Source organism: Leopardus geoffroyi, chromosome A2, assembly GCF_018350155.1.
Source record: "Leopardus geoffroyi isolate Oge1 chromosome A2, O.geoffroyi_Oge1_pat1.0, whole genome shotgun sequence".
Classification (NCBI taxonomy): Eukaryota; Metazoa; Chordata; class Mammalia; order Carnivora; family Felidae; genus Leopardus; species Leopardus geoffroyi.
The window spans coordinates 62264630-62545625 of NC_059331.1; the positions used below are offsets into that span (position 1 = coordinate 62264630).

The window sequence follows — 280996 nt, forward strand, 5'->3', positions numbered from 1 at the left end:
GGGCTGCGGCGGCCGCGTTCGGGGCAGTGGCAAATGCCATCAATTATGGAACAGGCTCAGGTCGTGGGTGCAACCTGTTCTGACAGAAGCAAGCCGTGCCGCCAAAGGCCAGGCGCTGGAAAGCACAGAGCGGGTCACTTTACTCTCTTGTTAACACCGACACTGTCCTTACAAGCCTGGAGGAAATGGCGTGAAGCTGTCTCAGGACCAACAGCGCCCAGGAAAGAATGACCAGGTCCGTGACTCTGGGGATGCAGCGTATCAAGTTACTTGAGGCAGCCCTAGAAGCGGGTGGCAGAGAGAGAGAGCCGCGGGGGGAAGGGAGGGGACGGTGAAGCGCGAGCCGATGCCCCCACCACGTCTTCCAAGGAACGCCAAAGCACGTAAGTGGAGTGATGGTGTGTTCCAATTTCCCAGCGCTCCTGTTGTCCTGGAGTCCCACATGACTTGTTACTCATACTGGGGGTTCGTTTCTAATTGTTTTATCGTAAGTAAGTGCATTACAACATGCTGGGGTAGCCCACAGGCCCCCGTTGTGGGGTGTGCCGGACACAGGATGAAGTCCACAGACGGGCGTCATGGCCTCGGGTGCGCAGCACAGACTGCCAATCTCCAGGGGCAAAGTCCGCCAAGAAACCATCCACTTGTGCTTCACGAGTCCGTGGTTATGTAAGAACACAAGGAGCAAAGGTGAGGGATTCGGCCGTACAACGTCAGGGGCTGCAGCTGGAAGGCTCTTTGAGAAGTGTGACTCTTCAGATCGAATGGCCATCGTTGCACCTTAACTTTTTCACTTTCATTTCTGGATTTCGTGCATGAACCCAAAGCAAAGCCGTATCTGTGGCTCCGTGGCCTCTGTTTTCAAAAACAGGACCCTAAAACCAGTTGGATAATGCCAGTTTTTGTGGGAGCCATTAGAGCCTTCAAATAGAAGATGAGTTGATAAAAATCGTTTCAGTTTTTTCATCCCATTCACGGGGTCAACAGAAGTTTATGTCATGGAAAATGAAACATCTCGGGGCACCTGGGTGGCTCAGTCGGTTAGGCGTCCGACTTCAGCTCAGGTCATGATCTCACAGTCCGTGAGTTTGAGCCCCGCATCGGGCTCTGTACTCACAGCTCAGAGCCGGGAGCCTGCTTCGGATTCTGTGTCTCCCTCTCTCTCTGCCTCTCCCCTGCTCATACTGTTTCTCTCCCTCTCAGAACTAAATAAACATTAAAAAAAATTACAAAAAGAGTCTGTTTCTTGGGTTGCCTCTCTGTTTCGTTTTTTTCCCTTTGCTTGTTTCTTAAATTCCACGTATGAGTGAAATCATATGGTATTTTTCCTTCTCCGACTTCTCTCACTTAGGATAGTACACTCTAGTTCCATCCGTGTCCTCGCAAACGGCAAGATTTCATTCTTGTTTGTGGTTGAGTAGTATTCCATCGTGTCTGTATATCATACCGCATCTTTATTCCTTCATCTATGGGTGGGCACTTGGGCTGCCTCCGTAGTTTGGCTGCTGTAGATGCTGCTGCTATAAACCTCGGGGTGCACATATCCCTGTGAGCTCGTGTTTTTGCATTTGGGGGTAAATACCCAGTAGTGTGATGACTGGGTTGTAGGGTAGTTCTGTTTTTAGTTTTTGAGGACCCTCCTCCCTGTTGCCCAGAGCAGCTGCCCCAGTCTGTATCCCTACCGGCAGTGCGGGAGGGCCCCCTCTCTCCGCATCCTCGCCGGCACCTGTTGCTTCTTGTGTTGATTTTAGCCGTTCTGGCGGGTGTGAGGTGGTGTCTCATTGTGGTTTTGATTTGCATTCCCTGATGATGAGTGACGTTGAGCATCTTTTCATGTGTCTGTTCACCATCTGGACGTCTTCTCTGGAGAAATGTCTATTCATGTCTTCTGCCCGTGTTTTAACTGGATTATTCATTTTTTGGGTGTTGAGTTTGGTAAGTTCTTTATAGATTTTGGATCCGAACGCTTTATCGGGTGTGTCGTTTTAATCCGTCAGGGACTCTCGTGGCGTTTCCGCCCTCCCTCCTGCGACACCATCCTCAGCACACGAACAAGCCTTATGTTAAATTCTGAGGCACAGCAGTTGTGAGCGGATCTGGGAAGCGGCTCCGGGCGCCAGGAAGAGGCTCTGTGGCGGGTGGGGGTGGCCGTCCTGTTCTCCCTGCTCCCCTAGGTGCCATGCGTGCTTGCTGGGCCCCGGACACAGCCAGGTCAGAGGCCTCTTTCCAGTCTGGGGTCACCGCCTGAGTTTCTCTGTGTGGACCCCGGCTCTTGCACCATTCCCGGGGACCGCCTCTGGGCCAGACCATCTCCCTAGGGACCCTCTGCAGCCCAGGAGGCAAAGAGCCCCACCCTGCACATTCGGGAGCAACACCGCGGTTGGTTGATGGAAGGATTCACTTGATCATTCATTCAGCAGATGTGTCCCCGTCTGGGCATCCCCCTGCGCTGACATTGTGCTGGAGGAGGCAGACGGTGAGCAGTGGGCGAGAATAGAGTTAGATCCCACCTTTTCCTTGGGCTATGGTGATCCCTCTGTGGCCTCACACCCTTTGCACCAACTCCTCCCCCTGACTATTGGAGCAGCGGACAACCCAGGGAGGAACCCAGCAGAGCTCACGCCTGGGCAGGAGCCAGCACCCGCGGGCCTCCCTTGACCAGTGGGGACGGAAGCCCTGGCTCCCGGCTGCCCTGCCGCGGGGGGGTGGCTGTAATGTGGGCGAGGCGTCAGCCTCTGGGTCCGTTTGGAAGGTAGCGGCTTGGCGTGATGAGTTCCCACGGCCATCTTCAGGTTCTTGGAGCTGTGGATGATGGGGGCCCACGTTTTTGCTTTGCACTGGGCCCTGCAAGTTATGTGGCCAGTCCTGTCTCAGGGGTTTGCTGACCGATGAGATGGGGGCACCAGAGGTGGGGGGGGGTCCAGACGGATGCTTAGCTTTTGCCAATAACAAGACAGCAAGCGTTTGAGAGGAGGGTGGGGTTGACGAGGAAGGGACTGGTTTATTGTAACAGCGTGACCCTTCGGTGGCTGACGGAATGCTGTGCCTTATAAAAAACAGGAGAGCTTGCAGGTTTACAAAAATTATTATTATTATTTAAAAAAAATTTTTTTTTTCAACGTTTTTATTTATTTTTGGGACAGAGAGAGACAGAGCATGAACGGGGGAGGGGCAGAAAGAGAAGGAGACACAGAATCGGAAACAGGCTCCAGGCTCTGAGCCATCAGCCCAGAGCCCGACGCGGGGCTCGAACTCACGGACCGCGAGATCGTGACCTGGCTGAAGTCAGACGCTTAACCGACTGCGCCACCCAGGCGCCCCTACAAAAATTATTTTTAATGTTTATTTTTAAGACAGAGACAGAATGCGAGTGGGGAGGGGCAGAGAGAGAGACAGAGACACAGAATCTGAAGCAGCTTCCAGGCTCTGAGCTGTCAGCATAGAGCCTGACGAGGGGCTCGAACCCATGAACCGTGAATCATGACTTGAGCCCAGATCAAGAGTCGGATGCTTAACTGACTGAGCTGCCCAGATGCCCCAAAAGGGAATTATTTTTAATACATTACTGGGGATCAATCTTTGACTCTGGAGGCGTTACCAGAGTGACATTGCACAGCTAGTAGGGGGGGGTTTATCTTGTAGAATAAAGACGGGGGGGAAATGCACCAGGGTTAGCTCTCTCCTCTCTGGCTGGCGGGTTACAAGTAACGAACGCTCCTTTGTCGTTTTCCCGTGCATTTGGAGATTCACCACAAAAGTATCGCCTTTTATTTTAAAAACCTTTACGTGTGCTGCTTTCTGAAAAAGAATGACAGTTTTATCATCTGCGTTTTTCCCTATGATAAAGTTACACGTGTTTTTTCCTCTCAGGCCAATAGCCAATTTTGGTGCCTCTGCAGGGTAGTTGCTGGCATAGACATTACTTCTCAAATCTGAGTTTAAAATGCATTATGAAACATTCTAAATAAATTCTGGAAAGCCAACCTGCATCTCATTCAAATAAACATCCCCATTTCTGTGCTGTCATTCGGAATAATAATAAAAAAAACCCCCTCATCACAGTAATGAGGAGAGAATTGCCTCAGCCAGCCGAAAAAATACGAGTGACCGTCAGCGTCACTTACACAGCGGAATCGGGCCATCGATACTGTGCGCACAGCTGGGGTTTTACTATAATTTAGTGTCGGCGGTAAATATCCTGTCTCGTATCCCTGAAGAAACAGGAAAGAGAGGTAACGACACGAAGACCAGATTCTGACAATTGGAACCAGCTGCTTTTCCTCTCCGTTGCTGTCAGAGCAGCTGAACGGAGAAATTCAATGGCACAAAGATAAAATCTTGGGGCACAAACAGCAGCACCGAGACACCTGACTTTCACGGGCCTCCCGGGCAGGTCACTGACAGACCAGCCATGTGCTGGACACATGGACTTGACCTGAGGCCTCCTGGCTGTCTGGCTGCGGCGCCTGGGAGACCGGACAGGGTTGTGTCCTATTCCCAGGACCCTCCAAGGGCTCCCGGCTGACTCACGGGGGTGGAGGGGAGGCTGCTGAGGGGCCCCCTGTGTCTGCAGGGGAAGCTGAGGCCCCAGGAGCCCAGCGGGTGGGGTTGGGGGCACGGGAGCTCACTCCAGACTCAGGCGCTGCCCGGGGCAGGCGTCTAAACCGAGAAGCCCGGGGGCTGCTGCAAATAGTCGTTCTTCCCACGGCCCCCCCCCCCCCCCCCAATCTCTGCAGGCTGCTTGGGGTCACAGGAGAGGCTGCACCCAGGACCGCTAGCTGCGGAGACCCTGCTGGGGCTGAGCTGGTGCTGAGCTGGGGGCCGCCCGACGCTGCCCGGGCTTGGGATCTGCTTCCTCCCATTTGGAAGATTTTACCCGTTTGGGAGATTTTACCTGTTTGGCCTCAAATCATTCCTGGCCAGTACACGCCAGGGACATGTCCGTCACCCCCACCCCCCCAGCCAGCACAGGCCAGGTGCTGCTAACTCCTTCCCAGTTCAGAGTCCTCCTGCCATACCCTCCCTGCACCTGCCCTGGGCTGCGGACAGCCTCCCCTCCCCTACATTTACCTGCACCCTCGGTTGCCTTGGGAAGCTCCTTCCGGCTTCCATGACTGACCTACTCCTCAACCTGGTCACCCTGGCTTGTCTCCCTCTTGACCTGGCCCCCAAAACCCGGTCTGCATGGATTGTTCATTGGTCCAATGATGTGAGCACTTATTGAACGCCGAATGCACGCTTTCAGGGTGAGCCCCAGAGGGGGCTGAGCGTCATTTCCTGCTTTCCTGTAGTGACAGAGTCCCTCGAGGGGTCCCAGTGGACACGGTTGACCCCCTGGCCGCCCCCACAGCCCGTTCTTAGGACAGAGCTCCTGCAGGAGCGGACAGTGTGCCCCCGCTGCCCCCCATGGGCACGGTCCGCACGCTCCCCCGAAAAGGGTCGAGAGCCTGCATCCCAGGCTCCGGGAGCCACACGGCTTCTGTCACAGCTCACAGCTCTGCTGCGCGGCCGGAAGCCAAGAGGACGCCAAGGCCCCGAGTGAGTCCGTGCCAACGAAACTTGGTTCGTGTTCCCTGAATCTGAATCCCGTGTAACTTTCACGTGCGGTGAAACCGCCTTCTGTCTGGATTCCCTTCAACCTTCTAGAAACATGAAAACACTCTTCATGTACAGGCTGCATGGGACAGGGGGCGCTGGGGCTGGGCCGGGTGTCAGCAGCTGAGCTGTCCACCTGGCGGAAGGTCTGGGAGCCTGCTCAAAGCCCACGGCGGGACTGACTCTGTGTCCCTTACAAAGTAGGGGACTGTGTCTCACCCCCTATGCACTCCCATCCCCCGACCCCTAATCCCAGAGTCCCGTGTGACCTACTCCCGACTCCTCCTTGAAGGCCGGATTGTCCCCCAGACAGCAGACCTTCAATGACATCTAAGGCCAGAGGCCACGACTTTCTCATCAAGCTCTCAGAGAGCCGTGTCGCAGAGAGGAGAGCCATGTTCCCCCACGAGCTGGCCCTGGTCCTGCCGGCAGGTGGTGGCCCTGCTCCCCGCCAGACCCCAAGCTCCAGGCCGGTGGGGCCCCTCCTCCCGCAGCCCATGCCTGGAGCTGCAGCAGCCAGTGGATGGGCCTCGGGGGCCTCAGGGGAAGATGACACTCACTCCGTGTCACCAAAAGGGGTGGCAACTCTTTTGTTCCAATTGTTTGTTTCTTATGCATTCAACAAACCTTTATTGTGTGTCTACTATATCTCATTCTATGGGCATGTGTTGGTGAAACCCACAGGCATCTCTGCCCTCACAGTTTGTGTTCTAGAATCTTCCACACCATAGCAGGAAGGTCTAAGGGGTCCTCATCACATCCCTCGCCACCCACTCAGATGCAGACTGTTCTAGAATCTTCCACGTCACGGCAGGAAGGCCTAGGGGGTTCTCATCACATCCCTCCCTTGCTGCCCACCCGGCTGCGGGATGGATTCCAGCATCACCCCCCTCCCCAGGACACTGGGACGGAGCTTCAGTGAGTCCTTGCAGCGTCCTTGAGCGCTGTGCCCAAGCTCTGTCATGCCTCCAGCCAGCCCCCATCCCTCCCCTGTTCCCCAGGCTGGCCGGTGTCCCTGCTTCCTCCTGCTCCCTTCCACGGGGCATTCCCCCAACACATCCCAGTAAGATTAGATTAACCGGACAGGACAGTTGCCTCTGCTCCCCGCCCTCTCTGCTGGCCATCCAGGGGGACGCCTGGGTGTGTGTGTGTGTGTGTTTGCGTGTGTGTGGTTGAAGCCGGCCGCCCTGCAAGCCGTGATGAGATATTTCCCTCCCACCATCAGACTTGTCACCAGCAGAGATGTCTCAGGAACTCAGTCCTACAGAGCTCAGAGAGCAGCTTTTTCTTGGTTGATGACAAACACTGAACGTATTTAGATCAAATCAAAGTGCGTGAAAGCATATAGAGCTTCATTAGTATCCAGGGGATTTTGCAGGACTGGGCGGGAGCTGCAAAGACGAGTTGGAAGAGATTACTGACCTCAGGAGGGTAAGGGCCACACTACTGGTTTCTTACTTAGTGACTGTTAATGTCAGTCCTAAGCCAAATGCAACAGTGATGGTTCGTGTACAGATTCAGAGCCAGGGTGACAAGGGGCGTGTCCGCACGCAGCAGGACCTGGCAGTGGACGTGGGGAGCCGTCCCGCACCCACGGCCCCAGCGTAGCTCTCGGGGGTAGGTCTGGGTGAGCCACAGGGCAGAATGTACATTTAGAAAAAGGCAATGCACTCATTCTTCTGATTATAGGATTAGAAAATAAAGGGGAAAAAATCTAAGGAATAACATTTAAATTGTTAATAGTACTTCTCCCCAGTGGTAACCATAGTTACCAGTTTTGTGTGTTTCCTGCTTTTTAAAAATGTAATGTAACATGTAGAATTTTCACATATCAAAGCCTGCTCTAAAGCATAACTTTATCAACTGCCCAGTGCATGTAACAGGCCTGCCGCAGTGCCTTTGCACACCCATCTGTTGATGGGCATTTACATTGTTTTGAGTTTTATTCCTACAACTCACACTTGTGAGAACTTCCTCCTACAGAACCATTTTCCCTTGGTTTCACTCTCTCCTTGAATAGATTCCCAGAAGGAGGGTTACCTATCAGAGCTTATAATCATGGCAAAGCCCTTTTCCATAGCACACTTGCTTCCCACCAAGGAAATACCAGGTAACTCCCCCAAACAGGCGTGGAGGGACTCACATTGTAATCATCCATGTTGAAGTCAGCACATGTGCATGCCTGTGTGTGAAAACACATACATGTGAGTGTGAGCTCCTGGGAGTGAGTGTGTGGATGCATGAGCAAGCATGCACACGTGAGTGTGTGAGTGTGCACACATGTATGAGCATGTGCATGTGTGCATGAGTGTGTGCGTGTGAATGTGTGTGCATGTGTGTGCATGTGTGTGAACATGCACATGTGAGTATGCACGCATGTTCAAGTATGTGCTTGTGTGCACAAGTGTGCATATGAATGTGTGCATGTGTGTGACAACATGCTCGAGTGAGTGTGCGCACATGCACGTGTACGTGGGTGTGTGCGAGTGTGTGCACGTGTGTTAGAGCATGTGAGTGTGAGTCCTGAGTGTGAGTGTGTGTGAGCATGTGCACGTGAGTGTGCACCTGTGCTTCACCTAGTGAGGAATGGACATGGCAGGAAAACGAATTGCAGGAAGGTCACCATGAACGTGAGGACCTGGCTCTGTGGAGACCACTGACCGGGTTGTTTTGGTTCTTTTCCCTTCTGTCCACCAGTTCGTCACCGTAGTTGCCATGACACGTGATGCTGACGTAAAGACCGGACCCGGACCTCTCACATCCGCCTCCTCTTCTCCCTGCTTGCTGCTCCCAATGGCTGATAGAATCAGTGCGCTTTATTGATTTATTTGTATTTTATTTTATTACTTAAAATTTTTTTAACTTTTTATTTTTGAGAGAGAGACAGAATATGAGCGGAGAAGGGGCAGAGAGAGAGAGGGAGACACAGAATCCGAAGCAGGCTCCAGGCTCTAAGCCATTAGCACAGAGCCCGACACGGGGCTTGAACCCATGAACCGCGAGATCATGACCTGAGCCGAAGTTGGACGCTCAACCAACCGAGCCCCCCCAGGTGCCCCTGAATCAGTGCAGTTCAGAGTCACATCAGCCATCCAATCTCAGCCGCTCACCTCAGCCGGCGCCTCTGGACTGACCTCAGCTGTGTCGTCATCTTCGTGGGGTCTCGATTGGTAACATCCCAGTCTTTTCTGTATCTGAGTTGAGTGCTCTGTGTCTTATTCCTAATTGATTATGACATTTGAAAACCAGTAAGCAAATGCTTGTAGATCAGCACAGCAAGGCAAATTCGTACTTGAAAGCCCTCTCTGTTCCTGCGACAGAAAAGATACAAAACGGGAGCCGGAGAATAAGAGAAGCCTAAACGCGAGATGCGTGAATCTCTGACAAGAAGAGAACAGGGTGGGATTTCCAGTGGCTGCTGAATCCGTGGGTCGCTGGGCTCCCCTGGGGGGCAGAGCAGAGCTGTCCGGGGTGCGGCCTCCCTCTGACACGCTCTGGGGCCTGTGTGGGGGGCCTGTGTGGGGGGCTTGGCATCCCTGTCCGCGGGGGAGCCACGCTGTTACTAGAAACCGTGGGCCGCGGGGAGCGGGGTGACCAGGGGGCGGTCAGATCTACAAGATCCCTGCACAGGCTGGCGGAGATCACAGGAGAGAGAGCCAAACACCCGCCCTCACCAACTGCGCCTGAAAACCCAAATTCCTCGAGTGTGTTTGGTGGCCAGATGGGCTCTCTTCTCTCACACCCCAGCGGCTGTGCAAAATGAGGCCAGGCTGCGATGGTGTTCTGTGCTGTTCTTTCTAGTGACAGCGTTTCAGTACATGTTAGGGGCTGAACTGTGTCCCTCCAGGCCCCATATGTGGAAGCGCTCGCCCCCAGGACCTCTGGGCGTGACTGTGCTTGGAAACGGGGTCAGGGATTGAGGGAAAACGAGGTCACTAGGGTGGGCCCTGATCCCATAGGACCGGCGTCCTTATAGGAAGAGGAGATCAGGGCACAGACGCGTAGGGAGGGACGACCGCGTGAGGACACAGGAGGGAGCCGGGCCCGGAGAGGCCTCAGGAGGGCATCCCAGCCACGCCTGGATCTTGGGTGTCTGCCTCCAGGACACGCGGGGTAAACGTCTTGGGTCAGGTGTGTTGTTATGGCGCCCCAGCTGACCGCTGTGGTCTGGCCTTCCCCTGGGAGACTTTCCTCGTGTTGGGAGCAGAGTGGTGTGCTTTCTGCGTGTGCCATGCACACGTCCCGGGAGCCTGCCCGCAGCTACACCCCGGGAACCCGTCGGCCCGGCCCCTCCCCACCCGTCTCCAGACCTGGGCACACGGCCAAGGACAGCTGAGAGCCTCGGTTTCTTGCTTTCTCTTTTTTGGCTTTTCTACTAATGTTGCAGCACAGTTTCAAGTGACTTCCAAGAAAGGTGCCAACCCAGATGCTTCCGGAAGCTTCTGTGAGTCTGGAAGTCCTGCGGCAGACCATGAGCGTGGCTCCTGCCTGGGTGCAGAGCTCGGACTGAACCTCCCTGGGGTCTGGAATGTCCAGTGACCATTCGGACGCCTGCTCGGCTCTGGTTCCTTTGCCTTTGATCTGCTTGTTTCCTGAGGAAGCTGCTGGAATGTTGCCTTTCTCCTTGGCGTTCTCCCAGCATAACGAGAGTCTGACTCCAGGGGTCTGTTCCCATTGGTATGGTCACCTCCTGGCGGCCTCCGGGACTGCAGGTTCTTCGTGTTACTTCTGGAGTCCAGCAGGAGTTCCTTTTGGTCCCGCTGAGGCTGTCCTGCTTGGATGTCTCCTCTCGTAATTCCTGTGCTGGCTTGCGCCCCATTTTTAGTAGAACAGTTGGTTTTGTTTCTAAAAGGTTGCTCTCATTCTCCCCTTTATGTGGTGCCTGATTTTTACGTTTGTTCTATCTTCCCGAGTAGCTCTGCAAACACAAACTCTAATCTTTTTTTTTTTTTAATTTACCTTCCTAACCATTTTTTAATGATTTTTTTAAAGTTTATTTATTTTGAGAGAGAGAAACAGCGCTATTGGGGGAGGGACAGAGAGAGAGGAAGACACAGAATCCGAAGCAGACTCTGGGCTCCAAGCTCAAACTCGGGAACTGTGAGATCATGACCTGAGCTGGAGTCGGATGCTTAGCCGACTGAGCCCCCCAGGCACCCCTAAACTCTAATACTTTTGAAAGAGCTCTTCTGTTGAGAATAATCGAGTCTTTCATGGAGGTGAATGTCGGAGGATTTCTCTCTGCTTCTCCCTGTGCTATGGGCTCTCCCCCGGGACCTCTACTTGGCCTTTAGTGTCCTCTTCTGGTGATAGGTCCCCTCTCTGACCACACTGGGGGGTGCAGATCTACTTTCTGGAAGCCCTGGAGCTCCCCACAAGCTCCATTGTTAAAGGGGACCCCCCTGGTTCTGCCTTTTGGCGAGTCACATGTGCAGGCCTTCCCAACAGGGTGGGGAGCCGCTGAGGGGTCTGACTGCACACTGGTATCTCTGCCGCCCCCCCGCCCCAGCCCTCGCCCCCATGCCTGGTCTCACTGTCTCCACTGACCTCGAGCTCAGTGCCCCAGGCTGGACCTCTGGGTGTCCCTGGCTTCCCGCACTCTGTTCCCCCGTCCACACACACCTGTCCACCTGCCTCGGGTCACCCACATGCCTTTCCTTCCTTGGGGTCAGTGGGCTCTCCAGAGAAATCAGAGCAAAGGCAACATCAGCTTTTAAATCACTGGTAAAAATAGGGGTGACAAAAAGGCATGCTTTGTGGCTTTATTTTACTTTCTTGCTTACCTTTCTTCAGATATTTGCTCATCACTTGTATGTCCCTCGGGTTGTGACCCTTCATGTCCTTGACAAGTAATGAGTTCTATCTTCCTATTTTTCTTAACTTGTACGAGCTCTTTACATACACAGAGTTGTTCACCCTATAATACATGCTAACGATGGTAAATCAAGAAGAGTGGCTTCTCTGAAGGAGAGCAGAACCATGGCGAAAACGGTCCTTACCCGTGCCTGTCTTATCTACACCTCAGCGGGGGTCACAAAGCCTCTCACGGATCCCCTTGAATTCAACCCCAGAGTCTTCCCCACCACCGCCTTCTGACTCTGCTGAGTAGGACAGAAGCCAGATCGATCCTGGGGGGCCCAGAGCACCCAGAGAGTCACCTTTTCATATTTGTCAGAATCGGGTGGTGTGGACCTGGTTCATGAGAAAGCCACTTGACGGCACTCTGTGTAATTGCTTTTGGGCCAGTCACATATACCAGCTTTTTGGGTTCCAAATCGAGCTCCGAAAGCTGTTCTAGCTCCTTCAGTTGTTCCCACAAGCAAACAGAATTATGCCCAGAAAGCCTAGAATCCTCAAGAGGTCACCATGTCACGTGGCCTGGCTTTGTGCCCCAAGGTCGACCCTGAGTGTCATTGTCCTGTCTGTCGGGTGGGTTTGCACTACGTCCCTCCCAGAGCCACTGGGTAGATGGAACGGGGAGGCCTCTGCGTCAGCTTGTCAGCCTGTCAGCCTGTCAGCTTTGCGTCCACGACAAAGCACCATGGATGGACGGCTTAGACAGCACACATTTCTCTCTCAGTCCTGGAGGCCGCACGTCCCAGATCCAGGGGCGGCGGGCTGGTTCCTCCTGAGGCCTCTCCTGGGCGTGCAGATGGCCGTGTCCTCCCCATGTCCTCACGTGGTCGTCCCTCCGCACATGTCTGTATCCCAGCTGCCTCTTCCTATAGGGATGCTGGTCACATTGGAGTAGAGCCTGATGTTAGTGACCTCGTCTTACCTCCATCGCCTCCTCAAAGACCTGTCTGCACATACACACTGGTTCTGGCGTGCCGCGTGGGCCCCCGTGTGTGCAGACACTTGGAAAGTGTCCCTCGAAGGACGGATGTGAGCAGCACAGGTTATGCAGGGCCATCTCCTGAGAACTGGTGACCACTTGAGCAAAGGCCCTGTCGGGTCTGCTCACGGCCGAGGAACCACGCCGGCAGCATCTGGGAACGTGGCAACCCTGTACTTGATGGTTAATCATCACGGCGGCTGCCGTGCCTTTGAAGCAGATTTCCCCACTCGCCCCTAGAACAGCAGCAGGCTGGTGACCACAGAGGACAATGTCATTGACTTGTGACGTTTTGTGACCAGAGGGCCTGTAAAATCCTCAGGATGTCAAGCTCTCCAGTGGTGGGGCTGTGATGGACATGGGAGGTGGCTGGAAGTGTCTGTCCACACCCTTGGACGGATTGGGGCCCTCTGCTCACCCCGCTTAGGGCTCTAGCCCCGCAATTTCCTTCTATGCTCTGGATATTTTCCTCTTATTAGATGCACGGATTGCAAATGTTTCCTTCCCTTCCGCTGGCTGCCTTTCCAGTCTCTGTTCCTCGCTGGGCAGAAGCTTTTAAGAAGCTGAGATGTCTTTCTCCTCCTTAGTTTTGCTTTCCGTGTCAGACCCAGGAAATCACTGCCAAGACCATGTTGAGGAGTTTTTCCTGGAGTCTTTGTTCTAGGACTCTTATGGCCTCAGGTTTTGCGTTCAAGTCTTTGAACTGATTGGATTTTGAATTGATTCGGGTATATTGCACTCACCTGATCATTGTGGTGTTGCTCACAGGTGCCAAGATATGGAAGCAGCCTAAGTGTCCATCAGTGGATAGATGACAAGGAAAATGTGATCCACTAAATACGACGGGGCGGCTGGGGGCTCAGTCAGCTGAGCATCCGACTTCAGCTCAGGTCATGATCTCATGGTTCATGGGTTTGAGCCCCGCGTCGGGATCTGTGCTGACAGCTCGGAACCTGGATCCTGCTTCGGATTCTGTGTCTCTCTCTCTCTCTGCCCCTCCCCCACTTGTGCTGTGTCTCCCTCTCTCTCTCAAAAATAAATAAACATTTAAAAATTATATACCAAATATATAAGGTAAAAAGTATAGACATGGTGAATATATTTATCCATAAAAAAGAAGGAAATACTGCCATTTACAACAACATGGATGGACCCTAAGGACAATATCCTAAGTGCGATAAGCCAGACAGAGAAAGGTAAATCCTGTGTGGTATCACTTGTATCTAAATAAATCTAAATAAAACGGTTGAAGTTATAGAAGCAGAGTGGCTGCCTGGGCCAGGGGTGGCGTAAGGGGGGCAATATTGGTCAAAGGGCATCAACTTTGTCACAAGGAGGCCGCAGGGACCTAAGAGGTGGCACAGTGACCCCAGTTGACACCGCGTGGCACGCTGGTGATCGGCAGAGTAGATCTGAGGCATTCAGACCAAAAGAAAAGAAAAAGGGTAACTATGTGAGGTGACGTGTTAACTAACCTGCTTGTTGTCACAACCTGTGTTGTCACAGTGACACATAGATATTCACAGCGTAAATATCTATCGAATCATCACATTGCACACTTTAAATATATTACAGTTTTATCAGTTATGCTCCCATAAAGCTGGAAAAAACAGCAAAGGCAGGAGGCAGTCCACATCATAACTTTCTAATCACTTTTATTACGTTTTACTATTTTCTTGACATTATTTCTGTGCCAATTATATCTGTACGGTGAGAACTCCTCCAGGGTGCACTCCGGTATTTCTTTTACTGCTGTTATTTTCCTGAGAGGTGATGGCTGACCTCATGCTAGCACACCCCTGATACACTCTTAAAAACCCGAGGTCGCTTTTTTGCTTGGAAATTCTCACTGGCCTTTCCCTGCTAAGAAGGGAGAGCTAATTTTCTCAGTAGACCATCCAGGGGTCTGTCCAGATTGGCCCTGACATCTTGCCCTCCGCTACTGTCCCTGAATGTTTCCATCTCTGTATACACGTTCATTCCAGCCCCGTCAAACTCGCCCTGACAATAGCCCTCTCACTCAGGGCTGTTGTCAAAGTGCAGCTGCTACTGTGTTAATTTGGAGATGAAGAAGATGTGAGTGGGTGCCAGCTGATGAGGGTTAATTTTATGTCAGCTTGGCTAGGCTACGATGCCCAGTTTTTTGTCCAACAAATGTTGCTGTGAAGATAGTTGTTAGATGTGGTTAATGTTTACATCATATACTCTGACCGTCCACGATGTGGGTGGGCCTTGTCTAGTCAGGCGAAGGCCCTAGGAGCACAGACTGAGGTTTCCTGCAGAAAGAGAAGCCCTGCCTGAGTTTCCAGCTCACTGACCTTCTCTGCAGACTCGGGTGGCCCCACAATCGCATTAGCCAATTCCTTAAAATCTCTCTCTCTGCCAACATCCCGTTAGTTATGCTTCTCTGGAGACCTTGACGAATACATCAAGGAAAGATCACTGAGCTGGAAGAAGGCCCATAAAAACTTCCCCAGCGGAAACACAAAGAAAAAGATGAAGAAAGGCAGAGGCAGAGCTGCTGGACAGCATCAAACGTGTGATATGTGTGTTCCTGCAATACAAAAACACAGAATTCCACATCTGGAGAAAGAATCCTTTAAAAAGGAAACAGAAGTAAGTAATTTCTAAGACAAAACTGAGGAACTCATTGCTGCCAGACATGACACATGAGAACATCAGAAGGGATTTCCCAGGCAGAAGGGAAGCCCCGTGGATCAGACACTCGCCTCCACTCAGTGATTGGAGGCTGCTGGACAGGGTGTGGCTGAAGGTGACACAATGTTTTACTGGGCTTGCTCGTCATTGTTCTGAAGAGTAATTGTTTTTACGATAGCAACAATGCGTAGGGTCTCTCATTGAGAGGGATAATAACAAGGCAAAGGGACAATTTGGGGGTAGGCAGAGCCTCTGTGCACGTGGACAGTAGGCTATCACTCTGCAGGTGAGCTCAGGTTAGCATAAAGGCAGGCAACAACTAAAATTCTAGTTTCTTAAATTTTTTAAAATGTTTATTTTGAGAGAGAGAGACAGAGAGAGACAGAGCACAAACTTGGGAGGGGCAGTGGGAGGGAGACACGGAATCCAAAGCAGCTCCAGGCTCTGAGCTGTCAGCACAGAGCCTGAAACGGGGCTTGAACTCATGAACAGTGAGATCATGACCTGAGCTAAAATTGGATATTTAACCGACTGAGTCACCCAGACACCCCAACAACTGAAATTCTAAAAAGAAGTATAATGATATGCTAAGAAAACACAAAATCTCATCATATAAAATGGCCAATCAAAACTACGAAACATGGGGCATCTGGGTGGCTCAGTCGGTTGAGCATCCAACTTTGGCTCAGGTCATAATCTCACTGTTTGTGAGTTTGAGCCCCATGTCAGGCTCTGTGCTGACAGCTCAGAGCCTGGAGCTGCTTCAGATTCTGTATCTCCCTCTCTGTCTGCCCCATCCCTGCTCAGGCTCTCTATCTCTCTCTCTCAAAAATAAACATTTAAAAAATTTTAATAAAAAAAGAAAAAAAGAAAAAAGACACAGAGAATGAGCAGCTGTGCTGCTAATCAGAGACTAATTAGAAGAACACGAATCAAAAGAAAGCTGGAGAAACTGGATTAATTTCGGTTTTGACTTCAGTATTGACTTCAGAACAAGAAAGAGGGTCTGGGATGAAGAGCAACATAAGGATAAAGGGGCTGATTCTCCCAGAAGCCACAGCAGCACCAAACACATATGCAACTAACAATCTGTGAGAAGTACATCAAACACATAAGGCAAACAGACCTGTGTGGAGACTCGATGCTCTCTGTCAGTAAGAGATGCACCAGGTAGGCTGAGGCGTGCAGACAGCCTACAGAACACTAGTGGTCACCTGGGTCTGACTGACATCTACACAGTTCACCATCCAACAGCAAACATGTGGAGCATTCACCATGACAGACCTGATTCTGGGCCATGGGTATGGTATGATTCTGGGCCAACATATTAGCAGATATAAAAGAATAGGAATTATACAAAGCATGTACTCAGACAATTAAACAGACAATTAATTTGAGGAATTAAACTCAAAATGAGTAACAGGAAGATGGATGGAAAATCTCCAAATACGTGGAGAGTAAAGAACACACTTCTAAATAATCCATAAATCAAAGAAGACTCCAGGGAAACTGCAGAATATTTTGAACCACATGAAAACAAAAATTATCAAAATCTGATGGAAGCAGTGGGAACAGTGCTTACTGGGAATTTTTTCATACCTGCATCAGAAGAGAAGAAAAGTCTCAAATTAATAATCTGAGCGACAAGAACCAAGCTCAAGAACCTAGAAAAGAAAAGCAAAATAAACAGAGCGGAAGGAAGAAGAAGAAAAGATAAGGGCAGAAATCAGTGCAATTAAAACCACAAAAGCAACAGAGAAGACACCCCCACATACACATATGCACACACACGCATGTGCACACCACAACCACACATACACGTGCACACACCCACAACCACATGCCCACATGCACACACATGCATGCATCCACACCTCCCATATGCACACCGTACTCCCACCCACACCACACCACACACATGCCTGTATACACGTGTGCACACACCACACACACGTGCACACACCCATACCACACTACACCCACATGCATATCCTCACACCCCTCACACAGTGCTCTACACCACGCATGCATACACATCCCACACCACTCCACCCTCCCACCTCCCCACATACACACACATGTGTACACACACATTCACATACCCACACCCATATGTACACACGTGCACGCACACACCTGAACAGCCTGCTTTCCTCCAGCCATCCGAGAGCAGGCTGGGGTTCCTTGCCTTCCTCTGGCAGCTCTCCTTCCCTCCCCGGGGAGGTTCTGCTGGGAAGGACCAGGGTGTCGTCTGTTGTCCGGAATCTGGATGGTTGGGCGGATGGACGGGCCTGGATGTGCAGAAACCTCAGCAACAACCCAGCCTCCTCCTCTGGGCACGTGTCATGAGAGGCATTTTCCACATCGACTCCAAACCTGTCTCCTCTCCTTGCTAAATCTGCTGGGGAGAGACTCGAATCTCACCTCCTAGCCTCTCCCATCCCAGGTGCTGTGGATCCACACTGGCTGGATTTCAGAAACGCGGGAGGGATCCTGGGCCCATCTGAAGACACTCAGAGAGGCTGCCATTTCCATCTGGGCACTGAGTCGGCACCTTCCCGCATCCTTCCAGTCTCAGTGGAGGGACAGGGGTGTGCTGGGGCCACAGTCCTCACTGTTGCACACCTGTCCCCGCCTTGCGGGACACAGAGCCACCATGCCCTCTGTCTGGTGGCCATTGTGAAGCCTCGTGTTTGTTTGCAGTTTTTGTTATGAAATTGTTCAGACGCAGGTCAAGGTCCAGTGAATATCAAATGGCAACTCGTCCATTCGTCACTTAGATTCCTCGTTAGCATGTTCTACCGCTGGAGTGCATCACGCAGGGTGGCGTCTTGAACTCACTGCTTTGGTGTTCTAGCCTAAAAATTAAGGACATTTCCTGTGTAACCCTGATCCCATGTTCACCCCTAAGAAAGGGGTCTCTTATACCCATTTGCAAATCAAATGTCCCCCATTGTCTCCAAGACATACTTAAAATGTGGTTTGTGCAGATCAAGGGCAGAAGTTTTGATTTTATATTTCTTTTTTTTTTTTTTAAGAGAGAGAGAGAGTATGTGAGCAGAAGAGAGGATCAAGGGTAGAGAGAGAGAGAGAGAGAGAGAGAGAGAGAGAGGAGGGAGGAGGGGCAGAGAGAGAGGGAGTGAATCCCAAGCAGGCTCCTTACTATCAGCATACAGCTCGACGTGGGGCTGGGTCTCATAACCTCGGGATCATGACCTGAGCCGAAGGGAGGCCTTGTGGGATGCCCAGTGGCCTGGCCATTGCTGGCGCTGAAGCAGCTCTCGGGTCCCGGCTGGAGACCGTGGGGGCGTGTCTGGAACCTGGGGGCATCCGATGCCCTTCCGCCTTGGCGCCCCTGGATGAACCTTGCCTGGGTCAGGTGCTCATCAGGGAACATGAGGGGAACCCTCTCACCCGCCGCCTCTGGTTATTGGCTGGTCTCCTTCCATAAGGAAGGATTTCTTATCCGCTGCGCAGGTGGGGTGGGTGCTTCATTGTTCCCGCTGAATTGTACGTTTGCAGAGGAAAGACCGGGTGTAACTCTTGTTTCCACTGGAGACAAATTAGGGCAGCTTTTATTCTGTGTCTCTGGGGATTATTATTGTTACAGACGGCATGTGTCTGAGTCAAGTACACTCATTTTTCTCACTGACGCCCGAGTCGCCCCACTTGGGTCAGGGGGAAGCCCGCGTCCTCCTCGTTTGGGATTTTTCACGTTGGGCACTTTTGGGAACAAGCCTCCAAGCTCTCCGTTTCTTCCAATTAGATGTGATCCCTTGTTCAAGGCTGTTCAGGCAGTATTTCAGGCCCAGGGCTGGCGCCACCGCGTCCCGCCCCCCCACGCCATCCCGCCGATAGCGCGTGCACGGTGGACGCACACGGCAGTCCCACGCACACAGAGAACACGTGTCCGCTCACCCGGGCTGGGCGCCTTGGGGTCCACGGCAACATTTGCTCTCAGCCTCAAGAGGAGCATGAGATTTCCCTGTGGCTGAAGGATTTGCCTCCTGGCCAGAGCAAGGAGCTGCGGTGACCTGATGGTGATCAGCCAAGGGAATGACAAGCTTGTGTGTCTCCCGCAAGCAAGGGCTTACGAGTGGGGCCCAGGAGCCCGAGGGACTAGCCTGCAGCCTGGCTGTCTGAGCTGGGCGTCAAAGGCACGGCCTGGAGGGGCCCTCGGGCCTGTGGCTTACCTGTGATGGGCTCCGCGGTGTCGCTGTGACCTTGTGCGACAGGGGGGGGGGGGGGAGGGGAGCAGCAGGAAGATGGTGGGCGTGCTGACGCTGAGCGCCGCGAGGGCTGTGGAGACTGTGACATGGAGGCTGGGCCCCGGGGCCTCTTGGGGATGCTCACAGCATCATCCTCCACCTCCAAGGGAGGACGCTGGGGCTCACGCAGGAGGGACAGACGTGGGGGTCATGCCTGTTACCTGTTCCTATGCCTCTCACCACCCCAGGGTCCGCAGGGAGGTGGGGTGGCCAATGCCCAGGGAGCTCTTTCTGCAGTCATCTCACCCCCACCATCGTGGGAAGGGGGGCTCTGTTTTTGTGAGTCGCACCCAGAAGCACCTGCACAGAAGTTTGCCGGCTCCCGCTGTCACCCGGTGTCATCCCACTCAGCAATCTCACCGGAAAGCCGTGCCTCGGTCAGCCGCCCCTCCGCCCGCAGGGACCCACAAGCCCTTCATTCCAAGGCTCCGTGTTTTCTGCAGCTGCGGAACATTCTGGGTGCTCTTTCCTCTTATTGCAATGGCGCTGTTACCCCCTGTGCTCCCTGTGTGGCAGAAGGTCCCTTGATTCCCGCTGTAAGGCAGCCAGCCTTTCCCCGTGAGCGGTCTGAGCGGCTCTCATGAGGAGAGTCAGGAAACCCTTCGCTTCGCTTCCTGTGTGAGAGCACGCTCGCCTGGGCAGGTGGAGATGGGAGGGCACACTGACCCGGGCGCTGCACTGATAAACACCAGAATATGTGTGTTCTCAAGTGTGGCCTGGAACATATTCTCCACATTTGCTTCTCCAGACAGGCAGGCAGCTTTCATTCAGTTTTTATTTTTTAATGTCAGTATAAGATTTTGAAAGTTGAGCACAACATTTTGTGTTCCAAGCATATTTTAAAACATGGTTGTTTCCTTTTAAGACCGAATATGGGTTTGCTTGTTTTTTTTTTTTTTTTTTTTTTAAATAAAAAGGGTGTAGGTTTTCCAGGAGTCTAGTCCCTGCAGAAGTTAGCCAGAGTTCTTCAGGCTGCTTATTCACGCCCTCTGCCTGCGTCCCCCACACGGGATGTGCCGTTTGCCAGGTACCACGATCGCCTGAACCTGCCACAGCCACACTGCTCTTAGGCTCTGGAATGATTGCAGTTGGAACGAAGAGAACAGCAGCTCTGGTGGCTCAAAGAAATCTAGAAGTCGGAGCTCAGCTCAGCAGCTCAACCACATGGGTGCCGTGGTCTTGGCAAGCACCTGGCCAGCTCCTCATAGACATGGGTGGCCACTCTGGCTCCAGCCATCACATCACCTTCCAGGCAGGAGCACATGGTGGACTCTGCTCACCTCTCGGTGCTCTTTAGGGAAGGCGGGAGAGTTTAGAAAAAGGTGAGCCATTTGACTTTTTAATTGTTTTGAAAAAAAAAAAATATATATATATATAAAATTTTCAAAACCCTTCTGAAATGTTCTAAAGGAAAAAAAATGGAGAAGGGAAAATGCTCTGCACATAAATCTCAAGGAACAGTCCGACTGTCACATGTTTTAAATTTATTTTTCCTATATTGGAGACTTTAAGCATAATTTCTGCTCGCAATTTAAGAAGTTGGTAAAATTCATTAGATTACAAGTCGTGCTTACGAAAGGGCTCAGCTACTGTTTTCCCAGCAGGGCCACCTGCCTCCAGAGCATACAGTGTCAGGGAGAATGAGGCCCGGCAACCTGTACCCCGGGTACAGGGCCCCTAGCATCATCGCCAACCTGGGAGGAAGGCCTGGAAGGTTCTGACGCCGCCTTGCCCACATCCTACAACCTAGAAAATGTGGCCCATCCTCACAACGGAGTCTTATCAGCCTTAAAAAGGCAGGACATTCTGACCCTGTTCCAATGTGGATGGAACTGGAGGACGAGACGCTCGGTGAGATGAGCCAGAGACACGACAGAAACCGCACGGTCCCGCTTCTGCGAGGCCCTCGAGTCAAACTGCTAGACACGGAGAGCAGGTGGAGCAGGACGGGCCCCCAGGAGCCGCTGGACATGCTGTGCCCACAGCGAGCACTGCTGAGCTGCACGCAGAAAGGCCTGGGAAAGGGCAGGCCTCATGTTAGTGCCCTCATCTTGATAAGAGCGAAAATAGAAAAAGAGAGAAAGAAAGAAGAACCTTGGCAGCCTGGTTCTGAGGCCATGGCGCTCGGGTCTGCCCACGGGGTGCCCACGGGTCTACCCACAGGATGCCCACAGGTCTCTTCACGGGTCTGTCCATGGAGTGCCCACGGGGTGCCCATGGGGGCAGTCTCATGAGGCTCTGCTGTCCCTGGGTGTTTAAAGAGGAGACTTTGATCTCACCCACTACCTGCCCTTGTGGCCCGGCCCTGGAGACCCCACCCAGCCCAGTTCTTTCTTAGCGGTGATGCCGAGGTCCTGAGTCCCATCGGGTGGGGCTGCCAGAGTGACGGTAAATGCAAATGCCCACTAAGCACTTTCTCATCACCCAGGCACGTGAGCCCGAGGCCAAAACAATACCACACAGGACACGCCTGGGACTGAAATATTCATTGCTTGTCCGGAGTAAATTCTAAGTGTCTAAGCTTCCTACCTTTTTTTTTTTAATGTTTATTTATTTTTAAGAGAGAGACAGAGAGAGAGATAGAGCACGAGTGGGGGAAGCACAAAGAGAGAGGGAGACACAGAATTTAAAGCAGGCTCCAGGCTCTGAGCTGTCAGCACAGAGCCCAATGCAGGGCTCGAGCTCACAAACTGTGAGATCATGACCTGAGCTGAAGTTGGATGCTCAACTGACTGAGCCCCCTCAGATGCCCCTGAGATAAACTCTCAGTGTCTAAGCTTCCTCCCTTTTTAATTACGTCCCCACGGTGCCTTGGTGCTCTTTGCCCATGCTTCCTGCTTACGGATTCCTCGCGGTGACCCTGTGTTCTCCTTCCCTGGCATTGTGTACCTGCTCAGGGTCACACGCCCCTGTGTGCTTCCTGTGCCACTGACCTCCCCCTGATGAGGAGACACGCTCAGCACCAGCACCGGGAGCTGGTCTCCGGCCACAAGCCACATAACGTGGACAGCTGTGGGGGCTGCCTGCTCGTGGTGGGTTTCTGCAGGCTCTGGCCGCCCCCTCGTTCGGAGCAGCTCCATCTACGGGGTGGCGTTGCCTCCCGTGTCCACCGACACGCACAAGAGAGAGCCTGGCCTCCTTTCTGTCCCTGCCCTTCACACGACAGTGATGCTCCCCTCGTCCACGTGTGGAAGGGAATTTACTGACATCCACGCACAAGGAAGGAGTCCCCGAGGGGGTGACACCCATTTCTAATGTGGTCACGGCAAGTGCTGTAATAATGATCCATTTCCAGTCACAGTTTCCTTTTCTGCTCCTAATTAATGTTGTTTCTTCAAAGAACAGCCTTGACACTTAAAGGAATAAATATTTCTTCCATTATTTCTCTAACGTCTGCAGCAGATTCCTCGGAGCAGCGGAGCATGTCTGTCGATTTGCATAATCCTGTTGCTGAAAGGAAATTGAAAACTGTGAGCTAGAAATAAGTAGGCTTCACTCAGTCAATTATTTATAAAACCAACATGGATTTTGGAGCTTCTCTTCAGAATCGAAGTATGATTTTGGGGCCTCAAATACAGTCAGAATTTTTTCATCTGTGCCCAGAAAACCCACCATTTTTGAACGTGAGCACTGAACCCTCAATGCCAACAAACTCGCCGAAGTCCTATGGTTGCTTGGGCTTGGCTGGAAGGGCACCATTTCGCGACGATGACGTTGACGTCGGTGGAAAGAACCGCGGAGGCCGTCTGAGCGAGGTCACCGGGACTCGGGGAAGGTTGGCCACCACCCCCTCCCCCGACCACCACGCCCTCCTGCCGCTTTGAAGAAACGCTTTGCTTTTGGCAGCTTTATGCAAATACCCGCCGAATTTGTATTTGTATTATCTCCATTAAAAGCAGGACAGCTTTTCCCATGGACTCAATGAGGCAATCTGCAAAAAGTCACTGCTGTTACTTGAGTCACACCTAGAAGAGCTTTTACCACAGCAGCCTTAGAAGCAAGCCTTTTGCAAGAAAAAAAAAAAAAGAAGGGGGTGCCGGGTGGCTCTGTCGGTTAGGTGTCTGACTTCAGCTCAGATCGTGATCTCGCAGTTTGTGGGTTCAAGCCCCGCGTCAGGCTCTGTGCTGACAGCTCGGAGCCTGGAGCCTGCTTCCGATTCTGTGTCTCCTCCTCTCTCTGTCCCCCCCCTGCTCACGCTGTGTCTCTCTCTATCTCTCTCAAGAATAAATAAACATTAAAAAAAAAAGAAGCAAGCCTTTTGCAGAAGAAAAGTACTGGACAAGCGGGAGGGAAATACATTTCGCCATGTTTTTCGTGTCCACGGCTGTGCGGTGATAAAACCTTTGGTGCGGGCTGGGAGTCATACACGTCTGGGCTTAGCTGCTAGCCTCTGGTGGTTTATGTCCGACTCCGCACGTTTTCCATCTTGGATCGGCCACTGATCCTGGACAGAGAGCTGCGAAGAACATTCCTTTCTGCTCAGTAGATGCCCACTGTTCAAAAAGGCTCATCGCATTTGCACTTGGCGTTTTAGTATCTGGGGCTCAAAAGCACGCTGGCCCTGGGACAGGGTGGACCCAGGACAGTGAGACGAGAGCGTCGGGGCTGAGGCTTCCAGAGGCTCCGGCATCACCCCCCACCCCTGCTCTTCTTCAGAAGCCGGGCCGGCGGAAGGTGCCACTGGTGACGCTCTGAGCACGTGGGCTGGTCTGAACGTGGCTGTCATCACAGGTGGGGACGTGTGTGTGGCTCGGGACTTTGGCCACACAGCAGCCGTCCTTTCTGGAATATGAAAAACAAGCGATTTCAATCCGGCCCCCCCCTGCAGCCACCCTCAAGAGAGGCCCGGGCGGTGTCCTCCTGTCACACCCTTGGGAGAGGCTGGGGGGCGGCCAGACTCCCGTCTGCAGAGCTCCTCCTTTCCGTGCATAGCACCACCCGAGTGATTCGGGGCTCAGTCGCTGTGGTGGCAAAGTGGCCCTAAGTGCAGAGTTTTTGTGATTTCCTGAACCAATGGAATATGAGACATTTAGGGTGTCCTGAGAAAGGTAGTACAGGATGTGGGCGCAGCCACGAAATACGGGCTGTATCTCATCCATGGGGGGGCGCCGGCCCCTCCCACCGCCTCCAGTTAGGGTTCTCTGGTGTGACCAGATCAGAGCATTTCCTGCCACTAGTGTAAGACAAACGTGAGGTTTCACAGCGAGCAGGACAGGACGGGATGGCTTGGTGTCACCAACCACAAGGTGGGTCTTCCTGGGCATGCCGGGGGCAGGGTGCTGAGGCTGCAAAGACGTGGGGGCTCCTTTGTCCAACCTCAAAGGAAGTTGGTGTAGCCAAGTTGGTTGGCTAAGAATCCCAGGTGTAGCCCCAGCCAGGGCTCCTCTGGACGATTTGCGCCTGGGGAGCCCCGGTCCTCCGTCCGAGGAGCCTCACGGCAGGTGCGCCCCATCCTCCTGCAGAAACAATCAGACTCTGCAAAGGGCTTCGTGAAGACAACAGCTTCACGGCAAATGTGCCAAAGAGGAAGGACTCACGTCCCCAGGAACGCCTGTCAGAGCATGATGGGAAAAGGCTTTCAGTTGGGACTAGAAACAAAACCCACACAAAGCATGAAATAAGATTAATGAGAGCTGTCCCGGCCACCAGCGCCTCCCGGAACGTGTCAGAGGAGACAGAGCCTGGGGTGGGTTCACCAAGCAGGCAGGGTGTGACAAGACATGATGGCTCGCCCCAAATTAATCTGTGGGTCTTGTGCGAAGCCAATTCTTTCCACATCTTAAAAGGGTTTAGGAATGAATGAAACATTCCAGAAAAAAGCCTAAAGATACAGGGAAAACATACATGCGAGGTTATCAGAGCTTCTGAACCAAAATAGACACAATCAGGGATTCAACGTCTGTAAGACAGCGTCGTGGCCAAGTTAAAACTTACAGAAGAAGGTGCAAACAGAAGAAAGGCTCCCAGATCAAAGGAAACATGTCACATCTGACTTTGGAGATGGAGTTTCTGAGGAAGGACAGACAGATGGACGCGTTGATGAACGTTCTCAGAACCGGTGGGTAGCAGTCTTGAGAGGGAGCATATTGGGTCCGTACCTTCTATTACTAAAATTAAATTCAGCTCGATTTAGAATAAAGAGTTACATGGAAAAAATAAGATCTTAACAACTAGCAGAAAGCATAAAATTACATTATCATAGGAGATGATTTCCTCAGCTCTGAAGTAAGGGGAGAAATCAGAGAAGAAAAATTAGATTTTCAACATAAAAATGTTAAGTTACAGTGTCATTAAAAAAATCTAGGGTGCCTGGGTGGCTCAGTCGGTTCAGCGTCCGACTTTGGCTCAGGTCATGATCTCGCGGTTCGTGGGTTTGAGCTCCACGTCGGGTTCTTTGCTGATGGCTCAGAGCCTGGAGCCTGTTTTGGATTCTGTCTCTCTCTCTCTCTCTCTGCCTCTCCCCCACTTGCACTCTGTGTCTGTCTCTCTTTCCTTCAAAAATAAATAAACATTAAAAAAGTGTAAAAAAAGTAAAATAAATTGTTTTTAGTTTTTTTTATTCATTTTTTTTAAATGTTTATTTTTGAGACAGAGAGAGACAGAGCATGAGCCGAAGTCGGATGCTCAACCGACTGACAGCTTGCCCCAAATTATTTGCGCCCCTAGTTTATTTGTTTTTTGAGAGACAGAGAGAATCCCAAGCAGGCTCTGAGCTGTCAGCACAGAGCCCAATGCGGGGCTAGAACCCACAAACCGTGAGATCATGACCTGAGCTGAACTTGGACACTTACCTGACTGAGGCGCCCCGTCCTCATTAATCTGGAGAACACACGTGGAACGGGGAGGTCTGAGGGCTGTCTCCCAGAAGAGGTTCCTTCCTGTCCCCTCCACCCCAGCCTGGCTCCTGGGATGTGCATCATGTTCTTTTTACTGACTCTTCACAAACGAAACTCTCCTTCCTGCCTCAGGGAGCAGGTTTTCAGGTACGTGTCCCCAGCTGTGAGCAGGCGTGTTGCATGGGCAGCAGGCGCGACGAGTCTTTGCCAGTGACCCAACCCTCCTGAAACGAGGAGCCAGCGACCTCTGTCACGTAAAATCCAGGAGCTCAGACTGCCTGGTGCTCCCGTGTTCGCGTCCCGCTGGCCGGTGTGGACGTGAGGACAACCGGGTGTACGTGGGGCCCCGCCCTGCAGTCACGGGGGGAGAACTTCCCGCCCTCAGCCTGTGAGAGGGGTCGAGAAGGCCAGACCCTGTGTCCCTCACCCGGCCGTCCTCCAGGTTCGCCCGGACCCCCGCCCATCCAGGGTCCGCGAGCCTCTGCGCGCCCAGGTGCGCTGAAACGGGCAAGCACGGCAACTCGAGGGGCAGCGGTGTTCCAAGGGTCTTTTCAGAGAAGCTGTAAGAATTGCTGACCTTGCAGGGAGACTTGTTCTCCGAAGGTGTGAGTGCAGCTTTCCCACATTCAGAAGCCTTAGCCAGCCAGAATTTGAAGTCCCACATTCTGGGGCTCGAGGAGTCACGAACTCCCGGGCTGCCCAGAACATGAGCAGAGCCCGTGGACCAGGTTTCCAGAGCGCCCATGTGTCCTCCTGACTGGCGAGCCTGCCATCCTCGGGGACCGGACGGGGGCAGGGCGGTGTCTGCCAGGCACGTCCAAGACCCACAGGTCTGTGAGCTCACTTGTCTTCCGGCCCCGCAGGGCCGCACCCCGTTTTCCTCGTGTTCAGGGGGCAGCCGAGGGGGGCGGCCCCACGCGCCTGCTGCAGTCGAGGACCACGGGGACCCTTCTTGGGGAAGGCGCTGCTGTCCTCGCCGGCCCTCCCTGGCGGCTGATGCCTCTGGCATGTGGGGATGAGACCGCGGCCACAGGTGGAAGGCGGTCGGCGGTGAGCCTGGGGCCTGGGGGTCGGTCGTGGGGATGCGGCCACAGCCTCTGTTCTGACCGCGGCCAGGGTCCTTCCCGACGTTAGCCTCATCCTTCCCCCGCTGGGCTCCGCGAGCACCAAATACATGTCCTCCGTCTCAGCGAGGTTGTTGTGACAGTAGGGAGGCGCAGGGTCACATGTCACCCCCAGCTTGTACCCACTCCCCCTACCAGGGAACGCGACGTCTCCATGTGCTGTGCCGACGGGAGGGACCCCGGAGACAGAGCCGCCAGGCAGCAGCCACGCCCACAGGGGAGCCCCCAGAACCCGGGTGTCTCATGAGAAGGTGCCGTGCTGTGGGGTTGTATCAGGACAGGCTGAACGTGCTCGCAGAACCCGGCTGGACACGAAGCGCTCTCTGGCCGGTCCGCTGCACAGGGCCCCAGGGTCCTCCGCTCTCCTGGGGCTCCCCCTGCCCAGGGCCGGGACACCTGCAGGAAGCAGGTGGTTCGGGCGGGTCCACGCGGCTGTGGTGCGGGAGGGTGCAGGCCCCCGGGAGGCCTGCTCGGTGCGGTGGGAGCCCACAGTGTTCTGATGCACCTGGATCCATGGGAGCGGTCGGTGCTGGGGCCCGGGAGCCCAGCGCCAGGAGAGAGGACACACCGGGCCGTGCACGGGTCAGGGGAGTGCTGGCTGCTTTTGGTTCCAGACCCGGATGGTTCATCGGAGGGGGATGGGAGACCACCAGGGACTTGTCAGCAGGGAAGAGACTTCATTCTCTTCTGTTTTAAGGAGCACCTGCCAGGTAGGGTGGCTGTGGGGAGCTTGTCTGGGTGCAGGTGTGGTGGGGTCAGGCCGGGGAGCGAACGCAGGGGGACAGGGGTGGGGCTGCCCGGCGAACAGGCTTGAACGTCTCCCTGGGCCTCGCGTGCATGTGAGGCTGGTCCATCCCTGTCTGTCTGTCCAGAAGGGCCTGGAGGATGTGTGCTCTGTTTAAGCGAACTGGAGAATGTCTGTCTGTCTGTCAGGCGTCTACAGGAAGCAAGGTGTTTTACACCTGGGTGGGAGGGGAGGGATCTTCCTGCTGTCTGCGCCTGTCACCTTCTCCAGGGCGATGCACCTGAGCTCTGCCGACCCCTCCTCCAGGAAGCCCACCACTCCAGGAGAGTGGGGCTGAAGCTGTGGTTTGGAGCCTCTGCTCCCCTCCCGGTGTCCTGGGGCCTCCCCAAGGAAGGGCTCCTCGGGGTCAGACCCCTCCCCTTCACAGAGCCCCCTGCTCGCAGGAGGGACACAGCACATTTTCATCAAATTGGGTTGAGCTCAGCAGAGATTTAACCGGATCCCCTGGAACCTTGTCTCAAGAAATTCTGCTGCCTCTTGGGTCCCGTAGGAACCATTTTCAGTGACTATTTTAGTTTCGTTTCCTAAGTGAACGAATGTGGTAAAGGCCAGCTGGGGGTCTGTGACATCATGATGCTCTTGGAGGTGTTCCTTGTAATCCACACAACTGGCCCTCTCTTTGGTGGGGGGTTCCTGGCTCTGCTCAGTCCCCGGTCCCACCCCGTGCCTTCTCTTCCCTTGGATAAACCCTCTCGGAGAGTTGTGGCTGGAGGGGCCCCTGAGATGCTCACTCCCTCCCCCACGGATCTTACACGTTTTCACGAACTGTGGTCCATTGAGTGGCACAGAGAGTACCCGCAGCCACACAGAGAGAGCTGTCTGCATCATTTCACGTCCCTGACCCCGGACGAGGACCCTCTCCCTTCCGTGTCCGCCCGGCCAGAACCAGCGGTAGCGGGAACCCTGCTAATGGATCAGAGGCCTCCTCCCCCGCCCCCAGGGGGTACCTGATGACCCGGCTGACGCTTCTGTTCCAGCCTGACCCGAGCTCCCCAGGTTGGCACAGACCCCACAGCTTAGGGGCAAGGTCCCCCACGAGAGTGTCCCCAGCTCTGACACTGGCTGGCAGCCCCCACTCCTGCTCACCCACCTCCCATGCTGGGGGAGTCCGGAGACCCCCCGTGGCAGGGTTGATGATTTGCCGAAACTCCTGCCGGGTGTCCCGGAAGGGGACACGGAAGATGGCTGTGCTGGGAACACACCTGCAGTGAGACCTGAACGCACAGGTATAGGAAGCGGAGAAATGCACAGGCAGGAGAAAACACAGAAGCTGAACAAAGATGTAAAGACACGAGCAACAGAGGAGAACGTGCTGGAAGCAGCCGTGGAAGACACTGCCACGCCCACAGGCAGCGAGACGGAAATGATCTGAGCCCGGGAGCCAGGGAGAAGCAAGATGAGCAGTCCTCAGGGACAAGAACCGTGGCCCTGTGATTCTGCACGCAGGCAGGGAATGTCCTTCAGGAGTGACAGTGACAGACACCCCCAGTGTTGGGACACCAGACCCGGTGCCGGGTGGCAGCCATTTCCAGAAGGGTCCACAGCATTGGCCAGGAGGCGAGCAGAGACCCCAGCCGTCTGGGCAAATGCGCTGACCGGCCCCTCTCCTCTCGAGCTCCTGAAACGTGTGACAGTTGAGAATGTGCATGACTGCGGCTCGAAGGGGCTGCTGGTGTCCGCGGGAGCACCGTTCAGACAGTGGCCTCAGCTGGAGGGGCTTCGCTGGTGGGAGGAGCTCTGCGTCCACCACAGGTGGTAAAACGTGGATTCCCAGTGGTCCAGGAAAGCTCGGTGGGCTGGGATCCCCGGGGGCACCCAGTGCATAATGGACGGGAACAGATTCATGGGTCAGGAAGACCATTCCAAGAGAGGCCAGGTGGAGGAAGGCGGTGAGACGCAGAGGCAGCAGGCGGAACACAAGTGATAAAAGGGTCCCCCGCGTGTGAGCAGCCTCTGCACGGGAGGGCAGCTCAGCCCGCACCATCTGGAAAAGATGTGCTCAGGGGCCGTGACACAGCTTCGCGTGGAAGGGAATGTGGGCACCGGTCAGGAGGCACCGAGCTGCTGTGTTATTTTCACGGCGTAGACAGAGTCGGCCCCGACGGGGCCTCACGTGACGATGAAGGGTGAAGACACAGCAGCCCAAAATGCACACGCACCCAAACGCGGGGATCACGGGTGTGTGGAATGAAACTCTAGTCTCTCGTTATGGCCAACGGTTCCTCAGGTGAAACCTCCCTGTTCAACACGCAGATACACGTTCAATACATTTAATACGCGGACACACACAGAACAAGAGCAGACAGAGCCTGGCAGAGCGATGGATCCAGAGCTCCCGTCGCTGTGATTTCCGGAGCGGGTGGACAGCGCAGCCCGGCGGTATGTTCCACACACTCGGCGTCATTACCCCGAGGCAGGTGCACGAGCCAATCCCACAGAGAACGTGTTCCGTGTGTAACGGGGTGGGGCCCGAATCAAAGACGAAAAGAAGAAACGCCCGGCAATGAAGCAGTGTTGTGTAAAACCGTCCGTGATCAAAGGGAAATCTTCAAGGGAAATAGGAAAATATTTCGGACTGAAAAAAAATGGAAACCCACAGCATTTGTAGGATGGGGCTTCAGGCACGCCCAGAGGAATCAAAGACCATTCCGTGTTCATTAAAGCAGGAGAGAGGTCTTGAATCAGTAACCCAAAGGTTCACATTAGAAAACCAGAAAAAGGGGCGCCTCGGCGGGGGGCTCAGTCGGTTAAGTGTCCGACTTCGGTTCAGGTCATGATCTCCCGGTTTGTGGTTCGAGCCCCACGTCGGGTTCTGTGCTGACAGCTCAGAGCCTGGCACCTGTTCCGGATTCTGTGTCTCCTTCTCTCTCTGCCCCTCCCCCGCTCACGTTCTGTCTCTGTCTCTCTTTCCTTCAAAAGTAAATACACATTAGAAAAAAAAGAAAACCAGAAAAAGAAGAGCCCAGTCACCCAGGGAAAGCGTGTTCTAAGTCAGGATTTATTTCATCGGCAAAAATGTCGATTTCTCCTTTACCACGTTTGTGCTTTGTAACTAAAACCTCCTTTCAGACTGCGTTCCTTAGACCCTCCAGGAATCATTCTTATCTCATTCCTGATATTGATAAGAGTTGCACCGTCAAGTAAAACGTGAGACGCTCACTTGAAATGGATGATTCTTTATGATGTTAAGGGATGCCTTCTATTACTTGTTCAATAAGACTCCTAAAAGTTAAGAATGGGTATTGAACTTAATTTTATTTGTGTCTTGCTTATTTTGAATGAATGCAGGCAGTGGAAAGGAGGTGTGGATGGGAACAGAGGGGGGTGATTTTTAAGAAAATCATTATGATAAACTTCATCTTTAAACCTGGTAAAGCCCGCTTGTTGCCAAGAAAACGGATGAAAAAACCTACCAGAAATGTTCAATTTCCTTTAGAGGAAATTTGAAACCAAAAGAATAATTTCTATGAAAGTTTCTAGAGAAAGTAACCAAAAATCCACTCACAAAACTATCACAATTGCATAATGTACGTATTATAATCTGCATGTTCTCAGTATTCTCAAAGGGAATAGACAACACCAGCCATTAGATCAGGTTACTTCTGTGTTCACCATTTTTGCAGCGGATACACGTTAGGCACAGGCCAACAACAGTCATGAGAGCAAAGTAATTTAGGAAGTTCGTACGCGGTACAGCTGGTGTGACCTGGGCTCCAGGCCTGGGGGGCCTCATCTGCTGTGCCCACATTCTGGGCTGGAGCGTGAAGGGCTAAGATGACCGTGGCGTGCTCACTGTAGACTGCCAGGCCACGCTGACAACACGTCCCATCGCTCCGCTCCCTGTGAGAGCCTGGCTGATGGTCTTGGCCACGGGGCCTCAGTCTCCACCTGCAGGGGATGTGGGGGACCCTTGTCGGCCCAACGCCACAGACTGGGGTTTCTCACAGCTCTGGAGGCTGGACGTCCCGTCCTTGAGGCCCCGTTCTCAGGACCTCATCTAACCAGACCACTCCCAAAGGCCACACCTCCTAAACCGTCACATGAGCATTAGGGTTTAACGCATGGCTTTGGCCCAGAACTCGGTGCGAGCGGAATCTAGGTGCGTGAGGACGCAGGTGTGCCTGACCTTCAGCCTGCGTGTCCCGTACCTGCTGAGCCCTACTCACTAGAGACGCCGGAGCCTCGCCATGCACCTGCCGCTGGCCTGAGTGTGGCCTCGAATGCCTGCTGGACCTTTGTTCCCCTGTGTCCCTCAGTGCAGGATGGCCTCATCCCGAGATCCTTAACCGATCGCACCTGCTCTGAGTTTCCAGTGGTCGTGAGTTTGGGGGTGACACTGTCCCGCTGGTACACACGCACCTTTGTTCTCGGGCTCCACAGCCCACTTGTCTGCTCGGAGAACGAGGTTCATGCTCCGAGAGCCTCCCTGTCCTCACTCTGCATCGCCTTTCTGCTCCTTTCCTCCTCTGCCTTCCTGTCTCCTGCCCCAGCTCTGCCAGGAGCGCTGCCCCCGCCTCGGGTTGGGCAGTATTCCTGGGAAGGGGTGAGCAGAGGAGGCAGGTACCCGGCGGCAGACAGCGGGGGGGCGGGGGGTCCGCAGGACCAGCCTGGCGTGGTTAAGTCACATCTGGGAAGAGCCCAAGGGGCCGCGGCCGGGGAACAGGAGGCCGGCGGCCTGGAAGCAGATGGCTGGGTTTGGCTCCGCATCTGGGCAGGGAAGGCGCTGAGTTTCCCGGGAAGAGGCCCGGTGCACTGGAGGAGCGGGAGGGTTGCAGTGGGAGGGACGGGGGCTGGGAGCAGGGCCGGAAGCTCGGAGGTGAATTTCTGGGTCTCACAAGAGCTGGTGAGTGTGCAGAGCAAGGCTATGTCAGTAGAGCAAGAAATGAGGGCGACGGACAGCAGGCTCGTGGGACTGGCATGGGGGAAGGGAGCAGGGACACGTCAGAGGCATGGGGGACGTGGTCGGATGGAGCGGGGGCCGCAGCAGGAGAGGGACCCAGGCCAGCAGAGGAACCGCCCCCCCGAGGCAGTGCTGGCAGCCAGCCTGGCTTCCCCGCTCACCAGCCTCAGAGAGGCAACTCATCCCCCGTCTTGTGTGGGTGGCGGTGGAGGCCCCCAGCCGTGTCCCTGCCCAGGGGAGACACCTGCGGGGCCCTGCAGGTCAAAGCTCCTGCCGCCGCTGGTTGATTCTGTGCTCCCCCCGCCCCAACGTGGGTGCTCGTCCCACCCTCACACCCAGCAAACTCCCAGCACAAGATTCCCCCTCGGAAACCCCTCCCGGGCCCCCTAGCCTACTGCAGGGCCTGGTGATAATAATAGCTCCGGGGTGTCGTGAGGACTAAGGGGAGGCGTCGGTGGAACATGAACGGCTCCCTGCGGGTTAACGGGGGGTGGGTTGTCTTCTGGTGCAGCTCCAGGGAGACGGGTGGATATGGGGGGGCAAGGAGTGAGGGCGAGGTGCCCCTCGTCAGCTGGGGGGGGGCCGAGGGCCGCGCTGCACCCCCCAGGGCTGCAAGGGAGACAGCAGCCGGTTTCCTGCGCTCACCGGGGCTCTGGGATCCGCGGCGGGCGAGGCTGGGTGTGCGGTGAGCGGGACGCAGGCCAGAATTAGACCTGGGGCGGGGGGTCCCCGAGCAGGGGACCAGCGGGACGTGAGGGCCGAGGGGCGACGTTAAAAACCACACATTGATTCCAGAAAGCACCGTGAGCGTCAGAACTATATTCGGATTGGAGCGGCCAACGGCTTATTGGCAAAATATTGCAGCAGATGCTGGAGGGAGGCTTAACCGGGGGCGTCTGCCCGCTCAGTTTCCAGAAATTCTGAGTTTGATGTAATTTAATTTTTTTTATGAAACATAACATCTTTTAAAAGGTTGAGAGCTCCAATATACGCCATTTATAGTTGTTAGGAAGGTATTTTTCTTTTCAAAATAATTTAAAGTAATCTGTGATGACGGGACAAGACAGCGCGGCTCCCGGGAGCCTGGGGAGGGCAGACCGGAGCGGGCGTGTCCGTATCACTATTTAATTCGCCCTTCACACTAACCCTCCCGAAATCAAATAACGTTCTTTCTCCTTTCAAAACAAATTAGGCATCACAGGGAGCCAGCGAAGCAAGTTGATTCTATCATTTTTAATGAAGATAAAGCATCGCACTTGAAAGGCACAGGGTTTTCGAGGCACGTCTTCCTGGGATGTGCAGTAAATGTCAGGTGGTCTGTCCGGCCTCCTTCTCTAAGAATTGTCCTGTTCCTCTCAAGGGCCGGCCCCGCTGCCCTTCTTGACCCCAAGTCTGGCTGCTGTTGGACACAGAGGTCACCTGACAGAGTGAAATCCGGTCTTCTCTGCTGGGTGGAGGGACAGCAGGCAAGGAGATTGCTCAGCCCGGCCGTGATCTTGCAGAGGGGAAACGTTTGCTCTGGGCTGCGTGGTCCCCCCCAGCCCTCCATGCAGCCCGAGACAGTCCACATCAGAGGTCCTCAGAAGTCACTTCAGAACCACCCGGACGGCATGTCGCTGGGCCCAGCTCTGCGTTTCTGGTTCAGCAGGTTCCAGGGTGTGGCATTTCCGGTAAGTTCCCTGATGATGCCGATGCTGCTGGCCTGGGAACCACATGTGAGATCCACGGTTCTAGGTAAATATGAAGACGCTTCCCATTCAAATACAGCAATAAGGGTGATCAGCACAGAGATGCAGCCTGGAACCGGGAACATTCCAGGAAGTCACTTCTCTGCCCTGAAGTCAAGAACCTGACACAGAAGGCAAGAAGGCTCCGGTGAGGTGGGGACAACCTGCCTTCAGGTACGGCCTGCTCTGGCCATTCAGAAATTCATAGAACAAGATAAGATGAGGTTTCTCACTTTCAGAAAAATATAAATCCACATGCTTCTCTTAAGTGTACGGCTCACTGAGGTTTTAACCTCTGTGCCCCTGTGATGTCAGCACCCTGTGCATCATTGCCCTCCCCTTCCGGGTCCATCTCTCCCAAACTGAGGCAGCCGCTGTCTGACTTACATCGGCATAGATTAGTGTGATCGTTCTTGAACGTCCCCAGGATGAAAGCATGTGTTGAAGGGACAGAGGTTTGGCCTTTTTTTTTTTTTTAATGTTTATTCATTTTTGAGAGACACAGAGAGACAGAGTGTGAATGGGGGAGGGGCAGAGAGAGGGAGACACAGAATCTGAAGCAGGCTCCAGGCTCCGAGCTGTCAGCACAGAGCCCGACACAGGGCTCGAACCCACGAGCCACGAGATCATGACCTGAGCTGAAGTCGAATGCTTACAGAGGTTTGGCCTTTTTAACTGTGTGCAGCGTTGGCTTTGAAAAAACTTGCCACGTTGAAATAATTGCAGGCTGACAAGAACTTGCAAAAATAGTACGAGAGGTCTGGCGTGCCCGGTAGTGGTTACGGGTCCATCACATGTGTGAGAGCCTGGAAACACCCCTGCAGTACATCTCAGAGCTGCTCCGTCTGGGCACCGCCCTGCCCCCTACCCGTGCAGCTCCTCTGCAGTCACGCCCGCCTTCCTCCCCCCACTACCACCCTGACCTGTGGAAACCGCCAGCCTCTTCCCGCTGCCACGATGAGTTACCGGTGGCTCACTGTGATCATGAATTCTGTAGATGGCATAACGCCGTCTGGGTCGCCTTTGTTCCCTCAGCTCAGTGCCCTTCCCTCTGTCACGTTCTCCTGTGTCAGTGCCTCACCCTTCTCACCACCGGGTGCTGATCCACGGCCGGGAGGGGCCCGGGCTTGCTCACCTGCTGAAGGACATTTCTCCTGTTTCCGTTTCAGGCTCTCCCCAAAGACACTGACTTTATCTGGGGAGCGTCTGTGTGGATTGAAGTTTCCATCTCTCTGGAATACGCCCCCCTCCCCCCCCACCGAAGTGGCTGTGGGGTAGGTCACAGGTGAACGTTCGGTCTTTCGGGAAACTACCAGACTGGTTTCCAGGGTGGCTGCGCCCAGCTGCATCCGGCCAGCACCCGGAGAGACCCAGGTTGTCCGTATCCTCGCCGACACTTGGTGTTACTGCTGCTTTAACATAGCGCCTCTATTAGGTGTGAAGGGATAGCTCGCGGTTTTTATTTCCTCCAAGGGGGAGGGATACTGAGTATCCCACTTGGCCCTCGAACATCCTCACTCACGATCTCATGTGTTTGATTTCTGCTGAGTTTTAAGGGCTCTTTACGTATTCCAGACGTTTTCAGATACATTTTGTTGCAAACATTTCCCCCAGTTTGGCTTTTAGTCCTTTGGATGGCGCTTTTTGTTTTTGTTTTGTTTTGTTTTGTTTTTGCAGAGCTAAGGCTCTGAATTTTGATTAAGTTCAACTGATCAATTTCTTTCTGTCAGGGACTGTGTTTTTGGTGTCATCTCTGACCTCTGTCAGAACCTCTAGATCCTGAAGATTTCCTGCTATGTTTATAGTTTTATAAAAGTTTAAAACAGAAGTTTCTAGTCTTAACATTTTACATTTCAGCCCATGACCTATTTTGAGTGAGACATAAATCAAGGCTCATTTTGGGGCACCTGGGGGGCTCAGTCGGTTAAGCGTCTGACTCTTGATTCCTGCTCAGGTCATGGTCTCCCAGTTGTGGGTTCAAGCCCCGGGTCAGGATCTGTGCTGGGTGAGGAGCCTGTTTGGCTGTTTATTTAAATAAATAAACCTTTTAAAAAAGGCTTATTTTGTTTCTTTGCCTGTGGATGTGTAACCCCTGCCAGGAGCAGAGCCGGGCAGGACGGCCTCTGACCGGTGGGAAGCGGGTCTCTGAGATCCCCCTCTGCCCACGGCCACACGACAGACAGGCTCAGAGTGGAACCCGGGGTGGGGGACTTTGGGGGCTCCCCTGAGAAACCGGACAAAAATAAAAACAGATTTTTGACTTCAGAATAAAGTCTACCTAAACCAGCTGCTGCTTTTAAGGAGAGTAGCGGTGTGAGGGGGCTGGGGAGCTGTAGTGTTTAGCATTGTCCGGCGGTGGCTGCCTGGGTTTACACATAAGTGAAAATTAGTCCGCAGTCTTCCATCTGTACTTTTCACCGTAGTTGAGAAGTTATGGGCTGAATTGTGTCTCCCCCGCCCCCCAACGGAAGTCCAAACACTGAACCTCATAATGTTACCGTGTTTGGAGGTAAGGTCATTGAAGAAGCGATTAGGTGAGATGAGACCATCCTGGGGGAGGGTGGTCTTTCTATTAAGAGGGAAAATTTGGATACAGACACACCCAGGGAGAGAGCCAAGTGAAGACGGCGGGGGGGGATGCTACCACAAGCCAAGGGGGCCCCCAGCCGCTGGAGAGCCTCCCCGCACGGCTTCAGGAGGACCCGGCCCTGTGACACCTGGATGTCGACTTCCAGCCCCCCAGACCCGGGAGAATAGACCAAGCTGCCAGCCTGTGGTGCTTTGTTCTTGCAGCTCTGGCCGCTGAATAAATAATGCCCCACATTAGTGCAAGGAAGGAGAAGAAAACATGGTCACCTCATGGGGAAAGTGTTTGACAAAACCCAACACCCTTTCCCAATGAAAACGCTCAACAAGCTAAGAACACAAGGAACCTTCCTTAATATGATCAAGGGCATCTGTGAAAATCCCACAGCTACCATCACGCTCCCTGGTGAAAGGTTGATGTCTTTGCTCTGAGATCAGGAAGCAGACAACGGGATCAGTTCCCACCACCCCTGTGCAAACCTGTACTGCAGGTTCTAACTAGTGCAATTAAGGAAATGAAATAAAGACCCCTAGATTTCAGAAAAAGAAACAAAACGATCTCTATTTGTAGATGATGGGATCTTGTATATAGGCAATCACAAGGAAGGAATGCATAAAATTAAACCAATAGAGTTAATTACAAGTTGAATGAGTTTGTAGGATTGGTACACACAGATCAGTTTTGATTAATTCATTAGTTAATGAAGTTTATTTTATTTATTTTGAGACAGAGAGACGCAGAGGAAAAGGGAGAGAGAGAATCCCAATGTCTGTCATCACAGATCCTGACTCAGGGCTCGAACCCACGAACCATGAGATCATGACCTGGGCTGAAATCAAGAGTCAGATGCTTGACTGACTGGGCCACCCAGGAGCCCCCTGCAGATCAGTTTAAATAAGCCAGGAGACATCCCATGTTCATGGATTGGAAGTCATGCTCTTAAAATGACAGCATCCCCTAAATTATCTACAGATTTGATGTAATCCCTAGTAAAACTCCAATAGCCTTTTTGCTTTTTGCAGAAATTGACAAATTTATCCGGCATCATATGGAAATGCAAGCACCCCAAATAATTCTGAAAAAGAAGAACAAAGTTAGACGGTTATCTTTTAGTTTCAAAACCTTATTACCAAGCGACATTGTGGCCCAGGCAAGGATGGACACACCAATCACTGGGACCAAATCCAGAGTCCAGAAACAAACTCTCACATACAAGTTCAGTGGATTTCAACAAGGGACTCAAGACCCTTCAGTGCTAAAAGAATAGTCTCTTCCATAAATGGGGCCGGGACAATTGCACGTGCACATGCCAGAGAATGAATTCAGAGCCTTACCTCACACACCATATACTAAAACTGATTTGAAATTGATCAAATACCTAAATGTAGGAGCTAACACTATAATTTTTTTTTAACATTTATTCATTTTTGAGAGAGGGAGAGAGAGAGAACGAGCAGGAGAGGGGCAGAAAGAGAGGGAGACATAGAATCCAAAGCAGGCTCCAGGCTCTGAGCTGTCAGCACACAGCCTGACACGGGGCTCAAACCCACAAACCGTGAGATCATGCACTGAGCCAAAGTCGGATGCTTAACTGACTGGGCCACAAGCACCCCTAAAATTTTTGAATAGAACACAGATGTAAGTCTTTGTGACCTTGAATCAAGGAACAATTTCTTATTTTAGTACCTATAGCACAAGCAACCAAAGGAAAAGGGGGTAATTTGGACTACACCAAAATGAAAACTTCTATGTGTACAAAGACATTAAGAAAGTGACCAGAAAATCCCCAGAATTTTTCCTGTAGAAGAAATTATTTGCAAATTGTACATCTGGTTAAGTGTCTAGTTACAGAATATGTGGAGAAGTCATCTTACAACTGAACAAGAGACCAACCACCCAGCTGAAGAAGATTTGAATAGACATTTCTCCAAAGAATGTGTACAAATGGGCAATAAATACATGAAAAGACGCTCAAGGTTGCTCAAGGTCACCAGGCCTCGGGGAAATGCAAACCTGCCCATGGTGAGATGCTGCTTCACACCCCACTACGATGGCTAGAACAGAAAAAGACAGGTGACAATAGCTGGTGTTGAGGAGGATATGGACAAAATTGAAACCCCCTTCCTTGTCTAGAATGTCAAATGGTGAACCTGATGAAGTTTTGGGATGATGGGCGGGGTCTGGAGCTGATGGCCTGGAAAGAATTCTTGAAGATGTCTTTGGTGCATAAAGGTGATTTATTAAAGCACGGGGACAGGACCCGTGGGCAGCAGGAGCTGCACTGGGGTTGTGACGGGTAACTCATCACATACCCTCAGCTTGGGAGGGGGCGGGGATAGAGTAAGTCTCTTAGGAATTTTGGAAGCAAGGTTTCCAGGACCTTGAGGGGCTCGCTGTGGCCAGGGAAACACCATTTACTACCATTTAGTGAAACCTCAGTCCTGAGACCCCTGGGGTGTATATCGGGGCCCTAAGCCTGGAGCATGATGCCAGCGTGTGTCCTGGGGCAGTTGAGATAAAGGAAGGAGACTTATAGGGTCCTCGAGGTGGGGTGATGTGAAGCTGAGATTCCCTTTTGTCCCCCACAAAGTGTCATCATGGAGGCAGCTGAACCCCTAGAGGGAGGTCACTGCGCCAGTTTCAAGGACTGGTCAGTGAGCCGTAGGCAGTAAGGGGATTTGATGTTTCATTTGCCTCAGTTTCCCACATCACCATGGCAAGCACTTGAAACCCCTCCTGTGTTCTTGGGCAGCCACGAGTGTCTGAGGAACATCACACAGATCCCACCTGGGTGGGGGGTGCTGTCCGCCTGTGCTCTGCCCTCAGCCCACCCCATGCTCCCTCATCAAACCCTCTTTAGAAAACATTTGGTAGTTCCTTGTAAACTCAACCAGATGACTGAATTTCTACTCTCAGGTATATACCCAGGGGAATGGAAAACATAAGTGCACACAGATACCGCACAATGTTGTTGCACCATTATTCGTCATGGCCAACCCAGATGCCCACCAGCTGGAGGATCGATAAGGAAAATGTATTATATGGACGTCAGACTACTATATAGGCATAAAGAGAAATGAGGTACTGATTTGTGCTCCAGTTTGGGTGAACTTTGAAAGCCTTGTGCTAGATGAAAGAAACTAGACGCAAAGGCATATAGATGATTACATTTACATGAATTCTCCAGAAAACGCGGATCCGTGGAGGGCTGCTAGGGGTGAGGGCAGGAAGAATGGGAGGGGTGGCTGAGAAGAGTCGGGTTTCTTTCAGGGCTGCTGAGAATATTACGGAACAGGTAGTGGTTACTGTACAGCTTGCGAATACATTAAAAACCACGGAATTGGACCGTTTACAATGGTGAACTTTGTGGTATGTCAATCATGTCTCAAAAGGTAAACACAAAGTAAAATTAAAAGGTGAATAGGCAACCAGAAAGTATTTGTCACTTTTACAACAAACAAGAAGTACGTATCCGTAAAGAGCTGTTCAAATCTGTGTCAAACACCGCTAGAAACATCAGCAAAGGACGCAGAAAGCCAACAGCCTCACGTGAAATGAGAGCGAAATTTAAAAGGCAGGAAATAGATGAAGAGCTTCTGTTTCGGCAGTAAATTAGTAAATTAAAAGGAGATACCAACCAGTGATTTGTTTTTACAGTTCTCTGTGTTCTTTTGTTTACATTTTCCATAGTGTGTGTTGGTTTTCTATTTTTGAATCAGGAAAATTAACATTTCAGGGTATGTGATGTCATTAACTCAGGCCTTGGGGACGGTTCAGGGAGCTGGAGCTGGGGGCTGGGTTTCCCCTCATCTCTGGACCACACCTGCCTGCAAGGTGCTTTATAGGTCTGGCTCCATGTGACCCTGTGCCTTCATGTGGGGGGGGATGTGCCCCATGTGACCCTGTACTTTCATGCGGGGGGTGGGGTGCGATGTGCCCCATGTGACCCTGTACCTTCATGCACAGTGCATGGGGGGAGATGCGGAGGCTTCAGGCACATGGATGTGACTCATCACAGCCACACAGCCAACAGCCGTGTGGGAAAGCAGATTGTCGGGGGTCCCCATCTCGTGCTCTCTGTCCCCAGACACTCCTCTCTCACAGAGGCACCCAGGATGAGGGGACAGACTGGCGTCCAGGCAGGTGGAGAGAGGGGTGAGGTGTAGGGAACCTAGGCCCCACAGCGGTGAAGATGCGCTCAGCCTCTCACTGAGGCGAAGGCACAATGGGTGGGGGGGGGGGGCCCGGAGAGCCCAGGGGATGAGAGCCCGGCCTCAGAGCCCAGGAGGGCGGGGACACAGACAGGTGAGAGCAGCCAGGCAGGAGCAGCCGAAACAGAGACAGACAGAATGGCAGCAAGGACTTGAGACCTGGTGAAGACTGGATCGTCAGGTCCACGGGACGTCAGGTCCATCGGCCCACGGGACGATGGTGGGCCTCTTGGGAACAGGGGCTCATGGGAGGGGAGGCCCCCCCGGGAGGGGCTGGCTTCTGGAGAGTCCTGTGTGTGAGCATGTGTGCCTGGCGTGCGTGTTGATGTGTGTGCCCGTGCCCGTGCGGGTGTGACACCTGCAACAGCCAGCTGAGCGTGGCGCCACCCGCCCACGGGTCTCTCCCCGCACATGCGCAGTGGGGCCGCACCGAGTCTCTGAGCCTCTGCTTTCCGACCCCAAAGTGGAGCTGACGATCCGGAAGTGACTGAGCCTGCGTCTCTGGCGCGGGAGCCAACCTGCGAGGTGCTGCTCCCGTGTGAAGGACCCCTGTCCAGGCGCAGGGGCTGTGGGCCCTTTCATGGCTCGCAGTGATGTGTCCGTTGAGGGCCCCTTGGTGGTGCCAGGGCACAGACAAAAAAGGAGCCTGGCGAGGGCCTCGCTTTCTGCCCTCCACGCTTACTTCTTCCCGGTTCCCTGAACTGGGGGGTGTGTGGGGGGGGTGCTGGTGTAGGGCGGAGCCACTGTGGGACCGTGGGCAAGCCGCCTGCGCCTCAGTGCCCTCGCCTGTCCTCACTCACCTCACGGGGATCTTGGCGAGGACAGTGAGAGTTGGCCCATGTAGCACGGTCCTGGCAGAGCCACTGGCAGGTGCCACTGTAGAAAGTACCACAATGCCCACAGGCAGCCTCGTCTTCTGCACACGGAGGGTTTAACTTGCTAGGAGTCACGCTGAATGCACAATTTTGACTTTAACCTTTCCCATTCAGCATGAGGTCGCGAGACCCCGTCATGCCATTAAAGCTCTTAAGGCCGTAGATGTGCTGAAAGCTTTCTGTCGCTGTTTGTGCGACGGGGTGACCTACAAAAGGGGACCCCGTGCTGCCCGTCCTGTGTCTCTTCTGGACGACCTTAAGGTGAGGAGGAGCATTTGGGAAACATGGACCTTCTTGCTCTGACTGCAGCCGTGCTGTGCTGGGGGCAGCGGGCCAGTCAGATTCTCTGTGCCCTGGCGGCCTTGCCGTGCCCTGGGTCACTGTGGCGGTAAACACACAGCCACCTTGAACCTCCAGGGGCAAGAGCCACCGCCTGTCTCCTTCTGCAGATAAAAATAGAACAGGTCATGTCTGTGAAGTAAAATGGTTAATGTCTATCTCTGTGCGGTTAACAGGAAATGCGCATTTTAAGGATTAAAAATGCTTTTCCAAGTTTTCAGTCAGAGTTTCACCCTGTTATTTTACGGAGTGAGGAAACAGAGGCACCGGGGCCGAAGGCAGAGAAAGGGGCTTGTAGGGAGTGCGGCAGGGCCCCACCCTTGCAGGAGCCTGGCACCTGGGAAGTGGGTTAAAATGCAGGGTCTCAGGCCCCCACCCAGACCTACTGGACCAGAAACTGGGCTGGGGAAGGGGGGTGCCCCAGGGCGTGGGCTGCAGGTTGGGGCTTCAGAGCCTCCGATTTACAGCCCAGAATTGGGGATGAAACTCATGATTACATAATTCAGCATGATGTGTGTGTGTGTGTGTGTGTGTGTGTGCGCGTGCGCACACACACACACACTCACACACAAGTAGTTCTGGGCTCTCTTTGTGACCTGTTCAGAGAAGAGCAGTGAGCAACTTGTCTCTGAATGACAGACAGCTTGAACTTTCCCCCAGCCTGTCTTTTGCACTCCCCATCTTGTAACATAGTTTTGTTTCTCTTTTCTCAGGTGTGTGCACACTCAACAATATACAGCTGCAATGCGCTTGCTTCCAAGCTTTAAGAAGATGGTGTCTCCTGACCCGCGTGTGCTGCGGCACGAAACTCTGGTGCTTTTCCCGCTGCCGTCACAGCCTTGTTCTGACGCGTCCTCAGCTATCTTTCCCCGGACTGGACATTCGTGTGGTTTCCAGGGTCCTGTTGTCAGCACGCTCTTTGTGCCCGCCTTTTGCACAAGAAGACCCTCCCGGCAGTTGTGGGCCACAGCGAACGTGGTGTTTAAATTTACGAGAGGATGTCAGGTTGTTTCCCAGGAGAGGCTGGGTCCACTTATGGTCCCGCGTGGCTGTCTCTAATCTGAGGCATTTGCCCACCTGGGGAGGCAGACATGGTTTTACCGCGATTTCCATGAGACTTTCCTTGCCACTGAAGACTTGGAGCATCTTTTTCTTTCTGTTTATTTGTAAACTGCACATAAAATATTTGTCCTGTCTGTTCCCCATTTTCAGGGGGGTGGGCTGTTTGTCTTTGCCTTTCCACTTATGAGCGTTCTGTGCAGAAGTTGGCGAGAACCCACTCTGAGCTCTGGAGACGGCTTGTGTCCTTCCCTAGCTCGTGGCCGGGGCTTTTATCTTTTACGGGGCCCTCGATGAGCCGAGACCTTCTACAATGTCATCAGATTCATCCCGCGAGCATCTCGCTTTTGGTCTCTTGTTGAAGCAACACTTCCCTGCCCCAAAAGTCAAATTGCCTCACCGATATATTCTTTCAAAACGGGTTACAGCATTGCCTTTCACATTCATCTTTGTGCCACAAAGACTGAGTTTTGGGGGTGGTGTTGAGTAGGCAGCGGGTTTTTTATTTCCTAGCTATCGGATATCTTAGTTATCAACATGGAATGTGTTAATTATTGAATGCCCATTTCCTGGCCATCAATCATGCTGCCTTTGCCACAAGATGAGCCGCCCTAGGCACGGGGTTCTGTGTCTGGGTCACCCTGTCCCTTCGTGGGGCTTCTTGCTCCTTCTTTGTCCTGGTGTGGGGTTTTCTTACCCATGAACATAGCAGATCTCTTTCCGCTCGTTTGGGTTCTCCTCAGCAATTTCCACAAAGTTTCAGAATTCCTCCTGATGGGAGCTGCACCTGTTTTGTTAGATTTATTCCCTTATAATTTTTGCCGTTATTATAAATGAGGTCATTTGGAAAATTCTGTCTCTCTGTTTCAGACACAGAACGAATATGCTGTTACATTGTTACGTTGATCTTTTTTTTTACGAAACATTAAAAAATTTTTTTAAATTCATTTTTGAGAGAGAGAGTGAGCACGGGAGGGGCAGAGAGATTGACAGAGAGAGAAAATCCCAAGCTGGCTCCTCACTGTCAGCACAGAGCCGGACATGGGGCTCGAACTCATGAACCTGAGCAGAAATCTAGTCTCGGAGGCTTGAGTGACTGAGCCACGGAGGCACCCCTTTTATCCAACCTATTAAGCGGGGTTCTTGGGTTTTTATTTGCAGCCTCTCCTCCTTCTATTTAAGTACTTTGAGGCCATCAATTTCCCATTAAATACTGTGTCTGCTGTATCTCTTAAGTGTTGGCAGGCAGTATTTTTATGATTTATGTATTAGTATTTCAAGTATTTTAACTTTTTCTGGTGTTTCGTTTTGCGTCCTGGGTTACCTAGACTTATGGGAACATCTCAACAACCTTTCTCTACTCACATACACTGTACGAGCCTGAGTCTGAGATGTTTGAAGTCTGTGTCGGCGTTTTGCAAATGTTGCATATGTACCTGGAAGAACATATATGGGCTGAAACGGCTCTGTTAACGGTGTTGTTCAAATCTCATCTGTCTTTGCACATTTTCAGCGTCATCTATTAATAATTGAAAAGCGGTGGATTGACATCAACCACTCCGATGATACGTTTCTTGATTTCTCCTTGTAGTTTTGCCAACTGTTAATTTACGTGTTTGGACCCACTTTTTGTCACAGGGCTGAATGCTCGTGTCCCTGCCCCTCAATTCATGTGTTGGAAGGGACTTGCCCGGGTGCTGGTGTTAGGAGGTGGGGTTGGTGCCCTTGCAGGAGGGCCCAAACCTGTCGGCACCCCGATGGGGGCCTGCAGGGCGAGAGGATCACATCTGTCTTCCTGGTCCGTGTTGGAGTTGAGCCGACCCAGACCGAATCCTCCTGATGAATCAAAGCCGTTGTCACTGTGGGTGACCCCCCTCCAGCCTCAGTGGCACTTGTCATAGTGAAGGTCGTCTTGTCTGGTGCTTGTGTTTCTTTCCCATGTCCTCACCTGCCTGCCCTGTTCGCCATCACTGACCCGCCTGCCCCCGACACGCCTCTGACCCTTTCTCTGGGTTCATGTTCCTCTCCTCCCAGACGTGTCTCTAGGGTTTCATTGCTGTAGGCTAATTGCTGCAATTCTCTTGGTCTTTGATTTTCTGGAAATGTCTGTATTTTATCCTCATCCACAAAAATAACCTGTAAACTGTGCAGTTCCTGGCTGGGAGTGATTTTTTTCTCAGGGCTTCCAAGCCATACGCCCCTTGGTCGGGGTTTCTGGTGGCTGCCCTTTGTAAGGCCTGCTCCTGGTCCCCCGTGGTGGCTTGTCCTTCAGTCTGGCCGCCCTTCAGATGCTGTGTGAACAAGAGCCCTGCTGCTCACGCTTGTCACGACGCCTTAAGAAGCCCGTTCCTCATTGTTTTGTGCTCCATGTGTGATGGTTACAAAGTCTCGAGTCCTTCAGGGTCTCCATGCATGGTCTTCTTTTCCTGCTTGCTTCCTTACATTGCCAGTGTCCCCACCGTCCAGGGGGAACACTTTCAAACATGTAGGACAGGATGGGGGATGGAGGGTCCTCTCTGACAGAAGCATTTTGGTGGAACTCGCAGGCACTGAGTCCCTGAGCACCTGGCCCCCACGGCCGGGGACCAGGACAGGCTGGCCCGATGTCACAGTGTCACCTTCTGTGGGAAGAGCAGGCCAGCAGCCACTTACTAACTGCCAAGTGTCATCTGAGACCAGGCCGTCCCCACGTCCCTCACCGTCCCCCGGGGCTCTGGATTACTGGCAGCTAAGATCCAATCAAGGCTTGTGTGTTGCAATTGGTCCTGGCGCATCTGTTATTCTAGAACAGTCTCCATACCTTTTCATATAAAAGGAAAGCTTTATTTCCTTCACACATGATCTCCCGAAGGGGAGTGGTCAGGGGCTGCTCCCATGCCCACACCGGGCACGTTCCCTCCCAGAGGCCGTGGCTGGGTGGCCGCTTTCTCCTAGTGGGAAGGGCGGAGGCTGGGGGTGCGGAGGACAGCCCGGTCCGCAGGGGGTGGCACTCCGTCTTCACAGCGGGCAGGGGTCAGCAGGGACTCCCTTCTTTTTACAGATGGCAGTGTCGAGGCCAAGCGCGAGGGGGCTGCGGCCTGCACCTGGGCAGGTGGAAGGCTTGCCCTGGAAAGGGGTCCGCGGCCCAAACAACCCTGTGGGGTGTGAGAAGCAAGACCTTGAGCTCCGTGAGTTTTGGCCAAACGAACTGCGCCCCTGCCCTGGAAACCGCTGTGGAAATCAAGGTGTGCCCGGCTGGCTGGCGCACTCACGGTGCAGGTGCACATGCAGGTGTGGGGGGAGGGGCCGGGGTGGGGAGGGGCACCTGGCGCCCCACAGCCGGGTGCAGGAGATGCGCCAGCACCTCCTGTGCCCCACCAGGGACAGAGGTGCCTCCTCGGGGTGTCGATCCCCGTCCATGGGGACCTCCTGGCATCCCAACTGATTCTCCTGGGGGACCCGAATTCGCGTGCGGTACCGACACGGTTACTTGGCTTGGGGAGGACCAGGGAGCGAAGCTGGTAGAAGAGGTCGGACTGTCCGGGGGGGGGGGAGGAGGGAGGCTCCTCCCTCACCCTCAAACAACATGGGAGCAACGCGCATGGACCACACCCCACATTCCCCCCGGGACGCCAGGAGCGGGCCCCGTGAGCCCAACAAACACGATCTCCTTGCTCTGCCCCTCACTTGTCTTGACCTCAAAGGAAATATTGTTACCGCCATGATGTGTATTTTCCTGTGTGTTTCCTGTGTGGCCAAAGTCCGTCTGTACGGTGATCTATTCACGGGTCTTCACAAACCTGCTGTGCACTAGCTCTCATCAAACCTCATCACGTTGATTTACATTATTCTGATTACAAAAATTTGTTGTAAAGCTTTTGTAAACCACGGAAACTTGTACAGGAGGGAAAACGTCCACATCCTCACCCAGAGGGACGTGCATACACCGCTTCAGGCACTGTTGCCATCCGGGGAGCTCAGCCGCACTGTTCCCGAGTCTTTGGCACACGCTGTCAGCGCAGGGCCCCCTCGATGGGCGCACTGGGGGCCACAGCTGATTGAGTAGTTTGCCCTGACTGAGTGGTCCTGGACCCTCGATGCTGTCAGACTTAATGCACCTCAGTCCACCGGTATCCATGGGTCCCTGCCCGGGGCTGAACCCGGGGACGCAGGAGTGGGACGTAACAGTGAATGAGAAGTGACCTTCATGCTCAGGAGTTCACAAGGGAGGGTCACAGATGCCGGAATCCATGAGTTTCCTGGGCTGCTGGGAAAAATAACTGGACCAGGTGGTGGTTCTACAAAAGGAGTTCGGACTCCCACCACCTGACGAATCAGGTGTCGGGGGGCCGCTCTCTCGGAGCCTGTGGGGACCCCTCCCACCCCTGGCGGCCTGGGCTTGCAGGCTTGTGACACTGGCTGCTTGCCTCTGAGTCCTCTCCTCCTCCTGAATTTGGGGCCTGCCTGGAATGCACCTTGGGGGCCTTGCTACTTTTATCTGCAAAGACCTTGTTCCCAGTCAGGTCACATTCTGAGGTTCCAGGTGGGCATGTGTTCCGGGGACCCCGTGCCACCCACCGCAAAGACAGACACGGAGGAGCTGCGGGGTGGAGGGGGTGTGGAGGGGCTCCCTTGACACCCCCTCTCCTCAGGGCAGACACAGGGTCCTGGGCTGGGCCCGCTGGTCAGAGACCTTGGGCTCTGGGCACAGCGACCGGCCCAGGAGCAGGCTTGTGGCCGCGGCGGGGCCAGGAGGGCTCTGGTAAAGGTGCCGAGCACGTGTGCAGAAGGTCACCTTCCCCTCCTGTGGTCAACCCTGGGTAGGAGGCCAGGGCCACGGGGTCCTCTTTGCCCGCACTCGGGCAGAACTGACCTGGGGATGACCCTGGGCTCAGGGGACTTCCATGTGTTGCATCACCCCTGCTGCCACAGGGAACACAACCTGGGCCTCAGGATGTCAAGGACTCAAGGGAACCAGCCCCACTGCCCTAGCTTCTAGCGCTCTGGCCACCGCAACTGGCAGAACTCTGCAGGGTGGGGGAGGTTCGGAGGTTTGGTCCTTGGCCACGCAGGGACGTCCAGGAGCAAAGTATCACCAGGAGGGCTGGGGCACAGGGACAGGGGTGCTGGGCAAGTGTGCAGGGCAGGGATGCAGGGCAGGGATGCTGGGCAGGGGTGCAGGGTAGTGGTGCTGGGCAGGGGCACAGGGCAGGAGTACAGGGCAGGGATGAAAGGCAGGGGTGCATGGCAGGGAAGAAGGGCAGGGGTGCTGGGCAGGGGTGCAGGGTAGAGGTGCTGGGCAGGGGTGCAGGGCAGGGGTTCCTCGAACACAGCAATGATTTTCTTAGGGTTTTTCTCAGGGCGCCTGCGCTGGGAACATGCCTGGGGAGTGCTCCCCGGGGGCAGAAGGAAGCCTCTGATTTTTCAGAGCGAGGAACGGATAAGACCCTCCCTTCCTCTACTTTCAGGGAAAAGGTGCGGGCAGCTGGGAGGGCGCCCCGGGTCCTGGCAGGAGCCCGCAGGCCGGACGGAGGGCTGAGTGGAAGCCCAGGAGGCCCTGTTCCGGTGGGCGGGTCTGGGGCCTTGGAGGCAGACTGCGGAGGGGCAGGGAAGAACCAGCAGGGGGCTGGGCTGGGGTCCCCAGGGTAATGCCAGCCCTCCCCACCCCAACCTGCCGAGAGGAGGCGGGACACCCCGCCTGGCCCCGCCCCCGGCCTGCGCTGCTTCACGTGTCCCCGCTGAGCACCCTCCTGTGCAGGGACAGGGACAGGCGCGCACCGGCAACCCTGCCCGGGTTTTGGTTTTCCTGTGACTCCCAGATGGCCTTCTCAGCCTCTGGCTCCTATATTTAACCTATTTAATGAGATTTCTTTTCCAGTAATTCCTGAAACTGGTAATCTCTAATTGGGTCAAATTCTCTACCCACAAGCCAACGATGCTATTTTTAGCGCAAATCCTCAGGCTGAAGCTTCCCTGCCTCTCGGTGCAGCTGTCAGAGCCGACTTTCCGCATTCGGCTCTCGCGAGCAGGCCTTATTTCACGGGTTCTCCTGGCTCCATGCGGGGTGAGCGCCCCGACCCCCCAGGACGACTGAGCCCAATGCACTGAACGCCGGGCACCCAGTCCGCACACGCCTGTCTACTGGCCTTTTGTCCGCAATGGGGACGGTCCCCAGGAGAGCGCATCCTAGAGCATTGTTTCCTGAGCTACAAGGACCCCAAATGCTCCCAATGAGCAAGCGGACCGCATGAAGTGGGGTTCATGGAGAGTCCCGTCCTGACCTCATTCAGCCGGAGGGGGGGGGAAGCCTGCTGTGTTCGGGGAGGGGGGCACACTGGCACTGCTTGCCACCCATGGCTCCTACTGCCTCCAGCGTGGGGGGGCACCCCTCGTCCCCTCCAGTGGGTCGCTGTGTCCCCCTCTTTCTCTCTGCTGGGCTGTGCACTCCTGGTGTGCAGGCTGGGGACCGGGTCACTGCTGTGTTTTCAGAACCCAGCACCATGGGTCTCTTGAGGATGCCCTCAGTGGCCCTGGCTTCTGGGCGCCTGACCAGAGCCCCTGATGGAAACATATGGGTCTCTGTCATGCAGGGCCAGGGAGTTGCCGGGGTGGACGCGCCTGTCTCTGGGCTCAGCGGGTCCTCACAGGACCCACAGCCAGGAAAGCTGGAGCCCTGTGTCCTTAATGGCAGGGGTGCTGAGGGACCAAAACCCCCAACCTCTCCCCCTCAATGATTCCTGTCAGTGGGGTCTCCTTCTGGGCCTGTTCTGGAAGGTTCTGGCCCCTGCCAGAGCCCTAGAGAGGAGGACAGTCAGCCTACACTCACCTTCCCCACCAGCCTCAAGCCCAGACAGGAGGTCCTTCCTGACCTCAAACAATTTCCAGTTCACAGCCCTTGGCCTGGCTTTGGTCCTGGTGCAGCGCCCCCCACCCCGGCACCTTTCCCCCAGATGCCAGGTGGGACCGTCACACAGTGTCCTTCCTGCGAGAGCAGTGGGGACCTGGCTCTAAATCAACAGGCAGGTGCCAGAGCAGCTTCAGAGTGGCATGTGTGTCCTAACTGCTCTCGCACGATGCTCAGGGCAGGACGGACTCCCCCAACCCCACCTGCACGACCAGGGCCTGGTGGAGAGTCCCCTCCCTCTCGGGAAGAGCCTGCCCGGAATCCAGCCGCTTCTCAATTTAGTACAAAGAAGTCTCAGTTCAGAGGAGCCGGAAGGGGACACACTTGGTTTGGCCTCTGGAGGAAGATGTGGTCAGATTCAGGAAGAAGGCTGTGCCTTGGAGCTCCCGGGTGGGCGCAGGGGGGCTGGAAGGAGGCACCTCTCCATCTGAGACCACCCACCACCACCTCCCTCTGGGGCTCACTAGACCCTCCCGGGTAGCCCGTGGCTGGCGTCTGCCCTGCTGGGGTTATCCAGAACCTCCCATTCTGTCCTTGCTGACCTCCACCTTGCACGCCCTCACGCCTGGGCCCGTTAGACCTTCTGCCTGGTCCACGGCCAGCATCCAGGAGGACACGGACCTCACACCACCCCTGGCTCTGGGGAGAAGAGGTCAGTCCCACCGGCCCCATGTCTGGATTTGTTGTGCGGGGACTGTGGCTCTGGGCCTCCAGAGCTCGGGGTCCCAGTTCTGCCTGCCGTCTCCGGGAGGCCCCCTCCATTCTGGGGATTCAGGTGTGGTCACAGATGGCCCAACCTGACCCCACTCCCCCGACCCCAGAGGGCTGGCCAGAGGACACGCCCTGTGGCTGCTTTCTGTGGGAGCGCTGGCTATGGTTTTGAGCATGTGTTATCTGGGGGACTGCCGGGCTGGCCCAGGCCTCTCCCAGGGGCCTCTCCCAGGGGCCAGGATTAGGCTCGGTGCCGAATCCTAGCGACAAGGTGATTGCCAATGTGCCCATCACACAAACCTCCCCCTGCCAGCCAGGTCTCCCTGTGGACCAGGCATGCCGGCCGCCGTTATCTGGTGCCCATCGCTCTGAGACCCTGGCACAGAGGTGAGGGTGGCAAGTCCCCGGGACCCTCGACACGGCCCCACAGAGGAAAGTGGCGGAGCTGGCTGGGAGGCCGCCCAGTTGGCCTTCCTGGCCGGCTAGGCATGGGGACAGCGACGTGTGAAGCGGCAGGCTAGTGAGTCCCTCCTGCCACTTGTGCTGTGTGGCTCCGTGATCACCCACCTGCCTTTCTAACTGGAGCCCCCACGTTAGCCGGAGGAACCCCTCAACCTCGGTCCCAGCCGCCCGGGGCCACGTTCCCCATTGTAGCCCCGGCCAGGCTACAGAGTTAGGCTGGGGCCTCCGCGGGCCTCTGCGCCCTGGGTCTGAGGCTGCGGCCACTTGCCGCCCAGTGTCAGCCATCCAGCTGTCAGCGAGGGAACTAACTTTCGGGCTGGGGTCCTGTCCGTCCCAAACAGGTCCTCTGACGGTTTCCACTCACCATGCACGGTGCGCTCACGGGCTCCGCATGTTCCCAAACCACCAGCCTGCCAGGGGATGGGGAGGCTGAGCCCCCAGGTCAGGGCTTCTTACAGCGAACAGGGCCTCTTTTGCAGCCCTCGTATCCCCAGTGGATCCGACGGATGCAGCTTTCCTGAGTGTGGTTCCCTGTTGAGTACCAGCCACCTCTTCCCTTCCCTGACTTGCCTGCATTTCCACGAGTGTGTCCCACAGACCCACAGGGGACACTCTGTCCCAAAGTACAGAGTGGGAGCCCAGAAGAGACCTCATCTGGAAACCAGAGCTCCGGCAGAAGTCCCAGGAGCTGGGGGACACTCCCCGACAGAAGCTGGCTTACCTGACATTCGGCTCCAAGATTTAGCGTGACACCTGCCCGTTCCTGCGGGCACAGAACACCGACTTGTTAGGCCCAGCAGCTGTCTCTACTCCGTGCTTACAAGGGACAGCTTCGGGGCTCTCAGCCCACGACCGCCTGTGAGCAAGGCACTCTTACATCCCCGTTGTGTGGAGATGAGGCACAGAGAGGGTCAGTAACCTGCCCAAAGTCACACAGCTGGGCGGCATGGCATAGGTCTGCACCCTTAGCCAGGACACCACACGGCCCCTGGGGAGGCCATGACGCTGGGCCAGGCTCCAGGCTGGGCCCGTGCCACACCATGCCCACCCACGATCCGGGCCAGTTCAGGGGGGTTCCTCTGAAGCACAAGGCTCAGATGCAAAGAGACAGATTTGTAAGCGATGGAAAGTCAGAGGGATGCATGGGAGGCTGGCATCCTGCCTTGAATGATGAGCTGGCCGGGTGGGAGATGGCTGTCGGCCACCTGAGCAGGAGGGCCAGAATTAGTGCACACACATGGGTTACTCTGCTCACCTCCCAAGCGGCCCTGGTGCTTACGGGAGGAGCATAATTTCCCGACTGCATCTGCACGGCCACTTTGCCATGGGTCAATATTTACCCTGCGTAACAGGCAGCATTACCCAGGGTACGGCACGTGCTGGGCGTGCTGCTGGACCAGGGCCGCCTCCGGGCTTGGACACCAGACGTCTATTCTCACGGCTGTGGGGGCTGGGAGGGAGCCTGGGATCACAGTGTCTCAGGACTGAGTTCTCTGGGAAGGCGCTGGTGGCAGGGGCGGGGAGGGGGGGGGAGGCTCCTGCCTTCTGGTGGCTTCTTGGCTTCTGGCGGCGTGATTTGCCTTCAGGCTTTCTCCCTGTGTGTCTGTCTTCAAATGTCCCCTTTGTATACGGACGCCAGTCATACTGGAGGAGGACCTGGTCTACTCCAGTGTGGCCTTGTCTGAAGGACACCTGTAATGACCTTCGCCCCAAAAAAGGTCACATTCTCAGGTACCTCGGGGTTAGGACTTCAGCGCATGATTAAACCGATGACACCCGTGAGGGCACGGGGCGTGGGCACCGCACTGTGTCTCAGACAGCTTGCCCGTCATCCCTGGCTGCAAACTGCCCACTTGAGTCCTTGTCTTTCAACCCAGCAAACGGGACCAGCAGCCCTGCCCCCACCCCAGCCCCCCCCCCCCCGAGTGCAGTAGGAGGCTCCCTGGGGGCCCTGGCACCTCCAGTCTCTGTGACTCTGGCAGCAATGTGCAAGCCTCTCTAGGCCTCTGCTTCTTCAGCGACAAAATGAGGACGCGATTCCTCCTTTCCAGACAGCCACGGAGCAAACTGGATGAGGGACAGGAAAGTGACCGGTGGCCCTGGGTGCTTTAGTAGGACACGTACCTGTGGCAGTGAGCAAAGGGTGCTGTCCCTGTTTGGAACTTCTTTCTGCCGCCCCCAACAGAGAGCGGGCTCTTGGAAAGAGGTGGGTGCCAACGTCATCTTGTGGGTGTGTTGGTGAGGGAGGGGGCTCTGTTGGCTTGTGAACTTGGCCCCAGGACACTTCATGCCTTCATTCTCGGGTGGCTTGCCCAACTTTTGGACATTATTCAGCTTTCCTTTCCTGATCATTAGGACATAAAAACTACACCATACATTTAACAAGAGAGTGTACTCTTGATAGTTGATGCCTGAAAGATCACGCAGACTGTGCTACTGCTGGGGACAGGTGGGGACAAGATGAGGAAGATGGGCACTTTACCAGGCCAGCCAGGAACAGGGGTAGGCAGGTGACTTCCAGACCCCCCTTGCCCCGGGGGCTGCCAGGTCCAAGAGGGGACAAGAACAAGTGACCAGGTGATCAGATAGAGCACAGGGTCCTAGGGGGATTGGGGACCCACACAGGGAAGCAGTACAGGGGTGGGAGAATCAGGAGGGCTTCACAGAGGAGGCGCCCTGCGTGGGGAGGCCTGTCCAGGAGGAGGGGTGGGGTGGCCACCGAGTATGTGACTACCTGCTGATGCCAGCTGTCGAGAATGCAATGGTGTGAGCTCCTGACCGGGCAGACCCTGAGGTGCCATCTCTACAATGATCAGAGCTGATGTGTGACTGCTTTGTGCAATTAACAAAAATGGCAACTTCGTATGGCCCGATGAATGTGGATTCTCCACGTTCTAGATCTTGAGCCCATACAAAAACACACGGCCAGGCCAGTGGCTCTCACCCCAGGACCGACTGAAATCCCTGTAGTGCCTCTAACACAGACCCATGCCTGGGCCACACCAACCGCATCCTGGGGTCTGGAAGTCACCTGGGAAGGACCCCTGCAGAGGGCTAGCCTCCTGGGCTCTGTGATTTCTGGAGCCCCCAGTTCCTGGTCCTCGCATAGGGAGGGGTGGATGAGAAGCAGCAGGGCATAACGCAGGGGTCAGGGGTTTTGCCGAGAGCCTTTACTTCTCCGCAAGCCTCCTGAAGCCAGCTGCTTACCCCATCCTGGGGTGTGAGGGCGGACGGAGGCACCCGCCCTGGGGCGAGTGTGAGCACCAAGCCCCTTCCCTTGGACCGAGTGAACAGAAGCCGTGGCACGGGAGTCGCTGGGTGGGACCCACGGTCTCCTTTCTCCTGCTGGGAGAATGCGTGCCGCCATCACGTCTGTTTGCAGCGTCCCCCCTACGGGGCGCCGTTTCCCACCCCACCCCTGCACCTTCAGCTTCATCGCCTGCCGGGACTCTGGCCTGGCTCGCGGGGCAGCCAGGAGGCCACGGCCGCGGCTACCAGGGCTCGCAGCCCCCGCCCCGGACGGGACGCGCGTCCAGCGCGCCGCGCGAGGGTCCCGCGAGGGGGCGTCGCAGGCCCCGGGGTCCTCGGGGTGCGCCGCCGCGCCGCCGGGCGCGGGGCCCGCCCCCAGGGCGCCTCTAGAGCGGAGGGGCCTGCTTCTCCCGGGACTCACACAGTGGGCGGGGAGACGCCCCCAACCCCGGCTCCCCCCAACTCCCCCCTTCTCCCCCCCACCCCCGGGGCTCAGCGCGCGACGCTAGCATTCTCCACGCCCCAAGACACGGCCCGGCGGGGTAAACTGAGGCTCGGCGCGCGGCGGGGCGCCCCGGTCACGCGGCCCCTCGGCTCGGCGCTCGGCCGGGCTGTCGCAGCGCGGCCGCCGGAGCGCCGCGGCCCGGGGCGGGCGGCGCAGTGCGCAGGCGCGGCGGCGGCCGGGGACGCGCTCGGGGCGCGCGCGCGCGCGGGGCAGCCGGCGCCCCGAGTCGGCCCGCCGCGCCCCGCGCCTCCCGCCCGCGCCCGCCCGCCCCGGCGCCCCGGCCGCCGCCGCATGGCGCTGAGATGGCGGGGGCGCCGCGCGGCCGAGGCGGAGGCGGCGGCGGAGGCGGAGGCGGCGCGGGCGAGCCCGGGGGCGCGGAGCGGGCGGCCCGGCCGGGCGGCCGGCGCGGGCTGCGGGCGTGCGACGAGGAGTTCGCGTGCCCCGAGCTGGAGGCGCTGTTCCGCGGCTACACGCTGCGGCTGGAGCAGGCGGCTACGCTGAAGGCGCTGGCGGTGCTCAGCGGGCTGGCGGGCGCGCTGGCGCTGGCCGAGCTGCTGGGCGCGCCGGGGCCCGCGGCCGGCCTGGCCCGGGGCTCGCACCCCGCGCACTGCGTGCTCTTCCTGGCGCTGCTCGTGGTCACCAACGTGCGCTCGCTGCAGGTGCCCCAGCTGCAGCAGGTCGGCCAGCTGGCGCTGCTCTTCAGCCTCACCTTCGCGCTGCTGTGCTGCCCCTTCGCGCTCGGCCGCCCCGCGGGGACCCTCGCCGGCGCCGCTTCGGGGCCGGCGACCGCCGACCAGGGCGTGTGGCAGCTCCTGCTGGTCACCTTCGTGTCCTATGCCCTGCTGCCCGTGCGCAGCCTGCTGGCCATCGGCTTCGGGCTCGTGGTGGCCGCCTCGCACTTGCTGGTCACGGCCACCTTGGTACCCGCCAAGCGCCCGCGTCTCTGGAGGACGGTAAGTGCCGCCGCGCGCCCTTGGTCCGGTCTGGGGCACACCTGCCCGGGAGGGACTGGGGACACTGGAAGCCCGGTGCGCATCAACTGACTGGGAAGGTGGGGAAACTGACACCCCGAGTGTGTGTGTGTGTGTGGGGGGGGGGCGTTCAAGGTCACTCAGCGAGCTGAGGACGCAGTGGGGGGCTGCGAGGGCCCGCCTCTTTTCCGAGTTACCGTCCACAAAGCGCCCCTGGGTGTGGGGCGTGGAGACGCGAGCGTGGAGAGGGCAAGGATTGGCCCAAGGTCAGGCAGCTGGGGAGCGGCCAAGCAGGGCCAGATCCCGGTTTGCCGCTCTTTGGCGGCACACATCCCGCAGGAGGGACCGAAAGTGGGCGCGCGATCGGCTCCGGGGCGGGTAGGGCTCCTGCTGGCTGTGCGCACAGCTCCGGGCGCCTCTCCAGCGCGCCTGGACCGCGTGCAGAGTCCCCCTCCCGGCCTGCGGCACCCCAGGGACGTGGGGAGGGGACGAGGATTTGGGTCCTCTCCAGTCACTCTGGCACCCATTACGGACCCGTCTCTGGTCTAGAAAGATACCTCTGCCAAGGTCGAATGGGGCTTTGGTCCTTGCCGCCCCCGCGCTGCCTTGGCCTGACCCAGGCTGGCAGCGCCTGAACTTTATTACTGCCTTCCGGGCAGACTGCTGAGACACTAGTGGGAACAAGGAGGCTGCCGCTTCCCCCGGGCTCCCCCCTGGGCCCCAGGACCCTGGAGGCTGGAGGCAGATGTCTTTGCTGTGTGGGGCTTTCAGAGCCTGGCGGGGGTGGGGAGGGGTGGGGGGGGGGGAAGTGCAGCCCAGCCCAGCCCACAGGGGCTTCGAGGGCCCCGAAGGAGGGTTTTGTTTCTGTCTCTGGCGGCGTTTTGGCAGGAGGGTGGGGGAATCCGATGAGGTGGGCGAGCCCATCCAGGGAGAGAATGTGGCAGATGGAGGAGGTGGGGGCGATGGGGTGAGGGGAGCTGGACAGAGCAAGCTTGGGAAGAAGGAGGAGGTGAGGGAATCAGACGGGGGAGTCTGGGGGGGGGGTGCCCAGGACCAGGATCCACCACCCAGGGACCGAGGGATGGGGATGCAGGGACCACCCAGGGACCAAGGGAGGTGTCCCCCCGATGGGGATGCAGGGGCCCACATGGTCAGAGGGGCTGTGAGCGCAATGCTGGACCTGCATTCAGGCCCAGAGAGGCCAGCACGTGGCGGGGGGGTGGTGAGGAGGAGGGAAGGGGGGAAGGGAGCTGGCAGAGAGGCTGCGGTGGGGGGGGGGCCCAGGAAGGGGCTTGTGGAGGTGGGGAGGAGAGAGAGAGAAAGTAGGGGTGAAAGCCAGAGACAGAGGTAAGGCAGAGAAAAGGGAAGAGGGCCAGAGGGCTGCCTGCACGCAGGGAGGGGAGGGGGTTCCTTCCCACAGGGCTCTCCAGCACACCTCCCTCTGGCCTCTCATGGGCAGCATGTGGCCCTTGCTTGACGGCCTGAGGAGGTGCTCCTGAACCCCTCCCCCGCAGCCCTCCCCCCGCCCCTTGGCTGTCTGGCCCCCACAGCCAGGCCCCCCAGCGCGACAGCCTCCCTGCCAGCACAAAAGGGGAGGCCCAGCGGCCAGGTCAGCCCCCGGTGGTGCCAGTCCTGAGCTGACCTGGACAGGTCCAGGGCCAGGGCCACTAGGGTTCTGGGGTACCCGAGGTTCAGTCGATTCAGTGAAAAGCTGTACTATTGTCTTTTTCTGAAACAATTTTTTTTACGTAGCTTCCGCTTGTTCCTTTTAGAGAATTCAGGGAGAGGAAAGAGTCTGCAAAGGTGCCTTGGGCACAGGGAGCTCTGCCCCCAGGATGAGAGGGGCCCCTGCATCTGTGGGGGAGGGGAGCCTATCCAGGGAGCTCGGATCCTCAGGGGTTCCCGCAGCGGGGCAACGCACGCCCCCGTCCCTCCCAGGGCCTCAGTTTCCCCACCTGCTGGGCTGGGGCGCCGTTGGAAATCTGTTGGAACAGCTCATATTCAGAATCTTCTGCTTCCACTGTGTTTGGGCTTCTTCAGAATGTTCCTGTTCAAGTCTACAAACACTAGTGGTGGTGGTGATGTGGACAAACAGATGGGGAGGGTGCAGAGAAGCTTTGGTGAGGGCTTGGGTGTCCCCCAGGTGTGGACCAATCTGTCCTGGGGCAGCTGGGCAGCCTGGCCTGGAGGCGGGGTGGGGAAGGTGGGACCCCATGTGTCAGGCGCGTCCCCTGCTTCTTGCCGATGCTCTCCAGTGTCCCTGCTACCCTGCAGGGTGGTCGCGTGTGGATGGTCCTGTATTCCTCGGGGTCTGGTTCGGGGCAAGCGGAAGCCCTGGGGGCCGGAGGTGGAGGCCCACAGGAGGCTGTGCAGGGGTAGGGTGACTGAGGCAGTCTGTGCCAGGCTGTTGGCTTTACTGCACATGCATGGGGTGTTCTGCGTGCTGGGGAGTGCTGCTCTGGGCACTGAGGGGTTCATGTGGGGGCTCCCAGAGCCTCTGCCCCTCCTCAGGGAGGCTCTGGGGTTTCCTGCAGCAGCCCTGTTCTGCCCTGCTGTGCGGAGCTCTGGGATGTGGCTCATGTGCTGTGGGGACCCTGTGGAACCCGGGCTGGCCCAGGCTGAGAGGCTAAGAGGACCCAGGAGGCCACGACTGCACAGTTGACATTGGGGCTGGTGCTAGGCCGCCTTCCCGGGAGGGGCGCCTGCTGCTGCCCTCAGGGCAGAAAGAGTTTAGGGACACGGTTTTATCCCCACCCAGCCCAGCCCCCAGGAGGAGCCCCTTCCTTCTTTGTGCCCCTGCTCCCTGCCCACTGGTTGCATCTAAACTAAGCAATTTGTTTTTATTTAACTGAGCAATGTGTCAGAATTGAAGGCATTTTGTTCCAGAACACCTGAGGTCTGCCTGGAGACCTGGGGCCCAGGTGGGGGTATGGGGGTGGGGTGGTGAGTGGATCCTGGGGTGCTGGGAGGGGTGAGGAGGAGGGAAGGGGGAGAGGACACATGTGCCCCCTGCTCCTGGTGGTGGCACTCAGGGACTCGAGGACAGAGTGGCTGCTTGGGGACTGTGTGTGCATGCCAAGGTGGAGGCCTTGGGGTGGTGGCGGGGAGAAGGGTGTGCCTGGAGGAGAGCGGCTGGCTCAGGGTGCCCCCACTGGAGGGCTCTGCGCGCCTGCCAGCCCCAGCTTCCTACCCCCCACGGACCCCAAACACCCACTTCTGGGCCAGGGTGGGGTAAGATTGCTGTAGTGGGCCCACACGGGGTCCACTGTGTTGTGCACAATGGTTTTGCTCGGTTGCCTATCCTCGTAAGTGAAATCTATTCAGTGCACCCCTCCCCCTCTTCTGAACCTCTGATAGGACCACAGAAACCACCATCCCCTCGTCCTCGCGAAGTGGGAGTTGGCTGGAATCCCCCTGTGTCCCTCCTCCAACTCCTCTGAGCTCTTGGGGGAACCCTAGTGCTGCTGGCAAGGGGGCGCCCAGGCCACCAGGCTGCTGATGCGCCTCGTGCCCACCACCCACACGCCGGCTCTTCCTCCTGCGGGGGGGGGGGGGGGGGGGGAGTCTGTCCCTTCCTGTGCCCCGCCCCCTTCCGAGCCCCTCCCCTGCCAGCGCTCCCTCCCCCTTCCCCTTGCCCTCATTTCCCTCCCCTGCTGGTCCCTCAGCCGCCTTGGCCCCCCTGCTGCCACACCCCAAGGCCCCTCCCCTTCCCCTCCCTGGCTCCCCCGCCCCCCCCACAGCCCCCTGGTTCGGCCCCAGCACTGGCTCCCCGGCCCCTCCCTCCACAGGCCCCGCCCCTGCCGCCCTTTGGTCACAGCTGGGCCCTTACCAAGTAGGGCCCCTCCTCCAGCTGGGCACTGCCCCTGCTGGACCCCCTTGACCTGGCCTCCAACCCCTGCCCCCCCACCCCAGCCAGGCCCAGCCTGGCCCCTCTCCCCGCTGGTACTTCCCTCCTCCTCCCCCAGCTTGGCTGGGCCCTGTCACTTGTTTGCTCCCCTGCTGGTGCAGCCACCTGTCTTGGCTGACCCCTTGCTGCTGGGTGGGGGCTGCAAGGGGAAGACAGGTGGGTCCTCTTGGCTCAACGCTGCTGTGTGAAGGCGTGGGGGGGGGGTAGTGGGGTTCTCTGCCTTGGTGAGGAGTGTCCCCATGACAGCCTCCTTGTCCTCAGCAGCACCTCTTTTCCATAGGCCTCTGGTGGCTGGGCGGGGCTCAGCTCTTAGCACTTTGGGCTTCCCACTACCTGCAGGCTTACAGCCCTGACCGCTCTGTGAGCCCCCAGTGGCAAGGGGTGTCTCCCCCACGCCTCCAGGTCTGCGTCCTGTGGGCATTCCCCGGGGAACACCTGATTCACAGCCTGCCTGATCCCTGGGTCCCCTCCCCACAACCCGGCGTGTCCCTCGGAGACTCACTTGTGTTGTCCTCCCCGCCCCCGGGCCCTAACCTGAAGAAGCACCTGGGATGGCCCACACTGGGGGCAGCAGAATCGGCTGATCAGAAGCAGGGGTCTGGACGCCTATGGTACCCACCCAGCTTCAGGCCAGGGCTCTGGCCTGCTCCCCTCAGGGTGGTCCCAGATGCTTTTTTTGCTGCCCCAGCATGTGCCAGGACCCCAGGACTGTGCGTGTGCTGGAGTCTGGCCCCACTGGTGGACTGGTGGAGGCGCCGGGGACAGACTGGGCACACTCACCTTCTCTGGATAGCTCTGTGATCCATGCCTGGGTGCCAGCCCCCGGGGAGGGGAAGGGGGAGGGGGAGGGGGCCCATGGGAACAGGTCCTCTCTCCAGGATTTGCAGTCTGCGGGGGACCCCGGTCAGCAACTGGGTCAGTGCTGGGGAGCTTATGTGACCTTCGCAGGCATATGGAGGGGACAGGGTGGAAGGAGGGCTCAGGGCGACTTCCTGAGGCTAGTGCTTCAGCCAAGATCCTGGATGGATGGCACTGCAGCTGCTGGGCTGGGCTCAGCCAGGGAGGTGGGCGCAGAAGGACTCGGGTGGGCGCTGCAGGGCACGCCAGCAGTTCCGGTTTCTTTGGAAAACAGCACCAACGCTCTTCAAGCCTTTTTAGCGGAGGGGTCTGATCAGGTTTCTGTTTGGGGGCCCCTGGGACGCAGTGGGGAGCAGGGGTCACATGAGTGGGCGTGGGGGCTGCTGCCTGGCTCAGACCAGAGTGGGGTCCTGTGGGGAAGTGTCTGCTTGCCACTGTCTCCACCTGCTGTGAATGCTGCCCAGCTGCCCTTTCCAGAACCCGGAGGCTCTCGGTGATACCCTTCTCTTGTCCCCCACCCCCGACGTCTGGAGGGCCAGGGCTCAGCGCCCTGGGGGACAGGTAACTGTGCTGTGTTCCTGCTGACTCAGAGCCCAGAACCATCCTTGTTCCGCTTCCCAACCCAGACGGGGTGGTGGGCTTGTACAAGGGTGGGGTGCAGTTCCCGGCTGTGGGACCTCGGGCAGGGGACTTACCCCCGTGCCTCGGTTTCCTCCGGGTGTCTCCATGGCTCTGTAGGAGCAGATACGTCTTCAGGCACCTTTTGGTCTGCTGGTTGTGGCCCAGTGTTCAGTGGGATGAGAGCCACCTCTGGTCCCCACCAGCTGCTGGTGGCCTGGGACCTGGGCGTTTTCTCCGGCTCTGTGAACCCGCGTCTGGTCTTGGCCGAATGTTGGAAGAGATGCCCCGGATGCTGGCGGCAGGCCATCTGTCCAGACGGAGTGTCCTTGGGCTGTGTCCCACCACTTCCTGTCGGTTGTGGTTGGGGGAGGGGGGCAGCCCTGTGGCCTGGGTGACCACCCCCGCTGCGGGCACCTGGGTTTGCACCGAGGGGCTGAGCGGGCCGGCAGAAGGGACCTTGCACACCTGGCGGTGCTGGTCATGTGCAGCCCCAGGTCTAGCACACGTGCACACACTTGTACATGTGCACACACTCACACATATGCACACGTACACACCCACCCACACGCACCCACTCTCAGTACACACCCACACGTGCACAAACTCACAGTACACACATGCACATATGTGCACACACACACTTATCAAGTGCACATACACTCAGACATGCATGTGCCATGCATGTCCTCACACTTGTCCATGTTCACACACACAAAGACACCCACCTGCACACACATGGGCACACTCTTGGGGGCGCTCGCAGGGCATATTTATGTTAATTAGTAGTACCGAGTTCTGTCCTGAAGGACACGGGGCCCAGGGCCCTCTGGCTCCATGACCTCGGGTGACCTCATGGGGTGACCGCCCATGAAGTGAGCCCACCTGGGCTTTGCTTGGTGGGGGGTCAGGTGAGAGGTTCGAGCGTGGGCACGAGTGACCAGGGGCGGGATGCCTGTGTCCCCTCCCCTCTGTGTGCTCTGTGAGTGCAGTCCAGGCAGGGCCAGGCCATGCTTCCGGGGCTCACGTCCTGTGCTCCCCCATGCGTGGGGCGAGGGGCGGGCCCGTGTCTGCATCCTCCCTGGATCCTTCTCTGTTCCCAGGACCCTGGACCTGATTCTTCTGGATGGGGGGGAGCAGTGACCCCGGGGTATGGGGGGGGCAGTGACCCCAGGTGTGGGGGGCAGTGACCACGAGGTGGGGGGGTAGTGACCACGAGATGAGGGGGCAGTGACCCCAGGGCATGGGGGTACAGTGACTACGAGGTGGGGGTGCAGTGACCCCAGGCTGTGGGGGCAGTGACCCCGGGGTATGGGGTGTGCAGTGACTGGCTACATTTTGAGGTGCTGTCTCAATAGGCACAGACTTATTTTTGGTTATTTTGGTGTGTGTTACATCCCCTTCCAAAGCCCCCACCCCCCCACCCCCACCGAGAATGCGGGCTCTCTGGGATGAGATACATCCAGCAGCTTCTTTCCTGTGTCAACGCCTGCCTCCTAAAGCCCGAGCGCGACCCTGGGCCGGGCACAGCCACGTGCATTCGGACTGCGCCACCTGTCTCGGGAGAAGCCTCCGGCTCACTGGGCCGTCCAGGCGTGGCCCGCCTCACTACAGGCAGTTCTGTCTGGGCTGGATAGTGCTCACCTGTGCAGGTGTTGTCCCAGAGGGCCTGCCGGATGGCTGTGGCTGTCTCTTTCCTGTGGGAGCTGTCTCCGTGGGCCCACTATAAGCGCCCCCGGCCCGGCCCAGGCCTCTTTGGAGGCGACCCCAGGATGGGTGGGGTCTCTGCTCAGCGTGGCCGGTGATGCCTCCTCTCCCCTCCATTCGTGGCCTTCATCCCAGGGGGGCTCACGGTGACCTGAGCCCACCTCCCTCCTCATTTCTGCACAGTAGGTGCTAATCCACGTGGCCACCATTTCTGGTGCACCTGCGGCCACAAGCTCAGATAGTTCCTGGGGAGAGTTAAAAATCCTGAACCCTGGGAAAATCTCCGGACTGGTGGGTTTGCGTCATCAGATGGGCTGGACATGTGAGAAAGCTACTCTGTGGGAAGACGTGGGGACCTCTGGTCCCAGTGGTTGCCGTGGAGGGGGGAGCCCTGGGGCTCCCCAGGCAGGTGCCCCTACCCAGTCTTCCCCAAGTGTGCCTTCTCTCCAAAGATCCTGTTTCCAGAAACCCGTTTGAGGGCTCCCCTGTGCAAAGCGGGGACGGTGGTCTTCTGGCTGGATGAATGGCCTCGCAGGGCGTCTGGACATGCAGTGTGGGCACCAGCTTTGTCGGTGAGGATGCCTCTGAGATACCCTGACTGTGGTTGGTTAGAGCCGTCCTGCTGGGACAGAGCTGCAGTGTAGACATGGGGAAGGGGCTTTCCCGGAGGAAAGGGGAATGGGGGTGGGGGACCGGCTGCCCTCAGCTGCTGGCTGCATGTGGGAGGGGGCCCAGCCCTCCGGGAGATGAGGACAGAGGACTGCTTGGTCACCTTGACAGATGACACCGCAGCGGACTCCTCGTTCACGTTTGGGGTCTCTCCCCGAAGGTGGGAGGAAGGAATCGAAGAGGACGGGAAGATCTCAGAAGGGCGGTCCCTGTTTTCTTGCAGTTTTTATTTTAAGGGCTGGGGTCACCTTGTGCTTCCTCTAGCAGGTGGGTGCTGGCCGCCTGCATGAGCCTCTCCAGAGGCCTCCGGTTGGCTCAAATGGTCCAAGCGCCCCTCAGAGCCCAGTGTTCCTGGCTCCTTCCTGAAGCACTGACTCTTTCCCGACCTTGTGTCCGGCCAGAGGCCAGGGTCTCTGCCGCTGTCTGGATCTCGCATCCAAGTCCGTCTGTCTCAACAGTCTGCTCACACCCCTCTTGCAGCCCTGCATTGTGTGCACTTCCTGACTCCCCAGGACTTGTCACTGGGTCCTTATCCCGAGTCCCCTTGTCCTGAGGCCATCTGCTCTCAACAAGCCCAGCAGCACTGAAGCCACGGGACCCCCAAGGCCCATCCAGCCCCCCCCCCCACCCCGGGATCTGGGGATGGCTCAGTGGGAGCTGGAGTTCATGCCTGTTTGGAACGTGACAGTCACTCCGGGCTGTGTGTCAGCCTCTGTGCACTGTGTCCTTCCTGGTAACTGTGGGCAGTGGCAGGCTTAGCCTCGGGGCTCTGTAAACTCTTGGAGCAGTGCGTGCCTGGCCCTCTGCACTCCGGAGCCACCTTGGGGTCTGCTGTCTCCAGGTGGTCTCCAGATGCTTCCCACCTGCTCAGGGCCCACACAGCTTAGGTCCCTGTTTGGCCTCCACGTTCCTCTTACCTTAGACCTTCAAGGTGTGGCCCACCCTCAGCAGTGGCCTGTGGTTTTTAAAGGGTCTTCTTGGATTAGGTTATTTATCTCGAAATTTTTCAGTGATCATGAAATTCAAGATGATCCTTCGGTCAGCACAGCCCACATCACTCTGGTGCATGCATGCAGCTAACGGTTTATGTAACAAGTACGTGTGCAGACGGGGAGTGTACCCTGGGCAGGGGCAGGGGGCCGTGTCCTATAGGTAACAGGGCTGGCCCGCAGGGGAGGCACCTGTCCCTGAGCTGCGGTGTTAGTGGCACGGAGAGATTTGGGAGCAGGCTGGAGGGGCCCAGGCTGCTGGGTCAAGGCCTGGCTCTGAGATGTGCTCAGAGAGGCCAGAGGCGGTGGCCAGGGAGGCCTAGTGGGGACGCCAGGTGATGAAACGCAGGCCAGTGCACAGAATCCCTCATGTGTGGCAGCTGCTCACTTGACAAGGGCCAGAGAAGGTGGCCCTGCCAAGGGCGTGTGATCCCAGCTCGGGGCTGTGGGGGGGGGGGGCTGTGCTTGGCGAGCCCTTCTGTGTGCTCCCCAGTGACGGTGGATGTTCTGCTTTGCAAGCTGGCTGTGGGGACACGAGGGGTGTGGTCAGCACCTGCACCAAGAGAATGACAGTGAGGCAAATGCTGGGAGAGGTCCCAGTCGTGGGAGACGCTGTCTGTTGTGGTGTCCTGTGTTTTCACTGTGCCCCTGACTGGCAGAGCGGATGCCTGGGGAGCCCCCTCCCGAGCCTCCCGGGGGAGGGGACATAGACACAAGGTGGTCTCATGCTTTTTGATAGCTGCCTTCCCACCTTTGCCCTCCGGGTGGTGGCCCTTAACCTCCTGGCTAGATCTGGGGCTCTGTGGTCACTGCAGGAACCGGTCTCATCTCCATGTGCCAGACCCAGTTCTGTCCATTTTTAATCCACCTCCGGCTCCACTCAGGGCCTGTCTCCTCCAGTTGGTCACTGCCGGGGGGGAGGGGCCTGCCTGCTGTGGTGGACAGCTCCACCCCTCCCTGCAGGCACCCCCTCGAGGGTCCGCAGGTGCCTCTGTGGCGTGGGGGTTCGCTGCTCGCCTGGGGGCCGTGTGCACCTGTCTCCAGGTGATCTGTCCCTTTCCCTGAAGCGCCTGTCTCACTGGCTGTCTGCCGGTATCCATGGGGCGGGTCTGCTTTGACCCACTGCCGCCTCCCCGGGAACACGGGAGGGGCCCTGGGCGGCTTTCCCTGCCGCTCTGGCCACTGGTGCGCTGCAGTCTCCGCCGGCAGCCTTGTGCCCCGCTGATGACCCAAGGCTGTGTCTCTTTGTTAACATCAGCATCCGTGGAGCTGACGGGGCGGGAACAGGACTTCTTGCTGAGGCAGCGAGCCGGGCGGTCCTGTGGTTCCTGTGCTCTGCGGTCAGGTGGGATCAGGACCTGCGATACGTCTGAGATGCTGTGCCCTGCCTTTTCTGCAGCGAGCGTTGCCATGGTGGATGGCTCCGGGAGGTTTGTTTGTTCGTGGTGATGCTGGCTCCCTGACCGGAGACTGCTTCTCCGTGACCCACGTGCATTACCGGCACAGGTGGGACCGAGGGCTCTGCACCACTGTCACTCTGCAGTAATTCCCGTGTCACCTTGGACAGACCATTGGCCTCAGCTCCCGTCTGAGAAAATGTGTGTGACGGGGCTGGTGTGAAGCAGGGTGGGCCACGTGTGCCCCTGAGCTGAGCTCACACACACATTTTCATTTCCCAGAAGTGCTTCGATGTAGGTGTTGTCACCCCTGTTGGCCCATGAGGTCCCCGGGGTTCCTGGAGCCGCTTGGCCTGTGTAAGGCAAGGAGACCCTGCCAGCCCAGCCTGGAGTGGGCACAGGTCCAAAGCCCAGCTCATATTGTGTTTGAGAGGATGGTTGGATGGATGGATGATGGACGGATGGTTGTTTGTATGGTTAGATGGGTGGATGGATGGATGAATGGATGGATGGGTAGATGGATGGGTGCGTGGGGCAGGTGTGCTGAGGCTAGAGGTGCAAGACTGCAGGGAGAGCTCTGCCCTCTCCCACCCGGGGCTGGCACGTGCTCGGTGCCGGCATGTCTGGGGAGCCCATGTCTGGGTGAAGAGGGGTCTCTGGGCCCACGCCCCTGTGGTACCAGGGGCTCCGGAGGTGTGGGCTGGGGGCCTTACTCACTGAGCCCCCTCCCCCAGACCCAGTTGGAGGAGCACTAGAGGAACTGAGGCAGGAGCACCGCACAGGCACGAGGGACAAGGAAGAGCCCAGCGCTCCCATAGGCAGCATCCCAGGGCGTGACCTGGGTCGGGTCGGGGTTAAGGAGCCGTGGGGGCAGCAGCCGTAACGTGCCTGTGGCACCACGAGGCAGGCGCCTGCCTGCCTGGAGGCCCTGAGCCCCTAGGAGTGAGCAGCTGGAACCCGGGGCTTGGGGGCTGGCTTTCCTTAGAGCAGGGAGGAGGCGAGTGGGGACTGAGGGCGCTGACCACTGCAGGCTGGCCCTTCGGGGAGGCCTCAAACCCAGAGAGTGGCCGGAAGGCGTGGCCAAGAGGGGTAGCCGCATTGGAGCCCCCTCACTGGCCAGCCTGCAGCTCTAGGGGTGCTTGGTCTGGACCCCGACACACCCTTCCCCGAGCTTGGGTCCTTCTCAGCCCGTTTGGGCCACACCTGCCAGCAGGTGACCTTGTCACTGATGCTGATTAGGGGGCCAGCGTGGCCTGTTGTGTCACCTGCCACGGGACCCTGATCCCTGGGGGTGGGAGTGAGTGAGGGACGCAGGAGAGGCAGGTGGGCAGGTGTGTGTGTGGGGGGGCATGGAGGCCTCTGGCCATGTGGGTGTGGATTCCCCCTACCCCAAGATCTCTGCCCCCACCTCACCCTGCCTGCCAGACACTGACTCCTTCTCCGTGTGAGGGGTTTCAGCAGTGTGGACAGGGCGGGCAGGTACTCAGTGACCGGCCTGTGGGGCCTCAGTTTCCCTGGGGGGGGGGCTTCCTGACTGGAGGGAAGGTGTGACAAAGGTGTGTGGAGAGGGGTGTCCCTGCATGCCCCCACTCTGCTGCCCACCTCTCCCTTAACCAGACGGTCTGCCCCTCAGCCCGTGTTCCGCCCCTGCCCCAGCCTCACTGGGGGGACAGCACATTTCTGAGTCCTGCTCTGGGTCCAGCTGATGCCTTACTTTCTGGAAAAGCTGTCTGCCACCTGTGAATGTGGCTTGCTTCCTGGCCCTACTGCCGGGCTGTCTGTGGGTGCTGGCCCCTCACGAGGGCCTGGTCCTCCGCCTGTGTGCCTGCTGTGGAGAGCGGTGGCTCGGGGCTCCGGCGTGGATGCCGTGGGCAGCCGGGACGGGAGGGCATCCGGCGTGCCTCCAGGACGTGAAGCCCAGGCCGGGAGGGGCACTAGAAGCCAGACGGACCATGTGTTGCCCAGGAAGAGACGCGTGCTCCGTGCAGTGACGTGTGCTTGTTTGAAGTTTGGAAGGGTGCCCAGGACCTTACTTGTGGGCAACACGCTCAGAACGCGTTTAAATACTGATCCTGCAAAACCGCCCTTGGTGGTTTCATATGTGCCGGGCTTCTGCCGCCTCCAACAAGGGGTTCCACAAACAGATCACAGGAGCTGATCCCAAATAGAGCAGATGGTCTGAGAGCACAGAGGACACTGCCCTGGTCACTGGGACATGGCACAGGCCCCCCAGGAGGGCCACACCAGCCCCCTCCCCCCCGTGCCTGGCGAGAGGCTGGTTCAGCATCACAGAAGCATTTCCTTCCAGCCCTGCACCTGCTTTAGGCAAGGAGTACTCCAGCTACAGAGGGGCAGTGGGTTAGGGGGACAGAGATGACCAGGGTCAAACGAGGATGACCCAGTCACATGGAGAATGGTCAGGTTGCAGGGAGACAGATGACAGGGAGGTGAGCAGGTGTTACAGAGATGAGTGGGTCACATGGAGGTGAACGGGTCATATGGAGGTGGGCAGGTCACCCGGAGGTGGGCAGGTCACATGGAGGTGAATAGGGACACACAGAGGTAACAAGGTCACCGTGGGCACCGTGGTCATAGGACTCAGGCGGCTCCCTGGACCTGAGGGAGGGCGTGGTGTGTGGGAGGTGCTGTCCCCGGGGGTACGTTCCCGAGTGTGTTGAGACATGAGCTCCAGCAGGTGTATGTGAACCTGGGCCGCCAGGTGTGCTGGCGAGCTCACCCTGGTTTCGGGCAAGGATGGTCATGTGACAGGCCCTGGGGATTCATGTTCCCGGCTTTCTCCTGTTCCTGTCACCTCCTCGAACAGCTCTGCTGTCTGTGACCCCGGCCCTGTGTATCCCTCCTGAGGAACATGTCACACTCTCCTGGGCTTGGACATAGGAGGTGCCATGTGCTCTCCGTGGGCCCTAGTCTGTCCCTGCGTGGCCTGTGTGGTCTCTGCTCTGCACCCCAGCCCCCTGCCCCAGCTCCGGCCCCATCCAGTGCTGCGGGCTCTCCATGCACACGGCTCTCAGTCTGCCCTCCCGCTCGTCCCTGGCGGGGCTGTCTGACCAGAGACTGCTGCTAGCCTGCCTCTGTGTTTCTTTCGTCCCGTACAGTTGTGTGCGGGTCACAGTGCTGGGTGGGGGGCATTTCTGGTTGGTGCAGGAGTAGCAGTGACCCTCAGAACCTGAGGGAAATGCCCACGTCGAATCAGACTCAGAAACCCAACCTCTCTGCAGAGACTGAGGACAGCGGCTTTGTGTGATGCTCAGACACACCGCAGCCCCTGGGGAGGTGGGTGGGTGTCCTCTCTGTCTCTGTGAACGGCCTGGGGGCCCCGTGCCCTGTGCCTAAGAGAGGTGGGACAGACCAGCAGAGGAGGCTGAGTGGGGAAGTGTGGCCCGGTCCTCCCTGGGTCTGCCACGACCTGTGGTGTGGCCATCGTGGGCTCCCTGGTGGTCTGTACTGGCCTTGAATTAAGGCTGCTGAAAGCAGGACGTCCCTCAGGGCCTCCTTCCTGGTCCAGCAGGTGCGAGCCTCCGAGTGTGGTTCTTGGCCGGCACCCCAGACGGGTCCTTCTCGCCAGCCCCTTCCTTATTCCCGTCCCCGGAAGGCAGCGAGAGCCGATCACAGGACTCTGGATGCTCAGTCACCTCGGGTGACGCTTTGTGCTTATGGTGCTGTGGTCCTTTCTTCCTAGTGTTTTTGGTCTGCTCTCCTCCGCTGTTTGGTCACGGAGTGGCTGCTCTCTCCTCGCGCTCATATTTCCTCGGATGGTGACCTGGGGTGACTGTCACGCCCAGCACAGCTCCGCCCAGTGGCTTGGACGCTGTCTCCTCCCCGGAACTCACGGGGTCATCCCTCCCTGTGTGTCCGTGTCCTGGTCTCCTCCTCTTATGAGGACACCAGTCACACGGGCTTCTGGCCCTCCTTGGTGACCTCGTTTTCACGTAATTACCTCCTGGAACATCTCATGTCCAAATGCAGTCCCGCTCTGAGGTCCTGGGGGGCAGAGCTTCCACGTGAATTTGGGGGACGCGCCTGGCATACCGTTCTGCCCCATGACGAGCCCAGGAGGAGGGATGTGCCCGCCTTGACGGCTTGTAGTCATGTGACGCCCACTTCGCGCCGTGGGTCAGGCCGGCCCCGCGGCACCCTAGAGGGTGAGGTCGTCTTGCGGGCCGCTGTCGAGGGCGTTGATCCTCCGTCGAGCTAGCGCCCCACGCGCCTGGTGCTCTGTACTGTTCTCTCCTCCAGCTTGGTGCCAACGCCCTGCTCTTCCTCAGCGTGAACATGTATGGGGTGTTTGTGCGCATCCTGGCCGAGCGCTCCCAGCGGAAAGCCTTCCTGCAAGCCCGGAACTGCATCGAAGATCGGCTGAGGCTGGAGGATGAGAACGAGAAGCAGGTCAGTGTGGTGGGGCTTTTGTTTGCAGGGATACAGCAGGCAGGGGGCGGGGGACATGGAGAGGGGACCTGGAGCGGGACATGGGGCGGGGGACATGGGCGGGGAACCCGGAGTGGGAGCACGGGGTGGGGGGTTTAGGGTGTAGAGAATGGAGCATGGGGTGAGAGACCTGGGGCAGGGAGCCAGGGCGGGGAGGAGGCATGGAGATGGGAGCACGGGGCCAGGAGTGGGGCATGGAGTGGGGATCGTAGGGCAGGGTGAGGGAGCACAGAGTGGAGAGCATGGGGTGTGGGGAGGAGGCACAGAGTGGGGAGATTGGGGTGAGAGGCCTGGGCAGGGGGGACAGAGCTGGGCACATGAATGGGACAGGGTGAGGGGGCACAGAGTGGGGAGTGCGGGCCTGGGGTGTGGAGCAGGGAGCACGGGACCGTAGGGTGGAAGTGGTTAGGGACTTCAGGCCCAGGTGGCCCTCGGCGAGTCAGAGGAGACAGGGCAGCTGCAGTGGGGGCTCCTAGACGTGGAGGTGCAGGTCTGCCACCCTGTGTGGTCCCCAACCTCGGTTTCCATCAGCGAGACAAGGTGTGCCCAGGTGACGCCACAGGGCTGGGGAGTCAGGGAGGGCTGTGGAGCCGAGTGTGGGTGTGTCGCCCTGGAGGGGGCTGAGATGCTAAAAGTGCAGATGGGGGTGTTGTGTTTGCTGGGGGCGGGTGTTGGGGTGGCATTCAGCTGTAGTCAGCTTCCCGGAGCAGGGTGGAGGGAGACGAGGCAGGGCCTGGCCGGTGGGTACAGGGATGGTGGGCCCTGACCTGCCGGCCAGCGTGACCCACGGAGAGGCAGAGCCTCCAGGGCCCTGAGAGTGCCGTGCCCGTGGCCCCGCGCTAGCGGTTCGGCCGTGAGCCTGGGGGGCACTCTGTCTGGCTCCTGCCACAGCCTGGGGGGCAGTGAGGCCACCCACCCCAGTCTAAGGGGTGAGCTGGACTGGTCCCCACCACCTGGAGCCACTGTCAGCCACGTGTCTTCGGGCTGGTCCCTCTCGGCGGTGTCTCCTGGTCTGCTGCTGTCCTGGGGCCCACGGGGTGGTCTGGGAGCCTCAGGCGAGGCCCTCACCAGGGAGAGCCCGGACCGTCTTGCCAGAGTGTCGGGGGCTCAGCCTCATTGTCATGGGCGTGGCTGGTGACTTGCCTGGTACACGAGAGCCCACTGTCTTGCAGATGGAAGGCGTGGAGTCCTGGCTGCGCATTTAAAACCTGCACACGTGTGTTTACTTATAGATACGTAACGCTACCTAGTGTTTACAGTGAAGGTAGGGTGTGGTTTAGAAGTAGACGATGTACGTATGTCTAGACGTGTGTGTGCGTCTGTGGATGGACTTGTCTGTTAGAGATAAGTAGCTGTGCGTATGTGCACATGTGTGTGTGTCACCTGCGTGGACACATATGCATTTGTCCGTGTGCACGTGGATGTGGATGTGTGGAGCATGGGGCAAGCATATGTGTGTATATGTGTCTGTGTGTGTACACACGTGTGTGGGTTTGTATTCATGTGGACTGTGTGTGCACGCCTAGGTTTCTGTACATGCATGTGCATGTGTGTATATGGGGACATGTGTACATGTGCATGCATCCGTGTGGGTGTGTGCATGTGTGTATATGTGTGCATATAAATGTGCACACACGTGTTTTTGTGTATAAGTGTGTACGTGTGCAAACACGTGGATGTGTATGAGTGTGTGCACACACGTGTATATTTGTGTCTGCACGTGTGCGTACATGTGTATATGTGGATGTGAGTATAATTGTGTATGTTTGTGTATAACTGTACACGCGTGTATGCGTGTACACATGCAGATGTGAGTATAAGTGTGCATGTGTGTGCACATGCATGTGTGTGTGCGTGTGTTTGTGTATGCACATGGGTGTGTGCATATGTGTGTGTGGAAGTGTGCATGCGCGTGCAGGGCTGTGAGTGTCTAAGTGTGTGTGTACACATGCACGCACGCACGCATACATGTGTGTATGATTGTGTGTCCTCGGGGGCTGTGCCCTGAGCATTTCTCCAGGCGGGCGTTGCCCCCACCCGCAGACGGTCTCTTGACCACTTCCAAGACGCTTGAGCACAGTGTTGTCGCCCCCACGGGGTCCCGGAGTGGCCCCTTCCAGGCCCCGATGTCCTGGAAAAAGTGGCGTTTCGGGTCGTTCTGTGTGTTTCTAACCTTTGCTTTTCCTCCTGTTTTCTCTCTGTTCTCTGATATCTCTCTCTGCTTGCTCTGTGTTTGTCTATTTTCATTTCTTCCCGTCCATTTGCTGCCTTTCCCGGAGACCACCTGAGGGTCTCCTAATGCCGGTGCACCCCCGGAGGTCAGGGGGGCCTTGTGTGTTGTGGTAGCGGTGGCCTCGGTGTGGGCTGCGTGTGCAGAGACTCCCAGGCGCATGCTCCCCTGACGCCCGCGGCCCCAGCCCCGGGAGTCAGCGGTCACACGCACTCCTGATGCCACGCGGCGGCTGTGCGGGCGCTCAGGCGGGTCCGAAGTGGCCGTGCCAGCAAGGGCGCGTGTTCTCATCCGATGGAGGAGGGAGCCCAATGGAGGCTCAGGGCTGACGTTCATTCGGCAGGGAATCTGCAGAATGGTGAATGTCACCCAGTCCCGCCAACCCAGCGAGTGCTCTGTACTCTCCGGGTCTGGTCTTTGTGTGTGTTCTTTCCCCACGTCGTTATCGTTCTGGTGTCTGTACGATTTTATTTTCTGCATCTTCCCGTGGAGGGTTCTGCCACTGCCTTCAGGCAGCCGCCGCTTCTGCCCTACGTGTGCATGTGCACGTGTGTGACTGTTCCCAGCACAGTGAGACACTGTTTGTTGCTGTTGTTGTTTTAAAATTCTTAATGTTTATTTATTTTTGAGAGAGAGACAGAGAGACAGACAGACAGAGATAGAGTGTGAGCAGGGGAGGGGCAGAGAGAGAGGGAGACCCAGCATCCGAAGCAGGCTCCAGGCTCTGAGCTATCAGCGCAGAGCCCGACACGGGGCTTGAACTCACGGATCGCGAGATCATGACCTGAGCCGAAGTTGGATGCTCAACGGACTGAGCCCCCAGGCGCCCCTAATACTGTTTTAAAAATGTCATTCCCCATGAGCGTCTTTGTTCACAGAGACTTGGTTCCTTCAGTTACATTGTTGGGAGGGCAGATATGACCACGTTTTTCTCCCTGGGTCTGGAGCTGTTGTGCAAATACTGTTGTGCTCTATTTTATCTTTGTAAGTTACACCCAACGGCACTTAGCTCTGGGATGCAGTGGCTCTCTGAGCAGGCCCTGGCGACCCGCCAGAAATGCAGATTCCCAGGCCGGAGGTCCCTGGGTGGGAGGCCTTGGCCCCGGATTCTGGTGCGCCCCGATGATGAGTCTGGTCCTTCACACCCCACTGCCTGTCAGGACGTGGCGCCTCCTGGCCGCTCACTGATGTGGATGCCACTTTCCCGCATGTGCCGTTTGGATTTCTCTGTGGTGTGTGTCCCTGTGTGTGTGGACCAGCCGCTCACTGTGGAGAGGCTGACGTTCCTTTGGGAGGGGCCCCGTGTCCCCAGGCATGTTCCCCTTGCCTCACACTTCTTTGTGTAAAAATTCAGTCGTTCCTATTTTCAGACGCATCGGTCATTTCCTTTGGTGGTTTCATCTGGTGCTTTTGGAACAGGAGGGTGAGAGAGGATGGGTTGTTTCCATGCATCCCTGGCCGTCCCAAGAGTGGGCGAGCTGGACTGTGACTGGCCATGCCTTTCCTGATGGAGCCCGTGGATCGGGTCTGTCACCTGGCAGCGGCTCCCTAGGTGGCCTTGTGACCTGTACTGAGGGTCATGGCCTTCCTCTGGCTGGCCCTGCTGGTTTTAGCTCACGAAGTCCTGTCTGTGGGACAGCAGAGGGGGAGTGCCTCTCAGCGGCTCTCACATATCTACAGGCACTTGGGGCATCACCACTGCCAGGGATCCCCACCTGGCAGGCCCAGGACAGCCAAGAGGTGGCCTGAAGTCCCACGGTTACAGGTGAGGGATGCCCCGACCATGTGGCCTGGGCGTGGTTTGTCTGTGTTTTCATGTTGCAACTTAATTAGTCCAACTTAATAGCAGCTTCTAGGGTGTTCTCCAGACCCTGAGCCAGTAAGACGGTGCCCTGGGTGATGTGGGAGGACGGGATATTGGCAGATGCATCCTGGTTGTGGGAGGGGGTGCCGGGGACACACCCTGATTCTGGAAAGGGGGTCCCAGAGTTCTGGGCGGGGCCGCCGGGGCGTCTGGCTCTGGAACAGTCACTGGTGCAGCCTGCCTGCTGGCTTCTGCGGGAGGCAAGGTTGCTGGCAGGGGGCAGGAATGGGGTCCTGGGTGGGGCGAATGGGGGCGAGCAGAGACAGAGAAACCCAGTGCGCTTGGTGGTCGAGGGGACTCGCTTATTTGTTGTGGCCTCAGCTGGGAGGCCACGGGAGAAGAGGGAGGGAGCCGTGGAAGGTGTGTGACCGAGTGCGGGACTCTGACAGTGCCTGCAGGCAGGAGGCGTGGTTAGACGCACGTTTGGGGTGAAGGCAGAGGGGAGAACTGGGGGTGGGGGCGGGGCACGAGTGTGTACCCAGGAGTCCCCGGGGCTGGAGTCTTCTTGACAGGAGAGGGCAGGGCCCAGAGCAGGCCTTTCACCTCCTGGGGCTGTGCCTGCAGGATGGGCCTGGCTTGTGTGACCACCTGGCCTGCGGGCTTGCAGGAGGGGAAGGGAGGGGAGGGGAGGGGAGAGTGAGGGCCCTGCTCTGAAATGCAAACACCCTGCCTTAGAACCCGTGTCTGTCCAGCAGCCGGGCTGTGTTGCTCTGGGCAGGACCTGTTGGCTGCACTGCTTTGCTCTGGAGTCAGGGGCTGGCGGGCCCTGTCTGCTGTTTGCAGATCCGACACCATGTAGATCAGTTCCTCTTCGGTGCAGGTGGCGGGGTGTCCGGTGCCTGGAACCACTCCCCCGGGAAGGGGGTGCTCATCCCTCCCCTCCCCTTGTGGCTTAGAACTGACAGCTTTCATGTGTGGAGGTAAATGTAGAGGAAAGTACAACCACTGTGGCTGCAAACCCTGAGTTGTTAACCTGGTATTCTGCTCCTGCCCCAGCGTCTCGAAGCTGGGACTGTTGGAACAGCTCTGTAGCCCTTCCCGGGGCAGCCCCTGGACACACAGGGTGTGGGAGAGGGTGGGCGGCAGCCGTCTGCTGCATGGACGCTTGCTTGACTTCTAGAAGGCTCTCTGCCGTACTTGGAAACAGCTACGTGTGTTGTCCGTGTCTCCGAGGAGGACTGCTTTGGGAAGGACTTGGGGGTGCGGAGACCTCCCCCCCTTCCCACCAGATCAGCTCCTGCGCAGGGTCGTGGCCAAGTCCCAGGAGGCGGTGATCCACTGAACTCACTGAGGGCAGTGGAGGCCGACATCCAGGACCCAGGACCTCCCCCCCCCCCCCCCCCCCCCCCCACCGAAACCAGCCACGTTCCCCGTTTCCAGCCCCACGTGTCCCGAGCCACGGCTCAGCAGAAGGTTTGGGTGCACAGATCCCCAAGTTCAAAGACTGAAAGGATGCATTGGGTCTTTTAACAAGGGTCTTCTGCCTTCAGAAAAAAATGTCCAAAGTTGGGTCTTTGAACTAGGAAAGCCGAGGAACACGAAGAAGGGCCTCGGGGACAGTTAAGCGGCTGCAGATGAAGCCGGGTTAAAAATAGATGCGAGGGACATACTCAGGGTGAGTAGACGCCAGGATATCTGAAAACCTGGATGAAACGCACAAGTTCCCAGAAGGGCCTCTGCTATGGAAACTGATTCGAGAAGAAAAACAAGGATTTGGGAAGCCCGTGGCCACTAAAATGTGTTGATGTGGCATCAGAAGTAAGACGTCAGGCTGCCAGCCCCATGTGAGAGCCGAACGGGCGTGCGGAGGTGCGGAGAAGGCACCATTCCAGCCCCGATTGTCCCGGGTCAGCACGGGACAGTCCTCCTGAGTCTCAACACACAGGGCACACGCACATGCGGGGGCGGCCCCGGTTCCCAGCACTGTGTTCACGGGTGTGGCTGCCTGGATGCCTTTTGTCTCCTGGAGCCCAGTGGGGAGTGGGTTTCGTCTGGACCCCTCGGCACGTCAGTGTGCAGTGCGTGGGGTCGAGGCTGGCCAGGGGCCAACACTGCCCTGTGTGTTGTCCCCATGACTGCCCGGACACCGGGGAAGCAGAGCCTGGGCCACAGCGCTCCTCCCTGACTCCACACAGCGCTCCTCCCTGGACCCCCCATAGCAGAGCCCAGGCCGTGGTGCTCCTCCCTGACCGCACCCCCACCCCAGCCACCCCGCAGCAGAGCCCAGGCCACGGTGCTCCTCCCTGGGCCCCCCAGCAGAATCCAGTCGGGCCCCCCAGCAGAGCCCGGGCCACGGCGCTCCTCCCTTGGACCCCCTAGCAGAGCTCGGGCCATGGCACTCCACCCCAGGTCCTCCAACACCCTTGGCTCAGGCCGGCGGCACCAGACCTTCTGACTTGGGCAATGCTGCAGGGGCAGCAAAGGACACCCCCATTCCCCCTGCCGGCAGCCAGCTCTGGAAAGCAGACCTGCTCAGCATTCCTTCCTGCCTTGTGTGTGGGTACCTCGTGGTGGGTGGTCCCACGGGAACAGGGGGCCTCCCTCCTTTTGACTGGATGCCTCGTTCCACCTGCAGTGAGGCAGGCGCATCCCGCTGAGTTCTCAAAGCCCCTCATGTGGCCTTTCCTCGGTGCACGTGCACAGAGAGCAATGCGGCTGTCTCTTCTTTTTTTTTTTTTTTTCTAATACCAAGCAGCCTTGGTCTTTTTTTTTTTTTTTCAACGTTTATTCATTTTGGGGACAGAGAGAGACAGAGCATGAACGGGGGAGGGGCAGAGAGAGAGGGAGACACAGAATCTCGGAAACAGGCTCCCGGCTCTGAGCCAGCAGTCCAGAGCCCGATGCGGGGCTCGAACTCACGGACCGCGAGATCGTGACCTGGCTGAAGTTGGACGCTTAACCGACTGCGCCACCCAGGCGCCCCTGCGGCTGTCTCTTCTTATCGGGACAGTTGTCCTGTGAGATTAGGACCCCACCCTCAGACCTCATTAAGCCTCCTCAAAGCCCCTTCCCCAAATACAGTCACGTGGGGGCTAGGACTTTGACACGCAGGTGTTGAGGGGACACCCTTCAGACCATGGCATCTGCTGCGTCCGTGTGGAAGTCAGGTGTGTGATTTGACAGTGGGGAGAAGCAGGCTGGGCAGCCCCCCCTGGGCTCCTCCCCTTTCTGCTCTGTGTCCTGTGAGGCAGAAGGCCCCGTGGGCACCAGGACCAGGTTCTGGGCCTCGTGAGCGGGTCGCTGACTGTCCCTGGGCTGCTCATCTGCCAGCTCAGATGGCCCTGGTTACTGGCCTGATTAGGATACATTTATGGTAAAAGCGGGTTCTCCGGGTGGGTCTAACTTCCTCACCCAAGTCCTTTGGAAGATGGGTGTTTCCTCTGGCTGGGGCGAGGGGACCTCCGAGGGGCTCTGGGCAGGGGGAGCCCTGGGGGGCCTCGAGATGGAGGGGCCGCATCCAGGAACTGGCGGCCGCGGTGCCGAGAGCAGACCCGGCCCACAGCCAGTGGGGAAACACTCTCCTCTGACCAGCAGGCCAACCTGGTGGATTCGGGTACAGCCTGAGTGAGCTTGGGGGGCTCTGCCTCCGAACCCCGGATGGTGCCGTCTGCAGCTGCCTGCCCTGGGCATGGGGGACCACGCAGAGCGGGCCACTCCATGCTGACCATGGTCCCAAGGGAGAAGATGCCTGGGTTTTAGTTGCTGCGTCTGTGGGAATCACTGGGGAGGGGCCGAGCTTCCTGCCCCATAGAAGTGTCCCCTCCCCCAGTGTCCTCTGAGGCCACTCGGGGGTCTGTGGGGGTCAGCATGGGCCTGGCCCCCCTCCCTCTGCAGCACACGCTTGATTTCTGCTGGTGCAGCCTCAGAGAGAGGCCCAGCCGGAGGCCCCAGTGCTCAGCCGCGTCCAGCCAGGCCCTGCACATGTGTGGACAGGCCCTGGGCTGCTGAGCAGCGGAGGTGGGAGGTTCCTCTCCTCTGTGTGTCCTGGGCCTGACGAGGGACGTCGGTCAGTCTCTGGCTGCCTGTCATGCACGACCCCTTCACTCCCCACGCAGCCCCTCGCGTATCGGCTTGGCCGGAAGCACACGCTGGACGCATCTGTCTGTGATCTCTTCCCTGTCACGGGGACACGGGGTTGCTACAACGCAGCTGGCATGCGAGCATTTCCCACCAACAGGTCAGCTGACCTAGGGCATCCCATGTTGTGAATTGAACTTATGGGTTCATGAGTAAGTTCTAGAGCTGAGGCAGTTATGGATTTCCTGTGTGGGATGGTCATCCATGGCCCCGCACATCTGAATGTCTGGCCCACACCAGGCTCTGGAGACACCGGGACAGCGGGAGCCTGGTGCACTGTGCATGGGACACAGCTCCAGCCAGTCCTGTGGGGTGGGCCGTGTGGAGGAGTGGGAGGTCCATGGGGCGGGCAGCATGGAGAAGGGGCAACGCATCATGAAGTATTTGTCTGGGGCTTTGAAGGATGTGTAGGAGTTTTCCGGTAGAGTTGGAGAAGCGGGAGCAGTAGATGGGCATTTGGGCAGCAGAGAGAGGGGTCACAGGTGTTTACGAGGTAGGGCAGGCAGGACGTGAGCTGCAGCTCTGTGTCCGTTGGCTTGGGGGTGGGGGTCGGGGTGGGGTGGGAGGGCTGCCTGAATGGGTGGTGAAGCTCTGAGGTCTGAGGCTGTCACAGCTGGAGAGTGTGGGGACGGGGTGACAGGCCTCTGAAGGTCACCCTGTAGCTCCCAGGTGGCCTCCCCCCTGCCACCCCCCACAGCCCAGCCGGGAAGCCTGTCTCTTGAGACCCTGCCCCGAGATCAGCCTCCTGGCCCTGGGCCCTGAGCACAGAGGCCTCTGCTCCAAGGGCCCTGCTGTTCCCCAAATTGTGTTAAGTCGTGATCCCAAAGTAACGTATGGCTGTTTATAGAGCGCGTATTTGGTTTGTCATCATACCAAGGAAAATGGGCGTTTTTGATTTCCCACCGCGTGAGGAAATGTGTCAACAGGAAACAGCCCCATTTAAGTGATCTGGGATGACCTCTTAAAGACGTCCGGCCAGTTCCCTGCGCCCTTCAGAAGAACTATAGTCATTAATTCACTTTTAATTAAAAAAAAAAAAAAAAAGCCCTACTGATCTATAGCCTACGTACCATCAATTCAGTTTCCAGTTCGAAACAACAAAACGGCTTTCCCGTAGAGTAACCATTGCGACCATCTAATTTTAGAATATTTTCATCACCCGGAAAGAAACTCGTGCCCCTTGGCCGTGAGTCCCCGCCCCCCTCCCAGACCTAGACACCCCCTGGTCTGTGTCCCGTCTCCGTGGTCTGCCTGTTCCGGATGCTTCTGGCAGATGGGGTTGTACGGTGTGTGGCCTGTGGCACCTGGCTGCCCTCCCCGAGTGTCGGGTTGTCGAGGTGCATCCGCATTGCAGCGTGTGTCGGAGCCGCTCGGTTCCTCGTGGCTGAGTGGGCACCTGCCATGGGGAGGGTCTGCGTCCTGCGGTCTGTCTGTCGGTTGGTGGGCGTCCTGGTTGTCCCCGTTATAGACCACGCTGCTGAGAATGCTCCCGCGGGAGTGTCGGGAGGTGGAAGTCATTTCTCTGGGCTGGATGGCTGGGGTGCAATCGTGGGCTCACGAGCTGAGTGTTGAGCTTGGAGGACCGGCCAGGCTTCCCGGCGGGGCGTTGCCATCTTCCGTTCCCACCGGCCACGCACCAGTGTTCTCTCCATGCTCGGCTTCTGTGTTTTCTCTTGACTGAGCTTTTTAGTTTGAGCTGATTATAGATTCACATGTAGTTGTGAGAAACCACGTGGGCATCCTGGGTAGTCACCATGTTTCCCCATGGCAGGAGGCCGAGCCGGAGCAGCCCAGACACAGAACGTTCCGGCGCCATGTGGACCCCCACCTCTCCTCCCCACATCCAGTCTCATGCTGGCAAACACCAATCTGTTGTCTGTTTCTGTAAATGTGTCATCGCAGGAGTGACTGTATGTGGAATCATACACGTGTAGACTTTCGGGACTGGAGGTTGTTGCTGTATCAGCAGCTCACCCCCTGTATTGCCAGTGGTGTTCCATGGTGTGGATGGACCTCTCAGCTGCTGGAGGACAAATTGATGGTTTCCAGTTTGGGGCTGTCATGGGAAGAGTTGTTGGAATTCCTACAGTTCCTTGTGTGAACGTAAGTCTTTGTTGCTGTGGCGTGAACGTCCAGGAGTACCGTTGCTGGGCCGTGTGGCATGTTCACTGAGAAATCGTGAAGCCGCTTTCCAGAGCGCTCGGATCGCTTTTTACTCCAAGCAAAGCATGAGGGATCCCGTTTCTCTGCGCTCTCGCCGGCAGGTGCTGGTGTCACTGTTTTCTGTTGTAACACTTCTGATAGGTGTGTACTGATGTATCATGGTGACTGTAATTTGCATTTCCCTCGTGGCTGTGATGTTGAACATCTCTTCAGGTGGTTATTTGCCACCTCCGTGTCCTCTTTGGAGAAATTTCTGTTGTCTCTGCCCATTTTCTTATTGGATCTATTGATCTATCAATCTATCTATCTATCGTCTATGTATTACTATCTAACTGGAGCTATCATCTATCTATGTAATCTATCTATCTGTCATCTATCTGTCTAAGGGAATCAGTCTATTAATCTATCTATCTATGTATCTATCTTTCTATCATCTATCATATCAAGCTATCTATCTATCTCATCTATCATCTGTCATATCAATTTATCATATTTATCTTTCATCTATTATTTATCATATCAGTCTGTCATATTTACCTATCACATCTGTCATCCATCTGTCATCTATCTATCATCATAATCATCATTATCATCCAACTTTTATTCTTAAGCCTTGAGAGTTCTTTATATATTATAGAATATATAATATTCTTTGGCAGGTATGTGGTTTGCAAACATTTCCTCCCAGTGTTAGCTTGTCTTTTAGTCCCTCTTAACAAATCTTTTGCAGAGCAAATGCTTCTGATTCTGATGAAGTTGGGTTTGTGAACTGACTCTTTTATGCATTGTGCTTTTGGTGTCCAGTCCTAGAACTCTTTGTCTGGCCCTAGATCCCAAGGATTTCTCTTAAGTTTTTTCCTAAAAGTTTGAAAGTTTATATATGTTTTTACATAGAACTGTGTGATCTATTTTGAGTTAATATTTGTATAATGTGTGAGTTTTAGATCAAGGTTCATTTTTTTTTTTTTTTTTTTGCCTGTGGGTGTCTATTGTCCATCAGTTGAAAATGCTATATGTCTTCCATTGCCATTTTCCCCAGTTTTATTGAGATACAATCAACATAATGTCGTATAAGTTTAAAGCATACAACATACATGATATACGTATAGGTTGTGAGATGATGACCACAGTAAGTTTAGTTAACATCCTTCACCTACCATAGTTACAGGTTTCTTTTTTCTTGTGATGGGAATTTAAGACCTACTCTCATCAGCTTCCAAGTGTACAATATGGTTAACTACAGTCATCGTTCTGTGTATCACATCCCCAGAACTTACTTATTTTATAACTGGAAGCTTGTACTTTTTGACCACCCTGCTCCCTGTGCCCATTTTGCCTGCCCCCCCCCCCAACTCTGGCAACCACCCAGTCTGTTCTTTGCATCTCTGAGCTCAGTTTTTAAAGATTCCACATGTAAGTGAGGCTCTACAGTGTTTCTGTTTCTCTGATTTACTTCACTTAGCATAATACCCCTTAGGTCCATCCATGTTGTCACAAATGGCAGGATTTCCTTCTTCTTATGGTGGGAAAATGTTCCATCATATACGGGTACCATATTTTCTTTACGCATTCATCCATCGATGGACATTGAGGTTGTTTCCACGTCTTGGCTGTTGTAAATAATGCTGGATGTATGGTAGTTCTGTAGACCTCCTCCACTGAACTGCTTTTCTGTGGTTGTCAAAAATCAGTTGTGTGTATTTGTGGGAGTCTATTTCTTGGGTCTGTGTTGTGTCCCGTTGCTCTATGTGTTTATCCTTCCACACGGTCTTGGTTAATGTGGCTGTATAATAAATCTCGAAATCAAGTAGAGTGATTCCTCCCACTTTGCTGTTCTTTTTCGGAAGGATTTTAGTTGTTATTGTTTCTTAGCTTTTCTATATAAGTTTTAGAATAATCTGCCCTATAGCTACTAAAATCTTTACAGGGATTTTGATAGGATCCGTGTTAAGTGGAGAATTGACATCTTTACTGTATTGAGTCTCCCCGTCCATGAACATGGTGTGTCTCCCCATTTATTTGGATCTTCTTTAAGTTCTTTAACCAGTGTTTTGTGGTTCTCAGCATGCAAGTCCTGTACATGTTTTGATATGTTTACCCCTATCAATTCCATTTTTTGAGTGATTGCAAGTAAGATTGTAATTCTTTTTAAAGTTTATTTATTTTGAGAGAGAGCATGTGCATACAAGCAGGGGAGGGGGAGAGAGAGAGGAAGAGAGAGAAGCCCAAGCAGGCTCTGTGCTGTCAGCATGGAGCCTGATGTGGGGCTGGATCCTATGAACTGTGAGATCCTGACCTGAGCTGAAATCGCGAGTCTAATGCTTAACTGACTGAGCCACCTAGGCTCCCTGAGATTGTATTTTTTATATCAATGTCCACGTGGTCATTCTTAGTATGTAGAAATACAACTGCTTTTTGTACATTGATATTGTATCCTGCAACTATCTACTTTGCTTGTTCATCATTCTTTGCTTGTTCTACCAAGTTTTTCTGGGGAGAGGGTATTGTTTTGTTTGTTATTATTTTTGTTCTTTTGATGTTTTACTTTGGTATGGTTTTGCAGAGTCCTTCATATTTCTTATATGGACCATCAGGTTATCTGCAAATATTTGTAGTATTATTTCTTCTTTCCAATATGTATGCCTTTTATTTCCTTTTTGCCTTGTTTCATGCACTGTACTTTCTAGTGCTATGTGTTGAATAAAAGTGGGAAAAGCAGACATCCTTGGCTTGCTCCTGGTAAAAGCGTTTAGGGTTTCACCATTAAGTGTGATACTTGCTGTAGGCTTTTTCTGGTGGTTCTTTATCAAGAAGGGGAAGTTACCCTCTCTTCCTATTTTTCTGAGTGTTTGTTTCATCAGGAATTGATGTTGAATTTCGTCAAATTCTTTTTCTGAATAAATTGCGATGCGATTAAAACGTTTTTTAAATTTGAGTATAGATTATAATTGCAGTGTAACTACAGTGTGCAACAGCATATGTACAATGTTACGTTAATTTCTGGTATAGAACATAGTGATCTGACAGGTGTATGGTTATGCTATGCTCGCCACAAGTGTAGATATGTGACTTTTATTCTATGTATGTTGATATGGTGTATAACATTGATTGATATTTCAATATTGGACTGGTTATGGTGTGTCTCCTGATGAAATTTGGGTCAGTTGTTGGTGTGTATTGCTGACACGCTAATATTGTGTTAAGGGTTTTTACTTCCATGTTCTGTAGGGACATTAGTCTGTAGTTTTCTTTTAGTCTTGGTCCGGTTTTGGTGTCAGATAATATTAACTTTCTATAATGAATTGGGATGTGTTTCCTCAGTATAAGGTGATATCTCACTATGGTTTTAATTTGTATTTCCCTGATGATTAATGATGGGCATCTTTTTATTTATTTATTTATTTATTTATTTTTCAACGTTTATTTATTTTTGGGACAGAGAGAGACAGAGCATGAATGGGGGAGGGGCAGAGAGAGAGGGAGACACAGAATCGGAAACAGGCTCCAGGCTCTGAGCCATCAGCCCAGAGCCCGACGCGGGGCTCGAACTCACGGACCGCGAGATCGTGACCTGGCTGAAGTCGGACGCTTAACCGACTGCGCCACCCAGGCGCCCCTATGGTGGGCATCTTTTTATGCACCTGTTGGCCATCTATGTGTCTTTTTGGAGAAATGTATAATCAGATTCTCTGCTCATTAAAAAAAAAATTTTTTTTAACATTTATTTATTTTTGAGACAGAGACAGACAGAGCGTGAGCATGGGAGGGGCAGAGGGAGAGAGGGAGACACAGAATCCGAAGCTGGCTCCAGGCTCCGAGCTGTCAGCACAGAGTCCGATGCGGGGCTTGAACCCACAAACTGTGAGATCATGACCTGAGCCGAGGTCAGATGCTTAACCGGCTGAGCCACCCAGATGCCCCTAAAATTTCCATTTGATTTTCTTCTGCATCTTCTATTTCTTTGCTGGAGGTTTTTTGTTTTTGTTTTTGTTTTTTCATTTTTTCAAGTGTATTTGTGGTTATTTGTTAAATTATTCTTACAATAGCTGTTTTCAAATGTTGTTAGTTATTCTAACTATTCTGTTAATCTTGGTGCTGTTGTCTGTGGGTTGTTTTCATTCATTTGTTGAGAATGTTCTGGTTCTTGATCAGAACCTGGATTCCAGGGTATTATGTGTGAGAGTCTGGGTCTTTGTTTGGCCCTTGTGTTTTGGCTGGGTTTCCGTGATGTGGCTTGCCAGGGAGGGGCTGCCACCTTGATACTTCAGGAGGGGCTGCACGACGGGCCTCTGTTGGGACTCGTGAGCTCTCGGTCTCCCCTGACTCCAAGCAGCGGGGTGTGCGTGCTCCCAGCCAGAAGGGCCAGGTTCCTGGTACCCTTGTGTGGTTGGTGCCCCCCTCACAGCCGGCGGAGAGTGGAGGTGTGTGCAAGTTTCGGCGGTCTGCCTGGAGTAGGGTGATTGCTGTCTATGGTTTTCTTCTCGTGTAGCTGCCCCCATCCTGGTCCTTTGGCCGGAGAGAGCTGGGTTTTGGGGAGCATGCTGTGATGCCTGCTGGGGGCATTTCTGGGCCACCCCGGCTCCAGTGCTCAGTCTGGGGTACGCGGCAAATGGAGAGACCGAGGCCTTACCCCTGAGCTGCTGCTTGGTCCCCACGTCTGTGCCTCCTTCCCTATGCCTTTCAGAGTCTTCTGATGCCTTTCACGTGTGGTGCCCGGGACTTCAGTGCACGTAGCGGGGGTGGGAGTGGGGAGTCTGGAAAATACTTGTGTGTCTCCTAGAAGCAGGGTCCTCACAACTGTTACGTACATATCGAATGTTTTTAAAGAAGCATATGCGTATTTTAAGTCACATTTTGATAGCCGAGATAAGTGTAACCAAAGTTTGTAGGAGGCTGGGATACTTTGTATGATCCGTATTCATAAATTTGTCCCTTTGATTTCTGGCCTCGTATTTTATTTTGCTGCTTAGAACGTATCAGTGTTGTCTGCTTCTGAAGCCGTGTTGTTGCTGCTTGGGGCTTTAGGGCTTGATTTGAGACTGGATGTGGATTTCAGGGAGTATCCGTATGATGTCAGGCAGCGACTTTGTCCCAGGTTTTGCTGTTTTTAACTGGGGATGGGTGCTTGAACTTGCCAGATGGCGTTCTGCTCCCTGTGGGAAAGGTTGTGCGCTCTCGCTCTTGGTTATGTGTGTCGGCTCATTAATCTCGTGGGGGAGCTGGGCTGATGCCTAGTCTTTGGTGGGAAATGCATTTCCTGTGACAATGGCTTATGCAAGCGAGAGCATTCCTGTCCCCTCATATGTGAATTGCAGGGAGGCCCCTTATGGCTAATGTGGCAGAGCTGACCCATGCAGCCCTTACCACCCAGTCTCCTCTGGTAACTGGTCTGCCATTGTTAATGCGGGGACCTCATCCTCATTAATCAAGATGGCAGGTAGAGATCCAGCCATCATGCCTATATTCCCAGCAACAGACAGGCTGTCTATAAGGAACATTCCAGAAGCTCTCATGTGGCCATTTGGACCCTATCTCACTGGCCACATCTGGCCACAGTGGGAGGCTGGATGATGTAATGTGTATTTCAGGTTGTCAGGCCTAGGTATCAGTAAGCGGCTAGACAGTTGTGCTAGGGGTGGAGAAGGGCTCTGGGGACAGTGGCCGGCTCTACCCTGGCATCTCTCCCAACACCCAGCACCTGGCACCACGTCTTTCCTGTCTCTGCCTTTCCGGGTCCTCCTTCCATCCCGTTGTAGGTGCAGGTGAGGGACCTGAGCACACCCGGAGGTGTGGCAAGTGTGGTGGGGAGTGGGGCACCGTGGCGCTGCAGCCCTTCTCAGAGCACCTGCCGCCCAGTCCCTGTGACGGGATGGGGTTCGGCTAGGGCCGAACCGACCATCCGAGGGGCAGAGCAGGGATGCTGGGCCATACTGCCGTCCTTTCCAGGGACCCTCGTGCAGGGCACTTGGCGGTAGTGCCCACTGAGTCCCTGGATGTGGCTTGGCCACCCAGGGGGCCCAGGGGTGTGGGGCCCTGTGACGCCAGGCCTTCCCCGGAGAGAATGCGAGCTGCCCTGTGTTCTTGGTGCCTTCCGTGGGTGGCCTTCCGTGGTGTCTGGCTCCTTGTGTTTCCCCGCCTTGTGCCTCGGGGCATCTCCAGAAGCTTCCGGGTGTGCTCATGTTGCTGCTGCTGCTGCCCTGTGGTGGCCCAAGTGAGCCCCTGCCCGAGCTCCCCCACCTCCCACATGGCCTCACCCCAGCGGCCCCTCAGCTAAGGAAGGGGTTGGCATCCACCCGGCCAGGCCTCGGGCACATACCTGCTCCCACAGCCCGGGCGGCGGCCTTTTTGTCCCTGGGGCTGTGCTCGCAGGCTCAGCCTGGACATTTCTGTGTCCCCTCCGAGGCCCGTCTCCCCAGGTGACCGAATGTCGAGAGTGGCCACGGGCCGTGGCACTGTTGCGATGTCCCTCATCTGCATCGGAGTCTGTCCAGTCAGTAGCTGTGTGGGTTGGCCTCGGGGTGGCGCCGGGCCTCGCTCAGGACACAGGGCTCGGGCACAGGCTCCAGGGCCAGGACCGTGACAGGCCTCGTTGACACAGGCTTAGCTCTACGCGGGACCTCCCGGCGCCGGGTCTGGCCTTCCCCCTGGAAGTCTACATGGAGACACATTACCTGGGGGGACTTTGCAAGGGCCTGTAGTACTTTTTCCTGGACATGTGCCCTGCTCTGTGGAGTCTGGAGCGAGAGGGGTGAAGCCCTCCCAGCCCCAGAGGTCTGCTGGGCTCTGTGACTGCTGTCACTGCTGCTTCAATGGTCCTCCTGAGGTGGTCACACGGGACTGTGGCTGCTGCAGTCAGGGATGTGGCCTCACACACTGCAGAGTGGAGTGGATCCAGGGCCCGGTTGGTAGGGGGACCCGGCTGCCTGCTCTGGGCTGGGGGTGGTGCAGGTGTCCGAGGGCTTTGCCAGAGTTCCTGTTGATGGGACAGGCCACGGCCGAGGGGCTGGGGGCCTAGGGGGAGCCGGGCCGCAGGGATGGAATGGGAGGCAGGCTTCTCCCGCCCCCTCTCAGGCCGCGTTTGCTCTCGGAAGCAGGCTGTGCCACCTAACTCTGTGCGGGATTTAAACTCTGACCTGTCTGCTTTCCGAAGCAGGGTGGGAAGGGGGGTGAGGAGAACAGGGATGGGCCTCGGGTGTGGCGGCTGGTCGGGGGCCAGTGGGGTGAGGTCAGGCAGGGCGGGGAAGACAGGCAGTCTGGATGAGGAAACTGAGGCCCTGGAGTAGCGGGCTCCTCTGGAAAAGCCTAGACGTTTGTTCCATTCTCTGTGGGGAAAGAAACATCTGAGCCCCGCAGGGAAGGGAGAAACCAGGAGGCAAGGCCAGGGCAATGGGCCACGCTGCTTATCTCTGAGAGGTGAGGGGACCATTTTGTCCTGGGAGACGGGCCCTTGCAGCCCGTCTCGAGGTCCCTCTCAGGGCCGTGTCGGGCGGTGGGGTGGGGAGTGAGGCCGGGCTGTCCCACTTGGAGGCAGTGGTGTCCCCCGCCCCCTTGACCCCTGCTCAGTGAAGCCAGGGCACATGGGCGTGTGGGCACGAAGAACGGGTGGGGGGCCCGGAGGGGCCTGTGTTTTCTGGGGGCGATATTGGCGCTTTTCCAGCCCTCTGGGAGCAGTTACTTGTGCGATGACCGTCCAGGCCTGGGCATGACCCTCTGGGACTCAGGGGCCAGGCACAGTCTGCAGCCCCCGTGCAGGGCTCAGCAGAGACCTTGGTGGGGTGACGGGTCTCGCAGGAGGCCCCTGCTGTATCATGCGGGCCCGTCTCCCCTGTCCAGGAGCGGCTGCTCATGAGCCTTCTGCCCCGGAATGTTGCCATGGAGATGAAGGAGGACTTCCTGAAGCCCCCCGAGAGGATTTTCCACAAGATTTACATCCAGCGGCATGACAACGTGAGGTAGGGCTGGCTCTGTCCTGGCAATGGTGGGCTTTGGGGCACTGAGTGAAAGTGGAGGAGGGGAAGGGGGGAGGAGGAGGGGGGAGGAGGAGGGGGAGGGGGTAAGATGGAGGAGGGGGGAAGACGGAGGAGAGGGGAGGAGAAGGAGGAGGGGGGAGGAGAGGGGAGGGGGAAGAGGGAGGAGGGGGAGGGGAGGTGTAGGAGGAGGGGGAGGAGGGGGGAGAAGGGAGGGAGAGGAAGGAGGAGGGGGAAAGAGGGAGGAGGGGGAGGGGGGAAGAGGGAGGTGGGGAGGGGGAGGAGGAGGGGAAGGGAGGGGGAAGAGGGAAGAGGAGGAGGAGGAGGAGAGGGGAGGGGGAAGAGGGGGAGGGGGAGGAAGGGAGGGAGCAGGAGGGGGGAGGGGGAGGTATAGAAGAAAGGGGAGGGGAGGGAGGGGGGAGAAGGGAGGGGGAGGTGTAGGAGGAGGGGGAAGGGGGAGGAGGGAGAGAGGAAGGATGAAGTGGAGGGGGAGGTGTAGGGGGAGGAGTGGGAGGTGTAGGGGGAGGAGGGGGAGGGGAAGGATGAGGTGTAGGGGGAGGAGGGGGAGGGGAAGGATGAGGTGTAGGGGGAGGAGGGGGAGGGGAAGGATGAGGTGTAGGGGGATGGGGAGGAGGGGGAGGATGAGAGGGATGGGAAGGATGAGGTGGAGGGGGAGGGGAAAGATGAGGGGGAGGGGGAGGGGGTAGGAGGGAAGGAGGTGTAGGAGGAGGGGGAGAGGAAGGAGGAGGAGGGGGAGAGGGGAGAAGGGAGGGGGAGGTGTAGAAGAAAGGGGAAGGGGGAGGAGGGAGAGGGGAAGGATGAAGTGTGGGGGAGGGGGAGGAAGGGAGTGAGCAGGAGGGGGGAGGGGGAGGTATAGAAGAAAGGGGAGGGGAAGGAGGAGAAGGGGGAGGGGGAGAAGGGAGGGGGAGGTGTAGGAGGAGGGGGAAGGGGGAGGAGGGAGAGGGGAAGGATGAAGTGGAGGGGGAGGTGTAGCGGGAGGAGGGGGAGGGGAAGGATGAGATGTAAGGGGAGGAGGGGGAGGGGAAGGATGAGATGTAGGGGGAGGAGGGGGAGAGGAAGGATGAGGTGGAGGGGGAGGGGAAGGAAGGGGAGGGGAAGGATGAGGGAAGAAGGGGAGGGGGAGGAGGGAGGGAGGGGGAGGAGGGAGGGAGGTGTAGGGGGAGGGGAAAGAGGAGGAGAGGGGGAGAAGGGAGGGGGAGGTGTAGGAGGAGGGGGAAGGGGGAGGAGAGAGAGGGGAAGGATGAAGTATAGGGGGAGGGGGAGGAGGGGGAGGGGAAAGATGAGGTGGAGGGGGAGGGGGGAGGGGGAGGGAGAGGAGGGGGAGGGGAAGGATGAGGTACAGGGGGAGGGGGAGCGAGGGGGAGGATGAGGTGTAGGAAGAGGGGGAGGAGGAGAAGGTGGAGGAGGGGAGGGAATGGAGGGGAGGCCCCTGTTTGAGGGGAGGCCCAGGTGAGCAGACCTGCCGGGTGTGGTGACTCCTTGGGTGACCGGTGTCACAGCTGCTCTGGCCCTCTTGGCACACCCTCCACGTCCTGCGTGGCTGGAGATGGTCGGCACTCTGTCTTGAGCCCCCTTTGGGCAGTGGCGTTGGGGTGGGAGTTGGCCCACGTCAGGCTAAAGCTGAGCGTCATTCTCCTTGGTGCCAGGGTCTGGGGTGGCCTAGACCTCTGCTTCTCTTGTGGCAGCCCCAGGAGGTAGAGAGTGTTCCCATTTTACAGGTGAGGACACTGAGCCCTCAGGCGAACCAGCTTGCCCCCCGTGGTTTGCTTCCTTGTTTTAAAAGACACGATTAAAAACAATTTTATCCTGTTAAATCGCGTGATCCCTTTTAGGTACTTGGACTGGCTGAGCGTTGCGCTTCACCTAAGCGCCACTCAGGCAGGCGGTGGTGGTTGCAACACCGACGTTCTCTCCCTTCTCAGTGTTCTTCTGGGTCTTCTGGGTGTTGGTGTCAGGCCTCCCTGCCCCTGGGCCCCTGCAGACACAGAAGGATAAAGCCCCTTGTGTTTGTTTTGAGTGCTGTGGACTGGGACCCCTCAGGCAGGTGCTAGCCCACCTGGAATGAGCCAAGGCCTGCGGCTGCCCTCCCGTCCCCACCAGGCCCCTGAGCCATCCCTGTGTGCCAGCCAGCCTGCCAGCGCCACACACTGACTCCTACTGCGGGGTCTCTCGGGAGGGACCAGTGGTGTTCTCTGCGGAGAACGCAGCGCCCGGTGTGTGGGGCCAGCATTCCGGCCCAGGCAGCCAGGACACGGTCACCCCCACTTGTAGGGGAAGAAATTTGAGGTTCAGCAAAGTGAAGCTAGTGAGTGGTGGGGCCAGGACGGGGCCTGGGTTGGCTGCTGCGGACGTTCCCGTTCGCCCACTGCCTCTCCTTGGTGGGAAACGACGGGGGGCACGTGGCCCCAGCCTTCTGCTGGCACCAGGCCACCAGAGCAGTCCCGGGGTGGGGCGGGGGGTGCCCGGGGGAGGGGTGTGGAGCAGGTGCACACAGCAGGAAGGCGGCAGGTGTCAGGGACGCCCTGGGGCAGCAGGTGGGGGCCATCAGGGAGCAGGGAGCCCACATACCTTCCCCTCCTTCTTTTCTGACCTGGGAGAGCAAAGCCAGATGTGGAAGATCACCATTTCCCTTTGAGGCTGAAAAATCTCTACCCTGGTGGGTGCCTCATTCCCGACGGCTGCAGGTGTGACAGTCCTGAGACAGGAGAGGAAGCTGAGGGCCCGGCCCCGGCTCCACCCCAGCGCCCCTAGCCACTCTCCGGCAGCATCAGAGTCCACAGCCTGGATGTGAACCTGGCTGTGTCCTCTTCGCCACCCTTGTGATAGTCCCTCACTGATTCCCCGTCACTCCGGGATTAAGGTCCCCAGTCAGCACACGACTCACAACTAATCGACTGATGCCATCAGTGATGGGGGGAAGGACATCTGAATGTCCTCTCCTCCGTAGAAGCGATGACAGTGCTGACAGAAACTGTCAGAGCCCACGTTGTCAGCACACTGGAAATCAAGCAAACTCTTGCAAGAGTCCAGGAATGTTTATTGAAAAAAAACAGCTCAGTCTGGGTAAGAAGAGTAAAGCTATGCGGAATCTAACGTGTCTGTTCTGCTGTCTTCAGCACTGTGATGGCTTTGAGAGGCAGCACCTGCAGCCACATCCTGACACCTGACTGCTGACAGCCACCAGAGGGGACAGAATGGGGTTGGGGCCTCGAAAACCCTCAGAGGGCTGTCATTATGTGACCGTTTGGGAATTCCCTGCAAAACCTTTTTCACAGGCTTATCTCTATGTGACCTAACTCAGCGCTCAGTGTGAGCAGCTTTTGCCCTGAGACATTTGTTAACCACAATCAGTGGCAACTGTTCAACCTCACAGCCGCCCGAGGCAGTGAGAATGGCAGAGGCAGGAGCAGGGCGCTAAAAAACTGGGGAAGGAGAGGTCTGCTGGGTGCTTTGAAAGGCTGTGGGAATGCTTCTGGGAGCCAGAGGACCACACACGAGGGTAGTAGGGCCGTGTGCGCACTCAGCAAAGACCGTGAGGTGTCCGGTCTGTCATCGCTGGCTGACCTTGAGGCCGGGTGCGAGCAGGAAGAGCAGAACAAGACAGAGTTGGCCGAGTGCCCACCCTCCCACACCAAGAGACTCACTGTTTCCGGGCACGTGAGGAAACCCGTCCAGTTGCTGGCCGACTGCCACGCTAACCACGCAGACTTTAATGGCCCCACACGAGAAAGAAAACAGACTTTACAGAATTTGTTCAGAAAAGTCATCAAACAACGACATAAACGGCAACAGTAACAACCCCAGTCCTGAGGTGGGAAGGGGTTCTGATTTTCGGAGTGGTCACACCGTATTATCCACTTTTCGATAAAAATACATGTGACGTGCAAGAAAGCACGAAGCCGTGTCTCTCATGGGAATGCAAAAAGCTGTCCAGAGAAGCCGTCCTGAGGGAGCCCAGACGAAACTTTAACCACCTATCTTAAATATGTACAAAGAACAAACTGTGTCTGAATAAGAGTGAGCATGAGAATAACTTCTTATCAAGTGGAGAATACCAATACAAAGGTAGATATTATGGAAAAAACATCAGAAATTCCACATTTGAAAAATAAAACACGAAGTTCACTAGGGAGGCTCAATGTTGAGCAGATTTGAGCAGGCTGAAGAAAGAATTGGTGAATTTGACGAAAGACAATTGAAAATATCTTGCCCGATGAACGGAATGACAAAAGGGTGAAGGGGAAGGAACAGAGGCTCAGAGACCCGAGGTACTCTGGACAGCACAGCAACACACATGCAATGAGTCCCAGAGGAGAGGAAAGAGAGAAAGAAGCAGAAAGAATATTTGAAAAACATATGGCTCACAATGTCTCGAAGCTCAGGTAGGACACACGCAGAGAGAGCCGTCCCTGGACACGTCGTAGGCAAATCGTAAGAGCCAGAGAAGAGGGGCAAAGCGGGGCGGGGGGGGGGGAAGATTGACCAGTGATTTCTCACCAGGATCGTTGGAGGCGGGGAGGCCAGGGTGGCACGTTCAAGGGCCAAACGAATGGACGAGAACTGTGTCCAGCAAAACTCACAGCGACGGCCCATCTGTGCTGCCGGTCACTTCATGATGGTCAAATGTCCAGGAAGGAGGCTGTGCGGGCGGGTGGGCACGGACTGGACCCAGTTCTGCAGTAAACGGACGCCCACACGCTGAGGCTCCGACCTGGCAAGATGAGTCCTCGCCCTGATGCAGACCCAGGGGGCCCCTCCGTGAGGCGCAGGGATCCAGGTGGTCCAACAACGCCGATGTCCTGTCGCCATGTCAGCCGCAGGAGGGCCACACTTCTTACCAGCATGTTCCTCTGCTCACCAGCTGCTGGCCACGGTCCGTCACGGGCCACCCTGGGCTGGCGCAGGCATGGTGGCCATGGAACTGGGCCCCCTGTGTCCCTGGGGGGTGAGCAGGAGCTGGTGGCCTGGCGTTCAGGCCCCGTATGGCTGTGAGGGGGTCCCCCGCCCTCCCCAGCCCCCGTGCTGCCCCCCATCAAGCGGGAACGTGGGACCCTCTCCTCCAGCCCGCCCTGAGGCTAAGCAGGGAGGTAGGTTCTGGGGTGCGTGGAGGGGTCGCCGTCTGCTGGGAGGCTGAGCCCCGCATGGCCACGGAGGAGGCAGCCTGGGCCTTCTCCTTGCAGCATCCTCTTTGCGGACATTGTGGGCTTCACGGGCCTGGCATCGCAGTGCACGGCACAGGAGCTGGTTAAGCTCCTCAACGAGCTGTTCGGCAAGTTTGATGAACTGGCCACGGTAAGCGCACTCCCCACCCCCCACCATTTGACGAACTGGCTGCGGTAAGTGTCACCCTGGCCCAGGCAGGGCCTATGCCCCAGCTGTGACATCACTGTCCCTTTGCATGGGCACCCCAACCTAGGGCGCACCTGGCGGGGGGGGGGCCCGGGCCTGTTCTGGGGGTGTCACACATTCCAAACGTCTCCTCGGATCATAAGACTTGCTTTCTTATTTTTGTTCATTAAATTTACTCCTCAGCATTTTATTGTTTTTGATGCAGTTGTATGTGCAATTGTTTTCTCAATGTCTCCAGGAGTTCGTTGTTAGTGCAACAGCAGGTTTGTGTGTTAAATTTGCCTCTGGAAACTCTACTGTAGTCATCTGTTGGCCCTGGCAGGTTCCTGGTGGCGTCTTTAGGGTAGATACTAAATCATTTGCAGAGAGAGAGAGTTTTACTTCTTTTCCGAGTTGGACGCCTTGGGTTCCCTTTTTGTGCCCGACTGTCCCGTCTGGGACTTCACAGCCTGTTGCGGGGACACGGCAGGACTGGGTCTCCTTGTCTGGTTCCTGATCCTGGAGGGAAAACTCTCCTGGCTTCCCCGCGGGGATGAGGTGTGCTGTAGGCGGGTCCCATGTGGCTTTCCCTCTGTACCCCCTGTGCTGAGAGAGTTTATCCTGAAAGGGACAGTGAATTTTGTCGGATGCTTTTTCTGCTGAGATGATCCTGTGGCTTTTGTCTTTTTTCTTGCTCATGTGATGTGTCACGCTGATTGATCTGCGAATATCAATCCGCCTGCCTTGCCTCCCTGGGAATAAATCCCACTTGGTCGTACTCTCTCTTAACATACTGTGGGAAGAGGTTTGCTATACTTTTTGGGGACTTTTGTGTTCCGTTCACCGGGGATACTGGCCAGCGTTGTCTTTTCTTGTTTCGAAAACTCTGTTTTCGGTTTTAGGGTAATGCTGGTTCTGTAGAGTGAATTTGGAAGCTTTCTTTTCTCTTCTGTTTTGGGGAAGAATTTGGGAAGGATTGGTGTTCTGTAACGTTTGGTAGAGTTCACCAGTGACGCCATCGGTCCTGGGCTTTTGTGTGTTGCGGGGTTCTTGGTCACAGGTTCAGCCTCCTTCCTGGAAAGAAGTCTGTTCAGATTTTCTGTTTCTTCGTGATTCAGGCTTGATAGGTTGTGTGTTTCCAGGGGTTTATCCATTTCTTCTAGGTTGTCCGTCTTGCTGGTGTGTGAGAGACGGGCCTCTTTATTCGCTACGTGGTTCTTTCACCGGGACACGCACCTGTGTTTGGGACGCTGGCTAAATACTTCTTTCACGGGAAGGGTACACCCTGTAGACAGCGTGTACTGTACACGTCAGAGCTGCGTGGCTGGTGGGCTGTGCGACACGTTGTGGGGTGTGTATGCGCATGTGAGTGTGTACATATACGTGAGTGCATTGCGTACAGGCCTGTGTGCATGCACGTGTATGTAGCTCACACGTACATGTGCGCACAGACGCGTTAACGTGTGTGTGAAGGTGTGCGTGTGTGAGTGTGCACACGTGTGCTAAAATCTTGTTTAGATGTCTTCCCATTAGGTTTCTGAAGGACACTGTTTGGTGGCTTTCTTGTCTTCCGTTGTCTTCACGTGGGATCTCATCTCGCTGGTGTCCTGGGGGCGTTTGGTCATGTCCCCTCCTGTTCGACTTTTTGGAAGAGCTTCTGTAGAATTGCTATTGTTATTTTTTCTCAAGTGTGTGACAGAATTTGCTAGTGAACCCATTTGGGCGTGGAGTTGTCCTTGGGCAAGTTTTCATTTAAAAATGTGATTTTTACAAAGTAAGGCTGGTCAGGTTGCTTTCTGTGTCTTAGTCTTTTAAGGAATGTGTCCACTCGAGCTCAGTTATTTAGATGAGTGGAATAAAGGTGCTCACAGAACTTCCTTGTCCTTTTGATGTTTGTAGAATCGGTAATGACACATCTCTTCCTTTTCTCACTGTCGTGATTGGTGTCTTCCCTTTTCCCCTCATCATTCTGGCTGTGGGTTTATCAGTGGTAGTGGTTTTCTTGGCGAACTGGCTTTTGGTTTCAATGATCTCTCTGTTTTTCTGTTACGGGTTTCCTCTCTGATGTTTCTTATTGTGTTTCTTCTGCTTCCCTTGGTTCTCTTCTGCTCTTGTTTTTGTAGCCTCGTGGGGTGGAAGCTGAGACCACCGATCGGGATCTTTCTCCCCTTCCAGCATGAACATTTGGTGCCGCGAACTGCCCGGGTGTGCTGCCGAGGCGGCTTCCCCGAGTTACTGAAACGTCGTGTTCTTGTTTTCACTCAGCTCAAAATACTTTTCTGGTTTTCCTTTTAATCTTCGTTAGACACGTGGCTTACTTAGAGGTATGTTTTTTTGCGGGATTTTCCAAAGGCCTTTCTATTCTTGACTTCCAAATTAATTCTCCAGTGGTCAGAGAACAGTACTTTTCAGGGAATTGGAGTCGTCTTACACGTGTGGTTCAGGACGTGGTCTCCTCCCGTGACTGAGCAGCGAGGTGCACCTGCTCCTGCACGATCTTGTGTTCTGGAGAGTTGTGTGCGCGTGGCTGGGGCTGGCAGGTGGTCACCTCACCGCCTTACTCTGCGTCTCTGCTCACGTCCTGGCTGCTTATTTCCTCCATCACCGAGCGGGGGCATCGGGCTCCCTGACGTAGTTATGGATTCGTCTGCTTCCCTTCAGTCCTGCCCATTCTGCATCCTATGCTCTCGAGCTCTGCTATTCGATTTGTAAACATTTAGGGATCTTGGGTCCTCTTGAGGAATTAACTCGTTTTTCGTTAAGAAATGACCTCTTTAGGGGCACCTGAGTGGCTCAGTTGGTTAAGCAACTTCTGCTCAGGTCATGATCTCGATCGAGTTCGTGATTTTGAGCCCCACATCGGGTTCTGTGCTGACAGCTTGGAGCCTGGAGCCTGCTTCGGACTCTGTGTCTCCCTCTGTCTCTGCCCCTTCTCTGCTCATGCTGTTTTTTTCTCAGAAATACACAAACGTTAAAAAAAATAAAGACATGACCTGTTTACCTGGAAATCTGAGCTTGTCCTATGTTAATGTAACTGTTCCAGCTTTCCTTCGATTATCATCAGGAGGCATAGCTTTTTCCCTCCCTTTTTTTTTCCAGCCCGTTTGCACCTTAAGTTACATCGAATCTGATGGTTGGCGGTCGCTGACTGTGCTGTCGGTGTGGCAGGTTGAGTCTGTCCCAGTTTTGGTTCATTCCATCTGTTTTTTGTTGGTTTCCCTTTTCTGCCCTTTTGTGGATTTGCTGAGTGTCTTGTGTGACCCTGCCTGAGTGTCTTTGTGGGCTCTTGGATCATAACGGTTCACCATGTCGCTGGGCCTGCGTTGGGGTCTGTGGCTGATTCCTGTAGCTCAGCCCTGCATTGTTACCCTGTTTGTTCCCACAGACTGTTCTCTTTTGCAGAAATGGGTCACAAGCAGGGGTGTGTATCTCTTTACGTGGTTCTGTTTCTGTGGCTCTGGGCCATGTGGGTATGCCCACGTGGCCATGCTTTCCTCCTACCACAGGACTTCCTCCCGTGCTTCCCGCATGGTGGGCCAGCAACCCGTCCTCTCTGTCTCTTCTTTCTGAGATAAGTCTTCATCTGGCCTTGACTTTTTAGAATTTCTTTTCACCGTCTGCAGAACGGTGGGCCAGCAGGTGCTTGCTCGGTTGTGTGTTTTCAGCGGGAACCTGCCCACTGCACCCGGCTCCTCTGTCCGAACACGTGAAAGACGTCTTTTTTCTCTGCTTGTAAGACATTCTCTTGGCCGCTGGTTGGAAGCAGTTCGATCTTGACGTGACTCCGTGTGGTTTTCTTCATGGCTGTTGGGCTTGTGGTTTATCGAGCCTCCTGCATCGGTAGGTTTACAGTTTTGTTGTTTCGGGGAGAAAGCCATCAGACACTCTTTATGCTTCTCCCCCTTCCTTCGGGGACCCCGGTTTGCCCGCATCTGGATCTTGACATCCCACAGCCCACTGATGATCCTTTTTAATTTGGGGCTCTTTTTCCTTTTCCGTCATTCTGGATGGTTTCTGATGCTGAACTTGTACGGTCACCGGCCTTGTCTCCTGTGAGGTGGGACTACCCATCTGTCCGTCCGGCACGGCGTGGGTCTCAGGGGTTATGTTTCCCTCTCTGGAAGTTCAGTGTGGACCCTCTGCCCCATCAAAGTCATGCCTGGCAGCTGAGAATTGTCAGTCTGTTGTTTTGGGTGTCGATGGTGCCAAGTATTTGTTTAATGTATTTTCACACCAATGTGTGTGAGCCCCTCTTGAGATCACGTGGCATGTGTGTCAGAGCCTGGTGTGCAGGAGGCAGTGACCCCTGCCGGTGTGCTGGGAAACTCACACGCTGCCACCCAGCACATCTGTCCTCACGAAGGTCCCTGCTGGGCAGTTAGACTCACAGTGAGCACATATTTGCCTTGGTCTCCGTAGTGGCTGGCCTTTACCCCTCGTCCACGGCTGACAGCCACAGAAAGCGAACGGCCAGCCGAAGCCGATGTCCCTCCTTCCTGAGCTCCAGGGTGGCCTGGGGTCTCGCTGTGCCCTCTGTGGAGGCCCGAGTCCCAGTCTGCTCCCTGCACAGGCAAGGACAACGGTCCTAAGTCTGGGTCATGGCCCTGAGGCCCTGTCTGGGGACTGTTTCCAGCCAGACCTTGTTATACTGTGGTAAGTTCTCAGCCCCGAGGTGCCTGTGCCTGGCCCGTGACAGGGGACACGCTGGGATTTAGGACAATGTAGGTGGTACACCGGGGCAAGGCGGCTGATTTGCACACGAGCCAGCGGATGGTTAGCGAGGTTGGATGGCCTGAGAGGCCTTTCCTTTCTGGACTTGGGCCTTCCTGCAGGTGTGCTGTGTCTGCAGGTGGGCCCTCACCGGGGACCCCGGCCTGGGCTGGGCCAGTCTGCATCGTCCCCGATGTGCATGCTGTGGGAGCGACCCACAGGACTGGACACCTGGGAGCGGGATGGAGGTGCCCGAGGCCGGGGCGGGGGTCTGTGGGGCTGGGATGGGGGTGCGTGGAGCAGACAGGGGTGTTCAGAGCCGGGGCGGGGGTACATGGGGCCAGGATGGGGTGTTTGGAGTGGGCAGGGCGTGCAGAGTGGACAGAGATGTGCGGGGCTAGGGTGGGGATGCTCGGGGCCGGGGCAGGTGTGCACGGGGCCTCGTGCTGGGGATTGTGAGGGAAGACAGGACGGCGCCGAGGGTGCGACCCCGGCCATAGGCAGCAGCACACCAGAAAGGCTCTCAGCACCGTCTGTCTGTCTGGCTCCACCCGCACTTGCTCAGAGACTGTCATGCGCATGTTGGCGCATTACCGTTCTGCCCTCTATGTCACTCTGCGGGTTCTGGACGAAGCCGTCAAGAGCCAGAGCTCGCTGGCGTGTGTGCTCAGGTCCATCCTTCCTGCCCCCGTCCGTCCTCCTCCTCAGGCTTCCCTTGGGCTCCATCCAGGGGCCAGAGCCTGGGTTTTGTGGCCTGTGAAACATGAGGAGACCGACGGCCCACGATTCCCTGCTGCTCGGACTCCCTCGTCCCGGGCGCCGCTCCGAGCTGCCCGCCGTGGGACTGGAGCGTGTTCGTCTGCTCGCTGTGCTGTCAGCAGCCGGGCTTGCACGTGGGCGGGGGTGGTGTCGAGGGGTCCGTCTGGACCCTCCAGCCCAGGAGGGAGGCGGGAGCCTAGCACGTGTGGCCAGGACTCGGAGCCGCCATCTTGAGGAAGGAGGCAGCACGTGTATCGTCCGTGCTCCACTCGAGAGACCGACCCGAGGGCGAGGCTCTGCGTTTGGACGAGCGTGGAGCAGAACCCCCCTTCCAGAACGTGTGTGCACATGCAGGTACATGCCGTGGGGGAGCACTGGGGGAGGGGGGGGGACACGCTGTAGGGAGCCCTGGGTGGAGGGGAGGTCCAGAATGACTGCGGTTTTTGCGGAGTCACACGTTTTACTTTTTTTGAGCTTCCTGCATTGTTAATAACGAGCCTGGGTTTCTTTAATTATTCCTTAATTAGCAGGAAATATTGCTTTCTGGAAAACCAGTAGGTGTTTGGAATTTTGAAGAGACTGTTGTTTCTGGCCGTCTGTAGAAACCCGCTCCCACGCGCCTGCATGTGTCCTTTTTGGGAGAAGGTTCCAGGCTCTCCCTGGGCTGTGACCATCACCGCCTGGCTGGCGGGTGTCAGCAGGGGCCTTGGGGTCCTTCTCCCCAGAATCACTCGACCGGTGGTTTCCGTTGCGTTTGCTTCTGTGTACAGAGATGTGGCCCACGGCTGCGGCTTCACGCTGGTTCCTTCTGGGAGGGGACGTCCACTCAGCACCTGTGGTGGCTCCTCCTGGGAAGGTGTGCAGAGCCCGGCAACCTGCGGCTGAGCGCGTAGCTCCTGGGCATGCGGGGGGAGGTGCAGGGGGAGGCAGGGTGGCCTGGACGGCAGCCCCGCCTGTGGTGTGAAGGAACATTCCCCCAGTGGCACCGAGGAGATAGTGCTCACTGTGGAGTGCCTACTGTGTGCGGAGCCGGCCTACTGTGTGCAGAGCCGACCTACCGTGTGTGCTGCTGGCCTGCTGTGTACTGAACCCCTCTAGGTGGTGGGGTGCAGCCTGTACAAGTCAGACCCAGCCCTGCCCTCAAGGGCCTGTAGAACTTGTTTTACGGGAATTTCACATGTGCACAAAGGCAGAGACGATACAGCAGGCCCCACTCTGGCAACCCCCTCTGGACGGCAGCTGACGTCTGTACCCTCTGTCTGGTCCTGGACGTCCCTCACCTCGTGCTCACAGCCTTGGCTGGCAGTCCTTCCCGTGAGCCCGACTTGGCCACCAGGACACCTTGGTCACCAGCCCAGGAGACTGCAGGTGCAGTGGCTCTGACTCCTGCTGGGCCGTGTCACCTACTTGTCGACTCGTGCGTATTGCCCTTGGAGGGCCAGGCAGGATATGGGTGAGGGGGACATGTGTCTGGGCTAACCCATGGCACAGGGCCTGATGCCGTTTGTTACAGCAGCCCCACAGTCCCTGAGAGGAGGGGCACGGCAGGGCCAGACAGTCTGGGAGATGTGGACCCTGGGCTCTGGGATGTCCCCCGCTGTGTGGTGCCTGGCCTGGGTGACACGGTGGGGTCATGGCCAGAGTGTGAGCGCATGTGGTGGACGTGGGGGTGTGGGCTCCTGACCCTTGGGGTTGGCAGAGTAGAACAAGCGGGAGTTCCTCAGCAACGCCTCTACACGTCCATCGCAGGACACAGGAACTAGAAAACGGGGAACGTGCCTGTGGCCCTCAGATGTCAGCGCTAACAAACTGTTCGGGGTGGCTCCCGCAGGACATGGATGCCAGGTGCTCCCCCCCATCTGTCACCTCCCCGGAGCCTGTGGGCCTCCCGGGCCGGGGTCGGGTAGTTCCTGCCCCAGGTGTTCCCGTGGTGCCCGTGCGACCCACCTGCCACTTGCTCCCCGTGACGTCACACCAGGGGTGCCATGACAGCTGTCCTGGCTGGCAATTCAGTGGGATTTGGGCCGCATGGTTTTTTAATTCTGTCCTTTTTCCTGCGCCGATTCACTCATGATTCTTTAAAAAACAAGAACATTCACACGTCAGCTAATTGGTTATCCTCAAAAACAGTAAACGGTTGAGTCTCGGCACCGATCAATTTTCGAGGAATCAGTGCCCTAGAGCCTGCCAAGGTCGGGCGGGGGGTTCTTCTCTCCTGCTTTTCCATTCTGTTACTGGGAAGCCACAGTCGTGTAGAAACTGGGTGTTCCTGACCCAGTCTGTGTGTTCTTACTTCTGATGCACGTATCCCGTCAGCGGGCACTGCCCTGCCATTGTCCCTCTGGACAGGATCCGCCCCCCAGCCCAGCCTGAGGCACAGCGAGCCGTCTGTGGTTCTGGGAGCCCTGGTTCCTTCCGGCAGGAAGTGGTTTTCCAGGTCCTACTCTGGGATCTCACAGGAGATCGTTAGCTTCTCACTTTCCAGAAGAGTAAGAACAAATTCTGAGTTCGTACTGATGTTTCCAACTCACTCGCTGGATGACTTTGCTCCTTTCATTTTGACCTGTGTCTGTTTCCCCAAAGCTGGAAATCCCACGTACCGTCAACTCTGTTCGCTCTCCCGTGCATTTGTGTAGTCGGTTCAGAGCATCATTGCCCTGGGGAGCATCCACAGGACCGCTGCACGCGGTCTAAGATGTCTCCGTTTGTTTTGTTTTTGAATGACGTCCCATTAGACACAGCCTCCCGCCTCTCGGAACAGCCGTGTGTGTGGTCACGCTCCCGACGTGCTCACACTGAGCTTTATTTCATTCTGGTTTTGGTTTTCAGGCATTGCTGTTTTCAGGTTTCTTTCTTTACGTATGTACAGCATTTGTGTGGCTTGGTCTCTCAGTGCAGACCCCAGGACGAGATGTGCAGGGAGGGCCACCCACCTGCGAGGTCAGGTGTCCCGCTGCGTGCCCTCGGACACTCCTCTTGGCACCGGCTCCTGGGAGCGAGTGCGCACCAGTGACCGTCTGCTGCTGGCCGCTGCCCTCAGTGGGCACGGTACCTCCTCGGGCCCATCTGGGCTGCAGAGGAGGGCGCTGGGCTGGCGCAGCCACCCCGCTGCAGGACATGTGTCTGTGCATTGATGGCCTCAACACTACCACTCCCGTGTGGTCCCTCCCGGCGGGCGCAGGCTCTGGGAGAGCAGGACCCTCCTCTGACCCAGCGGCTGGCACAGAAGGGCCAAAGGGAACCGTAGGGATGGTTTAGGGTGCATGGAGGTTGAAGCAAGTGGTTATTTCTGCTGCTTCTCAGCAACAGTCACCCCTTAGCTTTTGGGTCCCTGCCCCCCGAGGCCCCCACAGCTGCCTGCTAGGCAGGGCTGGCGGGTCAGAGACTGTCCTCAACCTTGCAGACCACCCCTGGCAAGCTAAGCATGAGACCTTCCTACCTGGATCCCCCCCGCAACCCCTCTGGTGTCACCGGCCATTCCCGTCCCTCCTTGGCGTGGAAGCTGTGGGTTGAGGGTCTCGGGGCCCTCCAGCTTCCCCCCTCCATTTCTCCTGGTGTTCTGCCTCCTTCTTTAGGGCTTGGGCTCTGGCTCCAGGTGCCAGCTTCCAATAACCACCAGGAAGATTTTAAATCAAAAGCACACCAAAGTCAGCAAAAGATACCTTTCTGTCTCTCAAGCTGGCTGACAAAAGCCAGGACGTTTGAGATTGGAATAACAAGACCAAGTGTCAGTTTCTCACTCCCCCAGTCTGTTCCCGGCTGTGTCCCTGCCCTGGCCCTGTGGTGGGCCGGCGGGCGGGCACCGAGGCTTCGAGTTGGAGGACAGTCTCCAAGGAAGGACACATCTGCTGCTGACAGGCTGTAATTACAAGGCTGCAGCCCCTGGACGCCACCTGCTCAGTGGCTTTGCTGCAGGCCCCCACTTGGAGACCAGCCATGTGGGGCCGTAATGGTCACACTCGAGGTTCCCTGTGGGCACCTGTCCCCCTGCACTTGGCTCACACACCTGCTCATCCAGAGACGGGCCTGTCGGGACACTCGGAGAAGGGCAGGAGGTGGCTGGGAGCACCTTGCAGCTGAGCCAAGGGCACAGGGACACCCCATGGAGGTGCTGATGGGCACACGTCATCCTTGAGGTGCCCAGAACCGGGGATTGGTGACTCTCCCGACATCGTCTGCAAGAATAGTGCCATGTGCGGTAGGGCCATGCCCTCTGTGGGCATCTTGGAGCTGAGAGGACGTCCTGACGGTGGGAGACTTCCATAGGAGGAGGGGGCAAGGCCTGGCAGGTGCCCCTGGTGTCATCCCTGGGCCTGAGGACAGCAGCCTGGATGTGGGGACAGGGGAGGTTGGGAGAAGGACTCCCTCTCCCTGGCCTGCATGGAGTGTCCTGGCCGGGTCTGACTGTTGGGCACAGTGGGTGCCCTCCCACAGGACAGTGACGATGGGGACAGTGGGGTGGACACTCTGGAAGTGCCAGGAGAGAGCCCAGTGCTGCCTGCTGGCCTGGAGGCTTGCATGAGCATGGTGGGCTGACTCCCGGGGCCCGGCCCTTGGCTCTGCAGGGTGGACATCGGCACCCGGCTGTCCGGCTTTAGGCTCCCAGACACCATCCTGGGATAGGTCACCCCCAGCGTGGCCATCCCCTGGGACACAGGGAGAACCCCCTTCCGCAGACGGGGAGGCCTGTGTCCTAACGTTAAGCGGCTGCCCGTGGTCCCTCGGGGGCTGACCTCCCAGCAGCCAGCTCGTGGCCCATGGCTGGAGTCCGGAGCATCTGCGTGCCGAGGGAGGCCCAGGGCTGGGTGGGCGCCCGTCCTCTGATGTGGGGCGGTGGCTGGGCCGCCTCTCAGGAGAGAGTGTCGTGCACGAGTGTGCGTCTGTGCGGGCGTGTGGGCAGCGGGAGCCGGGGATTGTCACGTTAATGTGGAGGTTGGGGGGGTGGTCCCGCGGGAGTGAGCACTTCGGGGAGACGTCCCAGAGCAGGATGAAATAGAAGCCGTAGGATGGTTCTCAGGGTGGGGGCGGAGCTCTAGGCTGTCACAGGACGTGGGGGGTCTGTGAGGTGCTCCCCCCAGGCCGCGCTGGCGAGGTGGGGCCCTCAGACGCCCACAGGTCCGGGCGCACGTGACAGACGCAAAGCAAAAACAACACTATACTTCTCACTGCTCGTTTTTGTTCCGGAAAATGTTGTAAACTTTCATAACGTTTGCTACTTACGTTAACACAAGGCGGATTTGTGGGGCGCCTGGGTGGCTCAGTCCGTTAAGTGTGCGACTCTTCATTTCGGCTCAGGGCATGATTTCTTGGTTCGTGAGTGTGAGTCCCGTGGACAGTGCAGAGCCTGTTTTGGATTCTCTCTCTCCCCCTCTCTCTCTGCCCCCCCCCCCCCACACTCATGCTCTGTCTCTCTCTCAAAATAAGTAAATAAACATTAAAAAAAAACTAAAAAAACCCCCACGCACTGGATTTGCTATTACGTTCGGAAACATTAATGCAGTTTGAAGAATTTCTCAGTTGCGTCATGTGGTGAATGTCTGTGGACGTGACCCACTTGCGGGAAAGTGTTTTGTGCAGCCCTCTGCTACATAAGGGTGTCCAGGAGGGCTTTCCCGAAGTGTTTGATAGTAAAACTACCTTCTCAGCCATAGTCACAGCTGAGATGACTGGTGCTAGTGAGTCCCCGGGCAGCGTGCGGGCGAGGCGGGGGCTGGCACTCTTCCCATTGCATAAGTGTGAGCGTGGACGTTCCGTGGTGTTGGCTGCCTTCTGGGTGTCCCTGTGGGCAGCGAGGTCAGGTGCAGACCCTGGTGGTTTGCTTGGGGCTCTGGCCCTGGAAGATGATTCTTTGGTGATAGCCGATCCCACGGCCAGTGGACCCCAAACACAGGGACCCTGAGGTGGTGCACCTGCCCTTCCCGGGGCTGGTGTGTGTGTGTGTGTGTGGTGGGGTCATGGCCACAGACGGTGTGGATGTGTGGTTGTCCGAGGTGGCGGTCAGAAGGGGCGTCGTGCTGGCCCACCTGGGAGACACCCCCTGCCCCCCGGGAAAAAGCTGGCTCCGGGCTTGGGGCTTCCCCACCTTGAATTGTCTGCGGGGTTTTCCAGGTGAGCTGAGGGACAGACAGGGGGATGCCTGCAGGGGAATAGGCCTGGGGGGAGCGTGGGTGCCCCAGGGTGACCCCGGTCACAGCCGTGGGGGCTGCCCACCCTCCTGAGGCTGCCCTGGCTTGGAGGGGGTCCTCTGGGTTGGGGGTGTGGGGTCTTGGGGCGCACTCTGTGGTCACCGGCACCCGTGCTGGCAAAGGTGTGGGTCCCTAGCCCCGGATGCGTCACTAACGTGCGGTTTGCCCTCTTGCCCCCAAGGAGAATCACTGTCGCCGCATCAAGATCCTAGGGGACTGTTACTACTGTGTGTCCGGCCTCACCCAGCCCAAGACCGACCACGCCCACTGCTGCGTGGAGATGGGCCTGGACATGATCGACACCATCACGTGAGTGCCCGCGCCCTGTGCCGACCTGGCCAGTGGGTCCCGGGGGCCAGGTCCCAGGGCTGTGGAGAGCCACGCTGCACGGGGAGGCGTGGCGGGAGGGCTCCCTCCCGAGCTGTGCCTCCGTGGCCCCCTCCTCTGCAATTTGCCGGGACAGCGTTTCTTTGTCCGTGACCACCCTGGGTATCGTCAGGTGTGCAGTAATTGTGCGCGAAGAGGTCACTCATTGTTCAGCCAGACCACACACCCCGGTGGGGGACCGTGCTGGGGAGCCGTGGCTCACATCCAGCCGAGTTCCACTCGAAGGAACTGCGTCTTCTTGCCTTCCCGGGCATGGCTATCCACGTGCTCTCTGCGGGGGGAGGCCTGGCTGGAGCAGGTGCGCATCCCAGGAGCACTGTGCCCTGCTGTGCCCCCTTCTTGTCCAGCCTCATCTCATTCTGAGTGGATGCAGAGTGCGTGTGGGTCAGGGGGGTGTGGGGTTGGAAGGTGGAGGGCCCGCCTTCCGGCATCTCGGCAGTGTGAGACATGAGCACGGCCCAGCGACTGGTGTGTGCGTCACAGTCGGAGCCCGGAAGTGGCAGCTGAGTTGTCGTCTGCGGGACACAAATGACTGAGGGACAGAGAAATGCAAGCAAGGGGGCCCTGGAGGGGGGCGGACCTCGCAGACCCGGCACCTGCAGACCGGCCCTCGCCAGCACCCAGCCTGGCGCCCGCTTCTTGTCGAGAGTGAGCGAGGGGGCCCTGGAGGGGGCAGGGCGGTGTGGTCCCGGTGCCTTGGTGGCCACGGTGGGCCCAGTGCTAGGGTAGGGGTGGCTGGGGCCCCGGTGAGTCCGCGTGCATCCAAACACAAGAGCACATGCTCTCGAGGAGGCCGAGGGCAGGGCAGGCGGGTCGGGGAGGAAGCAGAGATTCACTGTGCACGGGACTCGGAGGCTCGATGACGTCTGTTCTCCGAGAGGGCGTCATGTTGGGTCACCTGTCCCGTCACAGAACAGAGCGCGCTCCATCACGGGTACCCCGTGTTGTTCACACCGTATGTCCTCTGTCACACCACACGCCACACGTCCTGTCACATGTCAGCGCATCACGCATGAGTGACACCGATCACCTGTCACATCACATCGCATTGTGTGCTGCGTCACAGAGTACGGAATGTGCCCTGTAGCGCCTCCATCTCCTGTGTGATCCCCTGGGGTAAAGTGGGGCTGCATTAGGGTCGCAGGCACAAATGCAGGTGGGGGTTGCGTGGTGCACGTAGGAGCCTGTGAGCCAGACGGGCCTGACTGGGGGATCAGATGGCTCTCGGAGTTGGGCCAGGCAGATGGTGCCCTGAATCAGGCAGATGATGCTGGTACCCACCCTCCCCCCTCCAGGTCCTCGTGGCAGCCTGGTGCCCTTCAGACCCTGAGCCTCCTTACCAGGTGGGGCCTCCAAGCACGGCCACCCAGGCCCCTGCATTTAAGACACGGGCTGTGCTCTCATGGGCTCTGTGCCTCACCTGGAGTGGTGCCCGCACTCAGAAGTCCTGTGGGTGTGTCATCTGCCCTTGGCTTTGGCCTCGCGCTGTGTCGTGTGGAGACGTGGACCTGTCCCTGGTCTGTTTGCTCCGGGAAATAGGGTCCCCGTGGCTGTGCCTCCTGCCTTCTCTCATGGACTCCCGGTCCCTGGGGTCCTGCCAGGCCCTGACACCTTGACTCCAGGTCTTGCCCTCTGACGTGGTCCCCCACAGGGCTGGGGGCATCTTGCTTGGCTTTTGAAGGCTGCCCTCTGCCCCCTGCCCCAGCTCCTTATGCCCAGAGCATTCCATGTCTCTGTCTTGACAAACTGGGAGTCCCTGCTGGGCCCAGGCCCTGGCTCTGCACAGAGATGAAGGCCACCAGGGTCACAGCTTAGAGGTGGTCTCCTGCACAGATGAGCCCTCCTGGGTACCACAGAGCAGGCCAGTGTGTGTCTGCTGCATGGCTGTGCTTCAGGCTGGGACTGCTTCCCGAGGATGCCACTCCTGGTCCTCTGGCGGCCTTCCTCGCCGGCCACACTGTCCCCGGGTGACACACAGAACACATGCAGGACAGAATTTGTTTACCCGAAGGTGGGTCTGCCCAGACACGCTGATCGCAGAGCGAAATTTTTGACTGGAGCTTTGGAAACACAAGAATTCTTGGAGGAGAAACGAGGACCAGGGTGGTGGCCAGAGTGGGCTTCTGGGCCTCTGGCCAGGCCTCTGCCGCCCATGGAGCCCGGGGAGCGAGGTCTGTGTTCTTAGCCACATCTTCTGTCCTGAGGCCACTGTCTTCCACCTGCGCTCTCCAGAGGAGCGCCATCCCTGCGAGGTCCCTGGTGGCCCTGGGCGGCTGCACCGGGCTGTGGGTGACCAGCAGGAAAATGGTGCCTGCAGATGTACCTGGTCAGGCCACAGACAGGTCTGCTCCAGGCCGGGGGGGCCTCTCAGTGGACGGGGGAGACCCAGAGGCCAAAGGATGGTTTGGGCCAGTTATGAGATTGATGAAGCGTCTCATGGGGACCCCGTGTGTGGTTCTGGGTGCTCAGGATCGTGGGGGAGATGCTGCTAGTTCCGCCCCGGGGTGTAGACCCACTGTCATCCGGCAGCACATTTGCTAGGGTCACGCACTGTGCAAACACGAAAGTCCCCTGACATGAGCTCAGGATGGGCTTGTGAGGGGCCGGGCGTTTGCTGCCGCTGGACGGAGCAGAGCCGAATGAGTTAACGGTGACAGAAGAGATCTCCTTAAGAGCAGACGCGTGCAGCCTGTGCCCGGCTGGGTGCTGACCCCCCTGAGCCTGGAGGGGCCGAGGATCCTGTCCAGCAGGTGGGAAGGATCATGTGTTGCACTTGGTGGGAAGTTTGCTCCTGTGGGAATAACGGATGGGAATATTTACCCGCTGTGTGTTAAGGCCACATCACGAGTCCCGATGTGGAGGTGGGGGCCCGGGCCCTCCCCCTGGGTGGTGGGCACAGCTCCCGGGGCCAGGGGCTCTCCCCGCAGGCCGGCCCTTGCACTCTGCTGGCTCCCCAGCCGCTGGGACATTGACTCACCCCCCGCCCAGAAAAGGGGGCCGGCTCAGTGAGTGGGGTGCGGAGACTCCTCTGCAAGGTCCCCTCCGGCTCCAGAGCGTCTGGATTCTGTGCGCCTCCAGCAGCGGGCGATTGTGCACTCATGCGGGGTAGCCCCATCTGTCACAGGCCTCAGCACATCGTGCGCCAGACCAGAAGCAGGCCAGGGGCCGTGTTGCTATTAGACGTAACGCAGACGTGGCTTTGCGGAAGGCTGCGTGTTTGGTTTGCGGTATTGGGTCAGGGGAAGCGAGCGGCCTGTGCTCTGCCTTCTGGGACCCATGCTGGAGCTGGCGGGGCTGCCTGGTCCTCGGGGCGCCGACGCCCATGTAACCAGGTCGGAGCTGGGCTGGCCCCGGAGGGAAGGTGCCTCCGATGGTCGTGGAGGCCCCTGGCTGTCTCTGTTCCTGGCCAGCGTGTCTCAGGGAGACAGTTCCTGATGCACGATCTGTTGAGAAGCGCCTGCCCAGGTGCCTGAACGTTTGCTGACACAGAACTCAGGTGTTTGAGGCAGAACCTTCTGGAAGAGGGGAGAGACAGAGCCCACCAGTGGGGTGTCTGGGCTGCAGACTTTGGTTGGAGGCTGGCGGTATGCTGCACGCTACATGTGGCTGCCAGCCAGGGTCCCCATGCCCTTTGTCCCTTCCCGGTTGCAGAGGGTGCAAATGCTGAAAACGCACAGAAACACCATTTGCAAATTTTCTTACTCATCTGTTCCTACGTTCTTTTCTTTTTGCAAATTTCAAAAAAAAAAAAAACTACCCCAAATTTTAATCTTATCTTTTTTTTTTTTTTGTCTCAGCGCCTCTAGGTAGAGGTTGGCAAATGACTGAAAAAAGTTATAATTAAGAGAAAAATACGTTTCATGTGTGTAAAACTAAATAGGTGTTGAAGACACATCCACAGTCAGACTTCTAAGTAACCCTTTGAACAGTCTGTGGCACACGGACTTCTGAATGCGCCCGTGAACACCTCTGGTTCTGGGGGATGAACCCTCGGTGGACGCAGTGGGCGGCGGTGGGCCCCCAACGGGAGGTGGGTCCAGGATTGCGTGAGGCCCCTTGGGGGCAGGGTGGCCCAGCTGGCGGGAACCTGGTGGGAGCGGCGGGCAGTCTGCACGTGGAAGTCGGGGCCACGGCAAGCTGGGCCCAGGGGGCACCGTCCTCAGGCGGGGTGGTTTCGGCAAGAGGAATGGGCATCTGAAGGCCCCACGTTGGGACCCCCAGCAGTGGCGTGGAGCATCCTGAGTCCTCGTGGACCCTCTCCTGTGTCTCCACCCACACTTGCACCTGCCAGAGTAGGAGTTAGCAGGCCGTGGCCGTGGCCTTGAGCCTGGAGGCACCAGGGTAGCTCGGCTGCTGTCAGAGCCTGTTGGCACTTGTTCAGCCCCTCCCTGGATTGCACACAGGGAAACTGAGGCTCAGAGAGGGCAGTGGTTGGTGTGGTCATAGTTGCTGGGCCGGTGGGATTTCCCTAGAAATCCTGGTGTCTCCCAGTGTGGGCTCTGCTCCCATCCCCTCCCCATGAGGAGTGGCCGCCTTGCCTGTGTGAGGTTCTGAGAGCCAAAGCCTCCGGACCTTGTCCTCCCCAGGACGCAGTCAGTGTCCTGTCCGTATGTTCTGGACAGAACACCTTTGTTTCATTGTTGAAGCCCCTTGTCTTCCTTTAGGGTTTTTATTTCAGATGTTTTAAGAGCCCAGGCACCCCCTTGTCTCTGGTGATTTGGGTCAGCCTGCCGGGAGGTCAGGGTGTGGCCGGGAACAGTCTCTGATGGACCCTGTTGTACTGGCGCCAGTGATGAGCCCTCAGGGACTGGGGGTGCAGATCTGGGAGGGCTTCCTGGAGGCTGCATCTCGGCTGGGCCAGCTCGTGTTCGGGACAAGGCGGTGCACATGAATTGGCTCCAGTGTCAAAGCAGGAAGCAGAGTTTTCGTTGAGCTCATGGGGGTCTGCACGTGGCTGGGCCGTAGGGTACCTTCCGCTGGGAGGGGGCAGAGGGCGGGTTGTCTGGTGGAGCCGGCCTTAGGGTGGCGGCTGGTCTCCCTTCCCCCTCGTGATAGGCATCGTAGCCATGGGACCCTCGTGTCCTGCACCTCGGCTTGGCCTCCTGGCCCTTCTTGATTGGGCTTGGCCGCTGACCCGGGAGGCCTGTCGGGCACACCTGCCTGGGGGTCACTGTGGACACTGCCCTGTCTCTCCTGTGCAGCCCACTTTTATCCCTGGGAGCCCACCAGACAGCCTGCTCTTGCCTCCTCAGCGGCGTGGTTTAGAGTTTTCCTTAATAACACAACTTCTGCCCGTTGGGGAAGTCAGAACGAGGAAAACAGCACCGGAGGGCGTCAGCACAGCCACACGTCCCCTTTGCCTGGACAAAGTGTGTCATGTGCCTCCTGTGTCCGACTGTGGCAGCACGTCCAGGGGCTGGGAAATGGGGTGGGACACCCCCCTGGGTCCCCCCATGGCTGCAGGGAACCCCTTCTCCCACAGAGCGTCCTGCAGGGTCGCCCCGCTGTGGCTGCCGACCATAGGCCATCTCCCCTGGGCACCGTGGGGATGCACGCCGTCCCATGTTCTTCAGCCAGGGGTGACCTGCACCCCGGGACCTGACGAATGATTCCACGTCCACATGTGTGTTGAGCCCACTTTCCATCCCGTATAGTTTGCTTGGGGGTCGGGCCACGACTTTGGAGCGACAGCCTCCCCACAGGCCAGGTCTGGAGCTTGGGGTCAAACCCCAGCTGTCCCCCAGGGCGCTTGGGCCACGGAGACTGTCAGATGCTCCTGGCTGGTCGTCACCCTGGCCTCTGGGTCAGCGGGTCACAGAGCGGATCGGGGGCTCTGATCTGAGGTCCCAGGCTTGCTTGCCTTCAGGGGCTGCCCTGGGTGGGAAGGGGGCAGGGGGTGACGTGGACACAGTGTGGGGTGCCCGGTGGCTGGGGGGCTGAGGAGCCCTGGCCACCTGGGGCCCTGCCGGGGGGTCAGGCTAAGGTCAGGAGACCCTGTGCTCTCACCTGGCCGGGCTCCCCTGTGCGTGTGTGGACAAGGGCCCAGCCCCACGCCCGTGACTCGTCTGTTGCAGGTCTGTGGCCGAGGCCACCGAGGTGGACCTGAACATGCGTGTGGGGCTGCACACAGGCAGGGTCCTCTGCGGGGTCCTGGGCCTGCGCAAGTGGCAGTACGACGTGTGGTCCAACGACGTGACCCTGGCCAACGTCATGGAGGCGGCCGGCCTACCTGGGTGAGTCGGGACGAGGCGGTGTGCTGTGGGGGGGTGGCGAGGGCAGGGGCGCGGGTGCTGGTCTGTGCTGGGCCTCCGGGACCCCCCGGCCTCCACGGGAAGTCGGTCCTGGCCGGAGAGCAGGCCTGATGCCTGGCCACCTGCTGGCGGTTCCGTTCCCTGCGCTCACTGAGGAAGGGAGGTGCCGTGGCCTCAGAGCCCTTCCGCGCTCACACGGACTTCCTCCTGGCACCACGGTGTGCTTCGCGTGGTCCCTGCCCTGTGGCTGCTCCGCTACGGTGGCCTCCCCTGCCCAATGAGGCCCACGGCCAAGGCAAGAATGGGGTTCTCCCTCCCCCCGCTCAGCGGCGGCCACGGGAGAAGGGCCACCAGGCACAGCTATGTGCCGCCAGGGCTCACGTGGCCCCCACGCTGGAGTGAGCGTTAGCCACCCTCGCACCCGTGCTGGCCGTGCAGTGTCTGTTCCCGAGCTCCTGGCCGTGTGTGCCTCCAGGGCTCTGCCCCTCCCCTGTCCCTCACTGCCTGCCCTCTGCCTGCCCCAGAGACCTGGTTCCTGGGGACACATCTTTCTCCTTCCCTCCTGGACAGACTGTGGGGGACACACAGCACCCGCCTGACGCTGAGGCCTTTCCAAGGGTGCTCAGAGATGATTGTCGTCTGTGAGCCTGGCCGTCCCTGAGCACCTCTCCCGTGGACCATCACAGCCCCCAATTGACCTATCCCTCCCCGCCCCCCCATCTACCCATTCAGCAAACACCCTGTCCACCACGGGGTGTTCAGAGAGCGTGACTAGACTCGGATGGGTGGGTGGATGGACGGGTGGGTGGACGGACAGGTAGGTGGATCTTGTCACTGCGTGGCTTTCATTTCACGCTGAGACCCCTGAGGCTGGGTTCCTGGGCCCCTTCCCAAACTGGACGCCCTGAGCAGTCGCCCTGAAGGGGCCAGGGCCAGGCAGGGGTGGAACCGGAGGAGGCCAAACACACCCACTCTTCACGTGCATCTCCTGGTCTAAAACCGACCCTTTATACCTGCTGCCTGGTACTGCGGCCAATTCCCCGAGTTGATGCGCAAGGTGCTCGCTCCAGGCTGCCCTGGAGCAGACAGCGCTGGGTCCTAAGTAAACTCCCCGAGCCCTGTGGGCCCTAGGGGAAGCACAGTCACCCAGTCACCTGTGTCTTCCCTGGCTCCAGGATCAGGGGGGCCTCCAGGCCCGGACCCTATGTCCCCTTGCCCCTGCTGTCTGGGACAGTCACACGCATAGCTGGGCCTCCGATCCCGCAGGACTGAGACAGTGGGCGCTGGCATCCCAGCCCTGCTCGCATCCTGGGAGGGAGCTTCTGGGGCTGACGCTCTCTCACCACAGACATGGGGCGAGTGAGCGCCCGGGGCCAGTGGCAGGCAGTGCTCGCTGGTGAAGGTGGGGCCTTGTCTCACTGGCCTTGCGGCCCCGGGCTGGCCAGGCCTCCCGTTTGTCCCCAGGCCACATCCCAGCTGGGGCCCGCGGGGGCCTCCACTCCCACCACGTGCTTGCACCCGAGACCCCCTCTTTCCAGAGCCTGGAGCGCTCTGCACTGAGAGCAGTTGCTGAGATTTCTGTGACCCGGGGGACCCTCAGCTCAGTGACTGTGTGCAGCTCCCGTCTCTGCTATGGATGGAGGACCCTGAATGTAGGACGCTCCCCTGCCTCTCCAGAGACCCTTGCTGCTTGGCTGTCCCTGTGCAGTTCTGGGCCAGGCTGGCGGGTGACAGAGTCCCTCCCAGCGGTGAGGACTCTCATCCTGCTTGAACGCCCTGGTCCCTGCAGGAAATCAAGGAGACATGGTGGTTTGAGGACCACTTTGCACACTGGGGAATTTGCTTTTCTCCACAGACCCCAGCGCTCAGGTCTCTGGGAGGCACTGGGGCTGAGGGGTTCTGGGGCTGCTATGGGTTTTCAGGCTCACGGTTCTGCTCCAGGGCGGGTATGGGGAGGCATCGACTACGGATTCTCCTTCTTGCCACAAAATGTGCCGGGATGAGTGTGAACGCTCCATCTGGTGTGGGGACAGTGAGACCGGGCAGGGCCTGAGGTCTCAGGGACACTCTGCTTCTCCCCTCACCCCGCTGCTGTCTTCCGTCCTGCTGAAGGTTCTTGTCCTCCCTGTGGCTAGGCTCCCGCCCCCTCCCTTCCCCGGTGACCTGCGTGTGACATGTGTGACTCGGCGAGGCTGACCGCTTCTCCTGCACGTGCCTGTGCTCAGGGACGCCTCTGCTGTGTTTTGCAGGAAGGTCCACATCACGAAGACGACCCTAGCGTGCCTGAACGGGGACTACGAGGTGGAGCCGGGTCATGGACACGAGAGGAACAGTTTTCTGAAAGCTCACAACATCGAGACCTTCTTCATCGTGCCGTCACATCGGCGGAAGGTGGGCGCCAGGACCCTCCTGCGTGGACACAGACGGGATGGCGTGCCCACCCCCTGGGCCAGGCCTTCGGGGTGGGAGGAGGGGTGTGAGGGGAGGGGTGCGTGGGGGGGCATGGGGTGTGTGTGGGGCAGGGGCTGTGAGCTCCTAGACCCTCCGTCAGAGTGCAGGGTCCTCTCGGGGGCTGGGCCTCCTGCAGCCTCCCTCCTCACCTCCCTGGTCCTTTACCACCTCTCCTGGAAAACAGGTGAGGGGTGGGGGGTACGCTGAGGGGTGCTGTGCCCACAGGAAGATCTTGTGGGGCACTTGAGGTCACTGTGTCCAAGGAAGCTGATCTGGATATGATTAGAGGTGACCTGTTCCTTTTAGGGCTCAAGTGAGAGGTTCAGGGCACAAGTGGGGGGCTCAGGACACAGGTGAGGGTGCAGGGCACAGGTGGCCCCAGCTCTCCTTCGGGACATAAGCGTGTCATATGTGGGGGACAGCTTCAAGCTTCGCTGTCGTGGTACGCCCACAGATCAGGGCTCTGCAGTCCCTGAGATGCAGCAGTCCCTGTAGCCTGGGGACCATGGGTGAGGGTGACCCTGGGCCAGGACAGGCTGGGCTTGCGAAGAAGGGGAGAGAGTGGCAGCTGCCAGCAGGGCCTGGAGGAGGGCCTGGTGAGGGGTTAGCACTGGGCCCCAGGGGGATGGGAGTGGAGGATGGTCTCTGAGGGGCAGGGACCATGGGGGTCGGCATGTGTGGTCCTTAACCAGGCTTCTGGGGTCTCCCCCTGGCCCGGCCCCACAGCTGTCCGCTGTTCTGCCCCCGGATGCCAGCTTCACTCTGGTTTTCTGAGGCCGTGGGTGTGGCTCTGTGCTGTGGGACCTGGTGCCGGTTCTGTTCACTTGTTTGGTCCCCATGACCTCCTTGAGTGTTCCCGTCTCGTTCATGCTCCAGGCTGGAAGGGCAGCACGGGTGTCCTCACTGGGTTTCTTTGTGCCACGTGTTGGCACAGATATTTCCAGGGCTGATCCTCTCTGACATAAAACCAGCCAAGAGGATGAAGTTCAAGACCGTGTGCTACCTGCTTGTGCAGCTGATGCACTGTCGGAAGATGTTCAAGGCAGAGATCCCGTTCTCTAACGTCCTGACGTGTGAGGACGACGACAAGGTAGGGGCCGCCATGACATGTGAGGACGATGACAGGGCAGGGGCACCATGACGTGTGAGGACGATGAGGTAGGGGGTGCCATGACACGGGAGGACGGCGACAAGGCAGGGGGCGCCCAGACGTGGGAGGATGATGACAAGGCAGGGGACGCCATGACATGTGAGGATGACGATAAGGCGGGGGCGCCATGACATGTGAGGGTGACGATAAGGCAGGGGGGCTGTCATGACGTGTGAGGACAACAAGGCAGGGGCCGCCAGCGCTGGTCCCTGAGCAGATGCACTTCGGCCGGGTCAGCCCTGGCCTTTTCCACTTCACAACCTTGTAAATGCCATTCAGGGCTGGGCTGCTTTTGCTTTCCTGCAAAAATCTTTCTGGTATCTTGTATTTTTATTTACTTATTTACTCTTGCAGTTTGGTTTTCCATGTGTGTATCGGGAAATTCGTGCTCAGACCCCCAGCCTCTGGCTGAACCCGTCCTCCAGATACTCGTGCATGTCAGATGTTCTGTTGGGAGGTCTGGCCGTGGCCTGCGAGCCGGGGGACCGTCAGACAGGCCAACCCTCCACGGGGAGCGCCTCTGGCTGCCCCTCCTGTCCCAGGCCTCCCCCTTTGCCTGCACGCTTCTCAGTGGTGGAGTCCTCTAGTGGATGGAAGGTGGCCTCCCCTTGGGTGTCCCTGCTGTGCGGCCTGGCTGCCAGGATTTTCCACCTTTCTTCTCAGCTCGGTCAGAGCCATCTTTGGGTTTTCTGCTCTCCTGCTGGGTTGTGGGGTGCTGCTCTGCGGGCGTCCCCACATCCACTCAGCCACACGGGCCTTGTGTTTCAGGGGGCGGGGGCCAGGGGCCGTGTCCCCGGAGCCCCGGAGGAGCCTGGTCTGCCACCCCTTCCCAAGCGGCTCTGAGCCTCGCCCTCCTGTGTCCTCGTGTCCTGGCGCCCAGCCACCATTGCTCCGTCGGTGACCGATTTCCATCTCCTGAGAGCGCACTGCGCCCCTCGCTCCCGGTTTCCCTGCCGTGTGGGTTTTGTGCGTTAGAAGGGATTCCATCCCTGCTTTTGGGGGAGAAGCTGCTGGCTGGGACTCCTGGGGGTTTGTTGCCTCCAAGGATTTTTTGTGGTTTTGCTGGTGAGCTCGTATTTGTGAGAATGTTGCCGGAAACCCCTGGACAGCTTTGCTGGTGGTGAATTCCATCAAGAGCGGCCTTCCCTCTGCTAGGTACCCGGATGGGCTTCACGTGCCTGGCAGGTGTGTGCACGTGTTCCTGGGGGGACCCCTCTGTGCAGAGCCGGGTCGAAGGTCACGTTCCTCACCGTCCCCTGTGCGAGGTCTCTCCACGTCAGTGTTTGCCATGGGGCCTGTGGAGGCACAGGCTTCCGTTAGAACTGTGACCTCACGGCCCACCCCGCTCAGGCCCCTCTTTGCTACGATTGCCCTGTGAAGATGATGGGCTCTAGAAACTCCGAGTCTCCGGCAGCAGAGGTGTGTCAGGTACCTGCCTGGCCTGGGCTTCTGAGTCCTGACGTCCTCCCGCGATTTCCTTTTCTCACAGCTTCCTGTGCATTTGGAAGTGCGTGCGTGAGCGTGCATATATGTATGCACGTGCGTGAGTTTCTGTGCACGCATAGGTGTGTCTGTGTGTATGCACATGTGTGTGTTTTCATACATGTGTTTACCTGCATGCACATGTATACGAGTGACTGTGCGTGCACGTGTGTGTTTGCATGTGTGTACCTAGGTGTGTGCATGTGTGTGTGCACATGCATGCATAGTGTGAGTTTGTGTGTGTGCATGTATAGGTGTGTGCATGTGTGTGCACATGTGTGTGCATTTCCATATGTGTGTGTGTGTGAGTTGGCCTGTGTGCACATGCATACGAGTGAGTTTATGTGCATGTGCACGTGTGTTTGCGTGTGTGCATAGGTGTGTACATGTCTGTGATTTTGTGCATGTGTATGTGTGTGTGTTTCTGTGTGTGCATGTGCGTGAGTGTGCATGTGTACATGTGAGTTTGTGTGCAGTGTAGTTTGCATATGTGCATATGTGTGCATGTGTGCACACATGTGAGCACATGTGTGCATACAAGCGCACATATGTGCGTGCATATGTGTGCATGCGTGAGTGTGAATATGCATGTGCATATATGTGTGCACATGTATGAGTTTGTGTGTGTGTGTGTGTGTGTGTGTGTGTGTGTTCATGGCCCCTTCCCTCACTGTCACTTGGAGTTGCCGCTGGATTGCTCACCCTGCGTCCTCTCCTCCCTCTGGGAACAGCAAGCCAGGCCTGGTTTCCGCCTGTCCCCAGTCCCCCGAATCCTGGCCCAGCCCCCGACACCCGGAATCTCCAGAGTGCAGGACGCCTCACGGGTGCTGCCTTCAGACTCTGGTCCTTCATTTGTGTTTGCCGGGGACAGAAGGTCCTGGCCCTCTAGCCTCCCACCTTGGGGGACACCTGCTGCCTCACTCTGTGCAGGCATGTGCTCCGGCCGCTGTCCCTGTCACCTCACCCTTCACCCCAGGGACCGAGGCCGAGTTCCGCAACCACTGTGCAGTTTCCAGGCTCCCCGTCTGCACACAGCTCCCCAGCCCGAGAGGGTCTCCCTGTGCCCCCGGTGAGCTGCCGGCCGGTGCATCAGATTTGACCACCTGTGTGTCCTGGACCCCGAGCTTCGGCCGCACATCTGGCCCCTCCCTCCAGCCAGTGCTTCCGGCCTCTGGCCCAGGTGGCTCCCCTGGTGGGGGCATGGAGGGACAGGCAGGTAGCCGGCTGGGGCCCGCGGCTCCCCTTCGTCCCCCTGCCTCATGGTTAGTGACAGCAGGCCCCACGGGAGGCCCTCGGGGGGTTGATGCGGGGCCGTGACAAGTCACGTGGTTCCTAAGGACGGGGTGGAGAGGTGCAGAGGCAGGGCTGGCCCGCCAGCAGGGGCCCCTAGTGAGGACTGCGAGCGACCACCGAGTGACCTGCAGGGCCGGCCCTTCCGCTGGCGGCTGCTGTCTCCACCGGCCCCCCTGGCCCCACTGGCCCCACTGGCCCCAGAGCCTGCCTCCCCGTTGGGATGAAGTCCCTCACCGGCCCCGTCTTCTGCTCATCCGTGTCCAGGCCTGACTCCTGTGCCGGTGCCACGATGCAGATGACAGATGTTGAATTTCAGCATCTCCCGAAGTGACCCGTCTGTGGTTTTGTCCCCGACTCACATGGTGAGAGGTTGCACGGGACCCTCCCATGTCTCCAGGATGCCGAGAAGCTGCCCCTCACTGTCTGTGCCACGCGGTCTGGGTGCCCGAGCTGTGCACTCGGCCCGTGCCTGCCCTCTGCTCTCTGCCTGGGACAGCGATGGCCCCCATCTCTGCCACCACAGCCACGCATGCGCCTCTTTTGTGGCTTTCAGTGGTTGTAGGCGGGGTTGCCCGTCAGCCCTGGACGGGTCAGACCAGGGCACCATCGCCATGAGCCGCTCACCCCTGAGCACCCCGGCTCAGGCAGGTGCCCATGGACCATGGTCAGGTCTCAGGCTGGGCCTGCCATCGGGGGTCAGCCGCAGGGCATCAGGAAAGCCGGTTGAGCATGGCCTTCATTTCTCAAGCCTCGGCAAGGACAGTTTGGAGAGCGGGCATGGGGTTTGTCACCCGGGACTCTCATCGGACCGAGCACCCCTGACTTCCCGGCCCCAGAGTTCTGTGGCCTCAGCGCCCCCGTCCCTGGCGTGTCCGGCTGGACCCACAGGCATCAGCGTGGCAATCAGCAAACATATTCCCTGGGGTCCCGGGCAAGCAAGGCGCGTTGCGTGGACCCTACGATGTCCCTAGTGAGAGAGGAGGCAGCAGCTTTATAGCAACACGCTTCACAGTTATAAAGAAAAGGGTAAATTCCTGGTAAGCACGAAGAGAGGAAAAGGATGGACGGAGAAGTGCGAGTCTGACCACTTCTGCGGGACGTCCCTTAGTCAGGACCCCAAGTCCATGGTGGGGCCTCTTCCCAGCCAGGGTCACTGGCCTGCAGGGCTCTGACATGGCTCCCGGCCTGTGTAGCTCTGACGTGGCCCCTGGCCCACGTGGCTCTGACGTGGCTTCTGGCCTGTGTGGCTCTCATGTGGCCCCCCGGCCTGCATGGCTCTGATGGTGGCCTCTGGTGTCCAGGCAGCTCAGCCGCTGCTTTGTGGAGGCCATGGGCACCCAGGCCCCAGAGGGAGAATCCCTCCAGTTCCCAAGATGACTGGTCACTTCTAGAAGGTTGTCTCTGAAGTGGTGTTTTAAGTTCGGGGCCCGTGGGGAGAGCATGCGGGGAGGGAGAGTGGGGTATGGGCTGGGAGGGGCTGACGCTGGGCAGGGCCAGTTCTCAGCCCACAATGTCCGGGGTGTCAGCCTGAGAGGAAACCGAGACCCAGCTTGTGCTTCGCGGGTGGGAGATGTTTCCGTCGTCTGCGCTGCTCACCTGAGGGGAGCTGGGCGTCCACGCTGGGTGTCCATGCGGGGCGTCCATGCGGGGCATCCGCGCTGGGTGTCCATGCTGGGCCCCAGGGGTGCACTCCTACCTGGCCCCGGCCAGGCGACCGTCCTTCCCACCCCGCCTCACCACCCACGCCCCCAGCAGCCGCATCCCAGAGGAGCGGGGGTCCAGCAGGAACGGAGGGGCAGAGGGACCCCAGCCCCCGGGAATGCTACCTCACACATGTGGGCTTCCACGTGGACTGGGGCTCCTGACCCGCCCGCTGGTGGCAGTGGGGACCTGCTGAGGACGGTGAGAGCCAGCTTGAGTACTCCATCGGGGGGGACATGCTTCCAGCTCTTCACGGGCGTGAACATTCCAGATCCTCACGACCATCTGCTGTCATCATTTCACAGACCGGGAAGCTGGAGCACAGAGAGGTTAAGCGGCCCACCTGGGGATGCACGGCCCTTGGTTTTCAGGTCTCTGCACTCGAGCCACTGTCCTTCCCTTTGGCGGGTTAAGGGAGAGGCTCAGACAGCCAAACTCCACGTTGAAACAAGAAACAAGTTTTGTCTTAGCCTTGATGTTGATCTGTTTTCCAAGGAAATACGTGCATGTTGTGGGTAGCAGAGAAAAGCATGCAAAGAGGGGAGTGGCACTGGCTCAGGCCCTGCCCCATTCAAGGAGCTGTGGGTCAGGGCCTGGGGGTCAGGGCGCAGTGGGCGCTCTGCACGCAGGTGTCCTGCATGACCTCACGAGCCCGCCCAGGGTCCCGAGTGAGGACGACCTTGGCCCCCAGAACTCAGTCCTGCCCCCTTTGCCTCTGCAGACGTGGGCAGGTGGGCTCAGCTAATCCTCCCGAAACAGCCGAGGTCGGGGGGCCGTGCTCTGCCTGCCATTCCCTGCGCGCTGGACCCTCATAGGAGCTGAGGGCTCTCAGGTGGTGGGGGTGGTGGGTGCACAGATGCGTCAGGTCCGGAAGACAGCGCGTTCACGGAGGCCAGTTCAGGATCACGGGCCCTCTGGCCCTGCTCGCCGGTGGGTTTTCCTGGGCTTGTTCCCGGGCCCAGGGAGGCAGGGGCCATGGAACTGGAAAGAACACACTCGCAGCCTGGCATTGGTGCAAACATCAGCGGCTTGCGGGCGACAGGTTTCTGTCCTTACTTAGTTTACGTTTCCACAGCTGTCCGGAAGTCAAGGTGATGCACTGCACGGACCCCCCACGTGTCAGCTGTGGCATCAAGCCGCCCGTGCACACACACAGGCTCTGGGGCCCTCAGCGGCCTCCCTCGCGGTTGTGCCTCACCCAGCTCCCGCGTGGGGAATGGACTTGGGTGGGTGGTGTGTGTGGCTCTGCCCCGTCCCGTCCTGGTGGCCGCGCTCAGGATACGGAACGTTTCCATCACCGCCATGGTCCCCCTTCTACTGCGGTCACGCCGCCACCCCCAGCCCTGGCTCCGCTGAGTCCTCTCCATCCCAGTGACCGTCACTTGGGAACGTCGTACACGTGGAATCCCTTGGTCTGCGCCCTGTGAACTTGGCTGTTTCTTCACTCAGCACAAAGCCCTGGGGTGTCTCCAGGCTGACCCTGTGTCAGCAGCTCCCCCCTTTCTGTGGCCGGCTGGCATTCCACGGTGTGGATGGACCGCCGTTGGCTTGACCACTCTTGTTGAAGGACATTCTGGTTGTTTCCAGCTTTGGCCACGACAAATAAAACTGTAGTGAGCTCTCACGTCGAGAGTCCTGTGTGGACGTGAATGCTCCTTTTCTGGGAGGGATGCCCAGCCGTGCATCAGGGTACACAGGATGGGTCTTGTTTTGTTTTCTTTTTTTGAGAAACTGCCCACCCATTTTCCGGATTGACTGCCCCACCTCACATTCCCACCAGCCTCGTACGGGATCCTGCTTCTCTGTGTCGTCGCCTGCACTCGATACTGCCGCTATTGTTTTTTAATTTTGGCTGACCTAGTAAGTGTGTAGTGACATGTCACGATTTTATTTTGCATTTCCCTGGTGGCTAATGATGCCGACCATCTTTCTAGGGGCTTATTTTCTTTAAAAAAAATTTTTTTAGATGTTTTATTTATTTGAGAGAGAGAGGGAGAGAGAAAGCACGGGAGGGACAGAGAGAGAGAGGGAGACACAGAATCCAAAGCAGGCTCCAGGCTCCGAGCTGTCAGCACAAAGCCTGATGCGGGGCTCGAACCCACAAACCAGGAGATCACGCCCTGATCTCCTGGATCTCTGGATGCTTAACTGACTGAGCCACCCAGGTGCTCTTCCAGGGGCTTATTTTTTATCCGTGTTTTCTCTTCTGTTTTGGTGAAATGTCTGCTTTCTGATTGGATTGATGTTTTGGTGCTGTTGTCTTGTTTTTCCACCTGTGTACAGCATCTTTCACAGGACAGACATTGTAAACTTTGAAGATGTCCAGGTTACCGATATTTTTTCTTTTATGAGCTGTGTTTTTGGTGTCCTAAGAACCATCTATGTAGCCCAAACCCCGAAGATTTTAACGTTTCTTTTAAGAGTTTATACTTACCAGTAAAACCTTGGTTTGTGAGCATAATTCTTTCCAGAAACATGCTTGTAATCCAAAGCACTTGTACATCAAAGTAAATTTCCCTGGAAGAAATAACGGAAACTCAGATGATTCATTCCACAACCCAAAAATATTCATACAAAAATGATTACAGTACTGTAACATGATACAAAATAATAAAGAAAATATAGAATATAAAGAAAAATAAGTTAATCTGCACTTACTTCTGAAAACCTGGTGGCTGGTTGAGGGAGACGAGAGAGGAGGGTTACTGTGTAGGACGACTTTCACGATCACTAATGGAATCACTGCTGTCTGTTGGTCCCATGGGATCTTCTTCTGCATAGGGGCCCTTGTATACGCTCACATGGATGTTGACTACAGTGCAGTATTAATAAACTCTCGTCGTAGACTGTATTTACTGTAACTGGTAATAAGGCAGTGGAGGAAAGGGTCTCTGTCCGCAGGCAGCCTGAGCTAGAATGAAGCAAAGCGTTCCTAAGCTCACTCTTGTACAGAAAAGCAAAGGACTGTCCACAGGTGCTTTGAAGTGACAGAAAAGACACCAGTGCCAGTTGTGGGCACCTTCCAACGTGCTGAAAAATCACTGATTTCTGCCAAACACCACAGCCTGAGACCGAGCATCCGAGCCTGGGAGATGATCGCCCACAATCCCGCAGAGAGAGAGAGAGAAGGACCATTGGCTCAGTTGTGATCACATGTCATTCAGTGTCATGTTCGACTCATGTTGCAAGACATCACTTGCTTATCAAGTTAAAATTCTTAGAAATGTTTGCTCGTCTTACAGAACCCTCGCAGAACAAGTTACAATCCAAGGTTTTACTGTGTATGTTTTATAGTTAATCCTGTGATCCATTTTGAGTTAGTTTTTATTTTTTTTTATAAGGTATGAGGTTTAGGTCAAGATTTGCTTTTTTGCTTATGGACGTCCATTTGGTCCAGCACCATTTGTTGAAAAGACAGTTTTTCTTCCGTTGAATTGCTTTTGGATTTTAGTCAAAAACCTTGACCATACTTATAGGAAGCTGCTTCTGGGCTGTCTGGTCTGTTCCACAGACCTTTGTGTCTGGCCCTCCACCAACACCATACCATCCCAAGTAATGTAGTTACACAATCAGTCTTAATGTTGGGCCGAGTGGTGTCTTTCACTATATTATTTTTAAGACAAATGAGCTATTCTAGTCTCTTTGCTTTCCGTTTAATATTTAGAAAAAGCTTGTCTATCCATAAAAAAGTTCCTGTTAGGATTTTGATAAAATTATGTTAAGCCTGTGTACATCAATCTGAGGAGAATTGATATCTTCACTGTGTTGTGTCTTCTAATCCCCAAGCACGTGTTTCTCCATTTATTGAGATCTTTAATCTCCTTCATCATCAGCATTATATAGTTTTCAGCATACATGTTGTGTTCGTGTTTTGTTAGATTTGTACCTACTTCATTTTTCTCTGTGATTATGAATGGTCCTGAATTTTAATTTCATCTTCACGTGCTGATTACTGGTATTAAAGAAATACTTTCTTTATGTTCATCTTGTATCTAGTGATCTTGTGGAATTCATTTGTTTTCCTCCCCTTGGAACTTTCTATGTAGACCATCATGTCACTTATCATAAGGATAGTTTTGTTTCTCTCTTTCTAATAAGTTTGTCTTTATTTTCTTTTCTTGCCCTATTGCAGTGGATGGGGTTTCTAGTACTGTGGTGAAACTCCGTCTTTCACCAGCGAGTATGACGCTGGCTGTCAGTATTCTGTAGATCTTCCTCATCAGGTTGGGGAAGTTCCCCTCCCTCCCTAGTGTTCTGATGATGTTTATCAAGAATGGGTATCGAACTTTGTCAAAATGCCTTTTGTGCATCAATTCATACAACCATGGGGTTTTTTTATATGGTGGTTAATCGGGTGTTAGTGTGATATGTTGCATTCGTGTACAAATATGTAAACAGCCTTGTGTCTCTAGATGTGGTCATGGTGTGTACTTCTATTCATATTGTGCTGAATTCTATTAGCTACTATTTTGTTAAGAATTTTTACATCAGTATTGAGAGAGATGGCCTGTGGTGTTCCTTTTTTGTACTGTCTTGGTCTGGTTGTGTTATCAGGACAATACTGACCTTGTGAAGTGAGTTGGAAGGTGTTGCCTCTTCTGTTTTCTGGAAGAGATTGTATAGAGTTAGTGTTAGTTCTCATTTAAATAGGAGAATTCTCCAGTGAAACCATCTGGGCCTGGAGATTAATTTTTCAGGAAATTTGAATCTATGAATTGAATTTCTTTAGTAATTACAGGGCCAGTCTAACAGTGTTTCATGTCTGGTGAGTTGTGGTAGTATATGTGTGCTTGGAGTAGTTCACTGATCTAAGTTGTCAACTTAATTGTGTACCACTGTTCAAAGTATTTCCTTCTTGCCCTTTTGGCGTCTTCAAGGCCTGTAGTTGAATCGCATTTTTTTTCCTGAATCTGTTAGTGTCTTTCCCTCTTTTCCTTTGTCATGCCTGCTACAGACTTTTCAGTTTTACTGATATTTTTAAAGAACCAATTTCTGTTCTATTACCCTGTGCTGGGCACTGCCTCTCATCCCCCCCTCCCCCCATCCACACGGCTGCCACACACGCATCGTGTGACCCCATTTGCGGACACGGAGCCCCAGCGCCGACGCTGAGCTAAGTCCCCTGGCATCTCGGGCGCCAGCCGGCAGTGGAACTGTGACCGCATCTCAGGCCCCCAGCCCCGGGCCCCCAGACTCTGCAGCGGGCGAGCACATGGGCCCGAGGGGGCGAGAGAGCTTTCTCTTCAACACGAGGAGGATTTGTTGACGTTTCTTTCTCTCCCCGACGGCCGCAGCGGAGGGCGCTGAGAACCGCGTCAGAGAAACTGCGAAACCGCTCGTCGTTCTCCGCAAACGCCGTCTACACCACCCCGGGCACGCGCGTCAACAGGTACATCGGCCGCCTCCTGGAAGCGCGCCAGATGGAGCTGGAGATGGCGGACCTGGACTTCTTCACCCTCAAGTACAAGCAGGCTGAGCGGGAGCGCAAGGTAGGTGACCGGGACCTCAGGAGCGCGGGGGATCCCAGAGGCCCCTCGGCCGTGGCCGCCCGCATTCGCTCTTCCGGACGCGGCCGCGGTTCCCAGGGGGGCACCCTCGGGAGGACCCCGCGTGTCTCCTGGAAGCCGCAGCCACCAATGGCGGGTCTCTGTGTCTCCTAGTACCACCAGCTTCAGGACGAGTATTTTACCAGCGCTGTCGTTCTGGCCCTCGTCCTGGCCGCCTTGTTTGGCCTCGTCTACCTGCTCATCATCCCACAGTGAGTGTCGGGGGCCCGGCGGCCGGAGGACAGGGGCACGGGGGCTCCCTCCTTGTCCGCTGGTTACTCCCCCGCGGTCCTGGTCACAGCTAGCTATCCATTTGCCCAGTGGCCGGCTGTGCGAGGCCCCGACGCACATGTGCGGGACGCTCGCTCTGTTTCTAACGTTTAACTGAGCCAGTCCTGGGACGCCGTGTATTTTCAGCATCTCCATGCACACACGTGCACCCTCAACTTCAGGACAGGTTTTGAGGGAGGAAATGCAGCTGGGTTTCCAGGCGTGGGTCATTCCAGACATGTTAGAATGAGATAGCAGGCTCTAGGGAGGAAGAAAGAGGTAGCAGCAGAGCGGCATCCGGGCTGCTGAGTCACAGTGAGTCTGGTAGGGCTGTTTCTTGGTGGGGACGATACACCTGTCTCCCAGACGGAGCACTTTCTTTTTTTTCTTCTGTTTAAAAAAATTGTTTTTATACATTTATTTATTTTTGATAGAAAGAGACAGAGCACAAGTGGGAGAGGGGCAAGACACAGAATCTGAAGCAGGCTCCATGCTCTGAGCTGTCAGCACAGAGCCCGACACGGGGCTTGAACCCACAAACCGCGAGATCATGACCTAAGCTGAAGTCGGACACTTAACCGACTGAGCCACCCAGGCGCCCCTCAGACGGAGCACTTTCTTAATGAGCCCTCCCAAGGGCAGTAGTCCCCTTAGAGCCGCCCCATCTCCAGACACCATGAGCGAGGTGACCTCCCAATGGCCCTGCCTGGGGATCAAGCCTTTTCTAGAAGAGCCGCTCCCAGATGAACTCCAGTCAGAGGGCAGTGCCCGGTGGCCAGCCCTTCGTGAGAGAGGACCTCTCGGCCTCTCTCCGTCCAGGCCCGACGGAAGCTGGGGTGGAGGCGGGAAGGGAGCTGGCGGGGTGGGGGCTAGGGGAGACTCCCAGGCAGCCAGTGGGCACACGGCACCTGCTCCAGCCACGGTGACCCTGCATCCTCTGCCCTAGGAACCTGGTCCTCCTGCTGCTGCTGGCCTTCTGTATCTGCTTCCTGGTGGCCTGCGTCCTGTACCTGCACGTCACCCGGGTCCAGGTGTGTGTGTGTGTGTCGTGTCCTGTGTGTGGCCTCCGCCTGCCCTCTCAGGAGCGCAGGTAGGGCGGTGGAGACCCTGACCCCCTCTGGAGTAGCGGGAGCTCACGAAGCCCCGTCGTGGGCTGGGCGCTGCTGGGAGTTCTGGGAGCACCTTGGGGACACGGGGCAGGCGGTCTGTAGTGATGGAGTGAGGGACACCCGTGAGCACCTTCTCCTGAGTGGAGAGTCCGGAGCAGGAGGCTGGCGGTCTGTTGTGCACTCATGTGGTAGTTGGGGTTCTCTGTTGGCTTTGCTGTTGTGACTTTTGGGGCAGGGCTGGGTTGGCGCCCCGAGCGGCCATGCTCCCAGGGGGGCGCTGGGTCCCAGCCCCACGGTGGCCTCCAGGCCTCATCTCCACGCCCCCCATTTCCCTGTCACCCTGCAGCTACGGTGGCAGACCCAGTGTTAGCTTTGCATGATTGTGGGAAACAGCAACTTTGTGAAAAACTAAATTCGGTTTTATTCACTTAGCTGCGTTGCTATGCATAGGTAACTTCCTTGTTTTTAACTGGGAAAATTATACTTACCTAAACCATGTTTCTGACTTTTTCATCTTCATAGAGGGAGTGACACTTGCACTCCAAGGAAGACAGCTTAGTCATGTGATTGGCTTCTATGGCCTGCTGTGCCCTCCGGGGAGCTGGGAGCCGGTGCGGGTGGACACTTGCTCCTGGCAGAGGCGGCCTCAGGTCTCCAGCCGGACGCGTGTAGATTCAGAGTCTGCCAGGCTGTGGGCGGCCCTGTGCTAGTTCTGAGCATTCCCGCCGGGGCATGGCCCAGAGATGGGTAGGGGGGGCATAGAGACAGGATCAGAAGGCCAGTTTTCAGAAGAGCAATTTAGCCCTTTGCGTTTGAGCAAACGTCTCTGGGATCAGGTGTTCGTGTGGAGTGCAGGCCTTTGTGCGGGGGCCGTAAGGGATGATACTTTACAAGAGACAAAATCGCCAGCTACGTACAGGTCTCAGGTGACAAAGGGAATTTGCTGCCTCACATACTCAAACGCCCGAGAGAGGAGGGAGGGCCCAAGCTGGTTTTCTCCGGGGACTCCGTTCTGCCACCAAGACCCAGGCTCTGGGCCCTCCTGCCTGTGGGGCCGGCCTTCCTCGGGGCGTGTCGTGGACAGCCGGCTCTGTGCTCACCCAGCAGCACAGGGTTGGGAGGAGGCCTGGCGTCCCCTCAAAACCCGGCAGCCTCCCTCCCAGCTCCCTGGCCTCTGGCAGGCGGAGCCCCTGGGAAGCGGCATGTGCACACGGGGGCGTCCGGGTGCCCCTGCCGGGCGGAAGGGATTCAGCCTTCTCCCTGGCTGGGTCTCTGCCCCTGGTGGAGCCCGGCACCTGCAGCCAGAGAGCAGAGAAGATGGAAGTAAAGCGGCTGGCGGGCAGGCACACCTTCCCTATCTCGCTGCTTGGGGGACCCCTGCCCCACCCGGTACCCGCCCCCACTGCCCGGTCCCCGCTGCTCCCTGCTTCCAGGCTCTCATGTCTGTCCTCTCAGCCCATTGACAGGTGACCACAGCCTCCAAGGGGCGGGGGCGGGGGCGGCCAGCTGGCTCTGCACTCCAGGCACCATGAGGCCAAGAAAGGGAAGGTGCCCGTGGGCTTTGTCGGGGGTTCCTTCAGTCCGACTGTCAGCAGGTCCAGTTTGGACGGTTGTGGGACTGTCACCACCGTTCCCAGTAGCCCGTCCCCAGTCTTGCCTGTGGCCGTCCCCGTCCCCACACCAGCCCAGGCATGTGGCGTCCTCCCAGCCCTCCTGCTTCCCTTCTGCCACCTGCTGGCCATACAGACCTGGTGTGGGTGACCCGGGCCCCAGTAGTCTTTGCTGAGTAATGGGTCCGCCCCTGGTAAAGCCAGTCACAGCTGCCACCCGCCACCACAGGATGCCATGTGGTCGAGGGACGCTGCCTCCTCACTGGCCTGGGGCTCGAGGGAGAAAGCGTGGGGACCACTGGTGCCCGTCACAAACGTACCAGATACGTATTAGTCTGAACGTCTTTTCTCTCTTTATGTAACCAACGGTAAGAGAACTTTGCTATTTTGACAAATGTTTTTCAGGGTCTTGGGACAATCAACAGGATTGTTCCCTGCGTGGTTTCGCACGGTGCTGTCCACAGCCCCGTGGCACACGGCTCTGAGAGAGCTACCACACCGTCGGCACCACAGCCGACGCTTTTCACTGTCTGTGAAGCCTCTGCTTTGGGATCGCAGGGTCACGGTCAGGCCGGCGGGATATCCCAGCACGTAGCCATTGCCATGCTCGTTTCTGGGGAGAGATGGGAGGGTGAGACATCGTGCACGTCTGTGGGTGGAGTTTCCATGGAAGCATGTGGGCGGGGAAGGCAAATCCACATGCAGAGCAACTCCCCTGGGACAATGGAGGGAGGACAGCGAATCCTGCTGCCGCGGGCGGGGCCCCAGGTGAGGTCGGCAGTGTCACTTGGTCAGTGAGGGGGCTGCCAGCCTCGACACTCATCCCCAGAACCCTCCCCCGTGTCTCCCGTCAGAAGGGCACCGTGCGGGGGCTCCCCGTTGATCTCTGCGGTGGCCGTAGTCAGGTTGGCCCTCGTGAGCGGAAGTCCATGTTCCTGGGCGTCACCTCCATCCCTGCCACGGTGGCCACTGTGTCTGCGAGCCCATAGGGCGATAGCTGGGGTGACTGGGGAGGGAGGCCGACCGGTGTCCACAGAATGGGTGGTCTCACCTGCTTGGTTAGCACACTCCTTGTCTGCCACGTCCTGCGCCGACTGGTGTTCACATGGGACACCGGTGTTGCCCGCCCAACGATACGGGTCTTCCCGCATGTGTCTGCCCCACCGGTGACTTCCTGTCACAGTGTTCCAGCCATGCCTCTTCCCGGACCATCCAGCCAGACCGGCCGGGGCCCACAAATCGGCGAATGATCGCACACGTGGCCATCACTCCCTCCAAGCCAGGTGCCCAGCCGGGCGCCGCCTGACGTCCGCGAGCAGCGGTGTCTGCTGTTCCTCTGTCGGCCAACGTACACTATCCGTGAGGCCAAGGGGTAGCTGGAGCGTGGACTGCGGCCTCTGGGCCGCTTCTCTGTGTGATTTACGTGCATCCCATGGCCTGCTGGGCCCCGTCGTGGCCGTGCCTCTCCCATGGATGACGGAGCGTTGCTGTGCACGCCCGGCTTCAGGGCCTGGAGGGTCAGCCAGCACCCGGCTCAGGTCCCGCGGCCCCTTGCTGGCCCGTGGCCAAGTGGCGAGTCCCTGCAAGGCCCGGGAGCAGGACGCGGGTGTCTCCAGAGAACGGCTGGACTTTGCTGCGAACCCCGTGCAGAACCCGAGCTGCGGTTCACAGGTCCGGGCGGCCAGCAGCGCCAGGGGTCCGACCCACAGTGAGCTCGCGAGCAGAGGGGGCCCGTGAGTCAGCGTTAGCCGTGTTCTTGCCTCTGGTGGGTCTCGAAGTCCCCAGGGTGAGCAGTGGGGGGGGGGGGGGGAGAGGTGCCTGTCAGGTGGGGCGAGGAGGACGCAGCGGGGTCCTGTGAGTGTGAGCTGGTGGGGACCTGCGTCCCCATTCTCAGGCAGCTGGGGTCAGCGACCCTGAAGCAGGGCCCAGGAGAAAGGTGACAAAGAGTGACTAGGTCACACAAAGCCGCAGTGTCAGCCCACATCATGGCCCCGGTGTGGTTTCCTGGCTCGGCAAGGCAGCGTGCCAAGTCCTGTGGCCCCTTGGCGTGGGTTTTGTGGAAAGATGCGATCTCTGCAGTGGCAACGTTGGGGCGGGGTCAGTGCTTGGAGCGGCTGAGCGCCCACTCTGCTGGGGAAGTGTACCGTGGCCGCCCACAGTGTGGACTGTGTCACGGGAGGTCATGTGGTGCCCAGGAGGGCAGGTGACTGAGACCCAGCTGTGGTGGCTTGCTGGCGCTCTCATTTCCACGGAATGGCATGTGGCATGGCGCATAGCTGGTGGGAAACAAAGCTAGAAGTGCCGAACGAGTGGATCCGTGACTCTGTGAATTCCATCCATAAATAAACCACTGCGTGAGTGGTCACAGCTCGCTGAGCATGGTATCGGGTCAATAGGGCTCAAAGGCAGGGACCGGACCCAGAGCGTCCACGTGGGTGGCTTGTGTGTCCTAGATAGGAAATGGCCGTGGGAGCCCGCCCCTGTTTGGCCATTTGCCACACAAGTGGGTGTGGCGTGCTCAACTGGGTAGCTGCATGTGACTCTGTGTCCCTGAGCCCTGCACAGCTGCCCTTGCTGTGCACTGCACAACCGGGATGCGGCCTCCGTGCACCCCGGACAGGGCTTGCTCAGCCTCAGCCAGCGGCTCTCCCCTCACCGCCTCCCCGAGGGACTTCTGTGCCATTTCTGCCTCTCCCGGGGCTCCAGGGGCCAGGCCTCACTCACCGCTGTGCCCCCAGGGGCTCCTGACATCCACCGCTGGGAGGAGCCCTCCCGTGCTTGCTGGGTGAATGTGCGAGCTGCGGGTGCCTTGTCTGGGTGGGGGCGACAATCCCGTGGCCGCGTCCTCAGTCTTGTGGGGTGACGGGATCACACCAGGAGGGGGGTCGTGGGCTCCAGGGCTGTACCTTTGCTCTCTGAGGTTGGGGGCCCAGCATGTCTGCACGATGCAGCTGGGGCTCAGGGATCCTGACCGGGACCCAGATCTGTAGCTGCCACGGCACAAGCCCCACAGCCATCCGGTGCCCTGGCCCACAAAACAGGCAAAGCGGCGCTGTCAGCCTGCCCCCAGACCGAGACAACCAGGGTCCTGACCTCCCCGGGAGGACCAGGCACCCCAGCTGCTTGGGGGTCTCGTCAGCAGCTTGTGCAGGGTCCCTGCAGGCTTGATTTTAGTTTTTGTTTCGAATTTCGTGAGCCTGAGTATAAAAAGAGGTTCATACTTTTACCCCCGAGGTCATCTGTTGGATATTGCAAAACGTATTAAAATAGACGTAAAATTAACTTCCTAATAACTTAACAAAACTGACATGAAGCCGGTGTGAAGGAAATGATAAAACTTACATGAAGCAGAGAAAAGACGACGCGAGTGCGTGTGAATTCTTGCTATTTCTGAGATGGAGTTAAACGTAATAAAAGCGTGACTAACGGATTCAGTTCATTTCGGTGCCCGAGTCACAGCGTGGGATAAGGCTGGCAGGGGTGCTCTTAAAAAAATTGTTTCTAATATTTATTTTTGAGATGGAGAGAGAGTGCGATCGGGGGAGGGGCAGAGATCGAGGGAGACACCGAATCTGAAACAGACTCCAGGCTCTGAGCTGTAGGCACAGAACCCAATGAGGGACTTGAACCCACAAACTGTGAGATCATGACCTGAGCCCAAGTGGGAAGCTTAACCTGCCAGCTCCCCAGGCCCCCCAGGGGGTGCTCTTTTTAATGCAAAGATACTGGGTTTGTTTCTTTTAGTTGGGGCAGCTTTTCACCTGGGAGGTGAAGCCTGGAGCACAGCCTAGGAATCTGCGTGGCGGGTGAAGTCCGGCAGCCCCCGGGGCCCTGCGCTCTGCACTGAGACTGTTTCTGTGTTTCGGCTTTTTCACAGTAACCTGTGTTACTGTCCAGTGTTTTCCAGGGTGCCTGACGATTCAGATCCGCACCGTCTTGTGTATCTTCGTCGTGGTCTTAATCTACTCCGTGGCCCAAGGATGTGTGGTGAGCATCTCAACAGGCAGCAGGGCCCGCTGGTCTCCTGGAGGCGTGAGGTGTGGACGGGGGCCGAGGGGGCTGCTGTCCTCTTCACGGTGTGCAGGGGATGGAGGGGCGGGGCAGGAGTAACGGGGGAGGGGGAGGCAGGGACAGGAGCACCGCGATGGGGCTGGCCGCCTGGGGAGGAGGAGGGCGGGGGTCTCCTGCCCCCTGGCCCTGTGCACCTTGCACTGAGGAGCCTTGAAGGCCGAGCAGGAGGGGGTGCTGCAGAGCCTGCTGGGTGGCTCCTGGGGTTGTGGGTCGGAGTATCAGGGTGGGGGGAGCCTGGGCAGGAGCGCCTCGATGGGGCTGGCAGGCGGGGGAGGAGGGAGGGCTGGTCCGGAGCAAGTGCCTCCCGCCATCCTTGTCCCTCCGTCCCCTCCAGGTGGGCTGCCTGCCCTGGTCCTGGAGCTCCACCCCCAACGGGTCCCTGGTGGTCCTGACGCCCAGCGGCCGCAACGCTGTGCTGCCTGCCGCGCCCTGTGAGTCGGCGCCCCACGCCCTGCTCTGCGGCCTTGTGGGTACCCTCCCGCTGGCTGTCTTCCTGCGGGTGTCCTCCCTGCCCAAAATGATCCTGCTCTTTGTGCTCACGACGTCCTACATCCTGGTCCTGGAGCTCAGCGGCTACACCAGGGCCCCCGGGTAGGTGCGCGGCTCCCTCCGGAGCACAGCCGGACGGGCATTGCCCGTTCTGGTTTGCGGACCAGGAAGCAGATCGCCTTGGTGGCTTCTCCGCGTGTCCGTCTGGGCCCCAATTCCAGCAAGGCCTTGGCTTTCCCGGAGGGAGCGGCTCTAGCCAGGGCCAGTGCTCTGCACGGCTGAGAGTCGTGTCCGGGGACACGTGCGGACAGCTCTCAGATTCCGCGCACCGATGGAGTTTCCTTCCTGGTCTTCCACAGGGGCGGCGTGGCGTCGGGGCGCAGTTTCGAGCCGATCATGGCCATCCTGCTGTTTTCCTGCACCCTGGCCCTGCACGCCCGTCAGGTGGACGTCAAGCTGCGGCTGGACTACCTCTGGGCGGCACAGGCAGGCCGAGCTCTCTCTGCTTCCGGGAGGGTGGGGTGTGGCACAGGGAACCCTGGGAGGGCACTCAGGGGCTCCTGCCGGGCGCCAGCTCAGTGTGCGGGTGGGGGAGGCAGCGCTGGCAAGCTGGGCACAGTCTGATGAGCCCTGTCTAATGACCGAGAGTTCGGCGGTGTTTCGGGCAGTGAGTTCCCCATCCCCAAAGGCATTCCACCGAGTGGGGCTGTGGTGCAGAGTGGCTCAGCCTTCGCTGCACTGCATGTGACAACAAGTCTCTTCAGGTCATGGGAGACTCCAGAAAACGCTGACTCTTGCACGGTCCCCCCACGATTTAGTGGGTCTACAGGAGGGGGGCAGGAGTCTACACTGTTAACACGTCTCCTGGGAAAGAGGCTTGAAGGGGGCAGAGGAGAGTGGTCCATGGGCCCTGAGTCCCAGGCAGGTGGTATGCCCCGTGCATCTGCCGTGTGACCCACTCACAGGTGCACTTTTGGGTCCAGCCCAGGATGTATGGCTGGTGTGCCCTGACCCCCTTGTCACCTGCTGTGTCCCCAGCCTTTGGAAGGGGAGGCCATCTGGCTTTCTGGGCCAGCCCGTCCAGGTTCACACTCCGTCTGTGCAGCCTGCAAACTTCTGGGCCCTGGGCCAGTTGCTTCCCCATCGACGGATGGGCAGGGGGTGTGCACGGAACGGAGACCACCGCATGTTAGCTGCCACGTGTCATCTCACTCGATGTTTGGGGAAGCAGCTCTTTATTGGCCGGGGCCCTGGCTTGCATTTGGTCTTTGCGGCAGCCCTGCCCAGGAGGTGGGACGGGCACGGCTGTGAGGGCCACCTGTGTGCAGGCCCAGGCTGGTCGTGGCTGAGCTGGGATGGCCAGGGCTCTGCGGTGTCCAAGGTGGTGGGAGCTTCCTTGTACCAGGAGCCCAGCCCGGGGCCAGGGCACAGGGATGGCCGGTGTCCGACCCTAGAGAGGTGACACCCAGGGGATTGGGGTGACGAAGGCTGTCTGGGTCCCTCAGGCCAATGGTTCAAACGTGAGTCTCTCTGGAGACCAGTGCAGACACACCTGGAAGTGATGTTTGCTGGCTGTCAGGGTACTCTGGGGCCCCATCCAGGTGACACCTAGAATTTTCCCTGCCAGTGCGGAATACAGCAATTGTAGCTTCCTACCCGCTCGAGCTTGGCGGCCAGCCTGGTGCACAGTAGGTGCTCGGTGCGGCCGAGTGCCCTTCAGACACCGCGTTGTGATCTGTTGGGACACTCCACCTGCAGGCAAAGGACAGAGGCAAGGGGTCGGCCTGCTGGCTTTTCTCTGGTTTAATTCACCTGGGAAGACGGATTCCGGCCGCGCAGATTCCCGCCAGGACATCCGGGCTGGTTGTCTGTTCAAGTTCAGGGAGGACGATTCTGTGGCTTTGGGTAAACAGAAGAGGAAAGACGCGTGTGTGTGCACATATCCGTGTGTTCTGTGCACATATCCGCGTGTGTGTATATATGTACGTGCATAGGTGTGCCGGGCAGAGAACGTGGCTTATTTATTCTTTTTTTACGTGACGACCTTCCTGAGACAGAATCCACACTCAACAGTTTGTGTAAAGCACGCAGCTCGGTGGCCTTCAGTGTATTCAGAGCTGTGTAGCCATCACCTCAACGTTAGAACATTTCATGTCCTCCAAAAGAACCCCGTGCCCATCAGTGGTCACCACCCCCAACCCTGAGTGGCCACTACTCTCCTTCCTGTCCCCATGGATTTGCCCATCTGGGTCATTCTCCATCCGGTGTGCCGGGTTTGCTCCTGCTCCGGGGATGCCCCCGATTCTGAGGGTCCCGCCGCCCAGCACTGCCCTCTCTCCACACCTGGACTCTGGGCAGGTGGAGGCCACGGAGATCCTGAGCCCCTCGTTTCCGTCCCCATGGGGATGGGACGCCAGGGTTGGGCTGCGTGGACAGGGTAGGACCCGAGTCCTGCTGCAGATAGGGGAACACACCCAATGCTGGTTCTGCCCCTTGAGGGACTTGGGCTGTGCCACCGCCGTCCTGCACGAGGGCCCGACCACGGCCCCACTCGTGTGAAGTCAGGGGGGTTGCAGACCTTGGATCGTCTGACAGATGGGTGGGTTTGGGGCAGCCCCAGCATGGCCCAGTTCCTGGGACACCACCCTGGAGGGCATCCACCCCAGGGAAGGCCACCAGACAAGACTCACGGCCTTTGGCCAAGGGACACAGCCAGCCCTCAGTGAACATGCCGGGAGGGACCCAGGCCTCCCCACTCCTGCTGGCGCTCCACACGGGCCAATTCCGCTGGAGCAGGTGGCTCGGGGGCCTGTTGACAGTGTCCTGTGGGAGGTCCTGAGTCAGAGCAGATGCCGAGAGGACACCTGTGTACAGGGCTCCCAGAAGGAGATCTGACTGCTGCTATTTGCCAAAGCCTCGCCAGCTAGCAGAGAACAGCGTCTTCAGTGGGCTGTGCCGAGGGCCACCGAGCTGGCTGTCCAGGGCGAACAGGCCGGCCGGTCCCTAGATGTGTCCTCCCCGCCATCAGCTGGCCCCCGTGATCTCAGATCTTTTAGTTGTGAATAGCTGCTCAGAGTGTGAGAAAGACAGACTCCTGTGGAGCCGGAGAGCCGGCCTGGCCTGGAGGCGCACAGACCTGGGCTCCCAGCCCGTGCACTTGCTGGGCGCCTGCTCTGTGGCCAGGCGCTCACAGAGCAAGGCTGAGGTCGCATTTTCTCCCCTCTGGCTTCCCACGTGCTTTCCTTGGCTGTAGTGTCCCTTTAAGTGTCGGTCAGCCTCATGGTTGACCCTGCCCTGGGGTTCCCCACCGACAGTACCCCTGTGCCACAGCTGGCCCCCGCTTCTGAGTGAGCCTTCCATTGAGTTCAGTGAAAGAGAGACCCTCCCTGTGTTATGAGGAAGGGTTGCCTTCAGGGAACACACTGACACATTTTTGCAAAGATGTGTGACAAGAAATGTCACCTAAGTTTCCCGTAAAGCCAGCAAAACAAGGAAGTTTCCAGACTTTGCCCGATTACCCCCTGGGTAGGTACGTCTGTCATGTACACATCACAGTCACATCACAAACTATTGTGAAACGGCCGGTCCGGAGCCTGGGGGTTAATTATCTACTGACACCAGGCTGGTCACATAAACCCACCTAACCTGGGGCTGTCACGATGCTTTGTTTCCAGTGTGGTTCCTTCCTTTGCGCTCAGTAAATAATCATGATGCCGATGGTAGAGCAACATTCTCTGCCAGTGAATGCTTAATCCTGGAGCGGGATTCCCACCGGTACTGGCGCCATTTTGTCCACTCTCAGACGGAAGGTGGCCCAGGCATGGGCTTGGGTGTGACGTAATTATGGTTACATGTATTATTGGGATTCACTTTGCTAAAATTTGGTAAGAGTATCAGTGTTCATGAGTGACATTGTTCTGTAGTTCTCTAGGCCAAGAGGGCTTTGATGTCAGAGTAAAGCAGTCCTCACAAGGCGGGGGTGGGGGGGGGTTCCTTCCTTTTCAGGTTTCTGGAAGAGTTTGTAGAATTGGTGTTGTTTCTTCCTCCAATGTTTAAGGAAGTGAAGCCCTCTGGGTGTGGGTGGGTGAGTGTGTGTGTGTGTGTGTGTGTGTGTGTGTATTTAGAGTGGGAACATATTAACTCAACTCAATTTCCCAAAAGATGGAGGGCCATCAGGCTTTCCATTTCTTTCTGAGGTAGCTTCGGACACATATGTCGTTCCCTGAACACTGTCCAGTCTGCTGACACAAACTTGTTCATACTCTTCCCTTCTTGCTCCTTTAATGTTTTATTTTATTTTAGTTTTTGGGGCACAGAGAGAGACAGAGCATGAGCAGGGGAGGGACAGAGAAATGGGAGACACAGAATCCCAAGCAGGTTCCACACTTAGCACAGAGCCCGATGCGGGGTTCGAACCCACAAACCATGAGATCATGACTTGAGCTGAAGTCGGGCGCTCAACCGACTGAGCCACCCAGGCACCCCTCCCTTATTTCCCTTTAATATTTGTAGGCTTTGTAGTGACGTCCCATTTCTCCTCCTGATGTACGATTGTGTAGACACTTTTTTTGATCAGTGTGACTAGAAGTTTATACATTTTATTGATCTCAGGAAATAGCTTCTGGTTTTATTGATTTTTCTCTGTTTCCTATTTCACTTAAATTCCACTCTGATCTTTATTTTTTTCTGATGACTTTGGGTTTAGATTACTTGTATTTGCTAGTTTCTCAAGATGATTTGTATCTTCTCTGATTCAGGGATTTTGTTCTAAAATTTCCTCCAAGTGCTGCTTTAGTTCCGTAAATATTGATATTATATGTGGCTTCATTTTCATTTGGTTCAAAGAACTTTTTTCTTTTCTCTTTTCTTTTCTTTTCTTTCTTTGTTTTGTTGGGTTCTTCTTTGGACCAAACGTTATGAAGATTATATTTTTGTTGAATAATCTCAAAGACCTTTCTGTTATGGACTTCTGCTTAGTTATGCCATAGTCAGAGAGTATGGCTCAAATGCCTTGAATCCTTTTAAATTTCTTGAGAATTGCTGTATCGTTCCTGCTGCATCCTGTCTCTGTTGGATGGTGTATTTTATAAATGTCAGCGAGGTCAAGTTGGCCAGGAGTGTTCTTAGGTCTCCTGTGCCCTTATGGACTTTCTTCCCATTCTACCAAGTTTTGAGAGAATGATATTGAAGTCTCCAACTATACCCGTGGACAGAATTTTGTGCAGTTCTATCAATTTTTGCTTCGTGTATTTTGGCGATCTCTTACTAGGTGCATCAGTGTTTAGGATTATGTTCTCTTGGTAAGCTGAAACCCTTGTACCCCTTATCACTATGGAAACAACCTCTTTCCCCAGGTAATGTACTTGGCTCTGAAGTCTACTTTATGCAATATTATATAGGTAATCCAGCTCCCGTTATGTATTTTTTTCTATCATCTTACTTTTAATCTATTTGTTTTTTACTTAAAGTGGATTTCTTACAAGCAACATACAGTTGGACCTTGTCGACTTATCCAATTTATAAATCTCTGCCATTTTAATTGAGCTGTTCAGACCATTTACAATTATGTGATTACTGATGCAGTTAGATTTTAATCTTTTGCTGTCTCCTATTTGTCTGATCTGGTCATCTGTTCTTTGTTTTCTTTTTCCTCTTTTTCTGCCTATTTTAAGTTAGTTAAATATTTTTATTATTCTACTAAAATATAAAATAATCTTTATTATTCCATTAATACTTATTGATTCTCTTATTCATGATAGTAATTATTATAATTTATTTCTCTTTCTTCCTCCCTTCCTCTATTTTTTTAGCTGTAATTCTTTGTTGTATTATTTATTTTTGTTTTTATTAAAAAATTTTTTTAATGTTTATTTTTGAGAGAGAGAGAGAGAGGCAGAATGTGTCGGGGGGAGGGGCAGAGAGAGAGGGAGACACAGAATCTGAAGCAGGCTCCAGGCTCTGAGCTGTCAACACAGAGCCTGACATGGGGCTTGAACCCACAAACTACAAGATCATGACATGAGCCAAAGTTGGACGCTTAACCAACAGCCACCCAGGCACTCCTTATTTATTTTTGTTTTTAAGTTTTTACTTAAATTCCAATTAACATACAGTGTAATATTAGTTTTAGGAGTAGAGTTAGTGTTTCATCACTTACATATAGCACTCAGTGCTCATCATAATAAGTGCCCTCCTTAATGCCCATCATCCATTTAACCCATCCCCCACCCACCTGCCCTTCAGCAACTCTCAGTGTGTTCTCTATTGTTAAGAGTCTGGTTTTTGGCTTGCCTGTCTCTCTTTTTTACCCCCTATGTTCATCTGTTTTGTTTCTTAAATTCCACATGAGTGAAATCATATGGTATTTGTCTTTCTCTGACTGACTTGTTTCTCTTAGCAAAACACACTCTCGCTCCATCCACGTCATTGCAAATGGCATAAGTTCATTCTTTAAAAAAAAATTTTTTTTAATGTTTGCTTATTTTTGAGAGGGAGAGAACATGAGAGGGGGAGAAAGGGGCAGAGAGAAAGGGAGACACAGAATCCTAAGCAGGCTCTAGGCTCTGAGCTGTCAGCACAGAGTCCGATGCAGGGCTTGAACTCACATGACCTGAGGCGAAGGCAGACACTTAATAGACTGAGCCACTAAGGCACCCCAAAACTTCATTCTTTTTGATGGCTGAGTAATATTCCATTCCATATATATACCACATCTTCTTTATCAGTCAGTGGACATTTGCGCTCCTTCCATAATCTGGCTATTGTTGATAATGCTGCTGTAAACATTGTGATGCATGTATCCCTTCAAATCTGTATTTTTTTAATGTTTCCTTATTTATTTTTGAGAAAGAGAAGTAGAGACCAATCAGGGGAGGAGCAGAGAGAGAGAGAGAGAGAGACAGAATTCTGAGCAGTCTTCGCACTGTTGGCACAGAGCCCAATGTGGGGCTCAGTTCCACAAACGATGAGATCATGACTTGAGCTGAAACCAAGAGTTGGACACTTAACCAACTGAGCCACTCTGGTGCCCCGTTCACATCTTTATTTTTGTGTCCTTTGGGTGAATATCTAGTAGTACAGTTGCTGGATTGTATGGTAGTAGTTCTATTTTTAAACTTTTGAGGAACTTCCATACTGTTGTCTAAAGTGGGGGCACCAGTCAGCATTCGCACCAGCAGTGCAAGAGGGTTCCCCTTTCTCTGCATCCTCACCAATATCTGTTGTTTCCTGTGTTATTAATTGGAGCTATTATGACAGGTGAGAGGTGGTATTGCACCATGGTTTTGATTTGTATTTCCCTGGTGATGAATGATTTTGAACATCTTCTCATGTGTCTGTTGGCCATCTGGATGTCTTCTCTGGAGAAATGTCTATTCACGTCTTCTGCCCATTTCTTAACTGGATCATTTGGTTTTGGAGTTGGATTAGTTCTTCATAGATTTTGGATACTAACACTTTATCGGATATGTCATTTGCAAATATCTTCTTCCATTAAGTAGGTTGCTTTTAGTTTTGTTGGTTGTTTCCTTCATTGTGAGACTCTTGATGAAGTCCCAATAGTTCATTTTTGGTTTTGATGTCCTTGCCTCCAGAGCTGTGTTCTAGTAAGTTGTTCCAGCTAGTGTCAAAGAGGTTACTGCCTTTGTTCCCCTCCAGGATTTTGATGGTTTCCTATCTCACATTTAAGTCTTGAATCCATTTTGAATTTCTTTTTGCGTATGGTATAACAGAGTCGTCCAGTTTCATTCTTTTGCATGATGCTCTCCAGTGTTCCCAACATCATTTGTCTTTTTTCCATTGGATATTCTTTCTTGCTTTGTTGAAGATTAGTTGACCACATAGTTGCAGGTCCATTTCTGGGTTTTCTGTTCTGTTCCGTTGATCCATGTGTCTGTCTCTTTTTGTGCCAGGACCATACTGTTCTGATCACTACAGGCTTTGTAATGTAACCTAAGTCTGCAATTGTGATGCCTTCAGCTTTGCTTTTCTTTTTCAGCATTTCTTTGGCTATCAGGGACCTTTCTGGTCCCATATAAATTTTAGAATTATTTTAGCTCTGCAAAAAATGCTGGTGGTATTTCAATAGGGATTGCAGGCAATATGTGGATTGCTTTGGGTAGTGTCGACATTGTAACAATATTTGGTCTTCCAATCTGTGAGCGCAGAATGTCTTTCAATTTCTTTGCATTATTTTCAATTTCTTTCATAAGTGTTCTATAGTTTTCAGAATACAGATCTTTTACCTCTTTGGTTAGGTTTATTCCTAGGTATATTATGGTTTTTGGTGCAGTTGTAAATGGGATTGATTCCTTGATATCTCCTGCTGCTTCATTATTGGTATATAGAATTGTAACGTATATGCACATTGATTTTATATCCCGTGACTTTAACGAATTTATGTATTAGTTCTAGCAATTTTTTGGTGCGGTCTTTAGGGTTTTCTCCATAGCACATCGTATCATCTGCTTATAGTGAAAGTTTGACTTCTTTTTTGCTGATTTGGATGCCTTTTGTTTCTTTTTTGTTGTCTGATTGCCGAGGCTAGGACTTCCAGCACTATGTTAAATAACAATGGTCAGAATGGACATCCCTGTCTTTGTTCCTGACCATAGAGGAAAAGCTCTGTTTTTCCCCATTGAGGATGATATTTAGCTATGAGTTTTTTTGTAAATTGTCTTCATGGTGTTTGAAGTATGCTCCCTCTATCCCTACTTTTGTTGAGTTTTTTTTCCCTCCAGTTTATTTATTTACTTTGAGAGGGTGGGGTGGGGAGAAAGTGAGCAGAGGAGGGGCAGGGAGAAAGGGGGGGAGAGACTCCCAAGCAGACTCCTCACTGAGTTTGACGTGGGGCTTGAACTCATGGATCGTGGGATCGTGACCTGAGGCAAAACCAAGAGTTGGACACTTAACCTGACTGAGCCACCCAGGTGCACCACTGTTGATGTTTTTTTTTTTTTTTTTATCAAGAATGGATGCTATATTCTGTGAAATACTTTTGCTGCATCTATTGAGAGATCATAGGTTCTTATCCTTTTATTTTATTAATGTGGCATATCATGCTGATTGGTTTGCAAATACTGAACCACACTTATAACCCAGGAATAAATCCACTTGATTGTGGTGAATGATTCTTTTCATGTATTTTTGGGTTCAGTTGGCTAGTATCTTGTTGAGAATTTTTGCATCCACATTCATCAGGGATATTGGCCTGTAATTCTCCTTTTTAGTCCAATCTTTGTCTGGTTTTAGAGTCAAGTTAACACTGGCTTCGTAGAATGAGTTTGGAAGTTTTCCTTCCATTTCTATTTTTTTGGAACAGTTTGAGAATAGGTATTAACTCTATAATGTCTGGTAGAATTCCCCTGGGAAGCCGTCTGGCCCTGGACTTGTGTTTGTTGGGAGAATTTTGACTAATGACTCAACTTCTTTGTAGGTTATCAATCTTTTCAGATTTTCTGTTTCTTCCTGTTTCAGTTTTGGTAGTTTATATGTTTCTAGGAATGCCTTTATTTCTTCCAGATTGCCCAAATTGTTGGCATATAATTGCTCATAATATTCTTTTATAATTGTTTGTATTTCTGTGGTGTTGGTTGTGACCTCTTATCTCTCTTTTGTGATATTATTTATTTGGTCCTCTCTCTTTCTCTCTTTTCTTTTTGAGAAGTCTGGCTTGGAGTTTATGCATTTTATTAATTCTTTCAAAGAACCAGCTCCTGGTTTCATTGATCTATTCTACTGGTTTTGGTTTGTTTGTTTCCATATCATTTATTTCTGCTCTAATATGTATTATTTCCCTTCTTCTGCTGGCTTTAGGCTTTATTCGCTGCTCCTTTTCTAGCTCCTTTAGGTGTAAGGTTAGGTTGTATACTTGAAACTTCTCTTGCTTCTTGAGTTTAGAGCTGTATTGGCAATATACTTCCCTCTTAGGACAGCCTTTGCTACGTCCCAAAGGCTCTGGACCATAGTGTCTTCATTTTCACTTGTTTCCATATATTTGTTTTATTTCTTATTTAATTTCCTGGTTTAGCCATGCTTCCTTTAGTTAGCATGTTCTTTAACCTCTATGTATTTGTGGTCTTTCCAATTTTTTTCTTGTGGTTGACTTCAAGTTTCGTGGTGTGGTCAGAAAATATGCATAGAATGATCTCAGTCTTCTTGTACTTGTTGAGGCCTGATCTGTGACCTAGAATGTGATCTATTCTGAGAATGTGCGTGTGCACTTGAGAAGAACGGTATTCTGCTGCTTTAGGATGGCATGTTGAATATATCTGTTAAGTCCATCTGGTCCAGTGTGTCATTCAAAGCCATTGTTTCTTTGTGGATTTTCTGCTTAGATGATCTGTCCGTTGTTGTAAGCAGGGTGTTAAAGTCTCCCAGTATTATTGTATTATTATCAGTTAGTTCTTTTGTGTTTGTTATTAGTTGATTTACACATCTGTTTTCCGCCAAGTTGGGGGCATAAATATTTACAATCATTAGATCTTCTTGGATAGACCCCATTATTATGAAATAGTGCCCTTTTTCATCGTTGTTACAGTCTTTGGTTTAAAATCTAGTTTGCCTGATATAAATATACTGCTTGGCTTTCTTTGACTTCATGATAGATGGTTCTCCATGCTCTCACGTTCAATCTGGAGGTGTCTTTGTGTCTAAAATGAGTCTCTTGTAAGCAGCATACGGATGGGTCTTGTTTTTTGGGGTTTTTTTTTTATCCATTCTGATACCCTGTGTCTTTTGATTGGAGCATTTAGTCCATTTACATTCAGAGTAATTATTGACAGATATGACTTTAGTGCCATTTTATTACTTGTTTTGTCGTCATTTCTGGAGATTTTTCTGGTTCCTTTCTAGTCTTTGTTGATTTTGGTCTCTCCCACTCAAAGGGCCCTCTTTAATATTTCTTGCAGGGCTGATTTAGTGGTCACGAACTCCTTTAGTTTTTGTTTATCTGGGAAACTCTTGATTTCTCCTTCTATTCTGAATGACAGACTTGCTGGTTAGAGTATTCTTGGCTGCATAGTTTTGCCATTCAGCACACTGAATATATTGTGACACTCCCTTCTGGCCTCACAAGTTTCTGTGGAGAGATTTGCAGCTGGCCTTATGGGTCTTCCCTTGTAAGTTAGGGATTTGTTTTGTCTCGCTGCTCTTAGGATTTTTTCTTTATCACTATACTTTGCAAATGTACCTACGATATGTCTTGGTGTTGGCCTGCTTTTATTGATTTTGATGGGAAGTCTCTGTGCCTCCTGGATTTGGATGTCTGTTTCCTTACCCAGATTGGGGAAGTTTTCAGCTATAATTTGCTCAAATAAACCTTCTGCCCCCGTTTCCCCCCTCGCTTCTTCTGGAACTCCTATCTTATGAATGTTATTAAGCTTTAAGGAGTTGCTGAGCTCCTCAAGTCTGCATTCATGATCTAATATTTTTCTTTCCCTCTTCTTCTCAGCTTTATTATTTCCCATAATTTTGTCTCCTGTATCACTTATTTGTGTCTCTGCTTCTTCTGCCTTCGTTGTCGTTACAGCCAGTCAGTTTTGCTGATTGCGTTTTTCATTTTGGCCTGATTGGTTTTGAACTTTTATCTCTGCAGTAGGGATGTCCCTGGTGTCTTCTATCGTCCTCTCAAGCCCAGCTAGGATTCTCATGATTATTAATTTAAATTCTGGCTCAGGCATATGACTTACATCTGTGCCTAGACCCCTGGCCGTGACTTTTCCTTGTTCTTTAGGATGAATTCCTCCATCTTGGCAGCTCATCTAGGTCTGTGCCTTCTTCTGTGGCTGCGGAAATCCTGTCATATTTCCTGCTCCCGAGAGTGGTGGCTTTATTAAGAAGGGGTTACATACTGTCCAGAGCCTGGTGCGTGGGAAAGTGTCTGTGGTCTGGGCTGTGTGCTCTCTGTTGCTGTGTTTTGGCCGCTGTCTCCCTGGGCTCAGCCCTCTGCAGAGTTAGTCCTTGCCTGCTGTGGACCTTGGACCTTGACCACAGTGTGATGAGTTTGAACTAGGTGTGTTCTGATCTGCTTGTTAAAAGAGGCTAGGTCCTATGTCTATTAGAGCTGAAGCTTTGCAGCCCTCTGTGGTCAGTAAACTTGGTGCATGTGGGGGTTTGTGCTGGTCTTTGGGGGGAGGGGCCCGCTGCTCCGGTTCTCGGCACACTTGCCCTAGAAAAAAGCAGCACCTGCGGGGTGCAGGGGGGCAGGACTTGGCGTAAGCAATTTAGGCTGCCGCTGTTGGCTCTGTGCCGTTTCCTGAAGTTGGTTTATGCTGAGGGGTGGGGGAGAGAAACGGTGCCAGCCCTCTCGCTCGTCCTTGAAGAGGGGAGTTTGCACCTGCTGCTGTCCAGGAAGCCCTCCCAGAAGAGTGGACAATCTCCTATCACGTGTCTGTGTCTGGGCCATTTGTCCACCCGACAGCGCAGTGCATCTTGGGCTCTATCCCTGGAAGGCCAGCTGAATTTTAAAACTCCAAACCTCGTGTGGTGCAGACCTGCTCCAGTCCTCTGGGGTAGGGTCTTACCGCACTGGGACTGATGCGTGTTTGTCCCAGGAGGGCCATCGCAGCAAGGCGCAAGAGCTTGGAGTTTGGAGTAAAGCACAACAGAAAGCCGATGTCCAGGGGAGCTGCCCTCAGCAGGTGTCTCTGCCCCTGTGCTGATGAACAGGGCAGCTCAGTGGTGCCCGTTGGCTCTTTTGTCCCCAGAGAGGCAATGCCACCTCTCCCAGGTGTGCCCTAAGAAGGGGGAACCATCTGTCCCAGCGTGTCCCAGGGCATCCTCAGGTCACACTGTCTGCTGCCGGGCTTCTGCCCTGCTTCTCCACGAGCACACTCAGGGCTCCACACCCGCCACGCCGTGGACCCCTAAAACCCCAGTCTTTGAGCCCCGCTGGTTGTACAAACCCACGATAGATAGTCAGCCCGTCTTGTTTTCCCCATCCATGGCTTTGGGGAAGTATTTTCCTTGTGTGATCCCCTGTGGCTTTCTCTCTCTTTCGCCTGTCTCCGTGACCTCTTTCTCCCTCTCCTCTGCAACACCCATGATCCTTTTCTGCCCTAACCACGTCTCTGCACCTCCTACCTTCCACAATGTGGCCTCTCCTCGCCCTCCAGTTGTGCCGTTTGTTCTGACCATCCTCAGAGCGATTTATTGGGTATTCAGAGTGATTTGAGATCTATCTGGCTGTGTTTGAGGGATGAGGTGAGCCCAGCGTCCTCTCCCTGCTCTGCCGTCTTAGCTCCTCCCCTGTTGTATTGTTTCAGTGGGTACTGACCATCGTCTGTCTTCAGCTGAGGATATTCCACCTTTCAAAAGCATATGTTTCTTCCTCCCATGCTAGGTTTATTGCTGTTGACATCATAGATTTTATGTGTACATGTATTATGAACTCCAACGTATATTTTTCCATAATAAACGTTTCATTATATTTAAAGCCGTCTTATGAGAAGAAATAGTATTTTTTTATTTTTTACTTAAATGTTTATTTTTGAGAGAGAGAGACAGAGCATGAGCAGGGGAGGGGCAGAGAGAGAGGGAGACAGAATCCAAAGCAGCCTCCAGGCTTCGAGCTGTCAGCACAGAGCCTGATGCGGGGCTCGAACTCGTGAACTGTGAGATCTTGACCCGAGCCAAAGTTGGATGCTCAACCGACTGAGCCATCCAGGCGCCCCTAGAAGTGATAGTATTTTTAGTACCCACATAGCTTTGATTTCTGGTGCTTTTCATTCTTCTGTGAAGGTCCAAGTTTCTATCTGGTATCTGCCTAGTTTCCTGAGGGACCACTTTTAACATTTCTTGCAGGTCTGATGACAATTCATTCTTTCAAATCTTGTGTGTCTGACAAGGTCTTTCTTTTGCCTTCGTGATTGAACGATACGTGTGCCAGGGATAGGACTGTAGGTTGATGATGCTTTTTCCCTTTCACACTTTAAAGGCATTCTCGGGGCGCCTGGGTGGCGCAGTCGGTTAAGCGTCCGACTTCAGCCAGGTCACGATCTCGCGGTCCACGAGTTCGAGCCCCGCGTCAGGCTCTGGGCTGATGGCTCAGAGCCTGGAGCCTGTTTCCGATTCTGTGTCTCCCTCTCTCTCTGCCCCTCCCCCATTCATGCTCTGTCTCTCTCTGTCCCAAAAATAAATAAACGTTGGAAAAAAAAAAAATTTAAAGGCATTCTCTACTCAGTCGGTTAAGTGTCCAACTTCGGCTCAGGTCATGATCTTGTGGTTCATGAGTCCGAGCCCCGCGTTGGGCTGTGTGCTGACAGCTCAGAGCCCGAACCCAGCTTTGGATTCCATGTGTGTGTGTCTCTCTCTCTATGCCCCTCCCTGGCTTGTGCGCTCGCTTGCTCTCTCTCTCTCTCTCTCTCTCACAAAAATAAACATTAAAAAAAGTTTTTAAAGGTGTTCTCTGGCTCTTGTCTGGGGTCGTTTCCGGCAATTTGCTGCCATCTTTATGTGTGTAACATGTCTTTATATCTGGTGGCTTTTAAGATCTGCCCTTTATCCCTGGTTTTAAGTGGCTTGACTATGATGCACACTGATACTGTTTTTCATGCTTTTTGGCTTGAGGTTTGTGGAGTATCTTGGATCTGTGGGTTTATAAGTTTCCATTAAATTTTGGAAAATTTCATCCATTATTTTTCTAATGTTTTTCTGTCACTCTCTCTCTGTCAGGGGCCCTGACTCCGCATGCATCAGGCCTCCGGAAGTTGTCCCACACCTCACTCACGCTCTGTGCGTGCTCTGTTTGAGCCCCGCGTCAGGCTCTGTGCTGACAGCTCTGAGCCTGGAGCTGCTTCGGAGTCTGTGTCTCCCTCTTTGCCCCTCCTCTGCTCACGCTCTGTCTCTCTCAAAAATAAATAAACATTAAAAAAAATTAAGAAAGAAAAGAACAAAAAGAGGAAGATTCCAGCCTCTTTTACCAGACTGTTGTGCTGGGGCATTAGCCTTCTGCCCTTGGTTCCCCTGGTTGTTGGCACTTGGGGCTTGGATGGAACCCCCACCGCCAGCTCTCCCAGGCACCCAGCTGGTGGAGAACAGAAGTGGGACCTGCTCAGCCTCCATGATCCCGTGAGTCACATCCTGGTCACAAATCTCTTTTGACATCTGCACGTGCCCTGTTGGTTCTTGTCTCCTGAGGACCCTTGTGCAGCATCAGCAGCTCTGTTCACAGGGTTCTGGGAATGAAAACAAGCACTTTCCCACTGTTTGAAGAATGAGCTGGCCATGAGCACCTGCCTCCAGACAGATATCACCTCCAGGAGGAGGCAGGGACATCACTTCCCAGGAAGAGTGTGACTGGCTGTTCATTTTGAGCGAGCACAGCCTTGATTGCAGGTGCTGGGAGGGTCTACGGGGCTGTTTGGTTGGACAAAAAGTCTTTGCAGCACTTTGTGGGGGTCACGGTAACCGTCACGGCACACACAGCCCCACCGGTCACCAGCGTCAGCCGATCTGGGACTTGCCAGGTTATGTTGTTCTGGTTTGTTCTGTTTATGGAGAGACGGTGCTCCCAGCCTGTCGGCCCTTCTCGGTGCCACATGCCTGTTGGTAGGTGCACCCTGGGGAGTAATTTCCGAGATGCCAGCTCCTGCGTTCTGTCCCTTAGGGTCCAAGGTCAGATTTTGACGTGTGAGAAGGGAAATGCCTTTGGAAACAAGTGCTCGCGCGGAGGGAACAGCTTGACGGTGGGTGTGGATGTGTCTCCCGTGTGTTGACAGGAATGGCATGTGTCACCCACACCCGCTCCTTCCTACCAATACTTACAGTTTCCTGGCCGGAAGAGGATTTCAGTGGGTTTTCATCTAATTTGTTGTAAACATAACAACACAACTTCCTCCGCTTAGTTTGTAAGAAGATGGAAATTTCCCCATCGCATTTAATGTAAACCTTCGCACCTGGGGATGGATTGAAAAACAGACAATGATTTAGTTTTTATTAAAAAATTTTTTTAATGTTTATTTTTTGTAAGAGAGACAGAGCACGAGTGGGGCAGGGGCAGAGAGAGAGGGAGACACAGAATTCGAAGCAGGCTCCAGGCTCTGAGCTGTCAGCACACAGCCCGACACGGGGCTTGATCCCACGAACCGTGAGATCATGACCTGAGCTAAAGTTGGATGCTTAACCGACTGAGCCACCCAGGCGCCCCTCAGACAATGATTTTTTTTTAAAGAGAGCTACTCTGATGGGCTGTAAATCTCCATGAATTGTTAAGTCCGTTGAAATAAACTGAACGTAAGTCCAAAGCTTTTGCTCACAAGGTGATAAGCCAAGATTCTTTATTTTACAAAGTTAAAGTGTATTTAGTTACATTGCTTTTCTAAAGGTATCATTAACACAAACAGTGTTTCAGGGACAGCAAAATTTTTAGGGCCAGAGTAAAACTGCTATCATAAAACTACTATTTACTTCCTTTTTGTCTCCTCCTGCAAAAAGCTTTCTTTTGTGGCTGTCAGTGCACACGTGTCACGGGTAATGAGTTGCGTGTGTCCTAGCAGACGTTCCTGGCTTGCTTCTGACGCTCCCCTCGCTCTGATGGCCGTGGCCTCCCCCCTGTAGAGGCTGGCTCGTCTCCTAGCTTGCTTCTGGGCTCCCTCTGCTGTGCCCCCTGCTGCCTGACTGCCCGCTGTGAGGGGGAAGTGGAACCTGTCCCGTCTCCAGGCTCCTGGATAACAGACGGCCCTGGGTTGTTTCCCCAGCGCACCTCCCAGAGGAGGCCCGGGGCCCTCGGCCCGCCGTGCCGTCCCCTGCGCTCCAGGTGTCCCCCGCGCTCCGGGCGTCCCCCTGTCCCGCTGCCGCAGCTCTGCCTCTGGGAGCCCCCACTTCTCACTTTAATTGGTAAACGTTTTACTGAGTTTCCTGGGACGGACAGTCCAGGTTGAGTAGATAGCACACATTCCCCTAACCGTCGACGAGGAGCGCGGCCCCTAAAATTGAGTATTTTACATCCATTTTACGATGAGGAAGCTGGAGCGTGTCACCTGATCATGCAGTGGGGACTGGGGAGTGGTGCCCAGGACCCCCAGCTTTGAAGGCCAGGCCGCAGGCTGCCAGCGGGGCCTCACTGTGCCACTGTCACTGTCCCCAGAGTCCGGTGTCCACGGGGCTGACTCACCCTAGAAATGTTCCCCGAGCCACTCCTCTCCCAGGTCAGGCTGGATCCAGGATGAGTGGCCAGCGGCCACCTGGTGGCTCCGGTCCCTGAAGGCCGGTGTGGCTGCCACAGGCTGCTGGGCGGGGTCGCTGCCACGGGCTTCATTAGTCTGTGCGTGGCCCTGGCGCTAAGAGATCCCCCCGCCCCCTGCCCAGCAGCAGACCCCGGTGGGGCCCCGCTGGGCTTCACCCCTGCTCCAGGGAGTCTGCACGTGCTGGATCTGTCCCCCGCCCCAGGTCCCCCGCCCAGGTGCCGCACCCCAGGTCCCCCACATGTCTCATGGTCTGGACCCCAGAAGGTGGCTGGGCGTGTACTCTGGAAATGGGGTGAAGGCCCCACTGAAAGTTTGAATCTCCCCATTTCCCCTTTGAAAGTTCCAGCTGATCAGCACTGGGGACTTAACCCAGAAATTCGTGGTTCCTCTGGGCCCCAGTGACATTGATGTAACCGCTCTGCCCAGTGGGGGTGGAGAGGAGCCTGTGTAGACCATCGATCGGTGCCCTTGGAGTTTACTTTGGGTGGTTAGAGAGACCCAGGCATTGTAGGAAAGGGATCCATGGCATTTGTGCACAGTGGCAAGACAGGTATCATTCAGGGCCATCGGGACAGGGACAGAACAGACAGGCGGGGGCTTATCACCAAGGAAGAGGCAGGGGGTCATCGGACAGAAAATCCCAAAGGGGAAATGTTGGGGCTGAGGGGTCTGGTTGAACTGACCTGGCAGGGTTCTGGCAGAAGGTAGGACAGGACATCAGACATCACGCAGGGTTGAGGGGCTGAGGGTCCCCCTCCTAGGTCAAGGGCGGGGGTGTGGCTGGACTGATGGTCCTGAGGAGAGTAGCTGCGCCCGGCTGGAAGGGGTCTGGGGGAGCCTATGCGGGGTGTGGGGGAAGGAAGTGCTCAGTGGGTGACGCAGGGTCTGTCCCCAGGCAGAGGAGGAGAGAGACGACATGGAGAGGGTGAAGTTGGACAACAAGAGGATTCTCTTCAACCTCCTGCCGGCCCACGTGGCTCAGCACTTCCTCATGTCCAACCCCCGCAACATGGTGAGCCTGCTTCCTGCCCCCCCACCCCGCCTGCTCCGGCCGGGGTCCCACCCAGAGTGACCCTCCCATCACGTCTCTGCTTAAAATCGCAAAGCACTGAGGCTGATTGGGTCCCCTCTACCCATGCCCGGGCCACAGGTGGGGCTGGGCCCTGGGAAGCCCCTGGGATTGGTCCTGGGAGGGAGCATAGCAGCCTCCACCCTGCGTGGAGGGAGGGTGGGCTTCAGGAACCCACCACCCGGCAGAGCAGGGCTCACAACTGTCAACTCAACAATAGGCTTGGCCAGCGCCTTAGACCCTGAAGGCTGAAGGCGAGGCCAGCTTGACCGGCTTTGGCTAGAGAGCATCCAGGGTTCCAGGGCTGTTTTCCTGTCCCCCACCACCCACCCCCCTGGCCCCGCGTGCTACCCCTGGCACCATGGCTGGGCGCCATGGCTGATCTGAACTTTGCCCCCAGGACCTGTACTACCAGTCCTACTCACAGGTGGGCGTCATGTTTGCTTCCATCCCCAACTTCGACGACTTCTACATCGAGCTGGACGGCAACAACATGGGGGTGGAGTGTCTGCGTCTCCTGAACGAGATCATCGCAGACTTCGACGAGGTGAGGGCCGCCGGCCGCTGTGGGGCCGCGTCTGCACTGTGCCCGCCACGTGGCGCGCTCCCTGCACACGGAACCGGGAGGAGGTTCATACGTTCTGTCCCCCCAGGGGGGTCCAGGCAGATCCTGACCCTGGAGGAGGGCCCTTCGCCACCTGTGGGCACTGAGCTCCCGTGGCAGGTGCTGACGCCTGTCCCCTACCTAGTAAATGGGGTGTTCGGGCTGACGACCCTGGGGTCTGCACCTGCCCCGCTCCCTGCCCTGGGGCGTCTCCTCCAGGTGACCTTGAGGTCACCGCTGCAGGACACCTGCGCTCTGTGCGGTCCCTCCTGGGCTCCTCTTTCCCATGCCCTTGCCAGAGCCCCTCAGATCTCTCCAGACCTTGTCTGGTGCCTGCGACAGACAAGACACACTGCTTCTCAGCACTCGCTCCCCCTGCCCTGGGCTTGCTCTCAAAGTGGCTTCTCTAAGATGTTATGTAACGTTGAACAGTTTTGCGTTTTAAACAAAGCTCATGGACAAAGACTTTTACAAGGACTTGGAGAAGATCAAGACCATCGGGAGCACCTACATGGCCGCTGTGGGGCTGGCGCCCACCACTGGGACCAAGGTGAGTGCCGCTTGGGGACTGGGTCCCAGTTCTGCCCCAGACTGCTCCGGAACTCTGGGAAGGCTCTGCACTGAGCCCCAGTCTGCCTGATAAGTGGGTCAGAGCAGCGGCCCGTGGGCTGTCCATCCAGTGGCCAGCTGTCTCCAGACACACTCCCCCATAGAACATCGGCACCAAGGCCAGTCACAGGGGTTCCTCCAGCCCTGCTCCGCCCCATTGGCCCCCTCCCCACCAGCCCTGCTCCCTCCCCACCAGCTGCACCCCAGTCCTGCCAGCCGGGCACTGTGGAGTGTTCCCCTTTCCCAGTGCAGAACTGTGAATAATGTCTTCAGGTTGCCTCTAAAAAAATAGGCAGGAAAAGAGAGGAAGTTGTCAAAAAAAATGCAATGAATGCAAAACAGTTATAAATATGGGAAATACTAATTCATAATAATCCATTGATTATTATGTCAGTAATCACTTTAAATGTGAGTGGAAATATGCCAGTTAAAGGAGACTGACAGAGTGGCCAAGAGCATAAGACCCAGCTATATGCTTTATTTATTTGTTTTTAAGTATTTATTTATTTTAGAGAGCACGAGTGGGGGAGGGACAGAGAGAGAAGGGGACAGAGGATCCGAAGTGGCCGCACTGACAGCAGAGAGCCCCGTGCAGGTCTTGAACTCACAAACCTTGAGATCATGACCTGATCCAAAGTCGGACGCTCAACCATCTGAGCCACTCAGGTGCCCCAAGAAACACACTTTAAAGACACAGATACCTTAAAAATAAAGGATGTAGAAAGAGATACCCTTTTAGCACTAATAAGACAAAATTCAAGTAGTGATCTAATTTCAGACAAAGCAAACTTCAGATCAAGGAAAATTATGAGACAGAAATAAGGAGGGAGACTGCAAAATGATAAAGGAGTCAATTCTCTAGGAAACCATAACAATCTTTAACATGTATACTTCTAACAACAGTGTGTCAAAATATGTAAGGCAAAAACAGATAGAATCACGGGGAAGAATCGATGAACCCACTGTTACAGTTGGAGACTGCAGCACCCTTCTTGGTCACTGGCAGGTCCAAGGGGGCATCTGCAAAGATGGTCGAACTGAACAGCATCATCAAGCACCTGGATGTAATTGGCACCCACAGACAACTCCATCCAACAACAGCAGAATACACATTCTTCCCATGCTCAAGCGGAACACTGACCAAGATAGAGCACATAAAACACACCTTCATGAGTCTAAAACAATTGAAATCATGTAAAGTGTGTTCTCACACCCAAATGGAATTAAACTAGAAATCTGTTGATAGGGACATAGTTGGAAAATTCCAAACTATTTGCCTATTAAGCAACACTTGTCGAAATGACATGAGTCAAAGAAGAACTCTCAAGAGAAGTCTTAAAAACGTGTTGAACTAACTAAAAATGGAAATGCAATTGAACAAAACCTGTGAGATGCAGCAGGCCCTCCGAAGGAAACTTACGTCCCTGAAGTCATATATTAGAAAAGAAGAATGATCCTGAATCAACCGTGTAAGCTTCCACCTTGGCAAACTACAGAAAGGAGAACAGTATAAATCTGTGGTGAGCATCGGGGGAAACATCAGAGCACAATCAATGAACTTGAAAACAGGGAAGCACCAAAGAAAATCAGTGGAACTAAAAGCTGGCTGTTTGAAAAATCAAAAAAGTTTATAACCTCTAGCCATGCTAACTGAGAAAAAAAGAAAACACAAGTTACTAATATTAGAAATATTCACTTGTACTGAATCAATGGAAAGTAAAAGGATGAAAAGGTATGTTATGAACAACTCTGTGCCCACAAATGTGATAATCTGGACCAAGTGGACCAATTCTCTGAAAGGCACAATCTACCAAAACTTGAACAAGGGGAAATAAAAAATATTAGCAGACCATATCTATTAAAACAATTGAACCAATAATTGGTAACCTTCCAAAACAGCACTGGGCCCAGATGGGTTCATTGAACATTTAAGGAAGAGATTACACAAATTCTATAAACTCTCTTCCAGAAAATAGAAGTTTCTAATTCATTTCTTTCTAACTCATTCTATGGATCCAGTATTATAATAATGCGAAAACCAGATTGATTACAAGGAAGGAAAATCACAGGCCAGTATTTCTCGCAAGTATGGATGTGGAAGTCTTCGACAAATGTTCGTTGACTCCAACATTGTATGAAGAGAATAATACGCCACAAACAAGTTGGATTTATTCAGAATACCAAGGCTGGTTCAACATTTCAAAATGAGTTAATGAAATTTACTGTATCCACAGGATAAAGAAGAGAGATCACATGATCACATCAATTAATTGAGGCAGAACAGCCATTTTGACAACATCCAAACTCATTCCTGATTTAAAAAACAACAAATGTAAGGAAACTCTACAAATAGAAACGTCGTGAACTGGGTAGAGAACATCTACAAAAAGGTGTATTTTAGTATCATACTTAATGATGACAAACAAAGCCTCGTGCTCACATCAGGAGCGTGGCGAGAATGCTCTGTCACCTCTCCTAGTCAACGTTCATACTGGAAGACTTAGCTAGCGCAATAAGACAAGAAAAGGAAGTAAAAGTATACAGACTGGGGAGGAGAAACTGTCTCTTCACAGATGACATGATTATGTGGAACATTAAAAAAGAATCCCCCAAATGTCTATAATAAGCAACCACAAGAAACAAGATTAATAAAGTCACTTCCCTACATACCAGCAATGCCCAAGTGGAATTTGAAATTAAAGAGTGCCACTTATATTTGCATACCCCCCAAGTTAAATACTAGGTACACATTTTAAAAATAATTATAACAAGATCTCTATGAGGGCAAGTGTATAAATTTGATGCAAGAAATCGAGATCAAACAGGTGTAGAAGGAATGTTCCTGCATAGGAAGACTCAAGGTCAAGAGGCTGGTTATTGCTGACCTTATAGATTTCCTGCAATCCCGCTCAAAAGTCCAGCATGTCACTGTGTGATATTGACCAGTTGGCCCTAAGTTTACATGAGGCAAAACACGCAGAGCCGTTAACACAGGACAGCAGAGGTGGAACAGAGTTGGAGAACTGAACTACGGACTTTAGGGTTGCTAGAAAGAAAGCTGCCATGAGCAAGACCGTGTGGTGTTGGGGAGAACGGACAACTAGATCAACGAAATGGAATAGAGAGCCCAGACACAGACCCCCATTGACAGAGTCAACAGTTCTTTGACAGAAGAGTGAATGGAGCAAAGGTAATCTTCAGCAAACAGTGCCAGAACAAGTACACACCTGTATTTAGAGAGATGTTAACACAAAATGGGTTAAATTACGTCAGAATGATTCATAGACCTCAATGTGAAGGGCAGAAGTGTTAAATATCTAGAAATCACATGAGAAAATCAAGGTGACCTTGGGTTGGTGTTGTGTTTATTTATTTTATTTTTTAAAGCTATTTTTTTTACATTTGTTTATTTCTGAGAGACAGAGAGAGACAGAACACAAGTAGGGGAGGAGCAGAGAGAAAAGGAGACAGAGAATCCAGAGCAGGTTCCAGGCTCCTAGCTGTCAGCACAGACCCGATGTGGGATTTGAACTCACAAACTGTGAGATCATGACCTGAGCTGAAGTTGGACCCTTAACTGACTGAGCTACCCAGGTGCCCCCAAGCTATTTTTTAATGTTTATTTATTTTGAGAGAGAGTGAGCATGAGCAGAGGAGGGGCAGAGAGAGAGGGAGAAAGAAATCCCAAGCAGGCGCCACACTGTCAGCACAGAGCCTGATGTGGGGGCTCGATCCCATGAACCGTGAGATCGTGACCTGAGCTGAAATCAAGAGTCAGGTGCTTCACCAACTGAGCCGCCCAGGCACCTCTGTGATCAGTGTTTAGATGACCCATGGAAAAATCATCATTACGTTGGACCTAACTGTAATTTTTAAATATGTGCAGGAAATACTATCATGAAATGCCAATCTACAGACTGAAGGAAAATCTTTGCAAACCACCTCTCTGATAAAGGGCTTGCATCAAACCCTAACTCAACAATAAGAAAACAACCCAGTTAAAAAGTGGGCACAAAATCCAGACATGTCACTTGCATATGATGAGTAGGCATTGGAAGAGATATTCTGTATCAGGCGTCTGCAAGGAAATGCAAATTAAGACAATGGGACACCACCGCACACTGATTAGAGGGGCCAGAACCCTGACGACGCCCAGCGCTGGCGAGGACGCCAAGTGGCAGGGACGCTCACCGCTGATGGGAGCGCAGAGTGGGGTGGCCGCTGTGGGGGACAGAGAGTCTGGCGGTTTCTTACAGAACTAAATACACTCTTACTGTACGTTCCAGCAATACTGCTTGGCATTTACCCAAAGGGACAGATGACTTAGGGCCACGAAACATCTGACACGGATGTTTACAGCAGCTCTGCTCATAATTGCCAAAACCAGGGAGCAACCAGGATGCCCTTCGGTAGGTGAATGGGTAACAGACTACGGTCTGTCAGCTCTAGAAAGAAATGAGCTCTCACGCCACAGGACATGAAGGAGCCTTGAATGCATCTTACTAGGGCAAGAAGCAGATCTGGAAAGGCTACGTACTGTGTGATTCCACTTACGGGAGATTCTGGAAGAGGCACAACCATGGGGACCTGGAAGGATTAGGGGTTGCCAGCGGGGTTGGGGGAGAGGGATGAACAGGCAGGCATGGGAGCTGGCGGGACAGTAAAACTACTCTTGTGGGTGCATGAAACTCTGCATTTGGGAAAATGCATTGAACGTACACAAATAATATAAACTGTGGACTTTAGTTGACGATAGTGAATCACCGTGGGCGCATCAGTGGCGACAAAGGTCCTGACACAGGATGTGAACAGTAGGCAAACTGTGGGGTGGGGGCAGGGGCACAGCCTACGGGACTCTCTAGGCCATCTGCTCTATTTACCGATAGACCTTAACCTGTTCGGACAAGAGTTAAGTCAGTTAAGTTTTTTAAAGTGTCTGTTCCCTTTATTCGAGGACTAGTGAAATACCCGTAAACAGAGAAAAATGAGAAACCTTGAACTGTCACAAGAAGAGAAAAACCTGACGGTTGTCTTTGTTTTACACAAGAGGGGCTGTCTCAAATGAATATTTTTTTGTTTATTTTGAGAGAGAGAGAGAGCACGCGCTTGAGTTGGGGAGGGGTCCAGAGAGGAGGAGAGAAAGAATCCTAAGCAGGCTCTGTGCCGGCAGTGCACCCACGACCCCGTGGGGCTGACACCAGGCCACCACCCAGCCTGCAGTGGGCGGGGCGCTGCTGTGCCCGTGGGGTCAGGTTCTGCCCCTGGCGGGGTGCCCGCGGAGCGTCCCAGCCCCCACATGTGGTCTCACCCCCCAAGCGTGGTAACCGCCCCCCGTCTGCTCCGTGCAGGCCAAGAAGGGCATCTCCTCCCACCTGAGCACACTGGCCGACTTCGCCATCGAGATGTTCGACGTCCTGGATGAAATCAACTACCAGTCTTACAACGACTTTGTGCTCCGTGTGGGTATGTGGCCTCGGACGCCAGCATGCTGCTCCTGCCCCACCCAGGGCTGGTGGCCTGGCCCCTCCTGTCCAGGAGGGAGGGCAGACCTCCCAGGGGCGGCCTGGGGGCACAGGGACAGCTGCCTCTGAAAGGGTCCTGGGAACCGGACCTGAGACCCAAAGGGTTGCTGTTGAGCTCACGAAATGTCTAAGTCCACTTGTGGTGGGCTGGGGGCGGCAGGGGGTGGGGGTGGGGGAATGCTCCAAAAATGGTTGCTTGTGGTGGTTCTAGAATTCAGACGTCCAGTGTCCAGTAAAAATCCTAAGAGCCAGGCTGAGTGTGAGGGTGACGGCAGGGGTCTGCGGAACCTGGCACCCGCCCGGCCCGAGTCCCTGCGTCCTGCTCTCTCCTCTGGCCGGGACTCCACCGTGTGTAGTGACGTGGCAGGAAACAGAAATTCTGTTCCTGCTCCCCCATGGGGACCTAGCAGGGAGCCTGGCCCACCAGCTGTGGGGGAAGTGGCCCTCGGGCCCCTGTCTGGGCCCCGCGTCCTGCATACCACATCAGCACCCCGCTGCTGGGCTGGGACGTAGTGCCTGTGGCTGACACAGGAAAGTCTGCAGGATGCGATGTGGGGCGACGTGACGTGGCCTCTGCAGGGCCAGGAGGCCCCAGTTCTGGGATGGCTGCAGGGGTGATGGGCACTCAGACTCTGAGCCACGTGAAGAGAAGGGGGCCTCCGTTCCCCACTTCAGAGCACCCCGAAATAGCGTGAACGGTTCCGGGCCCCATACCCTACAAGACCTGTGGGGTCGCAGCCAGGGAAACGGAAGGGGGCGGCAGTGTGGGGGGGTGCACTGCCGTCCCGAAAGGCCAGGCGTCTGAGCAGTGCGGGGTCTCCGTTCCAGGGAACGGGATTCAGGATGAGGACGGGGACGTACGCCCAGGCTTCCAAACGGCCCCTTCGGACCGGACACTGTACCAGGATCCCCGGGACCCCAAGACCCCAAGAGGGGCAAGCTCCTGCCCTCGGAAGCCTTCCCGGCACTGACAGTGCTGACGCTGTTTTCCAGGCATCAACGTGGGCCCTGTGGTGGCCGGGGTGATTGGGGCTCGGAGGCCGCAGTACGACATCTGGGGGAACACGGTCAACGTGGCCAGTCGGATGGACAGCACCGGTGTCCAGGGCAGAATCCAGGTCAGTTCACCACGAGTGCCGAGGCTGGGAGATGAGGCGCAAGAGGCAGGGGCTGGCCTGGCGGGAGTGGGTGGCCCTGAGCCCCAGGGCCTGGCAGGGATGGGACCCCGCCTAGCACGGTGTGTCCACGGCTTGTGGGGCACGTGGTCGTTGCTGTCTGGTTTGCTCTGTGGCCGCGGGGGTTGGCTCCCGCATGGCTGTGTGCAGAGTTGGGGGCGTGGTGAGGGCTGGGGTCCCAGTCAAGGACAGCGAGCCCCTCCGGCATCCAGGACCCTGCCCATGTGCCCGGCTGCCTTAGAGGGAAGGGCTTCCTGGGGTTTTGAAGGGCGGGTGCCGTGGGATGCCTGGCCCTGACCCCCCGGACTGGCCACCCCAAGGCTTGGGGGCAGTGACCGCTCTTCCCAGGTGTGCAGGGCTGTGGGTGGCTCTCAGGACCTCAGTCAGGTTTGCAGGGGCTCACACCACAGGCCCTGAGGCCTTGGGGGGAGGAGGCCTGTCCCTCTGTGTGGCTGCTGCTGGCCTCTGGGGGCCCATGGGACCGGGACAGTGAATGCAGGGCGCTCTGTCAGCGGCCCCAGGTCCAGCACTGGCCTCCCCCTCTGCCCTGATGCCCGGCAAGGTCCTCGAGAGCTGTGTAGAGGCTGCCAGCTCCCCGGCATCTGCGTGTTCAGTCGTTCCTCCCCCCCCCCCCCCCGCCAGCATCCAGCAGGCGCTACGTCCCTCTCAGGTGCCTGGCAGGCTCTTGGGTTCCTGGGTTTAAACTGTCAGGAGAGCTGTGCCCAGCACAGGGCAGGATCCCCTGAGGTGTGTCTGCACGTCTGCAGTCCTTCCTTCGAATTTCTTTTATTGTTGTGAAGTTCGCACACTTTCCCGCATCACCGTGTGTGGTTCGTGAACAGCTCGAAGGCACTGAGTGACCCCACCTGCCACCCAGGACCCTGCGGCCTCCCCAGGACAGGTCACACGTGTGGGGGGACCTTGGTGAAGCCAGGCCACTGTCCCAGGTCCACTAAGTTCCCAAAATCAGATTCCAGCAAGCCCCCGCCATCGACTGTGGCCGTTCTCCACGAAGTGCCTGCCTCCCCCGCCCCACTGTCATACCGCAGGAACCGCCCTTCTGTGGCCCCCGCCCCCATGCTGCATGTGGGTCTCTGCAAGTGCTGCGTGGCCACATTCTGACCCAGGTGCCCGCCTCTCAGGGTCCCAGGGCTCCGACATGCCCTGACCACCTCTGTTCCTGGAGACACTTCTCTCGCCAGTGGCCCCTCACCCGGGCCCCGTCCCGTGTTGAGCACGCCCGCCAGTAAATGCTTCTTATGGGATCCTTCCTCTGCTGGGTCCCAATTGGACATTTGGTTCTTTCCTCAAAGAACCGAGCGAAGGCCCCAGATGTTAGCGATGCAGGTTTGTGTGTCCCGCCCCTCACTGACAGCCACTGGAGCTGGTCCCGCCCAGGCATCCGGCTGGTGCCCCGGCCTCCCCCTGGAGAGCACTGCTTTCTCCTGCGTGCCTGTGGCTGGCTGGTGTGCAGGCAGCTGAGACCCCGGGCTGTCCCTTTGGGGATCCCCAGGGCCCCTCGGGTCCCCGGCTCTCTATGATGCTGGAGACAGGCTGTGGCGGGTGGAGGAGGGAGCCTCCGGGCGGCTCTGTCCCCAGGATCCTCGCCCGCCGACCCAGAGGGGTGCCCGCTTGCTTTCCTCCGCTGCAGGTGACCGAGGAGGTTCACCGGCTGCTGCGCCGGGGGACCTACCGCTTCGTGTGCCGCGGGAAGGTCAGCGTCAAGGGCAAGGGTGAGATGCTGACGTACTTCCTGGAAGGCAGGACGGACGGAAACGGCTCCCAAGCCAGGGAGCGGAAAGTGTGTGGCTACGGGCGAGCCGGCCTCCAGGGCAGACTGGGCACGGGCCCGCCCCCGGTGTCCTCCATGGCTGGCCTCCCTGTCAGAGCCGGGATGGGGGCTCTGCAGGGCTCAGGGCTCCCCCCCTGCCCCCACAGCCAGCACCTGCCTCCCGGAGCAGCTGGGAAGGAGGCTTAGCGGAGCCCACGCTGGCTGCCGGGGGCTCAGGGCACAAATGTGCGGGGCGTCTGGGCCTTGGGGGCTCCAGCAGGGACCAGCCCAGCCGACAGCAGGGCCGGGCGCCAGCGGCTGGGCTGCGGAAGGGGAGCTGTCTAGGCATGACCCGAAGCAGCCGGGCAGTGACGGGCCAGGGGCAGCCCTGCCCGCGTGGACTTGAGGCTTTCATGGGACTGTGCTCGCGCGGTCCTCTCCTCGGTGGCAGAGAAGGAGCAGCTGCCTGGGAGCGGCCGGGTCAGCGTCAGGCTCTGGGCCCTTCAGGACATCCTGCGGGGCTGTGGGCTTCCATTCAGCCAGAGCCGCGGAGCTGTGGCCGGCGGGTGTGAGCGCGAGTGTGCCCCTAGGCAGATGCACCATGAACCCTGTGTGGTGGGGCCTGCGTGGACGGAAGCCAGGCCTCACTTGGCAGGGCCGTGAGGGCAAGAACGTGGCCCAGATGGCTGGGCCCTTGATGGGCGGTTTTGGGGAGCACAGACAAGCCCCCTGTCTGGCTGCGCAGGTGGTGGGGACACCTCCTTCCAGAACGGTCTTTGCCGAGAGCCAGAGGCGGGTCTTCTGGAACTCACGGGCCCTCGAGCCACGTCTCCGCATCAAGACCAGCATCCTCCCTGTTCTGCGCTGTGCTGTCCCTTGACCCCTGATGGCACCAGTTCCTACAGACCCCGGCTGTTCTGGTCACCGTGCTGGTCATCTTGGTCTCCAGTACTTACAACATGAGCCTGCATGGATTTTGAAACAAGTGAACCTCACGACCCAGAGAGAGCTTCTTGGGCGGAAGAACCAGCGGCTGGATGGGGAGTCTCGGAGTGAGTTTCGGGCTGCACGTGTGGGTGTCCGGCCCCCTGCAGGGAACTGTGCAGAGGTCTGGGAGTCACCTATGTGCGCAGGGGCAGACCGAGGACGCCGGGATGTGCTGCTGGGGACACAGGGCAGCAGCCTGGGGAAAGGACAGACCAGAAATACCCGGACGAGACATTCGGGGGCCTCAGCTCCGACCGCAGGAGGAAGGCTGTTTTGGCACCGGAGGGGGGTCTGGGCAGACAAGTCCATCTGGGGACCAGTCCTGACCTGCAGCTCCAGCATGCAGTGCGGCGGGCTCTGGGGGACTGAAGCCAGTGAAGGGGCCTGGGGTTCCTGCTCCCGGGGATGTCCCCAGGCTGCTCCCACTGGAGGCCTGCGAGGCGTGGCATGCTCCGTGGGGGGAGACCCTGCCCAGCTGTGTTGCCAGGGGGGGGCTCTGCGGGGCAGTTCGAGCAGGTTCAGGACAGAAGTGGGTGGGTGGACAGCCTCCCTCCTGAGAACAAGCTGTTTGCTGGCCAGCAACAGCCATCGCTACATTGACAAGGTCTCAGTGGCCCGGCCTGCGCACTGCCCCCCACCCCCGCCGCCCACATTTAGAGACATGGCATGATTCCTTCAGGGGAACCTGAGTCACCTCAAGAGTCCTGTGAGCATGTGGCCCGTGTGCCTGTCTGCACCCAGCTGCAGGGCTGGGGACCTGGCCCGTCTTCCACCCAGGGCAGGTTGGGGGCCGGGGAGCAGTGGACGGCACTGTGGCCTGACCTCGTGAACGTGCTCTGTCACAAGACAGAGGGGACTTTACAGGAATTGAGGGTACGGGCCTTCAGCTGAGGCAGGGTCCTGAGTTCCCCGGGTGGCCCCGGTGGGACCGCGTGTCTCCTCGAAGTGGACGTGGAGGCCGGGCGGTCAGGACGGCCCAAGTATGAAGTTGTTAAAGATTCGGGGCCCCGGCCCTCAGCTGGCGGAGATGGGTTGGTGGCTCCCCAGACACGCACGGCAGATTCCAGAGGTGGGTGGACGCCCATGGGACTCTCAGTGGCCCTCTGGCCTCGCTGGGCCCAACCCGGGGTCCACGGAACCAGGAGCAGCCGACCTCTGTGACCAACTCCGGCAGCGAGGCTCCCGCCTCCATGAGCGAGGGACCGTCGGTCACCAGCGGCTCAGCCCCGCGGCTCCCTGGGGTGCAGGATCTGTGTGCCGCCTCAGCGGTCGCTGCGTGCCATCTTCCTCCGTACTTGGGATGGGACTGTAGGATATTGCCTTACTTGTTTTTACTCTTGTACAGCGTTCACGGACAAACGTTAGCCTTTCGCGTGGGGTCCTCTCTGAATTATTTGAGATGCTCTGTAAACAGCACAGTGTTTCACACGACACCCCTTCGCTCCCACCAAAAATGAGAACAGCCCGTCACCGTGCGAATGACACCCTTTACCCAGACGTGCGATGTCCCCAAGGCCCCGCGTCTCTGCTTGGGGAAGCCACGCCCTGCCTGGGGGGCACTTTGGGGTGTCCCTTGGTGCCCCCTCTGTGTGCTGCTTACGCCCAACCTCAGTAGACTAGAGAGCAACCCCAAACTTCCAGATGCTTCCACGGACCATGGGGCTGGGTGGTCCACTCCACAGGGGCTGTGTCCTGCAGGGCGGCACCCCCCACAGACCAGGTCCCCCGAGCCTGCACTTTTATCAGACTCCAAAGCCACCAGAGCTTCCAGACACCTTCTGTCACTAGAAGCAATAACAACTTTAACATGTGGAACCAAGCCCGGTGCAGGGCAGACCGGTAACTCAGACACAAGCCATGTGCACATGTGTGCCCAAGTCGAGCCATGCTATGGGGGGCCGACACCTCCAGGGCCCCCCCAGCCCCTTCTCCAGACCCAGCTCGGGCTCCTCCATGGGCTTTGCTGTCGGTGCCCCGGGCACAGGGAGCAGAGGGACACAGGGAGGGCAGGCTGGGGTCTGTGCACATCTGTGACTCCCCTTACGCTGTCTCCGTGTGTTTCAGAGCCGGGACGCCCATCCTCCCCACTCAGCCTGGTCGACACTCAGGCTTCGCGCTCAGACAGGACCCGGCCAGCCTTCAGAGGCACACACCCCAGGTCCCCCGTAGCTCCATGCTGGGCCCCCTCAGCAGCCTAGACGTACTGAACCCCTGCTTTGTCCCACTCAAGAAGGAAGGGTTCGGTTGGCCTTGCCCTTCTCTGTCTCGGTCTGGTGGACCCGTCTCTGTCCTGGCATGTGTGTGCACGTGCCCTTGTGCGCTGTGTACCTGTGACTCCCTGAGTCCTTTTGGTCCTTTTGGTCCCTCCCTGGGAGGCAGGCCCCGCCCACTGCACCCATGCACGGCTTACCCGGCAGGTGCTCCCCCCCTGCCGGGCACTGAGCGGCCCCCTGACCAGCTGGGTCACAGCTGACACATGGAATTCTGAAGTGTGCAGGCCTGTCGGCTATATGGAAAGTCACCCCCGGAAACTGACTTGACCCCGATTTTGTAGTGGCTTCGATTAAAAAAACGTAACAAAACAAAACAAAAACAAAAAGTCCACCTTCTTAGAAGCTATTGATTTTAAAATGTTTGGTTTGGTGAAATTAAGGGGCAGCTGTGGCTGGCTGGAAGCAGAGGGCATGGCCGCGTCCTGGCGCCTGGACCTCCTGTCTGCCTGGCTGCGTTTGCTTTGAAAGTTCACACGGGACGATTGAGCCCCAACACCCTCTGACGGGACGTGGGAAATGTGGGGTGTGGCCTGTCTTCTTGTGGCATCTGGCGGTAGTGTTTGTCTTCACAAGTCATAGGCTGGAGTGGGTTGAAATCAGGTCCCAGGTCAGCTAGGGGTGGCCTGAAGACCCCCGTCCTGGAGGGCGGGGTGGGGATGGGGTCAAGGGGCAGACGTTCAGGAAGGCTCCGTTTGGCTCAGCCTAAGGAATATACTCCCACCTGTGCGTTTGGCCAGGCTGGACTCCGGAGGTATGGGGTCGGCACTGGCAGCTGGTCCCGGAAGTGCGGGCCCCTGGGGAGTGGGGCCAGGTCCCTGATACTGTGGCAGGTGGCAAGCAGCCAGAGGCAGGCCCTGTGCCCAGAGACCATGGGGGCCCCACAGCAGCAGATGTAGCAATGCAGAGTGCCCGTGGTGGGAGGGACAGCCTGGTGTGGCCAGCAGCACGAGGCAGGGTGCCAGCCCCAGACCCCGTGCCCTCGGGGCGCTCCCAGGGACGCCCAACTCCAGAAGCCGGCTACTGTCTGTGCGCACCTGCAGGCCGGTCCTGTAGTGCCGGGGACACATGTCACCTGCTTGTCCCCCTCGTGGGAGTAAACGTGATTGCAGGGGCCACGTCTGGGGACCACAGCTCCCTAAAGGGCTTTGTGGTAATGACTCCTACATTCGAATTTCTTAATTTCCCTGCAGATGTAATCCGTCTGTTTCCTGTCAGATCTGTTCACACAGATAAACCGTAGCTGCTGTGCTGGAGCCATGATTTGCTCACATCAGTGCGTATGTGCGTGTGTGTGCGTGCGCATGTGTGCATGTATATGGGTGAGTGTGTGTGTGTGCACACACGCCCGTGCACGGGTGTGAAATGTGTGTACGTGTGTGTTCTTGCATGGGTGTGAAATGTGCATGTGTGTGCAAGTGCGTGTGTGCATTGTGTGTGTGTGTGTGTGTGTGTGTGTGTGTGTGTGTGTGTGTGTATGTGCATACGCGGTCTGGCATGAGCAAAATACAAACCGATGGTGTGTTCCTGAGGCTAAGATGGGGTCACAGAGAACAGACTGAGCTGGGGGGCAGCCAGCCTGCCCCCAGGCGTTTGGTGGGACTGTCCCTGCGTGCCCTGCCTTGATTTCCCTTAGAAATCCCAGCCCTGGGAGGTGAGGAGGGGCAGGGGCAGAGCGGCCGTGGCCCCCACACGGCGCCTCTGTGTCCGGCCGTAGACAGGAGCAGAGTCTCTTCCTGATGTTCTTAGAACCTTCCGTCTGCCGTGTCGGTGAGGAAGCCCAGGGCCATCGAGGCAGCAAACTGCCCGTGTTCTGTTGTTGGGTGTGGTGGTTTCTGTCTTCAGCCCGTCTGGGCTCCCTGTGCACAGAGGCTGCAGAGGGGCCCGTAGGTGGAGGGCAGGAACCCTGGACGAGGAGCTGGCGGGGAGCAGGGCACCTGCCTCTTGGCTTCACGGCTGGAGGCCAGGTCGTCGGCTGCCCGCGGCTGTGCAGACAGATGTCCACGCACAGGGCCCTCTTGGGTGACTTTGTCAGCGGTCAGCGCGCCGACCACAGGGGCGGCCACGCCCTGTGGGTGAGGTTGCTCCGGACACAACCTCGATTCCTTTGTGCAATCTGTGCATTCCTCCCCACGCATCACTGGATTCTGTAGGTTCCGCTCGGATAACCGCGGGAAGGGCCGGGGTGAAAACAAGTCTGGACGTCTCCACGTGGCCATAGACGAAGGAAACAGCGCCTCTTTGGTGGCCCTCAGGGCCCCTTCCTTGAGCTGCGCGCCCCGCGGTGTTGTGAGGCACCCCGGGGCTCGGAGAGGTTATTGACTTGAGCGGCATCACACAGCGCAGAATGGCAGGGCCTGTCTGTCCCGAGCCCTTGGTTTTTGTCACCCTCCCCCCGCCCTCGGCTGACGCTGCTGGTTTGGATGGAGCTCCCGGCTGGTCCGCACCCGGGCCGGCTCTGAGTGGTGTGTGGCCAGCCATCCGCGGCTGTGCCCTGGGCCCGTGTCGGCCTCACCTGGCACCCTGCTCTCCCCGGCACAGCATCTTGTGCTTTCGACCGCCACCCCCACCAGGTTGCTCCAAGCCTGAAGAACCCTGTCTCCATCCCTTTCTGTCCTAAATCTGTGTGCTGCCCACCTGTCCTAGCCTGAGCAAACCGCGGAGCGGCGGGGGGACAGCTGCCCAAGGCTTCCTGCGAGGCCTCTCTGGTGTCAGACAGGCAGACAGGGGCCCCCAGAAACCCCCAGACCACACACACGCCTCCCCACGTACACGCATCCAAGTGGCCCCCAAGTCCTGGTCAGAAGGCACGTGAGCCCTGGAAGGCGGTGTCTGCCATGTCCCTCCTGATGGCACAGCCACCCAGTGCCTCACGCTCCTGGCCCGCTGTGGGTGGGCGGGGTCCCTCCTGTAGGTCGGAGGATGGCCAAGGGCAGGCTTCCCCGGGTGGGCGTGGAAGGCGAGACAGGGGTCGCGGAGGTGCCGGGTCCCCAGCCTCCCCGGCCCCGACCCCTTCCGCCCTAGGCAGCTCGGAGGCAAACAGTGTGCATCACCTGCTGGGGACTGATGTGTAAACAGAGAAGCTGTCCTAGGCCAGCCCCCCCAGACCTGGCCGACCGCTTGGGCTCACTAGTCGTGTGCGACGTGCGGGACGGTCTGTGGGAATGGCCCCTCTGAGTGCCCTGTCTGTGCGCTCTCGCCCCCCACGGCGTGGACCATGGGCCCACCAGCAGCCAGAACTCGATTCTCACCTCCCACCAGCGGCCCCACCCGACCCCGGGCCCTGGACAGAAGCACACGTCCCAGGGGACCGCTGCACCCCCGCCGTGGGGAGCCCGAGGAAGCTCACAGCGTCCCTCGCACACCCTGGGGCTCCACCCCCTAGGAACATCCGTCCTGCGGGGCCGTGCGGTCTTGCCTTCACCCTGTACAAATTATGGGCTCGCAAGCCACGTGCACTCAGAATTGCATGCCGTGAAACCCCCACGTGTGTGAACCCACTTTGAACTTGAAAACACGCATCACGCGCAGAGGGACGGGCCCGTCTCGGGCCATCTGCCGGCTGGCCGCAGAGCGTCCCCGCGACACAGCGCACCCTGGGGCCCAAGTCCGGGCAGCAGCGCCTGCACCAATGATGCAGCGTGTCCCAGCCCGGACGCCCCTCCTCCCTGACCCGCCCCAGCCGCACGATTGCACACCCCCTTGCACAAGGAAGGTAACACGTGACCGCCACCACCTTAGAGTAGCTTCCGTTCTCGCCAATGGTCAACCCAAAGCCCACCCTGGGGGGTTTCCTCACTTGCCAAGAAAGGTGGTGTGAGCCCCGCACCCTCCGCGTCCCGCCGGCTGTGGCCGTGTCCCAATGCGGAAGGCAGAGTGGATGGGCACGGGGACGGGCTCTCCGCCCACGAGCTCACTCGAGAACAGTTCTTCAGACACAAAACCAGGTGATGGGGTCGGAGTGACGCCGGCTCACGGTCACCGGATAGCTTCTCTCAATAGATTTGTATAATCAATACGGGTCTATTTTTACGTCAGCCCCTCACTGTACCTTCCGGTCTTTTCCAAGATGGTTCAACCGAGACAGAGAACTGAGTGATGGGTCCTATTTTTATTAACAAAGAGGTGAACAGACTGAAAAGTTAACGTGAATGTACATTTCTTAATTGCGACTTTTCTACTGAGTGTTTGCACTATACTTTCTGGAATCTTATTTAACAAAAATAAAGGAAAAAATTGCTTGACTAAACTTTGTGGTGGTTTTCATTGAAAGCCACATGGTTGTGGGCGGGATCTGGAGTGGCTCCTGCCTCACTGCCCATTGAGGGGGACGGTGGTCTCCTATAAAGTGCGGGGGGCCCCCGCCTGGGCCTCAGTTACCCCTCCACTGACCGTGGAGTTTCTGCTCCCAGCAAGAGTCTCCGGGGAGATGACTCACTACCTGGGGTTGGTTCCTCAGACTGGTGAGTGTCCCCTGGTTGGGGATTCCCGTGGAAGCAGACCAAGAGGGGACAGCAGGGAGTGGGGGGGCCACATCAACAGGCTGAGCCATGCCGCTCACTAAAAGTGGGCTGTGCCGGCCGAGTTGGGCCAAGGTCGGGGCATAGCGGAGAAAAGGCCCTAAGGCAGCAGACCAGAGTGTCAGGGAGGGTTTGCCAGCAGTGACACCAGCCACCCTCTGCCAGGACACAGCTAATGCCACCGTTCGGGGAAGCCCCCTCCTACCCCTAGGTTAGGGGGCGAGAGAGGCCAGTGGTGCAGGGACCACACATATCTGGTGGGGAGGCAAGGGACAGGCCGGACCCTGGAGAGGAGACTGTGGCCCAGGCTCATCCCATGGAGCCTGAGACCCGCCCCCCGAGGGCAGGGGTGGGGCGGGGCGGTTGCTGGCTCAGCCTCCTCCCTGCCCTGAGCCCCAGGCTGTTTCCAGCACCTACTGACCCCCTCCCCCGCCCACCCCCCCACCCCCCCACCTCAGCAGCTTGGCAGAAGTCACAGGGAGCACACCCCTGATGGCCCCAAACCTGCCCCGCCCGCTGCTCCCCTGCCTGTGTGACCCCCATTTCCAATGCTAGGGACGCACAGTGGAGGCCCCCAGGCTTTGTCTCGGAGCCCCGGCTATCGGGGGCCCTGCTGGCCCCGTCTCCTCGTCCCACATCCACCACCTTCTCTGGCTCTGCCTGGCCTGTGTGCCTGTCTGCTGCCCCTGCCCCGTCCTGCGGGGGCCCCTAGGCACTCCGGCCACTGCATCCCCCCCAGCTACTCTCACAGGGCTTCGGATGCCAACTGGTCACGTCCTAGCTGTGCCGGAACCCTGCGGGGGCCCCCAGCTCACGCAGGTGAACGGGGCCCTCCAGGCGCTCTGAGGGCCGCCCCCGCCCACTCCATGCTGTCCCAGCCCCTGCCTCCACACGGGCTCCCCGCCATCCCCGGCACCCCAGACGCTCAGCCAGGGCCAGGGGTCCCTCTGCGGCACATGCCTCCACGTCTTGGTTCGCGGTCAGCCTCCCCAGGGGCCTCGTCTCTGTGTTTAGAACCTGCCCTCCCCCTGTTCTGCCGTCCCTGCCATGAAATGAATGAATGAGTGCACAGGGCGACCGCGTAGACGGCTGTATGCATCTCCAGGGGCTCCTACGACCCAGGAGCCCAAGCTGGGGGCTTCAACAACAGAGATGTACCCTCCCGCCTCTGGAGGCCGCGTTCCTTCTGCGTGTGGGGGGCAGTCCGGCCTGCGCCTCTTCCAGCTTTGGGGGGCCTCCAGCGTCCTGGGCTCGCGGTGGCCCAACGTGCCTGCCGCTGGCTTCTCCCTACGCGTCTGCATTGGGTGCAGGGCGTGACCTTAATGCAGAATGACGTCTTCTCTGCACCCTCACGGTAATCACAACTGCGAGGACCTGTGTTCCAAGGGAGGTCTGGTAGGGATGGAATTGTCCCCCTCCCCAAATTCCAGGCTGGGCCTGCAGGGAGGCAGTCGAGGCTCAAGGAGGCCGAGGGTTGGTCCCCGTGATGGGACGGGTGCCCGTGCAGAACGAGACCCCCCAGAACCGGCCGCACTGATGCCCGGATCTCCAGTGCCCGGCCTGCAGGACAGCAAGGAGTAAGCACTGTGGGAACTGGCAGATTCGGACAAGGCCGCCTTCTCAGGCTGTGGGGGGGGCTCCCCGCCTGTGAACCCAGCGGCAGCCGGTGGGCATGGGGATGTCAACAAACCACAGCGTTGGCCCCACAGCAGCCACAGGGTGGGGCCCTGACACCAGCACAGAAGGAAGCGGATCCAGAGTTCCTGAAACCAGAACCGCAAGTTGGACTTTTCATGCACCTGCCGCGTCGGGATCAGGTGTGGCGGGGGGGGGGGGGGGCACGCTTGGGGTGTTTGTAGGGGGAACTGGGATTCTAGGCTGGCAGTCGGTTCCCTGAGTACTGAGAACACGGTGGGTCCCCAGGCAGCAGGACCCGGCAGGCTTCCTGATCATCCTCGGAACTTGGTGGGAGGTGTTTGTGGCTGGGAACTGTCCTGGATGAATAGCCTGATGTGCAGGGCCTGTCCGTTTCTCTGTCCTCATGTCTGACCTCCTAGGATTTGGACACTAGATGCCGGTTCAGCCATTGTTTTCTCCAAGTTTACTCTCTTTGTGGGAGATGCCCTCGATTTTATCTTCCAGGGCTCCTGTGGGATTGCTCACTTCTGTTATCCTATTCTTTATTTTTTGAGAGCAGGGGAGGGGCAGAGAGAGAGGAAGAGAGAGAGAGAGGGAGGGAGGGAGGGAGGGAGGATCCCAAGCAGACTCCTTGCTGTCAGCACAGAGCCCAACTAGGGGCTCGATCTCACAAACCAAGAGAAAATGACCTGAGCTGAAATCAAGTCATATGCTTAGCTGACTGAGCCCTCCCGGGCACCCCCACTCTCACCCTGTTCTTAATTCCTACACGTCATCTGCTGGGTATTTCTCTGTGGGGCATCCTCTTATGTCACTGCTGTCCCCCGACGCTGCTCCCATGTCTGGTGTGTCCCTGCCTTCACACCTGCTTCCCGCACAGTGTGCGTTCCCATCCATGAAAGTTCCGCATGTGGCTGGGACAGGGGCACCTCCATGTCTGCGCCCAGGTGTTTCCTCTCAGGCCATGTCCCCTGTCCTCCTGGGGCCCCGGGCCTGGTGTGGCCTCCAGGACCTACAGGGAGACACCTGCCCTCTGTATCCACGATGCGAAGCACCCCATGGCCACTGCGCACGCCGGCAGTGGTTCTTCCGGCCCCAGAGCCCCTCACGCGCCCCCACGAGTGGGCCCCCTTCTCCCTCGGGGTAACCACGCTCTACAGTGTCACGTGCCGGGGTTAAAAAGATCACAAGGTCAGAACCTCTTTGTTAACCGGGAAATTTAAGCTCCCTTTAGAAAATAGGATTATTGCTATATTTGAACTTGTTTCTCCCATCATGCTTTTAAATATTTTTTGTATGCTTTTTCCTTTTGTTGATTTAAAACACCGTATTCCACATCTCTACACATTTGTGGCTGGCACAGAAAGCCCCCGAATACTGTGCATGTTTAGAAGGTATCCACATTTCAAAGCATCATGTTAAATGCCGGATTGTTCCCGACTCAGAATAAACGCCAGAGCCGCCATCCTCGTCCAGCGTAGCTACACGCTGTTCTTATCCACTATTTCAAATCCCTGCTTTTTTAAAACCCCACAAATGAGATACCCCTACTGTATTCAGATGATTTAAAGAATTTAGGGGTGCGGGGGGGGGCTCAGTCGGTTAAGTGTCTGACTTCCACTCAGGTCATGATCTCACGGATCGTGGGTTCGAGCCCTGCTTCGGGCTCTGGGCTGACAGCTGGGAGCCTGGAGCTGCTTCAGATTCTGTGTCTCCCTCTCCCTCTCAAAAATAAATATTAAAAAATAAAACAGAGTGGGGATGAACACATTTATAAGAATAAAATCGAGCTCTGTTTTTATAACCATGAAGCATCCTGCAAAGCTGTGCCCGAGATGGTCTGGACTGGGAGGTCCATGTGGTTTTGTGTGTTAGCTGAAGGGCCCCAAGCGCCCCGCTCCCTCCTCTCGACAGAGGGCCTGCACCCCCCCATCTGTTTGGTGGGACCCCAGCCCCAGGAACGCACTACCACAGGGGGTTAAATTCTCACCACCCCCACAAAACCAGTGCCTGAACTGCCAGAACCACCTCCCGGTGAGTCGCGATGTCTGACTTCCCCGGAATGCACCCTGAGCCTGCTGGGAGTGTGGCCCCAGCTCTGTGTTGGGGGGGGGGGGCAGCTCACCACGCTCCCTGGTCCCTGGGTGGCCCTGGGGAACCCCCGGGGGCGGGGGCACCTGCTCCCTCCATCCCCTGCTCTCCGTTGGTGCTTCTGAGGGCCTCGCATGGGATCAGAGTTACGGGAGCCTTAACTTGCCCCCCACCCAACCCAAGCATCACAGTGGAGAGCGAAGTGGTCAAGGTGAGGCCCGGGGGAGCCCCAAGGATCAGGGTTTTCAGCCAGTGGATGGAGGGCTGGCCGCGGGAGCCCCAGAACACAGTGCTTCCTGGCCCGGCCCCAAAATGCAGTCGTCCTCGATGGTGAGCTCGTGATGAGTGGCCTCCTCGATGTCCCGAAGCAGCCTGACTTCCCACTGCCTCACGCGCTCTGTCTGTGGGGGCAGAGGTGTCCCTGAGAAGGCCTACGTTGCAGGAGCCCTGGCTGTTGCTTGAGACGAGCCTCGTATGGCCAGCAGGTGCCCCGTGCAGGCTGCAGACCCCTGCCCCCCTGGGCTCCCTGGTCACCCGGTCCGTCTGCTCCCACGTGCCCCAACCGCCCAGAGGGCCGCATCCTGGTGTGGGGACAGGAGGGGTGGGTAAGGACCAGGGAGCCAGGTCTGACAAGGGTGCAGAGGGGCAGCTGGGGGGCCGGCTGGGCTTCTGTGGGACCATCGGCCTGGGGCAGACAGGTGACTGTCCAGGCTTGTGGCAGGGAGGCCCCCTGACCTGGGGGTCGGGGAGTGGGGAGGTGGGACAGGATGAGCCCTGCTTCTAAACAAGGGGGGCTCAGGTTGTTAGAAAGCAGAGCCGGGGCGGGGGAGCTGAGCCAGACCACATGGGGGGCGTGCTGGGGCTGGGCCACAGAGGACAAGTCTGGAAGTTCTCAGCCCCCATGGCAGGCCCTCCCAATTGCTTCAAAATGTAAAAAATAGTGACAACCCTCTGGGGGTAAATAAGGAACAGGAGAGGCTGGTGCCCTGGCGTGCTGGGGGAGGGGGGCAGATGGTGGAACCGTAGGACGGGGCGGGGCCACCAGCCAGAGCAGTCAGTGCAGCTGGGAGCTCTGTGTCTGCACTGAGAGGGCTGCCCCATCTCTGGGGGCAGGTGGGGACCTGTGACCATCGCGATATCTGCCCCGCAGGGAGACCCTCAGGCCCCTTCCCTTTGTCAGCTCCAGAATATTCCGGCCAGGCTCACGCCCCTCCTGGCAGCAGGCAGGACCACTGGCCCGCGGGGACACGCGCGTAGAGCTCCGCACGGCCCTGCGAGGCCGGGCTCCCAACTGCAACCAGGCGGCCACAGAAGGCGGGCGGGGGCAGCAGGGAAGCTCCCCCTCCCCTAGTAACACCCCAGAGACGTGAGCAGAGCCAAGCACAGGGGTTTGAAAGGCCAAAGAGAGGAGCCAGCAGAAGAGGCCAGGCATCCCGCAGTGACCTCAGAAGGTGGACCCCAAGCACCCCTCTCGAGGGCAGATGAGGGGTAAGAGGAGAAAGCCACCACCCAGGCCACCCCACACCTGACTTCCCCTGAGTTCCAGCAGATGTGGGGGGGACAAGGGCCTTGAGGGCGGCAGAGTGGGGATTTCCCCCAGGGAACCAACAGGCCCACTGTCCACCAGACACATCCCACCTCTGGTCAGCAGGACAGGCCAGCTGGAGCCAGCCGAAGCCCCACAGTGCCCTTCTCAGAACCTTCTAGAACACAAGGGCGTCAGAGGAGAGGGTGACGCTGCTGTGGGCCAGGGAGCAGAGCTCACAGCAGGAAAGGGGCCCCGGGGGCCAGGGGAACGTGGGGGGAGGCCCCGGGTCTGCACTGAGCCACGAGGAAAGAGCCCACAGCTTCCTGGGCTCACCCACTCCACCTTAAGAAGGCCAGCAGGATTTATGGCAGTGTGTTCAAGAGTTTGGGGAGCAGATGGGAACTGGGGGGCACAGATGCTCCCCACGGGGTCACATGACCCCTCAGAGCAGGTGGGGCAGGCCCAGGACATCAGAAAGGTCTAGCAGTGAGGGAAGGGTAGCTGCCCTCTCTCAGGTCACAGCCACCTCCATGGGCCCTGAGCCCCCAGGTGGGGATGGGGTGGGGCTAAGCCGGGACAGGGCCAGTGTCCAGCTAAGGGCACAGTCAGGGACAGGGGTTGGGGACACAGGGATGTCAGGGACACAGGGACAGGGTTGGGGTCAGGTCAGGGACATGGTCAGGTCAGGGACACAGGGACAGGGTTGGGGTCAGGTTGGGGACATAGTAAGTGACAAAGTGCACAGAGACAGGGTCAGGGACACAGGGACAGGGTTGGGGTCAGGTCAGGGACACAGGGGCATGGTTGGGGTCAGGTCGGGGACACAGTCAGGGACAGGGTTGGGGTCAGGGTGGGGACACAGTCGGGGACAGGGTCAGGTCGGGGACACAGGTACAGGGTTGGGGTCAGGGCGGGGACACGGTAAGGGACAAAGTCAGGGGCACAGAGACAGCGTCAGGGACACAGGGACAGGGTTGGGGTCAGGTCGGGGACACGGGCATGGTTGGGGTCAGGTCGGGGACACACTCACGGACACAGTCAGGTCGGGGACACAGTTGGGGACAGGGTTGGGGTCAGGGTGGGGACACAGGGACATGGTCAGGTCAGGGACACAGTCAGGGACAGGGTTGGGGTCAGGGTGGGGACACAGTAAGGGACAAAGGGGCACAGAGACAGGGTCAGGGGCACAGGGACAGGGTTGGGGTCAGGACAATCCTACCACAGCCGCCAGCTCCTTTGGGTCCCTCCTTCTCTTCCCCGAGGTGTTGGGGACCCCGGGCAACCTCAAGTGTGGAGACCGGCTCCGTGCTCCCCCGGACTCTGCCTGCCGCTGCCTCCGAGTGACCGAGGCGGGTGTAGGAGGATCTTCCTCGGGATCCCAGGGGTCGGAGGCGGGTGCCGGCCAGACGGTAGAAAGCTGCAAGTTCCGGAGGGTGGCCATGGTGCTCCAGGAAAGGCTTTCGGGCAGCGGGGACTCAGCCACGGGGCTCCCTTCCGGGCGGTAGGGGACGCGGCCCTGTGGCCTCCTGTGCAGGCTGGGCGTGGCATCCCGGGGGGTGCTATGCTTTGGGACGTTTCTCGGGGATAGCTGACTCGTCACTGAAGAAGGACCCTCATCTTCTGCGGTGGACTTCAGCCCAGACACCTGTGGAAACGGAGCACGGAGGTCGTTTCTCTACAAGGTCACGGCAGCGGGCCTCCGAGGGCACACCCTCCTCCTGGGCCTGTGCCCTTGGGTGGGGAGTGTGCCGCCCAGAGACAGACCCCAGCGCAGGGCGGGCCGCACTCCTCCGGCTTCACCTGGTCTGCTGTTTGGTCAAAACCAAGCCCCAGTCAGAATGGTTTTAATGATAGAACCGAAAAACAGACGGTTTTCACGTAAAGACACTTGTTTTCAGGAGAAAACTGCAAAAACGTCATCAGTGAATTCATCTTAACATTTACACTCAACATAAAGGAGCAGGAGTCTGGGCGGAGGTGCATGCATCAGGCAGGTGTGCAGGGTGGGGGGACACAGAGCGTCCCCATCCTGGGTCCTGAGCCCCCGGCCTGCAGCAGTGGCTTTGTCAGGGCTGGTTCTTCTTCCAGAACAAAGCCTTGGTGGAACCCCTCACACTCCTGTGCTCACGGCTTTTTCTAGATGCTAACACACTGTACTCGGCAAATAGTTTTATCATCATTATAAAGCCATGGTCTGCACAGTGCTCCTTGAAAAGCTGTCACGTCGGGCACCTGTGGGGCTCAGTTGGTTGAGCATCTGACTTCAGCTCAGGTCATGATCTCACGATTCAGGAGTTCAGGCCCCACACTGGGCTCTCTGCTGTCAGCACAGAGCCCACTTTGGATCCTCTGTCTCCCTCTCTCTGTCCCTCCCCCACTCTGTCTCTTTCTCAAAATGAATAAACATAAAAAAAAAAGCAAAGCTGTCACATCAAAACTATGTGACAGATTGAGCAGTTTGTTTTTTGTAAGCAGTTCTCGTGTGTCTTTTCAATACATATCAATTTGTGCTGTTAATTAGCACCACACTGCATCTAGCCAATCTACTACCATGCTAGGTCATGTTCAAAGTGAAGTCCAATCCCACATATGGAGTGGGGAAGAGTATCAGTGGACTACAAATCCAATAAAGGAAATAATCTCCAAAGTATGTGAGGCATTCCTACAACTTGAGAGAAAAAAAAAAAAACAAAAAAAACCCCCAAATCATCCAATTAAAAATGGGCAAGAGACACGAACAGACACTTCTCCAAAGAAGACATCCAGATGGCCAACAGACGCATGAAAAGATGCTCAGTGTCACTCATCATCAGGGAGACTCAAGTCAAAGCCATGATGAGACATCACCTCACACCTGTCAACGAAGCTAAAATTAACAACATGAACAACAGGTGTTGGCGAGGATGCAGAGAAAGGGGAGCCCTCGTGCACTGCTGGTGGGAATGCAAACTCGTGCAGCCACTATAGAAAGCAGTGTGGAGTTTCCTCAGAAGGTTACCAGAACTACCAACGACCCAGCAATTGCACCCCCAGGCACGTAGCCAAAGGGAAGGAATGCATCACCCTGAAGAAGTGACAGCACTGTCTTGTTCGCTGCAGCATCAGTCACTATTCATCTCCAAGGTGGATCCCCCTTGGCAGGACGTCCCATGTGTGTTTTCGGTGGTGGGAAGAGCAGTTTCCAGTGATAGAGTCCATTGCTGACAGTGCTGCCCCAAACCATTAAGAAAGTGGTTGTCGCACAGGGTGCAGGAGGAAGCAGAACTCTTTCAAAAGACCAAGTGTATAAAATCTCCAAGACGAAATGACGCCGACATTCTGGGAAGCCTGCTGGCACCATAGGCGTGACAGCGGCATGTCCACCGGCTTCCACACAGGGCGCGAACAGCGCCAGCGGCTGGTGCACCACACTGCCACTTTGTGGTCCTTGAATTCCCGCTGTGATGCGTGCATGAAGGGGCATGATTGGGTAGGGACTGGGGGGAGGCAGAGCTGAAAAGTGTTTTAACGATGTGGAACTGGTCAAGGGCTAAACTTGTCCTGGAAGAAAGCACAGATGCTCCCGCTGTCTCGTTCGGGATGCTGCGGGAGAGGGAGACCGCACAGCAGCCTTCGGTTTGCCGTCTAACAAATCACACTGGCACTGAGCGGCTCAAGGCAGACGTTGGTAGTCTGTTTCTGTGGGCCAGGGCCCTGGGGTCTCCCGTGGGGTTGCAGTCTGGCCGTCCTGGTTGAAGTCAAACAGAGAAACAAGGAAAACTAGAAAGTCCAATTTCAACCTCTCTCTGGTCCTGCCCCATTAGCGATTTGTAACAAAGAACAAAACCACGGAATACGTGTCCCGAATGCAAAGAAGTTCTTGTGTCATAAATGGAATCCTGATACACACGGGTGTGTGAAATCACCGATGATATTCCACGTCCCCGACTCTCTGAATGAGACACACGGCATAGATGCTGTGAGAACAGAGTTAGGTGTCTGAATTTCCCACAGGGGCTGAGAGCCAGGCCAGGGCAGGAGACGGTCTGCAAGCAGTGTGGGGGGAGGGGTTGAGTCTTGCAGAAACGTGCTCAGTGGAGGGTGCCGGGCATTCAAAATCTGACCTCAGGGAGCAATCAGAGCATTCCTAGGAGGTGAGTGCATCATCACTGGGTGGCTCGGGGAGGCACAAGCCGAGCTGGAAACAGAAAACAGGTCTGGCTCCACGTATGCCTGCAGGAGACACCCCCCAACCCCCACCAGCCCCTGAGTCAGAAAGCCAGGCTGGAGTGCCCTCCTGGGAGGGGGCCGGTTGCAGAGCTTCAACTTTGTAGCTCCTGGGCTGCTCCTGGCACCTCGTTTCCTTTAGCAAAAGCTTTAGAAATTGATTAACGTGAACTCAAACAGCCCGAACTGGATTTGCTCCAGAGAATGAGTCAGCGGTCTCTCGACGCAACTGCCCCATCGTCGGGTGGCATGGGTGCATGGGAGAATTCTAGGGGCTCCGCACCCTCCCAGGACCTGGGGCTGTCCACTCCTGACATCTTCTGCGGCTTTCTAGTAGGTGAACGGCACTGTCTCCCAGCGGCGGCACGGGCTTTAACGACCAGCGGGGGCAAACGCCTTTTCATTTCCTCGCCACCTACATCCCACGTGCACATCTTCTTTGGTAGTCGAAGTCCAGGCACCCTTGCCCTGGCAGCAAATGCAAACAGAATACGCTCGCCTGCCAGCAGGCTGGCGTTGGGTTCGAAAACACGTCCAGCTGCGGACCATATGTGAAGCTGTGTGGGAGACAGAAGGCTTCTGAAAGAACCAAAGCAGGATGACAAGAAAGGCCAGGCAGGGAGGGACCAAGTAAACACAGGCAGTGCCTCTGATGTCATCGCTGGAAAAGGCTGAATGCGTGGAAAAAGACCCAAGACAGCCCCACGGTGTGATAGGAAACAAAAGCCAAAATGTTTTCCTTCTGGAATTACCTTTGCAACACATACCGTAGCATCAACACAGAGCAAAATCCACAGAGACGTATGGAGAAACGGAAATAAACAAGTCACTGAGGCAAGCCCACATTTTATTTATGTATTTTTGTAGCCCCTGGTAGATCAAAGAGAAAGAAACGATCCAAGTCCCATGAACGCAATTGGCGCTTGTAAAGGGAAACGCTAGGCCATGCTACTTTATACAGGGACCAGGCTCAGGGCAAACGTGGGGTGTGAGCACAGACTGGGGCTTCCACTAAAAAGACACTACAGGGGAATGGGGACACATTTTCTCGTTAGCAGAAGTTACTTCGAACTAACCTGTTCAGGAAAGCAAACTGAGCCAATAAACGACCAAATGTCGATACGCTTCTCCATAATAAGAATTTGATACATTTTTGGTTAGACAATGCTGTCACATGACAGCTTACAGAAAGAAGTGTGTGTCTGTAGCAATACATGGGCAATGCAAATGATCTAGACACACATGTGGGAATACTGCCTGGGGATCTGGGCTTCAAATGAGCAGGGAAGGGAGTTTTTTCCACTGCATGTCGTTGTTCTGCCGGGTTGGTCACTTAGGAAAACAAAAAAATAGCAAAGCCACGCCTCTACCTTGTACCCCACATGAAAATAAATGACAAGGGACTGAGTATTACATTCTTTAAAAATTCACAGGTTACTAGAAATAAAAACAGGATAATTTTGAAAAATCTGAAACAAATTGGATTGTTAGATCCTCCACCAGGATAAATTCCAAATGGATAGCAAGGGGTAAATTTTGTGAGAGGGGCAATGAAATGGGGTCGCTTATGTCAAGGGTGTTTAGAGGGAGCCAGGAGGCCATGGGGGGAGGGGCGGCTCACACTCAATTCTCATGGTGCAACCATGAACTTTGAACTGTGCCAACCTCCATAAACTCCAAGGACTCACCCCAAGACCCTGCAACTTACTACCATAATGGACTTTGCTCGGTGAGAGACTTAGAAACAACTCTGTTCAGCCAATCTGAGTTTTCTGCGGCCAACACCAATCAAAACTGACATAGACCAACATTCCCCATTGTCTTAAAAAAAACGCTGAGTTCTGTCCCCAGGGGGACATGATTTGGGCTGTTCCCGAACTACAATTCTGAGACCCCCACATGAACACTTTTGTTTTATTTCGGTCCTGCCTCTTTTCTCCGTGGTCAATGTTAACAAACAAACAAACAGAACTATAAAAGCACTGGAAAGAAATATGGGTGATTTCTCTGTAAATCTTGTCAGAAGTAAGGCTTTCAAATGATAGCTCACAACACAGAAGCCATAAAGGAAAATAAGTTAAAATAAATACATTTGAAACTTCTGCAAAGACAAACCGGCAATGTACTCAGTGAAAACACACAGCCCATACCTCCCATGAAAGGTAAATGAGAAGTTAATGCTCCTCAGACTCAGGAAAAAACCAAAACCTAACAAACATGCAAAGACCCTGAGCAGGTGGATGGATGGATGGATGGATGGACGGACGGACAGACGGACACACACACACACACACACGTTTTTCTCATACACTGATAAGAAAAGGTCCCTATGCTTTGGGTACAGGCTCCTCCCCACACCCCCCCCCCCCCCAAACTGAGGAAAACTACAAATGTAACATTCTAGTAGAACATAAAAACATCCTTAGCCTGTGGTGGGGGCTGGGGAAGGCTGCAGGGACACCCACATCTGTTTAGCCCCTTACCCCCACACCATGGGAAGACATTACCTAGCTGCAAATGAAGATGGGCAAGGACAGGAGAAAGGTCCCCGCTTGTCTGGAGAGGGAACCAGGCGAGCAGAGACTTGGGGAGACTCGGGGCAGCCGCCCAGACCGGCCTGGGGAGTGTCCGAGGGGTCCCCTCCCAGCCACAGCTCAGGGCTCTGGAGGGCAGGCTCTAACTCCCCCCGGGGACCCCTCCCAGCCCGGCACCCCGCTTTTCCGTGCGCACGCGGAGCGGGTGTCGCACGGGCTCCCCGCGGGGCGGACACCGACCGACCCGGCCTCCCTGACGGGCTGGGGGAGGGGCGGGGGTGCAGGACCCGGCACCTGTCTGATGTGTCAGGTGAAGGCGCCTCGGGTCTGAGCGCAGGGCGCCCCACATCAGGGGACGCGCGGTGACTCGGACCCGCCCGCCGCCAGCGCCCCCCATAACGGCCTACCTGCGCCCCGGACTCCATCCCGCCTCGGCGAGGACACAGCCGCCGCAGCCGCGGGCCCACGAGCCCGGTCCCAGAAGTACCCGCGGGCGGGACCCCACCTGCCCGCCGCCTCCACCTGGGCCCGTGGCGGCGCAGGCGCAGGGAGGAGCGTGGGCGGGCCGAGCCCCGAGGGTGTCCACCTGGTCTGTTCCACGCACCTGTGTGCGCTTCTGGCCCGAAGAGGTCAGGGCCGCGGGCCGTGGATGCCGGAACCTGAGTCCCGCGAGCGCGCCTGGCGCTGGGTGGTCTACCTGCCTGTCACAGTGAGCTAGAGAGGGTACACCGTCACCCCGCCCTGGCACCCACGGCAAGGTCCGTGTCCCTGCGTCCTGAGCTAGGGAGCGGAGAGCTGGGTGGTTGTCAGAACCCTGCGGGACAAAGGGGCACCGGCTGTCAGATGGGCCCTGGCGCCTCCGGGACTGGCATCAGGGCGGCTCCTGGGGCCTGTGATAGCCCCCTGCGGGGAGTGCCCCTCAGGACCCCCACCCCATCCCCCCTGCCGGGAGCGCCCCAGCCCCCTAACCCTTCCACCCCATCCCACCCCACCCCATTCCCCCTGCTGAGAGCTCCCTCCTGCCCCTCCACCACCTCCACCACCCCCACCCCATCTGGTACCCCCTGCTGGGAACTCCCCCCACCCCACCCCATCCCCCCTACCTCCTCCACCCACCCCACCCCCAACCCCTCCCCCTACTCCTTCCATCCCACTCCCCTACTCCACCCCCACCCCCTTCCATCTTCGTTCCACCCCCTCCACCCCAGCCCACCTCACCTCTTACCCCCCCTATGGTCTTCCACCCCACTCCCTCCTGCCTTTGCCCCTTCCCCCCACCCCAGCCCACCCCACCCTACCTCCACTCCACCTCCTACCTCCTCTACCCTACCCCAGCCCATCCCACCCCCCCTACCCCCTCCACCCCCCCCAAGCATTTCTGGGAGTGGGACTGAGGGGAGGGGTGCAGACAAGAGGCTAGGGGCCCACCTGAACAGCCTCTGCCATAGTTCATCTACACACCAGGTCAGCCTTGCAGAAACTGAGAAAGATTCACGGTCTTGTGGATTCATGGAAATGGATGATGGGTGAATTTTAACATCATTGAAATCCATTTCATTTTTATGTAACCATGACATATAATTAGTAATAATTTTTAACCCCCCCCTCCCCCCCCGTACAGTCCATCCTTTTCCCGATGGGGAAAGTGAGGGCCACCAAGGGGAAGAGTTTGTTCAAAGTCCTGGAGTGAACTAGGTGGGGCTGCCTTGACATCCCAGTGTCCTGATGTCTCCTCACCGTGTCAGGCCAAGTGGCCCCTGTCCTCCTGGCTCCCAAGGGTGCCTTGACCTCCAACCTCAGGGTGCCCTGACCCCCTGGCACATGGGCAGTGCTCTGAGTGCAGCGTAAGGCTCTTCTGTTTGTGTTTGTGACCAAAAACAATTTTGAAATCCGCAGAGTATGTCTAGGGTCATGTTAGTCTGGCACACGGGCGTCACCTGTCACCAGTGCCCTTTGTTGCCGCACCGGGCAGCCCTCTGAGGAGAAGCATGGGGGTCCGGGCCAGTCTGTGGAGGTCCCTGCCAAGGGCCCAGCACATTCCTTGTGTGGTGCCCGGAATTGGACACCTCTCGCTGTGCTGAGGCTGAATTCAGGCGTGACTCAAATCCAAGCTGTAGACGCACACGTGCCCACTGGCCCGCCACACCGAGACCTTCGTCACAGGTGCAAATAATCCTCTTGGTGTCGGACAGTCCGCCTCAGAGCCTGGCTCTTATCACTTTGAAGCTGTGGGCTTTGGACAAGACATGCAGACAGCCTGGGTCAGTGAGCACGGCGCGCTGAGCTTGCTGACCGTGTGCAGGGAACCCCCCGCCCCCCAGCAGCGCCCGGCAGGCGGTAAACTTGGCAACGACAACTGCTGCGTCCATGGTACCGCCGGCCTTTCCTTTCCACCTGGCTTGGGGCTTTCAGAACTCCAGCACCCTGAGTGACTGTGGCTTCTGCGCTGGATATATATTTGTATTTTCTGTATGTTATGATGTTCTGGCGTCTTTCTGGCTGGGGAGAGCCTCCCCGCCTGCCTGGGGCTAGCCAATCCTTGGAGATGGAAAAGGATCCAGCTGGGAGCTTGCCTTCCATACGGGAACTAGGCGTCCCAGAGCCACACCTCCTCCTCCATCTGGACGCGCGGCCCAGGGGACGATTCTCTCTGGCTTCGTCACTCCAGGGCCAGGTGCCAGGTAACTGGGGACACCCTACAGCCCTCTGGAATTATTCAAGGTAGCCACGCCTAAGCCACTCTTCCTCTTCTGCCCTGCCTTTCCTGTGGAAACCCCGATAAGGACCGTGGGCTTGGCTCTCCCCTCCTCCTGATCATGCTGGTGCCTCCCGGTGGCCCTGAGTGGCATGCCGTGTCTCCTGTCTCTAGGACCCAGAGTACAATGAACTTTCTTCCTAAGCCCCATTCCTATCTAGTCCTGTGTCCCATGGACTTTACTATCCCATATCCAACACATATATTCCTTGGACAGGTTCTATGCAACCACTATGCTTATAGTTGCATTTGACCCCAGAGTATAAATTAGAGGCTAATGACTGATACTTTTTGTAAAACAACACAGAAAAGAAAAAAAAAAAAACCCTGTAAACTTCATTAGTAATCAAGTAAGTGCAAAATATCATATCCCAAACACTGTTTTGAAATTATTCAAATGTGTAAAAAAAAAAAAACTGTCAGAATGCCTTCTAAAATGGAAAGTACCAGGTTCACTGGTGAATCCCACTGAACATTTAAAAAAGAAATTATACCAATTCTTCACCATCTCTACCAGAAAATATAAGCAGAGAAAATAATTCTTGACCCATTCTTTGAGGCCAGCATTACCATAATACCAAAGACAGATGAAGACATTACAAGATCTTTCTTGAACATAGATGAAAAATTCCTTTAAAAATACTAGCAAATACAACAATGTATAAAAAGAATTATATGTCATGACTAAGTGGGATTTATTCCAGGTGTGCAGGCTGGCTCAAGATTTGAAAATCATCTGGGGCACTTGGGTGGCTCAGTCGGTTAAGTGTCTGACTCTTAATTTTGGCCCAGGTCATGATCTCACGGGTTTGTGAGTTTGAGCTCCATGTCGGGCTTTGTGCTGACAGCATGGAGCCTGCTTGTGATTCTCTGTCTCTGTCTCCATCTCTCTCTCTGTCCCTCCCCTTCTTGCGTGCATGCCCTCTCTCTAAATAAAATAAAATAAAATAAAATAAAATAAAATAAAATAAAAAGGTTTGAAAATCATCTAAGGTAACCCACTGCATCAGGCTAAAAAAATATCATTGTATCAATAGAGGCAGAAAAAGAATTTGACAAAATCCAATACCCATTTATGATACAAACTCAGTAAAATACAAAAAAAGGAGAAATTCCTCAACTTGATAAAGAATACCTATAAAAACCTAAACTAAGGGGCACCTGGGTGGTTCTGTTGGTTGAGTGTCTGACTCTTGGTTTTGGATCAGGTCATGATTCCAGGGTTGTTGGATTAAGCCCTACATTGTGCTCTGAGCTGAGCATGGAGCCTGCTTAAGATTCTCCCTCTCTCTCCCTCTCTCTCCCTCTCTCCCTCCCCCCCATCCGTCTTCCCCACTTGCTCTCTCTCAAATTAAAAAAAAAAAAACCACCTAAGTTAGAACACAGTCAATGGTGAGAATCTCAAAGCTTTCCCACTGAGATCAAAACAAGGCAAGGATGTCCCCTCTCATCAATACTTTTTAACATCACACTGGGACTACTAGCTGAAGCAATAAGGCAAGGCAAGGAAATAAAATGTATACTAATTGGGAAGGAATAAATAAAATCTTCTTTGCAGATGACAAAAAGGTTCAATGAAAAAACTCCTGGAACTAATAAGTGATCAAAGCAAGGTTGCAAGATACAAGGATACAGTCAATCCTTTTTGAATAGACCAGCAATGATTAAGTGGAATGTGAAATTAAAAAGCCACCATTTACATTAGCACCCCCAAAATGAAATACCTGTGTATAAATATTACAAAACATGTACAAGATCTGTATGAAAAAACTACAAAACTCTGATGGATGGTATCAAATGACTAAATGGAGAATAGGCATCCCATGTTCATGGATAGAAACACTCAATATTTTCAAGATGTCAGTTCCTCCCAACTCAATCTACAGATTTGATGCAATCCCAATCAAAGTTGTTGTAAGTTATGTTGTAGATACTGATAAACTGATTTTAAAGTTTAAAAAAAGAGGCAAAAGACCCAGAATAGCCGACACAATATTGAAGAACAGAGAGAGGACTGGCACTGCCTAACTTCAAGACTCTATGGCATTGCTACAGTAATTGTAACATATGCATCTAGAGCATAGAGAGGGGTGCCGCTGAATTAATTGACAAACAGAACAATGGAACAGTTTAGAGAGCCCAGAAATAGAACCACAGTAAACACAGTCCATTGGTCTTGGATGAAGGAGCAAAGATAATAAAACACAGAGACAGATTTTTTAATAAATGGCACTGGAAAAACTGGATGTCCACATGCAAAAATATGAACCTAGACACAGACCTTACACCTTTCTCAAAAATTAAGTCAAATGGATCTTAGATTTAAGTTTAAAATGAAAAGCTATCAACCCTTAGAAGATGACAGGGGGAACACCCAGATCACCTTGGGTATGGTGACAAGCTTTTCACTACCAAATGCGTGATCCCTGAAAGAAAAAATGTAGAAGCTGGACTTCAATAAAATTAAAAACTTCTGACCTATGAAAGAAAATGCAAAGAGAATGAGAAGAAAAGCCAAAGACCAGGAGAAAATATTTACAAAAGATGAATCTGATAAAGGACTGTTACCTAAAATGTTACAAGAACTCTTAAAACTCAAAAACAAGAAAACAAACAACCTGATTAATAAATGGCCAAAGGCCGTGGTCACATCCCCAAAGAAGACAAACAGATAGCAACCAAGCCCATGAAAATTGCTCCACATCGCACGTCATCTGGGGACGCAAGTTAGCACAAGGAGGTAGAAGTGAGCACCTGTTAGAATTGCCCAGAGACGCCATCAACACTAAGTGGGGACGAGCACGGGATGCCACTCGTGGCGTGCACAGCGTGACCAGGGTGACAGTACCCCCATGCGAGAGAACACCACGTCCGCGCTGTGACGCAGGGAAGACACTTCTCTGACGTCCGCGCTGTGACGTGGGGTAGACGCCCCATGGGGTCCGCCCTGTGACGTAGGGGAGACGCCCCCGTGACGTCCGCGCTGTGGTGTGGCGGAGACGCCCTGACATCCGCTGCGTGATGGGGGGACACCCCCACGTGATGCACTAGACTGTAACACAGCAGCGGCTTCACGTCCTGCTGGTGATCCTCCCCTCTGCCCGCGATCCTCCCTTCTGCACGCGGCCCTCATCCTGTGAGCAGGTCGCCCTGCTGGCGGAGCCGTGTCCCCCCAGGCCTGGCCGCACCGGTGCCCACGTTGGTGCCGCCCCGCGGGTGGGAGAGGCCCCCCGCCCGTGGACGGGTCCTCCAGGTTGGGGAGGGTCCGACATGGCTGTGGACCCGTTAGGTGACTGGGTGCAGAGCGCAGCCCCGGGCCAGGGCTCAGAGCGGGGACCCTGCCCCGCCCCCCCCCCCCCCCCCCCCCCGGAGGCCCCAGGCCGGTCTCGTGCAGAGTTCTCTCCTCGCAGAGTCGCGGACACTTCTGACCCAGAGATGCAGGACATCACCGCCAGTGCTCCCTGAACACTCCCTGCGGACGGCCTCTCAGGGCCCCGGTTCACGCGGGGCAGTGAAGGGCACTAGTGCCCCCTGGGAGTCCGCCTGTGGGGGGGGAGGGGGCGGGCGGCCCCGGGAAGAGCTGGGGGTCTGTCGGCTCCTGCGCCGTGCTGCGCAGCCCACCCACACGCCTGCTGCACCCCTGTTCGTCGCCCCCTCCCCAGCGGCGCCCTCGGGTTCTCGCAGGCCGCTTGCAGCGAGAGCGGAGGGGGTTCCTAAGCCCGAGGCTCAAGCTGGAGCTCGGGGTCCCTCAAGTCAATGTCCCAGGGGCTGGGAATGTGTGTCTCCACCCAGGCCTGGGTGCTGTGAGGCTGCTCCAGGCCCTGACACTTGGGTCGCACGTTCTGGAGCAGGTCATGGGAAGGAATGTTTGGGCACCGTGCACGTACCTGCACTTGGTACCCCGATGGCCCACGGGTTGTGCACGCGGGTTGGGTGCCCTCCATCGCCCAGGAAAGCCCTGTCCTTTCCCGGGGCCCCTGGGGCACTGGCCTCGGGTGTGCCAGTGGGAGCCTGTGTCCAGGATCTGGGCTATGTGGATGTGACAGGAGCAAGGCTACATCCCCACCTTGATTAGCGGGGAGTGGGTGTGCCTCCGTGTCAGGACGGTGCCTTCACACTCGGGGGACCGGGCATCGCCGGGGGGCTTGCACGGATTTACATCATCCCCGGTGTTGGTCGGGAACATCTTTTTGTTTTTTTCCCCCGCAGGTTAAAAACAACTTCCCTGCTAGGGGCCTCTGGATGACGCGGTCCCGCCCGTTGGGAGTTTCACTGCGCCCTTGACCCTGCATTGTTTTTGTGAGCGCGGATTGCCCAATTTTCCGGCTGCTGGTGGGTAAATGGCATGCGGTGTGGAGGCCGACCTGGGTGACGGAAGAGTCCGTGTGGTTTCATCATCTGGCGATGCCCCCGCCCCTGTGGGGTCCCACGCTATAGCTCAGGGTGGGGGCCCCGCCCCTTTGTTCAGGGCTCACAGTGCCCCCTCACAGGTGGGGAGACCGAGGCCCGGATGTGGAAATCCCAGGTGCCAGCGCAGACAGTCCTGCTGGGAGGCCCGGAGCTTCCCCGATCTGCCCATAGGCTGTGCCCCGAGTCCTGGACGCAGCAGCTGACACCTGTTCCCGCAGCTCCCGCGGCCAGAGGCCGATAGGCAGGCAGCGCCCAGAAGGGACTGGTGAAGACAATGCCTGCGGCCCAGGCCCTTCACGTCCCATCTGCCTGGGGGCGCTGGCCACCCACTCTGCTTTTCTCAACCTGGAGCAGCGGTTTCCTGCCCTGTGCAGGTGAAGACTGTCTCCCGGGAGGTGCCATGGCATCCCCCTGTGGCTGGGACTCCACGAGGCTGAAGTTCTTTCTTGCCTGGTGGATGTAACGTGTTCGGCACAGAATGCTTCCCGTGTGTACCCCCAGGCTGCCTTTCCACTCTGCCCCCGCAGATACACCCTGATTACCGCTGAATGTGGTGTTTGTGACCCTCCCTGACGTTGGATGCACACAGGCTGTGATGGGGCCAAAGTGGGCTTCACCCCAGATGGTGAGATCCCAGGGAGGGTCCTCTGGCAATGCTGGTGAGCATGGCTTGGCACCAGCTGCATACAGTGGGTCTATAGGAAACCTTGATCCCCACTCCCCCTGCCCCTGCTCTCCCGGCTCCGTGGCTCCTGGGTCCAGTAGTCACTGGTCAGAGGGGCAGGGCGCCCAGCCTAAAGGGACATCAGAAGGAGGGTCTCAGTGCTGGTCTCTGGTCTCCGGGCCTCCCACCCTGGATCTTTCTGGAGCTCTCTTCTGACCAGCACCCCTGGCCCTGCCTAGACCCTCCCCTGGTGGCTCTGGGCCTTAACAACAGGACCTGAGCCTGTCGCACAATATTTAGGGCCTTTGTCTCCTGTTCCATCTGCTGTCTTTCTAGCTTCTGGGCAGGAGACCCCTGGGTCCTTTCCTGAGCACACGGCCCTCTTCCTGGTCCCTGCTTCACCTACTCTACTGTTGGGGAGGCCCTGCTTCTCCTCTGAGACCTGCCTGGGCTGGCACCTTCTGTGGGAAGTGCCCATGCATGGCTCGGTGCCCTCTCTCCTGCTCTTGGCCGCCCCGCTCTGGACTCTCCAGGAAAGCAGTCATGTCAAGGACCAGCCTGTCATCAGCCCTCACGGGGCATCCCTCCTGCCAGGCTGCGTGTGGTGATCGGCTAGCCCGTCCTCTGCGCCTGGCCCCGTGCCTGCGCGCACTGCGAGGACGGCCCCCCCTCTTCGTGTTCTCTGCTGGGGGAAGAACAGGTTGCTAGATGGACACTCAAGACAGGTGCTGGGAGGCACTGGGAGAGGTGGCTGCTGGAGGGATTAGGGATTAGGGGAGGCAGATAAGGCCTCGAGGGCGTAAGACGTGCATAACACGATAGGGGCTCTCTATTGGCTCACCCTGCACTCCCTCTCTCCAGTAGGGGTGACTGGGCAGAGTGGCCTCTGACTGGAAGTCACAGAAGTCACGGTGGCATGGACTTGAGGGCGTGGAAGGCCGGGCAGAGCCGTGATGCCCATGGGGGGCAGGAGGACCTGAGATTCACAGACAGGCTCCGACCCCTAGCAAGAGCAGCCACCCACAGGACAGACAGACAGGTGGCCCCTGAGGCCTCCAGGAGGACCCGCTCCACTTGTGTTGTTGTGGCCAGAGAAGAGGAGAGATTCTCTCTGGGTTTGGTGGCCGTTTGGTTTCTTACTACTCTTCTGAGACAAGGAGTGGCAATTGACATTTGGGAAATCAACCTACACAGAGAGGAACTTCCACTACGTGTTGGACGAGCGAGACCAGGGGTGGGGGTGGGGGCCTCACCGGGCAAGTGCACAACAGGGTGCACTGTCCAGGGCTGGCACTGGCCCACACACAGTAGGCGGGCCCTGAATGTGTATCAGACCGCCCTCTCTTTCACATACGTCTTTAAGGGACCATCTCAGGTGGACCCCACAGATTCTGAGTGGGGCAAGTCAGAGAAAATTCAGAGCACAAGTTCTTCTTGAGGGAATGGAATCATTGAGGAAACCACATGAAAACTAGCATTCAGGTAGTCGAAAGCATTGGTCGGCTCCTCACCCAGACGCTGAACTTTGCTCTGTAAAAATAATGACAAACACGACCTTGAACTTGTAACTGTGGCGATTTCCGCTGACCTTGTTTTGATTGTAGCTGGAGCCGTGGCCAGGGATACAGCAGAGCAAAGACGAGGGTGCTTACGCCAGGCCCCAGGCCCGGCCCAGTAGCTGCAGGGGGAGCCGGTAGGTTAACTGTGATTTGGTTACTCTTGAGGTTGATGATGCGAAGGATATGCAAGTGTCTGACTGTGTGAAATGGTGTCGTCTTCACTAGTCACGTAAATCCAGAAGGGTAAGAGTGTGCACAGGGGAGACCAGTCCCTCAGGGACCTGATCTCTCACCCATCCCCACCAAGGCAGGCACTGATCCCGGTGTCTTATCTGTTCTTCCCCCCTTTCCATGAATTTAGAGTCACAGAGACATGTCTCTATTCATATTACCTTTTTTATACAGACATTGCATATTCTGTACTGTCCCGGGGAAATTATTCTTAACTTATAAAACTTCACTGGTCTTGGGAATTTCTCTATGTGTGAATGTCGAGCCGCCCCCTTGTTGTTAACAGCCGCCTAGTTTCCGGGGACCTGGCGTCCACCTGCTGGTCCTGGGGACGGGCGGGCCCACTTCTCACTGCCTTTAAAGGTACAATGACTTTTTTCCTTGCAACCTCAGAGGATAGCCAAGAAATGGCAGTTTTCACTAAAGAAAAAGACTCGTTAATCAAGGCTGGATAAAAATTTGGTCTGCGTGGGAAAGTCAGGAAGCCCGGGGTCTGGGCTCCTTTCTGCAGCCCTGGCGCTGTCTCTTTGCGGGCTCTGAGTCCTGGTCCCTTCTGGAAACCAGTGAGCGGTCTCTGGGGGCTGAGGTGACCCTGGGGAAGAGGGTGGCACCAGCCCTCGGGGAATGTCCCTTCCCTCCCAGCCTCCCTCAGGGGAAAGGCTATGATGAGTGCAGGCCGTGGGACTGGAGGCCTTCCTGTAGACGGAGAAGTAGTTATGGGCTTCGTCCTAAAAACTGCCCAGGGCTCCTCCCTCCCTCTCCCTGGGCCTTGGTTTCCCCATTTGAAAACTGGCAGATGGGCTGGCCTTGTGCAGCTCCTGACTTCTGCTCCCCTCGGGTCTGCGGACGACCATGGTGCTGGGCGGGCAGGGGGATGCCCTTGAACAAAGCAAGCACTGGCCGTGGGCCCCTGGTTACAATTGCACTTTTCTCCAGGTCAGAACAGTAACAACAGGACAAACACGGCTGGAAACCTGGACCGGTAACCCTCCCTCCACCCACGGTTTGCGCAGGGCCTTGGGCGCACGAGCAAAACAAACTTTTTTTTCCAAACTTATTTTGAACGCCAGCCCTAAGCACGCAGCGCTGGCAATCATTAACCACCGGCTGAGGTGGGGCCGTCCCGCACCCTTCATAAGGTGCACGCGGCTCCCAGGGAGCACCGAGCACGAGCACCGGCCACCGCGCCCTCACCGCCCACAGCCAGTGCCAGCGTCTGTCTGTCCACCACAGCTGCCCGACGATGCCCGGGGCCCCCGCTGCCTGCGCCTGGCTGCTTCTGCTCCTGCTGGCCACCCGGCTCAGCGCGACCGCCGGGGCCCCCCAGCCTTGGCAGTGCGCGCCCTGCTCGCCTGAGAAGCTGGCGCTCTGCCCGCCTGTACCTGACTCCTGCACCGAGAGCGCCCGGCCCGCCAACTGCGGCTGCTGCTCCTTGTGCACGCTGCCCGAGGGCACTGCCTGTGGCGTGGCCAGTGCGCGCTGTGCCAGTGGGCTCAGCTGCCGGGCGCTGCCAGGGGAGCAGCGGCCCCTACAAGCCCTCATCCGCGGCCAGGGCACCTGCGTGCCCACTGGTGGTGACACAGGTACGACAGACGCCCCCGCGGGGTCCCCCCCCCGGCCTGTCCTCCCACAAGACAGATTAGGGAGGGTGGACAGGGGCAGGGGCTCCACCGAAGGAGTGGCCGGTCGGGAGCAAAGCGGCCCGAGGCCAGAGCTCGAAGGGGAGAGGATCTTCTGTCACCCAGACGAGCCCCACCACCGCGGTCCTGCGGGAGGTGCCCAGGAAAGGGGAGGAGAGGCGGAGGGCCCCCACAGCCCTGTGGGAGAGCTGGGAGGAGGGTGGCCGGCCCTCCTTTCCAGGGCCTGGAGCCTCCGGGGAGGCCTGGCGCCTCCGGGGAGGCCTGGCGTGGGGATCCCTCCTGCCGGACCCCTGGGGAGGGTTCGGAATGTCCTTTGTAAGGGACTCCTGTGCAGACTGTGCTTTCCCAGTGTTTACAGAACATAATGTGAACGCAGGCTGTAAACCTCGCTACGTTCACCACCATAGAAAAACAGTGTTTGATGTGTATGTCGCCTGCAAGGACAATCAGACCTTTCCTGAATTTAGCAGTGATTTATTTGTAGTGGGAAGCAGAGGAAACACCCCTTCCTCTACCCCCTGTCCCCACCTCCCCATCGGCAGGCAGGCGGACGCACGTCCTCTGTGACTCTCCGAGGACTCCCGCAGTCCCGTACTCTGGTAGGAATTCATTAGGGTGCGTGACCCTTCCAAGGAGGGACCCCGTTTTTCTGCTGGTTCTCCAACTTCAGAATCAGTAAAATGGAGTCACCTCAATGGTCCTCAAAGGAGTTGGGTCCCCAGGGGCCCTGCAGGAAAGCCAGTGGCTTCCCCCACCTGCTGCTTTAGGAGCAAAAACCCAGGAGGCCCTTGCCAGACCCCCAAAGCACAGAATTGCTGTTGGGTCGTCACATTTCCTGGAAACTGTCTGATGCATCTTTAAAGAGGAAGTGAGCAAGGGGCACCTGGGGGGCTCGGTCTGTTAAGCGTCCGACTTCGGCTCAGGTCATGATCTCCTGGTCTGTGGGTTTGAGCCCCGTGTTGGGCTCTGTGCTGATGGCTGGGAGCCTGGAGCCTGCTTTGGCTTCTGTCTCCCTCTCTCTCTCTCTGCCCCTCCCCTGGTTGTGCTCTGTCTCTCTGTCTCTCAAAAATGAATAAATGTAAAAAAAAAAAAAAAAAGTTTGACCACCCTTGGGGTCCCCACCTGGATACACTCGAGGGAGAGGCAAGGTGCTCGGGGAGTGCTCACGGGTCTGGGTGCTGAATCTTTCAGATGCGATGTCGTCCTCCGAGAGTGCAGACATGACCCAGGAGGAGCTCCTGGAGAATTTCCACCTGATGGCCCCTTCTGACGACGACACGCACATTCTCTGGAACGCCATCAGTAATTACATGAACAGCGGGACTCAGGTCGACACGTGGAAGGTGAGGCCCGGGCGGGTGTCCAGTAGGGCAGGCAGGCTCCGTGGGGCCCCAGGAATCAATGCTTTCCTTCCCAAGGCGGGTAGACGCTGCCCACAGTAGCTTTGTCTGGCTTTTCCCGCAAAGACTTTGAGCGGAGAAGCCTGCCAGGTGGCTTTGGCTGCGGCGTCTGGCCCCGGGACCTGGAGCTCAGCACAGGACTTTATGCCCCGTCCACGTTTAAAAATGGTGGTCAGATGCGCATAACATAAAATTTATGACTCTGGCCACATTAAAGTGTGGTTCTGCCGCCGTCCCCCTCAAGAACGTGTATCTTCCCATGCGGAAACTCTGTCCCCGCTAAACTCAAACTGCCCGGTCCCATCCGATTTGACGGCCGTTTCCAATTCTGCCACGGGAGGGCGACCAAGAACCAGAGTTGGCGCGAAGAGCTGGTTTGTGGAAGAGAGCGAGAACATTGCTCTGGCCACCGGGCACACCCAAAAAAGCGGAGGTTCTGACCCATTTCCCCGACGCTTCAGCGTCTCGTCTGGAAGTGATGGAGTGTGAAGAAAAGTGCCGTCTTATCTCCAAGTGCCAGGCGGACGGCTTAATCCTCGCTTGATCTGGCTTCTGTGAAATAATGAAATAGAGCAAAGGTGTTCATAATCCAGAACTCTGTGCTGTGGGAAGAGCTGTGGAGCCCCCACAGGGCAGAGGGGTAGGGGAGAGGCCGCGAGGGTGGGGGAGCTTCTGTCTCCCTGCAGCTGTGTGGCCTGCGTTCAGGGAGGGCACACCATCCTTCATCTTGACAGCTCAGAGAGCCGCCAGCCCCCTCCTCCGACGGGTTGGGGGGCAGCTCTGGCCCGCCCCCAGAGCCTCCCAGACCCCTCCCGTCAGTCCACTTTCCTGATCTTCCAGGGGCCCTGCCATCGGGATCTCCACGAGGTGCTGGGCCGTCTGAGCGAGGAACAGCAGTCGTCAGGACAGCTTTACAGATTCTATCTGCCCAACTGCAGCAAGAACGGATTCTATCACAGCAGACAGGTGCGTGCCTTGCCAAGGGCTATCCTCGTGGGGACCGTCCTGTCCAGGGCATCCCTGCAAAACCCCGCTTTCCTCGCCGGGGAGGGGGCCAGTCCCAAATACGCACCGTAAAGCCCCATAACCGACCACATTAAGTAAAGAGCCACCCCTCAGGACTAGGGGCGGCCAGATCCCGGGAGCCTGAAGACCAGCTCCGTGGTCATGGCCAGCGGGGGACCCTGCGCTCAGCCAGGGGCTCTGGGTCAAGCCTGAGCAGGTGGGGGACGGGCCCCTCAGGCTCCAGGTCTGTCTCATCTATAACACAGGAGGAAGCTGGACTTAGGAGAGCGGGTGTCCCCTTGGACATGGCTTCCTGCCTTTGTCCGCACAACGGGAAACCGCGAACTTCGTTAAATACAGTAGCATCCTCCAGCTTGCCACATAATCCATGAGATCAAAACCAAGCCTACACTTCATTTTCAGGGGCTCTTTAGGACTCAGTGAAACACAGGCTCTGGGGGTGTAGCCAGGGGAAACTGACGACGAGGCAGAGCTTTCCTGATGAGGAATTTGCCCGGGAGTCCGAGGGGATGGCAGCCACCCACGGGATGTACTCCTGGGCTCAGCAACCCCGCTGTCGGGGCCACAGAGCAGACAGCCATGCACACACCGTACCCTTTCGCACACGCATGACGTCCTCGTCAACTGCACACTCGGCCTCGGTCTCCATTTTACAGGGAGAGCTGGGCAGGAGGGTGTTGGGTGAGCCCTCGGTCACGGTTGTGGCCACAGCGAGCTGGCGTGCCCGTGGCCAGGCGCTCAGCCATGGTGCTGGTGAAGCCCCTCCCCCTCCCCAGCTTCGCGGGGCCACCCCTGACCGTGCACCTCGTGTGTCCTGCCTCTGCAGTGCGAGACGTCGCTGGATGATGAGCCGGGGCTCTGCTGGTGTGTCTACCCATGGAGCAGGGAGAAGATCCCGGGGTCCGTGGAGGTCAGAGGCGACCCCAACTGCAGTCAGTATTTTAGCAGATAGAGCTGCCAGCAGCTGTGCTGTCGTCCGTCACCCGCCCCCCCCCCGAAATATTTAAGTACGTAGCATATTTATACTCTAGAAACAACACACTTCTCTCTCCGTGTGTGTATGTGTATATGAGCACACGTGTTGCTGACACTTAAAGCTGTGTATTTATTCCATGTACATGTATCCTTCTACACGGTCACTCCGCCCTGTGGGTTTGTATATCACGAGACACGTTCATGTTGCTGGGTGTAAATACTTGTAACTCCTCCGAGTGCCCTGCTCCTGCCTCTACGGAGCAGGGGAAATACAGCCTGGAAAGTGCAGAGCTGAAACGTGTGGCAGTGATTGTTTTCAGGTGACCTAACGGGGGTGGTTGAGCCGTACCGAGAAAGGACTCGCTCTGTACCCACAGATCCGAGCGAGCGTCAGTTCGCAGGGAGAGTTCGGTGCTGATCGTGTGACCAGAGCTGCGCATGGTGGTGTTACTCAGAGTTAAGATTGTCTGCACAGTCAGACACGCTTGCATGGGCCGACCTGGTCGGGACAAATACTGCACCCGGGGACACTGCGACTGCCGTAGACACTGGTTGAATGTACCTCCTTTGTTTCTGAAGTCCCTGTCACTCACCCCTCCTCACACAGCTTTGGTGGTTCAGGATCCCTGTCTGCTGCTGGCAGGTCTGCCCTTCCCCCAGTCACCTCCTGGGGCCTGACCTCTGATGATCTGCCCCTTCCCTGCCTCCATGAGCAGGCCAGGGCTCCCCCATCTTACATGCAGGACACCAATACTTCCTTCATTTCCCCTCCTCCCCTGCTGCCTCTGTCTTGTGCTGTCCCCGTCATCTGCAGGGTCTTCGGGACTTCACTGTCTCAGGTGGGCACCCTGTTGGCCCCTTCGGTGTGGATGGCTGGGTCCTGAGCATGTGGGGCTTTTCTGCTCCTTGGATCCCTCGTTCCATCAACTATTCCTCACTTTTCCTGATTCTGCCCTGCACACTCTTCCTTCCATATCTCACCCACCCCCGTGGGTCCCACCTGGCCTCTTGGCTGCCTCCACCCCGTCTCCTGGGAGGCCCCCTCCCTGGGCTGTGGGAAAAGGCAGAGTCTCCCTATCTCAACCCCCACCCTCTGCAGTCTGGCCTGCCCCCAGAGCCTCCCAGACCCCTCCTGTCAGTCCCCTTTCCTGCTCTTCCATTTGGGTCTCTCCCTCCACCCTGTGCCCCGTGGGTGCCATCCTCTCTCTGCCAAGCCCCCAGGAGTGACCTGTGAACTCAGCATCCAATTTCATATTATCTTAAAAGACAATGGACACAAAATCCGCAACCAAACACTAGTAAGCTAAACCTGGCAACATATGAAAATATTAACAATTGAAATCATCCTGCACTATGACTAAGTGGGATTTATCTCAGGAATGCAAGGTCATTCCAACACCCTAACACCAATTAATGTAATAAATCATATCAATAGAATAAAAAACCAAGATCACATGGTCATCTCAACGGACTCAGGAAAAGTATTTGATAATACCCAATACCCTCTCACGGTAAAACAAAACTAAAGCAAACAAAATAAATCTCAACAGACAAAGCACAGAAAAAACTTCCTCAAGCTGACAAAAGGGAGCTAGGAAAATCCTGCAGCTGACAGTGTAGTTAATGGGGAAAAGCCTGTGTGCCTTCCCCCACAGACAGGAAACAAGGTAAGGATGTGTGCTTCCACCACCTCAATTCAACATTCTACTAGAGGTTTTATCAGTTGGCAAGAACGATAAATAAAAGGTATTCAGATAAAGGCAAAATAGGACTACCTCTATCGAAGATGATATGATCTTACATATAGAAAATTCTAGATAATCCACTAAAAGACTATTCAGTGAGTTTAGCAAGGTTGCAGGATGCAAGATCAATATACAAAAATCAATTGTATTTCTGTATGCTTGCAACAAACAACCCCAAAATAAAATTTAAAAAACAGTCTCACTCATTTTTTAGCGTTAAAAAAATAAAATACTTAGTGGTGCATTTAACAAAAGAAGCACAAAATAAAAACTACAAAATACTGTTGAAAGAAATTAAAGATCTAAATAAATGGAAAACATACCATATTCATGGAATAGAAGGCTTGACATTGTCAGCATTAAACACCCTCAACTAACCTACAGCTTAAACACAATCCCTTCTGGAATCTTAGCTGACTTCTCTGTAGAAACTGACAAGCTGATTTTAAAGTTTACATGGAATCACAAAGGGCCAAGAAAAGCCCAAATGATCCTGACAAAGAACAAAGCTGTAGGATTCTACCTCTTAATTGCAAAACTTACTACAAAGCTATGGTAATCAGTGTTACTGGAGTAAGGACAGGCATATAGATCAATGCTATAGAAATGAGAGGCCATTAACAAACCCAAACACTGATGATTTTCAATGAGGGTTGGAAGACCATTTAATGAGGATCAAATAGGTTTTTTCAATAAATGTGGTTGGGAAAACTGGATAGTCACATGTAAAAGAATGACATTGGACCCCTACCTCACACTATATGGAAGATTAATTCAAAGTCAATAAAGACCTAAACATAAGAGCTAAAAATATAAAATTCTTAGAAGAAAACATAGCAGTAAATCTTCATAACTTTGGACTTAACACAAGACTCTTAGATACAACACCAAAAACACAAGTGACAAAACTAAAAAGATAAATCAAATTTTATCAAAATTTAAAATTCCTGTGCTTCAAAGGCCACCATCGAGAAAATAAAAGAAGAACCCACAGGACGGGGGGAAATATTTGCAAATTACAAATCTGATAACACTGGTATCTAGAATATATAAGGAACTCTGACAACTCAGTGGTAGATTTTTTTTAAATGTTTATTTTTGAGAGAGATCAGGTGGTGGAGGGGCAAAGAGAGAGGGAGAGAGAGAATCCCAAGCAGGCACCGTGCTGTCTGCGCAGAGACCAACATGGAGCTTAAACCCATGAACCGTGAGATCATGACCTGAGCCAAAATCAAGAGTCAGATACTTAACTGACTGAACTCCCCAGGTGCCCCCTCAACTCCGTAGTGTGAAGACAACCCAATTCAAAAATGAGCGAAATATGTCAATAGACTTTTCTCCAAAGGAGACACACAACCAGCCAATTAGCCCATGAAAAGATGTTCAACATCATTAGTCATCAGGGAAACGCAAATCGAAACCCCAGTGAGATGCCACTTTGCACCCGTTAGGCTGGCTGTGGTCAAAACACCAGGCTGGTGGGGATGTGCAGAAGTCGTGCACCTCGAGGGTAGTCATGTAAAATGGTGCAACCACTTTGGAAACCAGTCTGGCAGGTCTGCCAATGATCAAACATAGAATTCCCATAGGACCCTGCAGTTCCCTTCCAGGTAGATAGATACATGAGAGAAGTGAAACGCGTGTCGGCCCAACACTTGTGCCCGGGTGTTCTCAGATGCGTTATGTCTAATGTCCCAAAGGTGGAACTACCCAAGTTCATCGGTAGCCGAATGTGCAAACCCAACATGATGCGTCCGTTGGCTGCAGAAAGGAATGAAGTATCGAAACACGCCACAACACGGAGTCACCTGGAAACGGTATGCTCAAAGAGACCCGTCATAAACCATCTCACGTTACGTGATCCCGTTCACGTGAAAGTCCACGACGGGGAAAGCGGCTGAGACCGCAAGTAGCTTGTGGTCTCGTAGGGCTGGGAAGAGGGGGCTGGCGGATAACAGCTAGAGGGCACAGGGGTTCTTATCAAGTGACGACTGTGTTCTAGAATGAGTGGGGACGACTCCACGTGTTGCTGCCGATACCGAATGGTGCACTTTAAATGGGCAAATTGTGTGCTATGGGCTGTCTGTCTCCACAGAGCTGTTGAAAAAAGACTTTGTTGGGGGCCCGGGTGGCTCAGTCGGTTAAGCGTCTGACTCTTGATCTCGGCTCAGGTCATGATCTCACGGTTCGTGAGTTAGAGCCCCGAGTCGGGCTCTGTGCTGACTGCACAGAGCCTGTTTGGGATCTTCTCTCTCCCTCTCTCTCTGGCCCTCCCCCACTCGAGGTGTCTCTCTATCTCAAAAATAAATAAATAAACTTAAAAAAAAAAGCTGACAGAGATGGGCTGTAGGAAGAAGACTCGGGGGGCAGAGGCTGGATTCCAGGGGAGGCACAGGAGCCAGGAAGCCAGGTGGGAATGGCTGGGCACACGGTGGCTGCAGACATGTGGGGCCAGCATCTGGAGTCACCTGTGCTCACGGCCCCAGCTTCTCTCCCTGCTGTCTTTGAACCTGTGTTCATCAGCTTCAAGGCTCATCATAATCCCCGGGTGATAGCACACCCCCCTTGCGGGTCTGCGTTTGGATGTCAGAAGGGGTCCGTGGTCTCACCCCGCAACTTGAAAACCACCATTCGGGCAATAATTTATAGGGAACACGTTGCTCATGGCTTCACTGTGGATATAGTTGTACCTCATCTGTACTTATTTATTCAAGTATGTTTTCATTTTAGATGATTCTGGTTATTTTTTTTTTAAGGTTTACTTATTTCTGAGAGTGTGCAAGTGGGGCAGGGGCAGAGAGAGGGGGACAGAGGATCTGAAGCGGGCTCTCTGCTGACAGCAGTGAGCCCGACACGGGGCTCAAACTCACGAACTGCATGATCATGACCTGAGCCGAAGTTGGACGCTCAACCGACTGAGCCACCCAGGCCTCCCCCATTTTTTTTTTTTTTTTACCATCCTAAAAATGTTCCTATGCAGCATGTGATATTCAGAGACTTGGTTTCTGAACCTCACACGACAGAGTGATGCATCGTGCATGTGGCTGCAAGAGGGGGACCCTGCAAATACACCCAGTTTATTCTTCCAAGCTCCTCTCGAGGGGAATTAGGTCATTTCCAGGTTTTCAAAAGTTGTTAAAAATTGATAATCCTCTGTGACTATTCACTGTTGTGTAGACTTACATCCAGCTGCGTTGGTAAATACCTTCCTTAAAGTAACTTACTTGCCTGCAGACTCTGTTATGGTTTCCATGTAAAGGATCAGAACATCTGCAAATCCCATGTCTTCCGATTGTTATGTCTCGACGTTTTTGTCTGTGCGAGCCACCCTCTCTCAGGCTGGTGAAGGAAGGGTAAACTACTCCTAACATCTCCCCACCTCCGACGGTGCTTGGCGGGTTTGGTGTTTCCATGGTCACACATTATTGGGTAATGGAAGTCCTCTTATACTCTTAACTTATTCGCAGTTTTTATTGTGTTGAGTTCTGTAAACTGCTCTTACAGTGTCTGTGTTAAAGTATTTCTCTTTTGGCTTTAACATACTCATGTGATTAGTTATATTTGCTCTATTTGTGGATTTTGTTTTCAAAAAAGTTTTTCTTTTTATGTTCATTTATTTTTGAGAGACAGAGAAACAAAGCGAGAGCAGGGGAGGGGCAGAGAGAGAGGGGAGACACAGAATCCGAAGCAGGCTCCAGGCTCTGAGCTATCAGCACAGAACCCATCATGGGGCTCGAACCCACAGACTGTGAGATCATGACCTGAGCTGAAATCAGATGCTCAACTGACTGAGCCACCCAGATGCCCCAAGATTTTAAAAAAGTAATCTCTGTACCCAATGTGGAACTTGAACTCACAACCCTGAAATCAAGAGTTATATATTCCACTGACTGAGCCACCCAGGAACCCCCTGAGGCTTTCTTACCACCTGATACACGATTGACTTTTAACTGTTCTGTAGGTTCCTTGAGAAGGATGTGCCGTGTGTAATTTCCCCATGTGAATTGGATGGGTAAGCTGATTAGTTTTGAGCTTCAAGATTTCCTAAATCCCTGCTGGTTTTTCTCTGGTTAGCTATCAATGAAAAGAGGGTAAACATTCGTGTGATCATATTAATTTTCAAATAAAACAGTTGAAAGCCATCTCCTTAGGTGCCTGTGTGTTTAGAACGGAGTAAGGACTCCTGGCTAATTTATCTGTGTCATCCTGTGGCGACTTCCCTGCCTACAACACAACTTTCTTTGGTTTAACATCTATTTGTTCTGATGGGACAGCTGCTCTACTTTGTTTGAACAGCTTTTTCTGAACTCACTTTCTACCCGTTAGCTCTAGCCTTGTCTGTCGTAGTAAAACCTACCTTGACTTTTAGCTGGCGAATCCGCCTCTCTGTTTAACTGGCAAACGTTAACATCTATTTATTTATTTTTTATTTTATTATTTTATTTTTTTAAATGTTTTTATTTATTTTTGAAGGAGAGAGAGACAGAGAATGAGCCAGGGAGGAGCAGAGAGAGAGGGAGACATAGAATTTGAAGCAGGCTCCAGGCTCTGAGCTGCCAGCACAGAGCCCGACGCGGGGCTTGAACTCACGAACCGTGAGATCATGACCTGAGCCGAAGTCAGCCGCTCAACCGACTGAGCCACCCAGGCCCCCCGTTAACATCTGTTTAAACTGGAGTCCCTCAACCTTGGCATTAGCGACATTTTTCTGGGATAATTACCGGGGGCAGGGCTGTCCTGTTGTGGGAGTGGAGGCACATCCCAGGGTCCCCCTGTGAGACACCAGTACGCCCTCCGGTCATGACCCCCGGGGATGGGGCAGCGCCACCCTTGCTTGAGAATCACTGACTCACAGTTGAATCCTTTCCTGGCTTCTTGGTTTATTTCCACCCCTCCCCCTTCTTCTGTGTTTATGGCTCAGTTTTGTTGCTGGATCTAAGGCCTGGGGTGCCCACCGAGAAGGTAAGGAACGACGGTATTTGCTCCCCATCACTTGGTGGGTGTCTCCAACGCCGGGATTCCTTCTTTCCCCCACGAGGTCTTCCTCCAAAATGTTCTCGAAGTGCTTTCCTTTGGAGGTGTGCCTTCCGGAGCCTCAGTGCCTGGGAGTATTTCTCCTGTCCTCACACTTAATGGCGGTGTGTCAGATATAAAACGCGATTTGCTGTCGCTTCTGCGTCCAGAGTCGTGATGACAGACTGTAGAGTCTGCCCGACACTTGTTTCTGTGTCTGTGATCTGCCCCCCGCCCCTCTCTCAGAGCTTTGATATCTTAAGGATTCACCTTGATTTCTCCGTCTGTGTTTTTAAGCTCTATGCCCCTATGCGTTCCGTGGAGCCTGTCAACCTCAAGTCTTTCAGTTTTTTTCTTACACTGAGAAACGTGGGACGTCTGTGGTCTGGACGCGACATCCCTGCTTCCAGCCTCCACTGGTGTCCACTGTTCCTTTTATGTCCCGGTTTCTTCTTCCATGTAAGACGGGTCCTCAACTGTATCCTCAAGGACATCTTCACTAGATAGCCATTCTGTTCTGTGTTCTGTGTATTTGTTCTTTGTTTCAACTATTAGACGGCGCCTGCCCCTCAAGCCTCGTCTTTCCTCCTCCGTCTCACGTTGTAAGTTAATACCTCCCTGGCTCTTCAAACCTGTGCTCCCACTGACAGTTGCAATTTTGTTTCCAATGGAGACCATCTGCTTTTTTGTTACCTGTTGATATAATGGTGCTGCTCAAAGGTCTTGCAGCTGTGAACTCCCGCTGCCCAGGGCACCGCACCCCTGCCGCGTGGGTCTGTGTCCCCGCCTGAAGCCCTGGTGGACCGAGACTCTGGGATCGTCATTCTGGGAGTCAGCACTCGTACTGCCTGGCTGGGGGAGGAGGCTGGGGAGCAAACACTCCGGATGTCACCTCCCCGATGGCACCTGCCCGAGTGGAAGGGACACCCTGAGCTTGTAACCCTTCACTGCTCTGCCAGGTGTCCCTGCACCTGTGGGGCAGGGCTGAGGGTTCCCAAGCAGTGGGGGCAGTGGTGGGGGCAGAGGGACAGCGACCCCTCTCCTGTGGCTGCTTCCTGCTTCACAAGGTGTCTCTGGGCACCCCCCGCCCCCCCCCCCCCCCCCATTTAAAACAGCCTCAGGCTGCCGGCTCCAACTCCTCAAGTGTCCAGTGACCTTGACATTCTCCTAGGACCCCTCCATGGCTGCCCAGAGGGACCTGCCTGCTGGTGGCCCCCACCTTAACTGTATGGAGATCCTGGTGTCCCTCCAAAACTGCCTCCTCCCGTTTGCTTCTTCAGTTGGGGCGCTGTCTTGGGTAACTCAGTCTGTGTCCTTCTCAGTCCCCACATCCAGTCTGCAAGTAGGGGGCCCTGTGTTCAAAATATGCCCCGACTGCACCTCATGGGCCCCCGGGGGCAGCAGGGGTCTGGACGGCAGTGCTGGGCTGAGGCCTCCCTGTGCACAGCGGCCCAGCACTTCCCTCTGCGGCCACCCACCTACCTCCGACTTGGGCCATGCGCACCCCCTCCCCCCCCCCCCCACCTTCCACCCTCCTGTTCAGCTGGCTTGGTGGCCCCAGCACCAGGTGACTGCCCCCTGGCCTCCTTCCTTCGGTCCCATGATTCTTCCATGTAAAACACAGAAAAGGAAAGGACGGGCCAATGAGGCCATGGGGCTCCCACACCCCTCACTGCGTCTCTGCAGAGCTGGGTCCCCACCAGTGGCACATCCCATGCATCAGTCTTGCCGGGTGTCTTTCTCGACAGGACCAGTGGTTTTGCACATGTTGTTCACCACCCGCGGGCCCTGTCCCAGAACACACAGTGTAGACAAACAGTCCTGGTTGAATTGAGGGCCAGGAGAGGCGACTGCCAGGGTTGGGAGAGTGCCACTCTGTGTGTGTGTGTGTGTGGGGGGGGGGAAGGGGGAGCTGTGGGAGCTGGGGCTGAGGGCTGGGGGAGTCGGACTGTCACCTGAGCTACAGCAGCCCCGACTCCCAGGAGAGGCAGGCTTTTCCACATGGACAGGAATTCATTTGTGTCTCTCGGAAATTGTTGAAATTGCATGAAGTACAAGTAAAACAAAGCCACTACCTACATTTGTGCAACCAGGGCTGACATTGTGCTTTATTTCCCTCTAGCTGTGCACGTGTGTGTGCGTGCCTGTGTGTGCTCTGTGGGCACGTGTGTACGTGTGTGTGCTCTGTGCGCTCACCTGTGGGCACGCGTCTGGAAGGAATGCTGGGCTCCAGGCGTCCGGCCGCGGGAGCAGGACAGGAGCAGGACAGGGGCGTCTCTGGCCGAGTTGCCGCAGCACAGAAGCCCCCTTCCCATGCCCTCCTCATTCGTGACTCATTCTTCCATGTGTGGGTGTGCTGCTCCGACCCCGGAGGGTGCTGGGGCGGCTGTGTCCCCAGGCCCGGTGTGGCACACGGCCAGGCACGCTCATTTCTATGAGTGTTTGGGGGACAGTGGCTGGGGTGTGGGGGGGGGGCTGAGGGCGGGGGCAGGGAGTGGACACAGGATGGAGGTTGAGGGGGACACACGATGCCGTGCTCCCCACAAGGAACCCCGGGGCCCAGCGGGAGCGTCACACGCAGCCCACAGTGCCTCAGGGGCCTGCTGAGCTCCTGTCCCCGATTCCTACACCTGCCAGACTGGTGCACCCTGTGGCCCCCTTGCACCTGCTGTCCCCACGGGCTTGCTGTGCTCACCAGCTCCTTCTCCTCGGGGTCAGCACTGTGCAGGCACAGCCCCCACCCACCCGTGGCCTGTCCCCCTACCCCACAGGCCACCCCTGAGCTCCTTTGCGCTGTGACAGCTCCAGAGCTCCAGGCCAGCCCGTGCAGCAAGGCCCTATTCTAGATGCTTCTTTAGTGGGTTAGTAATGGCTCTAAACAGCCAGTTCTGTGACATGTGGTTCATCCTTCCACGCCCGGGGGCCCCTGCTCAGAACTGGGACCGGCCGGCCCCTGCCAGGGCTGCTGAGGGGGGCGCCCGCCCAGCATCTCGGGGTCTCGTCTCCTCCTGCCTGGTCCACTGCCCTCTACGCAGGGGCTCAAAGGGCCATGGGAGAGGTGGTCCAGGGTGGGTTCCCCCACCCAGCGGTGAACACTACCCAACGGGGACAGGTCAGCAGGGAACACCACCTAAATGCAGTGAGGAGCATCGGCCATCTGCTGGGCACACCCTCGGCAGAAACAGGGCCACAATCCGCCTCCTAGACTGCAGGTTCCCAGCAGGTGTGGTCTGATGCCACTGTGGGGCCAGCAGAGGCCTGGGGAGGGGGCTCACTGGGGTTTCCCCTGCCCCCGGTATCCCCCCCCCCCCCCCCCCCGCCCCGGGGCGGACTGGCAAAGGCATTTGTTAACAGACACTTGCTCTATGCTCAGGACATCTTCCCCACTCTGCATTATCTCACTAGCAACACAAAGCCCAGGGTCAGTCACTAACACGGGAAAGGGGGGGTTCTTTATGGTAAAAACTTTATTTACTATTTATAAATACAATGCAAGACAAACTTTTCAAAAATACCTTTTTTTTTTTTCCAAAAACTTAATTAAAAAAATAAAGGAAAGCTAATAGGTAGGCAGAAGGTCTTGAGACCCCATTGTGTTCTCAAGGAGGCCGTGAGCCACCCGTGCGACCACCCGGGGCATCCCCCCCCCACCCCCGCTCGCCTGCCGGAGCTCCGCTTCCCGGTGGAGGCTGTGTTTCCCACTCTTCTCTAGTGTCTCGTCTATGATGACCTCGCATGGGTTCTAGCGTATCTGGGGAACAGCTCGTGGAGAACATATTTCCTCTGCACCCATGTATGACTTAGGGGGGGACGAGGCCAAGTGTGGGAGGCGTGCCCCCAGCGTCCCCGACAAGCCATCTGTGTTTGTAGGTAATAAAACCGTTTTTACTCTTTTTACATTGTGCCAAGGAGGACAAAGGCGAGAGAATAAAATAAACATCCTTTGCCTTTACAGAGCTTGTCAAAAAAACAAAAAACCCTCTTTCTGGAATTGCTGAACAGGAAAACGCTATTTTCTGCGGTCATCAAAGAACCTTGCTCTCATTCCAGGGGAGTCCTGCTGCCCCGGTCCCCCACCCCTGCAGCCGGCAGCAAAGGCCAATCACCCCCCTACCCCCGCGTGTCTCTGGAGTTGTTCCCTAGAACATTCTGGATCTTTTTCCTCTTTTTTTTTTTTTTTTTTTTACACGTGAGACTCCACCTGCACTCTCTGCCGGTTCCCCAGGACAGGCTACTTGCAGGTTTGCAATATCTCTGTCGCCGGAGCCGGGACGTCCAGACAGCAGGGTGTGGGGTCCCCATTCTTGCAGAACAGAGGCCGAGTGGGGACGGATCGTGCACTCTACAGAGGTAACAACTGCTCGGTCTTGAAGCGGAGGGCCAGCTGTGCCGGCGGACAGGTGGGGACAGCCCCCGGGGACAGGCGGGGTCCGGCCGCGCTGTGCTTGACTTACACGAATTTTTAAAGGAAGCAAGAGGAAAGGCCAAACTGTGTCTCACAGACTCCCGGGGAGCGCAAGGGGCTCCAGTCCACCATCCAGAAGAACCCTAGCGCTGCAAACATCTCTTTCTAAACTTTGGTTATAAGAAAAATCAATTCACCACAAAAAGAAATATAAATTGGGGCTGTAGCCAGCTGATCATGTCCTTGGCGGTCTCTTGTGCAAAATAAGGCGTTTCTGAGCTCCACATGAACTAAAACAGACAGAGAAACAGGTTGAAATAACTCCCCCACGTCAAAAGGCTCAATTCCTGCCCTGAGATAACGGGGTTCGAGACCCAGGCAGCCGGCATGTCGGGGGGGGGGTGGTGGCTTGTCCCACACACCCAGCAAAGCAAAGAGCACCTGCCAGTGGGGACATGCTGGTGGAGTCCCCCGTCACCCAGAATCGTGACTTCTTTCTTTCCCGCTGGAAGGGAAACAAACGTAACTCGACAGGGAAATTTCCTCTACTTACTTCAATTTCTCTTGAGGAGACCAAACACTCTGTTTTCCCCAACGGCCCTCTCGTTTATTAAGTAAGAGAGAAAATAGTATCGAACAGGATGGCATTCTTCAAAGGCAGGGTTTAAAAATCTCATTTTTGTGTTAGGCGCAAAACACACTTTGCTACCATCCTACCAATCACAGACTGTCGGAATATCCCTGACGTGTTTTGCAGAAAAGAACAGCCACGCCACTGAGTCGGAAGCATGTTCCTAGAGCAAGTCCCTGTGGATCAGACAGCCGCCAGGAAGGTAAACCACCCATAGCCGGCGGGAAAAGCTCACTTTTGGAATTCCCTGCATGTGTGTGAACGTAACACGTCCAAGATCCTTCAAGCGATGGAAGGGGCCTCGGAGACACCCTGACCTCAGACCCCGGTTCCCTGGGCTGCGCCCTGCGGAAGGGTCTGTCCCCCGCTCCCGAGACGCTGGGGACCCCGAGCCCAGGCCCCCAGGCTTACGTGGTGAGCAGTGTCTACTTGCTGTCCATGCTGTAGCAGTGAACGTCACCCTTCCCCCTGGCGTCGAAGCCCGGCAGCGGCTGCCCGTACTTGTCCACGCACCAGCAGAAGCCTCGCTTCCTGCCCTTGGACGGGCGGCACTGTGGGAGGGCGCAGGAGACACAGTGAGCCCGGAGGCGCCACCACGGGGTCCCGACCCATGGAGGCTCTCTCAGGGCCCTCTGTGCTTGCGTGTAGGAGTGAGTCCTCCAGAGAGGCAGGGCCAGGGCAGTTCTGTGTCCCTCTGGCCTCGGGTACACCTGCAGGCACACCTGGGGACTGGGGCACACATCCCCCAGTGCACCTGTGTCCCAGGGCGCACGGCAGCTCGGAGTGCGCGTCCCAGACCGCCCGCCAAGAGGCCCACCCGGGTTCTCGGTGTGGGTCTGCTGAGCGAGTGACCAATGGGGACGAACGGGGAGCAGAAGTGCTGCTGGTGAGCGGGAACAAGCGTGAAGGTGAGATGGTGGCCAGGGCAGACGGGCCGTGGGACCAAAGCCAGGGCCACAAGCACTTTGGCGGCAGCCTCGCGAATCCTGCAGATCCGGTGGGGCCGTAATGCAGTACCAGACCCACAGAGACGCACTTATCGTGGCTTCAAGTAACAATGCCGCCCACGTGTCAGGACCACTGGGCAGGATGGGCCGGGGGGGTGTCTCAGGGACACTGTTTGGCCCGCGACCTCACGTCCCTATGATGGTTATTCACAATGTCACCCCTGACACAGTGCAGCTGTGTCCCTATGCTGTCACACTTAACCAAGGGCCCCGGGGGGGGGGGGCGGGGGGAGGGGACGTCGGCCTCCCGTGGGCATCAGGCATGGGATGCTCGTGAGGATGCCACTCACCTGCTTTTTCTTATAGAAGCCCTTCCTGTCGCAGTTGGGGATGTGGATGCCCCTGGGGCTGAGCGTGTCCAAGAACTTGAGGCGGTTCAGGGTGTCCTCCACCTCCCGGCGGCAGGGCCCCTGGGTGGGGGGAGAGCCACGGGTCACTCGGGAGTGCTGGCAGCCTCATGCAGCTCCGCACACCCTCCGAGGGACCTGCCGTGCCATTCTCACGAGGACCCCGACTGTGGCTCCCTGTCGTGAGGTCCCCTGAGCAAGGCCTGGGGATGGAGTCACCGCAGGTCAGAGACCAGGCGCACAAAATATCGCCAGCCTCACGGACCACCTCTGTGCGGGGCACTGGGGTGCTCCTGCTCATGTCATCCACCTAGACCCCCAGAAGTTCCCCACGGTGGGAAGAGTCACCCAGTGCCTGGGGCTGGCATCCACTGCCCCCTAGGAGGGGGGAGGAGGAGAGGGAGGAGGGGGGAGGAGGAGGGGGGAAGAGGAGGGAGGGAAAAGGAGGGGGAGGACACAGGAGGAGGGAGGAGAGGGAAGAGGGAGGAGGAGGGAGGAAGGGAAAGCAGGGGAGGAGGGGGAGGAGGGGGAGGGGGGAGGAGAGGAGGGGGAGGAGGGAGGAAGGGAAAACAGCGGGGGAGGAGGGGGAAGAGGAGTAGGAGGGGAGGAAGGGGGAGGGGGAGGAGGGGGAAGAGGGAGGAGGGGGAGGAAGGGAAAGCAGTGGGGGAGGAGGGGGAGGAGGAGTAGGAGGGGGAGGAGGGAGGAGGGGGAGGAGAAAGGAGGAAGGAGAAGCAGGAGGGGAAGGAAGAAGGAGGGGGGAGGAGGGGAAGGAGGTAGGAGGGGGGAGGAGGGACGAGGCGGAGGAGACAGAGGAGGGCCCTCACATATTCCGTCTCCCGCTTGGACTCGGAGGAGAAGTTCTGGGTGTCGGTGCTCTGGGACTCGTAGTCCAGCTTGTAGCGCTGGCTGTCCTTGGCGTGGCCCTTCTTGATGACATCCATCTTGGTGTGCAGGGGCTGGAGCTTGGTGTCAGGCAGCCGGTGTGTGCTGGGGAAGGGCTGGCCCTGCATGCTCCCCGCACTGTGCTCCTCCTCCGACTCGCTGCTGTTTCCTTGAAAAGTGCAAGGGACACGCAGATGTGATGGCCACCCACAGTCAGCGGTCTTTTCAAAACCTGACCTGGGCCACCGAGCCAAGGCTAAGTGGAGATGTCATTCAGCGATTTCAAAGAACCTTGAAATCCCAGGAACTGGCAGCAGAGGGCAGTCACTGCGGCCCAGGAAGCCCGCTTTCTAAAATGGAATCTGGGGGTGCCAGGGTGGCTCAGGTTACGGTCTCATGGCTGGAGCTTCAAGTCCCACGTCGGGCTTTATGCTGACAGCCTGGAGCCTGCATGGCATCCTCTTTCCCTCTCTCTCTCTCTCTCAAGTTAAGTGAACTTACAAAAATACAAATAAAGACACTGGAATGTGCCGACTGCACAAGGCGGGGCAGCGCAGGCCTCTCCCAGCCCAGCCGGCAGGGCTTGATACTGTCCACCAGCAGGAGGCGCACCTCCGACACCACAGGCTACCCCAGGGCAGCCTCCCGGGCCTGGGGACCCCCGCTTCTGTCCCCACCCAACGCCCCGCTGAGTCCCAGGCGCCAGGTGGGGGCAGCAATCTGCAGGTGACAAGCCCCAGGGCCTCTGATCCCAGCGCTGCCTGGTGCCACCAGGCAAAACCAGCTCCCCTCAGAGGCCGGCTAGGTCCCCTGGCTCTGGGCGTGTTTGGTGGTGTGCCACCGGTGCCCTGGTCCCATCTGTCACTGTCCACGCAGGGGCTGGGGCGCCCAGAGGAGCTGCACAGACCCCACATGGGCCGGAGCCCTCCATCCTTGAGAAGGACCCCCTCCCTAGCCGCCTCTGCGACCGGCGCCCTGACGCCCGTGCTGGACCATCCGCTGTGTCACTGGGATTTGGATGCGGAGCCAGACGCTGTCTGGGGTCCTTTTCCAGGATGGTGGGGACGGGGTGGCTACGGGGGAGCCCTTGGTAGGTCATCAGCAAGCAGTGCTAGGGTTTCCCTCCCGGGAGGGGGTGCTTGGGCCGCTGTCTGGTCCAGAATCTACCACCCCTGGGGTCCCCAGCGCCCTGCCACCCAGGGGCCAGCCCCACGTGGTGACGGCCTGCGGCTCTAGGTGACAGGAACACAGGCCTCCCTGAGGCTGGCTGGAGGACCCAGCGTCCAGCTAGATTCCGTGCTCTCCGTGGGACGCGCCCAGGGCAGGTGCACTCCCCTGGGGCTCGGGGAACACTCTCTCCTCCCAGGCTCCACTTCCTCACCCGGGAAGAGCGAGCCCCAGTGGGTGGGGGGAGGAGCTGCCGGGCAGCGGAGCCCGACAGACTCCTCAACAGGTAGAATTTGGTTTCAATTTCCTTGAACCTTAGGGCTTTTTTCCCCTTCTTTTCCAGGGAATGACCGGAGACAAAGGAGATGCTAAGAGTGTGTAAATAAACATATCTGCATTTCTTTTCCAAGAACCGAGTAGTTTCTGAAACCTCCCAGGTTTTCTTTCTCATGCCTGCTGACGTCGGCAAGAACAGAAAACCTCGGCATTTAAGCAACAGACGGTCTTAACTTCTGACTGCCACTTAAACTCCCCTCCCCCCACGGGTCTCCTCAAATCATAGATCTTTTTGTCGCTTTACAGTGAAGCGTGCCAACCAATACTGTGGTGCTCCTACGTAGTAATCCCAACGCCCACCGCAGCCTAACCAAGCACAGCCGTGTCCAGAGGAACGTGAAGTCACCATCTGCCCAGAAAGCACATTAGGAAAATAAAGTGCACACAGCAAATGACCTCATTGCCCTGAGAGACAGACCCATCCAGCGATTTTAGGTCCGCTGAATAAAACGGTGCACGTTTTAGGCAACTGGACTTTTGGGTTTCCACCAATCCTGGAATGGTGTCCGTGTCTCCAGGATCAACGGAGCCAGTCCTGCCTCCAGAGACAGAGCCTCACCCCTGCGTGCAAGTGTGCAGAACTGAAATCATAAAGGGTCTTCCCTCCTGCAGGGTCAGTGCCGGGGCTGCCCACTAGCTCGGGCCAGCTTGGTGCCTGGAGGGCAGGGCAGAACTCTGCCCGCCTCCAGCTCAGCAGAAACTTCGCTCACAGAACCAGGAGGCTGGCCGACCCTGCTGAGATTTGGAGGAAGAGCCGCGGACTCCGCTTACACTTCTTCTCCAAGGGAACAACTCATGTCCCTCACAGAGCCCCGCGCCTGACCGCGGCCGAGCCCGTGGAGTCACTCTGCCAAACGTTAGGTTTTGTTCTCTTGGGCCCCCCCACTAGCGGGACCCCATCCCTTCCACTTCGGAGTAAGTGCAAACAGTCCTGAGGCTGACTCCACCCCCCTCACCATCACTGAAATTCTCCGAGTCCACATCCCCGCAGTCCCCGCACCTGGCCTCGGTCTGGGGCCACCCACGCACGGGGGGCCGAGGCGGCGCCCAAGGGGGACGATGCGGGGCGTGGCAACCGGGTTCAGCACTCACTTTCCTCCCTGCCTCGGGACCCTGGAGAGTCACCTCTTTCTGAACGTCAGGTTCCCAAACGCGAAAGATACAAGTACCGGATTCCCACCTTACGGTCTCCCGCACACCGCGAGACGCGTCGTTGCTTCGCAAGCCGTAGGTCTGTGCCAATGTTGCCATCTTAGAGACGGACATCATTTCCCACAACGTGCCCGCCCACCCATCCCCAGTCCAAACCAGCCCCGACCACCTCCCTGCTCCCCCGGCCCCCGCCGCATCCTTGGCACAAGCACGCTGGCTCCCGGTTTGGGGGACGCGGAAGCCGCGTTCCGGAGGTGGGCCGCACCGTCCCAGCCCACGTCCCGCGCTGCGCCCGCACCAAGGGCGGGAACATGCTCCCGGGCACGGGGTCGGTCCGTGACCGCCCCCTCGGCTCCGCTCCCTCGCAGCCACAGAACCTTTGACCCAGTTTTGCCGAAAGCGCTCGGCAATTTGCAGGCGCTCTGCCCTCCGAGAACGTGGCGCGCGGAGGGCCGGCTGCGGGGCGGGCCTCGGGCGAGCGTCCTGCCTCGCGGGGCCGGGGGTCTCCGCGCACACACAGCACCCGGGGCGGGGAGAGCAGGGGGTCCCCCGCGGCCGCGCACCCGGCGCGGGCGGCTCACCTGGCGCGGGCGGCGCGGGCAGCAGGTAGGCGCGCAGGCGGCCGGCGGCGCTGGCGTTGGTGCAGAGCCCGCGGCCGTCCAGCAGCGCCTGCAGCGGGCGCGGGTCGCCGGGCGGCGGCTGGCAGCGGAGGCCAGCACCGCAGCGCTCGGTGTAGACGCCGCACGGCTGGCCCTCGCGCAGGGCGCACGTCAGGCAGCAGCCGCAGCCGGGCTCCCGCACCAGCTCGGAGCACGCGGACGCGGCGGGCGGCGGCGCGCACTGGGCCAGAGCGCGCGCGTCGCACGGCTCGCAGCGCACCACGGGGCCCGCGCCCGCCGCGCCCGCGCCGGCCCGAGCCGCCGGCGGCCCGCGGAGTAGCGCCAGCGCGGTCAGCGCCGCGGCCCAGAGCGCAGGGCGCGCCCGCTGCATGGCGCCCACGGCGAGGGCGCGCTGCTCGGCCAGCCGGGGCGCGCGGGGACCGGGCGAAAGCGCGCGGCTCGAGGCTGCGGGAGCAGGGTAGGCGGTGGCCGGTGCTCCGCGCTGCGCCGTCCTTTTCGCGTCTGGGAGGCTCGGGCGCGCCGGCCGCTATATAGAAGCCGGTGGCCGAGGACACGCCCCGGAACGGCGCGCGGGTGGGGGGAGAGGGGGCGGGCCGGCGCGCACTAGGCTCCGGGGCCCGCGCGGCGCCCCGGGCGGCCGGGCTGCCGGGCGGCCGGGCAGGGGCGGGGGCGCGCAACGCGCGGCCGCCCAGGCACCTGCTTCACGCGCGCACTCCGGCCCCAACGCCACCCCGCCGGCCGCGGGCACTGGGCAGCCCGGCCACCCCGCTGTTCGCGGCGCCTCCGGCCACCCCGACGCCGCCGCCCGTCTGCCTGCGGGTCTGGGTGAGGCCGCCCCGCCGAGAGCTGGTGTCGGGGACACTGGCGTGCTCGCTCCGCCCCGGGTGTACTTCGCAAAGCTTTGCAAAATTTAAGTCCTCGGGTCGGGACAGTCGTGGGACGTGTCTGAGTTAGGATACTCGATTTGCTTCGAGGTCTCTGGTTCTGTCTGCACGCGTGGGGCCGTTTGCACTAGCCCCCCCACGCCCACCCCCACCCCCCCGGGACGTACAGGTGCGCACGTGGTCCCCACCCGGTTCAGGCCCGCTCCTCAAAGCGGTGCAGCCTCACTGGGTGCTTCCTGCCAAGTCCCCAGCTGGCAAAGGGGGCTGGCAGCGAGTGGGTCCTTAGGAGACTTGCCAGAGATTGACGTCACCACTGTTCCTGTCGGAGGGACGCTCCCTGATTATGTTTTCACATGGAGTTTATTTACATCCACCACAAGAAAATAATTAAAAGAATAAGGCGGGCACCGCCGAGGTGTATTTAATAACCGAATAGGCCTCACAGTTGGTTACTTTTACTACCGTTTTCCGGGCCGCTTTGTACTGGGTTGCCTCCGGTCCGCTGGAGTGGAGAGTGTCTGGGATTCTCGCTTCCCTGTGCAATCTAAACCCTGTGCACCAGCGTGGAAGTCCCAGGGCGCAATTGCGCCCCCGAGGTCGCGCTCCGGCCCGGTGGTTTCAAGTGTCTGCGCGCCCCTTCCCTGGGTGACCAACAGAGGGCGCCAGTGGTCCAGGCTTGAATCGACAACGACCAGGTCCAAGGCTCTTCTGCCAAGAGCAAGTGGGTCAGCAATGCAAACCGAAGAGACCCCCGCGGGAAGGGGCTTTCCTGGACTCTCTCGGAAATGGATACTTGCCCTAGGAGGTGGGTAGGTATCTTGGAGGAGCGTTTTGCAGTTTGCAGTAGAAACTGCCCCTGGGGACCCCCGTGCGTTCCCCCCTCCAGCCCGGCCCGCCCCCTGCAGGGCTGTGGGCGAAGCCAGCGCGCACCCACCGTCTCTCTGCCCTGACGTGTGTAGGTGCGCACATGGGTAGGTGTGTGCGGGCTCCCTTTAGAATTGGGGACCGATGTACTCTTGGCATATAGACATAAAGCAGGAGTAATACTTGCTCCACAGGAAGAGAGAGCTGGAATGCGCAGAGGGGCCTGCGTCCCCAGCCCCGCTGAGGCACAGCCACCCCCCACCCACGCCAGCGCGCAGGCTGTGCAGACTCGTCCAGGTTACCGCACACCGCACACCGTGCGTCACCTCCTGGCTGCCCCCCCGCCCCTATCCCTCCTTGTAGCTGCGTGTTATCTGCCTCAGCCTCCCAGAACAGGGTCTCGAATTGCATTGGAAAATTAGAGGAAGCAAAAAACAAACAAACAAACAAAAATCCCTCCGGGTTGGTTGCACGACTCCTTTCCTATCCACGGAGACCTGGATTCTGAAACAGCCGGCTGCGCAGCCAGATTCCTGAGCCTCTGTGTTTAGGCCAGTGTCACCAGGCAGTGTGGCCCTTTTGCAGCGCTGCCATCCGAGTGTGGTCGGAAAGCGCAGGGAGGACACCCGGGTCCTCCCCTGGTCCTGGGCTTCCCAGCACCCTCCCCTCACCGCCTGGGCCGCGGCCGCACAGCAGGAGCCAGTTCCGCGCGGAGACCCTAGGGGGCGTCGAAGAGCCGGGCGCCGCGCCCGCGGGAACCCAAGGCTGCACTCCGGCGAATGTTCCATGACCACGTGCGGCAGGGCTGTCGTCCCCCGCTCCGTGAGGTCTCGCGACAACGAGGTGAGTCTGTGGCAGGGGGCAGCGACGTGGGGAGAATCATGTTTCAGTCTTGAGTCACATTTTATTTGACAAAACTGCAAGGAATCTCCCCTCCCCCCCCCCCAAGATCGTAAATGTCGTGGGGTGGACTTGGAGGGGCTGAAACTGAGCTAGGTGTCATGCTGGTTAATTTTGTCAGACTTTGAGTCATCTTGTGGTGGTGGTTAATGAACACACCGGGGGGGGGGGCGATGTTCAGTGGAAAGATGCCCCCCCTCCCCCCACCAAGGTACCTGAATGCTTGTACAGTTAAGTGCAGCCAGGGGAACCAGAGAGACTCAGAACACATCCCTTTTCGCTAACACAATTCAGTTGGCCTGATTATGGGTGGTGATGGCTGGGGTCAGCCTGTCATCTTAACCAGGTGACATGAGCTTGTCATTTCTTTGGGCTCCCTGCTGTAGCTCACAGGCACCGCCTGCACGTGGCCTCCCTCTGCCCAGGCCCTGGCTGACCCGTCACCGAGGGTCCCTCTCCACATGCACATGGATGTCGGGAGCGCCGAGCCCTCTTCTGTGTCCCCAGAGGTGTGGCTGTCAGGCTCTCCCGCCACAGGAAGGTCCTAACTCCCAGAGGCAAGTAACGTGGGGGCGATCTCATTTTAGGACTCGGTGGCGAGCTGTTTGAAGCTTCCAGCCAGGGGAGACGGGCGGGGACAGGGAACCTAACTGTCCCTCTGTCAGATGTCCTACTGGGTAAACCTCCTGGCTCTGTGCTCTGGCTGGGAGGATGCGTTAGTACCGTACTGCTGATCAGGTGGCTAGAAATGGCCATGACCTGCAGGTGACACCCGCTACGGTCCAGCGGTCCATTCAGGCCACATTACCGAGCACCTTCCTGTGCTGGCTGTGTGGTCTCCCGGGCTGGCCGGACCAGACAGCGGTGAGCAGTGGGCGTCTGTGTCCCGGGAGGGGGTGCCTGTGTGGTCACGGAGAACGGTGGCTTTCCCGTGGAGTCTTACCAGCTGTGGACGAGCCCAGCTGAAGGGAAAAGACGGGAGGAAGGGTGTGTGCACCCAGGGGCCGGCGCTCTGGGTGCCTGGAGGGGTCGAGGGGCTCGGAGGGAGTGGTGTCTCCTGGCGGAGGTGGAATTCTCAGGTTCGGAAGGGACGGCAGAAGTCGACTAGCAGGGTGGTGCTGGTGCCATTGGAGACCCGTAGTCTGGAGCCGGGGACGCCAGAGTCCGTGTGTCCTGTTTGGCCCGACAATTTGGAGGTGGCTCAAGCTTCCTGAGAAAGCCAGAGGACAGGTCTTCCTGGGGCCCCACCTGCTGGGTGTTGGACTTTCTTGGGACCCATCGCCCTTTTATTCCCTCCAGTTTTCCCCCTTTGGGATGGCCCATGCCGTCCCACCGTGTTTTCTGGAAGCAGCTGGCATGTTTTCTAGGTTAAAGGATCCACAGGGAGAGGAATTTTGCCCAGGATGGATCACCCATCCAGGCCATTTGGGCGGTTAGGTAATGAGGCTTGGAACTTCTTTACAGTTTGTTTGTTTGTTTATTTATTTATTTATTTATTTATTTATTTATTTAGAGCGAGAGGGAGGGGCACAGAGAGAGGGAGAGAGAGAATCCCAAGCAGGTTCCGAGCTGCCGGCACAGAGCCCCACGTGGGGCTCGAACTCACAAACTGAGTCAAAACCAAGAATTAGCTGATTAACCGACTGAGCCACCCAGATTCCCCCCCCCCCCCCCCATGCCTGGAACTTTTTGAGTGGATGGTACTTAGACTTTGGATTTAGAGTTCACTCTGGAGTGGAGGGTACTGAGATGAGCCTAATGTGCTTTGTGTGTGGGCCGCATGGTTTTGCAGGCAGAGGGTGGCCGTCCTGGGTTGGACAGTGTCAGCCAAACTTCCTGTCCACGGGAAACCTCAGAATGTGACCGTAGTTTTAAGTAGGTCCTTGAGGAGGTAATCGTTCGAGTTAAGAGGAGGTCATGAAGGATTAGAGTGGGTCCTGAGTCCACTGACCAGTGGCCACGCAAGCAGAGAGACACCAACATGCGAAGGGAGGGGGGCAGAGATGGGAGGAGAGTGCCTCAGATGCCCCGGATGCCCCAGGGCGCTGTCCCCACCTGAGCTGGGGGTGGGGTTGGAGGACCCTGTGCAGAGTCTCAGAGGGAGTGGCCATGCCCACACCCTCCTTTCACACTCCTGGCCTCCAGAACCCGGAGGTAATAAGTCCCCCGGTATGCGGTGATTGATTAAGGCAGCCTTAAGATACAAATACATTTTGAATTTGAAGCAATGAGATTTGATGCGATTTCCAAAGCAGTGAGCGAGGCCGTGGTGGACAGAGGGCCAGTGATGAGCCTGAGGGTTGAGAGGTCAGAAGAAAGAAGCCTGGGCCAGCAGTGAGGAAGGAGAAAAGCCAAAGTGGGCTTGAGGTGGGGGGAGAGGAGGGTGTGGAGGTGCGACTGGGGAGGGGGCCGCCCTGGAAAGAGGCACAGGGTCCTGGCAGCATGAAGGACCCACTGGGGTGTCGGGGATTTAAAGTGAGACTGGTCAGCATGACTCTCCCGGTCCCTGGACTCAGCAGCAGGTGCTGGCCCAGGAGGTGGCTCGGCCGGGCGTGGTTTCCCCCAGAGAGGAGGCTGGATGGTGATGGGGGCCAGGGACAAGGACAAGCCAGCCGAGGGGCCACAGCACTTAACTCCAAAATCAATTCTTCTTCCAGTTTGATAGCCTTTGCTGCGTGTATTTTAAGGCTCTGAGTTAGGAAGACGCTTGGAGAATTTCTCCGTGTTCTTGGTGAAGCCACACTCTCACCCTGTCATCGTTAATATTCTTCCTTGTCCTGTTGATTCCTTGCTGTGTAACCCACTCATTTGATAGTAGTTTAGGTACATCTGTTTCTTTCTTTCTTTTTTTTTTTTTTAAGCGTTTATTTTTGAAGGAGAGAGAGCGTGAGCGGGGGAGGAGCAGAGAGAGAGGGAGACACAGAATCCGAAGCAGGCTGTAGGCTCTGAGCCATTAGCACAGAGCCCAATGCGGGGCTCGAACCCACAAACTGTGAGATCATTACCTGGGTCAAAGTCGGACGCTTAACTGACTGAGCCACCCAGGGACCCTTAGATATGTCCGTTCCTTTTGACGGCTGTTTGCATGCTCCCTTTCTGTCCCTTTATTGTTTTTAATTTGCCCACTTAAGAATTAATTATTCTTTTACAAGTATTTGAAATTAGTCAGTAAAGTGATTTACTTTAATCACTTAATTTACCCAAGCTTAATTTACCCAAGCTATTTTCTCCCATCAATAATCAAGCTTTCAAAATCATCACTACATGTTCCCTGAAACATTATCGATGCGTATAAAGAGTAAGCTGTCATGGGTAGTCGTGTCTACTTTATAGTGAGACGCTGAAGGGCTTTTATAAAAGGTAGAACCAAAGGGCGCCTGGGGGGCCCAGTCGGTTGAGCGTCCGGCTTCAGCTCAGGTCATGATCTCACGGTTTGTGGGTTTGAGCCCTGCATCGGGCTCTGTGCTGATGGCTCAGAGCCTGGAGCCTGCTTCGGATTCTGTGTCTCCCTCTCTCTCTCCCCCTGCCCTGCTTGCACCCTGTCTGTCTGTCTGTCTCTCTCTCAAGGATAAACAAGACATTTAAAAAATTAAAAAAAAAATAAAACTGACTTATGCATAGATAATTTGCCTCAAAGAACTTCTGAGAAGCGCTGTATAAGCATTTACATTGTAGACGGAGCCCACGGTCTCCCCTGGGACCACCCACAGAGTCTACACTTCTGCTTGAAAGCCTGGACAGGGACACATCAGCAGGGGATTTGACTGCAGGACTTTGCCTTGGGTCCCGAGAGAGAGTGCCCAGTTTCATGTGGCTTTCAATCTTGAGCTACAGTTAGGCTGTAGATCCACACTCAACCCAGAGTCAGCCGTGTGGGCGTTTTGTGCACACTCTCCAAACCCTCTCCCTGCTCCAGGTGTCCCGACTCTGATGCGGACTTCAGAGGCGCCCAGGAATGCACGCACTCACGTTCAGGGCAGGAGGAACCTTAAGGTCCAGCTTCCCCCGGAGGTCCCAGAGAACACATGCCCACATCTGGGTCGGCATCCCGCCACTCAGCAAAGCCTCCTTCCCTTTGATCTGTGTCCTCAGTCACATGCATCCCTGTTCCCTGTCATGAGATGTGTCACATCCTCCAGCTCCTTCTTCTCTTATCTTTTGTTTTCTGCAGTTGGGTCATGAAATATTGGGTATGGTTTCATTTGAGGTTCTCCTTAATATCCTTGGTATTTCTTACTTCCTGAATCTCTAAGTTTGTGTTATTCACCACCTTGGGGAAGTCTTCAGCTAAGTTTTTTTCAAATTCTTTCTTCTATGCCAGTCTTTTCCTCTTTCTCTCGCATTATTTTGATTATCATTGTCACTGTTTTTGGTTTTCTTTTTCTCTGCATTCTTCACACTGGGCAATTTCTACCTACCCTGTTTTCAGATTCACAAAGCCCTTTCCCCTACAACGTCCATTTTGTTATTGAGCTGATCAGGTGAGTTTTTAGTTCATTTAACACATTTCTCTCCTCTCCGATCTCCATGGGGTTATTATTTTAAAAAAAATTTTAAATGTTTTATTTATTTTTAAGACAGAGAGAGCATGAGCAGGGGAGGGGCAGGGAGAGGGGGAGACACAGAATCCAAAGCAGGCTCCAGGCTCCGAGCTGTCAGCACAGAGCCTGATGCGGGGCTCAAACTCAGGAACTGTGAGATCATGACCTCAGCCGAAAGTTGGACGCTTAACCGATTGAGCCAGCCAGGCGCCCCTCCGTGGGGTTATTTTTTTTAACACTTCCTATCTCTGTTGGGAACCCCAATCTTGTCTTTCACTTGGAGTTTTTCCTTTGGCCTCACAGCGTGGTGATAGAAGCTGCTGGAAGTCTGATCATTTCTGTGTTTGGGCTGTCTAGAGGCTGGCCTTTGTCCACTGTCTTTCTTCTAGAGATTTGTTCACTTCCCTTGGTGTTTCTGGCTGTGTCCTCCATGGGGAGTGTCACGTTCCTCAGACTCTCTGTGCAGGGTCCCATTATCATCTCCTGGAGAACGCCGATGCTTTTGTTTGCTTTCTTCCCTGAGCGGGATTTCGGCTTGGTTATCAGTCACAAGTTCTGTTTCACCATCTGTGGCCCGTGGTTCTAATCTCGGCTCTGCGTTCAAAGCTTTGCTGTGCTGCCTTGGGTCTGTCCTACTCTGTGCCCCTCAGCTGAGCCCGGGACTTATGAAGCTTCGTGCTCAGAAGCAGGCAGCCTTTCTCTGGAGTCTCCCACCGGCTGTGGCCCGCAGACGTCCCTTCCCTGGTGGCTTCTTGTACAGCCGTAGCTGTAGCTCCCGGCCGGGGCCACGCCTCTGGGCAAAGCTCAGAGCAAAGAGAATGAAAGAAAACAGGCATTTACCACTGACGCTCTTAGCTTGAGGGGCAAATTCTCTCCGTTCCTCTGGCCGGAAAGCCAGTTTTGCCTCTTCTGTGCTTGGGGCAACACTGAGAGAGGCCAGAGGAATCATTGCACCAGGAAACACTCCATCATGGGCAACTTTTCCATGCGGTGGCTCCCCTCTACCTGACCCAGTTGTAGTTACTACACCTGTTAGTTGCGGTCAACGTGGCTGGTAGAGGAGCTCGGGAAATCTCCCTCTGTCGAAGTCAGAAGTGGCGTCCCACTTGTTAATTTCCACGACTGTACTGTTACTTCCTCCTACTGGTTTCAAAGTTATTCGTTAGTCATTTTGCAATGCTCCCTAGAAACTACAAAGGTCTTCTTAATCAATAGACTTCTAATATTGGTTGATACTTTTATCCTACTTCTGTGCAATGAAAGCACATTCAGAAAGTTTACTTATATTTGTGCCCCCCCCCTCCGATTTCTGGGCTGTTGTTGTTATTATGTCTTAATTCTGTCTGTAGATTCCGAGTTCCAGAACATGTTAGTGTTCTTGTTTTAATATAGTTAGTATTCCTTTGGATATAGTCTCACAATTCTTCTGATTTCTTCCATCCTTCAATTTTCCATCTGCAGCCTTCTCATACCAGTGTCTACCAGGTATGTATAGTCCATCCCTTAATCTAAACCTAATGGTGCATTTGTATTTAAAGTTCATTGTTTATATAGCAGGTAGTTGGGTCTTGATTTTTATTTTTGAACCTAGTCCTCTAATCTCTGTCTTTTAATTGAACTTTTTTGTTAATTAACATTTAATACAATCATCCAGGTGACTGGGCTCAGTCTACCATTTTCTGTTTACTTTCTCTTTGTTCCATTGAATCTTTGTCCTGTTTCTCTTTCTTTACATCCTTTCGGATTCTTTAAATACCTTTTGGTATTCTACTTCATGTCCTCTATTGGCTTTTTTGTATTTTTTTGATTGTTGACTTTAGACATTATAAACCATTCTCAAGGTACTGCGGGTTAATACTGGACCACTTCTCCATGTAAAAGCTTTAGAACAGTGTAATTCTATTACCAGGGCCTCCATCCACTCTTGTACTATTGAGATAATATATTTTGCTTACACACGTGTTACAAAACACACAGAACAATGTTATTATTTTTGCTTTAAAAAATTAATAGTCTGGGGGTGCCTGGGTGGCTCAGTCGGTTAAGTGTCCAACTTTGGCTTAGGTCATGATCTCACCGTTCCCGAGTTCAAGCCCTGCTTCAGGCTCTGTGCTGACAGCTCGGAGCCTGGAGCCTGCTTTGGATTTTGTGTGTCCCTCTCTCTGTGCCCCTCCCCGGCTCTCTCTCTCTCTCTCTCTCTCTCTCTCTCTCAGAAATAAATAAACATTAAAAAAGGTTTTTAAAGAATTAATAGTGTGACATACATCTTTCTATGTTTTATCTTGGCCACATGTTGACTCCCTCGGTGCACAGTATTCCTCCCAGGAGACCTGTGCTTTCATCTTGGATGATCCTGACGGCCCAAAGGTCTCCCTGTGGTGTTTCTTTCAGTGTAGGATCTGCTGCTGCAGATTCTCTCAGCTTCCTTTATTTTCTGGAAATGATTTATTTCAGCTTCATTTCTAAAGGATATGTTTGCCAATTATAGAATTTAGGGTTGGAAATACTGTCCTTCAACATTTGAAAAAAAATATTTCATGTTCCTCACTCTGGTTTCCTTTGTTTTTAGGAAAAGCCACTAACCTCTCTTTTTGGTGTTATCCAGAATATGATTATTTTCCCTCTGGGTGTTTTTACCCAGTTTCTCTTTGGTTTTCAGAAGTTTGACTAGGACGTGGCTTGGTGTAGATTTTTTTGTGTTTACCCATCATGGGATTTGTTGAGCTTTTCAACTGTCAGCCTGATGACTGGCAATGTTGGCAAGTCCTTGCTTGTTATCTGTTCAGATTCTTCTGCTCTGTTAACCTCCTTCCTTCTGTGAACACGATCACGTTTGATACTGTCTACATCGGGGACGTGCCACAATACCTGTTTTCTGTTCTCTCTGTGCTTCAGTGTGAATCCTTCCTGTGAATTTATTTTTGAGTTCACTGGTTGTTTTGTTTTGTTCAGCCTCCATTTTCCCAACTCAATGTGTTTTTAATTTTGATGGTTCTATTTTTTCATTCTAGAATTTCCATTTGGATCTTTTCTGTAGTTTTCATTTCCTTGCTGAAATTATCCATCTTTTAATTCATCCTTATGCTCTTCTTTAGTTACTTTAGTATATTTGTAACAGCTATTTTAAAATCCTTGTCTGCGAATCCCCAAATCTGTGTCATTTCTCAGCGTATCTCTATAACCTGGTTTGTCTCTTTATTATGGACCTTATTTTCTTGTTTCTCTGAATGTCTGATAATTTTTTATTATATGTTTGACTTTGAATACAAAGGACAGTGGTGAGGGCAGGCGCTGCGCTTTGTCAGGTGGCCGGAGTGAGCAGCCCGTGACCGTGGCCTATCCAGAGTTAAGGGGGTGCCATGGCTCATCTCCATGTTACATACCTGCAGTTCATTTCTGGTCTCAAACACCTTGCAGGTGACACCAGAGTCCTCTCTGTAATAAAACCTTTGGATCTAAATACTTCAGAACTATGGAGACTTCTCTCTTTCTTTCCAGATTCTCCAGTAGGAGAATTGTCAGGACGTATGAGCTAACCCTTCAGGGTCCTCCAGATTCCAGCCCCTCGCATGCCAACCCAGAAAATCTCCTCCTGGCAGTCTTGCTCGTTTTCTGCTCTGTCTTACCTTGTTATAAGCGGTCAGTCTTTTGGATTTTTGCCAGTCTGATGGGCGAGAACTTGTACCTCAGTGTGCACTTGGCCCTTGAACAGCATAGCGGTTCAGGGTGTTGACTTTCCATGTATCACTTTTGTCTCCCCCCAGAACTTAACTATAATGGCCTACTGTTGACTGGATGCCTTATTGATAATGTAAACAGTTGAGTAACACGTGTTTGTGTATGTTATGCTACTATATACAGTCTCCTTACAATAAGTAAGCTGGAGAAAAGAAAATGTTGTCAAGAAAATTATAAGGAAGGGTCGCCTGGGTGGCTCAGTCGGTGGAGCGTCTGACTTCACCTCAGGTCACGATCTCACGGTTCGTGGGTTCCAGTCCTGCACCGGGCTCTGTGCTGACAGCTCGGAGCCTGGAACCTGCTTCCGGTTCTGTGTCTCCCTCTCTCTCTGCCTCTCCCCCGCTCATGCTCTGTCTCTCTTTCTTATTATTTGGAAATGCAATTTTACAGAAAGAAACACTGGATTGATAGCAGCTACTTTTTGGGTGGGAGAAAAAGAAAGGTTGGGAAGGCTGGGGGGTCAGTCGGTTAAGCATTCAACTTCAGCTCAAGTCACGATCTCACAGTTCGTGAGTTCAAGCTCCGCGTCAGGCTCGGTGCTGACAGCTCAGAGCATGGAGCCTGCTTCGGATTCTGTGTCTCCCTCTCTCTCTGCCCCTCCCCTTGTGCTCTATCTCCCTCTGTCTCTCAAAAATAAATAAACGTAAAAAAAATTTTTTTTAAAAATCATAACGAAGAGAACATACGTTTGCAGTGACGTATGGTATTTATCGAAAAAAAAAAAAAAAAAACCTGTGTGTAAGTGGACACATTCAGCTCAAACCCAGCTGTTCAAGCGTCTGCGGAACTTGGGATTTGCTTTCCTCCTTTTATGAGTGAGGTGAACGTCTTTTCCTGAACTTGAAGGTCACTTCCAACTCGCGTTTGTCAGCTCTTCATGTCTTAGCCCGCTTTCCTGTGGGTTTCTTGTCCATTTTCCTCTCTCTTCTCTGTAGAAGAAGATCCATGTTTTAAGGCTATTAATCATTTGTGATACAGGTTGCAAATATTTTTTCTCTTTTAATTTTTTCTCTGTCCTTCTAATGTTTTGCGTAGGTTTTCAAAAACCCACCTGGAGGTGTAGCTGCTGGAGACACCTGTAGTTATTTCTGATGCAGTCTATTCGTTCAAACTTGTTACTTCTCAGATAAATTCCAGGCTTGGTGCAGCAGCCCTGCTGACCTCTGACCTGACTTGTCTCTGTGCAACAATCCTGTGTAGCTGTTGGCCGCCGTGAGTTATATCCTCACATCACCTCACTTGTGTAGAGGCCCTTGGGGCCGTTCCCTGCCTCTGACAGCTTTGGTGAGAAGTCACATCCTCCGCTGAGCCTTGCCCACACCGCCAGACTTTTCATTACTGCCTGTTTCCTTGTGCTCCTATCGTAGAGTTTATTTGGCTTTTAAGAACCTTGATTTCCTGTTTCTCCTCCGCAGGGCAGGGACCAGATCTCGCTCATGCCTCTGATACCTGTTCCTGAACCCAGGTGCGGAATGATGCTTAAAAGGTGGGGAAAGCCTGGTGTATTGGCCGTGCCTCCTGGAAAACTGGGATGTTGAGGGTGTTGACCCATGATAGTGGGGTTGCGTGTCCTAGCCACCCGAAGACACAGGGATCTAAAACTCAGGGGTAGCAGGGGGAAGGCTGAGCCTTGATTTGGGGCCAGGGTCAGGATGAGCTGCTGCTGGTCCTCTGGCAGCTGAATCGCGGGGGGCAGATATGCGGAACTAGAAGCAAGATCAGCCACTCATCGGACACTTACGCAGTGCCCGTCGCTGTGCTGGGCGCCTCAGCTGGCTTGTAGTGTTTCATCCCTGCAGCAGCTGTTGTGTGAGTTCTGCAGATGATGATCCGACCCGGGGGCCCCTCGGAAAAGGCCATTACAATGGGTGTTTGCAACAGTAGGGACGCATTCTGCGGTTTCCTGGCCCGGAGTGGTCGTGGGTCTCCGGTGACCTGGCCTTCGCTACGCTGTTTCCCAGAGCGATTTCAAATAGCCCTTCTCTGCACAGAGGCCACTGTTCACTACATTGAGGAGGTTGCAGTTACTTTCTGAATTTGAGGATGTAGGAGAAAAAAGGAAGCCAGATATTTACAGGGTGAAGCCTGGCGAGGTGTCGGGTGTGGGTGGAATGCCCCCCTATCCCGTCTGCCTCTGACCAGAGCACATGGGTGGGGTTTACCCTGGGGGTCACCCACAAAGGCTCACAGACTGCTCTTTGAGGCTGCCCTCTTTTCTTTTCCAAGCAGATGTTTCCTAAAGGCATGGACCCCCTGCCCCTGACCGGGGTGGGGGGCAGGCAGAGTGGCCCTGACTTGGGCAGCAGTGACCTGAGTGGGAGAACAGGTTCTCTGCGGAGCGCGTGCACAGCACAGGGCACCCCTCGCCTGCCTGCAGCCTGACTCCATGGGTCCCTGGGGCTCGCCCGCCGGCCTACAACGAGGGCAGAATCACAAGGGCCCAACTCCTGTGGCAGGCCACCCATTTGTTTCCCCTTGATTGTTATTTCGATAATTTGTGTTGATCTGGAGGGCCATTTCTTTTAGCCACACGTCCATGCAGGATGTCGGGGGACCCTCCCCGAGTCATGTGCCCCACGCAAATGCACCTGTGTGCTGTTAGGAGGGTCTGGCTTCCCGGACCCCGTGGAGAGCGTCTGCTGAGTGGGGGTCTGGGCTGAACCGGGAACTGGTGGTGTAGGCTAATGGAAGGGTGTCTGGGCAAGTGTCCCTCTGTGTGGGCACATCAGCTGCTTTTAAAGAGCAGACGGAAGGTTTCTCGGGAGGCAGTGGAAATGCTCTCGCCATTGAGCTGAAAACACACTTCCTGAAGACCGTGCACGTGGGTGTGAGCGTGTGCACACGCGTGTGTGCGGGTGCACATATATGCACAAGCCTGTGAGCGTGTACGACTGGGAGACTGTGTGTGTGAGTCTGTGAGTGTGTGCGCGTGCATGTACGATGAAGATACAAATCCGCATTTTCTGATTTTATCGCTTGTTTTCACTTTAACAAAGTACGTATTAGCTGGAGCCATGACGGAGCAGCAATTATCAAGATTGGCAAGGGCGCAAGCATCAGTTCAAGTCGAAAACAATTTTAGGGGCCAAAAATAGGTCGTGTTTTGTTGAGATGCAGGAAATAATTTTCATTAATTTTAGTTTGAGGGCTTAAAAAAAATAAAGCCTGTGTAAACACTTCTGATTATGGCTCCCCCCACCCCTGCTTGTTGCTAAAGTCACAGGATAATATGAGATTTATTTAAAGTGGGGGCCTGTTGGCCTCACAAATCCAGCAGCTCTGAGCGTGCGAAGAGACCCCGAAATGTATAAGATAAACTAAGAGCGAGAGTAGGTGCCTTCTCTAACAACCTCGAGAGATGTGAGCGGATCCCCGGCCTGGCAGAGGCAGGTGAAGGGGACCTAGCGGGGCAGGGATCTCTCTTTGGGGACTATATAGTGACGCTGGACCAGGGTAAGGTGACACATCTTTGAAGGAACCACAAGCCTTGCCTAAATTCCAGCTTTGTCAGCATTGGGATTCCGGTCAGCTTGATGAAGGAAAGGTAATCGGCATGTGCACATCCCACTGCTTCGAAGGCCACTGTTGGGCTATGGAACTGACGACCCCAACCCCCACAGCCTCTGCCTGGGCAGGGGCGGGGGGTGCGAGGGCTCCAGACTGGGGGTCCCCGCATGGAACTTCCTCTGGGGTCCAGGGCTCCAGCCGGTGTGTCCGGACATATTAGCAGTTTGGGGGCCCTGACCACAACACCCCACCTTGCCACGGGGGATTTGAAATAAAAACACACCTGAGACACGTGTGGTGAAGTGTGGAGATGGGTTTGATGAGGGAGCGTGGGGTGGGCTGAGGGCAGAGCCCAGGCGGACAGCACCCCTCCCCCAGGTGGATCTGTGTGATGTTCCTCGGACACTCCTGGCCGCCCAAGAACAGGAGGGGGGTTCAAGTGCTTGCCGTGGTGACGTGGGAAACTGAGGCAAATGAAACATCAAATCCCCTTACTGCCTACGGCTCACTGACCAGTCCTTGAAACCGGCGCAGTGACCTCCTTCGAGGGGCTCAGCTGCCTCCATGATGACACTTTGCGGGGGCAGAAGGGAATCTCAGCTTCACATCACCCCACGTCGAGGGCCCTGTAAGTCTCCTTCCTTTATCTCAACTGCCCCAGGACACACGCTGGCATCATGCTCCAGGCTTAGGGCCCCCGATATACACCTGAGGGGTCTCAGGACTGAGGTTTTACTAAACGGTAATAAATGGCGTTTCCCTGGCCACAGCGACCCCCTCAAGGTCCTGGAAACCTTGCTTCCAAAATTCCTAAGAGACTTACTCTATCCCCGCGCCCTCCCAAGCTGAGGGTATGTGACAAGTTACCCATCATGACCCCAGTGCAGCTCCTCCTGCCCATGGGTCCTGTCCCCGTGCTTTAATAAACCACCTTTATGCACCAAAGACGTCTTCAAGAATTCTTTCCGGGCCGTCAGCTCTGGACCCCCCCCCGTCACCCCAAAACTTCATCAGTGTGACGCTTCATGTGCAGGCTCCCTTTGCCAGGAGAGCTTGGCAGGAATATTTGTGGGCCCTTCGGGAGGAACAGATGGCATTGGTCACCCCGAGTGAGGCCGGTAGATCCAGGCCACAGGTCGGGCCAGCCCAGGGAGGGAGGTGAAGGCAGGGTCTCAGGGCAGGGCCTCATGCGGGGCTGGGGAGGAGCTGGCATCTGGCTGGTCCCCTCCCCTGGGCCTGCCCCGCACAGCTGGCCTGGGAGTGTCCCCACCCGTCCTCGCTCAGTCCTGGTGGCTCTGGACGTGTGTGTCATTGAACTGTGCTCCCGGCTCCCCTTGTGCCGGCCCCCAAGTGGGCAGTGGGACCCCGTCTTTGGGGTGGCCGAGCTCACACAGCCTCATATGGGCCTTGGGGTGGCGCCCTTATCCATTTGGCCAGTTGGTGGACACACGGCTTCCCTAAACTGGGGTCACCCATCACACGTTGGCTTTCACACCAAGAGTCCTGGCGTCCCTCCCTCCTGGAGAGAGGGCCTACTCCGCGGCATTTCCAACCTGCACCAGCCTTTACGACGCAGTCATGCAGTGTGTGCCTGTGCGCTGCAGGCACAGTGTCGGGGCCCGCGGGGTCTGTAGGGGACGCTCAGTTACTGCGTCTCCCGGTCTGCCAACTGCTGAAGGCCACCTTGTGAGCCATGGTGCGCACCCTTGTATACTTAGGTCATCAGGTCACAAAAGGTGTTATGGTGACCCGATAATACCCACCCAATTAGGCATTTTGAAAAAAGAAATACTTGAGAGAAAAGTTTTTCTTTAGTTAGCAACTTGTTGAAATTTGTCCAAGTCATCAATTGTTAATTAATACGTTCATGCTGATCGACACCATCTACCCGGAGAGACAGCGTCAGACCCCCCAGGCTGAGGGCTCCATCCCCCAGCACGGCCCCTCCCCACTCCAGACACCAGTCCAGGTGTCACCTGGGTTCTGACCCAGCAGCTACAGACCAGCCCCCACCCCACCCCGTTAGCACAAGAGACACCTCCCTGCTCTTGCACTTAGGAGATCCCAAGGATTTTAGCGGCTCTGTGTTGGAAACTGGGACAAAGACCTAATCTCTCTTCCTTATAGTTCACGGTCTCACAACATGTTAACATATTAAGTTCACCAGAAAGCTGGTTCTAAAAGCCCCTTTTTTCCGATGGAAGGGAGCCTTCTCTGAACCCCTTGCCATCAGGACCCTGTGTGTTCCCTCTGCCCACGGGGAATGGCTTGGGAGGGCGTCTGGAACCCTGCTCTTGGAAAGCTGGTGTTTCTGTTCACAAACCAAACACCTGCGAAATTCCCAGCAGATACTCATAACTTTGTTTTCTGCAGCAACCATCCCCAGGAAGTGCTCTCAGTCGTGGGTGGAACCCACCAGCACACCCACGGTGGGGAGAACTTTCAGCCTCACGGGACGAGGAAGCCAGAGGAATCTCCCCAGTGGGGCCGCCTGGCCAGCCAAGCAGGTTGACTGCGTGGCCGTGGTTTGCAGGTCTTACAGCTGGCTGCAAGAGGGGCGTTTTGTCCGTCTTTGTCGCTGGGGGCTGGGTAGAAGTGAAGGAGGGCTGTGCAGATGCGGTCTGTTTCGGAAGGACCGCTGTCTCCCCTTTTTGAAAACGGGCACCTCTCTGCGGTCCCGCAGCAAGCATGGAAACTCGGGGTACTTGGAAATGTCAACTCCTATGGAGTCCCGCAAGTTCAACTCAAAAAAAACTTAAAATACCGACCCTTCAAAAAATCTAAGAGTAATGAGTAGAAACGTATCCACAAGTTCTGTTATTTCAGCGTAGGTGTTTGCGGAGGGTAGTTGGCTCCTGTGACCCCACGTTTCCCAAGGTTACACTGGGTGCACTCGCTGGAGCATTGGCTGTGTGTCTTGCTGGAGGGGTGACCTGTGGTCCCCTCACAGATCAGTCAGGTCAACTTTATCTTCTGAGTCCTGACGGGCAGGCATTGTTGCCCTTGTAGCCGCTTTCCTCACCCCAGAAGCTTTGAGGATAAATAGGGTTTCGTTAGATTGAAGTCTAAGGAGGAGAGTCACGCGGGCGGCCAAGTCGGTGGGCGGTTTGGCGGGTGGGGGCCCCGGCGTCAGGCAGACAGGGTCTCGGGGCTCCAAGTGCAGGGTCCTGAGGGCTCCCAGGCCCGGGGGGCCTCTCCTGTCTGCGTCTTCTGGGCGCGCTCACTGGGGGGAGCAGAAGCGCGGCCTCACCGAACGGCCGGTGGTGGGGGGCGGGGGTGGCTCCGGCTGGGCTGTCTGTCCAGTCTGTAGACCTGCTGAGGTCCCGGGCCCTATGACCAAACAGAGGCTGAGTGGTGCAGGTTTCCACACCAAGTGGACACATGTTGGCTTTTGGCCTCTGCCTGCCTCTTTAGGATCGAAGAATCCACCCCGTTCATGTAGAGAGGAGGGGTTTTCGAGTTAACTGGTGTCTTCTGTGATGTGTGTGTCCACTGCTCCCCGCCCGACCTCTGGGGCTGTGCCCAGGTGGCTGGTCCTTTCCTCCTGGGCTGCGATGGGGGCGGTGCTGGGCCAGGGCAGGGGCAGAATCCACGGAGAGGATGTCCTGTCGCCCGAGGGGCGGGATCTCTGGCTGGTCCCACGGCCCCTGGTGGGAGGGTGCAAACCGCCCGCCTGCAGGCGGGGCCGGGACTCAACATCACACGCTTGCCGTCACACCTGGCTGTGCACCTGCTCCAACTCCCAAATCCCCAGACACACAGGGACAGAAGCACCTTGAGGAACAGCAGGATTGGGCCCCCGAGAGATCCAGGAAATGGGGTCTGAATGTTCGGTAGCAGAAGAGTTTTCCATTCGGAGTATGCTTGTCTCCTCACCCACCCCCTCCCGCGTGGTTCTGAGACAAGGAGGCTCCGCTCTTGGCCGCCACGGTGACCTCCAGCAAGCAGGAATCTGGAGAAGTTTCTGGTCAGGGCAGAGGTCGGGGAAACGGGCTTTCCTGTCACATTCCAGAGGGGCCTGACGTTCTCTGTAGGGTCACAACAGACACTGAGCCATGACACAGAAATCCTCCAGGATTGGACCTGTAATTCTTTGCGTTGGGTCTACTCACGTCCTCATCGACGTCACTTGCCAGACCACAACTTTTGGGCTGTGACTGATCCGGGACCGCAGTGCTGGTGAGCAGGGGCGGGGACCCGTGACCCGGGAGAGTGCGGACAGCAGGCCGTGGAGGTCGGCGGGTCACCTGTGCTGGCCGAGGGGCTCTCATGGGCGTAGGGGGTCCCGAGAATAGTCCATGTTCCATCAGGAGCCTAGACCTGCAGGACTGCGTGCTGGCCCAGGAGACGGACAAAGGCTCGGGAAGGGGCCGCGGGGAGTCGGTGGCAGGCTGTCAGCCCTCCTGGTGTGGACCCTCCTGGTCACAGCGCGGCTGTTAGATGGTCTCGCCTCCCTCCCCCCACCCCCCCCCCCGACTTGAAGATAGAGGATCTTCATAAAAACACGGGGTCAGATTCAATCCTACTCACTTTGAGGCATCTCCCCGCCCACAGCCATGGCCAAGGGCCCCGGGGGACCGGCCTGGCGCTTCCCCAGGAATCTCGTCTGCCTTCGTCCAGGAGACCGGAAGCTCACCTCTAATGGGGCACCGGCAGCTCATAGTCCCAGGGGAGATGAGTGCTAGCAAGGATGCCCCCCTCGCCATCCCCAGGAAGGCCCAAGGGGCTCTCCACTCAGTGGCCGAATGCACTGTGGCCCTTGCCTTCAGGACGAGCGAAGGTTTGCTCCGGGAAAACCCAGCCATCCTGTCCCCACATAGCTCCACCTGCCCCCACCTGCCCTCACCTGTCTCCACCTGCTCTTAGGTGGTTTCCCTGCCCTCACCTCTTCCCACCTGCTCTCACCTGCTCCCCCTCTCCTCCCAGAGGTAGATGTAGCCATTGGTCAGTGAGTGTCCCCAAGGCCCTCGTGTACGCTTGTGTGCCGTGTAGAATTTGAACAGGGTTAGGGTACATGAGGATGGTGTGCGGCAGCTTTTTTCTTGCAAAGCGTGTCGCCGGCTCCTTCTACGAGCTCACACATACCTACATCATCCTTTCAATGGCTGTGAGGAATTTCCTATGGTGAAAGAGCCCTGAACTGTTAAACTTCCCCCTTTTATCCCAGTAGGGTAAGTGTTCAGTGACTATAAACACCATGCCATGGGTTGAGACTGTTAAGCTTAAAAAATGTATATATTTTTTAACATTTATTCATTTTTGAGAGACAGAGACGGAGTATGAGCAGGGGAGGGGCAGAGAGAGGGGGAGACACAGAATCCGAAGCAGGCTCCAGGCTCCCAGCTGTCGGCACGGAGCCCGACATGGGGCTCGAACCCAGGAACCGTGAGATCATGACCTGAGCCAAAGTCGGCCGCTCAACCGACCAAGCCCCCCGGGGGCCCCGAGGCTGTTAAACTTTTAATTAGCTAAAAATTTATGTGGCTGATGTTGGAAATGAATAAAAGTGTCTGTAATGTGTTGAACTTTCCAAGTGAAGTTTTTGATTCACTCGTCCGCCCCACAAGGAGGGAGTGCTGTATGGACCCATCTGTAGGGGACCCGCTGGCCTCCAGTCCCCCAGGTGGACCCAGGTGCTGGCAGAGTGAGGGAATGAACACGAGGAAAGGTGGGTGTGCCCCTGGATCATGCTGCCCTTGAAGCCAGCCTGCTCTGACTGTTCCGGCACCTTCTTGTGCACACACAGGGTCCCAGGTGCCGTTTTCCCTCCAGATACTCAAATTTCATGGGGTCCAGAAGTGGGTGAAATGCGGTGAAATTGGAGGCATCATCTCTGGGCTGGCGTCACGCAGGGCCATGGGATTGGTCCCAGGGGGTGGCCAGAGCAGGGTAGCTGGGAGGCCTGGGAGCCGAGTCCAGTGTGGTGGGTGTCAGAGCACTTGTACGGGGGCACAAGTGCACGCTGGGTGGGCCTTCGGCTGCCCAGCAGGGGCTGTGGTCACTGGACTGCGGGCCTGAGGAGCTGGGGCGAGGTGAGGCCTTGGACGTGTGCATCTGGGGGGGCCCTGGATGAGGGGGGACACGTGTGCCGTCAGCGGTCAGCATCCATGTGGCAACCGAGGGACACCCCCAGGCCAAGGCTGTTTCCTGGGGAGGGGACCCTGAGCCACTTCAGAGGAAGGAACTCACCACTTTTTGAAAAGGCTGCTGGAGGCCCTTCCCCTGTGGGTGCCCCTGCGCCCCCGGGGCAAGTGCATCGCTCCAGTGGGCACATCCGAAAGCAGGGCCTCAGGCTGAAGCCCCAGGGCCTTTGAGACACAGGCTGCAGCCTCCGAGGTCCTAGGCTCCCTGACCCTCCTGGAAGCTGGTGCTGTGTGGAAAGTTCCGGAAGGGCCGCTCAGCTGCACCCCTGGTGAGGGGACACAGAGCCAGAACGTTCACCATCCATCTTAAAAGTAGATGCAGACTTCGTGCTCTGCCCACAGTATCTCCTCACCCTTGGGCTTGGCTTCGAGGGCAGAAGGTCCCACTCTGACCTGACCCTGACCTGCCTGTGCGGTACTAAGTAAACTCTGAGCAAAGCTGAACCTCTCTCTCCTGTCCAAACCCCAGCTTCCTCTGGAATCTACATCGGGAGCTTCCCACTCTCATCCCCGCAAAAAGCCCCTCTTTCTCAGAATGCCTGCTGAAAAGCTGGCCTCTCATAACATAAAAATACACCCACCTCCAGGGAACGGAGGGAGCGCGGGGCAGCCCGAGAAAAATCACGAAAAACATGTTTTCTTAGCTTCTCGATTATTAACGGAGTTTAGTCGGGATATTAAGCAGAGCCAAGTTGAAAATCTGTTGTTATTTAATATTATTTAATAAAAAAACTGCCCTCCCCATTGAGTGATGATTTGAATATTCGCTCTCTTCTGCTTTCGGGAAAACTAACAGCCAAACCTGGCGCCAACTTGATTAGGTGGTTATTTTGCTTCGAATTCCTGGAGGGCTCCTGGTGCCGTTTGGGGGAAACCCCAAGCTCAGAGCAAGGCTCTCACCGTTGTTGAGTCCTGCTGTTTGCCACTCTGTCTGTGCCCTGTCCCCGTGGAAGGGGGCTGGCTCCTCCCTGGGGCCCTGGTGACCACGTGGGCCACACGCAAGGCTGGAGCTGTGGCTGAGTGCAGGTCTTTGCAGAATGCCTTGTGGTCCTCCCAGACCCTGGGATCGATCTCGGGGGCCTGTGGGGAACTGCCCTAAGTCGCTTCCTGGGTGGAAGGGGCTGTCACGAGTTTCTCACGGCCTCCCCAGGTTTCAAGAGGGCCGAGACCTTCCACCTGCCCCCCTCGGGCACAGCTGCAAGGAGCAGAGCTGCCTGGTGTCCCCTCACTGCGGTGGCTGTCCTGTGGCCCCCACGGCCCATGCCAGGACCTTTGGCTGCTCTTTCTCCCACCATGTTTGCGAGTAGCAAACCAGCTGCGCCTGAGGGGACCTCCCTGTTTCTTCACCTGCTGAAGGAGCCAAGTCAGGCCCCGCAAGTGCTCGAGACCCTTCACGTCCCGCCGTCCAGTGCCCTGACACTCGCTTCCCCATCCTGCTTTCCTAGCAGGAAGGTTGCTTCTAGAGCCTGTTAGAAGGGGCATATGCTGGGTGCTGGCGCGTGCCGGGCGTGATGTGTCGCTTCCGTGATCCTTCCTACGTCGAGAAAGGGACATTGCCCCATGTGAAGAAGGAGAAATGAAAGTCCAGAGTGTAAGTCCCGCGTCCTGGGGACGGCAGGTTCGCGACACTGACCACGGTCCCCAGAGCTCCTTTGTGGTGCTGAGAGCTCAGTAGGGTGGTCCAGCTGTTGGCATCTTTCTAGCCCTAGAGCTTTCCGGTTTCCCCCACCTGCCTTGCCGGGCGGTGTGTGCACCTGCGCCTGCCGGCAGACGGGACGCCGTGCCATCTGGAAGACGAGGAGAAGCCCATGCCAAGGCGCCCGTCCAGTCCCGCCTGTGGGCCAGGCAGCTTTCTGGACTAGAGAGAAGCTCGAGCCGCCCACAGCAGCCCAGGATGGGGCCTGGCGGGCTGACGGAGGGCCCGGTGTTCAAGGGGACGAGAAAAATGGCTGAGGACGGGCCAGAGGGCACATGGTGGCCGGAGGGGGGGCCCAGAGCACAGAAGAGCAGTGTGGAGCCGCCGTCCAGCTGAAAGGCTCCTGAGAAGGTCCCTGAGGCCAGCGCAGGGCGGCGAGTCTGGGCAGTGGTGAGTGTGGCAGGGCCGTGGCACGGCTGGTGGGGGAGCCTGCACGCACCTGGTGAGCCATCCACGTTCTGCCCAAGCTGACCCACCAGACAACAGCCTTGGACTTCCATGCTCTGGGAGACATCGGGGCGACTGCAGGGAGGAGCAAGGAGAGGTGCAGGGTGTGGGTGAGACCGAGGTGTATGACTCTCCCCTTGGACCTGGGGGTGTGGGCTGGTGAACCCACGGACATGGCAGGGGCCCTGGCCCACTCTGTGGTGACCTCCTCACAGCCATACGGACTCGGGTCCTCCTGTCCCCTATGGGGCTGGACGGGGACAGTGTGGGGCTGCACGGGGACAGTGTGGGGGCTGGACGGGGACAGTCTGGGGGCTGGACGGGGACAGTGTGGGGCTGGACGGAGACTGTGTGGGGGCTGGGCGGGGACAGTGTGGGGGCTGGACGGGGACAGTGTGGGGTTGCACGGGGACAGTGTGGGGCTGCACGGGGACAGTGTGGGGGCTGCACGGGGGCAGTGTAGGGCTGCAGAGCTGGGTGGGTGGTGGGTTTCAGGGTGCTCCACTTTAGCCCCACCCCCGTCCCTACGTGCTTAAACCACAGACCCTTCCCAATGACCCCCAGACTCAAAGGATCCAAGTGTAAAGAGGCAGAAGTGGGCTCCTGAGTGGGGAGAATCTTCCTTTCCTGCTCTTGGCCCCACGGCCCACCTGAACCTGGGGTGGCATCCCCACAGGCCTTCTCCCCAAGTGCCCTGTCCAAATCGGATCCAGCCTGGCTGGCAAGAGACACAGGCTCAAAAGAGTTTAACAACATCAAGACAAGAAGGTCTTAGCAGGGATCTGAGGCAGACAGGTGTCTCCTGAGGTGAGAGCAGGTGAGGCGACTCTGGATGTGGGGGACACATAGGTAGCAGTGTCTTTTCATCCAGAAGATGCGCTCACACCCTCAGGGAAGGTGGGTCTCGGGTCCTTCCCGGTTTAGAAGCAGCGAGCGTCCTGGGGAAGGCATGCATTCCCTGCAGTGTCCTTGACCACCAAGCGGAGAGTTCTAGCACTTACCGAGGGTTTGTGTCAGGGCTAAAGCCGCTGTTGGGTCATTGCTACAAGGAGAGTGTCCGGGAGACCTGAGCTCAGGCCACAAAGCGTCGGCACCTGTCGGCCCCCAGGGCACCCCACGAGAGGACATTAGTGCATCCCAGATCAACGTGGAAAACCTTCGAGAATATGCATACAGTGAGTCCCGAGTGCGGTGGAGGAGGAGGATGGAGACATCACTGTGACCAGGAGCCTTTAACCTCGAAACTGGACGGATCCGGGCTTACTCAGCACATTCTCCTGGGGGTCGCCATCCACGCCGCCGGGGCCGCCGTCTGCAGACATGGGGTCTGTCGGTTCTGGGGCAGAGGCTGGTGTGGCCCACCGGGGTCATCCCCCTGGGCAGCCCGAGGACCCAGCCACGAAGCCTCCGGGCTGATGGGCGTGCTCCCTGAGTGATGGTCCAATTAGCCAATGAGACTTGACAGGAGCCCCGTGAGGACCTGCCTCCGAGGTCTGATTTCAAATCCAGTAGAAACTTCATAAAATAGTTCGACTCCTGAACAGAAGGAGGGTTGAACAGGCCAGTGGTGCCGTGCATGGTGATGGGGTTGGGGTGAGGGCTGGTGGGAGAGGGGAGGGGAGGGGAGGACAGACTCTCCAGGGGACCTTGACCAGAGGGGAAGGGGTCACAGGGGGCCCGGGATGCTGTAAGGAGTGCAGCCCCCCCGCAGCCCCCCCACCCAGCCTTCAAGAGGTGGACAGGGCGGGCACACCCCCAGGGCCCCCTTCGTCCCTCGGATCCGCCCTCCCCTGTGCAGGGTCACCTATGGAGCGGGGCGCCCGGGCCCCCTCGAACTCGTTCCCAGCTGCACTGAGCGGGAGGGCAGGGCAGCTCTCGACACATTTCTCTGGTTTGCAGAGTCACCAGGTTACTGAGGCCAGGTCGGCCCCACAATCGCTGAGCGCGTGGGAACAAATGGGCCCAGGAACCACAGAAGTGCACAGTGGACGCCCAGGGCAGGTGCTGCGAGGCTGCCCAGGTGTGTGCGTCAGGTGCACAGGGCTTGGATTTGTAGTCTGGGGCGGGGGGGGGGGGTGGGCTTCAGCGTCTGGAACCGCATGGCCAGCCCGTGCACCTGAGCGTGTCCCTTGGGGGCTGTGTGACAGTCGACTTTGGGGGGCAGACCAAAGAGGAGGCAGCCATGGTCAGGACAGCGCCTGTGGCTGAGCTTGGGGGGGCGGGTTACAGGGAGCCCCTCGGGGACGCATGGCAGGTGGCAGGACGGGGACCCCAGTTGGAGTGGTCTGGAGTAGAGGCTGGTGTGGGGCTTGGACACAGCCAGCCACACACAGGGAGAGGGGCCAGTGAATGTAGGGGGCTGTGTGGGGCTTTGTGGGTCGGGGGAGAGCTGTGATAGCCTCGCTGACCCATAGACCCTTCCTGATCCTCCTGCTCAGGCACATTGGTGCAGTTCACCCCTTTAAATGGCACAGTTCCATGGCTTTTAATGTCCTTGTGCAATCATCCCATAATCTGATTCTGGAACATTTTCGTTACCCCACGGAGAGCCCCTCATCCGCCAGCACACGCTCCCCATTCCCTAGTGGGGTGCTTTTAGATATTGATTGTTCCTATTTTTCAAAGACTGTAAGTCCCGTTGTGATAAAGAACCCCATGGGATTTGGTTTTGCATTACTGGCCGTAACAGTTAATCAGAAACGGCTTTCGCAGGAGGCAACCTTTCTTTTAAATGTCAAGGGTTTTAAAAAATGTGACGTGAGGATTGTGTGTCTTTAAGAGGAGAGGCCTCAGTGTGTTTCTGTGGGGTCTGTGCACCACCCCCCCACCTGCTTTGGGGTTTTTTTTTTGCATCTACTGGGGAAGCGGATGAAAGTTTATGAGGAAAGGTGATGGTGCTTCTCCCTTCTTGGCTGCAGTTCCCTAGCGTCTGTTGTAAACAAAGCTGAGAAGGGAGTCTTCCTAAACCTGGTGCAAATCTCTCAAATGCAAGGAAGCGAATGAAAAATGTAATATCAAAGTTCAACTCAATGCAACTGCACGGCCTGAATCACAGCTGCTCATTAAACCTCATTCCAAGGACCGATGGTCAAAGCCAAGCGATGGCAGAGAGTCCCCCGGGGGAAAAGTAAACGGTTGGTGAATCCTTGGTTTCAACCGTTTTATTCATGAGGGTGCTCTGCTCTGTTTGGCCAAATGTTTACGGACTCGGATCCACACTGTTGGAGCTGGAGGGCACCGCACGGAAGCCCCTTCGTGTCGGATTTTAGGACCAGGGAGCAGAGCCCTGACCCTGCAGTGGTCAGTGGCAGGGCTCCCCCAGGCAGGGGCCAGAGCGTAGGAATTGGGTACCGACTCTGCCTGTGGCGTAGACCAGCTGTTTTCTTTCTTTTCCTCTTTTATTAGTCAACTTGCTTAAACCAAAACATGGAACAACAGTTCACTCACTCCCCCACCCCCGGACTGTGGGAACCACCAACCTGTTCTCTGCATCTATGGGCTCGGTTTCGTTCTGTTTCGTTTTTGGATTCTGTGTATAAGAGACATCATATGGTACTTGTCTTTTTTATGGCTGAATAATATTCCAGTGTGTGTGTGTGTGTGTGTGTGTGTGTGAGAGAGAGAGAGAGAGAGAACCACATCTTCCTCAGCATCCGCTCCTCTGCCAGTGGCCACGTAGGTTTCCACGTGTTGGCGGCTGTGAACAGGGCTGCAGTCGGCATGGGTGGAGGTACCTTCAAGTTGACAATTTCGTTTCCTTTGGGCGAATACCGGGTAGTGAGATGGCTGGGCCGCAGGCAGAGAGGCTGCACCAGTCTGCGTTCCCACCAACCGTGCACGAGGCCTCCCCTTCCTCGGCCTCCTGGCCGGCACCTGTCGTCTCCTGTTAATGTCAGCCACTCTGACAGGTGTGGGGTGGTGTCTCATCATGGCTTGGACTTGCATTTCCCCGACGATGACTGATGCGGAGCACATTTTCGTGTGTCTGTTGACATCTGGATGAATTCTTCAGAGAAATGTCTGCTCAGTTCCTTGGCCAATGTTTAAATTTGATTGTTTTTGTTTTTGTTTTTTTTTTTTTGGGCTACTGAGTTGTATGAATTTACTATATAGTTTAGACATTAACTCCTTTTCGGATGTATGACTCGCAAACATGATCCTCCATTCGGTAGAAAAATGTCATTGTGTTGACGGCTTCCGTTTTTGCGCAGAAGCTCTTATAGTTTGATGTCTCCCCACTTGTTTGTTTTTGCTTTTGTTGCTTTTGCTTTTGGTTCACATTAAAAAAAATCCTCGCCCAGACCCATGTGCCGGAGGTACTACCCGTGTGTCCTTCTAGGGGCTTTATGGTTTCAGGTCTTATGTTCAAGTCTTTAATCCATTTGGAGTTAATTTTTGTGGGCTAGTTATTTTTCAACATTATTTTAAGGTTCAGGAATATTTTGCTTTTTTTCTCTTCAAATGAAGCCTTAGGTGGACCAAAAAAGGACGAGGCAGGATCGTCCCAATGGGGCTGCAGGCTGCCTGGTCCTCTCGTGCCATCGTGTCCACAGGGCTCAGCGAATCCCAGGAACACTGTTGACCCTCCTCCCTGTGCCTGTTGGCAGCATGGGGCCCATCCTTTTTGTAAACCATCGCTGGTGTGCGGTTTCTCTTCCCTTCTCATCCGTGGAGTCTCCGAGCAGAATGACCGTGTCTCTCGTGAGACTGTATAATTTGTGACCTCAGGAAAGATGCACTTCACTGTCCTGCCTGCAGGTGTTGTTCAAGGTGCTGGGGACACAGACACGAGGAAAACCACGGTCTCATGCTCACAGCTAACATCCTGTGGGGCAAAGGGGATGTGGAGGGAGAATGATCAGGTAAAGAGGCAACCAGGGGCACCCGGGGGGTTCGGTCAGTTAAGCGTGCAACTTCGGCTCAGGTCGGGATCTTGGCTCAGCTCAGCATCTCACGATTTGTGGGCTTGAGCCCCGCGTCGGGCTCTGTGCTGACGGCTCGGAGCCCAGAGCCTACTTCCGATTCTGTGTCTCCCTCTCTCTCTGCCCCTCCCCCACTCACGCTCTGTCTCTGTCTTTCTCAAAAATAAATACACATCAAAAAAATTAAAAGGGAAGCAGGAAGTGCCAGGACAAGCGGGAGTGGTCGAATCTGCTGTTTGCACAAGGCAGCTGGGGAGGGCACCTCTAGCAAAGTGGCATTTGCCTAGATACATAAGGAAGTGAGGGAGGAGCCCAGTGTATCGGGGAACACAAGTGTAAAGGTCCTGAGGCAGAAACTTGTATGGTGAGTGGGAGGACCAGCAACGAGGCTGGCATGGAACAGAGTGAGTGGGTTCGGAGGGGTAACAGAGAGGTCTCAAGGAGTCAGATTACGCAGGGCTCTGCCGGCCATGGTAGGAACTTGAGACGGGGCGCTGGAGCATGGGAGTAACATAACCCGATTTGGCGTTTGAAAGGCTCACGCCGGCTGCTCTGTTGAGAACAGGTGACAGAAGTTTGAGCCGGGCACAGGGAGACCAGTCTGGAGGCTCCTACAGGAGTCAGGCCTGTCATGGAAAATCCAGAGTTTTCGTGACCGGCTTTCCAACCTGTCTGCAGACCCTTCTGTCCGTACCTTCTCAGTACGCCACGTCTCCCTTCCTGTTCTCACCGCCACCGTCCGGGCCCGGGGCACCCATGTGACTCTTCTCATCCCTGCAGCCCCGTCCTCTGACCCAGCAGCCAGCGGGTCTCTTCCACTCAAGTGCTGATTAAGCTGGAAAACACGATCATAAACAACGTTTCCAAATTCCGGAATCTAATAAAAAAATTTGTCACCCAGGGGAATGTTTTATGAAGAAAGAAGCTCCTGAATTTCAGGATGACCCTACTGTGGCATTTTAACTTGCCCTCCTACAACCCCGCACGTCCCAGCTCCATGGTGGCTGTGGGGATGCTGGCCTGTGTTCCTCATGTGACTCGCTTGTGCCAGAAGGGGCAATACTGACCATGGTCTCCTAAATGTATAGCTGTGTGTCTGGCAGGTGCCTCCCAGAAGGATTGCTTGGGGGCTTTGTTTTACTTTCCTTGGGACCTTCGCAGGGCTGGAACAGACTTGGGGGTGGCATTTGTCAGAGGCATTTGAAGACAGATATGTTAGCACGAGGCAAGGGGTAACAGCAGAACAGGCAGCAAACAGACTGAAGGTTTAGGATGAGGCTGGGGGGAGGATAAGCACAAGGGAATAAAGCTTTGAACATGTCCCACATTTCCTGGAGGGTCTGGGAGGCCACACACATGCCCAGGGCTGGGAGCTCAGGAAGGTCTGGGAAGACCCTCCCCTTTTATCTCTGACCAACATTCATGCTCTGCTCAAGCTGGAAGTGAAGGCTAGGGCGGGATTGTAAATGGCGTGGCCAAGCGTGGAGGGAGCACACAAACGCAAGCTGATCTGCCAATCCTGGGAGAGTATTTTACGACGTTGGCTTCAGGCATGTGACCTGTCCGTTAAATCACTAGCTGACCACTGAGCTCGCACAACTGGGACTTCAGTGACCGCACATGACAAGGAATGGTATTCCAGAAAGAGGCACTAAACGACTACAGCCCACAAAAAAAGCAGCCGCAGCAAACCCTGGGGAGAGGGAGATTTTGATTTCCAGAGTTACCACATCATAATATTCAAAATGTCCAGTTATTGACAGAAAATTACACCACATAGAAAGAAAAAAGAAAGTATAACCCACTCACAGGAAAAAATAGATAGATGGAAATTGTCCTTGAGGAAGCCCAGACCTTGGATTTATTATGAAAAGACTTTAACTCAATAATCTTAAATCTGCTCAAAGAGCTAAAGGAAAATCATAGACAAAAACTGAAGGAAACCAGGAAAATGAAGTCTAAATAAATAGAGAATATAAGCACACAGAAAGAAAATATGAAAATAAACCAAGTAGAAATTCTGAAGTTGAAAAGACAGTATCTAAAATGAAGAACTCACTAGGGAGGTTCAACAACAGATTTTATCAGGAAGAAGAAAATCAACACATTTGAGGATAGCCCCATTTAGATGCTCCAGTCTGAAAAGCAGAAAGGAAAAGAATGAGGAAAAATGAAGGATCTCCTAAGAGATCCCTGGGGTACCATTAAGTGTAACAACAGATGCGTAATGGAGTCCCAGAAGATGAGGAGGGAGAAAAGGAAGAATATTTTAAGAAATAATTGCCGAAACTCACCAAAATGAGGAAATACCTAAATCTGAGCATCCAAGAATGTCAGTGAACTTCAGGCAAATAAAGACATCCGTACTGTGACACACTATGATCATATTTTTCAAAAGATAAAGGCAAAGAAAGAATCTTGAAAACAGCAAGTGAGAAATTTGTCATGTTCACGTACGTGGGATTCTCAGTAAGAAAAACAGCCAATTTCCCCACAGCAAGCATGGAGGCCAGAAAGAAGGTGGTGAGAGATTTAAGGTTCTGAAAGAAATACAGTCAACTCTTGAACAGTGTGGGGATTGGGGCAGACCCCCCTCCCCCCTGCCATGCAGCCAAAAGTCCATGTACAACTTTTGACTCTCCCAAAACTTAACTACTAATAGCCTACTATTGACTGGAAGCCCTACCAATGACATAGACACTCAACACATATTTTGTGTGTTACAATGCTGTACTTTTATAGTAAAGTACTGTAGAGAAAAGATGTTGTTAAAATCATAAGGAAGAGGAATTATATTTACAGGGCTGTACTGTAATTGTTGAAAAGAATCTGCATATAAGTGGACCCGTGCAGTGCAAACCTTTGTTGTTCAAGGGTCAACTGTAACCGTTAATCAAGAATTTTATATCTGGCAAAACTCTCCTTCAAAAATGAAGGTGAGTGGTGCCTGGGTGACACAGTCAGTTAGGTGTTCAACTCCCAGTCTCAGCTCAGTTGTGATCTCACAGTTCATGGGTTCAAGCCCCCCATCAGGCTCTGTGCTGACAGCACAGAGCCTGCTTGGGAATCTCTCTCCCTCTCCCTCTCTCTCTATCCCTCCCCCACTCTGTATCTCTCAAAATACATACATACATACATAAAAATTTTTTAAAAATGAAGGCAAAATTAAGACATTCCTGGGTAATCAAAAGCTGAGGGAGCTCATTACATTTAGGCCTGACCTCTAAAAAATGCTAAAAAGATTTCTTCAGGCTGAAATAAAGGGGCAATAGATAGAAACTCAAAGCCATATGAAAAAATAAAGAACATGTGTAAAAGCAACTATAGAGAAAAATATGAGAGCTAGGTACTGTATTTGGGGCTTATAACTCTTCTTTTGTTTTTTCCTATATGGTTTAAAATCCAAATGAATAAAAATTCAATATAAATCTATGTTAATGGGCACCCAGTGTATAGAGATGTATTTGTGACAAAAACAATGTAAAGGAAAGGAGGGGCTGTATGATAGTAGAGTTTTTATATAATTAAGTCTAAGTTGGTATTATTTAATCTATGTTGTTATCTATTAAAGATGTTACTTATTATCTCCAGGTTATGAAGTAGGAAATAACCAAAGAAAGATTTAATTAAGAAAATAAACAGAAACTATTAAGAAAAGAAAATGAGATTGGAATAAAAACAGTATACTAGAGAAATTAAACACAAAACAAGGTAGTAATGGAGGAAATGAGACACAAAAATGGTATAAAACAATATGAAATATAAATAACAAAATGGTAGAAGCAAGCCCTTCCCGAATATTAACTACTTTAAATGTAAATGGGTTACAGTATCCAAATAAAAGACAGAGATTTATGGCACGTATTTCTTTCAAAAATGATCCAGCTCTGTGCTGTCTACAAGAGACTCACTGTAGGTACCAAGACACAAAGGAGTTGGAAATAAGATTGGTAAGGTATTCCATGCAGATCCTAACCAGGCGATAAATTGAAAGGGAGGAAGACACGTGATGATGGACCAGGTCGCGCGATGTGACCAGTTGCCAAGGGATGCTGACTTTCTGTCAGTGAAGGAAGAAAGGAACGGATTCTCTCCTGGAGCCCAAAAGGAGCCAGCCATGCAGACACCTTGATTTTAGCCCTTGAAGACAAATTTTGGACTCTCGCCCTCCAGAACTGTCAATTTGTGTTGACTTAAGACATTAAATTTGGAAGAAATTGTTACAGCAGTAATGGGAAACTAATATATAATCACAGTGAAAGCAGGGGTTTGTCCCTTTTTCTCCCTTCATTACAGAATCTCCAGCACTTAGAAGAATCTCCTGTAAGTATTTGTTGAGTGAAACGAAAGAAGCCAGCTTTTATGGTCCAGATTTAGGTGGGTCGGCTGAGTGTGCGGAAGACAAGTCGGGAGTCCTCTTGGCATTACTTCTGCCTGCACTGGGAGCACGGTCATCAGCCCAGAGTGGGAGTGCAGGGAGAGAGAAGGTGTGAGGACCCCCTTCCCACACACCCTGCACAGTGGTAGTTATCTTCCCTGGGTGCCTGGCCACCAATAGAACATAAGTTGGCATCACTGGCGCGTTGTGGATTTTTCTCTCTCTGGGCAGTGGGGAGGCTTGGAGTTGGTACAGCCACACTGTTAACCAGACTTGGAGTGTTTCAGGCATGCAAGGGAGTTGAGTGGTCATAATGTAAGATCCAACCTGTGTCAGGAGGGACTAGGACTGGGGTCCACGGGTGGGAGTTCATGCCAGGGGCTGACATCTTCTGGAGCCTCAGGGCCAGAGGGCGTGAGTGTGAGTGACGAACAGGGGATGACAGGTGTGATGTTTGAGCAGACAGAGGAGCCGCCGTCATCGGCGACGTCGGGTGTGGGATGCGCTGGGGCGGCGAGGACAAACTCTTTGAGAAGAGGGACACAAAGGCAGGGAGGGTGGGTGCTGAAGGGATCTCTCCTGGGGCTTCTCCGGAGACATTGGAGAGATCAGGACGATCCAGGAGCTAAAACTACCTGGGGTGCACGGAAGGAGCAGTCTGCACGTGGCTGCAGAAGGTGGGTGGTGGTTGCCAGCCATGCATCTGACAAAATCCCGGCTGAAAGCAGCACAGGGGGGCAGCCGGGGGGTTCGGGGTCACAGCTGGAGCTCACCCAGGAGGAGGGACACCGAGGCCAGAGGTGGAGGGAGGGGGTGCCTGCGGGGGCCCGAGGGGGACATACAGGAGAGTCTGTGGGGGCAGTGATGATGGGGTCCGGGACTTCTTGCGGTCACCCAGGGACCCTGCACCTGGCTGAGAAGCCCCTGTCCTCAGTGTAGGAGCGCCAGCCTCTGGGACAGTGAGAGATAGGTCCTCACTTGAGTGAGCGGCTGGACACCTGGTTAACGAGTGCCCTGCCCCCCCCCCCACCCCCCGCCGACTTGAACTGAACTACCTGCTCTCTCTTACAACATCCTCGTGACGGCCGGCTGTGCTCTCCGGGGCCCTTTCTTCTGAAATCTAGTGAGCATCTTGGTGGACGTGAGGCGTGTCTCTCGGCCTGCAGGTGTGCAGGAAGAAAGCGGTGTAGCCGCTCTGACACTGGGTTCGCCGGCTCCCTGCCCTTCCTTCTAGGATGGCCTTTCCCTGGTCCCCACGGGCACCATTCCTGTGTCCCTTCTGGTTCTGCTCAGGCTTCTGAGACGTCCAGTGGCCCTTCCCCGCAGCCCCCACTGGGCTGCCCCTCCGGTTCCTCCTGGACCTCGGAGCCCCCTCTCAGCTCTGAGTCGGGAACCCAGTGCCATGTCCAGGATGTGGGACAAGCATGTGGGGAACGAGGGAGGGAATGCAGGGCAGGTGTGGATGGAAGAGTTATTCATCACAGAATGCGCCGTGGTCTATTTCGGTTGGACCCACCGCGACCCGTCTCCGGTTCGAATCAAGCCCTCGACCCCTTGATGGTCCCCTTCACTTTGCGTTCCTGATGTGGCTGGGACTTCAGTGCAAGATAAACAGACCCACGCTCAGGGAGGACTTGACTGGAGCCCAGCCCTGGAGAGAGCTGTTGTCTTGTGTTTGGTGCTCATTGAAATGTCATGTTGACTTTTTTTTTTTTTTTGTTCAGGAAGCAAGGATGACATCATAGCTTCTTGAAACCATGTTATTTATGATTTCCAAGGGATTCATGGAATGTTTTTCTCTCCACCAAGTGAGAGAAGAGCTTTTTTCATCATAATACAAATTTGGCGAGGGGGAGAGGCGCGTGCCCTCGTTTGTGTTTGCTCTTAAGGTTGAAAAGTCGAGAAGATTGCAGATGGTAAATGCCACGGAGTTTGGAAGAGAGGCTGAGCACCCCACTGCCGGCCTGTAGGGTGCAGACCCTCGTTGGCCTAGTGCCCTGGTAAGCCTGGGCCACAGCTTTGCCAGCCCCTTCCGTCCCGGTCACCAGGCTTGCTGGTTGGGCTGGGCTGCAGCCCCCGCATGAGCTCCCAGCCCCACAATCTGCAAAGCTCTGCTTTCAGGCGGGACTTCGTACACAGAAGGAATTGGGAAGACTAAAGTCATGTAAAACCACGCTTATCCAGCCCGGCACGGCCCTTGTCATTCTTCACTCTTGCAACCCAAATGGAGCTTTTTCCAGGAATTGATGGCTTCAGGTTTTCCTTCCTCGTCCTGTTGTCTTGATGTTGACTGTTCCCCAGGATGCCGGCCAGGAGATCAACGAGAGGCGTCCTCCACTCTGTCTCTCTGTGCTCTCTGCACCTGCTCCGTCTCCAGGGTGCACGGCCTTGTGGGACATGTTGAAGACACCCAGAGGCACGCCCAGGGATGTGCTGTTGTCACAGAGCAGATTCTGGGAGCAAGAACGACTTTCCCGGAGTCGCCCCACCATACCGTCCTGGAGCACCGGTGTATAAGAGTCCGACTCCGTGATGTTGATATGGATTGCCTGAATCGAAAATACAGAGGCCAGGAAAGGGTCGTCGTGAGTGGGAACAGTCTCAGAGCTTCCTCCCCCCCCCACCCCCCACCCGACCTCCGTTTCCCTGCCTGCAGCCGAGGCAGGAGAGTGTGTATGCTGGGTGCTGCACACGCCAGGGGCAGCTCGGTTGCCCGAGAGAGTCTGGGTGCACAAGGACGTTCTGCCGTCATGATTCTGTCTTCCCACCTGGAATGTTTGCTCTGTGCGGGGGGGGGTGGGAGGGGCGAGGGGGGAGTGCGCCCACACCAGAGCCACACAACCCTGGGCTCGAATGCAGTCTTTTCTTCTGTCTTTGGGGATCACAGTTCGCTCTTGTGCAAGGAGGGCACGGATACCCCTCTCACTGGCTTGTTTTGAGGCGAGAAAAATACCGTGACACGTTTATCATGTTCCCAGCAAATCGTATGTGCACAATTCACGGTAACCCGTCATTATTTTTAAAATATAAAGTGCCTCCTCATGAGTCCTCGAGACAGGATGCCTGAAACACGGACGTGTTTCTTTTTGTGTTCTAGAACTGTCTTATGCCAAATGCTCTTGGGATGCAGGATTGTATTTTACTGGAAATGAATTCATGGGTTGAATAGTTGGCAGAGGAAGAAATTATGTGTGTGTGTGTGTGTGTGTGTGTGTGTGTGTGTGTGTGTGTTTTAAATTCTTTTATTCCTTTCTCACAAAGTAAGAAACCGGTCACTGGTGGCCCTAATTGAAAATAGTGCTGGGGAGCCTGGGTGGCTTAGTCCGTTGTGCGTCCAATTCCTGCCTCTGCTCAGGTCACGATCTAGTGGTTTGTGAGTTTGAAGCCTGAGCCTGACTCTGCACTAACAGCTCGGAGCCTGCTTGGGATTCTTTCTCTTCCTCTCTCCCTCTCTCTGCCCTCCTCTGACCAAAACATAAATTAACATTAGAAAAATAAAATAGGTCTGAACATAAAGTATATGTCACAGTGCTTCTCAGTTTGGGGCTTTAAGACTGCACAACGAAGACGCCGCAGACCAGGGGTCAGCACGCTGTCCTGAAAAGCCCCAGGAGGCACGTGGCTTACACCTGACAGGCCCCAGTCTTGGCGTCGACTCAACTGTGCTGTTCAGTGCAAGGGCGACGATCGTGGCTGTGCAGCAGCTACTCCTTTCTCACGCAACACGAGGGGCCCGAGGGCTGCGCTCTGCCGTCCCCCCCACCCTGTCCCCTGTCCGTCCAAGATCATCCGCTTGGGCTCTTTGCAAACCGTGTAATGCTGACACATCACGTCCTCCCTCTGAGCCTTACTGTCCTCCTTTCAAAAGAAGGGGGGTTTGGAGATTCTAGAACAAGGTGGTGACCGTGTCCGGCTCAGCATTAGGCTTCCACCCTGCTCCTCCGTGGGCTGGGACCATGCTTGCTTTTGTGGTGAGCTCTTCTGTCTGTGTTGGCCCAGGCGGGCGCAGTGCTGGCTGGGACTCTGGTTGGGGGGGTGCCCTATGGTCCCCCCTAGACCGGGCAGCTTCCTGTCTCGTGTTTGCTCCCACGGGTCCCCTTCTCTGCTGTCTCCACCTGGCTTCCTGTTACCGAGTGGTGCCCTGGCTTCATTAGTGCTGGGGGGTGGCTGGTATTTATAACGTGGTAGGGGGATGTCGCGGGACTGGTTTTCTGGCATTTCGTGTGGTTCCAGCGCTCATCTCTATCTGAGGAGTAAGCAAGATGTAGGTTTTTGTGGATTAGTGCTTCAAGGAAAAAGATCAAAATGTTTCTCCGTGAATGACAGACATGGTCACGCCAACTTCAGGCAGGACCCTGTTTTGTTTTCTAAGACAGCGATTAACTTCTGCCCTTAGACGGGGGATTCGCCACCTTCCGTGGCTGCCCTCCCGCTGGCGTGGACAGGCCCGGTCCCACATAGGCTTCACGGGCCGGTGAGTGTTTCTGGAAAGACTCCTTGTCTGTGTTTGTAAAAGTAGGGGACCGTCATGACCGCGTTGTGACGCCCATGCGGAGCTCAGGGGCTCCCCAGACACCCCCACGCTCAGTAATGTGCTGGAAGGACCCAGAACTCACTGAAAGATGCCACATTCGTGGTTCCGATGCAGCGAGAGGACGTGAATTAGAGTCGGCCTCGGGAAGAGATGCTGGGGGGCTGGCGGAAGGTGCCAGAGACAAGGTTTCCAGCGCCCCCTCCTGGTGGAGGTGAGGACGAGGCTGACTCCTGCTGGTAAGGATGTGCGACAGGACTTGGGCTCTTTGTGTCTGGAGTTCCTGCCGGGGCTTGATCTCCTGGGCTTGATCTCCTGGGCAAGGCTGACTGAGGAGCCCGCAGGAAGGGTGGATACTGCTGGGCCCGGAGTCGCTCACAGAGGCCAAAGCCCCCACGTGCAGGCGCATTTCCCGGCCGTCACGTGGATGCGTCATGCTGTGCATCGTCTCCTGGGCAGCAGTTTTGCAGAGAATCGGAACGCTTGTTGTCCACAAGTGTATGCTCACACCTGGCCTGACGGGTCCCCCACACAGAATCTCCCACAGGAGCCGGAAACACGGACGATCCCCAAACGCGCAGTGGTAGCTTAGACCCTGTGTCAGAACTCCCTAAGGCTTCCTCCCTTCCCCCCGCCTCAGAGGAGTGGGGTGGCGATTCTGCACCTGTATCTCCTGCCCCACCTGGCTGGGCGTGGCCGGCCGGAACCCCTCAATCCACTAGGCTGCTGCCTGTGGTCTGGGCCAGCGCCGTGGCCAAACCCACTGTTCCTTCCAAGATGGAAACGTCAGTGACCTGGAAATAAGGAGAGACAGCAGCTGGGGGTCTAGGGCGAATGAGGGAAAGCTGATAATGATAACGTGGAAGCACCTTGACTGAGGTGCGGGAGGAGAGAGGGTATCGGGTCCTGGCTCGGTCATGCCAGATGCTGGGAGGAAGGGAAGCTTGCCAAGGCCACTCCTGCTTTGGGCCGACAAGGTCAGGTCGCTCTGGGAGACAGCTTGGTGACTCACCCCATGTGATGGCGGCCAGGACCAGTCAGTGCTGAGTGGGACTCAAGTCACACGCAGGGTCTGTGCATTTGTCCGTCAGCCGCCCCTGCGACTGTCCGTGACGTGGTCAACACTGGCCCTGGGGAATTCCAGCTATGTGGTAGGAGCCAGTGTGTGAGGACGCGGGCACCGGGCGAGCAGGGTTGAGTCCGCCTCCGTGCGTACAGACAATGAAACACGGCAGGCAGGGGGAGGCTTGGACTCAGCTCCCCATCTGTTAACCTCATGCCAAATCGTTCTGCACAAGTTTGTAGTAAGGTACAGACAGCAGATCTCGTGTGCGGGCAGTGACCTCGGTGGTAGGAAAGAACGGGAAGTGTGTGGGATGGCACTACAGGACGGGGCGGTGGTTTCTCTAAACCTGGCCCTGCCTCCACTGGCCCTTCCATACACAAGGCACACTCATTTCGTTTTTTCTTTTTAAGTCTATTTATTTTTGAAGGAGAGAGAGAGAGTCTTTACAGGAAAGACCTATTTACCACACTTCCTATTACGCGATACAACACGCGTGGCTTTGGAGAGACCATTTGTAAGCCGCGACGAAACGCAAAATGAAGCAAACAACGGTCAGAAGAAGCAAAACCACCATCGGAAGCAGACCCTGGATGTGGGTACTGGGATTATCCGTCAGGGGACTTAACATAACTCTGTCAAGGGCTACAATTCAAAAGGAAGAAGACAGCAAGCAAGGCAGGTGGGCAGTGTCAGAAGAGAGGTGGACACCATAAACATGTATCGGGAGGACGTGCTGGGTGGATTGGAAGAAACCCGCAGGAACAGGAAGGAAGTGTGTCTTCGGTTGGCTCTTCAGAAGGCTGGCTCAAACAAGAATCGCTCAACTTGACTACAGTCTCTAGAAACTTCCTGAGGTGGAATACAGAGAGAAAAATAACAATAATGACCATGATAAATGGAGCAGGATATCTAAGAGCTGTGCGGTAATATAAAAGATTGTAACATGCCCATGCCCGGAATGCCAGAAGGGGAAGGAAAAGAGAGTGGGCAGAAGAAATATTTGAAGTAATAGCCAACGCTTGCTAAATTAAAAAAAATTATTTTTAGTGTTTATTTTTGAGACAGAGACAAAGCACAAGTGGGGGAGGGGCAGAGAGAGGGAGACAGAGAATCCGAAGCAGCCTCCAGGCTCCGGGCTGTCAGCACAGAGCCTGATGCAGGGCTCGAACCCACGAACCGTGAGATCGTGACCTGAGCCGAAGTTGGACGCCCAACTGACCAAGCCACCCAGGCTCCCCAACACTTGCTAAAATTAATGGCAGATCACAAATCACAGATCCAAGAAGCTGGTCATAATGTATTCACGCTGCAGACGACCAAGGCCAAAGAGAAGATTGTGAACGAAGCTGGGGAAGAACGTGCCTTGTCTGTGGAGGAGGAAGAATGGAACTTTCCTGCACCTCTCTAAAGGTATTGGGTAGCTCAGGTGAGCGGGAAACCAGTGAGGACATGTGTTATTTGAACCGCACCGTCCATCAGCCTGATCTGATTGGCATTTACACAGCACGTCGCCGATGGGAGCAGGTTACCTATTCTTGTTCAGAACATGTGGAACAGGCACTGAGGCAGCCCACATTCTCAGTCACACCGAGAAGAATGGAAATTATACAAAATACATTCTCAGGACACAGTAGAATTAAATAAGAAGTGAGTAACAAAAGAAAAATGCTTGGAAATACCCAAATATGCGGAGGTCTGACAACACGTTTCTAAATAATCCCGGGGTCAAAGAAGAAGTCTCAAATGGAATTTTAAAAGCAACTGAACTAAATAAAAATGAAGACACAAGTGGTCATGATTTGTGGGATGCAACCAAGGCAGTCCGGAGAGGGGAGCTGGTGACGCTGAACGCACGTGTTAGCAAAGAAGGGAGAAGAAAATCAACAACCCAGACGTCACTCTTAGGAAACTAGAGAAAGAATGGCAGTTACAGAGCAACTATAAAGCAAGCAGAAGAAAAGGAACAATAAAATTTGGAGCAGAAATCAACAGGTGGAGAAATAACGGAGAAAATTAATGAAACAAAAATACAGTGACTTGGAAGCGTCAATGGAAATGATAAACCTCCAGCCCAGACTAACCCAGAAAAAGAAAACTTACAAATTTCCACTATCGGGAATGAAGGCAGGGTTGTTGCTACTGACCCACGGTCATTAAAGGATAAGGGACCATCACAAACAACCATGTGCCTGTTTATTTTACAACTGACATTAAACAGATTGGTTTCTTGAAAGATGCAAGCTATGAAAATCCACTCAAGGGAAAATTGATAACCTGACTGTCCCTAATCTATTAAATAATTGAGGGGGTAGTTAATTAACGAATGGATCCTTCCCGGCACAGACCAGGACGCACAAACAAGGTGACGAGGTGATGTTGTATTGGTCACACACATGGAGTTGTGATCTATCAGACTTCCTGGCATGGATGTTGTTGGGGCCACGGGACAGATGTGTGGAATCCAGACGTGTGGGCTGGAGAGAGAAATTAAGAGTCATCGACTAGTGGATGGTCCTTCAAGTTCTGTGTCTTCCTGAGGTCATCCAGGGGAGGGGGAGAACCACACCGTGGGCACCGACATTAAGGAATCTGGGAGGAAGCAGCAACCGACAGGAGCGGTGACAAAAGTATCCGTGGAGCAGGCAGCAAGCCAAGAACGAGGAAACGCAGTGAGGGAGTGTGTCCAGGAGGAGGTGTTGGTCAAGGCAGTTCGGCAGTGCCCACAGATTAAGTCCAATGAAGACGGGGATTTGACCTTGGATTGGCAACATTGCCGATGACCTTGACCAGCACAGCCCTTATGAACGTAGAGGCACAAATCCCAAAATAAGCAACACGAAACCGAAGCCGGGAGTATCCAGCAAATGCCAGGGCTGGGTTTTCTCCTAGGAAAGCACAGGGTTCATCTGGCTGTCCACCTCTGCCTCCTACCCTAGTCCTGCTGAATGTCCCTGAGCCGCAGCGTTGACACGTCTGGTCTGTTCTATCTGTCCGTGTCCCTGCAGAAAACCCGCCATTAACCCCCACCAGCTGCCAGATAAGGTCCAGGCTCCTGCGTGCGGCACGCCCTGTCCGTGTTCTCTGAGTGCGTGTTTCTCACGACCCTCACCCCGTGTGCACCCCGTGAAGCTGCCATAGTGCCCTCCTTAGTGTCCTCTGACCGGCTGTGCGAGGTCGGGCTGCTATGTCCTGACATGTGCTTGTGGGTGAGACACTTGTTCCCAGTGGGCACCTAATTCCCCTCCACTCCCAGCCTCCTTGGACAGACCGAAGGCTGATCCCGTCCCTGTCTCTGGGCAGTGGGCTCTGAGCAGGGGCCATGTGTTTCTCTCCGGTGCTGATGCATTTCAGAGCTGGTGCGGGAGACCAGAAGCACCTGTGGGACGAGAATGAGGCCATTTGGGTCACCGGTTGCCACATGGAGGAGAGATGCCTGGAAAACCATCTGACCCACATCTGCGTCTTCGTGTGTGAGAAATATTTCTTCGTATCAGGCCATTGAGGTCCAGGCCCAGACGTTTGCGATGAGACAAACACCTGTTGTGATTCTGTGTCACTGCCCAGGCATCTGACAGCAGGACAACCTCCCCTCGGGCCTGGAAGGTCACATTCCCACCTTCTGCTCTATTTATTCCCCTCCCCTCTCCTCCCAGGCACTTTCCAAACAACCACCTACATACAGTAAATCCCGGGAAATGCCCACACCCTCTGTCCCCACCCCCCCGTAAGTACCAGGTGCTGGTGCCCTGCGCTCCCCAGAGACCGTGGCCTGGGATGGGGGACGTGAGCCCCCACCCCGTTTCTGGGACCCTAAGTGGCAGGTCCTGTGACTTTACCTCCTTGACGTGGAAACCATGCCCTCGGTGAGTGGTGTGAGCCCCTCATCCAGCAGGCCACCGTCCACATATCATTTTTGCTTTCTTTCCCTTTTCCTGAGTGTGGACACGCACTGTTACATTGGTTTCAGATGTGCAAACATGGCGAGTCAGCTTTTTAAAAAAAATTTTTAAAAAAAAATTTTTTTTTCAACGTTTATTTATTTTTGGGACAGAGAGAGACAGAGCATGAACGGGGGAGGGTCAGAGAGAGAGGGAGACACAGAATCGGAAACAGGCTCCAGGCTCTGAGCCCTCAGCCCAGGGCCTGACGCGGGCCTCGAACTCATGGACCCCGAGATCGTGACCTGGCTGAAGTCGGACGCTTAACCGACTGTGCCACCCAGGCGCCCCTAAAATTTTTTTTTAACATTTATTTTTGAGAGAGTGAGACAGAGCACGAGTGGGGGAGGGGTGGGGTGGGGGGATACAGAATCTGAAGCAGGCTCCAGGCTCCAAGCTGTCAGCACAGAGCCCGACGCGGGGCTTGAACTCACGAACCATGAGATCATGACCTGAGCCGAAGTCGGCCGCCCAACCGACTGAGCCACCCAGGCACCCTGACGATTCAGCTTCTTTATGTTATGCTGCGCTCTCCGAAGCCTGGCCGCTGCCTGTCTCCCTACGGCGCCATTACAACACCACGACTCTGTTCACTGTGCTGTTCTTCTCATCCTGTGACTCGTTCCTTCCACAACAGGAAGCCTGTGTCTCAGTCCCTCTCCCCTTCTCCCATCTTGTCCACTCCCTACCCTCCTCCTCTCTGGCAATGGTCAGTTCGTTCTGTGTATTTATGGGTCTGTTTCTGCTTTTTGTTGTTTTGTTTTGTCTTTTGGATTCCACACATAAGTGAAACCATATGGTGTTTGTCTTTCTCTGACTTATTTCACTTAATACAACACGCCCTGGTCCAGCCATATTGTCGCAAATGGCAAAAATCCCATCCTTTTACATGGCTGTGTAATATTCCTCTGTGTGTGTGTGTGTGTGTGTGTGTGTGTGTGTGTGTGTGTGTGAACCACATCTTCGTTCCCCATCCATCCTCCAGTAACACTTGGGCTGCTTCTGTGTCTTGGCTGTTGTAAATAACGGTGCGATAACAGGGGTGTGTGCACCTTTACAAATTTTTACCCCAAGAAAATGAGAATATTAATAGTCTGAATATTAATATGAATATTAGCTGAGACTATTACTGTTCTGAGTTCAATCCTCGGGCTCCGGCTTCTCACACAACCCCCCTGACTGACACCGTGAAGCTCTATCTGATGGTGCTGCCACGTGTCCTGGCTTGTGCTCGTCTGCCATGTAGATGGCCGTTGTGGACTCACAGGAGTAGGTTGGGGTCCTGTCCCAGCTCTGGCCCCACTGGCTTACTGTCTTTAGCTTCTCTGTTTCTCCCCCCTTCCCTGCCCCGGGGAGAGTTCACTGTTCCTCCCGCACTGACCAGAGGGTGAATTTTCCTGCCTTAAAGACTTTCAGTGTCTTGTCAAGTAAGTTACGTCATCCCCATGAGACTGTGAATTCATCGGCAACATTTCTGTGTTTTATAAAATATTTATCTTTCAACAAGTACAATTTGCTTGGAAACTGTCCAATATCCGGTAGGTTTGTTGTATTAAATATGACACCTCTGTTTGTGCATTCTTTATGGGAAATGCAAATGAGATCATAGATGCTGTGAGTTCTCATCAACATTATTAGCAATTACGTTCAATCTACGTCTCCTTCAAAAGTAACCGATCTCCAGGGGACCTTCGGGATCCTGCAATCCTCATTTCTTTATCTGCTTGGTGGTTTCCCTGCGGTTGGCTTGTAATTATTCCTGAAGGCAAATATTTGTGCTTTATGTGAACTCTCTTTATGTGTGTCGTATTTTCTAATATAAACATTTAATAAAATACAATAAATAAATGTTTCTCTTTTATTCTTGTTCCAAAATTAACGCATTTTAGGACATTTGAAAAGTAGTGGTGTGCCGGGAGAAAATATCATGTATCGTCCCCCTGTTCCCACTGATCCCTGCTGTCACAGTGCCTGAGTGTCCCCCAGGCTGTAACATGCCACCGGCCACCCGACCCACCCTCTCACGCCCCCACCTCCTCACGGACTTTTTAAACAGAAGAACCGAACGTTGGGACCGGACTCTTAGCAAAACTGCAGACTTACGTGGATCCCGCTGGGTGAGCTCATCTTGTGTGCTCACTGTGTTTCTGCAGGATCACAACCTCCCGTGTGCCCCACGTGTCCCGGTAGTGAACCCCCACATCCTGGGAAACCTGCTGGTGGTCACCCCACTGCTTGGTCTTGTGCTGTCTGACATTTTCCAGTGTTTCCTCATCCACCGTGACCCTGGCCGTTCTCAAGGGCAATGGTCAGGGATTTTATAGAATGTCACTTAATCCGGGTTTGTCTGGTGTCTTCTCATGAGGGCAGCACGGATGTGGACTTGGGGAGAGGTCCCCGGGGTGACGTGCTGTGCTCATCACATGACCCCGGGGGCCCCAGATGTGATCACAGCCTAACGCTGGGATGTCCGAGGCCTTACTGGGGGGAACTGAGGGCTTCCTCACATGTCTCTGCACGGAGACAAGTGTCAGGGTGACCGGCCATGGCAGCAGGTGCACGAGCACACACACATCCCTCCTGCATTCCGTAACCCTCGCCCCTTCCGTTTCTGTTGCAGGATCCGCTATTGGATTCCTGGGACGGGCAGGTCGCGGTGAGCATTGCCGTCTTCCTGGAGGTGAGAGCGACTGTCTGCCAAGCCCTGCGCCAGGCCCTCTGACCCTGAGAGCTCACAACTGCACCTCGGGGAGGAGTCTGCCTTTCCAGGTAGAGCACAGAAGTCCCGGCTGACAGAGGGAGGGTGACCCCGGGCGGGATGTCGGACGCCACACAGGAGGGGGGCGGTGAGCAGGGGTGCTGGCAGAGGCAAGGGGCCTGGGGCGACCGCGGCAGGACTGGAAACGCCAGGTGGGGCAGGATGGTGCGAGTTACCCCAGGCCGTCGAGGAGCCAGGCGGGAGCTGGAGGCTGACACGGACGCAGGCCCGGCCGCAGCCCAGATGGGACGTGCGGACACAGCTGCAGGCTGTGAGCAGGTCCGACACTCGCGACTTCTCTTGCTCAGACCACACGGCGACACGAGGACTTAATTTCTCAGCTAATTACGTATACGATTTTTCTACATCTATGTAGGACTTCCCAGTCTGGAGACTAGAGGCGACCCAGGAACATTAGGCCATACCATCGATGGACAAGACTTTGAGTGCCTGGTTTCCTTTTTGTGAGACATAATGAGCCACAGTCAGATGAAAACGTCATTGTGCATCCTCGTTGCTGGAGCCTCTCATTACACGTTTTCTGCAGATTTGTCTTCAGTTGTGCAACAGAAGGGCCCACGGGGATTTGGCTCCGGGGAGAAGGTGTCGCATGTAGAAAAAGCAGGACCTGGGAGGCAGCCATCGTGCATTTGGAGCGCTGGGTGTGGGAACCAGCCTCTGCCGTGCTGGAAGCCTTGGGTGTCCTCCCTCGGTGGCAGAGTGAGGGTGACCGGGCCCGAGCGCCTGCCGTGTGCTGCAGACTCACTCCCAGGGCCCTTTCCTGCCTGCAGAGACCTGCAGGGTGGCATCTAACCCAAACTGAGGTCCCCAAGGGGCATCTCAAGGCAGGTCCCACGGGCAAGGGGAGGGCCTCGTGTCCCACAGACATGGTAGCTGCCGATCCGTGCTGGGCCTGCTGTCCACGTGGGAGGGGCCACAGTGTTTCCTCTGGGCCAGGGTTGGGGGGGGGCTGGACACAGGGGGAGTAGTTCCAAATGGGGTTTCCAGGACGCCCAGCCACGTGCGTGCAAAAGGGAGCTCCAGCCTCCCAGCTTCTTGGCTCTTAGACCCCAGGCCAGCTGACTAGCTCCCCTGAGCCTCGGTTGGCTCATCTGCCAAGTGGGGCAACGAGGACCCACTGCGCGCACGCAGACAGCCCCGCAGCACGTGCTGACTGACTAGGCACTCTGTGCCAGATGCATGTCCAGGATGACAGCGCCCAGCGGACCCTGGCCTGTCCTCGCGGCGTTCAGTCTCCTGGGTGGGGCAGGGGGAGCAGAAAGTAAGCAAGTAAATATGTCAGACACTCAGAGAAGGAGTCAGATGCGGCCAGATGGGTGGGAAGGGCGTTTTTTTAGCAGAAGGAGCAGCGGTGGGGCCCTGGGGCAGGACCGACAGAACCTGGGAACAGGCTTGGGGGAGGGGGGTGTGCTCCCCCCGCCTCGGCTGCGTCTGGTTCCCCAGGTCTTGCGGAAGCACTGAGTGCCAGCCCCAGATGTTCTGATTCGTCAGGTCCGCGCCTGAGGGTCTACGTTTCTATTACGTTCCCTGCTGGTGCTGATGGTGTTGACGGGGCTGGTCTGGGCTGCACATTTCGGGAAACGTGGTGTCATGGGGACAGAGAGCAGGACAGTGAGGTTGAGTCAGAGCAGGTGGATGGGGACCTGGAAAGATGGCGAGGCCAGGGGAGGGGGTCCTGGTGCTCTGGGGAGGGTGGTCAGACAGACTAGTGTGGAAGGATAGACAGACAGACTGGTAGGGAGGTGCAGACCCCTGGAGGTTACACTTTTGGGGCGGAGATGTTGGACTGGATCTGGGAGGTGAGGGAGAGAAAGGCAGGAGTCCCAGCACACGTGGGGCCTGAGACATAAGAGAGGAGGCTCGGGGAGCACTACAGGGTAAGTCCCCTCCCATCCCCTCCCAGCACTGCAGGGTGAGTCCCCTCCTGTCCCCTCCCAGCACTGCAGGGTGTCCCCTTTTGTCCCCTCCCAGCACTGTCCCCTCCCAGCACTGTGGGGTGAGCCCCCTCCGGTCCCCTCCCAGCACTGTGGGGTGAACCCCCTCCCGTCCCCTCCCAGCACTGTCCCCTCCCAGCACTGCAGGGTGAGCCCCCTCCTATCCCCTCCCAGCACTGTGGGGTGAGTCCCCTCCTGTCCCCTCTCAGCACTGCGGGGTGTCCCCTCCTATCCCCTCCCAGCACTGCGGGGTGAGTCCCCTCCCGTCCCCTCCCAGCACTGCGGGGTGAACCCCCTCTCCTCTCCCAGTACTGTCCCCTCCCAGCACTGCGGGGTGAGTCCCCTCCTGTCCCCGCCCCCAGCTGTGGCTCGGACGAGCTGACCAGGAGGCAGAGATGCTGGCTGAGTGCAACTGGTGGTCAGGGGCCTGGCAAGGCGCTTCCCATCCTGCGCTTTGTCAAACTCTGCCCTTCTCTGTGCCCGCCCAACACTCCAGGACACTCTATCTGGAAATTAGTATTCCGTAGGTGCCTCGAACGCCCGCCTTTGGAGGTCACATCGGGCAAATTCAAGGTCAGTGGGACCTGGAGCAAAGTGCCTGGCCCTTCCTCCGAGCCCACAGGCCCGTTCTCCCCGCCCGTGTCCCCACTTCCTGTGTACAAATGTCCACCTGTTTGTGGCCTTGTGGAGATGACACAAGCCAAGGTTTGTGGACAAAAGTCCTGGTGAAGATAGCTCGTCCGTTACAATGCTGGGAGGCTGCAGATGTGCTTGAGGAATGAGAACCAGAAGCGGGAGACGCTCTGTCTGCGAGCAGAGGCTCAGCCTGGCACATATGCCCGCGGCTCCGCGCTCACACGTGCTCCAGGCTCTGCACTCACACACGCCTGTGGCTCTGAGCTCACGTGCGCTCACTGGACAGTCGGCCACCAGCAGCTTCCGGGGGGTGGAACAAGACTGTCTTGGGTTTCCCATTCCTGTGACTTCCCAGGTTCGTGGGTTCGAGCCCCGCGTCGGGCTCTGTGCTGACAGCTCGGACCCTGGAGCCTGCTTTGGATTCTGTGTCTCCCTCTCTCTCTGCCTCTTACCCTGCCGGTGCTCTTTCTCTCAAAAATAAACAAACGTTAAAAAAAAAAAGAACACACCAGATCACAGAATAAGTGTCTGGTTTATTTCACTCAGCATAATGCCCTCCAGGTTCGTTCACATTGTTGCGAATGACGGACTTTCCTACTTTGTGAAGGCTGAATATTATTGCATCACGCATCTATACATACACACATTATTCCATTCCATATTATATATATTATAATGCATTATATACATGCCATTCTATACATATGTATCCCATTATTAACATATACGGCCGTCCGGAAGCTTCTTGGCTTTGGTCTTGACTTCTTGGTTATGAAACGTTTTTCCAGAGAAGATCAGTAAGCGGCCAACAGGTGCCTGGAAAGATACTCAGCATCCCTCACCATCAGGGAAATGCAAGTCAAAGCCACAGCGAGGTACCAGCTCACACCTGTTAGGATGAATGTCATCAAAGAGACAGAAGATGATGAGCGTGGGGAGGGTGTAGAGAACGTGGAACACTCGTGCGCGGTTGGCGACGGTGTAAAATGGCACGGCCGCTATGTGAACAGTATGGCGGCTTCCCCAAAAAATTGGAAGTGGAAATACCATGTGACCTAGCAATCCCGCTCCCCTTTGCATCCACAGGGGATAAAGTTACTGTCTTCAGAGACAGTCCGCACTCCCGTGCTCACGGCAACATTATTCACAGTAGCCAATAGATGGAAATGGCCAAAGGGCCCACTGACAGAAGAATGGATAAAGTAGATACAGCGCATACCTGCAGTGGATTATTATTTGGCTTTGAAAAAGAAGGCAATCCTGCCTGAATGAATCCAGCACGAATGAACCTGGAGGACGGCATGCAGAACGAAACAAACCAGTCATAGAAGGACACATCCTGCAGGGGTTTTAATTTAATTTAATTTAATTTAATTTAATTTAATTTAATTATTTACTTCAATGTATTTTATTTTCTGTAGTCACTATGTAATTTTATTTAATTTTTCTTGCCTGGATCTATTTTCCAAAATCATTTTATTTATTTATTTATTTACTTATTTATTTATTTATTTTTCATCATGACAGGTGCATCCTTAATCCCCCTCCCCTATTCCACCCACCCCCCCCCCCCCCCCGCTCTGGTGACCATCAGTTTGTTCTCTGTAGTTGAGAGTCTGCTTCTTGGTTTGGCTCTCTCTGTCTTTTTCCCTTAAGATCATTCTTCATGTTTCTTAAATCCCACATATGAGTGAAATCATATGGTATTTTTCTTTCTCTGACTGACTTATTTTGCTTAGCATAATACCCTCTAGCTCCATCCACAGTGCTGCAAACAGCAAGATTTCTTTCTTTTTGATCGCCGAGTAATACTCCATTGTATATATGCCACATCTTCTTTGTCCATTCATCAGTCGCTGGACACTTGGGCTGTTTCCATGGTTTGGTTATTGTAAATAATGCCATGATAAACAATGAGGTGTGTGTTTCCCTTTCAATTGGTGTTTTTGGGGTAAATACCCAGTAGTTGATTACTGGGTCATAGGGTAGTTTTATTTTTAGTTTTTTGAGGACCCTCCACACTGTTTTCCAGAGTGGCTGCACCAGTTTGTATTCCCGCCAACAGTTCAAGAGGGTCCCCCTTTCTCCACAGCCTCGCCAACATTTGTTGTTTCTTGTGTTGTCCGTTTTAGCCATTCTGACAGGTGTAAGGTGATGTCTCATCGTGGTTCTGATTTGTATTGTCCTGATGATGAGTCAAGTCACGTGTCTTCTCATGTGTCTGTTAGCCATCTGTATATCTTTGGAGAAATCTCTGTTCATGTCTTCTGCCCATTTTTTAATTGTATTATTTGTTTCTCGGGTGTTGAGTTGTATCGGTTCTTTATGTATTTTGGATACTAACCCTTTATCTGATATGTTATTTGCAAATATCTTCTCCCATTCCACAGGTTGCCTTTTAGTTTTGTTGATTGTTTCTTTCGCTGTGCAGAAGCTTCTTATTTCGATGGGCTCCCAATAGTTTAATTTTGATTTTGTTTCCCTTGCCTTGGGAGACGTGTCTAGAAAAACGTTGTGAGGCTGAGGTCAGAGGAATTACTGCCTGTGCTCTCTTCAAGGAGGTTTATGGTCTCAGGTCTTCCGTTTCACCCATTTTGAGTTTATTTTTGTGTGTGGTGGGAGAAGGTGGTCCAGGGTCATTCTTCTGCATGACTGTTCAGTTTTCCCAGCAGCATTTGTTGAAGAGACTCTTCCTCTCATTGTATATTCGTATGCTTTTATTTTTTAGGCGTATCATTTTAGGTATCTAAAATAGTCAATCTCATTGACACAGAGAACAGAATGGTGATTGCTGTGGTGGGGAGAAGTGGGCCGTTGCTGGTCGACGGGTATGAAGTTTCCGTCACGTGCCGAGGTTAAGGGAGAGGTGCTGTGGGACGAGCGTCCACAGGCAACAACACTGTGCCACGCACTGACATGTTTTCTTAAGAGGGCGGTTTCACGTGTTCCTCCCACGACACAAAACAAAGAACAACAAAGGGGCGTGAGGAAACTTTTACAGGTGACGGGTAGGTTTATTACGTTGATCGTAGTGATGGTTTCACAGGTGCATCCATCTGTCCAAGCTCATCAAGTTTTATACGTAAAAAATGCACAGTTTTGTTTGATTATACTCAAGAAAACTATTCGAAAAGGGAATGCTGTATAAACAGCCATACTGTGCATAGCCTTTGCGTGGCCTTTCGTCACTCCACGTAATGCCTCACCATCCACCCAGGACCTCACATGCACCGGCTTATTTCTTCTTATTCCTCAGTGCTGCCGTGCCTGTTGGAGATCATTTGGGTTGTTTCCAGTTTTTTTTCTTTCATGTGACATGAATGATGCCGTGAACATTCATGTAAATTTTTTATGAACATGTGTTTTCTTTTCTCTGGGGTAAATGCCCCCAAGCGCAATTTTTTCCTTGTAAAGAAAGTGCATGTTCAGTCTTATCTGTCCAAAAGTTAAATTATTTTCTGGAGTGACTGCGCCCTTTCACATGCCCACCAGCAGTGCAGGAGGAGAGCTCTAACTTCTCCACATCCTCACCAGTATCTGATGTTATCACTGTCTTTTATTTCAGATATTATTTAGACATAATGATTTATCATTGCAGTTTTAGATTTGCATTTCTCTAAAGGCTGGAGACGTTCAACTTGATGCAATTAGCTTCTGTGTTGTGTGGAATCCAGTGAGGAATCCAGACCTCATCTTTGATGAAATGTCTCTTCCTGTCTTCTGCCCACTTTCTGATTGGACTGTTTGCCGCTTTCCTACTGAATTTTAAGAGCTCTTTGTATATGAGAGGACATCAAGACCTTTTTTAGAGAAGTGGTTTGCAGATATATTTATCTTAGCCTCTATCTTGTCTTTTTATTCTTTCCTTCCCGGTGCAAAAGTTTCAAACTTTGATGAAGTCTGACATCAAACTTTGATAGAGTCTAATTTATCAATTTTTTTTTCTTTTATGGTTTGGACTTTTGGTGTTGTGTCCAAAAGTCTTCACCTAGCCCTTGGTCCCAAAGATTTTTCTCCTGAACATTTTATAGTCCTACACTTAAATCCATGACATTTTAAATCAATTTTGTACACGGTGTGGCATGAGGTTTATGTAGAGATTGTTTATTTATTTATTCATTTACTTATTTACTTACTTGATTTGCCCATGGATTTCCACCACTGGTTGAAAAGGCCAAGTTTTCTCTGTTGAATTAATTCTGTCTGTTTGTAAAAAACCAGCTGGGCATGTTTATTGAGGTTCTGTTTCTAGTATGTTCCAATGATCTTTGCCTGTCTCTCCACCAACACTACTCAGCCTGGATCATTGCCGTGATGGTGGTGAGTCTTATCACCCTGCTGCTTTATTCTTTCTTTTCTCCAAAATAGTTTTAGTTATTCTGGTTCCCTTGTCTTTCCATATAAGTTTTAGAATAAGCTAGTTTATATCTACAAAAAAATATTCCTGGGATTTTTGCTAAGAATTGTATTATATGCATAGGTCAATTTGGGGAGAAGTAACATCTTTTCTGCACTGAAGCTTCCAACATATGGTATGTGTTTCTGTTTATTTAAATTTCATTGACTCCTTTTATCAACATTTTGTAACGTTCAGCATATGGGTCCTGTACACATTTTGTTGGATTTCTAACTAGTTACTTTTCACAATTTATTTATGTGGCTATAGTAATGGTGTTATGTTTTAATTTTTGTTTGCAACCTATTTGTTTTTAGAATATACACATGCGGGGTGCCTGGATGGCTCAGTCGGTTGAGCGTCCGACTTTGGCTCAGGTCATGATCTCACGACTCATGAGTTCGAGCCCCGCATTAGGCTCTGTGCTGACGGCTCGGAGCCTGGAACCTGCTTTGGAGTCTGTGTCTCCCTCGCTCTCTTACCCTCCCCCGCCCATGCTCTGTCTCTCTCAAAAATAAATAAACATTAACAAATTAAAAAAAAATAATATACATGCAATTGATTTTTTGTGTTGATCTTGTATCATACAGCATCACTGAACTCACAAGTTATAGGAGTTTTGGGGCAGATTGGGGTTTTCTACAGAGATGATCATGTCACCTGAATATAGGGACAGTTTTATTTCTTCCTATCTCATCTGTTTGTCTTTTATTTCCTTTCATTGCCCTATTGCTAGGACTTCTAATGTGATGTGGAATAAGATGTGAGGGTGGCTGTGCTTGAATTTTTGCCCCTCGGAGGGAGGTACATTCAGCACTTCACAATAAGTTATGATCTAAATGGGGTGTTTTCAAAAATGAACTTTTTTTTTTTAAGGATAGTTTTGGATTTACAGTAAACTGTGAAGCTTGTTTGGAGAGTTCCCTCACCCAGCTTCCCCTAGTATGAGCGCCTTACATCAGTATGGTCCATTTGTCACAGTTAATGAACAAATATTGATGTATTTTTAACTAAAGATCATCCTCTGTGCAGATTTCCTTTCCTGTCCCAGGAAAACATTAGATTTTGTCATCATGTCTCCATGGGCTGTTGTGGGCTGTGACGATTTCTCAGACTTTGTTTTTGATGACGTTGGCCTTCGTGAGGACTTTCCTGCGATGGGAGAGGGGATGGGTTATCGGAGGAAGTCCACAGGGGTAAAGAGCCGTTTTCATCGTCACATCAGAGTGCTGTGGGTGTGATTTGTCAGTGCCGGCGTTGACCTCGAGGACTTGGCTGAGGCCGCAGTTACCAAACTTTCCCGTGTAGAGTGGCTCTGCCCCCGTCCACGCTGTGCGGTCCGCACTGAAGGAGGCGCAGTCATGGGGTGGGAATTTGTCCCTAAGAGACATTCTTAGTGTCAGCCACCCACTGTCCTGTCAGGTCCCCGATCTTGGCAGACCATTGCATGGAAAAGCAATTACCACATGGAACTCTCAATCCTCGTGGGTCCTCCCTGAGCACTTCTAAGGCGGGTCTGGAGTTGCATGCTCTTGTGCGTCCAGTACTCTGCCTCCCGTGTCTCCTCCCCCTACCCCCCTGCTTTGTTCTCCTTCTTATCCCCCCTTCCTCCCTTTCAACAACCAAAGAGTGCCCTCCATGACTCACCAGGAACATTCCAGTAATCATCGGCTGGTCCCAGGGCACCGTTGGCCTTTCAGGAAGCTCTGATCCAGGAGCACCTGCCCGGTTCCAAAAATATGCATTCCTGGCATTTTCTATTTCTTCCTCTGTTTACAGACCAGGAGGTGGGATACTGTTCTGGCATTTCTGGTTTTTGCGTGACTTCTCAGCCTCCTGTGTTCTGTAACATCCGTGGCGGCGAGGCCCTGGAATCCGAAAAGAAGGGGATGCATGTGGGCTGAGTATTATCAACAGCCCATTAGCGCCATTCTCCACCTCCCACCGCAAAACCGTGGCCAGCACGCCTGGCTTCAGGCCGAGCCTTGGTGCCGGGCACACGCTCTCTGTAAATGAGATCTCAGCCGCACCCGGGCGGGCCTACTTGGGGGTGTTGGTGAGGGCTGTGCTTTCAAACGGCTCCCGAATGCGTGCGGCTCGCTCTGCGATGCCCAATACACCTGCCATATGAGAGCTGGACAGAGATGGACAGAGAGCTTCTGTCCATCAACAGATGCTTCTCTAAAGCAGGTAAGAGATCAAATGCTCCAATTAAAAGGCAGGGGTTGTCAGACCAGATAAAAAAGCAAAACACACAGTATGTTGTTCTTTAATAGGTGCATTTTTTAAATGATTATTTATTTTTGAGAGACAGAGAGAGAGCACAAGCGGGGGAGGGGCAGAGAGAGAAGGAGACAAAGAATCTGAAGCAGGTTCCTGTCTCTGAGCTGTCAGCACAGAGCCCGATACCGGGCTCGATCCCACAAACTGTGAGATCATGACCTGAGCCGAAGTCAGACGCTCAACCGACTGAGCCACCCAGGCGCCCCTGACTTTTATTTTAATATTTGTTTATTTTTGAGAAAGAGAGAGAGAGAGACAGAGCATAAGCAGGGGAGAGGCAGAGAGAGAGGGAGACACAGAATCCGAAGCAGGTTCCAGGCTCCGAGCCGTCAGCACAGAGCCCGATGTGGGGCTCGATCCCATGAACGGTGAGATCATGACCTGAGCCGAAGTCAGACGCTCAACCGACTGAGCCACCCAGGTGCCCCGAAATTAGAGACATTCTTAGTGTCAGCCACCCACTGTCCTGTCAGGTCCCCGACCTCAGCAGAGCATTGTCTGCCAAGTGTATGCACTCAGATATCTTTGTAGAAATGATATTGTTACAGTAAAATCCTGGCTTTGGATTTTGGTGCAAGATACGCTGTAGCTATGAGAGACAAGATCTTTCTGTATCCGCCACGGTGGCTGTTTGCTCTTGAATAAATGTCTTGAATAAATAGTGAGTTGACCTGAACCTATCATTTCTTCCTCCCAAGGTAGAAAGAGCCAGCACCCCCTCTGTCTTTATAAGTCCATCATCTCGTGTCACCGATGCCCCAGGCCCGCTGTGTAAACAGGCAGGAGCATGAGGAGGGAAGACGGGGCTGGAGAGAGACTTTACATCAATTCCAAATTTCCGGCAATAAATTCCATTCCATTATGGAGAGTGTGCCAGCCAAGACGGGTTACACTGGTCAGGGGTGTGGTGGGCAGGAGTGGAACGAACAGCTACCCAGAATCGGTGATGTGGCCGTGTGCATTCATTCACTCATTCATTCATTCACCCACTCGTTCGTCCCTGCCCCCACTCCCCCCCCCCCCCCGGGGCCCCGGGAGGCGCCCCCGATTCCCCACGGCCGGCCGGAGCACAGCCATTTCAGCCTCGCTCCTGGAGCCTGGCTTTCTCATGGGCACGTGCTCGCATGGCGAGAGCACACGGGCGGCCGGCACACGCAGCCCCCCGCGGCCCATCCCCGGCAAGTTTCCGGCGCGCCTGCAGACTCCTTGTGGACGATGCTGTTTTTAGCTCTGCGGTTTCTAGCCGGGAATCTTCCGTGTGCGCACGCAGGAGCCCACGCCGCCGTCTCCTCGCCTGCAGGATGGACACCGTGAGCGTGTTCCTCCCGAGGCAGCCCCTTGCTCCCTGAGTTCACGTGTGCAAAGTGCAGAAACGGCGCCTGGCACACTGCCATGACGCGTGCCCTTCACGTTCCTTCCTGGTGGTGCTGGCATCGGGACGGCAAGGTGCTCCCCATCCTCTGGGGCCTCACGGGCGTCACAGGGCTTCCCTCCTGAGCCCCGGTCTGTCCCGCTGGGGTGAGGGTCAGACAGCAGAGGCGGCCGCATCTGAAGCCTGGATGACGTCTGGGTCCACTGTGAACCCGGCTGTCGAAGGTGGTCGGTCCTGGGTCAAAGGCCGTGGCACTACCCCTGATTTGCTGTGGGAAGTCGGAAAATCCCGTAATCAACCCCCCGCCCGTGCCTGCTTGTCTGTGATAAAGAGGATGCTGGTGACCTCCTACCCGGGCATGAAACCAATGTCACGGGATAATACCGAAGTGCTCCCTGTTTGTTCATTCGCTCAGCAAACAAATATTTGCTGAGCACCTATTTTGTGCTGGTTAAAGCTTTTCCATCGAGCGTAGTTATATACAGTGGAACATAATTCTGCCAATAACCACCCCATCACATTTTACTAATGTAGGGTTCACACAGATCCATAAGAATGGTGCCTGGCGCTCAGCCAGCGGCCCCAGGACGGGCTATCTGCAAACTGCGCTCCTGGGCGGAGGCCTGCGGAGCCCGAATCCAGGCCTCAGCCCCGTGGCCAGCCCTTGACAGGCCCCTCCAGGTTCCAGGTATAATTACACTGCTGTGTTGAAGTATTTAGACCTGTGCCTCTTAATTCTGCTTTCATCGCTCGCTATTGTCTGTTTTGTAAACTATTCTACATTTGTATTTTTTATTTTATTTCCTCATCAGGAATATTTTGAGTAATTTTTTTCAGAGCAGAGCACGGGGGCATGTAATTTCAATTTTTCTGTGTATCTAAAACTGTCTTCCTGTTTTCTTCAAATGGTTTGAGAAAACTTGGACCGTGTGTGTCAGGCTGTGGTGCTGGGTGCGGTGATGGGGACGTTGTTACGATTCCCGCAGGCCCGGTGCCTTTTTGGTTTTCATCCTTTAATCTCTTGAAGAACTTTGTTTTGAAGGTTTCTGTGCCAGACTCTCCAAGGACATCGTTTTCATTTCACTTGATGAACTGGCAGGTGACACGGAACTTTCGGGTTTAACTTTAGTGCCAGTTACCAAACTTGCACAAAGGGTTTGGACCAGTTTATGTTCCTGCCAGACCTCGCCAGGGCTCGAAGTGGCAAATGCTGTGAATTGCAGCCACTCGGGAAGGCACATGGTGCAGAGGGTGGCATTTGGATTTTATCACTGGCTAACTTGTGTTAGTGACGTTTTGTCTGCAGGCCCCCGGGACTTATCCATACAGGTATCTTTCCAACACACCCTGTGAAATTGAGCGTTAGGCGTCACGGCACCCAAGGGACTGCTGTTGTGCCAGCGTTTATTTTCTGCCAATTCACACTTTATGTGTCCTGATCAATCTTAACCACACACCCCCCCCCCCCGAGTTTAATCGTAAACAAACGTGGTTTTCAGCACGTTTTCAATTTTCGATGGCTCCCGTCTCCCAGAAACACTGGGCTGTTACCAGCCACTCATGGCGTCGCGTCTTCTTTTCCCTTCTCACTTCTGCTTCGAACCCAGGGCCCGGAAGATCCTTTTCTCCGAGGAGCGTGCCAGGAGGTGCATCGCTGTGTGCTCTGGAATGGCAGCTCCACAGTGCGACACGGCCTGCACGTCCCTGCACTCCTGACCCGGCCCGTCCCAGGACCAAAGGCAGGGCTCCCTTGCAGGCTGTGTGCTCCAGACCACGGCCACCTGTCGGCTACCTGTCCCAGAACGGCAGCTTCTCTGACTTGGCTGGAAAGCTGTTTGGGCTGATCACGGAGCTGGAAGCGCTCCACGGGGGCGTAGGGGTGCTGGGGGAGAGGGTGCTCACTACCTCCCACCTTCCTGGGTGACGTCACCCTCGAGGAAGGGAAAGTCGGCAAGATTCTCCGGCCAAGCTGCCCAGGGTCCCAGGGGAGAAATTCCACAGGACGTGGGGTCATGGGCAGGGGCGTGGAGTGACGGGCAAGGGCATGGAGTTTCCCCACACCATATCACCATGTCCTGAGTTCACGGAGGGGGCGTGGAGGCTGGAGCCATGGCATTCTGGGGCACAGACCTCCTGGGGCCTGGGTGACGGCGCTCACCCTTCCTGGGTTATCCTACCTGGGATGTTTAGATTGTATAAACCAGGCGTAGTGGGTCTCTGTCTGCCACACACGTGCGTGGCACAAAGTCCCAAAGGTGGAGCCTGTGTGTGCCTTCACCATTGTCCCCAACGCTGCCCCTTCCCGGGGACGTCACCCTCGTCAGCTTCCTGTGCATCAGCCCAGAACCTTCTGTGTGCTCGTATCAGGTGCGGTCCGTGTGTGCTAACACTTACATGTCCTCCCGTGTGCCAGGAACGTGCACGACAACACCCAAGCAGCGAAAACACATTCCTGCTTTTTCCACTAACCAGACCGTCACCGAACGGGACCTTTCTGTTTCATGGCTTTTCAGAATTCCGTTCTGTAAGTGAATCATAATTGATTTAATTCTTTCCCTTGAAAGATAAAATATTTAGGTTATTTCCTATCTTTAGTGGCTCTCACATACCAGCGTAGACCCTGAACTTCTCACGTGCGGCACCGAATGACCAAATGTGCGGGGTTAACAGTTAGAAACGGGATTCCTGGACAAAAGCCGTGTGCGTGTTTGCTTCTTACGGCGCAATGATGCTTCGGTTTCCCTTTACAATTCCACTTATGTCTCTCTCCTGTGATGGTGGCCGAGCATTTCCCTACCGTCCTTCCCACTGGGGGGCAGTCGGAACCCTCTGCCCTCAATATTCACTCTCACGTTGGACGTATTTATAGGGATGCGTTGTCTATTGCAAACCCCTTCCGAGACCCGGAAGGTCGTTTTAATGACCCGATTCAGATCACTTTGTTTCCGGAAACTTTCCTTGAATTGCATCTTCGGTTTCTTCCATCCTACCGTCTGCAGGTGGAATTGTACACGCACGTGTTGGTGACACTCCGTGTTGGTCTCCCTGCCCGAATTTTATCCTTAATTGTTTTGACTCTGCCCATTTCCATTTCCTTACAGCTGTATTTCTCAGGACACAGAGAAATGGCTTTTAAAAAAATCTGTCCATATTTATTTCTGGTTTTGCTGCACCCAGCTCTATGGGTATCGGTTCTCTGTCTCCCCATTATGTATCTGTTGGGCTCTTGCATTTTGACTTTGGCATTCGATACTTTCAAAGCAATGGGCTTGTAAACTACTCAGCGTCTGGTGTTCACTCTGACAGGCGCTTGGAAGTAATTACCGAGTGGAGGGATCTCTGAGCTTATGTCTATAAAACACAGATAATACATTTTACATAATATCCTAAATTTAATTTTTGTGTTTAGTTTTTGTCAAAATGTGTTTTGCAAATCTATCCTTCTTTTCAGTGTATTTTTTCAATTTCCAAATGAAGACAGATTAAAGACATTTCAGGTTTGGCTCTTTAAACAGAGCTAAGGTTTTTTCAAGCCCCGATTGTCTCTTTTGTCCCTCAGACCAAGACAGCCCGCCTTTAGAACCGGGTCGGAGTCTGTGGCTATGTAGCTTAACTGGATAGCTCACGAGACTCTTGAGGCCAAAATTTGGGGTTGGCTCCATGCTGGGGCATGCCACCGTTCTCTGTCGCAACAGACTATCACCCCTGTCCTAAGAGAAAGCCCAAGGCATCCACCTACAGCACAGAGGGAGTCTCAGAGCAGCCTTGCTGGTCTCCCGGACTTTCTGGGTGGCCCCGGGGAAGTGTCGTCCCTCCCCTCAGCCTCGGCCCCTTTACATGAGAAAGAGTTCTGAAGGAGAATTCCAGGAACCGTCTAATCCTTCACACCGCATGACTCTGGAGACATCTGCTTTATGCTGGATGTTCTCCACCGGCCCCTCTAGCCCTGTTCCCCACCAGCCTGACCCACACAGACAGCATCCCTGGGCCCTCGCCCTTGGCCTCCAGGTGGGTGTGGCCGGCGGACTCAACGGGAATCGGATCCAAGGGACAGCTGTTTTTCTGCTGCCTGCACAGCCAAATGGGCACTGGAACCTTCACTGTCTGCCTTCATCAAACTGGTGAAATATGAACACCTCAGTGTTTGAAAGGTCTGTGAGTCACGGACCCAACACACAAAAAATGTAACTATAATGTTTCAGGGATAATCTTCTGAGAATCATCATTCTTTCCTGTCTTGAATTCTGCAAACATAACATTGTAACATTGTTCCTTCCAGTAAACACACACACACACACACACACGCATGCACGCACTTGCACACACACAATATTTTCAGTCTGAGTAGCAAAATAATGAAGATTGTTTCAAAATATTTGAGGGAGACTATTTCCTGGATTTCCTTCCAAAAATCACAGTGTTTCTCCCCCGGGGGGGGGGAACCCCTTCATTTAAATAAGTCACTTGAAAATGTATTATCTAGATATGGCTTTCAAACAACTAACCTACTCACGAATGTTTCTCTGATTTGCCTAAAAGTGCTTATGTCTTCCTTCTTGGTTCAGGGTGCAGAAACAGTCTGTATCAATCAGCACGGTGCATCTGCAACGTTTACATTCAAAGTTTAAGAAATTGCTTTTCTACATGTGTAACTAAACACTGGTTATGGGAACCTTGCGCAGCCTTAGAAATTGCACTCATGGGACCCATAAGGTCCGCGTGTATCGGAACAGATGAAGGTTTGCAGCTGTGGGAACAAAGCTTCTGTGGGACACTAAATTGTGTAACTTCATTACCCCTGCCCCCCACAGGAAGTCTGGGAGCCAACACGGCATTCCTGAAATTTACGGGCAGAAACACATGCAGTTTATACGAAAACCCCAAACAGGTGGGACCAAATCAGAACCTCACGGCTCAGTGAACTCGCTCACCCCCAGCAGCTGTGTGGATGGTCACGGTTTTGATGGGTAGCGGGCAAGTGGCTCCATTCTCACGACTCTGTCAGAAAGACAGGACATGGTCTGGGTCTTGATGGGAGCCTCCTCTCTGTTCATCGACTTTTCAAATATGGTGAAAAGTTTAGAAGCAAGTAATATTCATCTGGGGAGATCCTGAAGAGTGGACTCATTAAAATATTGGGTTGACTTGGTTATGTTGATCAGGATAAGTAAGAAGGAGCTAGGTCACAGTTTCAAAGGACTCTGTGAAATGCCCCTCATAGTCACTCATAATGGGCCAGGGTACTTTGCTGTCACAGAATCTCTCACCGGGCTCAGTGAGTTGACAGAGGTATGTAGGAATGCTTTTTCCTGACATCTATATTTGACCTTGTTAAAAATCAAAGCCACAAAAATCCAACTTAAAAATATTGTGTAAAATGTGTCCCTTATGTTTCATAGACATAAACCCATTCTTCCGTTCACGTATTGAATTTTCGCCTCAGCGACTATTTGCTCAGTGCCCAGCAGAGTAAACGCACAGAACGCAGTAGCTTAGCCCAGGCTACAGAGAAGACGTACAGAAGACAAGGCTCGTCCGGCCCCAAGTCCAGGGTGAAGAGAGGCACGGGGGGCACACTCAGGTCTTCAGGGCATAAATGGATGATTTCCTGTGCCCTACAACTCCTGGGGCCATGCGGGTCCGTGGGGGCTGTGCCGGGCCGTCCGGGATGTCAAATAGAGAGATGAATAGTCTGTTACGTAGCCTTGGGCGTCTTACAAACCTGTTGGAAAGAGGAACACGGGGACTAGGGAAGAGTCGGATGGATACGCTGTGTAGAATAAACCAGTGGCACGGTGAGAACTTGGTGACAGTTGCACTGGGGCCTTCGAGAAGTGGCGGCTTTCCAGTCTCCCTGAGCAGGAGGTTGGCCGTGATTCTGCATTTGGGATGAAGGGATCGCTTGCTGTATTCACCAGACTCAGCTGTATGGAAGCTCAGGTTCCTCATTTAATAAATGAGGAAAATAATTCCTACCTCACCCAGTTGTCATGCATATTGAAGAAAGAAACTCTCATTATACATTCTTCGTCCTGTCGGGCACAGTAGATTCCTCATCAATGGAGAACAAGATAAAAGGCCATTCCTGAACGGGCCATCCAAGGGTGTTCCCTCCAAGGCCACGATTAAGGGGACAAACGAGGGCGCCTGGGTGGCTCAGTCTTGACTGGGGCTCAGGTCATGATCTCGCGGTTCCTGAGTTCCCCACATCGGGCTCTGTGCTGATGGTGTGGAACCTGCTTCGGAATCTGTGTCTCCTTCTTTCTCTGTCCCTCCCCTGCTCGTACTCTCTTTCTCTCTCAAAAATAAACAAATAACACATTAAACAAAAAAGGAGACAAGTGAGATTAAGTCCTGCCCTGCTTGCGCCTTCGCAAGGGGGCCATCTGTGCACCCCGGACTGTGACTGTGCTCTCTGCCTCAGGAGCCTCCAGTCTGGCTCTGGCTCCCCCTCTGGCTCAGCTCCAGCTCCACTGTCACATCAAGGCTTTGCAGGAAGGAACCTTGGCCACGAGCCTCTTGGACTTACAGGAGCCACTGCGGTAGCCGGCCAGGGTGTGAACCTCCCAGGAGTCAAGATTTTGTCCCTGGAGGTGGTTTAAGTCAAAGGGAAGGTGACACGTGACGGCCCCGTGAAGTTACCATGTGACATAACCGGGCCCGTTTAATCGAACCTTACCTGTTAGTTCTGTGTGCTGTGGCACCGGGCACCCGCCCCTGAGTCTCTGACCCCTTGGCGTTGCGGCAAGGACCCCAAGCTTCTAGGCCTCCCAGAGGCCGAGCCAGGAGACAGGTAGCTCCCGGCGCTGGCCCGGGGGGTGAGAATCTCACACACCAGTGAATCTGCAGGCGGTTCCCCATGAAGCCCCAAGAAAGTGTTCAAGCCCCACTCAGGGCCTGAAACCTCAGACATGAGACCACAGGCTGGGAGGAAGTTATGGGTCCCCAGAGCCGAACCTTCCAGCTGGTGCTTGAACCCTTACGTTGCTCACCAAGCTCTCCCAGCAGCATCGGCCTCACCTGGGGATGTTACGGCACACGCTCAGGCCCGTCCCTGTGACCCCCGCACGCGCTCCCAGCAGCCTGGCTTCGGGCCAGCCCTCTTGTGACTGAGAGTGGGTTGAGCCCGAGACCCTGTCCTGGCTGAGTGCTGGAATCTGGGATGTGCAGGGGGGGGACATCTGAGGTCGGGAGGCTCCCTCACAGGCCCTGGCAGTTCAGACAAGTGGACACGGGGACCCGGACATAAGGGATGTGGTGGGCTCACAGCTTGTGCATGGTGGGGGGTGTGTGTGGCTCACGTTGGTCATGAGGACAGCAGGGTGGGGGGGCAGTGCTCTGCTCTTCCAGGCCCCCCCACCCCCGGCTACTGGCTCAGACCCTCAATGCGGGAGCCTCTGCCCTGCTCAGCTGTTCTTTGGGTCACGGCCCCTCATCTGGGGCCTGCTCAGATCCACCCAGAATCGGATTCTTGCCTTTCAGCCTTCCAGCGCCCGGCCAGGGTCTCCCCACATCCCTGCAGAGGGATCCCTGTGCTTTGACCACTCTCAGGACGTGCCCTGCCCCCAAACCTTGCCCCGCCTCTGTGCCTCCCTGTGCGGACCCTGTCCGGTCTCTGGCTGTGCCTGCCGTGACCGCTCAGACCTCTCAGGCATCAGGATGGAAAGAAAGGCCATTTTCTGGGGGAGTAATAATAACCCGCATTGTTTGCTATTGTCTGTGTTTCCACAGCTAGTTCAAGGGCACCGCGGGCTAACCACATTTTATACTGGGGCTTGATCCGTGAACTATGATGGATCTGGGGACACAGTAGCTCCCCAGGTGGGGGACACCCTGTCTCTCCCGGCATCTCCCGTGGACACAGGGAAAGAGGGCAGCACGGAGTCATGTGCCCAAGCTGGGCTGTGGCTCACCCAGGTTTAAATTTGTGACCTTGACCAAGCCAGGAGGGCAATGAGAACAGGCTTTCTCACAGGGCTTCTGGCTCCGCTCTTCCAACGTGCAACCAAATTTCCAAATTTTCTGGGGGAGCTGTGACACTTCTGTTTCCTCTCTTGGCTACAGCTCAGACATTGAATTGGCTACAATTCAAAATTTATTGAATTTTTAAAAAGAATTAAAGTTTTTGCGAAATTTGGGGAAAAAATGGTATAATTCAACTTTACTCTTGACGTGACGAATGTTTGGGAATTCGCTGTGATTCAATCAACCCATCATTCCATCTGTAATGAAGAAAAACCAAAGAAAACCAGTATTATGAAAATGTGCATGCGGCCTCAGGAAGCAGGCCTGGTTTTCTGTTAAAACTGAAATAGTTTTCAGTTGTCATCTGAGAAGCGAGGGGCGGACAGAGGTGAAGCCCAGGGTGTGCTGGGTCGGCCACTGTCTCGTGCACCCTGGCCGGGCGGTCAGGACGCACCCCTGGGCCAGCGGAGGGCCCGGAAGCCACTGTTGTGGACACCACCCAGGCTCTGTGGCACCAGGCCATGCTGGGAGCCGCCGTGACCTGTGGCCGGTGGCCTGGAGGTTTGCTGTCCACGGGCATCAAGCCTGCCCTGGAAGATTCCAGAATCCTTGGAGCTTGTGCTCACACCCCTGCCGGGGAGGCTGATGCACTCGACACACGTTACCGAGACCCATTATATTAAGGGCCACTGATGGGGCGTGCAAGGCACACTGTAGGGCAGAAAGGGTCCATTTACAGGTCAGGTTCTGACAGGGAAAGGACACCAAAGACACGTCCATGTGACACGTGAGAAGCCATAGATGATGAGCACCAGCGTCACAGGCAGAGTGGGGGCACGCGTGGGGGCCTGGGTGGGTGGCTGGCGCTGGTCTGGGCAGTGGTCCCACGGGTTGTTATGGGAGGTGAGACTGGGGCAGACCCTTCAGGGACGCGGGAGAGGGGCCAGTGGGCGGCAGGTGCTGTGCCTCCAGGGGAGACAGGCCAGAGGGTCCTGGGCGGTGGGGCGCGAGAAGCAAGGATGGTGGGGAGGGGGGCAGAGGGACCACGCGGGGCAAACAGGCCCAGGGCAGGAGTCCCGAGGGCAGGGCAGGGCAAGGCGGCTCAGTCTCAGGCCACAAGCGAGGCACTTGTGCAGAAGGTGCAGGGGCCTTGCTGTCGGGGAGACGCGTGAAGCACTGGTTCGCGGACCCCAGCGGGCCGGTGGAGGTGGCATCAGCAGCGGCAGCGTTGGTTGGGGCCCAGCCCTGCCCAGGGAGGAGGCGCCCGGACCTGCACTGCGGGGGGTGGGGGGAGGGATGCAGGGTCCCTTGCGTCCTCCGTGGGCAGGTGTCCCGTCCCAGGCCGATGGGACCCAGCCTCCCCGTCCGGGAGCCTGAGAGATTCGGGGGGAAACACGGTTTACAGACAGAAGTGGAAGACTGGAAAACCATGAAGAAGTCATTTAATAGCTGAGAGTGGAGCAGACACTGAAGGGAAGGGACGTTGAGGACGTGAGGTGGGTGCACACAAGGCGGACTCTTCTGTGTGCTTTAGCGTGTGCGTGCGTTCACGTGCTTGTACATTAGCGCGCGTGCTTGCTCTGCGTGAGCGTGCATTAGCGCGTGTGCATGCTTTAGAGTGTGCATGCATTACCGCGTGTGTGTGCTTTGCGTGTGCATACATTAGTGCATGTGCGTGCATTAGCGAGTGTGTGTGCTTTACATGTGCGTGCATTAGCATGTGTGCGTGCTTTGCGTGCGCGTGCATGTGCTACTGTGCAAGCGTGTGTGTGTGCATGTGCTTTCGCATGTAAGGTCAGTGTCTGCACGCTGACCTCGTGCACGTTCTCACGTGAATAATGTGGCCCCGTTAAGGCGCCTGCTCCCTACCCCTTGAATGGGGACAAAGCCCTCGGACGGCAAGCGCTGCGAGGCCGCCGGCTCTGCAGAGGCCGGGGGAGCGGGACCGCGGGGCTGAGCTTCCAGTTCCCGGCAGGCGGGGCTCACAAGGAGCCGCCTCACTCAGTGGATACAAACACGGGGCGCCCACTTAGATCTGAGTTATTTCTCATCACCCGGGCACGCGAGCCCGAGGTCAAAGAACACGACTGCGTGGGACACGCCAGACACGCCGAGACTGAAATTATTCATTGTTTATCTGAAATAAATTGTTTTTTAAAGTTGTTAATTTATTAGCACGCGCACGAGAGAGAGAAAGGAAGAGAGAGAGAGGGAAGGAGGGTCAGAGAAAGGGAGAGAGAGAGAGAGAGAATCCCAGGCAGGCAATGAGTTGTGGGTGCAGTCTGACGGCAGGGGGGTGGCTTGAACCCACCAATGGTCTCCATGACCTCAGCGCTCAACCACTGAGCGCCGCCCCCCCCCCCCCCCCCCCCCCCCGCGCCCCTGAGATAAATTCTCAGTGTCTAAGCTTCCTCCCTTTTTAATTACGTCCCCACGGTGCCTTGGCACTCCTTGCCCGTGCTTCCTGCTTACGGATTCCTCGTGGTGACCCCTTGTTCTCCATCCCTGGCGTTGTGCACCTGCTCAGGGTCACATGCCCCTGTGTGCTTCCTGTGCCACTGACCTCCCCCTGACGAGGAGACATTCTCAGCACCAGCACCGGGAGCTGGTCTCCGGCCACAAGCCACATAACATGGACAGCTGTGGGGGCTGCCTGCTCGAGGTGGGTTTCTGCAGGCTCTGGCTGCCCCCTCGTTCGGAGCAGCTCCATCTACGGGGTGGCGTTGCCCCCCGTGTCCACGGACACGCACAAGAGAGAGCCTGGCCTCCTTTCTGTCCCTGCCCTTCACACGACAGTGATGCTCCCCTCGTCCATGTGTGGAGGGGAATTTACTGACATCCACGCACAAGGAAGGAGTCCCCGAGGGGGTGACACCCATTTCTAACGTGGTCACGGCAAGTGCTGTAATAATGATCCATTTCCAGTCACAGTTTCCTTTTCTGCTCCTAATTAATGCTGTCCCTTTTCATAATAGCCTTTCGCTTGAAGGGAAACATTTCGTTCAATTATTTCTTTAACGTGTTCGACAGGCTCCTGTAGGTACAATAATATCATTTGATTTTCTTTGATTTGCATATTCCTTTTGCTGAAGAGACCTTGAAAACCAACTAAGGAACGAGAAGGCTTCACTGGGTGAATTATTTAAAAAGTCAGCATGAATTTGGGGATGTTTTTCCAGAATTAAAGAATGATTTCAGCATTCAAAATGAACTGAAGATTCAGTTGACTTTGTTCGAGACAAACTGAGGGATTTTTGACATGAGGACTGAGCAGTGTGTGTTGCTCAGGTGGACAAGTCTGAGTGTTGAAGGCAGAGGGCCAGTCATGGCCTTGGATCAGCTTTGAATAGACAGCACGCCTTTACACAAACATTGACCCAGTGTTTGTACCATTTCCACCGAAAACAGGAGGCGTGAACCCCTGGCTCAACCAGAGAATCTCTGCAAACATTTCTGTTCTCTCTGAAGTCCCTCCCGGAAGAGCTCTCACTCAGAATAGCCTTACGGGCACGGCCTCATCCCAAGAGACAATACTGTGCAAGCAAAGGGAGGTGTTTTTCTGCATGAGAAAGTTGCGGCCTAAGGTCTTGGATAACCTATGTTGACAGTAAACAGAGATAGGGCGCCTGGGTGGCTCAGTCAGTTGAGTGACTCTTGATTTCAGCTCAGGTCATAATGTCACAGTTTGGGGGATGGAGCCCCGTGTCGGGCTCTGAGCTGACAGCGAGGAAGATGCTTGGGATTCTCTCTCTCTCTCTCTCTCTCTCTCTCTCTCAAAATAAATAAATAAACTTTAATTATGGGGGTAAATTCAGCCCCGAAGTTTCTCACCATCTACCCTGGAGGAGAGGGTTGGTTCTGAAGACACTGGGAAGCTCTTCCTGGGCCGCTAGCTGACCATTATCGGGCAGTGCTGCATAGGGCTCCGTGTGACCCTGGCCAGCTGGGCTGTCCCTGCACTGGGATTCAGTGACCCCCTGGTGCGTTACCTTCCTGGATTCCATGAAATGCAGGGAGTAGAGCAAAACGAATTGGGGACAGAGGTGATTTCCAAGCTGCATAGTTTCCTTGTCTGAACTTGCTCGCTCCATCCTGGGCT

At 55.4% G+C, this 280996-nt stretch overlaps 4 protein-coding genes and 1 long non-coding RNA gene across 7 annotated transcripts; 3 read left to right on the forward strand and 2 right to left on the reverse strand.

Moving 5' to 3' along the window:
• The first annotated feature begins 55916 nt into the window (after positions 1 to 55916).
• ADCY1 (adenylate cyclase 1) lies at positions 55917 to 169744 on the forward strand. 2 transcript variants are annotated; one of them, XM_045494217.1, is made up of 20 exons: positions 55917 to 56582; positions 71003 to 71152; positions 89359 to 89477; positions 94694 to 94805; positions 106677 to 106804; positions 112957 to 113115; positions 115383 to 115524; positions 116519 to 116674; positions 126505 to 126699; positions 126871 to 126968; positions 127973 to 128057; positions 133643 to 133732; positions 134151 to 134407; positions 134665 to 134791; positions 152384 to 152500; positions 152958 to 153104; positions 153613 to 153711; positions 159119 to 159233; positions 160286 to 160410; positions 162119 to 169744. In XM_045494217.1, exons 1-20 carry the CDS (start codon positions 55932 to 55934, stop codon positions 162443 to 162445), a joined length of 3399 nt encoding a protein of 1132 aa, XP_045350173.1. In that variant the 5' UTR covers positions 55917 to 55931; the 3' UTR covers positions 162446 to 169744. The 2 variants fall into 2 exon arrangements, with proteins under 2 accessions (XP_045350173.1, XP_045350174.1); XM_045494218.1 differs by lacking the exon at positions 162119 to 169744 and having other exon boundaries at positions 153594 to 153711; positions 160286 to 160398.
• Positions 169745 to 173409: 3665 nt separating this feature from the next.
• On the reverse strand, positions 173410 to 182496 carry CCDC201 (coiled-coil domain containing 201). Its single transcript, XM_045494219.1, has 3 exons — positions 182420 to 182496; positions 176492 to 176917; positions 173410 to 174145 (listed from the first exon to the last, which is right to left on the reverse strand). The coding sequence occupies exons 1-3, from the start codon at positions 182435 to 182437 to the stop codon at positions 173990 to 173992; spliced, it is 600 nt and encodes a 199-aa protein (XP_045350175.1). The 5' UTR covers positions 182438 to 182496; the 3' UTR covers positions 173410 to 173989.
• A 10276-nt stretch (positions 182497 to 192772) lies between these two features.
• IGFBP1 (insulin like growth factor binding protein 1) lies at positions 192773 to 196962 on the forward strand. Its single transcript, XM_045494220.1, has 4 exons — positions 192773 to 193214; positions 194463 to 194614; positions 195512 to 195637; positions 196524 to 196962. Exons 1-4 carry the CDS (start codon positions 192875 to 192877, stop codon positions 196647 to 196649), a joined length of 744 nt encoding a protein of 247 aa, XP_045350176.1. The 5' UTR covers positions 192773 to 192874; the 3' UTR covers positions 196650 to 196962.
• A 10603-nt stretch (positions 196963 to 207565) lies between these two features.
• IGFBP3 (insulin like growth factor binding protein 3) lies at positions 207566 to 214484 on the reverse strand. Its single transcript, XM_045494221.1, has 5 exons — positions 213939 to 214484; positions 210645 to 210871; positions 209764 to 209883; positions 208878 to 209017; positions 207566 to 208125 (listed from the first exon to the last, which is right to left on the reverse strand). Exons 1-4 carry the CDS (start codon positions 214345 to 214347, stop codon positions 208892 to 208894), a joined length of 882 nt encoding a protein of 293 aa, XP_045350177.1. The 5' UTR covers positions 214348 to 214484; the 3' UTR covers positions 207566 to 208125; positions 208878 to 208891.
• Positions 214485 to 225501: 11017 nt separating this feature from the next.
• On the forward strand, positions 225502 to 228088 carry LOC123607617. 2 transcript variants are annotated; one of them, XR_006716807.1, is made up of 3 exons: positions 225502 to 226188; positions 226320 to 226390; positions 227901 to 228088. It is a non-coding gene; the product is annotated as an uncharacterized LOC123607617 (long non-coding RNA). The 2 variants fall into 2 exon arrangements; XR_006716808.1 differs by lacking the exon at positions 227901 to 228088 and having other exon boundaries at positions 226320 to 226955.
• The last annotated feature ends 52908 nt before the right edge of the window (positions 228089 to 280996 follow it).

Excerpts from the sequence above, each read along its gene's own strand:
- ADCY1 (XM_045494217.1), top strand. The coding sequence starts at position 55,932 with ATGGCGGGGGCGCCGCGCGGCCGAGGCGGAGGCGGCGGCGGAGGCGGA. Across the intron at positions 116,675-126,504 it reads CGTGTGAGGACGACGACAAG|CGGAGGGCGCTGAGAACCGC; the intron begins GTAGGGGCCGCC and ends CGACGGCCGCAG. Across the intron at positions 126,969-127,972 it reads TACCTGCTCATCATCCCACA|GAACCTGGTCCTCCTGCTGC; the intron begins GTGAGTGTCGGG and ends CCTCTGCCCTAG.
- IGFBP1 (XM_045494220.1), top strand. The coding sequence starts at position 192,875 with ATGCCCGGGGCCCCCGCTGCCTGCGCCTGGCTGCTTCTGCTCCTGCTG. Across the intron at positions 193,215-194,462 it reads GCCCACTGGTGGTGACACAG|ATGCGATGTCGTCCTCCGAG; the intron begins GTACGACAGACG and ends TGAATCTTTCAG. Across the intron at positions 195,638-196,523 it reads GATTCTATCACAGCAGACAG|TGCGAGACGTCGCTGGATGA; the intron begins GTGCGTGCCTTG and ends CTGCCTCTGCAG.
- IGFBP3 (XM_045494221.1), bottom strand. The coding sequence starts at position 214,347 with ATGCAGCGGGCGCGCCCTGCGCTCTGGGCCGCGGCGCTGACCGCGCTG. Across the intron at positions 210,872-213,938 it reads GCCCGCGCCGCCCGCGCCAG|GAAACAGCAGCGAGTCGGAG; the intron begins GTGAGCCGCCCG and ends GCACTTTTCAAG. Across the intron at positions 209,018-209,763 it reads GCTTCTATAAGAAAAAGCAG|TGCCGCCCGTCCAAGGGCAG; the intron begins GTGAGTGGCATC and ends GCCCTCCCACAG.
- CCDC201 (XM_045494219.1), bottom strand. Across the intron at positions 174,146-176,491 it reads CAAAGGAGCTGGCGGCTGTG|ACAGAGCGCGTGAGGCAGTG; the intron begins GTAGGATTGTCC and ends CTGCCCCCACAG.